The sequence below is a fragment of the Opisthocomus hoazin genome, chromosome 2 (genome assembly GCF_030867145.1).
Source record: "Opisthocomus hoazin isolate bOpiHoa1 chromosome 2, bOpiHoa1.hap1, whole genome shotgun sequence".
Classification (NCBI taxonomy): Eukaryota; Metazoa; Chordata; class Aves; order Opisthocomiformes; family Opisthocomidae; genus Opisthocomus; species Opisthocomus hoazin.
The window spans coordinates 75690895-75912565 of NC_134415.1; the positions used below are offsets into that span (position 1 = coordinate 75690895).

At 40.4% G+C, this 221671-nt stretch overlaps 3 protein-coding genes across 6 annotated transcripts; 1 reads left to right on the forward strand and 2 right to left on the reverse strand.

Annotated features, from left to right (window-relative positions):
- Window positions 1–7660: 7660 nt before the first annotated feature.
- DSE (dermatan sulfate epimerase) lies at window positions 7661–46504 on the reverse strand. Of its 4 annotated transcripts, XM_075414178.1 has the most exons (8): window positions 46240–46307; window positions 31885–32353; window positions 20178–20431; window positions 17464–17703; window positions 15758–15965; window positions 12342–13716; window positions 8954–8989; window positions 7661–7740 (listed from the first exon to the last, which is right to left on the reverse strand). In XM_075414178.1, exons 2-8 carry the CDS (start codon window positions 32298–32300, stop codon window positions 7732–7734), a joined length of 2538 nt encoding a protein of 845 aa, XP_075270293.1. In that variant the 5' UTR covers window positions 32301–32353; window positions 46240–46307; the 3' UTR covers window positions 7661–7731. The 4 variants fall into 4 exon arrangements, with proteins under 4 accessions (XP_075270293.1, XP_075270292.1, XP_075270291.1 ...); XM_075414177.1 differs by lacking the exons at window positions 7661–7740; window positions 8954–8989; window positions 46240–46307 and adding an exon at window positions 46417–46504 and having other exon boundaries at window positions 10686–13716; XM_075414176.1 differs by lacking the exons at window positions 7661–7740; window positions 8954–8989 and having other exon boundaries at window positions 10686–13716.
- Window positions 46505–57956: 11452 nt separating this feature from the next.
- Window positions 57957–208517, reverse strand: NT5DC1 (5'-nucleotidase domain containing 1). Its single transcript, XM_075414180.1, has 12 exons — window positions 208375–208517; window positions 206409–206500; window positions 204655–204726; window positions 203069–203175; window positions 201622–201701; window positions 197941–198022; window positions 107397–107571; window positions 102115–102212; window positions 78826–78944; window positions 77813–77971; window positions 71382–71550; window positions 57957–60815 (listed from the first exon to the last, which is right to left on the reverse strand). The coding sequence occupies exons 1-12, from the start codon at window positions 208465–208467 to the stop codon at window positions 60697–60699; spliced, it is 1365 nt and encodes a 454-aa protein (XP_075270295.1). The 5' UTR covers window positions 208468–208517; the 3' UTR covers window positions 57957–60696.
- Window positions 185585–191580, forward strand: COL10A1 (collagen type X alpha 1 chain). The gene is made up of 2 exons (XM_009944858.2): window positions 185585–185726; window positions 189695–191580. The coding sequence occupies exons 1-2, from the start codon at window positions 185585–185587 to the stop codon at window positions 191578–191580; spliced, it is 2028 nt and encodes a 675-aa protein (XP_009943160.2).
- Window positions 208518–221671: the final 13154 nt, after the last annotated feature.

Here is a 221671-nt window from a genome sequence, read left to right on the forward strand (position 1 = left end):
TAGCAGAGTACTGTCTGCCAGGAACCAGGCTTTGGACTCCCTCCTCCATAGCAGTTAGTGACAGCTTTGTAGCCCAAAAAAACCCCACCCCTAAACCAGCAGAAACTAAGCAGATGGCATGAAGTGGAAAAATGATGGGAAAGGCTTGCATAATGAAGAATAATATCTGGAAGTGAATCCTGGGCTTGGAAGACTGGGCTGCCTATGAAAACATTTGCTCCCAGACTCTATGGGCTTCATTCACTCCCTGGGGGAGCTCGACCAGGCTCCCAGCTAAGGTTCATCTCATCTAAATCTAGATGAGGGGAAATGACATTCAGAATTAAGGAAGTTGCTTGCTCATAGCTGTGTAACTGAAGCTCTCTGAGGCGATGGTGCGGTAGTTTGCTCTTGTCACATGTTTGTTGACACCCAGATGTGCAGTCAACCGGGGAGCTGGTGGCCACTGTCATCTTCTCTGCCACAACCACTTAGCTGGGATTTTAGAGTCAAAATGACCTGCTTCTTGCATGAATTGGGAGCCTTCTGGCCTCACTGGATGCATCAGCAATATGAATTCATCCTGATCAGATTTCAAATGCTGTAATTTATACAGCACTGATTCTTCCTCGGCATTATCATGGCACAGAGGTTAACCACGAAGCCATGAGCCTCACCCCAGGCTCAGGCAAACATTGCCTCCAGCTGGGCTAGCCTGATTTTGGTCCTGGTGACTTCAGGCCAGACAGCAAGGTGTGATGCTGCTTGCACCACTCCATGCTGTACCCGGGGCAGCAGCAACCAAGCAGGCGGGTCCACAATGGGGCTTGCCGAAACTCTGTGAGAACCTATGCTACAATTGCATACTGACATGACTTTGTTTCCTATTTCCTGGTAATAAATTTCTAGAATTTTAACTGCTTTTTGGTCATCCGTGAATCACTGAGTTGATACTTTAGTGAGCTATGAGTTATAATAAAAAAATCTCAGTCCTGAGGGGTAATATCAAATCAGCTGTAAGTGTAAATCAGTCTATCAGTGTGTATATGAAGGTAGGATTTGTTTTTACTTTGGGCACCGCTTCCTTCACACTGAATTTGACCTGCTGTTTTGCCTTCTGGTCAGGCAGTCTAGTAAAGCATATCTGCAGTTCTTCAAAGCAGAGGTTTGTTTTGAACTATTGAGAACAACTTCATATTATTGGCAAATATTGTTGCCTTGATTTTCACCTAGAGGCAGCCAGAGGCAATGGTTAGCGTACCTTGAAACCAGAATTCCCATGTCTGAAAAAGCCTTAGCAGATGTCAGGATGGCAGAAATGACAGAGGCAAGGTGAAATCACTGAAAAGGCCCCTCATTATGGAGACAGGGACATGGGCTGCCTCTGAGAGCCATGGGTTTGACAAGGGATCCTAACGACCCGCGGCAGCTCTCGGGAGCAGGTAATGACCTCACAGGGGAAGCAGCACAGCCAAGAAACCCTGCGACTTTGCTCTCTGAGCCACATTTTGGCAGGGTTTTATTTATCTGCAATAAAATACAATTTCAGGGACAAGCTTTCTGGGAAAAGGGAGGGGAACTCTGTGCGAGACTGGATTAACCTTCCTCTCCAAGCAAAACGTGTTTCCAATAAACACTTGCAGGAAGAGGTGGGAGAGGGAGGAGAGGCCACCCTGGCTGGAAAGTGGCTGGGGGGGCCCGGGGCTGGGGGTAGCTGGTGGGGCGAGGGTGAGCGGGGCCCCAGGCCCGGCTGTTCCTCGGGACCGGTTCGCTCCGAGCCTTGTGCTCCCAGGGCAGCTCTTTCTTGCCCTCTAAATTAACACGCGTGTCACCACAACAGCTGTAAAGCGTTAACTGGGAAGTGCTCAGAAAAATCATTGTCTGTTAAAGAACCCAGAATTCCAATTTAACAGTTGGTTTTGCATTGATTTGCATTAAATTTTGTGCCTTCCAAGGGAGATGAAAGCAATGCCGGAATAAAAAAAATGGGCACTTTTAGAACAAAATGATTATTTTTGTTATTTGATGCATATTTTCATTTTGAAATATACTTTATTAAAATGAAGGGGTCAGCATAAACCAAGTTGACTTGTTTAATATTTTGTCAAGTTTCTGCTTGACATCTTAATTTCTAACCTTTCATTTGCAGATGAATGAATCTCAAACATTTTCTAGGTGGAAAAAGCTGTAGTCTAACTATGCATAATGCTGGTCTTAACGCAGCACGTGTATATGTGTGTGGGTGGGCTTTGTCAGCATGTATTGAGTAGCTCTTGTTTTAGTCATGTTAGTAAGTCCTTACGATAGGTTATTTGATTTTTTTTGCTGGGACATTTGCTATTTGTTCAGAATAGCAAAAGACTGGTTTTGTTTTCCTATAAATCATTCTCTTTCTTGCTGCTCCAACCAAGGCCCATCCTGTCCCGGATTCCTGTCATTAGTCTTATCAAGTTCAACTTCCTCTTCACATTATTAATCTAAAATCTCATACATCTATGCATGCAATAGGAAAGAGCAGGTCAGCACTGGTTTTCTTTTTATAACAACTGGACTTGCTTCTTCAAATGAAAGAGTTGTAAGTGGCATTTCTCAGTGCCCGGTTCAGAAAGGCATATGGAAAAGTCTTTTTATTCTAGGAAAATTCTTGTAATGCCTTTTCTGTCATTCCAGGTGAAATTAATGCTTCACTAGTGGGCGTCTTGCCCGCAAGCAGATCTGCACCTACCCTCCAGGTGGACTGACCTCCCCTGGAGGCCCATTACCTCAGTCTGTGAAAGCAAGGAAGTTATTCTGACTTTACGGTTGAACCGTCTTCTTACACGTTTGTGAAGTGTCACACAGCTCAGCGGCACCACATAAATCATTAACAGTACTAATACTTAGCAGAGCAGCAGCCTGAGACGTAGCCCTGTGACTGGGTATGTACAGCTTACAAGCATTTGTGTATATTATACTGCTATTTTAAGGCATTACATTTATTGGCAGTTTTTGGCTGAAAAAGGATTTTAGTGGGTGGGAAGGAACCAGGTCTGCAAAACCAAGCATAGCTCTGGACCGGTGAGCTCTGGTACAGAGTCACACAAGCCATTGGACTGGTTTTCTCTTGCAGGTATTTACTGCTGCTCCTTAAACACTACAGGTCCACTACAGATCTCATTTCTGCGTGGGGAGGGTCCTGTAACCCAGTCCAAGTGGCAGCCAGCAGTGTGAGGGCTTTACTGTTCGATCTACACTAATCTACAATCTATATATGCCATAAGAAAGTCTCTGCAATTCTTTAAGTGTTGGCTGTGATCTGTGGATTAAGTGAAAAATTTTTGCTGAGTTTATAAGAAAATATATGATATTTTCATAGGATTAGAAAGGTAGAATTTGTCAGGTTTCATGATGAAATTAAGCAGCCCTAGTGAAGCAGATTATAGAGTGAACTCATTTGTAGTCAGGTAAATCACACTGAGTAGTCAACTAGTCAGTTCTAAGTAAACAAAGCTCAGTCTTTACTATGGAAAATGAAATGCTATAAAATTATGTTTGCAAATAAAAGCACATTAAACCCAAAATATTTCTATACTCTTATTATAAATGTTTTAGATTCCATGCATCCTTGCTTTCTTCAGGTTATGCCATCACATCTTGCTGTCTTGGTATTGCTGAATAGCTGAGATTTGATTCTATTCCAGTCCTATGTGTGTGTGGCTGAATCCTGTCTGCTCATATGTTACAAATTCTGCTCTGTACCTTTTCATTGGATTACTCCTTCCTCTTTTTAAACTTTAACTACATAAATATTTTGCCTAATTTAACTCGTTCTTCAGTTCATGGCAGTATGCCCCTTTCCCCCATCTCCAGTTTCCCATCCTGGGCTCCTTTGCTGCCCAAATTTTGTTACTTAAAGTTTTTTTTTTTTCTAACAGTAATGCAGTGCAAGAGCTGAGACTCTGTCCCTTTCAAAGCTTTCTGCATGCAGCTGTCTGAGCTATGCCAGTAAGTTCACAGCTTTCTCTGGGCAAAATCAGAGAGGTGAGCAAGTTACGAGTGAAAAAAACCTAGTGAATCTTGCTGCTAGGGGATGCCAGTTATTTATTCTTAGCAAGTTCCAAAGACAGGCAAACCAGTCATCCATATGAAAGAAACTGCTCAAAAATCCTATACGCTTTTGCCAGTGGAAAGGAATTGATAGCAACAGCTACTACTTCTAACATACCCCTGGAGGAAGAGAACTTCACCGAGAAGCACAATGTCAAAGAAATGATGGGTGACTAAACTTCACTGCAGATTTTTCAACCCCTCTCCCACCAAACAGTCTACGTGATATACTAGATATATCATATAATTAAACTTTAGCATACATTTCTCTCTGCAGAATAAACATGTATCCCGCTCTTCATTCAGCAATGATGACCACAAGGGAGGTCTAGAAATGGTCTCAGTCTCTTGTGACAGAATTTTGTTCTTACAGATTTGAAAAGTTTCTGGCTTCTGGTCCTCCACCTCACTTGCTCACACAGTTTTTCTAATCAGTCTCATTCCTTACCTGCAGAATACCCAAGCTGTTTCAGCTTACCACAAATTCATGAGCTGTGTCAGACTCTATGGCGACTACGTCTGGCTTGTATTAAAGGCTGAACTCTCTTACACTCAACAGCACTTGTGTGTGCACTTTCAGTATCTGCCTTTTACACACAGCTAGTCCTGCTGTCAGCCTGTCCTGTCATTTGGGAGAATCTACAATACTGTAACTGGCAGAGAAAAACTTTTTTTTTTAATGGGAAAATATGGTTCAAAAGGAAAGAATGATAGATGGGACATAAGGAGAAAGCATTCCTAGCTGCCTATATTTTATGTTAGCAGTAACTTTCCAAGTCTCTGGGTCTGCCCTTGCCTATTCTGTAATGCTCAAATACTCCATCATCATTGTCATTTTATTTGCAAGGCACTTGCAGCTGTAAGTATTTTATAGCGTTATTGAACATCATCTATATTCCTCTACCTTACATAAAGGCGGAGTTATTTCAGTGCCCTCCCAGCGACTCTGGTCCTCTGCCCTTTTTCCTATTGCTAGCAATCTGCAGTTGGGTCCACCAGAGGAAACTTCCAGAGGCAGACAAGGTTGTGTCTTAGCAGAGTTTACCACTTCTGCTGTCGGAGCCAGATCCTCCACATAGCTTACTGGAGGAATGTCCTATGGAGCCTTGGGCCCTCTGAGGCAAGATATTGGACATTTTAAGGCTAATCTGTTGCATACTGTTCACCACTCAGTGGGGAAACAGGGTGTCATCATTGCCAATGGGCCAATCACAGTCTCCTTCATTACCTGACAAACTTAATAAATGAAAGACTGCAATTACTTTACCTGATCAAAATAAGGGTTATGCTATATAAAAAAAGACAAGCATGAGAGAAGTGAATATAGTTCTAGACTATAATTATTAGTTAAGATCTACTATAACTGCTTTAGCATCTTAAGTAGGTCATGAAGCAACTTGGCCTTCCTTAGCATGTCCTGAAGACTACAGCTCCTCATCCTAAGGATAGTCCTGTTCCTCAGGGAGAAAAAGAAATGCGTATGCTGATCACCTACTCAGACGGAATTCATCTAGCTTACCCTCACAGCAGCGTGGCAGTCTCGGGAAGTTTTCATGCCCAATCCTTCTCAAGTTTTCTTCATTGGCATTTCCCGTAGGCAGATCCAATGGGCCCATCTGTCCTGGCATTCCTAGCTTTCTGTGTTACAGCCTTTATGAAGACAAGGTGGAAAACCAGGGATTTTATACTCATGATTTTAGAATCATTCCACCTCCTTGCAGATTGTCTTCCAACTGGTGGTAAGTACGTAGCTAGACTGAGTGTGTAATGTTTGGAGTGAAAGTGCGTACTGGTGAAAAAATGTATGTTAATGTTTTTGTGAAAGTCATAAATTTATATATCCTTTTGCCATGGATTATTGTTCACGGTAGCACAGGTCTGAGGGTTGGAGGGGAACAGCTTTCCTCTTGGTTGTCCCAGGGTCAGTTAGGACTGAAGGCAGTAAAATCACTGGTGGTTTTGGTCACAAGTCAAAGGGGAAAAAGGCTGAAATTTCATGCTAAATATCTTGCACAACAACGCATTTCAAATGCTAAGCAATTTTTCTCTGAGTCCTTAAACTTATAGAAAATCATCATAAATGCTATGAATGCTGATTTCTTTTGTCAGCCTGAGGAATCAATCTGGCAGGAAAGGTAGCATCTAGGGGAAATGCTCCATGTGCCTTTAGCGGAAGGAAGGCTAGATATGCTGGGATAAAACAGCAAATAGGATGACAAGACTGGGACCTTCTTCCCTCATGGAGGCATATGCCTGTGCTGCAGCCTATTGCCTACAGCAGGCTTATGTATAAGGAAAAAGCAAGTGCCCCTTGCTTAGGCGGCAATGCCCAACTTGACTGTTGCAGTGGGATACACTGCTTATGTCGTGGAGATCATACGTACTGGACCCTGTCCTGCCAAGTGACTGAATGTGATGTGACTCATGCGTAGTAGGCTTGACACGTGCCAGTCTGTGTGCATGCTGTGCATGTGAACATGCTGCTGCCTGCCCACGCGTCAGGGGTTCTTAAAAACAGGGACGCTGGGAGTGGGCTGTCACCACTGTGACGAGTCATGGAGACCCTGCCAGACTGATGTCTTCCCCAAGGGTCTCATACACAGAGCAGGCTACCACCCAGAAAAATGGTGCGGACAGCTCATTCCTCACGGCTATCTTTCCTAGGGGACCCTACTGTGCTTTTTGCGTGACTGATGAGTAGCTATAGCCCAGATGGATGGGGCCATATGTTGGGCAGCCCTGAGTTAGATGTTGAGCTGAAGAGCTCTGAAGTCCCAGCTTAACTTATCCTACAAGCTGAAGCTCACCTGAGAACAGATGAGCAGAACACAGCTTTCACAGCATCACTGAGGCACAGGGGGACTGTTAGGATCCCACCATTTGTCTTTCAGTATAATGAGGATTCCTACAGCGTTGCATGCGTTCTGGTGGAGAACATGGACATATAAAGGCATGCCAACAGCATCTTTCCTCCTGCTTTTTTCTGCCTCTTAGAATTTGACTGAGAACAAATCTGTGGGATTTAACTGCGGATTTCCATTACCACAAGAACACCACTACCACAATACGTTATTTACATTGTTCTCTTGCTATTTTTATTAATACAAACTAAAGCAGAAAGGATATGACCTTGCATATATGGATTCATGTGCTCCTTAGTATCTCATGGCCACTGCAGCCGTGTTCAGTTTCACTGAAAACTGAAGATGAAACCTAAATTCTCATGAAATTATTAGTTTTCCTGTTGACTTATATGGCTGCAGCCACTATGCAGTGTAGAGTAGGAACCAAGGCAAGCACAAATATAGATTAGTCACTCATCTGTATTAGTTATTATCAGCAGAAAAACTGACGCCATCTCTGAAAAAGACCCAATGATTATCCTGTTTTTCAGAGGTTTTTTTAGAATGCACTTATACATTGTGTATTTGGGTCCAGTTCTCCTGCCTGCCTCAAGCAGACAACAGCTATGTTACTTCACAGAATCACAGATTTAATTTCCTTGAAAGATTTCACTTCCTTGAAAGGGACCTGGGCTCTTTCTTTGAAGTGCTTTGACATTATTTGTCTCAAGGTTGAACTCATTCACCAACCAGTCCGTGTACTGGTGACAGTATGGACATATTCAGCACTGGATCTCATAGGCCTCCTGCTGCAGAGTGCTCCTCAAGTCAGCTGCCAAGAAAGGACAGAAAATAACATTTTGGCTTCATTGGCCGAGTCTGACATGGCTTGAAGTTACCCTTCTGAATTTTAACAAAGTAGCCAGAGCAAAGGTATTAAAGTTAGACAAAAGTATGTTTGATCCCAACTAAGACTTTTGCAGACCAAATAAACATGAATGTAGCGATGCAGAAATACAGCTATTTTCCAAACACTATATGCTTTCAAACACTAAGAAAACACTTTTCACCAGTGGAAAATACATAGGCCAACAAAAGAATTTGATGTATTTCAGACATATAATCCCTCAGAATAAGCTCTGATCTTACAAGTTTCAAGTAATGAGGTAATGTGCTCCATTCCCTTTGCTTCCTTTAGTCACAACGATGTATATAACATACATAGCAAATTTTTAGCTGAACTCAAAAAATCATTAAAAAAAGTCTAAGAACCAGGTTCCACACTCAAACAAACACAGCACTACCTGTGGGCTGAATTCCCATTCACTTTGTTCAGAATACACTGAACTAACTTTAGACTGATTTAGACCACAGCCCTGAAATGAAGCATGCATGACTAAACATCAGCTATGAAGAGAAGTAGAGTGAAGCCAGCAGGGTCTCAGATGAATACAGGAACCCATCCACATACACCCAGTTGTAGATAGCCATCTTTTCCTGTGGCCAGAGATGCAGAAAATTAACATTTTTTAGAAAGATAACTTTGCTACTGGGTACCATACAGTGACATTTCCAAAGTTGTTCAGTACACCCAATTCAGATGAAACTAGTGCTAACTGCCTCTGCCATGGACACAGAGCTCACTGACGCTGCCTCTCTCTTGCATTTCAGACAAAGGACACAAAGGCAAGGACAGCATCCTTCCTCATGTCATCAGGCATTGAAGAACACCAACCTTCTCCAGCCCTTTCACCAGCCAGCAGGGCTATCTGCGCTGATCCCATTTACCTGCTCTTCCTCACTACACTTCCTAGTAAAGGCAGGGTAGCTCAGATTTTTCAGTGTATGCTGCCATCTGAGGGCTTGAACTCTTTCTTCATTGTGACACAGGCACTTCTACCCAACAGGCTGTTGGTTGCTGATTGTTGATGGCATGGAACCATCTGTTCTTCCATTTTCTTCAAATCCCATTAAAAAAATATGATCTTTGATAAGGAATGAGAGAGACAAGAAGAATGCAAGTAAAGCATGGAAGCAAAACTTACTCGACTATTGGAGCAGGACATTTCAAAGACTCTGGCCTGGAAAAGAATAAGTAAGAAAGTACACAAGATTCTTCTCATGTCTGAATTATACTCAGCACAATTATGACTTCATCACTTTTTGAAACAAACTTTAGTTGCCCCGTCTGAATCAAAGTTACATCTGTGTAAGTGGAGTTCAGAGTGGCCAGTAATGACAGTCATATGCAGGTATCTCGTAAATCTTTAACACAAAGGTATCAGATGCAAACCAAGCACAGGCTGGAAAACCCTTTGATTCCGACTTTACACTGAAATGGGTCTGGTCTCCCATTCAGCAGGACAGACTGGTACATTTCATTTCCCTTCCCTCCATCATTGCATGTACACTATTAGTTTGAATGCTGGTCTGCTTTAAAAGCTGGTTTAAGACCTGGCTGTGAGCATGGGCAGATCTTGCACCCACCTCTTTCTCTTTGCATTGCTAGAAAGGTGCAGAGAAGTGGAGTGTAAAGGAGAGCTAATGTGCGCAGCCATACCTCACTTTCTAATCTCTGTAATTCTGCAGTTTGATTTGACAGCTACACAAATCCCATGCTAGAATTCAGATGCCACACTACAAAGCAGACCAAGAAATGCAGGTATTTCTCAAATGGTTTCTAGACTGTAGGTTGGCTTTCTATAGCTGATTGTTCAAAGCAATAGCAAATTGACACAGTGTAAACGTGCATAGACATGAAATAAAGTGAAATATTTGTACAAACTCCACTGCTGATATTAGCCTGATAAAGGCTAAAAGCTACCACAGCTCTTTATTTTCCTGAAGGTTCATATGTCCGTAAAGAGGACATGGAGACACAAGCATTGGTTATTTGCTTATAAGTCATAATGTCTCCCTGAATTACCCTCGGGTAATTTTACGGCACCAGCTCCCAGTGGAGGGATGTGCCAGGCCATACGACTAAACTGCAACAGTACCTGCACCTTGATTTTTCAGTGTTTCATGGCCAATGATAGTATCACCTAATCTTGAAAAACTAACCAACAGTTTTTGAAACTGAACATAACCCAGTAGCTATTTCTGTGTGTCTTCATGTCATCACTGTGCACAGGCAGAAATCAGAAGATTTCCAGTGATATGCAGCCTGGCACGATCTCGGCACGCTTTCAGCAGGCACCGCTACAAACATGGAGCTATGCTGGGTGACAGTCCCCAGGCACAGCTCCCTTCACCTTAAGCAATTAAGTGGGTGATTTGAAATAAGTGATTAACCACCCTACATGCCTTTTAGCAATTAGGAAAAAGGTCCTGAAGGTGTTTCAAGGTCATAGGTGTACCATGTAGCTATCTGAAGGCTCTCTTTCTCCACTGACTATGCATGGAGCAGAAATTTACTGGGGTCCTAACTCTTTGCTCAGACTAAATGTACCACATTTCACTGGATAAATCCAGGCACTGGAGACTGTAGTGGGGCTTATGTATGTGAATACAGTGCTCAGAACTGGCTCAGTAGCTGGAACCTAGTGAAAATATTCTGATCAGTTCACTGAAGATGTTTAGACAAGGAAAGCTCATCGCATTTCAACACATAGACTTGCAGAAGGCTTAGCAGCAGCAACGTAGGTAACAGATACCTAAATGGGTGTTGGGAAGAGGAAACAAAGATTTGTGGTTTGAACAAGGTCCTGATGAACATCATTACTGTAATTATCAGGAAAAAAATTTTAATCGAAGAAAAACAACTTTTCCACAGAGACAATTACAATGTTTTTATTTAGCAAATGTACTGGAAGAATTGTTTTTCTGTAGAGACATACAGATACGCCCCAATTCCACAGAGGTTCCATTCTCCCAAATAGCTATGACTTTTTGAAATCAGTTTAATGAACAGCAGGGGATATATGTGCAGACATCAAATTTATTTTTGTGATAAGCCACATGATTCCATTTACTACTAATCCGCAAATAATTGACCCAGGGCCACCAAGAGCTTTCAGAACCCTTGCTGGTGCTTCATACAGAACAGGCTGTTCACATAATTTTAACTGTCCTTTGTTTCTAGCCATGTGAACAGAAAAGAAAAGACATTAAATACTTCCTTAATACCTCTTTTACCATACTGGCAATTGCTGAGGTTACCACAGGATCGCTTTGGTTTTTGTCTATATTTTTACAATTGCTTATGGAAGGGCAGTGATCTAGGACATTTTCCCTACTAAATGTGCTTCAACCTATAGAAAACTTTTGTGAAACCCTAAATTGTAAAATTGAGAACAGATTCTACAGCATTCATCCTTCTACAGTCTATACTTGACTGAAAGATAACGTGGTTTTTTTTCCTGAGCATTGTATTCCTTTATACTTTGAGTTAGCCCCGTATTTGCCTTCTGCTACTGCCTACTAGGCATTGTGCCTCTCACTTGGCAAGTACTAACATGATTCCCACTTCCCACCATGCCAGACTGTAAAGCACGGAAGAGATGACATGATGTAAGGGTCTGCAATAACTATACAGGAGTGTCCCATGTTGAAGCATTCTTTGGTTCGGCAGAGAGAAACGAAGTCTACTGCTAAGATCTGCCTTGCATACTTGTCTTTGACTGTCCTTTTCTACAGAGAATGTCCAGAGACACCCACAGCAGCCTGAAACGAAAACTCACTAAATGAAAATCCAACTCTGTATAAAAAAGAAAGCCCTTGAAAACAAATCTACTAAAAGGGCTCTTCTCACCAAAAAATTAATTACAACTTTACATTACTGAACTCTGATGAACAAAGCATAACATTCCCTCAGATGTGAGGCCCAACTGAAAAGAGAAAGGAGGAGTACTTATTAAGTACTTAGTTTTCTGAGATATTCATTGCTTGCCCTATTCTTCTATCCCTTCTGGTCTGAAACCAATCTTTCCCCAGCTGTTTTTGGAATGTTTCAGAAAAAAGAAGAAAAACTTTGGCCCTATTAGGGTTAATGCTTTTGCATAGACATATATGACCATAAACTGGTCGACTAGTAGAGGTCTTCTGCTAACATTGTGACTGAGAACAGGATGAATACAGCCACAATAATATACAGCTGTCTACTAAAAGTATTGCATACAGACATCTTTGGCCATGCAGTCTCTTGGCCTTCTGAAAATACGTGAGCTGCATTGCTAACATGACAAAAAAAATTGCAATGTTGAGAATTAGAAAGAGGCGGGTATAAGAAGCTGATATTGATGGGGCACTACTTCGAGTAGTTGTCACCATCTGTGCCAGCCCTGATCGGCCTTTGATTGATACCCCAGTTTTGTGCTTCACATAAGTGATATCTGCAAAATCCAGAAGATCTTTCATTTCCTCATCTTCATCTACAGGCAACTCTTTTTGTGCTTGAGTCTGTGCCTTTTGTCGCACTTTTCTTTCATTTACCTCAATTTGTGCAAAAATGTCGGGAACGGCATCAACAAATTTGTAGCCTTTGGCTACCTTTCTGTTTTTCTTTGCTCTGCCGTGCTGCTGCTGCTGCCTCTGTGAGATCGCAAATATCCTGTCAATGGCCTCCTCTGTCTGTCTCTTATCTGAAAACCTCAGCAGGCGCTCAGCAGTCTTCCTAAAGCTAGCCGTGTTGCGTACACGAGACAAGATCTGCTTCTCAAGCTGCTGGAAAACAGGCTTAAAATGCTGCAGGTTCCTCTCCACGATCCCTACGTAGTCCTTCACTTCTGGCACTGCGAAGTTCCTAATGGCAGAGGCTCGGTCAAAGACAATTTTTTGGCGGTCTGCAATAACCTGTGCAAAGGCCGGGCGGGACCCATCCTCAGTGGGCCACACGTACACCGCGTAGGCGTGCTCACTGGTGGTAACGAAAACATCCAGCTGTGGAGAATCTCCACGGATGGTGAAGCTCTGCACGTCGACGGAGGGCCCAATGAAAAGGTAAATGGCCCTCGTGACAGGGTGACGCAAGAGGGTCGTTACATTCACGTAGTTCGTTCCATTGTATGGGTAGCCCCGGGGATACATCCTTGAGGCGATGGTAGCTTTCTCGCTGTGGCCGGTGTCGTCCATCCAATACATCTTGTATATCCCATCATGGTGCCTAATAAAGGCCCCATGGACATCATCAACAACTGTTTCTTCAAAAGGCACATCGACATTGTGGAAGAAACTGGTCGCTGCCTCCAGGGGGCTGTCATCTTCTAGGTGGATTTGGTCCACTAGCAAGAGAAGCTGGGGATGGAGAAGTATGAGGTTTCTTTGCAATTTTCTCAGCTTCAGTTTAGGATTGTATGCACCCACTCCTTCTCCCCTGATAAAAACCACCCCGCTTCTCTCCATGGCAGCAACTACTCGTCCCTGACAGTCACCAGCCAAGTCATGTTTATATTTAAGCCACTTTGAGGAACAGTCTTCTGTAATCTGCCCTTCCCATGGGGAGAAGCAGCTCTTGGACACTGCAGGGGAAAACATCAACACATTATTAAAAAAGGTATATTTTGGCCCATACAGAGCTTCTGTTATGAAAGGTACGCCGTTGGGAGCAAAAGTAAAAGAGTTCTGGTCCGGGTGTTCATGGCCAGCATTAAAGTTCCTCCACCCCCTGATCCACTCTTTGTACTTGTTCTTATGAACAATATCATATATTGCACGTCCTCCCAGCTTTCCTGACTTGAAGGAAAGGAAAGGCCTGTTGATTTCAGCTGGCAAAGCACTTCCATAGGTTACTACTCCCCAGTCCTCAAAATAATGCAGCTTAGGAACTCCGTAGTCTGGTGGAGGTATGGAGCGCAAACTTGCATCATACCTGCCAAAAAGATGAGGAAAATGGTTTTAAAAAACACTTGACTGATTCCGTTATCAGCACCTGTACAAAACCCAAAGAACAATTCAGTATTTACATCAAGGAGCAAGCTAACAATATAAAGCCCACGTGTATGCTTCTTGAGTGAACTAATCGTACAGCTGTAATGATATTTATCATACTGATCCCTATACAAAATTGTTGTTTGCTTTTTACAGAATAGCTGAAAGCATCTGCTCCACGTTTAAAGCAAGCAATCCTTCTGCAGTCCAAAGATAAGAGTACCACTAATTTCAAACTAGCTACATTTTGTCTTATATCATAAAGCTACTGACTGCAATACAAATCTTTAAAAAAGGCACATTAGGAACAGGCTGTAGACACTGTCTATTTTGCGCTAGACATCAACATTTGCACCCATTTACTGACTACTTAACCAAGAGAAGCAGCATATCTGTTTCCCCAAACTGATGATTATAGAAGTCTATAGTCTCCAAACAGAATTAGCAATACACTAAAAATTAATGAAAAGGCATTTTAAAGGATTTTTTTTATGATTTACATCATTTAGTGTATGATAGTTTCCTTCTCCAACTAGGTTGAAGAAAAATTTGCATGGCTTTCTTCTGTAAATTGTAAGATACAAGACATTTGCTTTAAAAAGAGGTCTTAATTCCAGAAAAGGTTACAATGCTCACAATTTTTGTTTTATTTGATCTACAGGACTTAAAACAAACAAAATTAAAAAAAAAATTAACCATGGAAAACAAAAACTAACCTTCTGGCATTATTTTTAAGCAACCAAAATAAACAAGACCATCAATAGGCCCAGTAATATTTCTGTTAGATGTTTCCTGATCAGATTTATTCTCTACAGCTAACCACGAGCCTCTGTCAGGCCCCGGATGATCACAGCACATGTCTTGCATATGGCTTCGGGTAATTCCAGCCAGCACCAGGAGCCTGCTCTGTATCTAATGGTCCTTGATGGAGATTACCCTAAAAGCAGACCTGTTTCCCAAGGCTCTAATGCAAGTGGACGTGCTCGTCACAAGAACAACACTGCAGCACAGGGAAAAGGCAATTGCTGGAATATTCAAATAACTTTTGTTTTTTTTTTTTTTTTTTTACTCAGGTGCTCTTAAATTCTTTCACTTTGACGTCAAAAAGAACTTTATAAGTATAAATTCCGAAGATTTCCATGGAGGTGCAGGAGAAAAGAATGAAGGAATGGGGTTGTAGAGGAGAGATTCTGTATTTTGCAAATAACAAGATGAAGGGTGCTTGGAGCCTAATAAACATGCATTCTAATGTGCATCTCATAAATGCAAACCAATATGTAGTCAATATTTTTCTTGTAAGAGAGAGAAATAGAGCTACACTGAGTCCTCAGAAATGTACTTGTTGTCTCCACAGACTGAGGGAATTTGTATGTGTATCTAAAGCCTCTTGGGTCTTTCCATTTCTTACCTTTAGAAGACCAACACACAAGATAGCAGAGCTGTAAATTACATGGGAAGTATGGATCTAGTCATCTATCATGATATTTTTTCTAAGCATAACTTGCAAATTAGGGTGCAAAACCAACTAACAGTAGCCTTACTGCTCACATTACTTCAGCTTTTAAAAGAAAGCTTATATTATGACTTACAACTTTTAAAAGAAAACTATGCTTTAAATATTCACCTAAATAAATATTAAAGAATACAATGGGATTAAAACTCACTAGAATAGACCAAATAAACTGAGGAATACATGCAGGCAAATTTTCAGTCTTTTTGGAACTGCTTGTAGTCTATAAAAGCAATAGACAATGGAAGGAAAACACAAAAGCAAATGTAGGACAAGACCAAGGTGTTCCCTGTAGCAGCACATACTGTGCACCTGTGCCAAGTGAAGAAGTTCTTCTGAGCCTAATGACTCTCTGGGTTGCACATGGCCAGCCCAATCTTGGCTTCTACAGTACAAATCTAAAGATAACGGATCATCACTAACAGCAAACAGCTGTCAGGTTCCTTTTGAGCCCACTCATTCGCTTTCATACCAGAGAAATTCAGTGTGGAGAGTGCACCACCTCTGCCCTTTGGATGGTGTCCCTGGGCCCTCCACCACTCGGTTCCTTCTGATCTGCTCTGCCAACCAGTTCCCGCTGCCGTTCCGCATGACAAATTTGTCAAGAAACACCAGCTGGCTCTCTGGCCCATAGAACCAGTTATAGTTGGAATCCGCGATGGCCACAGTTCTCTGAAACCCTTGGGAAAAAGTGAAAAGGAGTGTGAGAAAGAACAAATAAATGTAGAATGATGCATTTGTAGAGCACGACGGTGAAGCCAAGCAGTAGAAACAGACACAAACAGAACCAGCCTTTTCAGATGTTTATAGACCTACGTGTAAATGAGCCATAAACAGGTTACACAGGAGTTCTTTCCTCCTGCTGTAGCTAACTTGAATACTCACCTTTCTTCTTTGGCTATGGGCTACAGACAGTCAAAGTAGTACAAAAAAATGTAAGAAGCAATGTCCCATCCACTTCCTCTCCTAACTCGAATCTGGCAAAGGTAACTTTCTCTCCACAGCTTTCACTTGTCCTATGCCAGTCCAAACTCTTCAAAGCAAGAAAACAGAGGTGCCCCCAAGGAAAAAAAAAATCAGCTTCACCCTGAAACATCTAGCATGCGTTTACTTTGCCCTTAGGAACCTCTCCCCAGTAGATGGCTGAGGTCTCACACGGAGTCAGCGCAGTTCCTTACACGTCTGTGCTGGCATGCCAAAGCTGCGCTCAGCCCCGCTTACATACACGGCTAGATCTGGGGTTCTTATAGCCAATAAAGTTAGTATGGTCTTTTTAACCAGGAATTTGAACAATATCTGTTCCTAATGAATTGTCCTGCAATTAAGCAACACAAAACCATCATTGAAAACTTGCAAGGCTGCCTGAAACTAAATAGCTTCTGAAAGCTAGAAGGGGTTGGGAATATTTACTAACTTTTAACTGGTTTCATATTTGCACATCTCCATCTTTCAGTCACAACTGGGACTTCAAATCAGAGATGTTAAAACACACTGCAAGACAGTGGAAAGATCCAGCAAGAGAACAGAAATATTAAAAAGTCTGCAAAATTGACCCATTAGTGATGTCAGATATTTAACTCTCATATTGACAAAAGAAAATGGTTCTTATACTCCTGGACTGCACAGAGAAACCTATCATTTGAGTCAATGACATTTTTCATAAGAAAAATATTTTAATAAAAGTGGTATAACAACCTGTTTCACTGTTTTGGGGAAAACTGGTGATCATGTAAAAAGTTTCCTACCCTACTACTTTTACCCTGGCTTCATCATTTGCTATTCCTTCCACCTAACCTTTTAGCATGATGATTTTTGGCAAAGGAAAAAACCAGTAAGAATCTTGAAGAATATTATTTTTCAAACAGAAAACCCCAGAAACGGGTCTGTTTGAAACTGCAGAAATCAGAAATCAAATTCTGAAGCATTGCTTTTTCTCCAAGTTTAAGTTTCTATCTTCTCACTGGTTTTAAAAGACAGAGTTTAATAAACAATGATCTTTAACAAGCAGTGATAAACAAGGATGTACTGTTTCGATGAATGATGAAGGTAAAATCCAAGGAAAAGGTTATTTAAAAAAATCCAAGTACAATGTTACTTTAAAATGGCCTACTTCAAGTATGAAATTTACTGCTGCTTCAAGAATTAGAAGCTTCATCTTCATTCACCCAAAGGACCTACCTGGCAGGACAGTCCTGTACATAAAAGCAAAGTGCTGCTTGAGCCAGGGGTGGCTGAAGTGATTGATATCAAAGTGCCTTTGGACAAGAAACATGTACTGAAACAGCGATCTGGTCGTGTAGCTGCCATAAGCCACCCCTTCGTAGAGGGAGCCATCTGTGATCTCCTGCAGCAGGACTACTGACTTCTCCATGATTGCCAACACTTGCTTGGTCCACAAGTAAGCTTCCTGAAGGTAGCCTGAAAGAAAAAGAGGTTGGTAAATCTAGTTACAACACCATAGATCATAGATTATGTCATCTGTACTCCCACAGTGGGATCCTTTACAGCAAAGAATCTGCAGTCCAGAGCTCTAAAATATAACCTCGCGCTACAGTGTCCCTGTACTTCTAGGGTGAAAAATAAAACACTGTATTTAAACACAGGGAAAATCTATCAAACACCTTTTGCTAATAATGGGGTATTACGCTTTCCATCTTAGAGGCAAAATTTCCTTAATGCATTCAGGGCACGCAAAAAGGGAAAAGCCACGCCAAGACTACTGTATTTCAAATTAAAGTCGTTTGAAAACAAACTTACGGTGCCCACTAGAGGGCTCCAATAATGCAAATATTCTAATCAGTCATTTTTCACCGGCATGATTACCCGTGTGGTGAGGAGATCCTCAGAGTTTAAAAATACAAAGAAGTCCACATCTGAGCTTCAGTTAACTGATTTTCTACTAATAGGTGCTCTATTTTAAGACATGCTCCGTTCTACTTAGACTGTCATTTTATTGCACAACTTAAAGGGTTATCCACACACAAGTTATTTTGGAAAAGTTTTGCATGGTTAATTCCAAATGCAGATTCTCAATTCTAGCATAAAATTGATCTTCCAACTAGGTGAAGTTTCAGCCTCCACGTATACAGAATCACAGAATAGTAGGGGTTGGAAGGGACCTCTGTGGGTCATCTAGTCCAACCCTCCTGCCGAAGCAGGGTCACCTACAGAAGGCTGCACAGGACCTTGTCCAGGTGGGTCTTGAATATCTCCAGAGAAGGAGACTCCACAACCTCCCTGGGCAGCCTGTTCCAGTGCTCCGTCACCCTCAGAGGGAAGAAGTTCTTCCTCATGTTCAGACGGAACTTCCTGTGCCTCAGTTTGTGCTCATTGCCCCTTGTCCTGTCACTGGGCACCACTGAAAAGAGCTTGGCCCCATCCTCCTGACACCCACCCTTCAGATATTTGTAGGCATACAAGCCCTAAACAGTTATATTTCTTCTAAAGAAAAGACTTTCAGAGTTCTTACTGTTTTGGTCTGCTCTACACAAACCAAGAGCTGGGAAGAGGATGCAAGAAGAGCTTGTCTGCCTTCACTAAGGAACAAGCACATGCACGAGAGCCTCAGCACTGCATTTATGTATTGCAGAAGGCAGACCGTGCATCCCAGCAGAGGAAAGGCCTCATTTTCTTTCGGATTTGCTGGCAAGAGAAGCAGGAGACCAGCTGCCTTGCATTTCTATATGACAACTTCGTGTCTACCCAACTCAAAGTGTCTGGACACAGATTTAGCCAGACTTCTTTCCATCATATAGCAGAGCTCAGCTGGCATACATTATACCCCACGGTGGTGAAGCGGTGCCTGCTGAACGAAGCGCATGTGCCAGGCTAAGCGAGTGTGAGCTACATTCAAACCCGCTACTAAGACTGTTTCATGTCATTGTCACAATTACTGTATTTATGCTCAGAAGAGTGATGAGCAATTCAGACTTCCTAGTAGTCAAAGCTGCCAAATCCTGCTCAGTTAACAGAGAAAAAAAGGTTGCAATGTTAGTAAGTTAAACAGACAATCTGAATCTAACACGGTATTTTTATCCGCTGGCTGAAGAGATAAATACAATGGGGAAGACCGGAGCAACAGGGGCAGGTGGTGCTACTTCTACTTGCTTTACTCACAGCTATCTTGACGCTACTTCATTGCTCTGATGGAGCTGGCAGCAGAGTGGTCTGTCCAAATAAAACCCCAAATGCTTCCACCCTTGTTTTCCCTTGTGACATTAATAGCCACAATAGCTAGCCTTTGACTACTGCACTAGCAAGAATGCTATTTCCCACGGTTCAGCGCAGTGTATTTACCATTGCTATACACAGAAGTCTTGTTTACTTAGTTTATATCTATGCTATAGCCCTAATGGCTGGAAGGATGCTGGAAAGAAGTGTCCTGAGCTGTGGCCCTTGGGTAGATAAAGTTACACTTTTGCAGCTCTCTTGGGGAGACAGAAGTCTTGGATGAAATTCCGGGTTGTCTTGTTGTATAGCTCCCAGCTGAGAGTGTTTCTGCCTGCTGACCTTCTCAATGCGCTGTGTAAGGGGACCAAGCACATCACTCATTACTGACAATCTACCCTGAAAGACCCTGTCTGTAAATCTGGACTGGATAGACTATACACAAGGGGATTTTTAATTCCTATAAACAGTGAGGTAAGAATTTCAGAATCACTTAGATAACTGAATTTATATACACAGGTACATATGCATATGTATTATACCTTGTACATCTGCCCACAGACTTTTGTTCTATTCAGTAAGTTAAATTTTTCTAAGCAGCAAAAGAGCAAACCCAATACCGTTGTACTCTCAGAAGCGTTTGTGTCAGTTCCTGATCTTTGCTGCATAAATGGCTGATCGAGTCGATACACTTTAGAAAAACATTCCTATGGTTTAGCACATACCTTGATTCATCAGAACCAGGCTTCCAGCCAGCAGGGCCACACAGTTGGTAGGCTGGTGGTTGTGGAGGTACTGGAAACCCCATCCACGTCTGTATGATGTTTCATACATATATCCCGAGGTATTGGCAATTACCTCAAGAAATCTCTCCTGTTGAGTCTTGCTAAGGTAGCTGTACAAGAAGTCATAAGCAGTGGCAAAACCCACTAAGGAGTGAGCGAGAGGGACCTCATCCCATGGGGCATCCTTCACTAGCCTGTCAATAAAGAAAGATTCCTATTAATTGAGTTTCACCTACTTATTTTTCTCCATTTCCATACTGTGAGTGTGTATGACAATATCTCTGAAGTTAGGCAATTCATCTTGAATTTTAGCACAGTAGTAAGCTACTTGCAAAGTCCCTGAGACCACTTTTTTCTTTCCTAAGTATGGACAATGTTAGCCTTCAAAGCTCATTAATTTTATTACAAACAACAAGTCATTAAATATTAAAACAGTGTTTGCAATATTCTAGGTTTTGCTAGGAGAAACAGATATGCAGAATATTGACTGCACAGAATCGGAATCTATCTGAAGCAAGATTCACAGCATTTTTGTGAGAAAGTAATATCCTGTAGTTTATACTCCTCCAAAAATCTGTAACAACCTTTTTCTTTTCCAAAGGAGAAAAATGTTGATAAATTCCTGAATGGTGGCTATGGGACTGAAGTTGTCTTTAAAGCAAGTGTAACAAAACAACTCACAATGCTGTTTCTTCATTTCACATATGCATACAATGCTAGAATTAGAGATGATGAAATTTACTTTCATGAGTACAATTCAAATTAATATCAGCATGAAGAAAACAGTGTTTAACATAAAATAGAGTTAAAGTGATGCCACTACTCAAAATTATTTTCTAGGAACTACCTGCTTATACCAAATGATTACGCTGAACTTAGCAAAATAGTAAATTTGTACCAAGGAAGTTCATAACAGAGGTGGAGGTAGTACACAAGAAATATTTCTCTTAAATCAAGCATATACTAGGTATCACAGACTTTACTTTTGCAGTACTGACAGTACTTTCAAGCCACAAAAAAAACGTGAAGGAATATATAGTGAAAGTAAAATCTTTGATAAACTGAACAATTGTCAGTTGCTTTCATGGTTGTTCTCTTATTTCACTTACTTTGCAATATATTTTTGTCATATTTTTTATTACAGAAATGTTAAATCTTTGAGTGTCCTACTGCAATCAGTGGAAATTGTGCTGTGCTCCTGAAGATGTGCACTTTCTAGCTTCAAATATTCTATGATTCTATAACTATGATTTCATCTTAATTTGTGTAAGCAGCCGTGTGAAGAAACAGATGAGAAAAAATACTGAAAGAGCAACATTTTTAAAAAAAATCCTCATTCTGCTATAGGAGCATTTATTTGCATTCAAAATACATGAATGCACGACGTAGAAATTATGGCCATCCACCTAGGGCACTGAAACTATGGTAAAACACATCATCTACAAGTGAGAAAAATGACCTTTAGTTTTTATTTCAGTACATCTAACACCATTGGAAGAACTCAAATGAACCTGGCAGATTCATACCTGTATGTAAGTAAAGCCCCTGTGGGCTTTTTGATTAGCTGAATTTCCAGCACTTTTAAGTGTTCACCTTCTCTCAGCTTCAATCCCGTCTTCTGCTGAATGAAGTTATACATTCATTTTTACATTTTTTAAATGAAATATTTCTCTCATGGATTTTTAATTAAATACATTAATGCATTCATCATTTACTTGAGTAGCAGGATTTGACCTTTTCTTTTTGAACCAGGGTTTTTATTGGACTGTTTTGTTTGCACAATTTTGTTTCTTGGTTAACAGACAGGCATTGACAGAAAGTAGTTGTGAACAATATTAAGACAGGCAGCTATTAAGTGTGGTAACAAATAACTGTCAAAAGATCAAGGAAAAAAGTTCTAGAAACGTGCTACTCATCGTCTTCGCACTCTCTGTGGTCAATGGCGAAAACATTTCTCTGTTGGTTCTTTTGCTGGTTCAAACTCTAAACTTATCAGTGAAGGCTTCCAGCCAGGTATAGTAAAATTTGTGACTTACGTTTTCACTTAGTTGTTATGCAAAAAAATTACAGACGTGTAAGGCAAAACATTTACATGCTTTTCCTAGATGCTCATTCTTTCCATGTTTCCAGATAAACTGGAAGAAAACATAGCTGAACTGGGCAAGAAACTCCTCCAACTCTCCGGATTTATTTATGCTATGTCACTGAGGCACAAAAATTGACAAATAACCAGTTAACTCAGGTTTTCAATCATCTCAATTAATTCTCTGCATCTCTATTTCTGCTTTTTCATCTTTCCTCATTGTTGAAAAAGCTCTTAAAATGTTGTTAGTCCTATATTGAAAAGTCAAGTTGCATTCTACGCCGGTTATATGCAACACCCTGGCGACTGCTGTCAGATATCTTTTGATACATGAACATACCTTTTACCAGATATATCATGAAACCTAATCTCCAAAGTATTTTTAGTTTTGCTTTTCACTAAACCTTTGCACATTTAGAAATCAGAGTTCAAATGGGTACAGGAAATATGCCTTTAAAGGCCTTTGCCTGGAACAGTTACAAAGTGACTGAAACCAAGCTATACATTAAGGGGAAGAAAAGAACATGAAAGAATTTGACTTAATGTGAAACATTTAATTTGAAGTTCAGTATCCTTATAACAACATACAAATTGCTAATTAGAATGTGCTTAAAGCTATTTAATGATCTTTACCTGACTTCATCTTAAAAGGGAATTGACAGTGGAACTGATTTATTGTAACTTTCATTGCTAAGACATATGCTAACTTTATGTTTGGTTTTGAATGCAATACTGCATCAAATTCTATAGTATAAAAGTGTGTATTATTCTCTGTGGCACCACTTCTGATGAAATAGAAAGCACTCTTCTGCACAGGAAGTGCTAAATCAATTAGTTATGACTTTATTTAGTTTGTTGACTTTTCCGGAAAAAAAACGCAAACCGCTTCGGTGTGAAAAACCTTATGTTCTGCATCTTAAGCCTACATACTAGCATAGTTACCCACCTCAGATTAGACAATGTAATTTTGCCATAACTCCCCTCAAATTGCAATTCTGTGTAGTAAGGCTTGTGTAGAATTTAACAGAGGTGATGCACACAAGTAATACAGAAAATAAAAGATGATGAGATAAAGACCCTCATTTATAAACATACAAAACAACAGCCAACATCTGTTCTTGAAATGAGGCTCCCTTGAAGTAATAACTCTTTAGCTGATATAAATCAGTGCACCTCCATTAACTGAATTTCAATGGAACCAAGCAATGTACACCGAACAATATGGAACATGATTCACCAGGAGAAAGGTCAAGTAGCAAGCATTAAATACTTTTTATATCTAAATTACGCTCTCATTTTTCAAATGGATGTCCAGTGTCAGATTTGGTAAACAGCCTGGCTTATAAACCGTGGGAAAGCATGGTACCATAAGCCTGCACTGAACATACTATGTGAAGAAAGAGTTTTCAGGGCTAACTTAACTACTTTGAAATATTAAAGAAAATTTGTGTGTATTTATACAAATAAAGACAGATAAAAACATGACAATACTTTGCACTGGAAAATAGCTATTTTCTAAGACTCAGAAGTAAAACTTAACAGCAGATAGGGTTCTATCTATATCATGATATTGTCTGTATCACCGATATGAACCTCAGCTTAGCAATTAACTCTGTCTGAAAGCAGTAAGTAACCTTTCCCTCACTGCTGCATTAGCCTCTTTGGTCTTTTGCACGTATCAGTTCTCATAAAAAAGAATCCAAAGTAAATAAAAATATCTGTAATGGATCTGTTAGTACAGAGCAACTACATTGTTGCCAGCATAAGCACTTTTAGCAATGGTAACTGTTCAAAAAATTCTAGAACATATTTAAAAAAACCCAGCTAAACCATAAATGCATCCCTACAGATGGTACCAAAAAAATATTTTTTTTTACACTTCTGTACCTATACCTGTATTTGGAAGAGGTGCATATCTGAAAACTGGAGAAGGTTTATAAAAGCAAAAAGTGCTGAACATGTTTGCTGCCTAATGATCAAACTCCATAAACATCCGAAGCCATATGCATCGTTCCACACAAAGAACTGCTGTCTGGACAAATTCTGTGAATGGCACAGGACAAATACATGCCTGGGGCGTTCTTTTAAGTTAGCTTCATCTGTGTCATGTAAAATATTTTTGTTACTTTAACTTGAACATTTAGGGTTTGATATAAATCCTCCACGAAGAAACTGGAGGAATAAAGAGATCACGGACAAGGCTGGTGTTATGGATAAGTAGTATGGTTTTCCTACTATTGAGTATGGTTTTCTTCCTGTTGAGAATTTTAGCATGGTGCAACGTGGTTATCTGTTTTAGATTTGTCACCTTCTACAACAAACGATGAATCTGAAGTGGGCGTTAATACCAGGTTCTTCAGTCATCAATTTATGATGTCAAGAATCTTCACGCATTGTCCAAGGCTAAGAGGGTACATACCACCTTCACTAAATGTAATTCTGTGCTCTGGATAAGTATACCAATTTTATAAAATTTTGGATGGGAAGTAAAAATCAATATCAACAACAACAACAAAAACAACACGAAAAAATGTGGTAAGATTACCACAAGCTCTCCACTTCTTCACAATATTCCTAATGCTATTAATGTCTCGTCTCTCAGTAGAAATGGTTTTCTGTATTTTTTCCCCCCTCATTTCTCTCTACTGATAACTACTTCCTTACTGAAACTGGAAGTATTAGCATTTCTCTAAGAAATATAAGCCAAGAGGGAAAAATCACTGTCTGCCCAGTTCAAGGCAGGATTTAAATCAAACTCTCCTGCTCAAGAGAGTTCCTTGGTCATGGCCTGTGGGATGTTTACAATTGCCTTTCCTTCACTTTGTATTCAGTTCTTAAAAACAAATCGAAGTAAATAGGAAAATAACACTCTAACCTGAGAAACAGAATATCCTTCCAGGCAATGTGAGATCTGATTTCTAGCCTCTATGTCAGTAAGTAATATGGCATCACTGATACAAAACGCAGCATTAAGCACATCCTGACACATACATTACACAAGTCATCCACATCCTGAAGTTTCATGCTCCAAACTTTCCCATGACAAATTACTTACTGCAGAAGAACTCTTGGAGGCTGTGGGCAGATGAAGCTAATGATTGAAGGGAGCATGCCAGTGCTCCCACCTCAGCACTGAACCGCTCACTCTCACTAGGTGGATGCAAAGGAAATGAGCCAGGGCTCTTTTCTGCAGGCTTACAGGTGAAAATGAGTTCAAGGACAGCCCTCTAGTGCATTTTGGCACACTCCACCTTAGAAATGGTAGCTAGCTAAGATCATCGTTGAGTTTAATGCACATTAAATGTCAAGTGTGGATGCAAACGTGGCATGTACTGGTGCCAACTGACCTCTTCATCCTGAAATCGACTGCATAATTGTACAGTCTTCCCAATGCCAGCAGCAATGCCCTGGCACTCCATAGACCCTTGATATTGTGCTGACCCGCCTCTGGGGGAAGGAAATACAGCTTTAAACCTCCCGTAAGGCAAAGGAGAGAAATATTCTTCTGTGGCCACAGGGAGTATACATACCAAGAGGGAGTATACCTACCAAGGGGAATGAGACCACCAACATTTATTTTATAAACTAGACTCAATTTTCGTTATTTTTCTTACAAGGCCTCCAAACCAAAATATTTTCTTGTGCTCAAATGGAATATTTTCTTCACTAATGGAACGTCTTCCAATTTTTGTTTTGGAAAGAAAAAAGAAAAATCCTTGAAAAAATCTGTTTCATCCAAAACAACCTCTCAGCTTTCACCCTTTCCACATTCTTCTGGTTGGCTGCCCAAACAAAAACCCCCACTATCTGCACAACCTGAGTGCTCGGACATTTGCAACAATAAAAATATTAAGAATAAAAAACACCCTTGAAAAATTGGTGATTTGTATTTCCAATGTCTACGGTAAAACACGACAATTTTGCCCCTATCTCTTTACCAGTCATGTTTCAGCAGCAGCCACTCTGACACGCTCATGTTCACTGCAGTTCAGTTCACGGGAACACAGGCAAAGGAGTGGTTAAATGTAAACAGCTACTTTTATATCAATACGGGGAAAAAAAAGGCAGTCTATAGACAACATTTTTCAGAAGTAAACTTTACTCCTTTGGAAATCTTCATCTACTTTCTATCCTCTTTCTCTCTGTTTCCCCATAGGTCTATAATCATCATTCTGCCACTTCTAACGCTTCTTTCAGATCCTCTTCTCTTGTTTTTGGCTTTGATCACAAAAGAGTCCTTTGCACACTGGGCTCGCTCTTAGTATCAGTCATGATCCTTCTGTGTTGACACATTAATAAACAAGAACTGAGCTTGGTTTAGTAGTTCTCAGTGCCGTATTAAGCAGACACAGAAATTTAGTTATGTTATTCTTTCCACAGATTACCTCTAGCTCCTGCTGTAGCAAATTTTTAAACCAGGGATGCCACAAAGTGAGCTCCCTATAGCTACCACAGAACTTCAATGCCAATTCATCTCCTAGAGATCCTATCAATTAAAAAAGAAGGTGTAAAAGAAACTCTTCAAAATCTAGCTAGCTATTTAATTTCACAGTCATGCACTATTTCTATTTTTAAATGCTACATAGGAAGAAGACAAGAACAGCATGAGCATTTGATATTTCACTTACTAACATAATATATATTCCAGATACCAAATTCATCCTCCTACCCTGCCTCATCTTTTTCTTGCTCCCTGCAGGAGACTATCTCAGCATCCCCCAAGCTTCTTTTATACTAACTTCTATGCTGCAGTCTTATAAAAACCTCCTAAGTTTTCTTTGAATGTGACTGCTGGGTGATGATTTGGAATCAAACAGATGTTCTAAATTTGTGGTGACAGCACAGAGCCTTGCTTTATTTCAGCTCAGCACATGTGAATTTATTTCAGTTACATATTTATCTACACATTTAATTATTTTTATTTAAGTATTTTTACTTTGTAATCCATATTGTTCAACACCGAGCCCTACCTGGATACTAACAGCAACATACAGCATGAGCCAATATTTTTAATAAACAGGGACTAACAGACAGCTATAGGTTTGCTGTCAATAAGAAATAGCAGAAGGGTCACATTTGTAATGCCAAAGCTTTCCATTTGCTTCTCCTTACTCGCTGCTATTTCCTTGGAATGTTTGCATGCGCTTGACAGCAATTATCTCCCCTGTGACACACACAGAGCCAGGCTTACTGTCAAATCCCACACCTTACTGCACATTGGTGACATACTTGTCTTCCAAAACGGTGCGTCAGACTATGTGGGGGAAAAAAAAAGCACGGAAATCTCTTGTCTGGCAGTTGCAAACAGGGACATCTCCTGCTGCAAGAAGGGTGCAGAATTTGTGAACTGCTAAGGCATTTGTTTATAAGGTGGACTTAATAAAGATGAGAGTTTTTCACTGCTTTGTCCAAAACACAGAATCTGATCAGACTCTTATTTCTGCATGATGTGTGACTCCGATTACATCACTCTGCGCAGTGCGGGAACAGGCCGAGGCGGCATATGGAAAGAATCACGAGTACAGATCCCCTCGGCCAAAAACACGCTGCTGGTGGGGAGTGCTCTAGGGGCCAGTCAGAGATAAAATGCTAGAAAACGCATCTGTATCCTCTGTTCTCTGAAAAATGAGATAATATACTTAAATATAAGGACAAACTTTTCCTAAGATTTTAGACAGCATCTAGATACCAAATCCTAGGAAAACCAAGCGAGATATTTAACACTAGCTTTTAATTTTTACAAGCAAAATCATCAAAGTTCATCTATTTGTCTTGAAATATTAATGCACTATGTTTCCCTGCTCTCGCTAGGCTCTGAAACATTGTTCGTTCCCATATTATTTTGGGTGAATGTTATTGTTAGCTATTAGCCATTACCCCTTTGTTTATTTTAAAATGTAAACCTACTCCAGGATGTAGCAATTATGGACGCATGAGCAGCATGCCTATCAACGTCGGTTGTTATGACAAACGGCTCAAGTCCTGTTAGTCTACACGAATGGGAATTCACTTAAGGGTGTACTTGATTATGTGATATAAAATAATTATTGTAATAGATGAGAAAAGACAGAAGTGCTTAATTACATGCCTCTTCCATGCATGTATCCGTTACCAGTAGACTTTCACATAATTGTACCCTGAGCTATTGCATCATATTTGGAGCATTGAGGATTCTCTGTAATGTAAAAATGAAATTTAAAATGTCAGTATCCTTAATCTCCTGGCATTCTGGGGCAAATAACCAGTGACATTCTGACTATATTTATTTCATCCAACTACGGCACATACTACCAAAATACACTTTTGGTTTCTGGTAAAGCTTAAATTTTATTTAATATTGCCACAAAAAATAGAAGAAACTCCTCCAGCTGGATTTTTTTTTTTTTTTTTAAATTCTAGAGCTATTTTAGAGGCAATGACATGTCTGCAGAAGCCAAAAGTAATCCAGATTATACTGTGGAAAGAATCAAGCTGCCAGCAAGGAACCTATATGATCACCAGATTCAACTTTCCAACACAAGTTGACGAATCTGTCAGTCAAAAAAGGACATTTTTTTGGCAATTTACAAGGACATCTAGGCACATACTTTATAAAGCAAGTCTAGGGAGAAAAAAGTTCCTCCAATTTACTTATCTTACTGATACCTCTCTGGACAAGCCCTCTTTACTGATGACATAAGGAGTTTTGGCAGATGAGTCTCCTGACATTGAAGGCTCCAAACCTGGGGAACATCAAAACCGCTCCTTTTTTCCACCCGCCTGATCAGAACACGTGTGCCCTCAAATTATTTAATAAGGACAACATTCGTAATGTATCACCCAGAATGCTATTTTACCCAAAGTCTGAGGGAAAATAAACATGCCTAAATCGACTGGACCACTTTTTTTTTTTTCAAATCCCATTACTGTGGTATTGCCAGCACAGTTCATGTGCAGTCTCACGCAGTCCTTGAGATGCCATAACATCCAAACATCTGCTAGCAGTGCTCAGGCCACAGATCTCCCATTTGCCATGCTTGTTCTCCTAGTCTTATCTTAGGTGGAGAAGTGTGTGCAGTAACACGTTTTCTGGTGCTTTTTAGTTGAATTTCTTAGGAAAAACAGATTTATGTAATCTGTCTGTGCCCTCCTTCAGCTTGTGAACCTGCTGACTTATTTGAGCAAAGCCAGGCAGAGCAGTACATGCCTCAGAGATGTTACATTCCTACAGTTTTCCTGAAAACCACTGTTGGGCGATGGAAAGGGATCTATATTACTGCCATCACTAATGGAGCTATCGTGTGAACTCCATGTTGACAGCATTCAGCCATAAAGGGAAAAACAAAAATGGAAACCAGATCCATGTTTCTGTCACAGCATTTGGAAAGCTGGTCACCTGGAGGTTGGAGGTTACACAAAGGGCAGCTTACCCCAGCCCTAGCAGCTACGTTTCTGATTCCTTCTTTCTGTACTTCCCCTACGAAATGCACTGTATGTGATTTTTTTTGCAAAGCAAAGAACCTTGATTAAACCTTGATCATTTGCTGAACAGCTTGTCTACATCAGCAGGGAAAGATGGGAACAGCTCTTCTTGGCTTCTCTTCCACTGAGGTAACACAAGATACTTGCTCGAGAAACACAGTAGTTTTGGGGAGGTAAATATTATCAAAGCCAAGTGGAAATAGGATAGCTGCTCAATTCCGATTGGTATCAGGTCAGCTGGGACAAAGGAGAGCATTATGGTAAGCGACAGCGGAGCCACAATTATTCCAGGGCAGGAATCACAGGACACAAGGAACTGAAATGAGGTTACTGAGACAGTGAGCTAGATGTAGGAAACTGAGAAAGATGGACACAAGTAAGTTCCACTAGTCACAAAATCACTTGCACCTCTTTCTTATTCCATTAAAATAGATGGCCATGTAACTATGTGTTTACACTACCCAAAGCAAGTTAAGAAAGAGCACAAACAATGAAACTGGGAAGAAGGCACTGAGTTTGGAGCAGCCTGTAGGTCCTGCTGAAGATGGTTACACGTTTTGGGATTCCCCTCTGCACAGCTCTGTCCCTTTGTCAGTGCACCAGGAGAAGGACTGTCCTACAGACTGCCTCGGAAGGTAAGTAAGACTGAAGCTTTGTCTTGCTGTGCTTCAGCGGCAGATTTTGGAAATAACCACTATCCTGCTGTGCCACTACTTTTCCCAGCTCCCATGTGTCCTCTCTCCTATGACATGCAAGCAACTTAAGCCCAGTGTGTCCCTCCTCTCTCTCTCCCACCACTTCTTTTGTCCTGGTCCCTCTATTTCCATGTCTTTCACCACTTTAATACCTGGTATAGGAGAATCCCAACAGTGTAACGCCTTTTAAATCATGCTCATCAGGAGGATACGGGTCCCAATTTATGCTAGCTCAAATCCAGCAAATTTCCAATGGTGGTCCATGGGTGGATGCCATTTATAAGGATGCTACTAGTTGATCTTAACCCAAAGAAGGTAGGGAATAGTAATTTGAACAATGAATACCACTTGAACAGTTAATGCTTCCTCGTGTGCTGACTTGAAACCCGACTCAGACTTCTTCTGAGCTGCCGCCACCACAGAGCTGTAGGACAGCAGCTGTGACAGAGGGGAGCAGTGTCCCATTGCACCTCCAGCTCGCTGCCCTGGGAAGAAGCCCGTGTTTCCATCCTTGGACCTCCTCACAGCAGCAACAACCCTGGGGCACAGCCAGCAAGGTGCACTGAGCAAGGCAACTGCTGCAGGTCGGTAGGGGAAATGTGTTTGCCTGAGAAAAAAATGGAGATAAATTGTTGGTGGGTATTGAAAAGGAAGGTGAGGAGAAGCAGAGACCTTGGGGTCCCAATTTCTAGACCCTCTCCTACAGTAAGAACATTAATTTCTTCCCCAGAGGGGACAGAGTAACTTGTCGATGACAACTCACATCCAGCTGAAATTAATCATCCAGGAGGGAATCATCAAAATGCCAGTTACTCAAACAGTTCCCATAAAGTAATCAGATGGACAGCTATTTCTATTGTGTCATAGTGTGTCTTAAGGACAGGCCCAAGAACCACACTGTGAAGTGAAGCTGAAACTCTGAACAGAAGCTCAAATGTTAGAGCATTCATAAAACACCTGACTGCAGAAGCTGAGTGTCACTTCTACCTACACTTAATTATATCTTTTTCACAGGTCCCCCTTTCCTGAATTCTTCCTAAGGAAGAATTACCCAAAAAAGACTTAAAAAAATAACACTTTTAGCACTTCTCGCCACAAATCAGATTTGAAACGCTGGCTTCTAATTGGGAGTGGGTTTGGATTTTTTTTTTTTTCACTTTGCAGCCGTTAGGATGGTACACTAAGGGTCATGCTGCTTCTTTCAGCATTGATTTGCAACAGGACAAGTCCATTGAAGGTGAAATGCCATGTGGCACTGCTGGTCCAGATGAGTTCAGCAGGTTAGTCACTGTTAAAGTGAATGTTAGAACAACTGAAATAATTTAAGCAATTCACTCAGCCCCCCACTTCTCAAACTGCAAGCAACTTATACAGTAAGAACAACTTAAAAAAAAAGACAAAAATCTACCAACTAGGCTGAGCCGCCATCCTCTCCATGTAATCCTTGGCCATGTTGATGGCCTCGATGTTTTCAGGGTAGAGCACACAGAACATTGCCAAGGCCCCCAGGTTGTTGCCGTAAATTTCATTCCACCGAGCGCTGAACTCCTTCGGGTCCCAGGGAGGAAGGTACTCCAGGGGATTCGACAGCATCGTTTGCACGGCCTCGATCAGACGAGCCGCAATGTGCTGGTGCGTGGTGGAGGCCTGGAGACGCAGAGCCTGCACGTCCCCTTTGGAGAAGTAGAGCATGGGGTAGCTGTCGTAGTTGGCATTGACAAAGGGAACCATCGCGTCCGGGTCCTCCCTGGCGCCGTAGGCAAAGGCGAGGCAAACCACGTGTATGAAAAACACACTTGGGGCTCCCCGTGTGTGAGTCCTCATTGTGGCATCAGATCTCCAAGTCTCAATGGCAGCCAAACCATCTTTGAAATCTCCTACGGCAGATGGACGTGAAAGAGAAAGTTAGAAAATGAATCCGTGAGACAGTATAATTCAGGATGCTCTCTAGGAAATATGATTCCATCTAGACTTAAAGAACCGCATGGTTTATCCAGCTGGCTTTCAAATCATCTCCATATAAACACTCCAGACAAACTATCTAGAGCAATTCATCCTAAAGAAGAACCTGTACGCTTTGAAGAAAGCCTCTCCCTCCCTCATCTTTCCCTCTAGTAGCTGATGCGAGGCAGAGGGACACACTGACACCTCTTGTACTTGAGGTTTCAAGTGATTGCAGCGGTGCCTAACATGAAGCAGTGCTGACTGTACTGGCAAGCGGAGCACGGCGGGAGGGGAGGAGGAAGGGGGAGAGCCAGGGAGCTTGTGCTGGCGGCAGCCAAGCCTGCGTGCTGCCTTGGCTGATGTTAGCAGCTGGAGAGGGAAGGATGAGGAATGCTGGAGGTTTGCGCCGGGGTCATTTTATACCGTGCTTGAGGCCTCCGGTTCTGACACGTCCACATTTTCGGCGGGGGGGGGGGTGAGGGGGGTGGGGTGGAGGGAGCAGAACAAGTCAGAAAGAAAAAAGAGAAAGAGAAAGCAGCAGAGTCTTAGAAAAACAATTGAAATACCTTGCCTTCAGGGCATTTAGGCTTTTTGCATTACTATTATTATTTTTCTAAGGGGCTCTCCATTTTGCATGTGGAGATTTACTGCCAGCTTACCAAGAGGGCTGAGCGCTGAATTAAAGCACATATTTTCCTACATACATGACTTCTCAAAATGTGCTCAAATGGCACATTTATGCAGAGGTTAAATGCAAGTATTTAAACTTAGTAAATTACTTCGTAAAAATTACCAACTATCTAGCCTGAAGTCTCAGATAAAACATGGCCAGGATCCCCCTGAGGAAAGCTAGCAAATTCCTGGAATTCTTCTGAGGGGAAAGGTTACAGAAAGCAGACCCAAGAGAGGCAGTTTCATGTAAATAATGAACAGTAGTTTTCAATTATTAAAAGGAGAAGTAGACAGAAGGAAAGAAAACCTAAAAACAAATATGAAATGTTTTTTTCCATGGAAAACCCATTTTGTAGGATTTGGTCATAAAACTCCTAAGAAGCTGAAGTACAAAGCAACCTTTTATATCTCCCTACTGCTCCCTACCTATAGATGCCAAAATTCTCTAACAGAAAATTAGGCTGCTAAAACCTTATGTAGAGACCCACATCCTCATTCAACAATGTCAGTAATATGTGCACAGACAATGAGACAACCTTGGTAGACTGGGTGCCTCCACGACTACCGGGTACACAGACCCTCTAGGTGCTTGTGTTCAGCTCCTAAAATTAACTGGGGGCCAAGCGTCTTTGGCCAAGAAGTACATCTTTTCTTGTGCTTTCCTGCCTAGGGTAAAAATAATATTGCACCCTGTAACTTTTTACATTTATATAATTGTTTTAACAGAGAGTAATGGAAGATGACATTTTCATAGTATTTTAATGCATTTTGCAAGTAAGTTTTGCCCTTTTTTGGATGTAAACCAATCATTACAGGACACTGTACGCAGATCACAGGGTGGTTTATTTGGTAATACTTTTACTATATCTACATAGTCTCTGACCACACATACAAAGAAACACACACCATAGTTTATCCAAACATACTCAAGTCTACTCATATTCTCATCTATATATAAGGAAACCACACAACAGTATATTTTCAAAGGAAGAAAGTAAAAACTAGCCAAACCAGTACATTATGTTTGAAACACGATGTCATTTTTATAACTATTGAAAAGAACTGCCTTTTCATAATCAAGAAAAAAACACCATCGTTTTTTTAAAGCCTCTATGATCCTTTAGAACTGGAGGCAGAGGAAAGAACCTAAAAAAAAAAAATCTGAAAAAAGCAAAAAATGCCTGTAACTTTTATGTGATGATCACACACTGAAAGAAGTTTCCTGGCTTACACAATCAGAAAAACATGCCAGCTAGCAGTGAGGACTTCATGCATTCTTTTCCTTAGTTTGATTTCTGTAAGTACTTCTGCACATCAATGAGAATTAAACACATACATGAATTTCGGGATGATTTCAAGACTTCCCTAAGTTAGAGTGTTTCTGATCAGAGATTAGGCAATACACATAAGGTTTTCCAGAGCTCCTTCTTTGTAAATCTGGACATGCAATCCCCAGCATTTCACCATCAAACACCTCCAGTGTTGTCTCAAATTCATAGTCTGCGTTTTAAGAATTTAACAACCCCCCTCATTTTTTCTCCTTATGTATGCATGCATTTAATAGAGAAAATAAACCCTTTTCATAGAATCATAGAATCCTTTAGGTTGGAGGACACCTTCAAGATCGAGTCCAACCATTAACCTAACACTGTCAATGCCACCACTAAACCATGTTCCTAAGCTCCGCATCTACACATCTTTTAAATACCTCTGGGGATGGTGCTTGAACCACTTCCCCGGGCAGCCTGTTCCAACGCTTTACAACTCTTTCAGTGAGAAAATTTTTTCTAATATCCAATCATCTAAATCTCCTCTGGCTCAACTTGAGGCCATCTCCCCTTGTCCTATTGCCTGTTACTTGGGAGAAGAGACGAACACCCACCTCACCACAACCTCCTTTCAGCAGAGAATGATGAGGTGTCCCCTCAGCCTCCTCTTCTCCAGACTAAACAACCCCAGTTTCCTCAGCTACTCCTCATAAGACTTGTGCCGTGCTCTACTCCCTTCAGCCTCGTTGCCCATCTTTGGACATGCTCCAGCACCTCAATGTCTTTCTTGTAGTGAAATGCCCACTACTTTCTTGTAGTGAGGTTTTTTACCTTGTGCATGAGAAGCAACCACCATACCACATTGTTCAGACTAACAACAGCATAACTGGAATACCTATCTGTAGTATATTCATAGGCAGCATACTCAGAGTCTAGATCTGGAAGAAAGTCAATAGGCAGTGACAAAGGCAAAGTCATTCTTATTTATTCTTGGTTATATCACACTGACACCTTTCCTATGATTCAAAGACAACAACCCACAGCAGCCACCATTTGGTTAAGGCCAGTAAGCCCTGTCCCATAACTTTGCAGGGCTCAGCCTGGTGGGATTGGTGGATGGGGGAAGGCAGCTAGAAAGGAGTCCACCTTCCTTTCCATGCAAACCTCTGTGGAGTCACCAGTCATAACCATGTGGAGAGTATCACCCACGCAAGGCCTCGGGTTGGCATGACTACAGCCCAAACCATGCTACAGAGAGCGAAGAGAGACAGAGATGTTCCACGTTTTTCTCATCTGTAATGTCCTTAAAAGCAGGACCCGCAAAAGTAAAAATGAAAACAATCACAATGTTCCAAATAGAATAAACGTGGATTTGTAATAAAAACTATCACCCAGACAGTGAGGAAATACTAACAGGATGGCTCTGCGTACAGCCTTGACGAACCAGCCCTGCAGGTATTTCAAATGGCAGAACGTCTTCAATCACACACACCATCAAGCACTTCGCTGGCGAGGACCAGGCCTCACCGCAGGCTTCATTGCCTTATCGACCCACCCAGGCCAGGTAACTCCACAGGACTAACCAGCATGACCACCACTCCTCAGTTCAGCAGCTGTTTAGAAACTACAGTGGTTGATAAGATATACATAAAACCACTTCCAAAACTGTCCGGTGGTAACAAAAGAACAAAAGCACCTTCAGCAGAAGGTGACCACATTTAGGGAATATTTAGAACTCATTACAATGGTATAAATGTACCTGGGAGGGGAAGAAACCCCATAAAGCCAAGAAACTCTGGAGCTGAATGCATATTCAACTGTGTTGAACTCTGTACTTTGAGGTTTCCTTAGGTAACTTCCTTGCATACTGAAAGCTGAACAGTAGTATGTGTTTCTTTAAAGACACACATATGAACCTTGATGATCTGCATAGCTTAGAGGAAGCCAGACATGTATAGATAACTGGCCACATAAGCTCCAACTTACCAGTTGCGAGTGAACCTGCTACAACTTTGTTTGAAATACAGGGCTCAAACCGATAGGAGCCTGGGCCTTCTGATCACTTAAATTGCACTCACAATACCATTTCTTAAAGTTCAAAGAATTTCTAATTCTCATATTACACTACATCATTACCAGCCACAGCTTCCAAGGAAAGCTTCACCAAGCAACTCAACCTTTTCTGAAAATGTGGGAGTTTTATGGTTTGGAATCCATGACCTGATAAAGTATTAAAAGATAAAAGGAGATTGAAGGATGCTTGCCCATGGAAGAAAATGCTAATACACAATGTGCTTTGAGAAGGTTGTCACTTGGTCTTAACTTGAAAGAGCATTTGCCACGATTTCCACTCCATTGCTAGCAGAAACAAACAGTAAATAACTTGAATTATTCTAGAAAAAATAGACTAAATCTGAACTATTTCAGTTCTCCCCATCTGCTTCAATGACCAGATGTTCAACTGCAGCAAAAGAAAAGTATTATAAAACTGATGCCAGTAACTGAACTGGACATCAGTATACACAAATAAATTAATGAAATAATTTGGGTTTGGTACACTATTTTAAAGGAATAGAGAGGCCCTGTTTACTCCTGCCACTTGTGCCCAGAAAGGCTGCTCCAGCAGGAGTGGGAGAGGAGAGGAGAGGAGAGGAGAGGAGAGGAGAGGAGAGGAGAGGAGAGGAGAGGAGAGGAGAGGAGAGGAGAGGAGAGGAGAGGAGAGGAGAGGAGAGGAGAGGGGCAGCGGAGATGGGTGAGGAAAGGACAGCACCATTGGGACCATCAGCTGGCAGAGCTATCCTTGGAGCAATCAGACCTTCTTGTGGATCATTACAAAAATAAAAACATGTAAAGAATTGCAGCTTTCTGCAGTATCAGTTCTGAAGAGCCACTGTGTTTTGTGGCTGCTTTTTGCTAGGAGAACACTTGCATCACTTCTTAATAAGCAGCAGTCGCAGGTGTCTCTGCTAGCATCTCCAGCACTAGCCCATGACTCACCTCCGACATGGGGATCTCATCAACATTTACAGCTGAGAACAGAAAAGTTGGGATTTCTGGCGACTGAAACTTCCACGAAATGGAAGCATCGTCACACCACAGATTGCTCAAGTCTCTGAATGGAAGACCTTCCCAGAGTGCAGGGCTGGGACATGCACAAGTCAGACCTGCCCACGCAGTCACACCAGGAGAGACTGCTGCAGCACGCAGCTCTTGCCTACCCTCACTGAGGTCATGGGCCCTCCTTTGCCTCGCTCTGTACCCTGGGGAAGGTTAACACTCAAGCTGGTAGAAGGGTCTCCAGCCAGAAGAAGGTCGATGGAGTTACACCTCTGGTGAGAGCTGGGTTTCCCACTCTCATGCTATCTTCTCCTTCTAGTTTGCTCAGAAGATGCTGCAGGCAAGCTTCTGGCATCTCTGCTGTGGATATGCTGGCTTTCCTCTGAACGCCCCCCCAAAGTGCCTAGCTGCCTCCAGAGAAGGTAAGAGGAGCCCTGACACTCAGCTCGAGTATCCAACCTCCAAGTCAGTAAGAAAAAAAAAATAATTAACCAGTTTACAACTCACAATTACCATTTAAAAGACTTCTCTCCACAGATTTTACAACTTATCATCATCTTTTGGGCAGCTCCTATTTTCCACAAAGACTACAATTCTCATTATTGCTACCTGAATTACCTCCGCAACTGTTTGGGTAAGAATTGTGTTCAAATATTTAATGGGAAATCTGCAAAAGGCGAATCTTCAGGTTCAGCCTGCAAACTTTTACCTTAGACAATGACCTCTGAATCAGCATGGACTTCGCTTTCATAATTTATTTTGCATCACTTCTTGATAAATTATTGAAAGTGAAAGCAAATGCTTTCTATTCAGTATTTTGTGATGCTTGTAATTGTAATGCTCAGTTTGATGTTGAGCAACGGTGTCACTATACTTTTGTCACAGCTCAAATTACATGATGAGATCACCTTGTTAAGGCATTCAAAAGTACGAGTACTAAACCAAGCCATTTCAGCAGCGAAAGGTAAAAGAGGTAAGAGAGTCGTAGATATTTTAACAAGAAATGGTCAACCCCCAGTAACAGCTGCTGCCGCACCAATACCAGGTAATGTTGCAATGAGGTGTGCGTGGTATCGTGTCCCGTTAGACGCGGATGGGCGCGCATCGTTTTGCGCCGATGCTGGCAGCTGCCGAGGCATAGCTGCTTGCCACGAGGAGTGCGAGGTTAAATCACCATGGAGGAAAGCAAACTTCTGCAGGAACCCTTTTTCGGCGCTTTGTCCAAATGCCTCAGATTATGAGCAAATCTTTTCGCACACATTGCAAATGACTTTGCTGCTGATAAGAGAAGCAGCATCTATAAAACTGAACTCACCAGCTGGAAATAGTAGTGTTTTAAAATGATGATGCTTGTATCAACTGGAGAGCTATTTTGCCCAGTGTCAGTTTTACTACAGAGCCAAATATTTTGCAAACATGTTTTGCGACCAAGTCATCTAACTGAATGGCCAATGACATTTAAGCACTTAATAATGCAGGGTAAGCCCACAAAAATAGAGAGGTGAAAGGGTCAATAGAGCCTAATTCCCATCCATTGCCAGTGGATTCCTACCGACTCACAGAAACATCTCTGTTATGGCAAAATTAGGCAGCAGATGGAGTGGGACCGAGAAAAGTATGAACTTATCTTTGTACTGTGGCAAACACAGTAAATTTACCGACCAAAGTCCCGAGCTGTATAGCCCCCACACCAGCAAGCAGCACTGCCGAGTCCCTCTCAAAGCTGCAGGGCTGGACACCAGTGCAGGAAATTCTCATGTCCGGAGATAACAGCAGTTGGGAGTCCTTCCTTCACCTGCCTTTTGATCAGTCAGATAAAACACCAATGACCATCTGTCCCTCCAACAAAAATGCTGGAAAGGTGTAAAAATCACTGCTTGCAACTTGAAAAATACTTCTTACAACCTTAATCACCGGGAGACATTAATTCATTTCTGCCTCTGTTTTTTTAACTCTGAGAAATACGCTACATCAGTTATATAATGCCAAAGGTATTTAAAAGCTAAATACTGAAATCCCAAATATAATTCAGAATTAAATCCAGAATAAATTAATGTATAGCTCAGGTGCCCAGGTGTTAGTATTGCACTTGCTCTGAAGCGATCTGAAACAACTCAAAGGAAGCTTTGAACCAACTGACATGTCTGAGTAACAGCTGTGCTATGAAAATCACAAAGGCAACCAGAAACAACCAGTTCCTATAGGAATTACCAGTATATGACATTATGTCAGCAGTCAGGATTTAGACTCGTGTCTGTCCTTTGATCTGTGCACAAAATTCAATGGATCCATTTAGAGCAGTACGCAGCCGTGCGAGACGATCGTTCTGGGAGGACGGAGGGTTGCAGTCATTCTGCACCATGCTACAGACCGGACAGCAACTGCAAAGGACTTGCAGTAGGACGTGTAAGGCATCTGCAATGGGAGTTTCATCTGTTTATTCCTTCCGTTTAAAAGCTTGTTTGTCTGTTGTATCACTGTATACCTAAATTAATAGGGCATACACTTGTGCACACTGAATGCACAACCTTCTCTCCTCCTCAAGCAAAATCAAGATTTAAATTGTCTGCAAGCCCAAACCATAATCTGTGAAATTGGAATTTTCTTCTGTTTTCTAATTTATCCTACCATATAAATGCCTTCTCAGTAATTTTTTTGGTTGCACTAACACTACAATTTCGAGCCCTTACTGTGATCTTTTATTCCATACTTCAGTATATAGAATGAGGAGGAAAGTAATTTTGATATCCACAGTCCTGCAGGCGATCATTCCCAACCAGTACAGACATGCCTGCTAAGGCATCCATGTTCAGTGAATGAAAGCTCAGTCACTTTTACCATCAAAGGCATAAAACTATAAACTACCACAGAAAGATTTCCTTTAGAGCACCTGCATTTTTCGTTTGATCCAGAGCTGAAGTACTTTTTAGAAGGCCATTTTCATGATTAAATATATAGTTATTTTTTGCAGAAATGTTTTCACAGACACTAACACTAACGGAAGGCAGTTTGGGAATTATCAGAGAGACCAAAAAGATATACTGACTGCGTTCGTCTGCTCCATTAATGTCCCAGAAGTCAGTCCTGCCAACCACTCGTCCATCTGTTATTATACTGCAGGACACTTTTGGGGCGTAGGACTATGGCAGTAGCAGACACTGCAGAAACACAGACCAAAAACGCCTGTGACAATCCGGGTGGTGGAACGGCGTTCATCTGGCAGCTGCTGAGCAGTACGGCATCTTCCCAGCCCATGCATGCAGCCCCACGCAGGGGGTCTGTAAGGGTGCGAACCCTTCGGTGGGGGGTACCAGAAACCACAGTGTGGGGTTCCTCTGACAGCAGCCAACAACCCAAAAGCGCAACTGTGCCTCGCAAGGGGAACAAGGCAAAGGAAGAGGTGAGCAGGAGTGCAGGCTCTGCGTGGATCGAGCAGTGCAACCACGGCGCGCAGGAAGAGCTGGAAAACCTTCAGAGGGCGACGGCAATGCCCAGGAGGCACAAATAAACGACAGAAGAAAAATTCACCATACACGCAAAAGGGGAAAGCCAATTTTACTGCTGTCAGAACAAAATTCCTTCTGGTGCTTAATCCAGCCCACTCGGAGTGCTGCACGCCATGGAGCTTCCCTCACTTTTTAGGTCGCCAATTACAGCACCAGAAACTTCCCGTACTAAGACTACTGTTTCCATTTTCCTATCCTCTTTTCCAACTAATACTTCTTTGTTAGTCTTCAAATGCTTGCAAATGTTTTAAGTGCCCTGGCTTGCTGTTCACCTCTACTATATATAATTAACAGTTTTAATCTTTCCTGCTTGGTTTTTTACTGTCTTTCATTCAATTGCCTCCAAGATGTTGGAAACGAATTAAATATTCCAGCTGGAGTTTTACAAAACTAGCTCTTACTCTCTCTATATCTGTCTACAGACTTCAGTAGCTGAAGATATCAAACAGATATTTTCATTTGTAAAGCATTTCCACAGGACGTCATATTCATAGACAGGAATTCTAAAATGCATCACATTCTCCAGTTGCTATGAGATCAAAACTATGTTTCCATATCCTGTTTATGACTCAGTCTTGCATACAAAACTATATTAAAATGTTATTTATTATTTATGTTAAAGTACTGTGACAGCATGTAGGAACACCAGCAAAGTCAATTTATGAACTTACAAAGACTTAACTCTAAGCAATTTAAATCAACACTTGCTTTTACACTGTCTACATATCATCTCAAGATGTGCGTCCACACACCCCAAATGTATATTCACACAGAAGAACTACTCTTTCATTTGCTACAGGATAAATGCCTCTGTGTTCGTAGACCTAAATTGCACCACCCTACCTGACAGTCACATCTCACTGCAGATCAATACGCTGTTCATTATTACTGGTACAATTCTGTTGACACTTCTGCTACTTTCATCTGTTATCTCAATATCTATGGTTTATAGACAGATAGATGTAGCATATAGTTTATCTATCCATAGATATAATACATATGTACTGAGATACAGCTGACTTTTTTCAAGGTACAGACTTGGAGAGACAGTGAAATGCATTGTCTCGTAGTTCCTTCAGGGTTATCACTGTCTTCACTGCTGCCCAGAACACCCTTGATAAAAAGTGACAATGACATTTTCATGGACAGACACCTCAAATGCAGATAGGAGTTAGAAGGCTACATTATTCATGCAAAATTTAGCTATTCACAATCGGCATGATCAATTTGTGTGAGCAGGCATCAACACAACCACTAAATTACAGGTTAATTATGAAACTTCGAATTGCATAATCTCATTTCTGACCTGGAGTTGTGCAGGCACGGCTCTCGCAGCAGAACTGAAACCTGACACATTGTTCTGGCAAAAAATGTGATGCACCACCGTTACAAGGATCTGATTAAAAGGCTTTAAGATGATGTGACATCCACAGAAATGCTTTCAAACAATGTTTGAAAATAACTCTAGGCAGCCACTTGATCAGAAGACTTAGAAGGGCATACCAGGTTTATATCAAACATTCTGTATTTTTACTATTTTTTATAAAAACCAACAAAACCAAAACAAGAACATATACCAGGACAACTGTGGTGAAAGAACTCTTATATTAAAACCACGTTTGTCTGGTACTTAGATACAATACCTGCCCGAGTCAAGTGACCGACGTCCCTGCAGTCCTGCTCTCAGTAACGCTATTGCTGATTTCTCCTGTAAACTCCATGAGTCTAAGCAAGGGGGAAAACAGAAAGAAAGACCAAACAAAGGTAATTTCAGACTGTGCACCTAATGGCTGCACTGTGCATGGGCTTTCACACCTGGCCACATCCCAAGAGCAGATGAAAGTGTGATGTCAGCACCTGATGCGAGAAACTATTTTCAGAGCTCTGTCCTTCATGCGATTCCCCAAGCGGCCAGACCCCTCCGGTCAGCTCTCCATTACCGACCCTTCGCTTCTGCTAAACTGCTACCAGCCAAGCATTCATGAGCAAGGTCCCAGGTGACATCAGCTAAATTTCCTTTTTGCTAGCAGGCTCTAATCCCCTCCTCTGCTCGGTTCCCATCCTGAGCAGACAGCTGAGTCCGGCCAGAGCACAGCACACGAGTTAGGGGTTTTTGCTAATGCAGCTGTGTCGCACCCCACCGTATCCCTGCTGGGTTTAGCTGGGCTAACAGACATTGGTACATAGCTTATCCATCCAAACAGAAAAGTAGCTCAAAGTAAGGGCTTTCTGCCAAATATTGAGTCTATTTATAACAAATACGTGGCTGCAGTCTTGAACACAGACTGGCACCATGGTTTATCAGCTTTAGGGTACTACACTACTGTAGCTAAGCTCTTTTATCTACCGCAGCTGAATGGAGACAGCAAAAAGGTGTAAACAGTCAGGACAAACTTGCTATCATATTTACCAATTAAATACAACTTGCTAAGCAAGAGTCATATTCACTCTCCAGACACATGAAATACCAAGTCTAAACCAGGAAATAATGGTTACAGAAAGTTCTTTCTTTCTTTCTTTATGTCTTTAATCCATTCAGAAAAAAAAAACCCAGGAAAAACGCGCGTTATTTCTTGCAAAATGTCCAGGAACAATAGCAGTAGTAACTAAATTTCTTTCTGCTCATTGCTAGAGTATGTTGTGGCTGCCAGATGTGCAAGTTTCCACACACAAGCCTAAGAATGTGACTCAGTTTTAGCTAAATGCAATCACTTCTGAGAGGAGGGACACTTCAATTTTACAGACTCATTTACAGCCTCATTTTACCCTGGTTCTCACTGCTCAGCCTGCCAGGGACCGATGGATATGACTGTTTCTCCATCAGCAAATAAGCTCACTACGTTCACTCACAACCCAACAGCTGCCTGGTGATGGGAATGACTTTCTGCCACCACTGATCCAGGCTTTATTTGAACTCAGTTTTGAAAAAGCTTATGTGCTTGCTGTCGTTGTACTTGAGGAAAAGAAATGGCACGCACAGACTTAATGCATGTGGTGTCTGAGATGAGCCTTTAGAAAGTAACCAAAACCAAGGTGTTACTCTAAAACTAGCTTTCAGCTACTCCTGTTTACTTTTAACTGTGTGCAACCTATGAAAATCACATCTAACATATAGCCAGGTAATTAAATGCATTTTCCTCTCCATTGTGGTGCAGACATTTACTAAATATCTAGTTAAAACAACTAATATAAACTACAAAAAGAACCCCTGACCTCATTTGGGCAACGAAAACCTACCAGCTTTTACCACAGGCAATCAATTTGTTCAGCTCACATATCTCTTCCTTTGCAACCCGTATTCTCTATGACCAAAGAATATGGTTTAGGAGAGATTGTACACAAATATGCAGTGGAAAACCAGCACCAAGCGTCTTCTGACATCAGTCACCAAAGCAGCGGATACAGATATGTTTTTAAACTGTTCTCATCTCTTGCTGTTGTATTAGATAACAGCACTGAGTTTTTTTCATGGCAATTCAAAATCATGAAAAGCACCACAATGCTTCAAACAAACAACAAAAACAAACTCTTATTTTGAATAATGAGAAAATAGAACGACACTTTGTTAGAGTACCAGCAGTTCTGTCCTAGTAAAATATGCTGCGATCACTACATTTTGGTTTCACATCCTAGTGAAATTTACACAGAGTCAAGAAAATCCCAGTCCAGAACTGCCACTTTGTTGACTTCCACTAAAAACTTCTCTAACTTCGGTCACTGAAGAAACGCACATAAGCAGTGACACACGGTAAAAGAACTCATAGTTGAAATAATATTTGGCACTTCTGTAGAAAAATGCACCCAAGGATCTCCAAGTAGTTATGAAACAAATTAATTAATTAAACTTCTCAACACCCCTGTGAAGCAAGCAAGCACATTTATCTGTTTTATGAGGAAGGAAACAGAGCCACGGAGAGGTGGAGCGACTTGCCCGAGGCTACCCAGCAAGAGGCTTTCAGAGTAATAAACAGCATCTGAATTATTGATTCCCACTGCTGCCCTTCAGCTGAATTGTTCCTTTTTTTGAAATACTGCAATGAGTTGTAATAATTGCTGGCGTGATAAACACAATGTGGCAATATTCAGCCGAGATTTCCTTTGTCTTTGTTTAGACTATATTAAAACTTGAGTGTTAAACTGCAATTGATCTAAGGGCGACCGAAAATCTCCAACTAGTTGAGCAATGTTTCCTGTATTTCATTCACAATTGTGTCCGCTTCTTATATTGCTGCTGCTTATGTCCAAAAAAGCAGCCACTCGAGCTTGAAAACGCAGGAAAACGTCACAGCTTCACACTGTTTCAAGAAGGAATGACAGAAAACTGAAGCATAGGAAGTTCCAGCTGAACATGAGGAAGAACTTCTTCCCTCTGAGGGTGACGGAGCCCTGGAACAGGCTGCCCAGGGAGGTTGTGGAGTCTCCTTCTCTGGAGATATTCAAGACCCGCCTGGACGCGGTCCTGTGCAGCCTGCTGTAGGTGACCCTGCTTCGGCAGGAGGGTTGGACTGGGTGACCCACAGAGGTCCCTTCCAACCCCAAACATTCTGTGATTCTGTGGAAAGCAGGGAGGACGGCTGCTTTCGTTCCCACCACACCGCGCTGTGAGAGCCGGCGGGAGCTGCCCCGAGCGGTGCTGCCTGGCTGCCGCGCAACCCCCGCCAGCGGACGCGGGACTTCCCGCCCCGGGGCCGAGCAAGCCGAGCTGCGGGGTGAGCACCTGCGGTCCCCGGCCCCTGCGGGCTGTTCCAGCAGCAACAGCAGCACAGCAGCGGCGGGGAGCTGCCCGGGGCCGATCCCCCTCTCCCGGCCCCTCGGCTTCCCGCGGTGCGGGGCAGGGACGCTGCCGCTTACCTCTCACGCACCCACGCTCGGGGCGCAGGGCTCGGAGGCGCTGGCGGGGCTGCGGGAGAGCGGGGAGCCGTCACCCGGCGGCGCGGCTCCAGGCCGGTCCCACGGGTGGCCCGGCGCCAGGGGCAGCGCGCGGGGGTCCCAGCGGAGCACCCCCGCCCCGCACCGCCCCGGACGGCCCGGAGAAGCCCCGGCCTGCGGGACGCCCCCGGCCACCGCCCGCCCCGCTCCCGCAAGGGGGACACCCGGCCCCCGCTCCCCGGGGCGCCCGCCGAGCGGGGAGGGGGGGGAGCGCCGGGTCCGACCCCTCCCGCCCCAAACCCGCCGGTACCCGGCGGCCCCGGCCCGGCGCGGGCGGAGGGCCGCTCCCGGGGCCCGCCCGGCGGAGCGGAGGAGGGGGGGGGGGGGGGACGGAGGGGAGAGGAGCGGAGCGGCGGGAGCGCTGCCCCGCACCGCCCGGGCACTCACCGCCGGCGGCCCCTGCCTGGCGCGGCCCCGCCGCTCGGCAGCCAGAAAGTTTCTCCTCCGCAGCCCCGGGGGACGGAGCGGGGAGGGGAGGGGGTGGGGGGGGACGTTTTTCAACGCAGGAAGAAAGTGACTCCCCCCTCCCGCTCCACCTCCCGCCTCCCCGCCCTCCCTCCTTACCTCTCCCCGGTCCTCCTCCTCCTCCTCCTGCCGCGGCCCCTCACGCCATGGCGGCATCGCTCCCCCAGCCGCGGGGACGGGACGGGACGGGACGGGACGGGAGGGCTCGGCCAGGCGCGGCAGGCGGCGGAGCGGAGCCCTCCCGGCGGCGGCTGGCGGGCGGGCACAGGGGCCGCGCAGCCCCCGGGCCGCTCCCGCAGCTCCGCTTGCGCGCTCTCGTTTCTCTGTCGCTGGCGGGCACACGGGTGTTGCGTGTTCCCCCGGCCCCGGCCCTCGGAAACACCCCAAATACCGCTTTTAGCGGGGGCTCCTCTCTCTGCCCCAGCTCCGGAGCGTTGGCGAACCGATTTTCGGCGCCCGGAGCGCTCGGCACCGGCACCGCGGTTCGGGCGCGGGGGGCTGCGGGGGTGGAAACCTCCCCGTCCGGGGGGACCCGTTGGTTTGCAGCACCCCTCCGTCGCCACGCCGCACGGGAGCGACAGGGCTTCCCACCCAAGGCTCCCTCACGCCGGCAGAGGAACCAAACGCCGGTGTGTCCATCTGCTCTGTGGATCACGGTGGGGTGGTGGTCCTATCATAGAATCATAGAATCATAGAAAGTTTTGGGTTGGAAGGGACCCCTAGAGGTCATCTAGTCCAACCCCCCCGCAGCGAGCAGGGACACCACTAACTAGATCAGGTTGCTCAGAGCCCTGTCCAACCTGGTCTTGAACTTCGTTTCCAGCGATGGGGCCTCCACTACCTCTCTGGGCAACCCGTTCCAGTGTTTCACAACCCTCACTGTAAAGAATTTCTTCCTTATATCCGGCCTAAACCTACCCTGTTTTAGTTTAAAACCATTACCCGTCGTCCTGTCACTGTTGTCTCTACTAAAAAGATTGTCCCCATCTTTCCTATAGGCTCCCTTTAAGTACTGAAAGGCTGCAATCAGGTCTCCCTGCAGCCTTCTCTTCTCCAGGCTGAACAAGCCCAACTCTTTCAGCCTGTCCTCATAGGAGAGGTGCTCCAGCCCTCGGATCACTTTTGTAGCCCTCCTTTGGACCCGCTCCAACAGTTCCATGTCCTTCTTGTGCTGAGGGCTCCAGAGCTGAACACAGTACTCCAGGTGAGGTCTCACCAGAGCAGAGTAGGGGGGCAGAATGACCTCTCTCGACCTGCTGGCCACGCTTCTCTTGATGCAGCCCAGGACACGGTTGGCCCTCTGGGCTGCCAGTGCACATTGCCGGCTCATGTCCAGCCTTTCGTCTATCAGTACCCCCAAGTCCCTCTCAGCAGAGAGACGTTGCCCTTCTATAACAAAGAGGTGAAACCCCGTGGCCGTTCAAGCCAACGATCCTGACAATTTTTTGCAGCTACTCAACTGAAGAGACTTAGGAAAGTAATATGAAATAGGACAAAATAAACGATCCTTTGGAACAGTTGTCTTTGCTTTCTCAGTCACTGTAACCAGTAAAGGTATGAAGTATTTCGAATGTTTGTTGGCTCTCAGAAGCCGAGCATGTTTTATCATCTTCAGACTGCTGGAATGAAAATAAAAATATTTATGCGTCATAGATCAGGATGGTGTCAAACTACCTGAAGTTTACATTCCACAGAGCTTATTCTTTGTTTCAGTAAAGTGTTTTCTGATGTTACTGAATCAATCAGTGGGCTCTAAGTGCTCACTGTACCTTTAAAGTGCCTTTAAAGCGTAAAAGCTGTGTTTTCTGAGGATGGTTTTAGACAGGCTCTTCATGGTTTGGAGTGTGATTTCTTGATGTTCTATCAAGATTAATAAACTGGTGGAAAAGAGGCAAAACTAGAAACTACACATTCCCCTTCACTCCCGTTTTGTTTCCCGGCCGTACCTGTGGCCAGTCTTCGCATAACGAATAGGGATCCACAAGCAGCTGCTGCAACTCCGAGGGCAGTGTCAGAGCCTGGAATGAAGCCTTGCTTTTTTACCAGTAATGACATGTCGAAAAGCACCAAGTGCTTCAGTTTCAGTCACGCCAGCACTAGATTAATCATTAGAAGATATGTTTCTAAACCCCTGTTTGAATGGTATTACTGCATTGACAGTAGAGTTGTAAAATATTGAGACATGCATGAGCACGAGAAAAGCTACAGCCTCCCCTGGTCAGACCAGATGGGGCTGAGGACAATCCTCCAGAATTTCTAAAATCATCAGGATGCCCAAAGTGATGAGGAGGGAGGTATCTGAGTTAGGTATTTAAGTGTATTAAGTATCTGACTAAAATAGATGGAATTAGACCTTACAATTCCGAACAGCATAATGCCTGAACGGCTTTTGAAATCCCGACCTTAGGCTCTGGTTGTGTCCATCCACATTTCAGAGAAACAGTGCTGTGCTGCCCTGTCACGACTGAATACCTGGACAGAGCACACTGTGGCTGCCTCATGGCCTGAGCACTCAGGTTTCTGTCTCGCAGAGGATGAGCTGGGCTGTGCTTGGGTCTTGCTCTGGTGTGCAGTTAGACTGTGGTGGAGGTACGCATGCAGAGTGGAAAGCCACAGATCCTCTCTGCCTTATGTCCTCTCGTGTAAAATGGGGCTCATTTTACTTCCCAGTAACTCACAGGGTGCTTGTCAAGATAAAAAATAAATAAAAATTTATAGGATGATTCAGAGACACCTAAGAGAGGCAAAATGTGTCCATTCTAAATTGATTTCAGTATTGCCAGTAATAATTTTGAAACAAGAAAGACCCGAGGTTTAGCAAGCATCGTGTATACCAAAGGACTGAAAATAGTAGCCTAAGGATAAGATTGGAGGAAGATGTGATAACAGCCTTCAGCTACGTAAAAGCTGCTGAAAATAAGATAATAATCTCTTATCCACATCCTCTGAGAGTAGCATGTAAATTGTAGTAAAAGAGTATTTGTAAGGGTAAATAAAGCCAGAGAGAACGGCACCTCTGTCCCTGGAGGTTTTTTAGGTACAAGCTGGGCATGCATTTGACAAGGACAGTTCAGCTCTAGAAAGTCTGATGGATCTTGCCTTAGAGCAAGCGGTGGACCAGATGACCTGTCAAGGTCCTTTCCAGTCCTGTTTTGTATGTTTATGTTCAAAATGCTACTTGCATAGGCAATTGGTCTTCCTATGCCCTTCACCTCTTTAGCAATGGGTATAACCTCCCTTGCTAAGGCTGAGATTCTCTCTGAGATTTGCTAGCCTTGCTGCATGCCAGTGAATTTGTTGCTGACGACAGCAAAAAGAAAACAATTAAACAATAAACCAATGTCAATCTGGAGCAGAAATTCTGGGTGGGATCCATCTAACCTCTGAACGTATCGTGCACTTTTTTTCTGTACTCGCTGATAACTACCTCTGATCTAGTCACGTTAGGCTCTCTTTATAACCGCAGAGAAAAATACACACTTTCAGGTCAGAATTCATCTGACCTGTTTTAGTCATCTTCTTTAGGATGTGATGAATCAAATCCTCAAGTTGCCTGTTCTTGCCACCAACTATAAAGTTCATGTAAATGACTGACTCAGTAGCATCCCTTCATACAATTTCCACTCCCTTGGTGCTTCTGTCCCTGAAACCTCTCACTCCCTCTCTGCTTCCAAGTATCACAACCCTAGTTTATTTGTTCCTTTCTTCTTTTTTATTGGAAAGGTCCCACTGAGATTAATAATTTTTGTAGCTGTCATTCCCTGAAATTACATCATGCGACACTGAGACACACAGCACACTGACCTTTCAGGTGGCGTTGCTCCAGGACGCATTTAGGAGAGGAGCTAAATTTACCTTTTGGAGCTAAAGACCATTGACTTGGCTAGGCTGTGTAGAGCATGTTCCATGAAAATTGTTTGAAAACTGTTAAGGTCAGACACTGTTCTACTCATACGTCAGATGCTCTTTATTTTTCCTTGGCGTTTATGGCAAGCAACGTTACCAGGAACATGAGATGTCTTGTGTCTGTGTGACTGAGCCAAATGTATGTGGGAAATGTTGCCCTTTTCCAACAATGGCAATTTTTGTAGGTCACACACACAGAAGTCACTGTCTTAGACACCAAAGTATACAGTGCATGTCTTGAAAATGTCCGCCGCACCAGAGATACTGTGAGCAGCCAGCTCTTGGTTACGAGGTCTTGAGAACAGCTGTCCTTTTTCCTCCCTTACAGTAAATGATACTTGAGAAGGGAAAACTTCCAAGAAGGCCCTGTGGTTGTCTGGCTTGCAGGAAAGGGAAATGCACTTTATTTTCCTGCTGCGTTGATGAGCTGGGTCATGAGGACGTGAAGAGAGAGCAAGCCCCCGTTGCTGTGCTAGGGCAGTGAGCAAGGAAGGCAGCAGGGCTGCATGAGGTCGGTGGTGTCGGGCTCATCCTTTCTGGAGGAGACACCAAGTGTCTGCTGATGCTTCGTACTTTTTAAAGCCTTTGGTTCTCTCTTAGTTGTGAAAATGGGGGGATGTTTCCTTTTTCTTTCTTTATGGCTGAAGACGTTAGCCTCAAGAGAGAAGCTGTATGTCATTTAGTCTGTTCCACATACACAGCCGTGGCCATTCTTTTATTTCTTCCTGCCCAGCCCATGCAACAGCATTTTTTTCTCCTTTCATTTTTCCGCTCTGTGTGTGTGTGTTGTTTTTTTTTTTAAAGTACCTCCCTATCACTGAAGTCCTATTCTCTGTGTGATCTGTTTTGTCTCTAATTTCCGTGTAAGAGCACTTCTACTTCTGTCATTAAGTGACACAACTCTTCAAATGAAAAGAGAGAAAAATACAAAATTCTCCAGATTCTTTCACTAATTCTCCAAAACAATTGATTTTCTTATGACCGTAACCCTTGTGTTCCCTTTGTCTTCTGTGTCCAGCTGTGATGGTGACTGATCTTAGCACCATGAGCTGAAATCTGCACGACGAGAGTGCTAGGCCATTCTCTCCTTGTAGCTGAACTGCAGATTTGCACATCTGGATACCTGCATAATGCTCACCCTGCTCTCCTTGACCTGGGCTGCTCTGCCCAACTTTTGACCCCGGGCTTTATTAGTGGCACATGGAGGCAGCTCTAGTTTTCAAAACTTACCCAAATTGCAGCCTCATATGGGGGAATGTTTGCTGTCTCCTCTTTTCCAACCAGGGTGTGGACCAGACAGCATCCTAACTTCGTTGTTGTTCCTACTACGTCCTTCAAGTTTATGAGCGCGTTGCATGATTCATGCCATTTACTACTTGGGGATTTGGGGATCTGGCTCACTGGGCAGGCAATGAGCAGAAATAGTCACAGCTCCAAAACTAGGTAATGAAAAGGAGTGGCCTGAAATCAATCCTGAGAATCAGAAACAGTTGGAAATCTGGAAATCTTGTCTAAGCTCATTAGGGTGCCTTTCCAACTGGGGCACATCTAGTGCGGCGCAAAGCAGTTGCTCTCAAGGAAGACCTTGCCAGTTGTTTCCCACGGGACTGTCCAGTGCCAGGTACATTTATGGGACTGGAAGGATGCCTTAGTGCAACAAATCCCTCTTCCCTCCTTTGTCTGCTTCTCTGTCTACAGACTGGAAACGCTGCTTTCTTCCCCACAGATGCAGTTTTACTCTTCTACCTTGTGGCAGCCAAAGTATCAGTAGGGTAGCTGGAAGGGGAAAGCACTAGACCTGTTTCCTAAACAGATCTTCTTTGTATGTAAATGAAACATCTTTCTCTGCTTTACATTTCCTTTCTTTCCCTTTTTCTTGCTCTCACCATGTGTTCAGCCTGGTTTAGCCCATGGCCAGCAGATAGAAAGTCAGATGAGAAAAAAAATTCCTGCGGATTTCTTAGTGAATGGGAAGCTGCAGCATCAGTAACCTCAGCAAGGAGAGGTAAAACAGTCGTGCGTGGAGACAGATGCATCGTCCTCAGACATGTCAGGAGGACAGCAGCCATACAGCAGGTACCTGGGTACTTACTGTGAAATGCCAAAAAATACCTGGATCCAATAAAAAATTACATGTATCATCTGGTCTGTGCCTTTCAACAGCAGAACACATTACAACAGCAGAAGGACAATATCATTTTGATTGCTTTTACATTAGTGTAGGTATCAACTGGATTTACGTTTGTCTCCTCCTAGCAGCTGTCAGGTTGCTTTAACTGGCCTGCTCCTTCTGTAGCACTTCGCCTTTCTTTTCTCTGATGACGATCAGAACAGGTTGGAGCGAGGGGGCAACCAGCAACATGTGGCTTTTCATTCAGCTGGAGTGGTTGTTACTTTATGTTCTCAAATGTGTGACCTTTCTCAACACATCAGCTTCTTTCCTTCCAAATTTCTGCGATGTTATAAGCCAGCTGTATCCCCTGGGAAGCACAAACTGTGAATGCTCACACTGAGAGAAACCCGCTCAAGACAGACTTGGTCAGTGCTCCCTGAGAGCTGACTGCCACAATCTCCCTCTCTGGATGCCAGATATGTTGCAATAATGTTTTCCGTTTGTAACACACTGTTTCCAGTGAGTGGAATTCTTAAGGCTAGAATCCACCTATTTTACCGAGTCACTTGATACTTGGAAAGCCAAGCAGACAGCTAAACAACTGCTGGAATTCATGAAAATATTTACAAGTTACTTATCCCAACCCCCAATTCCTGTGTTTCGTATTCCTGTGTCTCTCTCTTCCTTCTTACACTAGAGAAGTGTAAACAGAAAACGCATATCTTAAAGACTGTGTTTGGACTTACTGCTGACTCTCCATTTCTCTTTGTAACCACCCCACTCTGATTCGCTCCGTCCCAGCTGCGGCCAAGACTCAAAGGTGGGATATTAGATCAAACACAGACGCAGGCACTGGAAATTAATTTCTACTTAAAGATAACACTTACATATGCAGCACTAGAGGATACCGGAGTGGTCAGTTTTGCACACTTGATTCTGAAGCGATGGTGCCCACCAGCTGGTTGCTCTGGTTACAGTCATAAATATTCCCTGAAGACAGCTTCATCTCTGCTCCTAGTTTTAGGGGCTCCATGAGGCTGTTGCACTAGTCTGCATCAGTGATGGGCTCATTGTGTGTTTCGTTCTGGGACTTTTGGCATCATCCTGCTCCCGTGCTTTCGAGGGCAGCGGTGCTGAGTATTTCAGGGGCCCCTGTGCCCACCTCACGATCATTCACTCCTACACACATCCATACTCCTGAGTCCTGGAAGCGCGCTCTGCACAGCGATGGTTTCTGAATGTGTGCACACACGTGTATGCATACACACAAACACTTTTACAGTTACTTTTAGCAATATTTAATGATGCTCATATTAACGGTAGCTATCGAATCTATTTTCTTTAATTCATGTAATTCTCTTCAGGTTACAATTTTTCTTTTGCTAATTTTGTGTATGGATTAATATCAGCAATGTACCAGGTATCTCCAGATCCTGCAAAATAGCAGGAGAAATGTTAGAGGAAAGATAAAACCCACACATAATAGGAATATTTTGGTAGTTATTATTTACTGTAACATATGTAAACTCCATTCCCTGGTGCCCTCTAGCCATTTATTGCCCTGTTGAGCTATTAATGTCAGTTTATGCTGACCCTCAACTTTATCCTTCTTGAGCTTCATCTATATTCCATTCTTCATCACCTGTCTACTACTGATCTAAAGATTTCCCTGCTTACCCTCCAGAGTGCTTAGTTTATTTAATCGACCTAAAAACCCCACAGCTCCTACGAAATGCAGGTAAGTCTCTCATTCCCTTAGTCTGTGGGTTCTCCTGTCACGGGATCCCAGCCCTTAATTGCTGCCTGTTCATGTGCATATACGTATGGGCACTCACGCCCTTTTATTCCAGGCAACTTAGAGAGAGGAAACAGGGATAGAAAAGTTCAGTGCTGCTACCTGTCCCCAACACCGCTGCAGCTGCTTCAACAGCAGCCCTCCAGCAGATATTTTTGAGGCCTTCTGCCAGTATAAGGTAAAGAATTTTTTTATCTGCAATTTCATAACATTATGCTTCTTTTCACAAAATTTACCATGGCAGCTTCTTCCTCTGGATTAATGTAATTTGCAGTCTGCTCAGCACCTGGGAGTACCCATTGAAATTCCTGAGCCTGAGGTCCCAGGGAATGGTGTAGCAAGAAAACTGCAATTCTCAGGTATTCTTTTGAGATAAGGCAAGAGAAAAGTTACTATATTCACCTACACTTTTATTCCTCAGAGGCAGTGGAGGCTTTGAAAATTGCTCTTTTAAATGTAAATTTATTAGGCGCATGGAGTTGCAGTTTTCAGAGTTGCATTAGTGTTGTGACAGAACAAGGTCTTTTGAATGTTAATGGACTCATTTTCCTAAAATATACCCTGAAAATACTACTCTCTTAAATTTTTTGTACAAGAGCATCTATTTTTTTCCTTCTGCATACAGTGTAAGATAGTTTATGTTTTTCTTCACTCTTAAAAGGAACTTAACTTCTTCAGCCTTGTAAGAGGAAGCCAAATTGAGCGTTCACCCTCCACATTTAGGAGTCAGTGGAAAACAGAAACACCTTTCTGGCTGGCAGAATCTGCTTTGCCTGGGCCACTGGCGCTGCGGTGGGTGCTGCGCAGGCTGCTACTTCGTTTGTGCTGCTGCCATTTTGTGTCTTGCACCCTCTAATTTGCAAAAGGGGCTGGAAGGCGTAACATCGTTTTGAAGTGGCTGTGATGGTTTCTCGCCCCCGTGCAAGTATTTAAAAGTCGTTCCGGCCATGTGTGAAAGAACTACGTATGCGCTCTGGCAGCCTGAGTGGGAAGCACGAGGGATTTTCTAGCACAGTTCTGATTAAATCAGTTTAGCTGCAGCGGGGGCAGAAGTTAGATGCGGTGTTTCAGATGTTTGCCCTTCTGTGACCCGCGACATCTGGTCAGCTGCAAAACCTCTGCGGTCGTGCCACGCTTGCCAGAAAGCTGCCGTGGGTACCAACCGCATCCTGAGAAGATTTCCCTTACACCTTTGCCCTGAATTCAAGAAAATGATCGGTCATGTTGGTCACAGTACTAGTCCACTGACCTGTACATAGGAATCCCCAATTTGCCCTGTTGCTGGCAAGCTGTTCAAGCTGGAAATGTCTGAGTCTGTTTAACTTCCTGGATTCCATCTTATTTTGGCCCTAATCCAGCCTCTTTTTTCAAGTTAAGCAGTTCTATTTATAATGCTTACGGAAAAGCGGGATTTGTTTCTTGTATTGAAAGCATTCAGGAGAAAATGTCTTATTTTATATTTTTTTTCCTTCTGTGACTCACCAAGGAGGTTTGATGTTCCAGTTATTCAGAACTGCAGAAAACAAAATTACAGGCAACTGGATTTATAATGGATGGAGCCTTCCCCTGGGGGGTTTGGGATCGGCTGCGTGCCTGCTGGAAGGGCTGGTTCTTGGGCAGTTGTTAACAACAGGCGTCTGCGGCTGCACCGTTAAGGCCATTACACCGTTATAGCTGGCACTCTGCAGAGATACGGCTCCTTCAGCGGCATGCTTTCCCTCCTACATCCGATGCTGTGCTTCAGCTGAAATACTGTCTGCCTCCAAGCGTGTGCACAGAAAGAGGCATATCTTATTTTAAAAGTCAGTTGCTTAAATGTACCAGAAAACTTGACTTGCTCCTTCCGCGATGCTGAGGAGCAGCAGGCTGCCCCATGCCGTGGCCCCTTGCCAGGAAAGTCAGAAGCAACATCATCCTGTCAGATCCCTCGCTTTATGGCGTAGCGTGTGAGACTTTTATCTTTTTGCACAGAAGAGACTTTATTTCTAAACTTGACTTTCTGAGAAACTCTCTTTACTGTAAGACATCAAAGTTGTGTACAAAAATGTGTTTTACACTCAACGTAATTTCATTCCCTGTGGTGAAAAAAGAAGATTGACGTGGAAGCTCAGACAGTGCCTTCTCACTGGTGGGATCTCCACCTACTAATTTATATGTTTTAACACTTTACTGTCATTTGCCTTGGTATGATTTAATGCATACTTGGCCCCGGGAGACAAGACTGAAAGGTGAAGCTACAATATTTATTTGGTATGTGATTGGACAAGTCATGGCCAAACACTTCAAACAAGGTCACTGGGAGAATGTAAATTCAGATCTCTGCTGATGGTTGAAAGACAATGACAAATTGCATATTGTTCCACACAGCTAGAAAATATGACTATGCATCCACGGGAAAGAGAAGCATTCTGAGGCCAGGCTGGAAACCATTCATTTTGCTAGGGCAATAGGTGTTGGCCATACCCCACTCCCCTCTCGGGTTCGATTAGGACTCCTGGAATGAACAAAAATGAGGCTTCTATAGAACGACTGTTCCTCAGGAAAACACAAGTGAACAACTTTGGATTAGAGCAATCTCACGATCAGCCGGCCTTTACTGAGGGCTACATGGTTCGCAACCTGGTCGTAGCCAGATCTGATCCAGAGTGTGCGAGGGCAAACGACTTGGAGCTGGGCCAGAGTTTATATTTATTCTCCCTCAAACAAAGATCAGTGTTGTCTATTGTGTGCAGTAGATGATTTTCTGTACCCTGCTTTACAATAAAGCAACCGATAAGTAATCTCCAACTTGCCAGTGAGGTATGTTACATTTCTTCAATTTCTAAATTATCTGTCAAAACATTGTTAAAAACCCTGAAGCCCGTACAGCTGCTGGGAGAACATGGCTCAGGAGGACATGGCAGGCACGGTTTTCCCTTGTCATAGTGAAACGGTCATATTGTTTTCAATTGTTACAGCCATCTGCTGCTACAAACCATCATAGCAGGCAACGTGGGGAAGGCTAAAGGTTATTTATTTGAATGCAGTTAACATTTGGGGCATTACGGGTCATTGCAGGGGAGGGTAAGACCAGTGGTTACACAGCGTCTCAAGCCCTAGGACACTGGAGGGCCAGTACAGCCACTTTATCTGAAGCCAAAAAGATCTGCCCATTGCATGCCTGTGTACAAATTCTCCTTTTTCTGTTTTTGTCTTCCCCTTTTTGTCCCTGTTTTATAGGTGTTTTTTTCCCCAAGTAGGCTGTCATGCCAGGCTGGACAACGGCTGGTTGCTACTTCTGCAGATTTAAACCATTTTTGGGAGTGCTGGTTCCTCATGGTTAACATCAGATAAATTTTCCTGGGAATTCCTTTGGGAATTGCTGCAGCGCTGCTGCACTATCACAGACCTGGGGCTCAGACGAGCTGGAGAGCCCCAGTGACCTGGGGAAGCAGCAGCCTCAGAAAGACATGTGTCCAGCACTGCCCTGCGTCTACTACAGATAAGCTATCTGCATTTGTTTATTTAACTTTTACTCACCGGGGATTAAGAAGCCTTTAGTTTCCTGGAACAAGCCCTGTTCAGGAAACACTTGCAGTGAGCTCTGCTTTGCATCAAAGCTGATTTTCCTATAAGTATTAAAAGTACTAATTTATACTAGTTTTCAGTTGATCTATATGTCTTTTATTCTGAGTGGGTCAAGTTTAGCTTTGTTTGAGGCTGTAGCATGAAGGCTGTAGCCTTGCATTGCTTTGTCATGACCTTGTCTCCCTTTTTTTTCTTTCTGTTGCTCAGCTATAAAGTAAATTCAGAGAACATAGATTTTTTTTCAGAAATAAACTCTCTTTATTTTAAACTTCAGACATATATGCTTTATACCAAAACAGACACCAAAGGAGACTTGGTATTCATCTCTGATTTTAAGCAAAACTGTGGCTTTCAGGGATATATAACCAGACACAGGGATTTTAATGAATCTTTATAACTTTGTGTCTCCCTGCTGATACTCAAGATAGTTATGCAGGCACTTTGGCTGTCTTTCTGTCAATGGCCTCTCACAACAGAATCCAAGAACTTTCAAAGATTTTCAGAGGTTAAAAAAAAAAACAGAAAGAAGGAAGAAGCAGAGATGGTGCCTTTACAGTGTCACATGAAACATGGCCAGCTCTCTACCAATTTTCTGCCATGTGCATATCTTCTCCCTGTCTCCACACCACCTCATTTCCAACAGCTCTCCCATCACCACAGCACCGACTGCCCTCCTGAAGCTCCTCCGTTGCCAGCCTCCACTTTGTAATAAGACCTGTACGATTTTCAGAGATTCTTGAATAAGAAGAGTCTTTAGTAAGAGTCGTGAAGTCCTGATTTCACAGGAACTCCGTTTTTTGGGCAAACACTTCAATTATTTTCCCCAAGTCTCCCTGCAGCCACAGCCTGTGGTGGCCCACGGAATCATGCTTACAGCAGCCTTCTGTTACCCACTTCTTTCTCCGCTACTGTGTGGTCCTTCCAGCAGCAAGTGCAAATGGCTGGTGAGAGCCTTCGTCAGACATGGGTACCGTCACCTCCCAGTTGAGCAAGTCCATATATGTATTTCTTCAGGTGAGCTTTGTATTCAGGCTGATCTCACAATCTGTCACCTTTCCATTAAGAAAAATGCTGTTTCTGCTCCGAGACATCAGGAACCAAAGACTTACATGATTTTCACTCTAACTTTCATTAAGAATTGAATTTTAATTAATTTTCTTTAAAAAAGAAGAAAAAAATCCCCAACCTACAAAAATCCGTTCCAAATTCAGAACAAATGCAGGAGGGTACACAATATTGATTTGGACCGTAACCTAATTAGAAATTATTTGTAGAGGATTTCTTGATTCATGTTAGAATTTCAAATCATGGTGTAATCAGGGATCTGAAGTTTTAAACTGGGTATCTCTCTGTTTAATACAAATCGGAGCCTTATCATGAGCCAGGTTTGCTGCCCAAGATATTGATGCTAATTTAAAAATTTCATAATAAACTCAAGAATTACTTACTGTTACCCTCTTAACTCAAATATTTTCAGCCTATAGTTTATGAGGAGGAGAATGGCACTTTCATTTTCCTGCCTCACCCACCTTCTTTTTCTCAGTTTTTTCCTCATTTATTTTATGTTTTCCCTTTCAAAAAAACCCAATGCCTAATGTTAAATTGAAAATGTTGCATATTACTTATATGTATACTGGACCATGAGAATGTAAAAATAACATCCTATGTAAAGGTAGGAAAAAAGTACGGAAACAAAAGCTGATACCTATGAAATGAGGTAGAATGGTGTTTGTGTCTGATTCCGACACAACATATTGTAACCGGTGAAGCTGCAAATATATAGAATGAGCTCTGCGACACAAGTTAAGTGTTCACATAAGTTAAACCCACTCTGATAATTGTCTAGGCCTAAGAAATTCAATTCTTTTTCTTGAAAAGAAGAAGAGAAAATTTCTGTTTATTATTCTTTAAACTTTGAGGGAAATTTATCCAAAACTTTGCATCTTAGTGTGACAAAACTGCTGACTAAAGAAATATCTTTGACATGTTTTTGCATCCACTGTCCTGCGTTAGTTACCGAAGGCTCCCTGTCCAAAGCACTGAAGAACGGGTCTCTGGAACTGAATCTGCAGAGAATAGCACGCCCGTTTGCTTAAATTGGCTGCTGAGAAAGCACATATTCTGTTTATGTCTTCAGTCTTGCTTCTCTTCTGGGCTGAGGCTGCACTTAGCAAAGATGGCTCTGTATAGCTGGGTGCTATATCCTTCCTGCTCCTGGAAGGACTTCCCAGGGAAGTGGAGAACGCGGGTTTGAATCCACTTAAGCTGAGAAGGGAACCTAATGCAGGTTTCCCTCCTTCTGCAGAAGAGCTCTGACTTTTGAGGTACTGAAGACTAAAGGAGGAAAAGGCATGTAGGGAACCTTCCTGCTGAACAGTGGCCAGGCACCTGCAGGAATATGAAGCTCGTGACAAAAGCGCTCAGGACTGCCAGTCTGCATTTAGTTGCCTAAATCCCATTCAGGTCTCTCTTTGTGTATGACGCATCTTTCTCCTTGGGCCTCTGTCCTTCTGTATCTCCAAGAACAGTTACAGAGAGAGAATAAATTCCTCAGAGCCTGCGAAACACTGATACACGGTGATAACCGGGGCTGTCCAAGGTAACTCTTAATGAGGTACGGCTGACGGTCTGGTCATGTCTTTCCTGGGGCTTACTGTAGCAACAGCATCACCTCACATAAGGATAGTACTGAAAATGTCCTTGAAAATGTAGAATGTAACTTGGGATGAGTTATTACTATCACGTTTCTCTTGAAGGCTTTGAGCCGTGCGTGGAAAAAGCCAACAGTGCTTTGCGAAATGGTCAGAAGATTTAGAGAGGGTGCCCTGCTCACCTGTCCCCGCTGGACTAGGGCAACAAGTGAAACACAAGTCTACACAGGAGTCTGCTTTAATCCATCATTCTATTTCATGAAGCATCACACAGCATATTCACCAATTAGCATTTGACAGCAGTTTAAGTAAGGACCACAGGGTTATTTCAGGAAAAAGCCAACAACCTATTTCATAGTCATTGACTCCTCGCTTGGCAGCAGTGCTCTTGGAGGGCTTGGGTAGTAGCCGGCAGTTGCTGAGTTATTTGAGGAAAATCGTGTAAATCTATAATCCAGTGGTAAATCTGAAAGACAGAAACGTACCACATCTGATGAGCGACACAGCCTATATCACATAAAAAATAAGCCTGTGGTGAATAGTAGTACTTCTTAAGCCCTTCAGCTGTTTGCTCACCAGTATTAGAACTCAATCAGATTGCATGATTACATATTCATTTGACATCTTCAGCTGTCCAAGGGATTGACTTTCAACTGCAGTAAAGGATATTCAGTTCCTTGATTGCTGAAATAATGCTACTCATAGAAAATAATTTTAACTAAATCCTTAAAAACTAAACAAAAATCTTCATTGAGCCTAGATGGAATTTTCCCACTAGAACACTTTGAAGTTCACTCTTCAATTTGTCACCTTTCTCTTATCTCAGCAATCTACTCATAAGAAGGCCATGTTTAAGACAAAGAAGTCCACTTCTTTCTTTTTTTTTTTCCAAGGCTATTATAGCGAGATTCCCCAAAGGCACCTACTCTTAGACCTTCTTGGAGTCCAGTGTTAACAACCTCATTTTGTACCAAGCATTCTTAGAAATCTGCACTTGTAACTTGGTGCACTCATCACTTCCAGTCTGTAAAGAACACTGATTGCATTAAAATAGTTCTGAACAGTCAAAGCTTTCTTTTCTGTAGCTTTTCAAAAAAAAGTCTTTGCTGTCAGCAGTGACCCGCCCACCCTCACAGCCAGAAAACCGATACTTCTCATGCTCACCTCGTATTCAAAGCTCAGGAAACCAAATTAAAAAAACACACAAGTAAACCTTAATTCAAGAAACAATTACTTTTTCAATACATGGAAAAGAACCCCACAAATCATCAAAAAAGGGTTAGCTCCTTCCCAAGTTGTCTGTTTAGAACCAAAGCAAAACATAAAAACTATTACTCAGCTCACCTGAACAGTAAGTTATAAATGACAACTTTTTTTTTTTTTTGATTTGGAGTAAATTTGGGGTGATGATATCCTGTCACTATATGCTACACTATATTTTTTTGTGCTCAGCAGCTTTTGTGAAACAGAAAAACACAATCTTCACGGTTTCAGCACAAAAACAGGAAGTTCAGGTCTGTCTCACCAGCGATTCACAGGCAGGCACCATGATAGCATCCAGGTCGGTAGCTTTAAAACCATATTAAATGTAACTAAAGCAAGCAAATGAATATTCAGACCTAGCTGAAAAATCAGATAGAGGCTGGAATAAAGTAGGAATGGGAGGAGACTTGACTGGAAGTGAATTACGCTTTCTGAAGTGGGTTACTTTGGCTTGTCAGAGAAGTACATTTTCTCATTTTGTCTGAGTCAGGGGACTCCCCGGAGCCCGTTCTGAGCACGGTAGAACAGGCAGATGTTTTTCTGGTCTGCGGAGGCCCCAGTGGATTTACTGGCTGCTGAGCCTATTTATAACAGCTCTGTATAAAGCAAAGGTTTCCAAAATAACAAATAATAATAAAAAAGAAAGCAAATATTTCTGAATATCTTCATGAGCTATAAAAATCAAATGCCATACAGTAACTTCTATATAAAAGCTTCCACTACCTTTTTAGTCTAGCAGTCTGGAGCATCCCAAGAGTAGTATAACCAAAGGCTTATGCTTGCTTATGCTAAAGAAAAGAACTAGTTGGATCAAAATGGTAATTTTGTTGATATTTTCTGGTAAACTAGCTTTACACAATCACCAAGCCCATTCTATGTACAAGACTCCAAAAGAGAATAATCACTTTTTTACATATTCGAACCCCCAGTCTATCCAGTTAAATATTGCTTTTGTCTGAGCAAGCTGGCTTTGGAAGATGACCAGAAGGTATCCATATTTAAAAATGTTGCCTAAGGCATCACTGAAAGTTACATGAAGCTGATACTATTCATTACCTATGAAGCAGTTTTTATGTATCACATAGGAAAAATCTTCCTGTATTTCCAGGTTCCTTTTCATCAATGATTTAATTTGCTGCATCTATTGCACCTACTTTGCCCAGAATATTCAACATTTTATATTACTGCTTGATTTCAGTGTGACATATTTATGAGAAAGATCTGGACTGCTCCAGAAAGGCGTACTTGTAATCTTAGTGGCTATAAATAGACAGTGAGAAAGAAGGTCAGGTGTACAGGGAAAGAGAAGTAATGATTTTTTTACTGGGGGGAAAATCCAGAAAACGTCACAGATGAAGACTGTTCATTTAAACCAAGTTTTCTGAAAACTTTTCAACCTAAAATAAATCGCAGTTGCCCTGGATTGCAAAGTATCATATGACTTGTACACCAAAGCTCAATCCAACTTCTTTTGATGTAAATGGCAATGGTATCACTAGGTCCAGCAATATTGGCTCATCAACAAAGAACAATGGTACAAGCCTAGTGTCTGCTTCCTGAACATAGCAGCAATTCATTTCATACCTGGTCTTATTCCATATTATCACTGACGGCATAGAGAAGAAATAAGCACCTCCGTTTCGCTAATCTGAAATGCTTGCTCAGGACACAGCTTGATGCAAAAGCATGCAAAAAATTAGACACAGTATTTGATGATAAAGCAAGTCTCAGGAAAAAAAAAATAGGCTTATTTCCAAGCTGATTGTTTTCCTAGTGTTTCTGCCAGTAAATTTCCCCAGGTTCTGCTACTGTCCTTTGCATCTTGGCACCCACTTCTCATCTAACCTTGACAGAGTGTCATAAATTAGGCAGGGTCAGATACCCAGTTCTCTCTGAGACATAATTTGACAGCAAGGCTCTAATCAGTCCTAACCTACACTGATAATGAATTCACAGAATCACAGAATGGTAGGGGTTGGAAGGGACCTCTGTGGGTCATCTAATCCAACCCCCCTGCTGAAGCAGGGTCACCTACAGAAGGCTGCACAGGACCTTGTCCAAGTGGGTCTTGAATATCTCCAGAGAAGGAGACTCCACAACCTCCCTGGGCAGCCTGTTCCAGTGCTCCGTCACCCTCAGAGGGAAGAAGTTCTTCCTCATGTTCAGATGGAACTTCCTATGCTTCAGTTTGTGCCCGTTGCCCCTTGTCCTGTCGCTGGGCACCACTGAAAAGAGTCTGGTCCAATCCTCTTGACACCCACACTTAAGATATTTATAAGCATTTATAAGATCCCCTGATGCTTATGTATACCCACATCCACACATGTATTTAGGTGTTACGGATGGATTTATTTCATAGTTATTAAGCTGATAACGTCTCAGTGTCCGTTGCTGTTCGGTTAGTGTGAGCAAACTAAATGAAAGCCACAAGCTTTTATCAGAAGAAAAATTAGAGTTCCAGCTACAGGGAGGGAAAAGGAAACCACAAGAAGAAGGGAAAACGTAATATTCTCGATGAGTGATCAGGAAAATATTTGAGTAACTGAATGGAAGACAATTATAATCTAATCCAGACACAGGCCTGCTTGATAAATGCAATACTCACGTCTAATTCTTTTTTGAGATTTCCTTGAACAAACCAATACATTAAACAAATATAATCTTAACTAAGCTCTTTCGATGGAAGGCATTTTTTTTCAATTAAAAGCACAGTCCAAGACTGAAACAGATTTCTTCCAAAATACACAGCAGAAATGTCAGGAATCATTTTGCAGTATTGACCAACAAAAGCAAAGCCAACATTTTTTAATCATGACACCGCAGCAGCACCCCGGTGACGAGTGAGAAGCCCTACAGAAAGCAGAACTCCCCTCCCCTCTCTGAGGTCTGCTCCCTGCCAGTTATCAGGGCCGGAGCCAGATGCTGCAGAGGCCTCCTAGTAAACGGCAGGGTTCTGCTCTTCAGTGAATCTAAATATATCCTCCTGATTATCACTAAGGAAAAGGCAGAGGGAGAAAAACTAAAACCTCATTAGCGATACCCAAGTTTTAACTTGAAAAATGTTTAAACTGCTTAATTGCGGCACATCTCAGAAAACACAGATGGAACTCTATCTTAGGGCTCAGCAACCGCGGGGTATCACTATAGGGGCAGACCGTCAGCCAGTAGTAATTCTTTTGTTTTTACAGGCATTCCAGTAATTGATGCTGGCTTAGAAGCTTTGCCATAAAACTTTGCTTATTTTTCAAAATTGCTGTTGAAGACAAAGGACAATATTAAATTGCTTAATGGTAACAATTTCTAATAATAATTTTTTAACAGCGGAGTAAGCACAACCGCTGCAGGAGAGCTCACCAGTTTGGCTGCGCTGCCGAGAGATCTACTACCTGACTTTCCAATCTACAGGTAAACTATAACAGGCATTGTTTTTTTTAAACACTAAATGTTTTATTTCCTGACCCATTTCTATTTTGTAACAGTCAAAGCAGCACTTCAAGCCAAAGCTCAGAATGTGAGGGAGTGTAATAGTGGCACAAAGCAAAAACCCCAAGGTCACAAGCAGATTTATCTGATAGCAGTTATTCTTAGCAAAATTCCTAAAGCTGATTTTCCTAAACAGGAGGTCGGATGTTTGCTATACTAATACAAAGCTCCCGAAACAGCAAAGTCAGCACAAGAAAAGCGTTCCTTCTCTCAGTTACATGGAAGTCATTGCTACTGTCTGCGACTCAAAAATTAAGAGAGAGAAGGAGGAGGAAGGGCATCTGTGCGGTGTTGTATGGGAAAGGGGGGCTCTGCCGTACAGGCATGCTCTATAGAAGGACGCTGCTAAAACTTCTGAGTTTGGATGTAGCTGGCTATTGCAATGTGCTATATGAGCCAGTGCATTTTATCCCTGGGCACCCAAGAATACAGACTGAAACTTGCTTCAGTGAAAGTGCAGGTTTGTTGCTTTTATTGCGCCTACGTAAGAGCTTTTGCCAACACAGGTGTATTGGTCAGAGATCATGCCTGAGGCTCTGCCAGTAGACATCTGTAGCATGAGCTTGGCCTGAGGAAGAGCTTCCCTCACTGCTTTGTCACTGGTTACTCTTCTGCTGTATCTAACATGGAAGATGGTGACACCAGAGAAAACCCAAGTGTCAAACTGCGGGGAGGTCTGGAGCAGCACTATCAAGTTTTGCAGAGGGATGAGTGTCTGGGGGATGGAAAGACATCCCACCCCGTGGTGTGCAATTTCACTGCAATTATCTTGGGAGTAACAATTCATGTTACTTTGGGTCTACCCTACGGCCAAGGCACTGCTGACCCTGGCTCGAACAAAACAACTGTGCACAAGGCGTGTGCTAAACTCGTATCTGAGCCTGATAGTGTCTGCAGCAAAGGAAAGCCTCAAAAACTCCTTTGCTGTTTTGTGTTTATGTGAGAAAACTTGTTATTTGTGAGGGAAATTTCTTTCATTTTTGTTTTAGTTTAAATGGTGATTTTCTGACATCCTTTGAGAAAATGGCCCTGTGTGGTTCTTTGCTTGATCTGGAACTGATCAAAAGAAAATATTGGACTATAATATTTTTAAATATTTAGGTGAAGACTTAATCTAAAAAAAATCCTAAAAGAATGCCAAGATCCTACTAGCAGGTGTTAATTCTTTCAGGGATCTGTTAATTAATTGCTGTCTGAATGACTCATCCTGGATCTAACAGTGGTGGGAAGGGCTTCTGAGGTAATTTGAAGAAGTTAGTCTGAAAACAAGCAATTTTTTGAGATGCCAAGCATTTCTGATTGATTAAGAAAAAGAAATAAGTTGCATTTTGAGACTGTGGAGGTGCTATATTAAGATAAATGCAGTGATGATACGCCTCTTTGCTTTCCTTTTGAGGTAAACTCACCAAGATCAACCTTACTCTCCAAAATTGGGTTAACGTTGTTGTGTTCCCCCTCTTGTAAAACCAATGTTTTCTTTCCCTACTTTTTGCTCTGGATGGGTGACAAACATTGCTTACCTTAAGGTAAAAAGCCACACACAGACACACATTAAGCTTTTTAAGCAGTGTAGACAAAGCCTACATTGTTTTATGTGTGTGTTATTGCCTTAATCCAGAGGGGATATGTTAGGCACCAATCCAGAATACATAAATGCTTCTAGCAACTTTTGCTTGTACATGTGAGATTGCAGGTTATGTAAAATTCCAACCTGGTCAGAGAAATATTTCCAATACTTAGTGACTTACCTATTTTCACTGTTTTTCACACTCAACAATTATCAACACTTTGTATTACCACCAGTGTTTTTAAAACAGCAATCTAAACCCACACCATAAGCCTGCAATCTAGTCAAAACCTAATTGTAGCTTTAATTACAGTCTGCAAATGAAATTATGCTGCCTGAGTTGAAGGATAACTTTAAAGCAGAAATGACTGAGTGGTTCCCCCTTTCTTAATGAGTTGCTCATGAGTTCTCCCTTTAATCTTTTAGAGGCAGCTGTACTTTGACATCTCACAGAGCAGAATAACGATGTCGGGAACATTTCTGTCAGTTATTGGCTAGGAAGTAATCTTTTGGGTTCTGCATGATTTGACACGGTCTTCAGGGGCACAAGTCAATACACCTTTCTGGAGGGGCAAGGAAAAGCTGAACAAATTGTAATACACTGAAAGTTGTCCTTTCTATGTTGAAAATTACTACCAAGTAGTCAAATCCTTCGGGAAAGTTGGGGCCTTAGACCCTTTGGGAAATACTGGGCTCTGAAGACTTTTTACAAGCTAGTTCTGATTCTAGGGATAATAATTTGTTATGGCTGAAATGCAGTTTATCGTCACTTTCAGCTGTATTTTGCAGCTGAAAAAATAAACACATTGTATTTGTCTGTTGTGTTGAGTATGCTTTTCTTTCTCTTAAATTACGAACACTGAAGCTAGTTTCCTGGAACAGATGAATCAGATTTACATCATCTGATGCTCTTCAATTTACACATAGAGCAAGACGCTGTTACTACATTCAGAACATATATCCTCTAGTCAATTAGCTTTGCTACCTGATTTTTTACTTGCATCAAAACCTTGGAACCAGAAAACCTCAGAAATGTTGTCGTATATGTACGCCTATTTTTCACCAAATGTAAAAATATGTTTCTTGCATAAAAAGTTTCATTACAAAAATGACCTCTTTGGCCTTGTAGAAGCAACTACTATTTATAGCAGCTAAGACCCAAAGCAGTTTAAATCCTCAAAGCGTTTCAATAAACTTAGTCGTTAGCTGATATTGTATAGATACGTTCTTACACTAAAGCTGGTAAGTAAAAGTGTGGTTGTAAGGTAAGGCATTAAATACAAAAGGTTACTGATAATTAACAAGTAATGTATAATATAAGGAAATTATATGCTATTATTGCATTATTTCAATAAGTAAGAGCACATAATTATCACTCTAGTTACAGGAAAGACTAATTTAATTTTAATAGGAGCTGGATTTGACTTTAAATGATGTAATGTCAATGGAAAAACAGAACAAATGAATTAAAATATGAGGGATTGTTTTGTTTCACTTCAGCAATAATTATGAATGATACTGTTCATGAAATAGAAGTGAGTACATGGCTACACGCTTAATGAAATTCATGACTTCTGTGGTAATAGTTGATTCTTTAAGGGCTTTCGCCTTTAAAATACATATTGAAGAAAGAGTGTGAGGTTTGCAATTTGTAGTTATCTGTGACTGGCAGACCCATGTATCTGCAACACACGTGTTGCCACTTCTGGTGCCCCAGCTACAGCTGCCTTGGGCCTTCCATTGTGCAGATAATTTGCAACTCTAAGCAGAAACATGAACTTCTTTGCCATGGTTCACTGGCAATTTTATCATTATATTTATACAGCAACCAGGGTGACGACTCAAACTCCCGCAGAAAGTGGCAGGGAACAGATCTGTAGGAGTCTTTAAAGAGACAGCTTTGGCAAATTATGATGGAGATTCTTCTTTTGTACTAGGTAATTGAAATAATGATAAGGCATGAAGAAAAACTTGTGCACCCATATGGGCAAAGAACGATAAGATTCCATACAGAATGCAACATTTAAAAAAATGCATTATCCCCATGCCTGACACAAGCTTGGTTATCAAATCTTCAAAGTGTGAAATGAACTCTGTCCCCGCAAAACAGTCACATTTGCACTAATTATTCTCTGAAATGCAACTCTCTTGAGCAGCAACGTTGCTCAATCTCCTATTCTTGCTTGCAGTAATTTTTAATCCTATGACAAACCTCACCATTCAGAGGTTATGAGACAAGTTCAGGAGATTAGGTTAACAATCATGAAATTGAAAAAAAGTTTCTTTGGGGTTCTCCTTATTAGGATTTAGAGCCCACTTTCTTAAGCTTTTCTTTGCAGCGAAGAACAAACCAAACTTACCAAAATTCCCCATAAGCTCTAAAGCTCCACAGTTACTTAACAGGGTATTTTTCTGAAGTGGGACTTGCATAAAAAGTGAGCCTGGCACTGAGAGGAGGCAGCAGCCCACCCCTGAGGAGGCGGCAGCTCCTTCGGCTGGCCCGGGCTGAGCCGGCTGCTGGCCGGGTGCTGGGCTCAGACGGTCAGCACAATGGCAGCCTGGCTGTGCTATTGGATTCGGGACATCTTGAGGAAGGGCCTGTATTTTTGCAGCTTGGCAGTGGAAAGTCCTTTTCTGGTAACTGAAGTAGATAAATAGGAAAGGAAAAGCTGGAGCGCATCAAACTCACACAACCTGTTTGAATCTCTTCTAGTGAGTTATTCCTAAATAGCAGCAGCTCAGCTATGACTTACAACTGCGGCCAAAAACTTCAGGGCTTGGCAAAGCAGGGGCTCTCACAGCTTGCTGTGACAGAGGTCAGACAAGGTGTTTGAGAGGAGCCCGGAATTCCTCAGCATCCATAATAATGAACATATGCTGCTCTGCACAAACAAACAAGAAATACCTCTCTCTCTAAGAAACCAGAGATGTTCTTGTACCTTCAGCTTTGACTCTGCTTTCAGGTGCACAGCTGCAAGTTAAAAACGTTATTCCTCCCCTGTCCTTTAGCTCTGGGGTGTAAACTTTGCCACCAGCCCCTGCCCCAGCAGCGGTCTGATGCAGCGAGGGCACATGGCGTCCCTCCCAGTGGAGGGAGAAACCTTGAAGGGGCTGCACCGCCAATGACGGGCAGTTGTGCTACTCACTAATTTCCACAGAGATGCCTTTCTGGTTCTCACCCCTTCATCTGTAGCTGGAAGCTTGGTAAGTCTGTCTGTGGCCTAAAGCCGTTGCTAGCCCTGAAAAGTGAGCTGTGGTTTGGGGGAGCTGGCTGGCGGGCAGAGCTTCACAGAGCGTGGCTGACCGATGCATTTCCTCCAGGCCAATGCTTCCAAAGCAAGCCACAGAATGACTCAGGAAAAGGTATTAGAAGGGAGTTATACAGAAGTTACCTCTTTCCTGGCAATTTCCCTGGGTATGCTTGGGTTTTGTACCTTTAGGCTGAAATACAGACTGCAACACAGCAAATAGCAGAAGCATTAAACAAATTGTGGCACCGTATGAGTTTTCTGTTTTGAGATATACCTACAGTGTATGTACATGTGTGGAATATGGCGGCAGAGAACAGGTCTACCACGTGTTCTGTTGTAAGCATAACTGCTGGGCAAATCTGAAATGCTTGCTCAGAGCAACTTTTTATTCCTTGGTCTTCTGCATGCAGGAGGCAACAGATGCTGAACAGAGGGGTTAGTAAACTAAATGTTTGCTGTGTTCTTCATACAGCTAAGCACCTCATTCATTTAATAACTGTTTATTCCTTTAGTTATGGTTGTAAAGTTCACTATGGAAAAATGTTAGATTGAGGAGAGAGAGAGAGAGAGAGAGAGATAGAGAGAGAGAGAGGGTCTTCACCACCACTTTGTAATCAACCAATATGTACTGCAGTTGCAAAGTTATTGCAGTATTACTGTTACAACTATTGCTACAAACCATCCAAAATAACATGATCCCCCTGGGGATAAACATTAGTAAAAATCAGAAGATCAGCCATAATTGTACCTTTGATGTAGCCTTGATGTAAGAAGGTAGAAAGCCTGAGCTGATTTCTCAATTAGGTGAATTTTTGGAGAACAAGACACTGCTTGTGATTGCCTTGTTTTCCAGATAAGGAGAATGTTTCAGATGCCAGCTCTGTCTATAATGATGCAGTTTCAAAAGCAATACACACATTCTTTAAAAAAACACAGAGAAGCACAGTCCTAGGCATTCTTGGCTTCATTGTATTCTTGTGTTTATTCACCTCCATTTCAACTGTAGTGGGATAACTGAGCTGACTGAAGAAGGATAACAAGCCAGATCAAAGAGAAACATACTTGGAAGTCTAAAAAAACCCCAAGCAACTTTGCATGTGTTTGTTTCCTAACAAAGCTCACCACTGAAAGTACAAATAGCAAAGTAATGAGGGGAAATCCTGACCAAATTCAAAAACTAATCTACAATGTGTTAAAAGTTGCATCCTACTTCTAACATGGGATAAACTAAGCATCTAATATTTGCAGACACAGACAAAAAAATTGAATTGGACACCTATTAAACTGTTACAAGCATAAACATCAAAGTAATTAATAGCTGCTAGTATTAACTGTTGCGTGATATGAACGGACTATTTTTGAATATATTTTGGATACATACAGTCTCAAAAATAGGTCTACAGTATGACAAAGTTACTATGAATACTACACGTTCATTAGGTGGGAAAAAAAGAGCGATCTTCCTTACCTGCTATTGCTTCAAGACTAGGGATTGCAATAGTGCTGTAAGTGCTAATACATTTACAGGACCACGTGTGAACTAAAGTTTCTTCTGCATTTTCCAGGCCTGGCAATCTGTCCACGAAGAAAGAGCCCCACTGCTTAGACACAGAGTAAGGACCTTTGGGCTGATCTCCCTGAAATAAAAATAAATAAATATGTAAGCTTGAAAAAAAAATCTTCCTTCTCTATCCAACCACAAGCATTAGTCTAAGGAACTCTGTAGTGTTTCTCTGATTTTCTGGGAGAACTGTATTGTATCTCAGGAGCAACGTGGCTTAAAAATACTACAAAGGAAAACAATCATAACTTTCTTCCCATAAGCCCCCAAGCGCCTGTTTACACAATTTATATATTCCGTAGGACATAAAAAGCCAGCTCTAAATATTTTTCCTTTAAATCTTCTCTCTTCTCTTTTCCCTATTTTCTTGTTTTAGATAGTTTGAATAGCCTGCTGCCTTTCTCTGCCGGAGAAGGCAGGTGGCTGTTGTGCAGACCCTAACCCAGCCTGGAACTCCTCCTGGGAGAAAGGAGTCTCCCGGTGCTGGATGCAGTAACTGTGAAGAACGCACCATGCCACCTGTGTCACGTTATTTGTTTCTGAGCTGAGGAATGAGTGAGAACAGAGCTGCAGGATCCGTGGAGAGCCATTCAGTTGCCTAGCAAATTGTGAAAAATTTACTTTTTTCATGTGTATTTTTAGACAACAACATGCAGACTCGTTATGTTTTAAATAAAACACTAAAACTGCATTGGGAAAACTGATTTTTTTAGCAGTTAATCTTGAAACCTGGTCTATACTGCCACAAGCAGCTAGAAAAAAGCTCTGAGAGGCCTCTACAGAAAGATGAAAAAATGGAAAATGAAACTGTGAACTACACTATAGAAAATCTGTTAAAGTCATTTGTGTGCAAAGTATCTTTTCAGACCAGCAAAGTATAGAAGAACAAATATCGTAGTGTGTGCCTCCAGATTCATGAACTTCTGTACTTTATTTTCCATTTAACCCCTTTCTTAACAGTTTTGAGAATCTGCTGGAATTATTTGTATTTATGACACAGGTCCGTGGCTTTTTATCACAAGAAAGCTGTTGATCCAGCCGAGCAGACCACATCAGTAAAAACAAAGCCATTCTTTTTGTGATTCTGCCTAACAGTTTTTTTCTCTGAGCATAGCTGGGGGTGGGTAGGAAGCATTGATTTAGGCAAATATAGATACTGGTTTCTGTCTACTGATGTAAACAGGTTAGGAAAAAAACCCCGTATCTTTTGTTTCAAAACAAGCAGTTAACTTAGGAGCTGGGCTCTTTGTTGTTTTTTTTATTGTCTCACACACAGGGACAGCATCTTAATTTTTTTTTTACCAAATCTTATCTGTCTGTGCAAATCCCAGAACTGTACATTAGTTATAATTAAATGTAGATGCTATGCTGAATTAAAATCCATTTGCCAGCTGGATGACATGCGCAGAAAACTCCTGAGGCTGTTCCAGCTGTTCAGGTGATTAATGAAAACAACCACCCCAGTACTGGCCCATATAAGCATTTGCACAAAAGATGAGGCCTTGTTCATTGACATGAGAAAAACAGCTGAGGTTTCTGCTTTTTCAAATGTATGATTGGTTCAATATGCAAAGAAAATTGCAATCGTTTGAGGAAATGAATTGATTTTTTTCCAGAGGTCTGATTCTCAGAGTGGGAATTTCTTCCTTATTAAGGAGGAGGGAGCTACATTTTGGATTTACAAAATAAGTTAAACCAAACCCAGTTAGATAGGAGAGTTGTCATCAAGTCATCTGGTAGAGAACTCCTGTCATTTTGCTACTGGCTTATCCCCACATGACAGGGGCAGTTTGGTAGGCTAAATCTTGATCTCAAATCTGAAAAGAGATGTCAAAACTTCGCCCACATCCTTCGCTCCTTTGACGGAGCCCTGGAACAGGCTGCCCAGGGAGGTGGTGGAGTCTCCTTCTCTGGAGATATTCAAGACCTGCCTGGACAAGGTCCTGTGCAGCCTGCTGTAGGTGATCGTGCTTCGGCAGGGGAGTTGGACTAGATGACCCACAGAGGTCCCTTCCAACCCCGAACATTCTGCGATTCTGTGATTCTCTGGAAGCATCAGACATCACTCCCCGTTGCCATCCCTAACTGATGCCTAGAAGATGTCCATATCTCATCTGCAGCATATGTAGCCTGCAATGGAGGACAGACCACGTACCATGAATCTACACATCTATTATGTGAGGCAAACGTCTCCTGTTAACATCACTACTCCTCACACGCCTGCGGACACACATTCAGCAGTGGGGCCGAGGAGCTCTGGAAGGTGCACCAGCCCCTCCTGTAGTCCCCAGGGATGGGGTTTGCTCTTGCAGCAGGACAGTAACACCTGGTAGGTGCTCAGGAATCCTTCTTTCTTATGCAAAACCCCCAAGCACGTTGGTCAGACAGTAGCAGGTCAGAGGTTGATTGTGTCAGTTGAGGGTACAAAGCCTCAAAGACTACATCTACACTTCAGAGATACGACGATACGAGCGTTCCTCAAGTCCCAGGGCTTGCCGCTAAGTTAAACCACCTGGAATACGTATTATCACCTTTGCTTTATTAACTGCAGACAAATAGGGTCTGTTAACAGAGCAGACAGAATCTGTTAATGGGACGCTTGGGTAACACTGATTTGTCAGCTTACCAACGACCTTTTTAAAAATTGAAATAGTCAGGGAGTTGAGCTCTAACGTTTTTCTACATTTGGTAAAGAGGTGAAAGAAATAAGGATGTAGTGACGACAGGAGTGAAAAATCAAGCTGTTAATATTTTTAAAGGCATTATTCAGATGGAGATTTGCCATCCATGCCATCGCTTTTGTGCCAAGTGCAGAGCACTAGGATTACTTTAGTGTATCCAATGTGACGGATGGTACTGATCGTTGTATGCTTTGTGCTGAGGTAGTAACACCACCACTGGCTCTTAGTGCAAAAAAAAATCAATGCTCAAAATATTATTTTGCCAGTATAATGGCAAGTATTTGAGGTGTTTCCACCAGCACAGCTGTGCTGGTCACAACAACCAGATGTTCCTGAATAACACATCTATGCTGGGTGTGCAAATGTGCAAATCTGCCACTGGTCTGACTTTTGCATAGAACCTGCCCGCCACAAGTCATGTACAAATGTAAAACATTTTATCCATGATCATTGTATCTAAAATACAACACGGATCACTATAAGCAGACTTTAAAATAAAATGCATTTCACTTCAGCATATTGCTTTAACTCGCCAGCCTTCACAACAGCCCATCAGGTTGTTCCTGAAAGTAGTTAGATCTGTGTTAAAGATAAATGGGAATAAAGAGACAAACAGAGCCAAAAGGCACAAAGTCATTAGCCTTGTCTATGGTCATGGCAAGGGAGCCCTGGAAATTCAGGGGTTAAGGTGCTTGACTTCCCCAGCCAACCACCCACTAGGCAATACTGTAAAAATGAGTTTTGCCATCTAACTGCAAAAATATTGTCTATATCTGCCAATAAATCCTTCTGTTTCTGCTCCATTCAATCCTATAGCCCAAGGTTCTCGCATGCCAACTGGTTCCTCTGTAATTATTTCCCTCGAAATCCTGGGACAAATTCCAGCTTTCCTCCGAGTTTTCATTGATGGAATTGATCACACATTTAAAGAAAAGAAGGCAAAAACAAAGCCTCCAGCCAAGCAAAGAAACCCCCAAATCTGGGGGGAATCTTGTTTCAACACAATGCTTGGTTTTTTTTTCCCCTGCATGCTGCAGTTCACTTAGGAGCTGAGCAATTGCATGAATAGTTTTTAGTTTGCTATTCTTTGCTCACTTTGTTATGACTCATATACTTGAAAGAACTGCAGTTGTTACCATAATTTCACAGTTATGTGTATCTGGCTTATATCATGCATTTCATTGAAGGGAAAAGACAAAAACTGCTAATGAAAATGGAAATTACTAGTCTCCCAGTTTGTGTGTGAGGAGGTTGTTTTCTTCCCCTCTCCCTGTTAGTGATGAAATACCAGTCAAACAACTGTAAACAGTGTTTTTGTAACTTCTTTCTGAAAGATGCAATTGCAAATTAGAAGTAATACTTTATTTCTTTAATAACATTTTGTAAAGATTGATAGAAGGGAGGATCGCATCTCGTCTTAAATTTTCAGTCCCTCTCAGCACACACAGCATGGCATGGAAAATCTGCAATAGTAGTGTATTTTTTTAATTGTCAATGAATGAGAAGGCTGATGAAATAAGACTAAATCTGTTAGTGCTTAATTTTCCAGGAACACCTGACTTTGCACAACCATTTGAGTTGGCTTTTCTCTTCTCTTAACCAAAGGGTTAATGGGAGAAGTTGATTAGGTGAATGAAAATAAAACTTTCATAGGCTTGTAAAGGGAGCCCCTTTGAACCAGTCCTGTTAAGTTAGTGGTGCCCAGTCAACTGCAGAGGTATGGATGTGACCCGTTGTTCAGACTCCAGTGAGCAGTGTGGTAATGAAATAACACCACTGACCTGCCACGGCCCCCCTGGTTCAGGTTCCTTTAATCAACGCAATTCATTTCTCCCTTGCTTGCCTGCTGTCACTGGTAGCGGATGTAAACTGAACAGGGGTTGTGTGTGGCAGGGGTGGTGTCTCCCTGAGACACCGCAATCTCTTATCAGGAATACTACCGTGTTAGTGGAACGTCAGGCGCCTGTCTAAAAGTCTCAGTTTCCTGCTTGATAACTGCAGCGATAGAGAAGATGGATCTTGTGAGCAGTCGACCAGAGGTCGACAAGAGAAAACTGAATCATCATCAAGGGCTTAGAAACACATCACTCAATAACTCTTTCTTTGTATTTCCAGGAAAAGAAACATGTTCTGGCTGTCTGTTTAAATATCTGTGCTTCAAAAGCATATATTGAACATGCTTAAGAAACCATGGTTGAATAAAAAACCCCAAACCTTACAGAGATGAAATTTCTACGCAGCAATGCAGCAGAGTCTCCAGTCAGAGAATGCACAAATTCATGGAGTAGAATGAGTTATTTTTACAGCATTAATTAATTAAAATTATATTAACCTATGTAGCACTACTACTCACTCTTCCTTCCCCCCCCCAACCACCTTTCCTACTGAGAAAGACATTTTTCTTGATAGGACTTGAGTTTGTTTGTCTTCATTTTTCTACAATCCAGGAATAAGCCTAAACATTAATGATTACACTTCCTTATTTCACCAACTGAAATGTCCTTGTCTGACCTTCGTTCAGATATCAGGATAGTGGGGGAAAATATGAGATACATCTATTAAAACAAGTAAATAGATAGATGTCACATCTATATTGCTTTAGTCCCATTTTCTCCATAAAAAACAGGGGCTTTAAAAATGCTTCTTAGTCAGATTAAAACATCTCTACTATAAAAGTACCCTACAAAAATATTCCTATCAGTAAGCTAACTTTTCAATTACAAAGAGTAATTGTTTAAAACGAAAAAAGAATGTAAAAGCATGTAAAAGCATGTATATCTCTCTGTAATTAGAAAAAAATGACCTATTTATTTAGGAACATAAGAAAAGAAGAAACTCTCCAAATGGAGAGTGAAGCTGCATTGTAGTTCCCATACAGGACACGCTGGAGGTACAATGCTGCTTCCTCGGCCATCCGAGCGCTGTTCCCTGTCTACTTCGCTCTTCAGCAGCGGAGTATAAACCATAGTAACCTTCCAACTTCTGTGGGGGAATTGAAGTGTAGCAGTTGTGCTAAGGCCCTGCTTCCCAGATGCTTTCAACCTGAAAACTGTGTTATTTATCTGAGGTAACTATCAGTAGTCTGCATCGGACCAGACTTCAGAACAGTCCCTCTTATCTGACCACAGACGTCACCAAAATAAACAACCTACAAGGGAAGCAACAAATTAGAAGTTCTTTGTATATAAGGAAAGAACAAGCAAACCATATTTTACAGAGAGAAAGAGAGCGAGTGAGCTTTAAAGCAACCTAATAAAAATTCCTCCATGTTCACAGCTGGCCACAACATGCAGGGAAAGACCATGAACTCGGCAGAGTTCAGGTGCTGGACACATGATAAGCAGCCATGAAATTTGTCCTTGTAGGACGCAGGGCAGGATCTTGTTACTGAAAAGAAGACCAAGTTTTTTGGTTAGCAGACTGCAAACGGCTCTTTGTCTCAGGTCTGCGATGGAGCTCCAGGCAGAGGCTCTGTGTCAGCCATGCAACGCCAAGCCGGGACAGGACGGCACCTCCAGGAGCGTACGTCTGCGAGGGATGCCAGTGCTGCCAGCAGCCTGGCAAGATAAGCAGGCTCATTCTCCACACAGGTGTCACGAGGCTTTTTTTGTAACTTACTTTATCCTGTTCCAGGAAACATCTGCAAGGAACCCTTACCTCATATTTCCCTTTCTTCTCCAAGGGCTCAGATTCAGTCTCCGCAGGCACTGTAACTGTGTCCCCTAGAAGCTCCTCTAAGATGAAGACGGTTTCCCAGTTGCTATAGTGACGAGCTGGGAAAATATCTGAGTGCATGCTGTCACCAAAATAAACAACCTACCAGGGAAGCAGCAAATTAAAAGTTTGTTGTATATGAGGAAAACACAAGCAAATTGTATTTCACAGATACAGAAAAAGAGCTTTAAAACAACCTAATAAAAATTCCTCCACATTTACAGTTGGTCATGACACACACAGATCTTATTAACATCAGTTTGGGGTTTTATCTTCAACCGGCTCCGTAAGAAGAAGGCTGGCCCTGCACACCCTCCTCGCTCTTACCCTCCAGGGGCATTGCGCGGGGATGCCTGGCTGGGACCAGCACAGGGGACACCGCTAAGATTTTTGACTGACAGAAAGAGCCTGCCAGGAAGAAGTGGAAAAGACTACCAAGAAAATACACTAAACCACGGGAATGAATTTTGGACAATTTTGGAAACAAGGGAGAACACAGAGCATCTCTCGGTGACTCAGAACTCTTCTGTGCCCAGGGGATAGTTTAAACACTAGCAAAAATGTGGACCCACCATCTCCAGTGGCATTTTCACCAATCCAGATCTGCAATTAAAATAACATGATCCCGGTTTTCACTGATGCCACCTTTTAATTTGTTTGATCTGTTTCCTCAGGGAGACTGTTTACTTCCTAATTGTAATCTAGTATTTCCCAAAGCTGCCGAAATGCAGGACCACACACACAGAATAAAACATCTAGAAAGTTTACATATTCTATTGATATGAAGACGAATATGCTACTTCCAGTTCTGGACTGCAGTCTGTTAGACAACAGCAAGCATAAACAGAACCAAAATTTGCTCCTGATCACATCAATAACTTTAATGAAAGCTTGTCTGGTGAATTTTAGATGGAAACAAGGTATTTTCGAAAAGATTTCTCTCACTTATAACATACCTTGGGATCCAGCTTGCCAGTCATCTTCTTCAGTAGTTCATAAAGCTGGATAGCATTGCCTTGGGAATACCAGCCGGGCTTGTCCAGTGTCAGCAGAGCCTCCTGCTCCTCATCATTCTCTGAAATCACCAAGCAAAATCGCCTGCTGTTAATGAGAGCAGCCCATGCTCCTGTATTTGTGAGATGTGTGAGAAGCTGCCTGTGGGCAGCTTGGAGAGCGTGGTCTATCTTGACGTTAAACCAACTCCAGTGTCTGGCTCAAGTCCTAGCACTGCCTGCGGGTTCAGTCAAAGTGTTTGGTAGCTGGGGGTAGGCAGACATTTGTGAGAAAAGAAGCAGCCGAGCCTTGTCTGCAAGGGCTACAAAAGAGCTGAGGAATCCAAGCCACAGGCTTTGCCTCCCAAACACTGTGGCAGTGAAGGCAGGAAACCTCACGGACCAGACTGATGGAGGAGCTGCCATGGATCTAAGGCAAAACCTGAGACAGGAGAGACTGCAAGAGAGAGCATGTACCTTTCCCCACAGACAAATTACCCACTGCTTTTGAACTCTGACATAAACACAACGAAACAGACTGAGGTAGCTCTCATGGGCATTTGCAAGCCTTATATCAGCACAAGCAACGAGTGGTTCCAGTTATCATCCAGTTTTGAAGAAATGATGAGAGGACAATATTGCTGGTGGTGCCATAATCTGCACTGGGCCTATATCCACACCGGCAGCTGTCAGCCAACCACAAAAATCAGTAGCAGCTGAAACTCTCCGTTATCACCTAGCGGTGCCATAGGCTTCATTTCTAGCTGGTCCCGAAGCAGCTGATCTGTCCTGGTGTTCATGCAACCTTATTGCTCATCCAGATTCATGTACTGTTGCCAGACAAACTCCTTTCAGCTTTTTGCTGGAGCCAAAATAATAGCCTTAGTGAAAAGATAAACTAGAATTTCATCAGAAATATTAATGTTAATGTCTTTTGTCTGTTGAAGTGGTTAAACAAAAGGCTAATTTTGTTATTTCGTCTCAATCAGATATGTCTTATTTTCCACGCTGGAGGGTTAGAAGCCAATAGAGTACTTTGATCTGACTTAGGTGGAACACCAGGACTTCAGTTTTTCTCCTACTTTATAGAATTTCTCAAAGTATTTCAAATGTATTAGGAAGAAGACTAAAACAGAGAGAGCAAACTTCATTTGGCTAGAGACTGCTAAAAGCTGAAATGTAAATTTTGGAAGAACAGTGAAATAACAAGACAGCTTTATGTTTAACATCACTGAAGATATACATGGCGCAGTCCATCGATCTTTGAGGGAAGAAAAAAGAGAAGCAAAAGGAGGGAAATAGGTAAGTGGGAAGAGGCAGTAAATAATTTGTTAATAATATGAATCTAAGAATATGAATAAACACAAGATTTGTTCTCAGGCAAAACAATTCTATATTAAGGGGTTTTTATAAACGAGGAAGAAAGAAGGAAATTCAAAGTTGACACTAACAATTCATGTAGAACTTGTGTGGAAATGTCTTTTCCTTTGTTCTTCAGAATAAGTATGATAGCATCCATAAAAAGTCTTCACTTCCCAACTTCTAAAAGACTTTTGACCAAACAGCTTTTGATCAAACAGAAGTTGCTAAACTTCAGCAAATTTGTTTTATGTTCTCTGTATTTTTAGACATATTTGTAAGGCTTGCTGAACAAGTAGACACAATCTTCAAACAATATTGACACAGAAAAAGAAACTTACAAAAATAACTTTTCTGAGCTGCTATCAAAAGTTTCTTCAAATTTGTTAAGGTTTGTATAGCTATTATTGTGTCTCCACTCACGTCAATCAGGAAAATACTAGAGAAAAATGGAGCTATTATAAGAGGAATTTTCAGAATAATAACTTTGCATTTGCAAATAGAAGCCCTATGTATTACAGCAGCATCAGAAGGCTCTAGCAAAGAGCATGGCCCTGCTTTGATACTTCTATGGAAAGGCATGAGGGGCAGTCCTGACTGAAAAAATTCACACTAATTACAAGGTAGAAGATCTCTTGCTCTGTGAGACCTATTACTGCTACCCCCAGCAAGGGGATTCATCTCAATTAACTCAACACATCCAGAATTTGTTTCTAATTTACAGTTGCAGTCTGAACTAGTTGGCCAGGCTCCCTCAATAGGTAAAAGAGAGTGCAAGAGGCACTTTCTAGAAGTTCCAGCTCTGGAGAAGGAAAGGATTTAATTAAGTTGGGAACTTGGCTTTTAGGCATTGAAATGAAGGGAAATTTCAAAGCCTGGTTTCCTCCTCTGTGCTCGGAGACAGCAAACAACATGGAGATGTCTAAATCATTATAGGAACACCTTGCTTTTGGAAGGAGCTTCAGAAATCTGAGGAATTAGGAAAGGCCCTTTATAAATATTTGAGTTGTAGGGTGATAGGGATAATGACTCCGAACTGGCAAACCTTGCCTCGAACCATCTCATATGGCTGCTTGTGCTCACACATCTAGGGGTGACTCTGTCAATTTTATTTCTGTAATCTGAAGTGGGAGGAAATTAATGGTGTTTCCGTTGCAGCAAGTCATTAATGAGAAGGGTTTCTATTTCACTTAGACTTTCCCTGTGGCAAAATACAGTCAAGAAAATTATTCTTCAGCACTGGCTCTTAAGGCCTCTTGTAGTAGTTCTGCCATGTAAAAACTGATACATAACAACTTAAAACCCCATTAATGACACCATTGGCTCTGGCTTTGCATTGTGTCCTTCAGGAAGCAGCTACGCGACAGCGCTGAAGAAATCTGCAGATTTCCTGCAAAAATGCTGCATAACTGTGATTATGATGGTTCCTAACATATTTTAGATATTCCAACCCTAACATTGGCTACACTCAGACAAGGGGAAAACTGTCGCTTATCTTCCTTCCACTTTGCTGTTATTGATTTGTAAAAGTTCATTCAAAGGTCAGAAAAGTGATAAATATTCCTTCAGCAGGAAGCAACACTTATATAGGCGGGGATGGTAATGCTTCAGGTCTTATAAGCTGGGAGGAGAAGGAGATGTCCTGACAATTTCAGACAGACTGGATAACCAAAAAGAATTTCTCAGATGATTTAGATAGAGCGACCTGCTTCCTTCTGAAGTCTGATGTATCACCGCAACCCGGATTCCTGGCTGTAGACTGAAAACGTGCCATGACAAGAAATGTAAAGGTAGCAAGCAAGTAAAATTAAAATAATTAAAGCCAGAAAATCACTCTCTTAAAACACTCACCCAAACCTCAACAGTGATTCAGAGCAATTTTCCTGAGGGGATGTTACTGTTCCTCTTTAAAAACAACAACAAAATCTTGACTCATGCTGGGGCAATATTAATATCACTGGAATGGCAATTTGCATATTGCTGTGTCTAACACCTTGGGAAATGTTTTCTGATTCAGAAATTTACTCCCATCACCATCAGCAAACATGGTTTTTCAGATAAATCAACTTACTAACAAGACTCAATATCCTTTTTCTTCCGAGAATTTTCTTGCCTGCTTTAAATGTGAGTTGCAGGCTTATAACATTGGTGGAGGAGCATCTGGTTTCATTCTGAATGAATATGCAAAAAGTAACCAGTGAAGCCTATTTCCATTTAAATGACAACTGATGGTAATTTACTTTGGCACAGAATTACTCCTCGGGAAAGACTCTACACACGCTTGCTTGCTGCCATCTGCTTCGCTATCTGTTTATGGGTTATACCCACCCGGGCGGAAACCTGGACACAAACAGTGCTGAGGTTGTGTCCACATCACATGTTCAGCCCAGAGTCTGAACCTGGAGCTCTGTCCTTAGCCTTTAGACTGGTAAACAGCAGCCTGTGGGACACGGCTCTCGTTTGGGAAGCCTGAGGTTGAGAGAGGAGCTAAGAGGTGCGGCTGAATTCATGCTCCAGCAGTTACTCACCTACGCTCAATGTCAAAGTGACTTCTCAGCCACTCGCCGAGGCCACCACCCTGTGTGGGCCCTCCGTCCCGCTGGGTGCCCTGCGGCGAGTGCTGGCCACGGCCGGGGCGAGGGCCACCCGTCACTCACCCGAGAGCCCCAGGGCACCTCGCAGAGACGGGGCACGAAGCCCCTCGAGTGCCTGCAGGCCATGCCAGGCAGAGATATGCCAGGTGTGACAGGCGTGTGCGCGCAGCTCCCCAGCAGTCCCCTCTCTTGCACTCCTGTCTGTCACCCGACAGCCTTCCACTTCTCTCCATACAGATCTCGTTAGACCGGCTATTAGGGTTACTGACATTTTTCGTTCCTTTGAACTGCACAATAGAATAAAAACATCTGGTGCCTCTGCTCGTGCCGGTACCTGCTCCTGCCTTTGCTACCCAAGGGCAGCTCTCGCGGGCTCTCGCTGCCTGGCAGACGGGCGTACGTGATTAGCACGCTGCAGCCCTGGTTACTGCCTCAGGGGGCTATTGTAAAATAAGTATGTTTTAAGGTCCACAACCATCATACTGATGCGCCTCTCTGCAATTTAAAATAACATCATTTCAGGTCCGAAGGGCATTCATATAAAAGCTGGGTTATGTTCCAGCCTGGCTTGCAAGCACAGTCTGATTCTAGATGGCATTTTGAGTTCGCTTCAGAAACACAAACTCTGTTCCAGAAGGGGACCTGGGGCAGGAAACCACATGGTTTTACAGTCAGGACAAAGCGACCTGCATAAGTAAAATCCTTCTGGTGGGTTCTTCCAGTTGCAAAGGTAATGAGATGGGATGACGTAAGCTGTAAGGTTCCCCTGTGGGCGTGCTCTCCATGAAGAAAGTAGGTACTTACAAGCTTGCTGGGAGTAAAAGGCCGTACTCTGTGGGCACCCTTCTGTAGGGCGGTATCCCACATTCCTGTGTATAGACCAACCAACTTTCCTGGGTGGTTTCCAGGGTTCACACAGATATTACTACGTGTTTTGCCATCCCTGAATTACTTCTGTGCCTTGGAAGCAGCTGTGAAGTCCATCTGCCCAACACGTGCACCAGCGCTTGCCAGTCTCCTGTCTGACTGGATGACTGCAGGGAAGTGATAAGGAACAAATTAGTCACTTAGCATGACGTGCTGAAATAAAAGGTTAAGGCTTCCCAAAGTGAATAGTGATTTCAGCCGTCTCCATTTTTGGCTGTCCAGTCTGTTTTTTTTCAGAAAAAGCCTGAAGATCAGCTCCCCTTCATCATTCTGCCTTCTTTGGGATAGCTTATGGCTGGTGAGACAAAAGTTGAACTAATCGAAGTAAAGATTCACTTTTGAAAACTGGAACACGATTTTTAATATTACATAGGCAGTGATATATCTTTGATATGCTTGGCAATCCCAACATATACGTGCTCATTCATATGGAGGACTACACAACAGTACTACTAAAAGCTGGCAATATTCCCAAAGAACACCATAGATAAAGCTGAGAGAAAAATACAGACACCATCCCGTGAAAAAAAGGAAACATTTCATAATTATTGAATTTCATAAATATTGAATTATTATTCATAACTGCTACTTATCCAATTACTAAAATTCCTTTTCTCACAATGGACTTCAATTCTTTCCCTCATTTATAAGGTCTGATAAGACCAAAGTACAAGACAGTGTACTTTCAAATTGCCCTGGGCATATAAGAATCACAAGGCTTCTTAGGGAAGAGAAACAAATTATTAAAAAAAATATAAAATCATGTTTTTAGTTTTTCTAAAATCTTTTTAGTTTTTACTAAAATCTGTCTTACTGCTTAATTGTGCCAAGCAAGAGGCTATGTTGAGACAAGATTGAAATTTTACTTGTTGGTAAGAAAATCAGTATTTCCTTTAAAGAAGTCAGCAAGTAAGTTTCTTTAGGGAGTTTCTGATTACTGTGTTACAGGAACTGAAAGTAACAGCTCACTACAGATTTAGTGATTTGTTATCAAATCTGTCAAAGCATTAACTTTATACATTCCCAGAAACAGTCTGGCTAACGAACAAAGTGTTTCTGTTTAAAACATTGATATGATGAAATACAAGCAAGGCCTTTTTTCCTTAGAAAAGTAAAATAACTTTTTGGAAAATGATTCACCTGCAAGTTCATTTTTAAATGTAGTTCATGCACAAATTTGGTGAAGTTTTTTCCATAATTTTATTGAGTTGTATTTATAAGTCATTGAACTTCTATTTTGGAAGGGTGAGAGGGACATACATAAACAGAGAATTTAATTTCTTCCTTGCACATATTTTGTAAGTTTTTTTTTTTTTTTTTAATTGGGATCTTGGATAGGTAAAAAATGGTGAGAAAAGAAATAGACTCTCTGCCCAGAACAGTTTTATTCTGGACCTCATTAGTTTTGTAAGAAGGGTCCAGATCCCTATAAATGAGGAACTCCCAATATCCACACAAATGTCCCCAAATAACCCTATCAATATTAATATCATAGTCATCCTAGACATCCCTACACAGTTACGGAGAGAGACAGACTTCTCCAGAAAGCATTTTGAGTTCAAGTAAGTTAGGACAGGTATGGTAACTGAGATAAAAACTGACATAACCATTTCAGGAATACGCACTTCAGTTCAAGCAACTATCTATAACTTTTCTTACTAGGGTGTGCTTCATTGCTGCATAAGAATTTGAAGAGTGGATGGAAGCAGAAGATGGAGAGAAGATAAGATGAGGGCTACCAATCAGTTCTGATCTAACCTGTCACTTCAGAAAAATGTCTAAATTTTCACAATTAAAATTAAATTGAGAAACACAAAGCATCTTCTCTGCACTGTGCAGATTGTAATCTTTCAGTTTATCCTAACCCTCTAAGTCTCTCTAGCAATACCTACTGAAATAAAGCATATTGGAAGTTGTTCTTGGACTACACTCTTCCACACTGAAAATCGACACTGCAGTGTAGTGGGCAAAAACCTCCTGCCATCATTTATTTTGGCCTCAGACATTAGAAAAAAGAACAAAAAAAAGAACAGAAGTACTTTAATCCTTAGTTACAGAAAGACTAAGATTTTTTTTCCCCTACACCTTAATACTTCGGGTATAAAACTTATTACATAAACTAAAATAGACAATTTGTTTCTGAACAAGAGTATCTTCATAAAGCAATATACCCTTCTACAAGGAGCCTTTGTTTTTATTTCTTCAGTCCCCTGAAATATGTTGTTTCAAAGGGCACAATAATTGTGAAGTAGACATGCACATGGATAGTTATTGCATATACTCATTTGCCTGGAATACAAAACAGACATTTTGTATTTTAACAGACATTTGTAAAGATTCAAGATTCCACAGGTAAAAAGAAGAAATTTGGGAATTAAAAAAAATTAAGTAAATCCACCCAGCCTTCTGACTGTTAATAATTGTACAAGCATTCTATAGCTGCAGATAACGGTTATTAAAACCTTGCTCAGACTGTCCCTTTGACTCAGTAATTAAAAAAGAAGAACCCCACCCAAACCACAACAGTTTCCTTAGCACAGTGCTGCTGCCGAGCCTGGAGAGTGCAGAGGCCCGGCTACTGGGCCCCAGGCATCTCCCTGCTGCTGTGTGGAGGTCAAAAAACTCAAATACTTTCCTTCATTTCTGAAAGGGAGAAAGTTTTCCAAAAAAAAGAGAAAAAAAAAGAGAGAACTTGAAAATAGTTTATTCTTTCAGTGCTTCACAGGTATCCTGCTATTTATATATTGGTGAGTACGTGCATTCCCAATATTTCTAAACAAAACTGGATGCCTTAGAATAATCAATTTTTTATGGAAACAAAAGTTAATACCTGAGACTACTGAGGGAGGGGTTGTGGCTCCTGATGACCCATGACTTCTTTTTATCACACGTTAGAAGAGAAGCATTACATTACACACTTAAAAATCATACCAGTATTAAAACCATTTGAATATAGCTGTCAGGGAAGAGACTCCCTTGTCATTGCTTCATATATGTGCTAAATTGTGATATTTTTATAGGTTATTAATAATACTTCAATTAATAATAAAGAAAAAATCTTTAATTATAATCATAATGGCATTATGTAATTAAGGACTATTTTCTATTAGAAAATGTAGAAATTGCAAGTGATGGTTTAAAATAATAAATGTAACATAATACCAAGCATAACAAAAAAGATTATGTATCAAAATAATCACAGTGGGTGGTCTTGTTCAGTAGCAAATACACTTTTTTCAATTCCCTTGATGTTTTCTTTTTTGATTAAGAAAATGTTCAAGAAGGATCAAAAGACAGTTCAGGACCTAACCCTGATTTTAGCTTCAGAGAGTCTCTTCTTGGAGACCTATCTCTGTTCATGTATCATCAATGAATCCCAGTGGGGATTTTGCAATTTTATTGCAGTAAGGAGGACCTTTAGGTGCTTTTACTATATTCTTTATTGCATTTCATATTATTACTATTCCTTCTAGAAAAAAACTCAACCCTTCAAAAATTTTGAGTTGTGCAGTGCACGCTTGCCATGAGAAATGCACACATTTGGGTCCACAACAAAAAACCTTCAGCAGAAGGGAAATTGTTTGGAGTTGTGCTGGTGAGCAATCAAGTGGCACGAAGCCAAGTTACAGACGAACAGGAGAAAAAGGAGAAAGTAAACTAGGAAACCTCCTGAGACCACGGGTGTGCTGGAGCACGGGCCAGCTGGGGAGCAGGATGGCCAAGCCGCAAGCCAGCTCCTCGAGCCCGTCCCTGGCCCAAGAGGCATGGGGAGCCATGCCCGAGGACGTCCTTGGGATGGGTGCTCGTCCTCGGGGCGCAGCAGGGGAAGAGCATCCTAGCACAGCTAGTGTTTGGGAGATCGTGGTCGGCTGCATGGGAGGAGGGTGCTGCACCCATGGTTTGGTCTAGATTAGCGTGGCTCTTGGGGCAGGAGGTCATCACTTCTGCCACAGATTTCCTACTTGACCTCAGGCACTTCCTATGTAAATAGAATTGTTAAAGCTCCCATATGTCAGAAGTCCTGTGAGTGTAAATACATTAAGGTTCATGAAGAATTTTGGTACAGTGGCACCAACAGCCATGTAAAGGGTTCAGGAGGGCAAAGTGAGATAAAGATGCAGGAAGCAGAGCTGGAGTTACATAGACTCTGGATAAAAGAACAAGTAACTGCTGTGATGTTGCTGGGGCCATGAACATGGAGATGAGGGACAGTGGGAAAACTTCTCCTGGGGGCCACAGAAACCAAGAAATGTTTTCATCTTCCTTCCAATGCTCTGTGCCTCTTCAGCCCCTTTGCAGCTCCTGTCTATGTAGGGTGTGCCCAGCAAACTCTTTGTTGAGAGAGACTTACTGTTGAGAGGGTCTCCCACAACCTGTGGCGGTCAGGGAGCAGCAAGGGAAGGACAAGTGTGTGCATGTGACAGAGGACAGAGAGGTGACGGCAAGTTCAGTCTTGAGGTCTGGGGACAATTTCATGGCCCTGCGGACTGCAGTCATGGATGAATTCAAAGGAGGGACAAAGAATGTGCCAGGGTTAGAACAACTGGCAGAGACTTCGGATGAGTTTTAAGGTCTGCTATGGGGCCGGACGCGTCAGGGAACACCAGAACAACAAAGAACAAGAAACCCTGTTCCTGTTAGATCTGTTGAGATACAGTAGAACTTCATTTTCAATTAAAAAAAAGGAAAAACATTAGGAGATTAATAGTCTAACAAAGAGGAAAAGTTTTCATGTGACAAACACTCACTGTAAATCTCAGAACAATGTAATTGGGCTGGAGATGGCAAGGAAAAATGGAAACTACTCCTTTCCGGCAAAGTACGTTTAGTCACTCTCTGATGGGAAGGGCAACATAAAAGACCTGTAGTAATGAGTTTTCTGAAGAAGTAAAAGAGAAGTGATCCCCATGACGCTTCCTATAATACTCCAGTTCCTTATCTGTGTATTTCATGTGGTTTCCAAAACCACTTAGTGTCTATATGAAAATACGCTTTACCTTGTTTCTCAGAACAAAGAGCTTTGTGCCAGATGTCCATATGCAGGAATTTCACAGATAAAATCTCTTGATACTATTATTCCAGAAAAAATAATCATCTTGGAAGGCTCAGCCTTAGTCTGGCAGTATCACAGAGACACCTGGGATCTGTGGACAGTAATAATATATTAAGTGGTTTCACAGTAGATAAGGATCAGGTTAGAATGAACACGTTTACTAATGAAGAGAAAAAGTCCTGGGGTCGCTAACTCTACCTAGAAAAACACGCAACATCTATCACACACACAGAATCGCACACACACAATGGTAGGAGTTGGAAGGGACCTCTGTGGGTCACCTAGTCCAACCCTTCTGCCAAAGCAGGGTCACCTACAGCAGGCTGCACAGAACCTTGTCCAGGCGGGTCTTGAATATCTCCAGAGAAGGAGACTCCACAACCTCTCTGGGCAGCCTGTTCCAGGGCTCCGTCACCCTCAGAGGGAAGAAGTTCTTCCTCATGTTCAGACGGAACTTCCTATGCTTCTGTTTGTGACCATTACCCCTTGTCCTGTCGCTGGGCACCACTGAAAAGAGTTTGGCCCCATCCTCCTGACACCCACCCTTCAGATATTTGTAAGCATTTATAAGGTCCCCTCTCAGCCTTCTCTTCTTCAGGCTGAACAAGCCCAGCTCCCTCAGCCTCTCCTTGTAGGAGACATGTTCCAGTCCCCTCATCATCATCCTCGTAGCCCTAATCTATATCAGAGTTTAAGACACCTGGAGTCCTATGTGAATAATAAAGAAAGATTGAAAAACAAAGAGAGCGAGGAAGAAGATGGTACACTGCTTTTACCTTTTCCTGAGCTTTCAGCTTGCAAGAAGTAATTCCCTCCCGAACATCAGCTGCAGAGGATTTTCTATTAATCTAAATACAGTGTCCCATGATCACCTGCCAGTCAAGAAATGTCCAGTTTTGTGTTCACTGACCTTTTATTTCCCTGTATTGGGTGGGAGAAGCAGAGCTGCCTCTGCACTGCGTATCTGTCTACCTGCCTGAGATTTGCCCCATGCGCAAAAAATGCACACCTGCTATTTGTTGCACCTCTCCTCTGCCACTTACCACTTTGCAGGTCTCTTGGGTGCTTCATAAGCATTAGGTAAGCCTTGGTATTTAGAAACCAGGAAACTGAGGCAGAGATTCACTGCTATATCAAAGTGAACCAGATCTCAGCCCAGGCTTTGGTCATAATTCCTCCTCGTGTTCTCATCTCATTTCTAGGGCTTCCTAACCAATTCCTTTCACGACTTGCTTCCAATCGCAGATCTGATGCATGCCAGTACAAAAATCAACATGTTTTTCTGCGAAAAAACAGTTCTACAGACTAACCTTCATAAAAGCTTGACATTTTGGAAGAACACACAAGTGAACTCTAAAGATCCTTAATGAAAACCAGCACATACAGATTCATGGAAACTATGCTGAAGGGAAGCTTTCTGCAGTGGTTGCCAGCCCTTGTTCTGCCAGGAATGTACCATACACAACTCTCTATTTTTGCTCTACTAAGCTGCCTCAATCCCAATTTCCAAATTAATTACAAAATCAAACCATGAGCTAACTCTTTATGAAGTTCTCTGTCTCATCATCTACTTATTTTTGAGTCCTACAGAAGAAACCAATAAAACAGAGAAGAAAGATGATTAAACCCCTCAATTTCTATCACGTATTGTTTACACGTAACATACGCAAAGAATGATTTTTCCATGCAGAGTCATAGTGATAAGTCCCCCCATGATGTACGCAATCCTTGTGGATTTTGACAGCTGTTTAAGAGCTATAATGCGAAGCTTAAACTAAACGTCCATCAACCTAATTCACACAGGTTTGCGCTGAATCTTAGCGGAGCGGTAAAGTTTACAACTTGTATTGATCCACCCAGTAGGCAGCCAGACCTTGGCTGCTGTAGGCACAGGAGCAGACCTGCGCAGACCACAGCCTTCTACTCAGCAAGGAGCCTGGTTCTATTTGGTTGCTAATACACGGGTGAGTGAGATTCATCTGAGATGCCCTAAGGTCCTCCAGCATCTTAGTCCAGTTATAAGCTGGGAAGGCACAGATCTTCCGTAAGTCCTGTGTCACTTCTGCAAGACCTGTGTTTGGGTTCTCTGAGGCTCTGGATTAGCACTGGAGGCCTACAATTAGGCAATGGGTGCACCATGGCTGGGATTCAGCCCCAGATGCAGAAACGTAATGTAAAGGCTCCACAGCAGGTAGAACAGCCGCTGCAGATAGCAGTGCTGAGCCAACAGGGCCGATGCGTTCTGCAGAGTACAGCATAGGCACTGCCGTTCGGGTGCCTGTACAGCCCTCCACTGACTGTGTGGGCTAGCTCTTCATTGCCTACGATGGGGATCGTCTGAGTAATACCAAATGACAGGCAGCCAGAGCAGTTTCTATACACTGTGGTTTCTGTACCCATTCCTGGTACTTATTTATTTCAAAATAGACCTCTGTGATTTCTGACATATGGCATCACCCTTACAATGCAGCTGTGAGTCAATTTTTGTTTAAGGGAGAGGCTCGCAACTCAATGTCAAAAATTAGCTTCTGAAAGCTATCCATTTCTCTCGTAGAGGTCTGGCAAGGAGAGAAAACAGGCTTTGAACTAAGCTACCAAGGGTGTAACATCCTACTTTTAAACAGCAGAAGAGTCTGGTAATGAACCTACAAATATCTGAAGGGTGGGTGTCAGGAGGATGGGGCCAAGCTCTTTTCAGTGGTGCCCAGTGACAGGACAAGGGGCAATGGGCACAAACTGAAGCACAGGAAGTTCCGTCTGAACATGAGGAAGAACTTCTTCCCTCTGGGGGTGACAGAGCACTGGAACAGGCTGCCCAGGGAGGTTGTGGAGTCTCCTTCTCTGGAGATATTCAAGACCCGCCTGGACAAGGTCCTGTGCAGCCTGCTGTAGGTGACCCTGCTTCAGCAGGGGGGTTGGACTAGATGACCCACAGAGGTCCCTTCCAACCCCTACTATTCTGTGATTCTGTGATTCTGTGAACCGCGTGAGTTAATAAGCTTTCCAGTGGGACCTCTATTATTCCGTGGACAAAATAAAATGTAACTGCTTAACCATCTTATATCAAAAATGCGCAAAACGGATCAAAAAGAAACAGCTCCTGACTTGTGCATGTTTGTTTCCCTAGTGGTCCTTTCAGTCTTTTGATATTTCCAGTTTAGATCTTCGCCCCTAGTCATGGGCGGACACTTATGTGTGCTGGGAAACAGAATGAAGGTGAAAAGAAATATTTCATATATCCAGAACCAATATTAAAAACCACTTTTAGATTAGAATTCTGGACATTGAATTATCTGTATAAATAATTGCCAGATGTTCTTCAGATATTATGTTATACTAGTCTGAGCTCCCATGTATCCAATGTAAAGGAGCCACAAACTACACGACTACATCTTGATGTTCTCTTTGATAAATTAAGTGAGCTTACATGCGCCTCAGATGTAACTACTTAGCCAACCCTTTCAAACTGTCAGCATTTCAATGGAAGTGTAAACATGAGAACTGAAGGTATTATTTCAGAAAGGGTCCTACTAATGCTGCAACGAGAGTTAGTGTTGTAAGTCTTGCTCACGTATGGAAGATGTGCATTTGCTTTTGTCTTCCACACAGAAAAGGGTTTTCACATTCAGTGCGTAATCTTCCAAGCCTTCTTCGGCATCACACATTGTTAGAGTATTATCACAATATAAGTGTGATTTATGTTGAATGCTGACTGCTTTGCTTGTAAATCTTGCTTCGGGTTTGGCTGTCTCTTCTCAGATACTATGGAGGAAAACATCATGTCCTCTTAATAATGTTTGCATGTATTGAAGGAAAATTCTCTTAAGCCACACAAGTCTGTTTGCTGAACACAGTTTTGTCTGGAATACAAACTGGTATTTTGGCTTTGGTTTTGAAAACACGGACTAGGATATGTAATTCATGTTCTGTGGGGACTAACTACAGAGAGAAGATGGGGTTGACAGGCCCTTAGCAGCTCATTCTGCTGTAAAAGCAAGCTGCATTTTTTGAATTAATTTGGCTTCCTAAGTGTGGGAGCTTTTGTGCCTTATCTCTCTGGTACTTCAGGTACAATCCAGATCAGTCTGTATCATGGTTCCATTCTCTGCTAATATCCTGAAATAAAGGAAAATAAAATAGCAACACCAGAAGGTGATCACAAAACTGTAACTGAGGATTTTCTATAGATCTTTAATTTCAATGACCTCCCAATCACATGGTGTATATGTTTAAATGTAATTGTATATAGCAACTATATCTGCAGTTTATATAGTTAATAAATGTTGTTGTTAAAAAAACCTGTTACTTTTAAATCCTGATGTCACCTCTTCAGCAACCATATTTAAAACATCATCATGACTTAGAGATTTTGCAACCTATTTCACAAAAATAGGTTATTTAATAAACTTCTTCTAAGTACAAAGACTTGGAAAACTTAAAATAATTCACCATATTAAGAAGGCATTTGACATGCTTTTCTATGAGGAAAGTTTCTTCCATTAAAATTAAACGTAAACGTGACCTAATACCAATAATCAATTTTAAGAAATTATTGGTATGGAACTGTCTTCCAAAACAAACGACTACGCTAATTTATTGCTTTCAGTAATCTGAAATAATTACAGAATAATTATTGAACAATTTGAATAATTTCAGTATAGAACGCATCAAGTTCATAGGTCCAATTCCTTGAACTTATAAAGGATATATCACTGAACCTTCAAACGTAAATCTAGTGGAATCAATTGCAATTAATTTATCTTAATTTCCCCATTACAATAAATTTTTGGAAAGGTCTAAAATGATTTTCAAAGTCAAGACTCTCATGAAGTCCCTATGCAAACTTAGTTTACAGTTCTTCACTGCATCTGACATTAGAAATCTTAGTTAAATATGCAGATGTGCCAGAGAGATGATTACGGGTAAGTCACTCAATCTCTCAGTGTTTCAGCTCCTTGGCTCTAACACAAAAGCCAGTGCTTTTGTTTTTCTACCATTTGTTTATCTGGTCTGCCTGAGGGGTCCTTGAAGACAGAGACTGACTCTTATCACTTGCTTGCAGAATACCTTAAAGAATCGGGGTCTGAGTTTTACCCACACCTTGAATATAACATAACATAATCAATAACTTTTTTTTTCTTTTTTTGCAGCAGTGTTAGTTAGTTACTGTCACTTCTTTTGAAAATGAAAATACACTTTCCAAACACAAAGAATTCTGGTTTTGGAGTATTTGGCCATTATGCTAAACATGTTTTCCACTTTTAACAAAAGGAATATTGTTGATATTGTGCTTTTGAAAGCAGCAGCTTTAGCTTTCTTTGAGCTAGCTTTCTGTAATATTCTTATCAGCTTTGTGCCAAACATGGTATTTCATATCAAAAGTAATCAGCTGAAGCAACCCCTGCTGTCTTTATGCAGAAGCACTTTGCAGTTTTTTACTGTTTTGAGTTCTGGATGAATAACTTCTTATTCCTTTTATCCTCCGAGGTACTTTGAACACTATGCAAACATGAAGAACTTGGCTTGACACATTTACTTTATTTTTTTCTTTTAAAGAATGACAGACATTGGAGAATGCATCCACAGTTCAGCACCCATCTTGATACTCAGAAACAAAGAGATGCCATACTTCAAAGACTATTTAATTTTTGTCCTTTTTTTTGATAAACAAGGAGTTGTTTATGAACAAAAGTGGAAATAATGGGGCCTATCTTCCTATGAAGTTGTGTCTTGCAGTTGGATTCACTGAATGTCTAATAAGGTGCAAAGTCTCATGGATGCTCTTGCAGTAGCTGGGTCATTTGTGGTCAGGCTCTCCTACCCATTTTTATCTCTCCAGCCTGTAGAGGCTGTAATGTCTCTGAGAATACTAGGCCACACTCAAATGTGGTTGAAAATGCATTACTGACAGAGGTTTGCAGGAGGGGATGGGCAGAAATTCCTTCTCACACATGCCATGTGATTGCATAAGCCTCAACATTTAGGAAAATAGACTAAATGTTAAAAGATTTAGCCCGTGCCCTGGTAGCTCTAGTTTTTGATGTGCTGTAAAATGCCCGAGTGAGACCAGTCATTGGTGAGAATATGTCTAAAAGATGCAATGAGAATCTGGCCTCCCAACACTTCCGAAGCAAACACCAGCAAAGGCCATTCCAAGAAAAACAGAACAAAACAAGAACACTCCATAGGAGAAAGGAATGGCCTCTCTGCTCAGATTACCTAAAACGATGTACTGTAAGGGAAAGTTTGGCTTGCTTGTTCTTTGGCTACCACGCAGCCTGGCCACTACAAAGTGGCAACTCACAGAAGTTACACCAGCGTAACCATGCCACTGTATGAGTGAATACATGTACCACCAGTGCAAACTGCAGAGTGGCTCCTTGCATCATTTTACAAAAGGGTTATAAATGATACACTTCCAATTAGTAATAAAAATGTACTTCCTCAATTTCTAATTCAGTACGTTTACAGTGGAACCAAAATGTAAAAAACACTTTTTTTTTTTGGCAATGACCATCAAATATGGTAGCCAAGGTCTTTGAAGACTATCAGAAAAAATGAAGCTTTATGCCAACATTTTGCTATCAGCTGTTAAAAATGTATTGTGTCTGTCCGTGACTTTAGCTCTCCAACCTGCAAAAGGATGCAGGTATGCACTGGCCCAACTTTATTTTGATTTTTGCATCTGTTTTAAACACTTTCACATAGACCACTGTACTGAACATGTGAAAACAAAATCCAGGCTGTTGTTGTCAACTAAGACTATGTTTAGCAAACATGAAATAAAATTAAACTGTTAGAAAAAATGTTCTTAACACCTCCCTTACAGTCTCCCATCTTACTCATCCCATGTCTTAATTAGAAACTTTGATGACATGATAGGAAATGATCACCTCTCTATTCTCAAATGACTCCCAAACTGTTGACTTCAAACTACACACAGGTACTATCTAGCAAACTTTAAAAAGACTAATTGGTAAATCCCTTTGATTACTAGGTAACATACACTAATTTTTAAAATATTTGTCTACAGCACATAAATAATATTGGGAAACCATAAGTCCCCGAGACAGCTGTTTACACTGTCAGAAAAAAAATCTGTTGAGTAGTTGAAATCTGTGCAAATACAGTACACAGAGTCGAATAGTTTTAAACTAAGATCATCTAAAGAAAGGATGGGAGGTGAAACATTTGACCAAGGAGCCTGACATTGTAGATTTTTGGAAATATCCTCAAGCTTCTTCAGTGGATGATGAATATCTACATGAAAACAAACATTGCTACATGAGACTAAGTTTGGTTTTATGTGTGTCCCGCTGTCAGCCCCACTGGCCTATCCTGCTTTTCAGAAAGTAGGATTGAGCACTGATCATGTTGTCAAGGAGGGTGTCCAGAAATGATGGATAAACCAAAAATCCCTAGTCGAGATAAGAGCAGGGAATTATTTCTCGTACTTTATCCCTTAAAACATTAGATCTCCTACTGCAAGATAGATACAGGACCTGTTTCTAATATTAGAGAGTTAGGAGACCCTTGATCTTAACATCATGATCTCATGAGCTACAAAAAGACCTAGATTATTTATGATGATGATTATTTATTAGATATAAACTTTCTTTTCCTTTCCTAAATAGCCAGAACATACATAGTGCCAGTACACTATACAGAATTGCTAAACAAGATTTCCTTGAAAAGAATTGCCTTGCTTTCACAGACTATATGGCACTGTGGGATGTTATAACAATATAAAGGCAGTAACTTTAGAAGACGTATGGGAAACATTTTTGGATTTTATTCCTCCTGAATAATGCAGTCCTCAGCCAGCACAACCTTTCTATGTCACTCTGTCACAAGCTCTCAGCAAATATGCATTATTATGTGGCCTCATGGAATATTTCCAGACAGGCTGATGTGAAAGAGGCACCGTCTCCAGAAGAACAGCAGCAAGCACAGCTGCATTAAGTAAAGGAACACACCGCGTCCTTGGGCACACAGATTACACAGGTCTCCTCTGTGTTGTTATTCTGCTCCTGTCATCTGAGAAGTGGGAAAATAGGCCCTTTGTGGGCTTACCCCAAAATGCGTCCTGAACCCAAAGAGCATCCACGAGGGCAGTGAAGCATCCCCTGCTGTGGCTGGAGGGCAATCTGGAAACGTGGATCTGCGTAGTACATGGGTAAATCAGCTCAAGTTATCTGTTTGACACATTAGACTTATCTGTAGAAAATCTGGTAGTCATTGCAGACTGAGAACCACAACCCCTCCATTCGGATAAGGATTCACAGGTGCAGCAAAAGCTCAGGTTCCTACTGAGAGAGTGAACTCTCTGCCAAATATCAAATCTCTGCATGAAAACACCAACAATTGTGCTGTCATATCTGTGATGAGCTAAAGGCAAGATCTAAAAAAAATTTTAAACTGAAATTTGAATCTACATTTAAATATGAATATCTGATGACCTAAAGCAAGACAAGACTGGTAAGAAGAGATGTCAGGAGTAACTAACATACCCAAAAAGAGTAAACAAGCTCTCTTGAATTTTAACTTCACAGACTGATGTAAAATAAAAAAAAAATTTCTTTTTTCTTCTGAAGGTAGCCTTCACTGTAGAGGCAGCAACTAAGATACCTATTATATAGCAATTATAGCAACAGAGCTATACTGTAGACTCAACTCAATGTGTTTTGGTTGAAAATTTAATCAGAATTTTCCAGAGATGGCATGTATGTTCTTCAAATGAGTGAATAATAAAAGACTATTTAAATTATATATTCCCTTGTAATGGTACAGTAGAATCTGTTTCCACATTTTAAACAGATATTCTACAGTTCTACTAAAGTTCTTAAAAAATTTACTGGGTAGTATTTTAGTATTCTTCTGTCAGTAAAGACAGAAGTTTCAAATAAAAAGAATGATCCAAAAAGAAATGATGTGGCTTATACATTCAACTTCCAGGAAAATGAAAGCACTCCCTGATCCCACTCCTCAGGCCTAAAAGGTCTTAGAATATAAATGCATAAAAATAATAGTTACAGAGGATCAGCCCTGATTCTCCACCCAGTTCTGTATCCCATCTCTGGCAATCATCAAACCCAGATGTCACAGAAGATGGCAGGAGAAAACTAAAACAGCAGACATAGGATCACCTCCTCCTTCTGAAGTCTTGCAGTCCCTAATAATCAAAGACAGTCTCCAGGTGAGAGGTTTGTCATTTTCTATGCCATCCCCTTGTTGTCTTTTCTAATTGGTCCTTTCAGTTTACAGCACTTTCCTGTATTTTTAGAAGGCTAGAAAAGAATGACTGAAGGAGGCAAAAATATTGTGCAGTGTTGTTAAAATGGCAGTTACCAGAGAATCGTAAAAAATTGGACGACTGAAAGTTTCCTAAATTGGGGGCCACATCACGTAGCAAAGGCACCATAAGCAGGACAGAAATTCAAGTGCAGGAGTAATGCAGACAGCCTGGAAGTGCAATTGAAAGTGGGCTTTGAAAATCTGAGACTCTCCGCAGGAGAAGGAGAGCGGGTTTGTTTCAAAGGCACACAATCTCACAGAGATGTGGCAAAGACTGCCACTCCATATACAGGATTGTTTTCGGCCTGTACATGTATGTACACATACAGATGAAGTTACACATACATTTTTAAATCTGCCTGGTATATTCAGAGACTAAACAAACAGCAACACATTTTCAGTTTATCAGAAAAACAGATCAAAAAACACAGTAACTGTTCCTGAGCTGGAAATAAAAGATACAGAAGTCTTATTTAGGACCAAGTGAGAATTCCTTGTGCATGCAGACTTACAGAAGGCTTTTAGGGAATTTAGGGTTATCTTTAGCATTTCTATTTTAATTTTGCATTCTAAACAACATATTCGACAATGATCAGAAGTGGCAGTCAGGCTAGTAATTTGACATACATTAATGAGTGATGTGATAAAGAAAAAGCTCTGTTGTCAAATGTTACAGGAAACCTGGTGTACTGCAGATTATCAGATGAGTCACAACTGTATTTGCTATTTGTATTCCTTCAAGTCCTTCATGGAATGATAAATTACTTTAAGATAGATGTATGTTGAAATGAAAGAAAATCCTGCATTCTCAACATAGGATTTACACAAACATTTTTCACCTGATCCTTAGATCCAATAGCTGAAGATATTATTCGTAATTTCAAGAACCATGTAAAAAGTTTCCCTGCTTGAAAGAAAATGTAACCTTGTAAATAACAAGTAAATTATGTAATGTTCGTATTATGGTAGTAAAGTTGGGGTTTTTTTTTGTATAGCACTGTCTCATAAACTATGTGCTTTGCGACATAAGCTACCCGTAACTATAAAAAACATTTTGCAAGGTAAAAATGAATACAGCTGTTCTAAAATCTGTAAAGATATGTATAAATTGATCCTTCATTTAACAGAATGGTACTCTGAAAGACAATCATGCAAATTAAATAATTAATTATTGTGCTTTTCAGTGCCCCAGTTCAATAAGAAGCAGTCACACAAATCTTTTAAGATTTCAAACAGATGCCTATCTCGAAACTCAAAGGAAGTAGTGATGCATTTTTAATTGCACAATTACAATAATTTTTCATGGTTTCTAAATGGATTAGTTCTAAAATTACTTGTCTACTAGGAAAACATCTCTACAGAGCAGTTATCTGATATCACATTTCTAGACAATGCCTTCTTTGTCATCTTGTCCTATTTCTCGTCCTCCTTCAAACGTTTACTGAACACTGTTGCTTTTTTGAAATTATACACTGAAAAGAATTTACTCTTCTCTTTAGTAAACTTCAAAGCCTTTCCCTTAGTAAATATGCAGCAAAAATTCTGTTATATACAAATGAAATTTAACTCCAATACACAATTCAACACTTGGGGTGTTTGAAATTAAGAACCCATTCTATATTTTGTACCTTAAATCTATAACACAATTCCCTTGGAATAGAAGGGAATAGGGAATTATTAGGAATTTATTGCAATTCAGACCCACCGATGGATGGAAGAACATGGCTGAAACTCATCCCTTGACAAATGGATAGGATTGTAATCAGTTACTTCAGTTCATATTCTGCAACAAATTTCTTCATGGAACAAACTTTGTTTCACTTACTGGAGCTTTTCCCCCTAAATTACACTAACAAAAGTTTACTCTCTGTGCTTTAAGAAAATATTTACTATGATGTCTACCTCTAGGTTTCTTCCTATTTCAAAACAAAAATAAGAAAATTTTGTCTCCGTGATATATCATGTCCAGTGGTCTCAGAGAAGACAGAGTCTGAAGAATGGTAGCTAAACTCTACTCCTGCCCAAAATCTATAGTGGCAAAAGGAAGATAGAAACTAGAAAGTGAAATTTTGAATTTTCAGTGGTTCTGATATGAAAGAAAGCCTTAAAAAAATTCCTGAAACTGGAAAACTGTCCCCCACACCCAAATGTATTAGAAGCTCCACCGCATGCTGTTTCAGAAAGGAACTGTGTTGCTTTGTATCTGCGGTGACTGGGTGAAACTGTCAGTGCCTACCCTGAAGCTATACGTTTGTTGTGAGGAACAGGGGGAGGGCAGCAAAAGACATATTATAAAAATGTATCATTATTTCAGACATTTTCTCATATAATTGCTCCTATTTTGATGAGATAAACTTCACATCGTCTTAAACATGCTCTTTGCTACTTCAAAACACGTCTTTAAAAACCTGTTCTATATGTACAATTCTTTGCTTTGAACGTTCAGGTTGGTCTTTCAGAAGAAAGCAGTTATTGTCAATCCAACACAAATATATTGAAAAAAATCTACTCATAAGTTAGGAGTTTCAGCAAAATATTTATCTGATGGTTGCTTTAGTTACATTTGTGTCCCTTATCTACGTAGATAGTAAAGTCTCCAGAACATAAACTACATTTCATTCTGCATTAATAAGGTATTCATGTAACGAGTGATCAACCCTCACTTCAGACTGTTTGCAATGCTAAAATATAAAGTGAATGAAAATCAGTAAGTCAGTAAGAGGACTCCGGGGAATACTGTTCCTGCTTGAACACATGAGAAAGAAACAGCTTCATGAAAACTGGTACTTAAAATCTAATAAGGTGATTGAGCTAATGCTTCATAATATTTCTCAATGGAGACAGTAACTTCAAGTCTTCTCCCTCTGTTCTGCCTTTGTTTGCACAAAAAAACTTTGTCAAAATATCTTTTTGTCTGTCTATTAAATTTACTGAAACTGGCCGACAGGTTCAAAAGTTGCTGGCTGGACTACTGACAAAGGGACACAGCAGGATTTCCTTAGGAAGTCAGGCTAATCAGATTGTTTAAAAAATATCCAAAGTGAATTACATTTTATTTTCAATTTGAATTATATGAAACTAAATAAATTGTTTGCAGAACTGAGCCTTTTTCACCCTTTATGTTTTTGCTCCCCCCCCCCCTCCTCGATATAAATAGTTTTAATTTGCCTTCTGAGCTTACTTTTTCTCAGATTGTCAATGTGGCAGCTTCCTATTTGAACTAATCCTTTAAAAATCACATTTAAGATATTTCTTACTTATTTTCCTATATAAATATGTGAAACATTAAAATGCAGTTTCAATATACATTTCCATTGCTCATTTTAGTCTTTCCGTAAAAGTTCCACAGGCAATATTTCTTTTGGGTTGGAACAGCTGACTTTCCTGTCATAAAATGCTAACATATAATATATGCTGACTTACGCTATTTTGGATATAAGATTAATTTTTAGCTAACACTTAATCATAAAGGTATTTACTAAAAAATGGAAAAATTAACTGTCATCAGCCATGTTACTATTGCTATTTGTAGTTCAATGGAACTGCCTTTATAAACCACCTTTGTTACAACCTTAATTTCCTAATGGACAACACTGCCAAACATTTCAGATTGTTTTAATCAAATTAAGTGAGTACAGGGGCACTTCCTTTTCACCTACTCTGTCGTTATTGTAGCCAAAGTACACATATTTAATACTGTCAGATTTCCATCATAAGTCATTTCCTTCAGCCTTGCAATTTTATTTGTACCGTCCTTTGAATTTCCTTTAAATTCCCGAAATATTTCTGCTATGTTTTTTCCAGAACTAAATTTCAATTTTCTGTGTATGACCTTGTCAGTACGATAAAGAAAACGATTCTTACTTTGTCATTAACAATGCAATATCTAAGACCCAATGCCATTTTTAATTACTGCCACAGTTCTGCCTTTTCATTGTCCTCAGCACCGTAATTCTTAATTTCTCAGTGCTCCTCAGTCTTAAGCAGATGAGAAGGGATGAGAAGTAAATCACGACTGCAACTTACCAAGAGTTCGGAAAGGTCTTTGATTTGGGGTATGGGAGAAGAAACCAGGTTTCAAAGCATTTGTGATCACAATGTCAAAATATTCTTCAAAATCGTTCCTAGAAAGTAAAGGAAATTGAATTAGTTGAACTAATGAATTAGCCAAGATCCCACTAAATACTCTTTAAGACTTAAGAAAATAGCAAAACTCTTCTTTCAGGCACCTTCTCCTGTCACTTTTTTTCCCGATGCTTGTTCAGTGTCATTACTGCCCTTCTTTTCCAGAGGTTGCCACAAGCGAGAAGACAGCTGGCTGAGGATCCACAGTGCTGTACCTTCAGGACCACTCATTATTTGTAAAAAGATGTTCCTTGGCCCAGGGAGTCTTTAAATCTCAGGAGAACATGTAACAGATGACATATTTTAAACTCGAGTGACAACATGTGCATAGAAAAGTATAGAAAGATGTAAGTGAGGGATTTTCTTATAAATCAGAATATACGAAGTCAAGTGATGGGGTAGGAAGTAATGGAAGACTGAAGCCACTTAAACACAGGTGCTTGTATCATTGGTATCCATACTGTATCCATCCATCCACAGGTCTAATGCATGTCTAAGATTCCACTGTAGTCAACACAGCCATTGAAGTCTAAAGGGTGGTTTCACATACCCTAAAGTTGAAACACCATTTTGTTAGCTAAACTCTTTCTTCAGACTCCACTGGCTGCTCTGATTAAATCCCCACTGGTTACAGGGAGGTTAGACATGTGGCTCACAAATAAACAACTACCAAGTACAAGTCTTAATCTGCCAGCTGAATCCCACCACTAAATTCAGATTTTTCAAAGATCATTAGGTCCATAAGAACACAGATTGATATCTGAACTCTGGAAATCCCATCAATTTAAATTGCACTGAATGTTTCAGCATGGTATATAAGTGGGACTTATATTTAGGTATTTTTTAGACACCTGTGTAGAAGTCAATAACATTATAAAGCCAATAGGTAAAACAGGCAACCTTAGGAACATTCATGCCACCTGTCCTACCGTGACATGGACTATTTCTAGAGGTGCCAGTTATTACTACTGTAGCAAGGGAAGGGCCTTCTTTATTTTAAGGAATCTAATCTCACTTTTTACATCATCAAGTTGGGAATCATAGCAAGAAATAATACCAATATTGCCTAGCTACAAGTTGTGGAATCACTAAAATATGAAATTAGACAAATGTTGCTTAAAGAGTGGTGATTTTTTATTATTGAAAAATGTAAACATTCCCTGTCTGTGACATTTATTATTTTATTAGAAATGTTTCATTGCTTAGGTAATTTTATTGCCATGAGCCAGCAATGTGCCCTGGCTGCCAAGAAAGCTAATGGGATCCTAGGATGCATTAGGAGGAGTGTGGCCAGCAGGACGAGGGAGGTTCTCCTTCCCCTCTACACTGCCCTAGTGAGGCCCCATCTGGAGTACTCTGTCCAGTTCTGGGCTCCCCAGTTCAAGAAAGATGAGGAGCTACTGGAGAGAGTCCAGCGGAGGGCTACAAGGATGGTGAGGGGACTGGAGCATCTCTCCTGCGAGGAAAGGCTGAGGGAGCTGGGCTTGTTCAGCCTGAAGAAGAGAAGGCTGCGAGGGGACCTAATATATGCTTATAAATATCTCAAGGGTGGGTGTCAGGAGGATGGGGCCAAACTCTTTTCAGTGGTGCCCAGTGACAGGACAAGGGGCAATGGGCACAAACGGAAGCATAGGAAGTTCCGTCTGAACATGAGGAAGAACTTCTTCCCTCTGAGGGTGACGGAGCACTGGAACAGGCTGCCCAGGGAGGTTGTGGAGTCTCCTCCTCTGGAGATATTCAAGACCCGCCTGGACAAGGTCCTGTGCAGCCTGCTGTAGGTGACCCTGCTTCGGCAAAAGGGTTGGACTAGATGACCCACAGAGGTCCCTTCCAATCCCTACCATTCTGTGATTCTGTGATAACATCCAAAAAATGATGGATACACTTGCATGGAACAAAAAAGTCACAGATGGCAAGTCCAGCATGGGTACAGTCACTAAAACGCTGTCGACAGTAGAGGAAGTTTACTGGAAGTAAACTAGCTAGCTGTGTCATTTTCAAATAATCTCCCATAACACTGAGATATCTTAAACAAAAAATGGAATGCTTTCCCTATGAGCATATATTCAAGCTTTCATTTTGTGCTCTAAATTACGTTCCAGCCTTAAAATAGAATGTCTTTAAATTTCCTCCCTCTAATGAAATTTAGCTTTGTCTATTTTTCTCCACTTGCGACCATATGTAAACCTTTACCTTTTTAAAAGAACCAGTATCACATACGACAATGGTGTGTTTTTTAAAATTAGCTTCTGTGTGGAAGATTCCAGAAGTTGAGCAAACAGGCTTGGCTCTTCTGTCCTTGGGTGAAAAGTATCAACAGAGGTAAGCTTTTCAAATTAGCATATGGTGCCAATAATGCTTCCACGGTTAAGTTAAGCTTGAACTTTCAAAATAACACGAACACTTCAGGAGCACAATGAAGACTTGTGGGAACAGTGGTGAGAGCTTTGTGTAAGAAATTCAAACCAGAATGAACAGTTTTCACAAGATTTGGTTAACTTTTTACTAATTTGTTAAAGAAAAAACTATGTTTTGTGTGAAGAGACATAATATTTGTGGCCTTTTTTGAATCATACTAAATCTGATGTACAAATCTACTGATTTTATGAGAGCCTGTACCTGTGTTAAGTTACTTTGCAACATCATACATGATAACATCTGTTCCAGTTACTGCTTGTGCTTGGCATAGTGGCCTGTGCTTACAGTAAATGGCTAAAACAAAGAGTAGGATGTATCTCACATAACTTTCGCCATCTAAAAATTGCACGCTGAATTCACAGCTAGTGATCTATGCCACAGACAGAGCCAAGGGAGAAACATCCACATTCTTAGAAGGCAATTCATCCCACTTATTTCAGACATAATTCTATGGTACAGAACGAATTGCCAAGGATGATGCCCAGTGTCTTCTCTCCACTGACCACAGAGGGAATCAAAATGACCAGCTTAAAAAAAAAAATCTAGCTTTTACATGGCTAACATTCATGAAAAGGTGAAATGACACTCAGCTTCAGTGACTATGTGATGATTGACTCGTCTTTAGGTCTGCTCCTGCCAACACTCAGACATCATTAACTGGACACGCATTCTCATGGTAGGTAAGCCTGAAAAGTCACACCATGACGTTGCCACTTGTGTGAATGAACTGGCACTTGCTTCTGTTTGTTTACATGCCTTATACACTGATCCCACCAATATGTGTGCGCTCTGGCTGGGAAACCGTTCTCTTTTGATTTCTAAATGAGATTTTCTCTTAGACTTCCTCTCTCATTACCAAAATGTCTGTCAGTTAAGGACAACTTGGTCAGATGAAAACAACTGGAATAGTTTGCTCCTGAAATGCAAAGTGATACACTTAAGCATGAATTTCCCAGTGCTGCTTTTATGTGGACAATAATTTCTTAGCCAAAAAGGAACTTCTTAAATAAAGTGCAAAAAAGTTAACAGTTTACAAGGTAAGGGAGTAAGAGGCTAAAATTCACACATGTCTCTGCTTCTCATCTTTATCCTTAGGTTTTTTTTGGTGTAATACTATACAGTTCTGAACTTCTCAGTATCATAACATTAACTGAAAGAATTAGGGAAATAAATTAATAACGGACTACACAGATGACGTAATTCAAAAGGGTTGATGTCAAGACTAAAATGCAGTTAGCCTGGTTAAGGGCAGAGATAACAGGTGTGAACCCAGACTATATCCCAGTACTGCAAAAAGCCACACAGCTGTGTAGAGACTTCTTGTCTGATGTAACAGGCATGGAACAAACTAAAGCTAAAATAAAAAGTTTAAATAAATAAAAAGTTTAGAACTTTTTTTTTTTAAATACTTCAGTAAGGTCTAACTGAACTAGAGTACTCAGTTCTCCAGAAGATGTCTAGGAAGCCACACTGCATGAATCACTGGAAAATATGATTGCAGTAAACAATGCAGAACATCCTACACTTATGTGGGAAGAGACAGTGGTCCAGTATCCTTCTAGCAGAAAATCTCTTTTCTGTCTTTTGAAAGGCAACTGACCCTCTCTGCTACCTTGCTTACTGTCTTCCAGCAGGATCCCTGCAGCTGCCTTAAACAATTGAAACATAATTCACCAAGGAAAAGAAAGCCAAAATCATTACATGTGGCCAAGAATTCAGTTGTATACCAAATTTTCATTCAGAAAACAACTAGATGGATCTACACAAAAGAGTTAATTCACAGGCATCTTACTCATAAGAAGAATTGTTTTTTGTGAGGAGGTAGATTTTCCCCTCAAATGAGCAAGTATAATGTTCACGCAAGGCAGTGAGAACTGGCACAGCTCCATTCAGCATTTAGCCCAGAGAGTGCAAAAGAGGAGTGATACTGGCAGGACTGGTTTTGGATGATAAGTCTGTTGTTCACCTTAGCTGTGGTTTTCTTACTGTGTTGCTGTATTCAATCTGCTGTTCCCCTGCATATCCAGACAGCCACGGTTGGCTCGCATTGCACTACTTTGTTTCTTCGATTCGTTTATTAAACAGCCTCACCGTGTCACCCACCTAGCTATCTGCATCACTGATTAACAGGGGTCTAAATGATGGTTCTGCTGAATTTCACTGAATTTGACGTGATCAGTCACGTTCTTAACATTACAGCTAAAAATAGCAACTACAGTCTCAACCAATTCCAAAGTGCAATGAGCTACCTGTTTTATCTTTTCTGCTGTGATCTGCAAATGCACATTTCTCATGCACAACCATCTCTTGGAAACCACCACTGGGAATAAGTATTAGTAAGCTTTTCCATGCAGATTTACTGCAAGGAAATGAAATTTTTCTACTACTTGCACTCACCATTGGAGAAGCACAGAAAGGAAGTGGCTTAAAAAAGGCATTCTAGCAAAAAATCATCATAAAATTTGGATTCAGATGACGTATTGGATGTTGGCCTGAAAGATATTCCCTGTCATTTTCAATCCCATCATCATGCCCAGAAAAGATGAAGGATATAAGTGTGCTGTGGGTCAGACACAGCTCACAGGTTCACAGATGGACTACTTTGCCTCAAGTACCCTGCATCAAATGACCAGAGAGGCCCACCAGAAATGTCAGATTCGAATAATTCACAACACATAATGAAACTCAAATTAACTTCTCTACAGCTCAGGCTTATCTCCACTTGCTGTCTGGCAGATATAATTTGAAATGGACATTTCACTTACCCAAGAATATGTTCACACAGGAGCCTGCAATAGTCACTGTGAGAACTAGTAATTAATAGCAGAATCTTCCCGGCATTCTTCAGTTGTTTCAGCCACTTTTTTACAGACTCAGGACATCTTTGTAAATATTTGTCTGGATTTTTTTTCACTTCTGGGAAATAAGTCCCACAGTCTTCTAAAAAATTAAGAGATAATTATGTATTATCCAATCCTGCTCACAAACCACTTAATCCACACAACAAATATCCTTTTATGTGCAAACAATACAATTTTAAGAAGGCGAAGCAAAGTTTAAAATTTTCCCTGGGTTGTAACTCAGTATAAACCAAAAAAAACAATCAAACCAAGATGATACACTGTAGCAGAAATAAGTTTGCATGACTTTGCTCTTTTATAATGGAATTTTCATAGTTATTATGTTTTATGTTCTCATGCTCATAAGAGTAAATAATGCATAAATTACAGATCACAGTGTTACACCACAAGTAATTATTTCCTGTTGCCTTTGCTCAATTTTGGGATACTCATTTTGTGATTTTAAGATGAGTCTAATGTTTAGAAAATGTTAAGGACCTGAAATTCCCAAGAACATCTATTCAGTTACCTCTGACACTTTAGCTTAGCATTGTCTGATCAATCACATCCATTTTAATATTTTTGCATTTTTTACAACTAGCACTTTATCTATGAAAGGTTGATAAAACAAACTGGCAAAACTCACAGGTATGTGGAATACTAGGAAAAAACGCAAAAAAAAAAGCAATTCCAGCTTCAGTAATGCTCTTTTTTTCTGAATATAACAGCAATAGAATTTTGCAAATACACTTGGAATTTAAGATTTTAAAAAGTGTGCAATAAAACTACGTTGGCAATAAAAGTTACCTATTCACTAAAGTCATCAGTAAATATTTACCTTGTTATAATCCATAGCTGCTTTACGAAGACATCAAATTAACATTAAACTCACCTTTTTTCATCAGTCCTATGATCTAAGACTACATATTTCGTCTGTGCTCAAACCCTCTATGACCAAAATTATCAAGCTAGTTAAAGGTCTAAAAAGAAATGTAATAGTTGTAGAGACAGAAATGATACCAAGCTTTGGCTCTCAGTCTGTGTGTTACAGTATAATGAACATCATCATAGAAGATTATTTTTCTTCCAGCATTTGTTCTATATGCAACTGTCTGTGGTCAACTTTGCTGAATGATTTAATAAATCCCAGACATTACTTAGCCTTCTGGTATGTGAGTAATGCTATTCTCTGGTTTGAAAAAATAAGATTTAAACCACTTGAAGTTTAGCTATTTAATGAAAGAGAACATGTGTGTTTGAAACAGTAGCATCAAAGAAAGACTGAAAGATGCTGGGTGCTAAACATAACGCTATTTCATAAATTACACATTCAAAACGTCTTCAGATGGCAGGAAAAAAAGACTCCCAAAAGAAGTTTCAAATTGGCTGTTCTCACTGCAACTAGACAGGAGGCAAAAGTGTCTTAATCTGTACTGTGACTTGACAGATTCCTTTCCAAAAGCTACAGAGTGGACTACTATATCTGAGGAAAGTCTCTCAAACAAAATCTCCCAACTCGTAACCAGGTCACTACTCCAGTCCTTCACAGTATTTAGGTCAGGCTGTGTAACAGCCTGCACCAGGGGAATACGAGCCTGTTCCTGCAGCCAGCATTATGGGATGCCACGACGTTTGCCCTGACAGCTAGCCAAGAGCAATGATTTTTTTGATTAAACAAAGTAGATTTACAAAAGAAGGTTTCCTGTAGTGATTTTCCCTGCTCTTTTCTGGGGTGTGAATGTGAATATTATTTGGGATGTGCAACATAGTTTTTAGGAGCAGAAGCTGCATTTTTTTTCTGGTATTATCATTAGTAATTACATTTCATACGCTATGCTGTGATATTTTTTCTTCTTTGCTGTTTTGGAAAACGCACAACATTATGTGAGAATGAAGGGGGATACAAACAAAGCAAGCTTGGCATTAGCTCTCACAGGTTCAAACAATTAAAAGAGAGATGGCAAAGTTCATTTACATACACAGTGACCTATTACTCTTTTTACCCTAAGGTAAAAAGATCGGTTTTATATGAACTTTACTGTTAAAATCACAGAATCATAGACTCTTTAAGGTTGGAAAAGACCTCTGAGATCATCAAGTCCAACTGTCAACCCAACACCACCATGCCTACTAAACCATATCCTGAAGTGCCACGTCTACACATTTTTTGAACACCTCCAGGGATGGTGACTCCACCACTTCCCTGGGCAGCCTGTTCCAATGCCTGGCCACTCTTGCAGGAAAGAAATTTTTCCTAATATCCAATCTAAACCTCCCCTGATGGAACTTAAGGCCATTGCCTCTTGTCCTATCACTAGTTACTTGGGAGAAGAGACCAACACCCCCTCGCTACAACTTCATTTCTCTTTGTTTTGCTTTCCTTACCAAATGCCTCCCACGCTCCACTGACCATTTGTATTGGGTTAGCATGGCAAGGTTTTGGTAGTGAGGGGGCTACAGAGGTGGCTTCTGTGAGAAGCTGGTGGAAGCTTCCCCTATGCCCGACAGAGCCAATGTCAGCTGGCTCCAAGACAGACCCACCGCTGCCCAAGGCCCAGCCTATCAGCAACAGTGGTAGCACCTCTGTGATAAGGTATTCAAGAACAGGAAGAAGTTGCTGCTCAACAGCAACATCCAGAGCTGGGTGCAAGACTCCAGGTCGGGTCTCACCAGAGCAGAGCAGAGGGGCAGAATTACCTCCGTCGACTCGCTGGCCATACTTTTCTTGATGCAGTCCAGGACATGGTTGGCTTTCTGGGCTGCGAGCGCACATTGTCGGCTCTTGTCCAGCTTTTCACCCATCAGTACCCCCAAGTCCTTCTTGGCAGGGCTGCTCTCAATCCCTTCATCCCACAGCCTAGCTTGTACTGATAGCAGGGGTTGCCCTGAGCTATGTGCAGGACCTTGTTGAACCTCATGAGGTTCACATGGGCCCACTTCTTGAGTTTGTCCAGATCCCCCTGGATGGCATCCTGTCCCTCACGCATGTCAACTGCACTATCAGGCTATTAGGTTGGTCAGGCAGGACTTGTCCTTGGTGAAGCCATCCTGGCTGTCTTGAATCACCTCCCTGTCCTCCATGTGCCTTAGCATGGCTTCTAGGAGGATCTGCTCCATGATCTTCCCAGGCACAGAGGTGAGGCTGACAGGTCGGTAGTTCCCAGGGTCCTCCTTTCTACCCTTTACAAAAATGGGCACAATGTTTCCCTTTTTCCAGTCACCAGGGACTTCACCTGACTACCATGATTTTTCAAATGTGATGGAGAGTGTCTTGGCAACAACATCAGCCAGTTTCCTCAGGACTCTGGGATGCATCTCGTCAGCTCCCATAGACTTAAGTATGTTTAGGTTCCTCAGGTGGTCACAAACCTGATCTTCTCTTACAGTGGGAAGGACTTTGCTCCCCCCAGTCCCCACCTTGCAGTCCATCCATGGGAGAGGTTTGGGAAGAGAGGTTGCCAGTGAAGACTGAGGCAAGAGAGTTGTTGAATACCTCAGCCTCCTCCTCGCCTGTTGTTACCAGTTTGCCAGAATTGCTCATCAGGGTGGATACGCTTTCTTTGAGCTTCCTCCTCAGGCTGACATACGTGTAGAAGCCCTTCTGATTATTCTTTGCATTCCTTGCCAAGTTCAGCTCCATTCGCAACTTGGACTTCCTGATCCCATCGCTACACAACTGGGCAGCGTCCCTATACTCTTCCCAGGATACCTGTCCCTGCCTCCACTGCCTGTGCAGTTCCTTCTTGCTCTTTAGCTTGACCAGCAGGTCTTGGCTCAGCCATGCGGGTCACTTGCCTTCCCTTCCTTATTTCTTACACCTGGGGATCGAGAGCTCTTGTGCTTTATGAAAAGCGTCCTTAAAGATCTGCCAGATTCTTTGATGTGTAACTAATTTAAAGACTGAGTAAATTTCATCAGTGCTGTCTTCTTTGTCCATACTCTGTGCAGTATCTGCTACATGATAAATCTGTGATATTTGGTCTTTGAGTTACATCTGCAGTGGAAAAGGTCAACAACTCTGGATGCAACATATAAGCTGAAAGAGTGTCTTATTCTAGTTTTCTGTCCAGACCCTTAAGCCCAATTGTTAACTGCACACAAACAATGAATCAGTTCTTGACACTGGGAACTGAAGTTTGCCTCTGGGCTGTTTGCCATATCAGGCAGCGATACCTTAGAAGAACCCTCATTAAAGCATAGTCAACTGTAATCCAGCTAACTTGGCCCAGCAAAGTAGAGTTTAACTTAATTCCTAACATACTATTAAGTCTGGTAAACAGAGCTTGGTTGAATATATACTCATATTTGTAAAGGATTTTAACCACCAAAGCTTGCAAGATTTAATTGAAAGCCAAATCAAATAAAAGCTGAAAACCTTGCTTGTTATGTCAGGCCAAGAGCCAGTTTTGAGGAGGATAGCAGAGCCACAGGCACCTTGTGGAAGACTTGTGGAAGTTTTAACATTTAGCATCATGTCAAGCCTTCACAGTCAAATGGAATGACTTGACAGTGAGAAACGACTCATTTCTTCCAAGGGTATATATTACCACTATGCTGTATGCTGCACTTTTTCTAAATCAGGAAAACCATAAAAAAAATATGAAAACTCTACGGAGCAAAGAGTCAGTGAAAAATCAGAAGCACTAACACAGAAAATAAGAAAGTGAATTAATGGTAACAACAGTTTGTTTGTTTGCTAAAATAAGATTTTACGCAACTGTCATACAACTCTGTTCTTGAAAAACAAAAAAGTAATTCTTCAGAATAACATGATTCCTGAGAAATAAGAAATGTCTCTAGCCTGCAGTACCTTCCTGATAATGCCTATGGACCATCCAAATTTCAAAATACTCTTAAAAATGGAACTATAAGCACAGTTTAGAGAAGTTATGTTGGTCCACAAATTCACTGTATTAAAATGGGGGATTTGTGGTCACCACCAGATCTTCAACTGACAGTTTGCTATCTGTACACTGTCCAAAACAAAGTATCTACATTTTAATCTGTTTTATGAATATCACTTAATATAAGGCTATACGGACATTGACATGTATTAATGCGTATCCACAAATCAGTGAAAGTAAAACAACAATAACAAAACAAATGTTCTAACTTTCACCTTGAATGTCTCTTTCTACTATTTTCAGTTATCTGCACACATCCAAAGCCTGCACTAGTAATCCCTGGCTCTTTAGCAGTGAGAACACTTCCTCAAAATATAAGAAAGCATTTAATTAAAAAAATGGAAACAAGAAGACTATGACAATCAACATAACAATCAACATATTTACCCTCTGTGACTGTATGAGAAAACTTAATCCAATTATGTGGATCAGGAAAGCAAACATCTAAGGATTTTATGCACAGCTTTGGAATTTGTTATACGTATGCTGTCACAGAGCAAATGTAGTTTTTCGATTTCCATTCTTATTACTAAACAGCTTGGAATTTATCTGAAATCTCTGAAATACAGCCTAGGATAGCAAATTAGCAACTAGTCTCTGTAGGGATTTATAATTATCTTCCAAATATACTTTAAAAAATAATAACTGCCTTTGCAGAAATGTAAGCAACTAAAATGAGTTGTGTAGAACTGCCACATCTTAAAGTCCTGTCAGTGCCTCTAAGCAGATCTACTGACCAACAGATGTCTGTTGTATTTTCAAAGCAATATAATTTCCTCTATGTACATTATCAGAGGTTCCCTTAGTGTCCATTTTGGGGGTTTGTTTTTTCTTGTCTCATTTGACACTGTAATTCAATCAAGATATTCTTTGCACTGTCTTGTCTTACAGTTTAACTGCTCGTAATACAGCTGTGACAGCAAGTGCGATGGGAACTACGTGTAGGTGGAAATGCAGAACCCCCAGACCAAACTCAGAAAGAGCCTGTAGAATGCTTGCCATGACTGGCAGAAGTCCTCCAGCATAGACAATAACCCTGTCTTTAATCCAACTGCCCTCCTCTACTACAGTCACAGAATTACTTTACTGAAGTATGCAGTTTGATGTTCTAATACAATACCTCTATTGGGGAAAAAAAGAAATGTGGATTTCTCTTGTGCCCTTTATTACACTACTTCTCCTTGGCAGGGTCAGTCTACACCCCACTGGCTCTGGACTCCTTTGGACTCCGTGTCTGCAAATCCACACTGCCAGGACACTGCAGTTTTCATCCCTTAACTGTTATTTGGGTTATAAAAAAGTCAAATGTTCAAGAGGTATATTTCTGGGAAGGTTTCAGTCCAGAACTAAAACACAGGAACAGTGTATTTTTCAGTATTGTCACTGCTTCTAAGGGGCACCTACTTGATTGAATTAAAAAGAATTTATCCACTATTTATATGATTTACCTAAGCAGGAAGGTATGAGGCTAAAAAAATCCATAGAATTCAGCCAAGAAAAATAAACTTTCAGCTGCCAATTTGTAGCTTGTATTTGGTGGCTTTAACAACTAACCACGTCATATAATGAAAGTAGTATTTGGGAATGTGTCTTTTCTCTCCTTTAAATTCAAAGGGAATTTCATAGCTTAGCTAGGGAATTCAAAGGGAATTTCATAGCTATCAATACCCATAGCCAGATTCTCTGCAGCTCTGATGCAAGTAAGAACTTATACGTCTTCCTAAATTTTTGTCTGAATGCAGGCTTCTAGGTAAGAGTTATGAATTTGATAAACAAAGCAGAGCTGAAATAAAGTGTTACTATCAACAATGATGCAGACAACTGTATTAGTTGTATTTTGCTTTCCACTGTAGTCATACAGCACTTCAGGTTTTTAGAGTGAACAGACACTTCTTTGACCACTGTTGTCTTATTCTCCTGTCTAAATTAACATACCCAACAACTAACATAAGCGTTCAGAAACACAAGAAAAATACCTTCATTACAGAAGATTTTGCAGAAGAATTTACATTTCATATAACAAAACCAAGTAGAGGAGAAAGGAAGTGATGGCTAAAATGATACTAAACAAGTTGTCTTTCATTTCCTTTCATTTAAGCTGAAGTGCGTACTCCAGTAGGAGCAGCAGAAGCAAAACAAGAGACAGAGGGAAGGAAATGTTAACATAACGCAAGATAAGAAAGCAGTGAAGCATGAAGCAGAGACAACTGCTTCTGGATGCCTAGGTTCAGGGAGATATCAGGAACAGGAAGCAACAGCAAGTCACACCTCTCCTTCCCTCGGGAGATAAAGATGTTTAAAAACAGAATAAAAGGATGAGAGTCCAGGAAGATAGGTTAGGAAGAAGCAAATGTCACAAGAGCAAAAAAGAAGTGTGACGGATGTCATATATTCTGTATTTTTATGTTTTCTGCAATTGTCTCAACTCCTTTCTGCGCAGTTTCTTAACAGACCAAAGGGTTAAGGATCCTGGTCCAGTTCAGGCAGGAAGAATACTACCTATTTACACCTCTTAGCCAACTAGGAGTAGACATGAAAAGAGGATACTGAGTTTGGAGACAAAGGAGATGTTAGTATTATGGTCCCAAATCTCTCATTCTCACCTGAAAAATAATAGAAGCAGTATTTCTGGAAGGAGAAAAAGGAAAAAGAAAGGAGTATGGGTGGGTTGGACAGCAGACACAATAAATTCAGAATGACACCTTGGTGAGTTGCTGCCCTTCATGAGGCTGAACTTGGCAGCATGATGAACCTCTGCTTGTTGTATCCAAGAATGAGCTTGTGTGCTTGGATATATCAGTGGCTGCCTACAAAGCAGAGTATCTTTCAAGCTACTCTTGGATGTACAAGAGGAACAGAACAGGAAAGAAAAGGGGAAAAAATTATAGATATCAGACAGAAGAGAGAAGCTGAGAAATATGAAGGGAACTGAAAAATAGACCAGTATTGAGGACAGGTTGCATTCTATTAATAATGCATACCTGCAGATAGGGAACACGTATCAGTATGTTGAATCAAATTAAAGAGAAAACTTTTCCTCCTATGTTCTCATAAAAGTAAGGATTTTTCTGACCACAGAGTAAATGCTTCGCATGTGGCACTTTGGTTTTGAACAACTCACATATTACCAATGGAAATACAGGATCCACTGAATCTCCATTTGTCTCTTTGGACTGCGTATCTGTTAAAGCAAATGTTTACACCTCATGTAACATTAACCTTCTCAATATTTTTAGCATCGTCTAGCTCTGGTCAGGCAGAAACAGATTCTATTTTCTAAAATAATAAACTATTTTCCAGTGATGACAACTCTATGTTCACCTTGATAAATTTCAAGGGGGTGACCAGAAGGTAAGGGTCCGTGGTGGGCTAGGGAAAACATGACTACTTGGATTAATAATGACTGCAGGGCTATATAAATATTTAATGTACTGAATGAAACACTTCAGGAGAACACACAGAAAACATCACCTCTGCAAATATTTCATGGGTCACTTTCTCTTCTACTCATTTTCTACTCCTGTGGCCTACGAGTAGCTTACTGCAAAAATGAGAATGCTTTGGCAGCTAAAGACAGGTCTCAAACTAAAATGAGGCTGAACAACTAGTAATTCTTCTCAGGGAGCCAAGAGCAGCCCTTGTTTCTTCTGGTCTGATACAAGGAGGCAGAAACCACCATGCTTCCTCCCACCCTCACATTTCTGAGGTGAGATCCCTGTGCCAAAGGCTGTCGGGAACATCACAAGACCTTTAGCTCTATTTAAATGGAAGTCATAATGTCAAAATTAAGACACTGTTGCTGTTCTGCCATCTCTTAGCTGAACATCACCCCCCACCCCATTATCTACGTTTCACAGTGGACTGAAGACCTCTGATGGCCAGCCCAGAACTTCATGGCTACAGCTTTCAGGGCTGGCCCTAACCAAAGTCAGCTTCAAGGTGAGGCTGTACCTTTTCTTGAAAGCATAACTTGTTAACTACTTTTTCCCAAAAGCCTTTCAAGCAAGCTTAAAAACTACCATTTCCTGACACACACGCCCTCTCATCTGAAAGAACAAACCCATTCAGTCTGTCCCTAATCTTCACTCTTTTGCTTCCTAGTCCTGCCACATCTTCCATTGCATCAGCAGTGTTCTGGCTGCAGAATGGTCAAGGCTCTAGGAGTGCAATGCCACAGCCAGATGCTTGTGTGGTTTTTGCATGTAGAGTTATTCTTGCTTCTTTTTGAGGTCCATTGACACTGCAAGAGAAAGCCGGGCTATTTTCGTATGTTATCTGTTCTTATTGGTGTTCCCAAATGGCTGACATCAGCCCAGCCCACTTCTGGCTTGCTGGTACAACTGCTCCCACTGCCAGTTAGTCCCAGTCTGTAGTCCTTGCCCTGCCTCATCCCATGTTTGCAGGTGCCTTCCTTGAGTAATGGGTAACAACACAAATTAATGAAAGTTATGAGTAGCACATGATATGTGGCAAAGTCTGCAGCCTGACTTCACGAAGACTTCTAACACATGACATTTGTTAGAAAGGTGTCTACATGTCTGTAGTTTGAATGACCTTCTACAGCTTTGTATACATAAAGCTTGGAAACAGCATTTTTTTCTTTCCTTGTTTTTCTTTTCCTTCTGGTTTTATGTTAATATTTACATCACCATAGCAATGTTTCCTCGATACACTATAAAGCAGGAAGGATGTACCATGCAGGCAGGACAGGATCCGTGCTACACTTCAGAGGAAATAATTTCTTTCTCAAAATAATTCACTTCCTTGATTTACATTACTATGTTAGTTTGTTGTGCAACAGATCACATTTATCAGACTGTATGAGAGTGATTAATTTGTGTTCACACTTTTTCAACCCATGGGCTGAGCACTAAACTCATGCAGAGGTAACTACCATTTGTTGGACAAACACATTCAGCTAAACCAGTCTGATTCTCCAGAATTTCATAATCCCTACTGCAATCTGTGAGAATCTAAAGTGATTATTCTGCAGGTGGAAAAATCTGTTTTGTTCCATGGTCAATAATGTCTTCTTACAGCATTCATGCAACATGCTTACCTATGGTTGGAAGTGAAAGATACAGTGATTACTCAAAGTAACAAAATCCACATTTTTCCCTCTTGTAAAAGATTTACATTGATCATTTGTTACAAAAGTATTGCCATGGTGTTAATGTTCATAGGGAGACAACCTATCAGTGTGAAATTATCATAAATATTCTGAAATCTCCTTCTTCACCTATACTCATGTTGCTGAAGCTACCGATCCTTCTACGTTTATTTGTCATACAAGCTTGCTCTTTGCCATAGAAGTATATTTGAGATTATTCTTCTATATACATGACAACTATTTGCATTGAACACCTTCTTTTCCCAACCAACTCTGCATACTTAAATGCCTGTTAAACACTACCTAGGGTCAACTCACACATCTTAAAATACATCCCCTGGCAAACACACCATAAAAAAACTGCAAAACAATTTAGGACAGATGGAGGAAATTGTTTTGTTCAACTGAATACAGCTAAGAAGGTGGGAAATGTGATCTGTTCAGGATGCTGCTGTAGGCTAAAAGAAATGCTGGCACCTAATTTGACGGGAAGTCCAATATTAGAGTACATTTTTATTTACAGATCTGATGAGTCTTACTTGAGTCCATCGGCTTGTACGAAACATACTGTTACGTTCTCTGTGGAAATGAAATGCATAATGAAGAAACAAAATACAGTCCATATTATAGTGACACCCAGGCTATAGGTTGCTGATTAACAAACTAGAAGTCCTACTCAGCTGTGCTGCTCTACCAACAAGACATTATTTATCCGTACATCTCAAATTAAAAAAGGTCTGGGGAGGAACTGAAACTGGTTTTGATGCTTTGTAAGCACTAGCTACTTTGAGGCACTTATTACAGAAAGAATGAAGTTAAAATTTTCAGAAATATTTTTACTGGAAAGAGTAACGTTACATACCTCTTATATATGCACATTTATATACTAAAACACACACATACACAAAGACATATATGTATGTATACACACTGTAAAAAAAACCCGTAACTTTTCTTAAAACAAGAAATAATCTTTTTCTTTCTCCCAAGGAACTGCACACTGAAAATAACTCACGATGCTAATTCCAACCTCCGGGTCTACAGTTGCAAGCTTTCTAAATGGGTACTGATGGACCCATCTCTTGAGCTGTATGTAGACTCCAGTTTTGCTTGCTACTTAACATTCTTGTACAGATGCCACATCCACTCTTCAACGACAACCTGATGAGCAATGTGAAACCACAAGCAACAAGCACTACAAGAGTGTGGTAGGGGGAAAAACTAGGTGTAAAATGAGGCATTTTAAATTGTATCAGAAAAACATATCAGAAAATAAAAGACAATACAGAAGAGTGTGACAGTGAGGGAGATTTGTGACAGGCTATTCACCTTTCATCTTTATGATTAACCTATATATCCAGAAAATTCAAGTTACGAGTCTTGTGTGTTTTCTGTGATCTCAGGATTTTTCTAACTTAAAAGTAGTGTTCAGTAATAACTACTTCTACTGTAGGTGATGTACCACCTTCTGTTAAGCTTATCATCATATTTTATTACATATAATGAAAGCCTTACTCTTCTTGCCTGGGATATCACACTAACTATCTTGTTAATACAGCTCTTGAATAAAAATATACACCGAGCACTTTGCATGATTCTGGCCTATGAAGCTTCATAAACCAGCTCCTGGATGAGACTGCAGAAGTGTATTTCCAGTCGCTACATATTAAAGAAATATTAAGAGGAAGATGTACTAAGAAGGGCCATCAGGATAAGACTCAAAGAGCTTAAACGACAAGAAAAGAGTCAGGTTACATTTAGATACCGTGACGAGACATAGGATAAAGGCACTCATTTATCTCTAAGAAGAAAGCACAGTTGGAGGAAACAAAACCTGCACATATTTGTATTTGTTTGACGGATAAATCATTCAGCCATGTGGTATTGGAAAAAGCACGAGTAACTTCGCTGCCGGGAAGCCCGTCCTTCCAGGCAGCATCTTCCCAGCACAGCGAGCAGGGACCTGGCTCCCCGGAGCCTCCGGCACTGCAGCCCCGCCGGCACCGGAGGAGGAGGAGGTGGAGGAGGAAGAGGAGGAGGACGGCCACGGGTGGCGAGCAGCACCACCACCCCCAAGCACGGCCGCCTCTCTGTTACCAAGAACCATCAAAACATGGCTGTTGAGAGGACAAATCCCTGTCATTTCCCAGTCTGTTCATTTTTTATGGCTTTTTTTCTTTCCTTTTCTCTATTTATTGGCCACTGTGAAGGCGGAAGCGCCTTGGGAAATCCCCTGCAATTTTTAGATAAGACTTTTGAAAGACAAAACTGAAATGAGCAGTTCCACAGAAATGAACCCAAATGGCAATGATCCGCAAACTGCAACCAACAGAGGTTAGGGGGAGGGTTTAACGGAAAAGACTGGGTGATTTGATAGCTTAAAGACAAATCTAAGAGAGAAGTAATGACAGTCTTCAAACATGTAGAAAGCTCCTGCGCCCTAGAGACAAAGGTCAATGAGTCAAGCAGCAGTGAGCTTACCCTTCTGCAAACAAGCCTAGATTAGAAATGATACAAAAGTTTCTAATTTTAAGGGTACTGACGCACTGGAAAAGCTGCCTAGGAGGTTGTATGATCTTTGTAAGTACAGGTCTTCAAAAACAGGCTAGCAAATGATCTGTTAGGAAGTGAACACCTAACCCATCTGTTTGGTAGTGGCGGGCTAAATGCAAGATATCTTCTATAGTTCCTTAAAGTACTATGATTACATGTTACAGATGAATATAGAATAGAATCATAGAATCACAGAATCATTAAGGTTGGAAAAGACCTCTAACATCATCAAGCCCAACCGTCAACCCAACACCACCATGCCTACTAAACCATGTCCCAAAGCGCCACATCTACATGTTTTCTGAACACCTCCAGGGATAGTGACTCCACCACTTCCCTGGGCAGCCTATTATGCATCCCCGTTTCCACCCATTGCCTCAATGAGTGATGCTAGTGTTCATATTTATCCACCTCACCCATGGACAATAATGCCTATGATCATGTCAGAAGCAAAATTTCCTTGTAGGCACTAAAGGGAATGAATTCAGCAACGAGCAGCAGCACACTTCTTGCTATTAAAAACAGAGTTTTTGCCAATCTGAACTTTATGCAAACTAGAGGTCAGGTAACTTCATCCAAACAAAAGAGAGAAACACAGAGTGCTGACTTCATGCTACTTTCATTGCAGACCATCCCTCTCCCATTTCCATCAGCTAACTTGCCATAGGAAGGCTGAGAGAGGAACATTCAATTTCCAGTGCCATTCTTCTGAGCACAAAGACCTCTATGTTCTTATTACAGCGCTATCAGCTTGAGAGCAAAGAAAAAAGGGCTGCTTTCCAGAAATTTAACAAGATGTACAAGCTCCATTAAAAATGTTTTAAAAATTGCAAAATTAAATTAACTAATTTTGTGCAAAGCCTGTGTGTTGATTTCATCACTCTCTTAGAGAGAATGGAAAAGAAGAAATTATTTAAATTCATACCTAAATCGCTATTGGAAAGGTCCCTGCTGGTCAGTCTGTCTACAAGAATTTTGGAGTTTAGAGCCCAGGGAAATCTGTATTTAAAAGTTATGAATTCTTTTATCTCCTAGTTTGAACCTTCTGTTTTCACATTATCCAAAGAAGGGCAAACAGATGAAAATTAAACTTGCAAATATCACTTCATGTAAAATAGATCCCAAACTATTGGTGGCTAGCCCAGATTAATTCCAGGAGTGAGCATCAGGAGGAAAAAGGGATTCTGTAAGCAGAATTGTGCAAGAAACAATTATTTTTAGCTCCTGAACTTCTCTGGAATTCTTGATTTACCCCTGTCCTGTACCAGAATTAAACACAATTCCTTAAAAAAAAGAAATAAGGGGGAAACACACACGTGCACACAGACTGACAGTCACTTACTGTGCACAGGTCCATTTTGCAAGCCAGGCAGAAGTACCGTCTCTGCCTTGCTGGAACACAGTTCCAGTCGGCCGAATCCTGGTGCTGATGTGATTGTGTTTTTGTGCTTTAATCTCACTTATCTGACCCTCCCCACTTCATATGGCAAGAGGGACTCAACCTTTACAACGCCTCTCTGAGTGTGAGTGTCCTAATCATCAAACCTGGAATTAGTCTCTGCCTCTGTATTTAAAGGTCATTCTCCGGATATCTCAGTTAGTCCAAAATTATAACCTAAATCTGGCAGAAAAGGAATGATGTGAACACAGGCCTTCTTGCATGCCACTTCAATGTCTGACTAAGGATACCTGTTATGCTTGATCTCTCCTTTTTTCTCATTCTGCTCAGAAATTAAGTAACTGTTAATGTGAGATTGTGTACCCACACGGCTAGTTCCACTGCCATTTTCTTGTAAGAAATATCTCGATTTTTTGTCAGATTTTGTTTCTATGAAGGATTTTCAGAGATGCTAGCATGGGCAATTCAAGTTGAAGAAACTGCCACGTTAAAGCAGGCACATTTACAATTAGGACAGTTGAGTCCAAACTTTTCTGAAGATACATTTGGATACACATCCTAGTGTGCTCTGGCTTTAAAAGAGACCTCTTGCAGCAAGCTGATGGGAACGTACCGTGGATAGATCGTTATGTGTTTGGACAGGCCACTTTGCCATTTGGGTCATCTATAGGCTCTATCAAGCGAGAACTCCTGACTTTCTGGGGCCATTTTTGTATGGACGTCTGCAGCTACTAGCAGGAAATTCCGGAAATTTAAGGCAATTTATATAATTGATACTTACGTGACAACAGAATATCTTTTACAGCACTGCTGAAATGCTATTGCTGCTTCTGTTGATGCAAACTTTACAGGGCTCAATCTCTCATGTCTACTGAAGTCATATAATATCTTTTTATTGAACATAATATTTGAAAAAACATTTATTTATTCCTCTGTAACTAATCTGCTTGTAGTTCACCAACTACAACAGTACACTATACATCCATCTTACTGTTGGAAAGGATTCTCTCTCTTCCTAGCCAACAATCAAAACCTGGTTACGTCAAAAACCCCAAGTACAAATGACGTGAACTAAGGCACATACTTTGAAACTACCTCTATTAAATGCAGAGCTATAAAACTACCGGGAAATGCATGGTGTCCCCTGCTCAGCAAACAACAGCTGATTTATGTCAGGACTCTCCTCTACACGGTGGTAGTGCTGTAAAGCTCTGGGCTCATTTCTGCCTTGCCTTACTCACATCCTCGAGCAGCAGCCATGAACAACGCCGACATTGCAGCGCCCTGAACTGCAGGGACAACAGCAGAGGCCGGAGGATGCGGCTGAGCCCCTGCTCCGTTGTGCAGGGGCTGGCAGCCTGGCAGGGGGTGGCTGGGAACCCACACCACTCATTACAGCAGTGGGCACTCCTGGGCATCCTCCTACTCTTCTCCTGGGTGGGTGTGCTGTGGAGAAGGAGGGTTTCTGCAGACCTCCACTCCACCACCAACAGCCCTGCTCCTATTCTCCTCCCCTCCTGCCACACCCCCAACTAAACACTTCTTTGACAAGAAAAAACAGAAGGCAAGAGCCTGGTTACCGCTCGAACCGTCACTAGGCTGCAAGGAAGAAAGTCCTGCCACAAATCCCACTTACATGGAACTAAGCCAAACAGGATGGAGTATTTATGACATTAAAGACTGCATGAACAATTTGTATTTGTAAGTATGGTACATTTAAAATGTTTGTAGAGGCAGCTTCCACAGAGCAACAAAACTCTTCCCTGAATATTTACGAATCAGGTGCGACACAAACAGCTCTTTTGTTTTCCAGACTGCAGGACTGGTTATTAAGTCCCAAGAAAACAGACACGTGAGGAGTCCCATTTCAGCTTTAGGCTTTAAATTACCATTCATGCCAAAGGCAATGACATTACAGCATGTTTGCACGTATTGCATTCTGCAATAATAAGACTTAACATTTTAATCCTCGTTCACTTATTTTTTGGACTGACATCTGAACATTAATGTCAGATTCTTGTGTTAATATGATGTGTGATATGGACTTTCTTTTATTACTTCCTTTCTACTAGAAGATATGAACTGTGTATGGAAAATATGTCTATAATTACTGCTGGTCTCAGATTATTTCTAGTGATATAGGACACAAAATAGAGCTCTCTATTTTTACCTTTAAGATAGTCCTATCAGGACTAATTTTAAACTATATTAGCAATAGTATCTACGTCACAGTTGCTTTTTAAAAGGAATTTCCCTGCTGTATAAAGACTCGAGATAAGTAAAAAGAAACAGAAGTAGAAATAAGGTTTTCTTTTTCCCTTTTAAATGGAAATTATCAGGCATTAGACACCATTTGGGTATCAAAGACATAACTGTCTGATAATACTACATCAGATATATGCAGATATGAGGAATTTGCCTGTATCTGCATTCGTTGGTAAAGACAGCTATAAAACAACATAGCTGACTGTGTACTACTAAGAGATATTTTACAGATTGATAGAAGCATGCCTCTTAAGGATTTGTTCATATTCCCACGACAGAATTCTCCCTGACTTCAATGGAGTAAGGGTCTTCAAGGACTTCATCCTCCTAAGTATGACAAGAGACAGACTGAGCAAGTTACTGAAATTTTATACACTCCAAAGATGCAAGCTGATTTTGCTCCTACTCCTGTTCTTATTTTAATTCCTGTGTTGCAGATGATTGCAAGTGGTCAAAGAAGCAAATCTAAGCAGTTGCCATCTGGCACCTGAGAACTTGTACCTGCACACCTGCTTCCTTTTCTTCTTCCGTTAGGCGAACATTTTATGTCACCGTGGGGACAGGTTAATGGGCACACATACAATCAGTCACTCCATCTCACCTGGCAGGCAGTAACTTTTAATGCTGTTTGCAAGCCCAGGAACATGCCCCACGTAAAATGCCAATCTAAAAACACCTTTCACAGTGCTCATCTGGGAAGTTTAAAATCTTCCTCTCCAGCTTCTTTAAAATGTCCTTTATGTAAGCCAAACAAAATGGTACAGAAATGACTGCAGGAGTACAAGACTGGGAAAAGTAGTATGGCTTATTAAGTGCAGAGAACTAAACCAAACAGGTAACAGTATTTCCCCATGGTGCTGTAAGAAGCTTGTCTGAGTGACTTACAACCTTAGGCATGCAAGAAACATTTCCGTTGTTGCATACAAAGTTTGTCTACACAATACGTGTCTCTTATGTTACTCAGTCAATCTTATTTGAGTTTTGTAAGCATGTATCCAAATTCTAATGTAGCAGAACTACATCGCTCCAAATAAAAAAAAAAAAAAAGCTTATTCAAGTTTTCTACCATGTTAAGGTAAGATTTTTTTCCCAAATAATGCCATAATTTGAAATCACAGAATCACAGAATGGTAGGGGTTGGAAGGGACCTCTGTAGGTCATCTAGTCCAACCGCCCTGCTGAAGCAGGGTCACCTACAGCAGGCTGCACAGGACTGCGTCCAGGGGGGCCTTGAATATCTCCAGAGAAGGAGACTCCACAGCCTCCCTGGGCAACCTGTTCCAGTGCTCTGTCACCCTCAGAGGGAAGAAGTTCTTCCTCATGTTCAGATGGAACTTCCTGTGCCTCAGTTTGTGCCCATTGCCCCTTGTCCTGTCGCTGGGCACCACTGAAAAGAGCTTGGCCCCATCCTCCTGACACCCACCCTTCAGATATTTGTAAGCATCTATAAGGTCCCCTCTCAGCCTTCTCTTCTTCAGGCTGAACAAGCCCAGCTCCCTCAGCCTCTCCTCGTAGGAGAGATGTTCCAGTCCCCTCACCATCCTTGTAGCCCTCCGCTGGACTCTCTCCAGTAGCTCTTCATCTTTCTTGAACTGGGGAGCCCAGAACTGGACAGAGTACTCCAGATGGGGCCTCACTAGGGCAGTGTAGAGGGGAAGGAGAACCTCCCTCGACCCGCTGGCCACACTCCTCCTAATGCATCCCAGGATTCCATTAGGTTTCTTGGCAGCCAGGGCACACTGTTCTTGTGTAGTAGGTGAGAACTGAAGGACCACAACATGTCTTACACTGATCAATCGAAGCAGGAGTTCATTTTTACAGAAACTGTTAAAGGTCAAGAGAAATTTCTACTTACTTGTTCACCAATAATGTTTTTAGTAAAGATATCTTTCTGATCTCAGTGAGAGAGCAATTAAAGTATGTAATAATCCACTAAAACTGATACAAGAGAAATATTTGGGATAGTTGTGTGGGAGCTTGAAATATCTCTGCCATTATCTTTAATCTGCTTCTCCCAGGCATCAGTCAATCTCCTGCTTTTTCCAGTATTTTCTGTCACTTCCATTGCTATCCACATGATCTGTTAACGATGGCCTGGTCCTGGCCCTTCAAGGAGTAAAATGGATTTGCAATATCAGTTTCACTGGACTAGGATTAAACCCTTGAAATACCTCATGTCAGATGGATACAGAAAGTTGCCTTCTATGCACTATTGGTACTCTTACATGTAATTCCAGTTCAGTATCAAGGATAGTTTATGTTCCCAAAAGAGGTTTTCTAGAAATATTCTGGGAACAATTTAAATTACAAGCATACTTATGTGCCATTTTTTTTTCTAGCTTGACAGATACAAATATTTTTACATTATAAACAAAAATGAAAAACAGAACAAGCTGTGTTTCTACACGAAGGTTGCAAAATGAGAGTGACGAATTATTTTTCTTTAATTCCGTAAGCATAAAACTTGGGAATACAATGAAATAATATAATAAAATGGAAGGATTAATTATAAGGAAGATGGCATTCAGAGCCATACGGAAAAGTATGTGTATTGCTCTTTCTACTCACTGCAATGACACCTGAGCACCTCTATGAAAACAGTGACCAAAAAAAATCTTATTTCACAACATTTTAACACAAGAAGTCTTAAAAATAATTATACAAATCTTAGAAAGAAAAAAGTTTCCTCATTACTATGATGCAATTAAATTCTAAGCCTGGATTCAAACTGCACTGGCTCTGCTGAAACACCAGAGGGAGCGAGCTTCACAGCGGAGTGAACTCTTTTATTGAGAGACTCCCGGCTGCTGACTGCACTTTGTCATCTAGTTGGATGCAAGAGCTTAGTCAGATTACCTGGAATGGCTGAGGATATGCCAGTTAAGCAAAGCCTTTCAACTTGTGAGGAAGTACGTAACAAAGAGCCACAAAACAGCACAAAAAGTGAGGACGTGCTTCATTTGGACAGCTGCAGGTTTTTACACGCAAAGTTTAAAAATCTTCCGTTACTGACTACAGGATGAAAAACTAACAGCCTTGCCACCTTTGTCTAATAAAGATTATTTCGGTACAGACAGGTTTTTAAAATTTGACTCACACTCCTTCACAGCAGAAAGCCACAGAGTCAGTTTTGAGTCATACCTCCTCTAAAAGAAGATTAAAAAAAAAAGCATACAAATTATCAAAGGCAAACCTGCCTATGCAATGAACTGAATTACTTGAAAAAAACCCCATCCTCTTGTGCTTCCTTAGGGACTAAACCTAGGCAAGGCTCGAAGGGAAAAGCCCCCCAAATCAGTTGTCTCTCTGATCGTTCTTACCTAAAAAACCTAGACCTGCATCAGAAGTGACTTTGCTGCTGAGTCCTAAGTGGGAATGAAAATTGTTCACTTGCTCTTACGGATTGATCAAGTGAAAATTTATGTCTGCGTCTTTACCACTGTTTAAAATTTAGCAATGATAAAAATCCTTCCACGGATTTAAAATCTACTCCAGATTTGGCCAGAAGATGTTGCTGCCCACGGCATGGTGAGGTCCCAGGTGATTCTCATCATGACTGCTGTCCTGTTGGTGGTGGTGCCCTGCTCCAGAGTGAGCTCTAGCATCAGGAATAGTTGTTCCACTACCGCTAGTGCAATTTCTCCTCATGGAGAATTCTTCAACTTTCTTAACTGTTCAAGACTATTGATGGTCATCTGTTTCAGTTTAAAATACAACTTTTTCATCTTAATTGCTTCTCCTTCCTGAAATTTAATAGAGATTCTAAACTGCAAGCTCTCTTTGACAAACCACAATAATTTAATCCTGAACCACATTTCACAAAAAAAGATATGTTCCATTTCCATCAAAATTAATTTATGGGCACTAACAGGTTTATATGTAATGCAGAAAACAATCTTTTGTTTGCTGGGACTGGGTGGCCAAGAGTTCTTTGCTCGAGTTTGTAGTATCCACAGGGGGGGAGATATAATTATTGCTACACAGAAAAGATTACTCACCAGCATTATGCATTATACATGCCTGAAAATCAAAGTTTGACAATATTTTATACAGCCTCTCATGTATTCTAGTGGCATTTCTCTTAGAAATCCTGACAAATGGTGAAAATCTTTTAGAAGCGCCCACACAGTTCACATAAAGAAATGCTCCCCTGCCAGCAGATCACAAGGAAACAGGGCACATCTATCACAGCACTGATACTACGCCTGTAGTGGAAGGTCATCATCAGGAACTTGTTTTTTTAGGAAACAACCTCCCTCTCTGAAAGCAATCTACTTCTGGGATAATACTGAAATGCTGCCTCCTATAAGTACTGTTCTTGCAAGACATGTGAGTATAATGTACTCGTTTATCAAAGACATTTCTTTTCTTTACAGCTTACACATGTTTAATTTGCTGTTTGAGAGAAGAATCGTTCTACCTAAATAAACCAGGTTCCTTGCCTAAAACACACAAAGTTTTTTCATACCTAAATCTCATCTGGATTAATTAAGGCTGAAAGGCCTCAGAGAGGGAGGCGTCTGAGAGGCTGAAGAATTAAGACTACATTATGGAGTTAGTTGTTGTTGTTTTTATACTGAAGAAATACTGCACACTCATTTCCATCAGTTCTTCTGCAGTCAGTTAATTAAAGATGTCATACATTACCATTTCTACTTTGAGGACTCTATTTTACTAGAGAAAATAAAAACAGTGGAACTCCCACAATGCTCCCCCAAACCTCCTACTTTGCAGATGTTACCATCTAAAAAACCACAGTAGAGATCCCCAGAGATATAGCCCTGCACCTGTTAAGACTTTCAACGGAGTAGCACCAACTAATCAACTGTAACTATCTATCCAAACTTACACATTTAAATGATAAGCGCTAAAATTGCCTTTCTAGAAGAACAAATGTGAGTACTTTCATGGATGCTCAATCATCAATGCATATCAGGTCCAATACACAGTAAATTTCCACCTAAAACCAGACCTGAAGTAACAGATACCTTCAAGCAATCAAATGACATCTAAAAATGTGGGGTATTGAAATAATATGATTCAGAAGCTTAAGAATATATTACAAGAAATGAAACATTTCACAAACTGCAGCAGACCAAGACATCTTTGACGATCATAAAATTGTTAAAATACTGACACCTGTATTATAAAACTTTATGTCTAGCTGTTGGACTGACCCAATAACTAGAAGAAGAATTAGAAAGCTGTGAATAATTCTAACGTTTCATGCTCAGCAGATAAAACTTTGTATGAGCAATGTATTTAGTGGCTAAGTGTCAAAACCAGCCCTTATGATGTTAGTAGCTTAGTGACCCTAAGGGAAAACAAGGTAGTTTTGTTAAACTAATCATTCCACTGTTGACTGTGGTTATGTCCAAGTTCTTAAGGAAAGATTATCCACCTGAGTTTTGCCAAATTAGAAGTAAAACTTTTATCTGGTTTGTCTTTTTCAAGTGAACCAAAAATATCTGAAGAAAATATCTTCTGGTGCTTTTACAGTCTCACAGGACCGAGGGATTGATGTGCACATCACCTTACTCCTTCCTGTTCTCTCTGGCAAATGGTGCCTGATCCAAACTGTTAGCAAGTAACTCCATATATACAGTATGCACAAGAAGGGGTGTTTCAAACAGATGAAACCAGTCTGTGGTGTTTTTGGAGTCTGCTTTCAATCTAAGAACAATGAGTTTCAGAAAAGAGGAGTGGCGGAAGTCATAGGGCCAAGCCTGGGAAGGGGCAGGAGAAGAGAAAAAGCCACCTCTCGAGTGAGCAGGGTTTCTGGTCAGGGAGCAGCAACAGCAGCAGAAAGCAGAATTCATGACATTTTATTTTGGAGCTGATCTAAATGGTATGGTAGTAGCAAAAATGGCTCATATTACATTAATTCCAAACACTTTATCATCACATGGGAGAAAGGCACTAATCATCCCAGAGATCTGAGCACTGTATTCATGGCAAGGAGCAAAGATCTGGGTGCAAGGAGCACGCAAGAATGACTAAAAGGCAGTAATTTGCAACATGCCCTCTAGCTATACCGAAGTCAGTTAAGTCTGTCAAATAGAAAAAGTATCAGAGAATGTCTTATTGCCCCTAGCCACCTTTAGGCAGCATTAGGAGGATTTCTAATGCCTACGCCCAAAGTATTTTCCTGCTTCTAAAGTACAGGCTGAAAAAAGGGAAACTGTCACGGCATCTGGCAATGGGAGGGCTGCTGGAGTGCAAGCGTAGCCTCATGACCAGGGCAGTACAGGAGATGGACACGAACGTAGAGAAGGTCACACCCTGCCAGGCCTGCTCTCTGTGCTGGAGATCTTCAGAAGCTCACCTTGTGTGTGTGTGGCGTTATTTACAGCCTCTTCTCCCCAACCATGCACGCACACCTCACATCTGCATCATTTCTCTGCTCAGGCTACATCACCACTAGACTGCCCACATGGCTGTTTAGAATTAGAGAGGTCGTGAAATGAGATTTCAAGGAACCCAAAGCGAACACATGTTGTGGCTTCTTGGACTCCATCCACAAACTACATCCTTCTATCTCCTTCCCATTATTTTGTAACTTAAAGGCTTGTTGTTGAGGTAATATTATGCTGCGAAACACTGTGTTGAACTTATTCTTACAGAGTTGCCTTCATAACTAGTTTGAAGTGCTGAGTTTTGCTTCACAGCATGTAAGAAGAGTATATGGCTCTTGTTGCCCAGAGACAGCAATGTTTCAGCTCCCACAAATCGCACGGCAGCCCTTCATTCTGGACGCACCTTTTCATCTCAAGTACCAAGCCCACGCACTCCCAGGGATTCAGTGCGATTATGTGAGTTTAAAGTTTCTATGCAAAGCCACCTGAGCTCTCTTTTTCTTCGGATCATTGATATTTACCTTGTCCAGCCGGAAGTCTTAGGTTTGCTCATGGATCTGATACAGTGGCAGCCTGCGGCGAGAGGGCTCCAGCCCAACGCTCTTAGCAACCCTCACACAGTGACATGCCGTGAAAGCCACCTCTGGGTGGGACAGCCTTGCAACATGGCTTTTCCCAATGCACCCTTTTCTCAGAGAAATTATATTGTGACTATAGTTTGCAACTAGTACAACTCCATCAGAAAATCAGTATACCAGGTCTGTGGAAGAGCAGCAAGATTTTAAAGACTGCAGGGTGTATCTGAATAGAAAGAAATATAACTCTGATTTCATAAACTCCACAGAGCACTTTTCCCTCCTGCTAAGCAGAGAGGTCACTGTAATTAGGGAGTTTGTATGTCACCTGACCTTACTGGATAAACTTGTTAGCTGTCCGATCACTTCACTTGCCCTTTTTAAACTCCAAGGAAGAGGCTGTCTGGCACCTAAGCAGGCTACTGAGATCCAGCAGCGCTGTCACTGCTTGAAACAACCCTTTCCAGCCCTCTCGCATACCACACAGGTCTCGTAGTTCAACTCTCAAGCTCCCAGAGACCACAAAATATTTGGCAGTGCAACAGGTCTAAGATCTTTCCTGTTTGGTTTTGCTCAGAGCTCTATCAGGCAAACAGTTAGTGCAAAGGCACAGGAGACTTAAAGGATTTCAGCAGTGGTGTTCTCCCCCTGGGTTTTGGTTTCTCATCCTCTCCGTGTAGGCAGCTGGCCGGTATCCTCCAGCCATTTGGAAGTTAGCTTCCCTCCGAAATGCACATTAATGCCACATATTGGCTTTCATGCTGGAAGGTGGATGCATGCCACAGCCCCAGTGACTGGTATTTCACAGTTCTCAAATTTACTAGCAAAACAGTTCAAATCACCTACTAAGATTGACATAAGTTACCAGAGTGACAATTCTGTGTTCAAGTAGCTACCTGCCTTCATGACTGATTTCTTTGACACTTCTAATTCTCCAAAAATAGCACATGATCGTGTATCATTTTTTTCTTTTTAGTTTTGTCAGGAAATCAGTTACCACTAGTATCAATATTTAGCAGACACTTACTTGTTTTCAATGCAAAATTATTTGAATTTTCTTCTCAGCCTACTTAAGCTGCACACATTACTTCTGGTTCCTTTTCCTCTCCTATCCTTTTCTAGGTCTTCTGATTTTTTTCTTTTTAAAAAGAAGTTGATCTCTTTTTCCTGAAGTCTGATAGCAGTTATAAAGTACGCTGGCACTGGACACAGAGTCAGATTCCATACAGAGTTAGATCCATATCTCATCAGTATTCTTTCTTTTGTTTTTAACCTGATTAAAAAGTAGTATAGTAACAACACTCTGCATCCAATTTCAAATAACTTTGCACATTTGACCATACGAATTCACTCCAGATTTATATTTAGCAAGCAAGTTCATATTTAGCAAATCTCTGCTTTGGACTTATAAAGCAGTTTCAATAACTACAAACTATGTAAATGCAAAAATAAATGTACCTTAAAGTATCAATTTGATACAAAAATGTATATAAATAACACATTATTTTTTTTAGGAGGGGAGTTGTTTATATTTTCTAACTTTTCCAAACCAGTTTTCTTGATTTATTAATGTGGAGACTGAGGCAGGTCCAGGTGGTGATTTAGAACAACAGTTTAACGCAGGTGCCAACTCTGTAGAGGGAACATCACAGAAAGCTCACTGCCAATGTTCTACTGGCAGCTAATTTTTTCTGCTCAGGTTAAATAACTAGCAAACTGAAATGTACTAAATAAATAAATAAACAAACAAATATTTAAAAAACCTAAATAAGTCAAATTTTAAGTTACTTCCTCCATCCCAAGAAATGCTGAAATAATTCACTGACAAGACTTGGCCAAGGAGAACAAAAAATATTTTCCAGTTCATGAGGTCAGGAGTAAGTTGTTGGCAATCAAACAGACCTTTCATTCTTAGTTTGTGGGATCTAGTAAATATTTTTTTTTTTGAATGGTTTTCTTTTCCAGAACTGGGAAGTATTGGTTTCGTTCTTTCCCCTGCTAATGACTAAGATGCACTGGCTCTGCTAGGCTGGTCAGAGGCAGGGAGGCAAGAAGAATGTGTGATGTCTCCTGCAGAGATTCTTTTCTCTGGACAATTTAAATGTGGCATGAAAGCAAGTCCTGTCCAGGTCAGCTTTAAGAGGATTCTTGCCAGTGATTGTGGTTACCCTCAAGACTTCATTTATATCTCTTGGGAGCACAAATATAAAATTCCTTTAACAGCTTGCTATATTTCAGCTTTCAAAACCAAAGCCCTAGTGTGCTTTGTAATGTAGAGGAACAGCTAGGATATTGAGAATATTACTGTTTTTTCAATTAATGAAATCTACACCAGCAAAAATCTGGAATACTGTTTGAACCACAAAAGGATACTAAAGGCTCAGTATCTCTACTTCTTCTTTATTCTTTTTGTCTTTTTTGTCTACAAGGAAATCTAGAACTAAAAATGAATAAATCAAGCACCAACAGTGTTAAAATGTGCTTTTTTTCTTTCTTTTTTTTTTTATTTTTAATTGAGATAAGACTGCCCCCTTGTTGTCACTCTTCTCAGGAAACAGAACAATATTCGCTTTTCCTTAGCAAAGGGAATACTAGTGCAGCATCAATACAAGCAGCTTTGTCATCTTAATACCTTCACCAGGTGGTTTCTCTTCTCTTTTATCACTCTTTCTTTATTCTCTTTAGAATAGTCAGATAAGTTCACAGAAGTGCAACAGAATAAAACCTTAGCTCCACAGACATTTATATGAGATCTGTGCTCTAACAGATCACCCAGTTTTGCACCAGGTCAGGTGTGGACACAATCACATTACTCTGATATTTCCCAAAGCACATTCTAATAAGCTCTTTATGCTGACATTATGACTTTGTGCTGGTTTTATGCTAAATGCAGATGAATAACTGGTCTTTTATAAAGTTTGAGTGGTGAAGGCCTCAAATAAAGCCTGCTGAGACAAAGTTAACCTGAGGATATTTCTGGAGAGAAATCTTGTCATCAAAGTGATTTTACCCTACACCAGTGCTTTATGTCATGCAGTGTTCTGGATCAGGCATTAGGAGCCTTAAGCCAGCTTCAGTTCATCAATGAACCTAACAGCACACGGATTCAGGTTCAACTCAACAGAAAGTGTTTGAAGATGCTCATACCTGGACACTAGAGTTGTTTCTAAAATGTGCTCTTTTACAGTTGTCCACAATTATGCCAGTTTTACAGCACCTACAATGGTGTCTACTTACTGTAAGCACTGTTTCTGTGAAAGCTTTGTTTTGTTTGAGTTTCATTATCAATTACCCTAGTCTGTTTCCCTTTGCTGCAGGAACATTTGCAGGTGCAAGCAGAATGCTGGCAAAGTCCTGAAACTGTATGAGATCACTGCTGCAGAGCAGCACTGGGAACTCCTGTCTGCCCCTCAGGTCTTCCAAAGCAGATTTTCATTGCCTGCATCACAGTGTCATGAAGCACAGTCAGAAGCTCCCAAAGCAGTTAATGCCAACACTGACAGGTCACTTCTGGGACTGGTCCTAAACAAGAGCTCTCCCTTGAGATGCACATACAGTCCCAGCTACATTGTGATTGTGGGGTGAGCAAAGAGGGAGAATGAGAAGTTTCTCTCTGGGACATGGAAATTTCCCAGCTCTGCGAGAAGAGGAGAGGACTTCCTCATGAATCATTGTTTTCATAAAAACCTAGCCTAATACAAGAACAGTCCTTAAGGATGGGAATCACCCCACCTAAGGATGACAATCCCTGAATCTGTGTAGGATGGTAAGGCTTCTTTTATAGCTGGTGGACACAAACGGGTGTCTCTAGCATGCTGCTCCTCCCATCCCAGTGTACACAGGCATCTAAAATAGATCATGTGAGTCACACGCTACAAATGCCCGTTTCTTCCCTTTGCTTAAAAAAGGAATCTAGACAACAGATGCCTAATTGTCGATGTCCAATGTTCAGTCACACGAAACCCAGTCTGGCTGGAAGGATGAGATTTGTTCAGCTGTGCCAATTAAACACGAACATCTCTAAAACAGGAGACAGCAAACAATGGTTAGGCAAGAATGAATTGGATTAACGAATACCAAATGACTAGAGGCATAAGACTGCCTGAATATGAATTATTTCCTTTTCCATCCCCTTCCCACTCTCTTTCATGAAAGATTAGTGTTGACTATGCAGATAAAAAGGACATGCCCCAAATCTTGACTGTCTTCTGCAAATACCCATAATTTGGAGAAAATGAAATGTCTTAGTTTGAATACAGCCAGTGTCAGAGAGCACGGAGGCAAAAGAAACCTTTAAACTAGTATTTACACTAAGCAAAGTTATGTGGGTTTACTCCTTTTACTTGCATTTGCTTTTCTCATAAAACATTGCAACTATGCTCTTTATTGCAAATTCTGCAATGAATTATCTGTATTTCATTTCAGATTAGGCTAAGTTTAATGAAAAAAAACCCCAGGGTAACTAGCCGGTCCCAATCCTAAACTTCAGGATAGTACAGCAGGTAACCACAGGTATTTCTGCTTCATTCCATAACCTGGATTAAGAAACTGTTAATATGGAGATCTTTGCAAAAGGGTCTCCCAGGGACCTCTGATTGCCACGCAAAGCCTTTTGCATACAGCAAATAGCACACAGTATTCCCAGTGGGGCACATAACACCCTCCTTTCACATTTGAAGAAGAGAATATTTGCCTTTGTATTTCATTAGCAACTTCCAAAACCTCACTGAGAAAACATTTGAACAAACGAGCTAAATAATCCTCCTTCTCTGAGCTAAATAATCCTGTCTCTCCACTTAATACAGAAGAAAAAGATGCGCAACGAAGTGTCATTGATGGTAAGGTGTTTTGATTTCGCAAGAAACTATACCGTTGTGATATTCTTTGTAACTGTACTCCCTTGTTTATTGAACTAGATTGGTAGGATCATGGTCCAGTTAGTTCAGATAAATAAATGAAGGAGCAAACAAGGCAGCTATGGTCCAAAAGGTCATTGATCAATTCTCTTTCTCCTTTCTTGTAAAGCAAACGGCTCAGCATGTTGGCCTCTTCAAGCATTTCTAAATCTAGACAGCAAAAGGCTTCATACAGCCATGGAAGAGTCACATCTATTGTGTGGGCCGAGTGTCTATTTAACTTTTCACATCCTTCCGGCAAACTTACAGCACAATAGTTCTGTAACTGTTACTGAGCGCTGTAATGCCACTGCATTATTTTCCTACATTTCCTTCACGGAATGTCTTTTAGTCTACTACCTTTTAATGACTTACAATAGTGTGTTTATATCTTAGTCAAATTGTTTTGTAAAAGTTTTTTGGTCACTAATATCACAGCCTTTTTCTTTCTACTTAAGCAATGATTCAGACACTGAAAACAAGCTTTAATTGACCAGGAACTCTCTTAAAAGTGTGCAAGTAATATAAGCTTAATTTTACTATCAAACATGCATAGCTATTTATTTTACCTGTAAAATAAACTACTCATCAGAGAGGACATACTTTGAAGCACCTTTTCAAAAGCTCCCTTGAGATATATTTGAAAATATTAGTCCTTTCAGACAAAAAAATGCTAAGCAGACCAATACATTGATGAAGGACATCTGAATTTCCTTATACCAAATATTCACATATTAATTGGAACTTGCACCTCAAGGAAAGCGAAATCCTTTTATATAATGTGTCCAGATCCGAATGGACAAATAACAATATTTGAAAAAGCAGAGAGCCTACCATGACTGGGAAAAGAAAGAACTGTCAAAATGGGGAAACTAGTTACTTCTTGGAAAAAAAGGTGCTCAAGCAAATGCCAACAACCCCTTTATCTAGTGGGGAAAAAAAAGTAGCTCTAGGGAAGAAGCAGAAATCAACACGTGATCCCCAAGTTAAATGGAAGTCTTCAGTGAAGACAAAGCGGTGAGATAAGTACATGTCCACAACCATAGCCAAGGCATAAGCAAGCTTAAACAGCTAAAATGCACACGAGTCTACTCACAAGCCCACTTTCCTCTCAGAACTCTGAAAAATGGCCATATAATACCAGATCCAACAGAAAGGATTTTTAATGCAGGTGTTACTTACTTAGAGCTACAACATATGCTCAAATCATAACAGGATTTGTGCCAAGACCAGAGAATAAAAAGTGACTCAAAACTCTTTATCCTTTCATACCTCAGGCTCTATGTTAATCTTAGGACAAAATTTGAAGGAAAGAACAATTAATGACTTGAAGGTAAATGGACAATTGAATAAAACATAACACAGCTTTAGTAAAGGTAGGTCATGTCAGACTAGCCTGATTTTTCCCTTTGATAGAATACTTGATTTTCCAGACAAAAGAACGGCACAGAGAGATTAGATTTTATCTGAACTTCAGCAGAACATTTGGTAAGGTGTCACAATGGAGATTACTAGGTAAGATTGAAAAGAGGAAGATTAGAACAAGACTATGAAGGTGCTGGCTAAAGCGTCTGTTGCAAAGGAAATGCCAATGAACTGTGCTGAAAGGGGAACCTCTGGGCTGAAAACAGATTACTCCAGCAGTGCTCCTCCTGGATTAGTCTTGGCATTCATTTTGTTTACTATTTTACTTTGTGATTTCACCCCTAAAATAGGAATGAATGCAAGAAGTCTGAAAAAAATGAGAGGCATTGCCAGCATGAAGGGGGAAGAACACCATCTGAAGGGAAAACCAGACTGGAAGAGTAAACGTGGGATGAAATGTAACAGTACAACATACAGCGTCCTACAGTTAAGACGGATTCATCTCATCCAATCCACCTAAAAACTTTGTATCTTCGCAGCTGTTGAGTCTCCTTGTATAATCACTAGAAAGATTTGAAGAAGTCCGCTGGTAATTTTATACTATCTAGTTTAGACACATGTCTAGATGGGATGAATGGAGATTCCTTGGCAATTCTTCCCTTTTTCTATAGTCATTCATAAAGGACGTTTGGAAGACTTACTTAGGTGCCAAACTTCTAAACTTCTAAGTTTGATGATAAAAATCTCCCCGAGGACTAGTACAAATTTTCACTACAGCAGCTCATTAGCCAGAAATCAGACAGGAGGAAAGCATCCATCTTTTCGTATGAGCAGGGACTCTGTAAAACGCAAATAACTTCTTCAGACATACTACATAGGGTAGATTCATCTGAAACAGCAAAGAGTTAATACAAGTGTAAAAACACACTACTGTGATCTCATCCGAGTAAATATCTGACTGTTCATATTCTGCAAGAGTCTTTCAAAACAGTCTTGCAAAAAAACACTGCAAGAACAAGAATCGTGTGAACAGTTAAATACATCCTATCATAAGACTCCCTCTGCAAGGCAGAAGCACAATTTAAGCTTAAAAAAGCACGAGAGCAACAGGCTATAAACTTGCCACTAACAGATTTAGGTTTGGAAACTTTCTTAACCATCGTAACAGTGAGGCTGTAGCACCGCCTTCCAGAACGGCTACTGAAGGCGAGAAACCTGGGGAGTTTTAAAAGTGAGCTGGACAGTTTTATGAAATAGATTATATGACGCAGGACCTGAAGAGAAGAGGCTGTACTTGGTGAGCCAGGAGGATCTTGATAGTTTTATATGCGCTTGAAAGAAAACTCAGGAAGCTAAATTCTTAAATGTAATTTGGAAATGGGCTCAAATGCCCTAGAAAATCTTTATTTTAAACTTTAAAAAAACCAGTAAGCCATCTCCCAAGCTCTTAATATATTTTTTCCAGTGTACCATAGTAAATTTATACAGATTTTCAGAGGGAAATAACAGATTTGTCAATTCTGATGACAGTAACAGAACCAAATATCTGAATCCAAAGCTATTGTTGATCTTTATGGGAGCATGTTAATATAATCATACCAAACATTTTGTTGTTGTTTTATTTTTAGAAAGAAATGAAGAAAGAGTGATTTGAGCAATATGAATGAGCCTTCCCTTGAAATATGTTCAAATGCACTATTTCTTTACTTTTTTTTAATTTGGACAGATCATGCACATGAACTCCTTATTAAAGAGCTTTTTTGGTATATACACATTGTTAAACAAATTAAATCATTAGTGAAAGAATACATATCATAATTAAAATAAATATTTTAACTTGAATTTATTTCAGCAACTTATTGCAATTTCATATGAAATAGGTTTTAAATTCATTACAAGATCAATCTACTTAATTTCTCATGTCCTTATGTAAATTTGAAAGAGAGCTTGAAGAGTTTAATCTAAAAATTAAATTTACAAAGCCTACAACATAGCCACCAGATGGTTTTGTAGCATGCCCAGTTTAAATCAGCTCAGTGTAAGTAAAGAGTCAACAACTGTGAATAATCAGATTTTATTTCTTCCCCTAGAACTTCAAATCCCACTGTGTCATTTTGCTATATGCCAGTCACAATTGTAGCAGTACCAAATAGCTATGGACTGAATCTACATTTCTCTTATAAATGCATCCTCTTGTAGTACAGCTATTGGGTAGTACATGCACTTAATGACAAAAATATTGGAATTGCAAAATAAATGTATGATAAAAAAGAAAATTGTTAGTCTTCAATTCCCAACCTTACATTACATTACCTCACCCAAGAAAAAGGAGGGAGTTAGTTAAAAATATATAAAGAATACATTACATTTGATATATCGCATTTTCTTTCATGCATCTTTGAAAAGTTCTTTGAAGCAAACATACATTAACTTGATTTTATAAGGTAAATGGAAAAATGAAAAGTTTAAGTGGCTTAATCACACAGTAAGCCTTCTATAAAACCAAAAATACAGGTAAAATCAAGACATCTCTTGATTTTTCTGTGCTATGTCTTAAACAAAAAAAGTCCAACAAAATTGGGAATATCAATTACATTGTTCACAGGGATATTTGTATCTTAAAATTAATTATTTTAGCTGTACTGTTCTACAAACTGTTTCCGTCTGGTCATAAAAAACTAAATGTTACTTTCTGTCTTTATCAGGGATCTTGCTTGCACCGTGCTGAGATGCACTAACACTGTGCAGTCTGAGCTATACGGCAGCTGTAGGTACACGGCCTATTAGCTCTAACTACAGTCCGAAGTACTGCTTTCATGCAAGAAAGCTTTCTCCATCCTCGGAGCGTTGCAGCTATGTATGCTTTATATGCTTATCTCCACCCTGCTCCATACATATGGTGGCATTTTGCTTGCAAAATCTAAATGAGGGCAAGTGATGACCCTATGGGTTTCTGTTGCATGTGCCGAGTCTGAATTTTAGTTGAAGCTCATACGGTCTCTCCCCCACACGGATTTCCTAGAGCTTGTTAGCAAATCAGCATACATAAAACGTAGTAAACCAGATCTCTTCCTTTCATCTGGCTACCAATTCTAATGAAGCTTTTTAGGAATTTAATTACATTTGAACTTCTAAAGTTGAAATTTCCCAAAGGTCTTCAGTTTACCCTGTGACATGAACACAAGCTACCCTTTTGTATTCACATAGACTCCATACGTGTTTGCTTAGAAAGTCAAGCTGAACACTCGTCAAATACTGTCATTCAGGATTGCTTTGCCAATCTCAAAAGGTGCAAAGACAAGGATCAATATAACAGTGAAATTGTGACCTAAAGCCAAAATCATACAGAAATGTGACATCTGCATATGATGATAGAGTAAACACTGCGAAGCAGGACAGAATAGCAGGCAGAGATTCCCTGAAAAATAGGTATGCAGGAAGAGTGCACTTTCAGAGATCAATAAAGATTAATTTAATGCTTATTAACTTGACTGTCTTTCCACACCAGACATTCTCTTGCCAGCTCTACATACATAAAAAAATATATTGTGTGAACATAGTAATGATTGAAGAGGTAATGACTTATTTCAGTGTGAACTTGGTCTGTTCCTTTACATGAAGCTTCAGTGTCATTCTTTCATACATAAGGATATTATGTTAGGGGCAATGTTATCCAAAACAGACATACAAATCTATTTAGACTTCAGTCTTCACTGTTGGGTCTTTATCTTTATTAGATATATTAGCTATTGAATAAGTACATCTTGCATAGATACATTATTTTAACATAGAGACCATGTGAAATGGCCAGAACTAAAGGTATAGGTTGAAGCCTAGTTGCAATATGCTAAGTTGCTAAGTGAACAAGGTTTTATGGTTAATTTTTGAAACAAAGCCATAAACTCATACTATAAACTGTCACTCAGAATAATAATCATTACAAAGCTTTTCCTAATGAGCTTTAAATATATTGGTTTTACTTCTTTCTTTTTTTTTTTTTTTTCTTCTTTTCAAGAGCAGCAGCAGCAGCAGCTGTGATAATGAAACAAACTCAGGCTCATTAACAGCAGGCCAAGCTCCGGGCAGGTATTTTTTCATGGGTGAAAAGTTTCCCATGTTAGCACTACACTTGTCAAGAAGGAAGCTTTCTGAAGCAAAGCAGACAGTCAGAAACATTTTGCAGTATCATTCCCTCTTAAAAAACTTACATGTAATTTCTATCATGTTGCAATTGAAAACACTGAGAAGTAATGCTCACACCAAGCTAAGAGTGCATTTCTTTTATTTTGTTCATTTCAGATATGCATTGCAGATAAGTGTTACATATTCTCTCATTCCTAAACACAACACTGTCCTCCCCAGATCTATGTATCTTTTCAGAATTAGTTTACATTTCATACGGCACAAAGCCTTAAAAAGCTGCTTAGGCCAGGCTAAAGCCAGGGATCAGGCTAAACTGTTTTAAGAAGATCTCAGAGTGTCTAAGGACCTAAAATATTTTTTGCAAGCTAGAATTTATTATGCACTTACACCTTGGTGCTTGTTTGAAGAGAGATGGCTGTACGTGCAGGAAATAAAAAGATAGACAAGCAAGGAACTTATCTGATGGATGAATGGGATTGTAGTCTTTAAGCGTATGGACAAAAGAAGTGTCAGTTAAGTATAGGAAAGTGAAGTTGAGGACAAAATTGCAGACAGAGCTTTTGAGTTTTTCCACTGTTGAAGAAACACCCAGTTCTTTCCCACAGAACAGAATGTTAAAGAGTCTCTTCTTTATTAAGACATCATTCTATCTTTCATGTAAAAATGAAGACTCTCTCTCCATTGAAACAAAGAGTATAAAAACCCAAGAATATATCTATCACAACTCAAAAGTTTAGCAAATCAATATGGCATTTGTTTCATGACTTTCCAAGATGTCAGAAATAAATGTTAACTTTGGGATAAAGTTAATGCAAAACAGCACAAGAACCAATTTTCTTTCTTAAGAAAAAAAAAAGTAAGCAGTTGTAAATATTTTTTTTCAGACTAACAATAAAAGTTAGTCTGAAATGACTTAAAGAATAAAAGACAGGACAAAGTCATCATTATTTTAATGACTTTGCATATATAGATTTTTTAAATCTCTGTTTTCTATAAGGAGATCCAGAAGACACTGTTTCTTGATATTATGCATCATGTAATTTCCAAGAAAGATTAAGTCTCTACTGAAGCTACTCTACTGAAAAATATTTAAGTATTTGGATGAAATACCATCCACTTGAAATTACATGAAGTTGAGTAAAGAATGTGGACATCAGTTTTTATTCCAGTAATGGGTTTGGCAACAGAAAAATGATCAGTCTTTTTTGATTAAAAGCAGCTTTTTTGCTCATGTTTTATTTATACCAGTATTGTAATCAAAATTGAATGAATAAAATGATAGTAGCGAGTTACTCTGTTCCACAGAACTACCACCATATGAACCACATGTGAACATCTAGCAAGATTTGGTACAATGGCAGCAAATCTATGTTCTGTTTACATGAAGAGAAAGCTGAGGAAAGGAAAGCAAGGAAATGGGAAATCGCAGCAAATAATCTGAGGTGTCTGAAAGTTGCTTAGAGGATCTGGCCTGTTGAAAAAGGGTATGAGCCAGGTTGAAGATACAACCCAATCTGCTCTGCTTCTGCTATAGTGCAAGGCTTGTCTTGGTGTGTTCTGACCTGGAACAGGGCATTGGTAACTGACAGGAGATGATTCGTCTATGGGTAAGTACTAGCAGAGGTAACACAGAGAAAGTCACGCAGATTTACATAGAAAAGCATATACAGTTTATATATGAATAGTATTTGAGGTTACTAATCAAGACTGATCTTCCACAGGATCAACACCAGTGTCCCTATTTGTGCTCAGTGAAACACGACAGATACTCATGAAACCCACGTGACGTAACTGACATTATGTGGTATCTGTGCCTCATACGGGTTCAGCACGCCTTCTGTTGCCTTTCTGAAGTGTATAAAGAAAATAAACTATGATGAAAGAATAAGCCGTCAGTGAATACTACCTAAGAGTACCATACCAAGTTAAAATAAACACAGCTGATGGCATGGGTGAAAGACAAATTCATATACCTCAAGGAAATTCCTTTGTGAAAAAAACTTCTAGAGGTAGTCTGGCTGATCTATCATATGATGGTGTAAAAAGGCATGATGCAAAGTCTAATTAATGAAGGAAAATTGAAACAAAAGAAAAAAATAAAGAAAAAATGAGTTCTTAAGCAAGAGCAATGTAACAGGGAAAGGAGAAGAATAAAGAATTCTGGTATCTGCAGAAGACATGACTATGAGCGTCTTGTTTTGCTTCACTCTAGTTTCCTTGGGAATCACTTCGACACTCTAAATGACAGACATTCTACAAAACTCATGAGTAGTTTAAATTAAATACAGGCCTGTAAGATGAGCTATGAGAGTTAACCAGCATCAAAACTACAATAATCACCAACTGAGAAAGCAATCTAATATTTAAAAAGTGGATTTCTACATCACAGAAAGGCTTTCCACTTGCTTTGGTTGCAGGAAGAATTCTTGTGGCAGTACATTGTGTACAGCATGGAAATTTATTTGTAAAAGTCCACAAATGTAGGTCTAATGAAACGAAACCATTAAACTTCAGTTAACATTAAAAATATACCCTTATCGTACTGTTTTAAAGACTCAAGGCAATGTTGCTAACTTCCAGATCATAAACTCTAAATATGTATTATCCTTAGGAAAGCTGAAGATTTTACACCATACAAAAATTATAACCAACCAACCAACCAACCAACCTTGATCAAAAGTTATCTAGAAACCAAACCTTGTCACTTGCATTACTTAGATGAGTCTCAAGCACAGTAACATAACATGATTTGAACATCAAAACGATGATGATTTAGGCATATATTTAGATTTACTGTTTGCAAGAAACTGTTTTTCTAGATTTATAAGACATTAGAGAATTCTTAAATTTTGTAACATTTATTAAAACTCAATGAGCTTTTAAAAATGGTAAAAATCAGAAACCAATAAACCTTTGCCTAATTTGTTTTTAAAAAGACCTGCAACTTGAAAAATACCTAAGACTAGGTAACATAAAGGATCCAATATAAACCAAAATCAGAAAATTCCAGATCTAAGGTTGAAAATCAATCCCCAAATGAAGTAAGATGATTGATGTGTGCAACATTCAGTTGTAGAAATTTCTGGGAAGAAAAGCAAGAACCGATACTGTTTTTAATCTAATTCTGAACTTCACTGTACGTATGTATTAAAATTACATCTGTACAATTTGAAGCTAAGCTGTTGCATGAACAAAACTTTCTGGAATATATTTTCCCTTTCTGTTGTGAACAAGGTTATCACGTGCATTAATGCTCAGTTATAGGTAGTCTCTCCTAGTCTAAAGCAACTTCTGAAGTCATCAGGACTGACGGAACTATCATGATAAACCAATATGTATTCCTACACAGTTATACAACTGCACATGCGTAAGTATTGGTCATAACCTCATGCCTTTTGTGACACAGCAGCAGAAATAGCAGTGTCTTCTGGTATCAGTTCTGTGCCATCAGCAGCACAATCAGTGAAAAATGGAAACTCTCCTAGTAAGACACATTGATAACAACCAAAGGAAAATGCTTCTGTCTATCAGGCTGTACCTATTACTGGGTCAAGACTCCCAATATCTTGAAATAACACCCAAGGATTAATGAAAAGTTATTGTTATCTGATGATACTTGTTTTGAGTGACTACCTGATAGACGAATTCAAATTAGAAATTATAACCCTTGAATTTTAGTTCATGACCAGTCTCCTAAATCATTCAGTTCATCACAGATTATGGTATATCACTTTCATCCTTTGCTTGAGCTATCTTTTAATTTTCAGTAGTAAAAAAAGAAATCACAAATCCCATTTATACAACATATTTTGAAATCTGTATTTAAATATTTTTAAAAGCAAATTATAATGATCAAATGCCTTTCTAAATGAAAGAAAGCAGTCAAACACAATGAGGTGCCAAAACTGTGAGGAACTTTGTCAACTCCTGTTTTTATTTCCTGTTTTTTTTTTTTTTATTCTTACTTTTCATAACATTTATTGGCACTCTGGGCTAGGAAAAATTAAAAACAAAAACTGAAATACTACCAGTTTCTTCTTTCCGAGTAGAAATATATTCAAAGCTTTCTTAGGCAGATCTTAAGGCAAGTAATCTCTAATGAAGGACAAAAACTAAATGATGAAAGAGAATTTGTACACATTCAAATGTCCCCAAATAACACGTTTCAGATGAAATGCATTTATCATCATAATTAACAGTTGTATTTAAAAAAAAAAAAAAGAAAATTGAGAATGCTTTGATCAAGAGACAGGAAAAAGAAAATACATAAACCCTAATTCAGAAAAAGTGATAAAACCCTCTTCTTACAAATGCCATGTTTATCTATTTAAACTAAAACAAGTCTTTTAGATCAATTGTACCCAGCCTCACAGTTTTTTGGCCGCTATCTGCTTATTTTCTATGATGATTTGGTTGTAACAGTTCTTTTTCTGCCTCCGGAAACAGTGCAGAAAGCTTCACAGAACACAAGGTAAGAGCTGGGGACTGTGAAACAAAAAAGATTCTATTTAAACAGAGTAAGATCTTTAGTGATCACTTCTCTTCTCTCCATCAGAATTACACACTCAGTGGCTAAAGGAAGCTACAGCTCTACGTCTCAATTTCATATAAGCACCTGGCCTCAGGTTCTTTCTCTTTGGCAGCTAAAATCCAATAGATTATGATTATTTGTTTGTTTGTTCCACTACAGCACAACTGGATCCTATGTACTCCTGATTAGATGGGGAAAAAACAACTCTAAATATATTCATGTTTTTGAAAACTTGGGTACAGTGATATGTGATTTAATGCCATTAACAAACAAAGTATCTAGTAACAAAATGTCTCAAAACTCAATTGAAGTATTTTATGCTGATGCATACTTCGCATGTTGAAATTTGTATTATGATTCCAGCCTAAAACAGTGATTACAGAAATCCAGTTTGAAGATGTACAACAGTGTGTATCAATGTCAACAAATCAAATAAAATTTCACTTTGAATGCAAAGTTCATTGTCCAAAGCAGACCAACACGACTCAGACAATACCCAGAATTACACAATGAGCAGCAGAGTCTGACCTCTCTATAGCTCTAATGGAAACAAAACTAACAGTCATTAAATTCATTATAGCAGGGTTAGTAACTAGGCATTCAGAGTAAAGAAGCAATATTCAATTAGAATTGAAGAGTGACTCTGCGCGTGTGTGTTTCATGGCACTGATTTCACATTGATCAAGAGGTCTGATGATACACTTAAAACAGCAAAGAAAATGTGTGATTATATGTCAAGCAGAGTATGAATTGAGGAAAGAAATATGTGACTACAGTGTTTACAACAACATGATTTGATTTAAAATAAATAAAAGCCTATTAAAAAGTTATATAGCTGTGATTGGTAAAATATACTTTACTGTATGCAGAATTTACTTCAATGAAGTCAGCTTGTATCAATGGTTTGATTTTGGAAGTCTTTTCTAGTATTACCGGTATTGCAATAACAAGTAATTTAAGACAAGAACCCAGGTCTGGTTTATGTTCAGAACAGGATTTGGAAACAGGATCAAAAATATTTGTCCTTCAAGCATTTCGTTTTCTGTGAAAAAGGCATGAAAAGAATGGATCTATAGATAAAGCACCATACTTACAGCTAGGGTGGGTTGGCATTTCCCCTCCTAAATGGAGTGACTGTTAAAATTCTACCAGTCAGTCAGGATTTTCAACACCAGATGGTTGTATCATGATCAATTTCTTTACCTTTTGAAATAATTTTATTTGTAGAGAGTTTCAGGAAAATGGTTTGACCACTGCCATGAATGCAAAGAACAAGAAAAAGCTGGTTTACTTGCACAGAATAATAATAACCATCACCACTGCCACCACCACCTAAAAATCATCTTAATAGAAACTCCTACTTTTTATAACATAGGTCCTTGAAATTTATGTAACAGCACAGACTGTCTCCTGGTGTGGAAGTGCTCTGTTTTTACATTTCAGCAACAATCTAAAATACACACGTCTGAAATTTACATTATGGATTTAGGCAGTAAAATTCTCCAAAGATTCCATGCTTCCTATGCATTTTCTATTCCCACGTAGCACTTCTATGCCAGCAGGATTACATAATTCTTTACTCCTGCCTAGAAACTCAACACACCCTGTTCCAAGTCTCCTTAGCATGAACAGGACCTTGCCTGCAATTCTTTCCCCCAGCAGAGAAGCAGCCACAGCTGAGAGCAATGAGCTTCTCAGTTCTCAGCTACCTTGGTAGTCTGGAGTGGAACAAAAGAGTCTCCCAAGAAATGACAAATCATGAAGAGAAGCAAGGTGGAAATTTTTAAGAAACAGACATGGGAAAGTGGGACTAGGAAAATATGAAGGGAGAGGGGAAGGAGTAAGGATCTACTGCAAAGGAATGATGGCTTACCCCACTGTCATCCCAGCCACGTTAACTACTCAGCAGTGACGTGTGAAAGGCCAAGTACAAGTGCACTCAACTCAAAAAAATTCAGAACTGACAAAGACTGAATTCAGGCCCACAGACATAGAAATGATTTTACAGAACCCTATCGGGGCTGACCTACTGCCAATTCTCGTCTTTCTCAACACTCCTGCAGCACTTGACACTCTGCCTGGTATTTTTTATCCCCATCCTACAAGAATCCCCAGTTCCCTGAAGCAGAGAAATTTTATGGCACATATATCCACTAATTCTGAGCACACCTTTGCTTGATATATTTTTATTTCTTCTAAACTTATTTATACACAGAAATGCCATTGACTACGCCCTTCTCTTCTGCATGTCAAGGCCTCAGTGCCTGAAGGATGATGAAAGGTAATGCAAAAAATCTGCAATTCAGTGAAAAGCTTACGTCTCCTCAGATCACTGCCCAAAATACCATGGCAATGAATGGGATGGCTGCCTCCAGAGCAGCAATGTCCTAACATTGACATTCCCACTTAGTCTTCTCTATGGCACCAAACTACAGTTTTCAGCCAAATGATTTCCATTTCAGGTTTAGAGTTGTAACTGACTTACATTTTCAATGAAGTTAATATAATCTCAGAAATTTGCTCATTCTTAGAGTGGACAGACTCATATGAAACTGAAATAAATCAGGCAGATAAGCAGCTCTCAAAGAATACATTCCATGTAGCAGGATCAAAAGCTGTAGACAATCTAATCTCACAAGATTTTGGCTACATGCAGAAAAGAATCAGAAGTAAAAAGTATTTTCTGTATCATTGCAGATAACATTCAAGGCCATGGAGCCAACTACAATTTTGATATCTAAATTCTGAGATATTTTGAAAAACAGTTTGAAATATTTCTGAAACTAAGGTGCACGGAATATGACAATTAGAGTTATCTATATAAATTAATAGAAGTATATAACTTTTCTGATATTGCATTTTGAAATAGCACAATAATGTAACTCAACTGGTACTTAGGAAGCACTCTTTAAGGTGCAATTACAAGTCTCCCATCAGAGACATTTCAAAATGAAACAGTGACTGTAAGAAAGATGAATCTGCCTCAACCAAGGGATACGATGATAATTCACACCCTGCACTGTCATCTTCAAGATTTATACTTTAATTTTCTAATCTTATTTTCTTTCTCCCAAGGTCTATGGCAGTGACTGAATATACTCCAAAAGCAAGCTTTTCTTCCTTTGATACCAAAGAACTGTTTATGATGAATATAAGTATCAGCATAAGTGATATCATAAGATAAAAACAAGAAAACAAGAGATAAAACATGGATACAATAAAGCACAGCACAGTTATCTTTGAAAGTCTGGTATGAGACTATCACAGGCATGAAACCAGTGTTTAAATAACAGAATTTTCACATCATCCAAATCCAACACTTGAATTAATAGATTCAGAAGTGGTAAAGGGAAGGAAGAAAATATCTTGGTTTGAGATTTATTCCAGGAAATACCAATACTTTGAACTTACCTATCATTCCTTAATAAGGAAATAAATTCACAGATATTGTATCTGACCCATACGTTCACAGAAACAGAAAAATGGATAACAGACATAAAGTAAGATCTTCTAGGAAGCTTGTCTCCCCTTTCTGAAATCTGAGTTTTGCTATAAGAATATGACCAGAACAACAAACATGGGAAAATACTGTAACTTTTTCTCCTAAAGAGCAATTTTTATTGGTTACAGGACATAAAGGAATTTGTTTTCTACTCTCCAAAAAAGACATTAGAGAGACATGTCAAATAAATTTCATGCTCCTCTTTAACACAGATAAATAAGAACACGAGGGATAAATGACTGAGAATCCCCAATCCCCTTCCACCTCTCATACAGAGCCATTTTCTGCTGGGAAACAAAAAATTATTCTCTCCTGGAACTGAATCAGAAGGCAGACCCGTCAGTCAGTAGCCAGCATATGATTCAGCTCAGCTTTTCAGTAAGTTAAAAAGTCCAAAAGCCACCAAAAAAGGGTTTTTGAATGAGAGGGCTGCCTCCTTAGAACTCTTCTGAAATGCCTGCTGATCACTCCTGTGAATCATGCCTGCTGCAAGAGGAGCACCTGTGAGTTAAGAAAGCAGGGACTTTCGGTGACAGCTGGCAAGCAGACACTCCCTCTATCGAGGGACAGCTTTCTTTCAACTAAAAGGTAGGACAAACATGAATTCCTGTAGCTGGACACTGAAAAGGTACTAGATCAATGATTAAAATACATAGCAATTACAACCCTTCCCAACTATAGTGTTTTTAAAGAAAAAAAATCCAATACAGTGTTTTCTCAAAAGAAAAATATGTTTGTTATATTGAACAAGAGGCTTCACAAAATATGCTGATTTTCACTTATATTTTATGATTATACTAGCAAGCATTGAATAATTGAATAATAAACACTATTGCAAGTTGGAAAAAGACATTCCACTGAAGTCTCTGGAAATGATACCAAATGTTAAAATAGCTCTAAGTATTTCACTTCTGTTAAATTAAGTGCTTGAATCGCAGAATGATTTAGCTGTGCCTTCAAATGCTTTTAATATTCCTTCATACAACGTACACAATCAGAAAACTATTTCTGCTGTAGTTCACTCACATTTCCAAGAGCATGCATTTTGAACTGGGGTTTTGTCCTACTTCTAAAGCCAACTTACAGAAATACTACTTGTCTCCCAGATTAATCATGTTACATTTTTACTAGCCTGATTATTTAACAAATTACTAACAGTGAATATTTCCCGTGCGTTCAAACAGCTTCTGTTTAAAATATTCCGGAGTAGCCTTGTAACACTTACAGTAACAGTAGGCAAAACTGCTTGAGCTTAACAAAAAAGTGTGAGTTGTACAAAAGTGCTGAAAAATTAGATTGAAAACAAATACTTCATTTTCTTTCATCTGTTTTGATGTGTCTGCTTTTATTCTTTAAATACATTGGAAATGTATCTATGCGAAAAAGTGTAAGGACAGGGTTACAAAAACGACCATCTTTTTTTGGGAAGCAGCTTATCACAGCTATAAAACTGAGGCTGCATTGAAAGCTGTCTCTAATTTTTTTTTACTTTAAACAAGATTTGAAAAGTTACCTGGCATACAAGTTTCTTTTTCTTTTTTTTTTTTCTGCCCCCCAAGATTTCCTCTAAACTGATTTTTAGATCAAAGAGGGGGAAATACTTCAGGTATTTTTCACAGTCTAGCCACTAATGTTTAATGAAAAAATTTTACCCCATAAATCTACATTGGACTTTAGGCTCCTCAGCAATCAATTGTGGTGTTGCCCTTATTTTACTTAAAAGTTCATGATTTGAAAACTGGCTTTTGAAGGGACAAAAATTAACTTTCGATGCAGATTCCAGATGACCCTCACTGTGCCAACTGTTACAGCTCTACTCTATGGACACAGTTAGACTAAGACGCAACATTTTCAAAGTACCCATCTCAATAAAGTAAAAAATCCTCTTATTAGAGTGTTACCGTGTTATACATTAATACAGCAGGGCCCAAATTTGGTGTAGGAAGCCACCAACACAACTTCTTCCATGCCTTATGTTACAGCTCATATTGTCAAATGCAAGTATGGGCTTATCTTTGCCCACACACTTCCTTCATACCTGAAATTAAATAATGCATGGTGATAACTCAAAAGAACTTCTTAGTTTGCTCAATATTAACAAGAGTACTTCACACTTAATTGTCTTGCAGACTATTAGATTTTTAGTATTACATTGTTTTAAATCATTATCTTTTTTACTCTGTTATATATCTAATCTATTTACTTAAACGTATTTGATGCAGTTGTGCCAGAATTTTTGTTATAAGAGGTTCTCAGATGTACCTTTGTCTGGTATGGGAACTTACACATCAGGACACACATAAATCAACGTGCCCAGAACGAGTCTGTAAAAGGAAAGCATCCAAGCTGTCACAGCTTCAGCTCTCAATCATGCTCCAGAGCCTTTCTATATAGGAGGAGTGGGGAAGCAGAGAATCAAGGACAGAATATGAATGCTGAGTTTGTTTGTTATTTTTGGAATTTAAGGAAAATCAGAATCTTAAAGCTGTTTGGCATTTGTTTTAAGAAAATACATCCCTGAAATTTGAAACACAGGGCTTTATGAAGGCAAAATGTCATGGCAAATAAATTTCAAACCCATGAATATGTCTGGGAAAGCGAAATGGCCTCTGTCAGCTGAAGCTGATCTTGACTCAGGGTCCACTTTGCTGTAGAACCTCCCATCCTTCCAGTCTTCCTCCCCCAAACTCCTCTCCCCTAAAGCTCCTGGTTTTACTTCTTTTGTCCCAGTTCCTCCCAAATCTAATCTTCCCTATCCTAGAGTGCCAGTGCTTTGCCTCCCAAAGTTCCACTCTCCTAAATTCTGGCCATGCTGCCCACTGCAACTTCCAACCAAACTCCATCTCCTTTTCCCACGATGCTCCCGAAAAACCTCTTGCTTTCCCCCCTCTACTTCCAATTTCTTTCCAGATCTTCTAGAATAGAATAGAATAGCATAGAATAGCATAGTTCAGCTGGAAGGGACTTACAGTGATCATCTAGTCCAACTGCTCAATCACTTCAGAGCTGACTAGAAGTTAAAGCATGTTGTTAACGGCATTGTCCAAATGCCTCTTGAGCATTGACAGGGCTTGGGGCATTGGTCACCTCTCCAGGAAGCCTGTTCCAGTGTTTCACCACCCTCTTGGTAAACAAATGTTTCCTAATGTCAAGTCGGCACCTCCCCTTAGGTTTTACTGTCAAATTCTCTCCCACTGAAGCTTGTCACCCAAGTACCCTCCCAGAATTCTTTTCCTCATCTATTCCTTCCAATTCCACACTGCATCTGAAATCTGCTCATATCAAAACCCGTCTTTACCCAGCCTAGCCCTGTAGCTCCAGACACTGGAAGTACTCACTATTGCTCAATATGCTCAACGATTTTAGTGTTTCCACTTCTGTATAACAAAACAAAAATACTGAAGACACTTTTAGAAAGTGATTAGCACTTCCAAAGTTAGGCATGTCCATAACCTTAGTTGGGCTGATTCAGGGCTCGAGACTGAATATTAACATTTGTGCTTCTGAAAAGCTAATTAAGTCTTTCGTTCCAGGCATTTGCAGTTACATTGATAACACAAGCTCTGTAATAGCTCACCACCTCTTTAAGGAGGTCTGTTCAATTGGGTCACCCTGCACCCGAGCATTTTCTTAGGGACTCCTCAAGTGTGAGGTGGAGAATCCAGGAGGTCTGCTGCAGGTAGTCACTATCTGCAAAGATCTGCACACTGATCGTGAGACCTACCCCACACGCTCATCCTCACACGTCTGATCAACACGAGCAGTATTAAAATCAGAGAAAGCTGGAGAGCACCCCAAAGAAAATGTCCTTCTTTTATGCCTAAATTGACACTGTCTTCCAATAGCATTAAGAATATAAAGCACTTACATTTTAACACATTTTTGTAAATAAAGCAGCCAAACATATTTTTAAATGTAGAATCATAATTTTTTATTTGTGCAGAAGACATAAGCAGCCTGGTAAAAAGAGCAGAACACTCTTCCTTCTTTTTGAAATGGATGTGCCAGAAATTCCTCTATGACACGGCGTGCAGCCTTCCTAAAATTAAAGACTTAAGACTTTGTGGTTGGTGAAAGAGTTCAGCATGGCTTGCCATGAAAATTGATAATTCTGCCTTTTAAAAGCATCTTGGAGAAAGAGAAGTATGCCTTTTAATAATTGTGGCCTAAATTACTATGTTGTATAAACCAAAGGAGAATATCCTTAGTAATATAAGTGAGAGAGAAATGTACCAGACAATACTGTTTCTCCTAAACAGAGCCAGTGCTGACTGAGCTTTATTCTCCCACAACAGTCAGTTACTGAATGCAATTTTTAAAGATTCAGCATATCTTCCATTGGTAGCCTAAAGGATCTCCAAAGTGTATGAGTGCACACATTAGTTAAAACTTCATATTGTCATTTATCTTTCTGTTCCACCAGGACGTGACTTATTTGCTGTGCTCTAAAACTTCGAGCTATTGTCTCAACTTACTTCAACCAGTTATCTGAATAATGTTTTCTAATATATTTATGCAATGGACTGACATAATAAAATTTACCTTACATGGAGCTGCATTTAGGAATCACCAAATTAATCTCATACTATCAAATGTTGTTTGGCTTTGGACATCTTTTTCACATGACAACTTTTTTCGCTAAAGTACTTGCTATTTGGTATCAACGTATTTTTTACAGGTGACAGAAGATTTTGGTGTGGTTGGGTAGTTCCCTCTCTACCTTTCAGGCCAGGAAGCCAAAGCGGGCCATCGCCTGTTCTCTGGACCTGAGCCCCACTGGCACAGTCTGGCCATATACAAGTAAAATACATTAAAAAAAAAAAAAAAAGAATAAAAAAGGCTCCACCCGAGTGCCTAGTGGTGCCACTCGCTAGGCTGGCCAAGTGCCTACCTCCTGAAGCGTGCCTGAGGATTGCCTGGGAGCATGGCAGCGGCTTCAGGCTTCAGCGAGGGCCTGTCAGGGCCTGGGCCGGGCCCTGGCACGGCTCAGTTTACAAATACAGCCATAGCCTAGGATTACCAGATCAGCGACATTTCAAAAGACTGCCAACAGACCTGCAGGTGGCTTACAGCATAAAGGAATTAGCAAGATCAAACTAACATAGCTGCTTCACTGAAAGCAACGAAACTACCATTATAGCTCATGTAAATCCTCTGCCCTGGATTGCCTAACCTGGTAAGCGAATCTTGCACCAGACACAACCTGAACTTGAAGAGAATACAAGAAGTCTGAGTAACTCTGGCAGCAAAAACTCTTCTTCATGGCTCCTCCAGGGTCAGAATTGCTTCTCAGCTTCTCTTCAAGCTCAAGGACTTCCTGCAAGCGAATGGGAGCTTGTGGATCACCAGCCTTTTCCTCATTATCACCATTTTCCAGCAGACTCAGCCTGATCTTTTCAGTTATAAATCACTTATCAATGCCCCATGCACAATTCCGCACAGGGTGGTGTATTACTTATTACCAATCACATCAGTAGTTCCAATTGCTGAATTTTAGTTTTTAATACTTTCCAGGAAACAGCATTAGAGGTATTTATTTCTGCATTAAGTCATTTTCTAGGTCAAGTTCAAAGCATACGTGTAATTCATAATTCTGACCCAAGATTATTAAAGGTTTGATAAATTTGTCTTACTTTGCGAAATTTAAATTAGGTTAAGGATGGAATCGGTTGTTAATTACTCGGGGGATGAGAAAAAGTGTAGTTGCTTACTAAACAAATTCAGATAACCTAAATGATTCTATGAGTCTCTGATTGCTTTCCTCACTGACTTACCAGTGATTTTTCTTCAACTTTTATTACTCTAAAAGCACTCACTCTCTTACCATCCCCATAGCTTGTAAGAGTTTAATTACTCTAACCAGATGATCTTTAAGGTCCCTTCCATTCCCCCTCACAATTCTACGATTCTATAATTTTCATTTCAAAAAGTCCATTGTCATGTTCGTTCACGACAAAGTTCAGGGAAATGTTACTCACCAACCTTTTATAAATACTATTCCTCTGGAATGACAGAATGTCATTTTAAACATTTCTTTACATTTTGCATGCCCTGACTGTAGGGGTATGAGAAGTGACATTACTGAAAAACTGACTGTAGCCTGTTAAATCTTTACAGAAAGCAAAATTAATTCAACTTGCACTACCTTTTATTTATGACTTCCAATATTGTCTGCTCCCCTGCAGCCCACATCAGCCATGATAAGGTCCTCCTCTCTCCCACTAGAGAGAGGAAGCAGTGTCAGGGATGACTCCTGTCTCTGGACAGGATAACCATGGGTACCACACACACACACAATGGCCTGGGAATGGTGATGCTGTCAACATTCACATCACATTAAAAAAACAAATAAAGTAGTGAACAAAGCTCAGCCAAAAATAAATACGAAATCACACGTAGGGTCTCTCATGGAGAAATCAGCCATGTAGACTGTGGTAGTGGTGTCTGGGAGACTACTCAACCCGAACATTGATTCCAAGAGACGTTCACCTAATATTTTTCGTGAAAAGTGGGAAAAGACAAACAGCATACAATTCCGATAAAAAATAAGTCTATTGAAAATAACTTCTGGACATGAAACAGAGGAAGAAGAATTTGGCCAAATCATACTAAGGCTATCTTGTATCTCAGTATTTATCTTTCTCTAACACTTAATACTTATCCCAAATGGAAAATATGCAGCATAGAAACCACCACTGATTATTTGTTCAGAAGAAAATAGTATCAAAAAAATCAACCCAAAGAACTCTACTCAGTAATCTACACAAAGGAAACAAGTAGAATAATGATTATGTAGGGGGAAACATCTAGATCTTTAACTAAGAATGTCTGCCTTTTGTAAAGACAACCTTTGGGCCTGTACTAAGTGATCTATTAGGACAGAATCTGTTACAGAATCACAGAATCACAGAATAGTAGGGGTTGGAAGGCACCTCTGTGGGTCATCTAGTCCAACCCCCTGGCGAAGCAGGGTCACCTACAGCAGGCCGCACAGGACCCCGTCCAGGCGGGTCTTGAATATCTCCAGAGAAGGAGACTCCACAACCTCCCTGGGCAGCCTGTTCCAGTGCTCCGTCACCCTCAGAGGGAAGAAGTTCCTCCTCATGTTCAGACGGAACTTCCTGTGCCTCAGTTTGTGCCCATTGCCCCTTGTCCTGTCACTGGGCACCACTGAAAAGAGCTTGGCCCCATCCTCCTGACACCCACCCTTCAGATATTTGTAGGCATTTATAAGGTCCCCTCGCAGCCTTCTCTTCTTCAGGCTGAACAAGCCCAGTTCCCTCAGCCTCTCCTCATAGGGGAGATGCTCCAGTCCCCTCACCATCCTTGTAGCCCTCCGCTGGACTCTCTCCAGTAGCTCTTCATCTTTCTTGAACTGGGGAGCCCAGAACTGGATGCAGTACTCCAGATGAGGCCTCACCAGGGCAGTGTAGACGGGAAGGAGAACCTCCCTCCTCCTGCTAGCCACACTCTTCTTGATGCACCCCAGGATCCCATTGGCTTTCTTGGCAGCCAGGGCACACTGCTGGCTCATGGTTAACCTGTCGTCCACCAGGACACCCAGGTCCCTCTCCGCAGAGCTGCTCTCCAGCAGGTCCACCCCAAGCCTGTACTGGTGCATGAGGTTGTTCCTCCCCAGGTGCAGGACCCTGCACTTGCCCTTGTTGAACCTCATCAGGTTCCTCTCTGCCCAGCTTTCCAGCCTATCCAGGTCACGCTGAATGGCAGCACAGCCTTCTGGTGTGTCTACCACACCTCCCAGTTTGGTGTCATCAGCAAACTTGCTGAGGGTACATTCTAACTCTTCATCCAGGTCGTTGAAGTCCTAGGGTACAATTAGGTAGTAGTTTTCAGGGGTAATGTTTCACAAGTCTCACTGCTCACAGCTCCCTACCACAGTATCAAACAATACATAGATTCTTTGAATAATAGAGGTTGTCTTCCTCAATAACGTGGCAAACAGGTGAAAGGAAAGACTGTACATGTTGGACTCCTTAAACAACAGAATAGGCTATGGAGAGCAAAACTGCATGCTGTGATCAACTTTAAAGAAGACAGAACCAAAATAAGCATAATGTGACTCATCTGTATTTTAGATGATAACTTGTGTTTACAAAGAAGCACAGTAGGCAGCAGTTGCAGTGAACGTACTTGGGGCGTTACTTTGAGTAGCATTATCTGGTTATTTTTAGGACAGCCACCCAGATGGGTGGCGTCAAAGAACATCATCATCCTCCGTTAGGCCACACTGCAAATAGCAGTGTATGTGCAAATATAATACTCAGCAACTGGCAGATGCTCTTACACTGGGGTCTGGATGAATGCAGCAAACGACAGCTTACACTGTTCTCAAAACAAGCACTGCATAAGTATCATACCATATTTTATGAAACAGAGGAAAACAACAATTAGGTCAAGGTTGCCTAAGTATAATCTATGTAACTGAAATAAGATTATTAAATCCTTACTAGCACATTGGCACTACCGTTACCCAAGTATCAGGTTCCTTTCAAAAAGCTGCAAAGGAAAAGACACAATAATGTGCTGAAGTTAAGCTGGTTAGCTTCTTTTTTTCTGAGTGTCCCCATTTTAAAAACCTAAGACATGAAAAATGTTCAAAGGAGACAATATTTGTTATCTAAAAACTATCTTTAGTATTTTTTCCTAAAAAAATCAAGACATACCAAGAAATTCAATTTTTATCAGGAAATAAAAAGGAGATAGCATGACAGGTGTACTTAGACACAGAAGTATGGTCATCTCCCAGTATTCAAAAACTGTAACTGAAATCCCAAGAAACATGAAACTAAAACCAAACTAAACAGCCTTTTGACCTTTTCATCTTTTAGGATGCCTGCCCCGTTCCTTCTCTTCCCTAAACATCTGGTTAGGACTCCTGTAAATCAGCACAGTAGGCTGCAAGGACATTTGCTTGACAAAGCACGTCATTGCATTCTTACAGTTTCTTTGCAGGATCATCTACAGCCAACACTCAGTTCTAAATACAGACTTCAACATGTTGTCTGTGTTTCAGTGAATACACAGATGTTGACCTTCCCCTGTTGCTGAGGCATGCAAAGCTGCCGTGCTATCCTTTTTGAACAATGGGAACTTATTTCCAGCTTTCCACTCCACCTCCTTTTGCATTGCTCACTCCTTTTCCTCTTGAACACTTTCCTGCTGCCACATGCTTCCTTCTACTCCTCTCAGCTGTTGTCAAAAGCTGACAATTTTCTTTCTGTCATTTTTATGCTCCGTTTTCATTCTCTTCTCCTACAATGTTTATTATATGACAAACGTTCCCATAAGGTGACCTCATTCCATTTCCCTTGGAACAGCACAGTCCATCTTTGTGGAGGACAGGCATGGAAACGGTAACAATTTTGCAGTAAAGCAAATGTCATGAGTTTAAAGGCAGGAACTAAAAATTCATTAAAATATTGAAAAGTTGAGGGATTCAGAACAATCAATTTAACTTCAGGGAGTCTACTTTTACGTACTTATCTATGTATTTATTTCATGTATTTTATGAATTATGTAAGACATAGATCTTAAAAAAAATTCAGAATACCTCAAATGGTACCAAAAGGTACAACTATATTTGTTATTTACCAAATCAAATGCCTATTATATTCTAATCTTGTGCCTATACATTTCAAAACTGTTTCAACATGTAACCTAGAGGTCACAGAATGATGTGAAATAGTACATATGTCTTCTTTTGCATCCAAGTTTTATATAAGTCTCTAAAGTTGTTTTTGTACTAATGGAAGTTCCCTGATTTCATTCGCACTCTATTTAGATTAGTAGGTTGTCACTATAGGTTTAGAAATAAGAAACAGCTCTCAATATTAAAGCAGCTTGAAACTTCTGAAGTCTCTAGCGCAGAATAACGTCACAGCTTGTCCTACCCCCTGCCGTGGCACGAGCCACACACAAGAGGAGCCCAGCCTTGGCTCCAGTGGAGCCCACCAGTGTGGTCCACCTGCAGCTACCTGCTGTGAGCTCTGACCAACCTGTGGGCATGGGCAGGAGAGTGGCCACATTCCTGGCTCCTGCACTGGAGGACTGGCTATCCAATTTGTTCAGGTGCTGCTGTGGTGTCTATATGCAGTCATGGATGTACAGGGGAACAGAGGAGCTGGAGCAGCCAAGCACTGACCCCTTCCTCCAATATACACTTCTCTCCAGTCTTGTTTGCCAATACGAAGCAGTTTGAAATTACTGACCATCATAGATCTGAACCCAGACTGGCTTGATTTCCTGCAGAACACCACATTTTAACTCAAGATGCTCCAAGCTACCAAGTAATCCAAAAGGATTTCAAATATCCTGACTGCACTGATATAATCAACCTTTTAAAGCTATAAAAGATAAATTGCAATATGACTCATTTTCAGGACTTCAGGTTAATTCTAACCATATAAAGGAACAAATAGCTCGTTTCACATGCAAGATGCAGGTTTTTTAGAAAAAAACACACCACTCAGCTAGACTGTAGTTATTATTTATTGTGCTCATGGCCAGAGCCAAAGATCTGAATTAAAATTTTGGACTATGAAACATGCTAAGTGATTTACAGACCTGTTCCTCCTCTACTCACTCCCTCAATACAATGCTGATGAAACAACTCTGCAATGCTCTTTAATTTTCTAGAATAAGAGGAAACTAAACCAGCAAATAAGGTTGATTAGTTTCACCTATCTCAGCTAAAGCAGGTCCCAGAAGAACCTGACAATTGCCATGCATGGCATAAGTGAAGGAGGAGAGCACAGGAGCAGAAGTGGACAGAGCTAGGGCAGAGAAGCTGACCTTATGGTGGCAGCAGCCCCCCAGACAGGCTCAGCTGTGACACTTTGGCTTAGCCCATAAAGACTATAATTAATTACTCTCATAATTTCACATTTACCACAGGCCATGGCAGGGGGGTAGCACATATCCTCACATTGCTGTTTTAATGCAAGGTAATTCATTACATGGTGTGTCCCAAAGTTAAAGCACAGAAACAGAGGGATGACAGCATTGTGCTTTGGACTCTAGCCACATGCTGGGGGCTTATCCTTCTGTCTCCAAATCACTTTGAATTAACAGACCACAGCAGCACATATTACTCATAAAACGCAAACCTCCAGGTACCTGCCCCTGGAAATACACATAAACCATTCCAACGGTTATGACACTTTGGGGGACGGGGGAAAGGGTTGCTGAATAAGAAAAAAGCTCATAACTTGCAGAAATGTGGGGGATACAATTTAAGGGTATAAATGCACACTCGATAAAGGTGTGTAACAGGTGACATTATTTAAAGCCATCGCTTAAAAATAAGAGACAGATATCAAATTTGGAATAAAGTTCTGCGCTTGGCACTTGAGTTGTCAAGGTTAACTTTTGCAAAAATGCCTCTCAGTGTTACAGTTTTCTTAGGTTTATTCCAATCATTTGTTAGGCCAAAGATTACCTTGAAAGTTATTAAATTAGGAAGCACCATTATATTACAAAGAAAAAGAGCTGATACACTTTAAAATATGGAAAGTAATTTGCAAATGCCACAAATGCTGAAGATATTACTTCCTTTGGCTTCTGGTTTTTCTTCTTGAATAAATTTTTTTTGATGAAACAAGTTACACTACAGTGTAAGCTGAGAGCCCCCTTTTGCCACCCTTACATCTAAATTCAGCTAGTACTACTCATAAAAATAGTCACCACTGGGAAATAAAAGAGCAAGAGTCTGGTACTCCAATAGTCAAGGGGTAAATTTTCTAAAAACAGTCTCTCCTGTCCCATGCAAATGACATTCTCTGTGCTAGACTGAACACTTAAACTCTTGTAGTGAAATACATACAAAATTGTAGGCTGAGTTATTAAAGGTAACCATAATGTTCTATCTGTGGGAACTACTCAGAGACACCTTTAGCTTTAAATAGAAACGTAAGAATACTTTTAGCACTCAAGTGTCTGTTCTTTTTGTTCTTTACAAACACTTTCTCGTTTAAGAGAGATTTCTAGTCTGGAGGCAGGAAGATAAACCCTGATGCATTTGTCACCTGTGGTGACCTGTGTATGAACAGGTCTCCTCTGTTCATTTCTCTTACTACAATGACAAAGCATAATGCAAAGGAACATAAGGAATAATTTGTATGTGGAATATGAATGCTACTGGAGGGTGATGAAACTGCTTTGATAGGATGGCTGGGGTGCGCTGCAATAATCAAAACATTATTTTCGACCATGGAGTTCTCAGTCCACTACATACCTTTCTGCAGTTCCTCTGTCCTACTGAAATGACAAATTGGACATCAGGTTGTTCAAAAAGTCATGCAGAGAAATTTTATTATTATGATGAACCAGCTTAAAGCAAAATTTCATATGGATTATTATCTCTCACAACCACATTGCTCTTCCAGTTCTGGAAAAGGATTAATCCTTCTGCTTTCATCAAAATATAATGTCTCTTGTCCATTACACATAAACCTTTGACAATTAAAACCAGTGGAAGATAGTAGCAGACTTCTCATATTTATAACAGGGACACAGAAGTCCTCAACAAACAATTCCAACAAGGTGTTATTTTCATTTAGTTCTATGTAGCCAAATGGATTACAAGAGATATGACTTGTTTCCATTTCATCCTTAAGCACACCCGAACGGACAATGCAATAATTACTTATGTAATTATGTGAGACCACACAGAAATATTATTACATATAGGAAATGAGAAAAATATATGTAGGTTTTAAAAAAAGGCTCTAATAAAATAAGTTGCTGACAATAAAAAATTACAATCTGAATAAAATTCTCAAAACCAAAACAAAAAAAACTAACTAAAGGTGGAAGCTACGTAACAATGACAAAGATGTGCAAAGGAAGGAGAAATAGAAGAGGCAAACTGCGTTAGACACAGACATATGCCTTGTTCTTTTTTATAAGGTGCTTTGTGGAAATCATATATTTCTGTATTTCATCACATCATTTTTTAAAATCTAAGTTGGAACTCAAAATGCAACGAAAAACTACAAATTCATGCATTAAGCATTCCAAATTAAAAGCTATATGCAGACCAGCTGCCATAATTCGTGGACTTCAGTCCTCAGGCAAACATAAGAAAAACAACGGCATTCCAGCTTCAGAAAAAACAGTATCCTCCCAGGTTAAACTCAAACCACCGTTAATAATTTAAATATTTTCTCCATCCTTAGTGCTAATGTGAATTTTACCCTTTTTCTTTCATGGACTGCTAAGAAAACAAAATAGGTCTATAGAAGAGGATAAATTCAAACAGTTCTACTTATAATAGAAGATAATGATTTCTTGTGAGTCTACAAATAATCCACAGCCATCTGCCAATGGTACCTTACAATCTCAACTAGGAAAAAATAGGCTTTCCCTACCACCACAGAAAGCAGTTCCATATTTTAATACTTTGAGTTCAAATAAATAAGTAGCACTGTTACTCCTTGCCCACTTTAAAATGTTTTAATAGGCCATTCAACTGACTTGGCACTGTCCAACTCTCATACCACGTCCGCTTAAAGCTCCTGCAGCCAAAGTAAACGTTGTGTTTTATGAGCAAAGGCTAGTTTGGAAAGAGAAATTTACTAGTTGACCATATGTAACTAAGGTGGAATGGCTAAATTAGTGATGGGAAAATATCTCTTAGTCTTCTGTCACCTTTTCCAGGTTGAAGGTTGCTCTCCTTTCTCTCACCATAAATACACATACATACATAGAAAATTTTATTTGCTTTTAGAAAGAGAAAATGAAGACCATATGAAATAATGAAACTGAGTCACAAACTTCTCAACCTTTCACAACAATATTTACCAGAAAAACGGTTTCAGGGAAAAACACATTATAAGTTTTTCCCAACAAAAGATTTTTTGAATGAAAAATGCTTTTTAAAAAGAAACCCAGATTTTAAAACATTACTGAGATTTCTTTCCATTTGTGAGGGACAGATGGAATTCAGTAACTGAGGAATATAATGACATTTTCCAACAGCTCACTTCATCAACCATGTCACTTTTATCTGCATTCACATAAAACCAAACACATTTGGAATACAACTGCTTCCGCTGCCCTTTCAAGGCATAACATCTCGTTTCTAACATGGCATTAGTAGCACCGTAAATCAACGTTCTGTGTTTCCCTTAGGCTATTTTGGAAGCTTTAACTAATCCATGACAGGGTGAATGTTATGCATAGATGAACTGGAAATTCATAGATTGAACTAGGTATTAAGCTGTAGCAGCACTAAGCAATTTGGACACTTCCTTTTTTTTTTTTTTTTTTTTAATCCACACCTACATTGGGCAAATCCATGCTTTCCTGAATTAAGCCAGGCTAGTATGAACTGCTGAGTTGTAGCCAATGCTGCAAGTATCAAAGCTGTGGTTGTTCCTCAGACAAGGCATATTTATAGTATTTTCTGTTCCTCCACATTTTTTGATGCATAACTATACCTATTTAACTAACTGCAATAGCTAGACCTTCAGGACTGATTAGCTTGGACTTTTTTTTAAATTCTTATCAAATTCACTTCCGAGTCCCAAAATTTGTCTCTTATAGCGCTGGCTGATGTAATAGCAGATACTGCTTCTCCTAATGCATGTTTGGAGGCTCCCTCTGTCATAAATCAACCCCAAAATATTGTTTCTCTCAATAGAGCATAAAATACGTTTTTAAAAATAAACTATCTTTTGTGACTCTTGACCTTCTTTATGGAGGAGAAAAAAAGCACCATCATACTAACCAAAAAGATAATTGTTCTCTGAATCATGTGAGCAGTTTGTGCAATTATGTGGGGCTGTTCGTGTGCTGTAAGCAGAACTGGTTCAGCTGAATCAGTAACTAAAAGCATGAGTCAACTTTTGATCTAAAGAAGGTGGCTCTTATACTATTATCTGGACTAGTCTTTTCAGGAGACAAAGACTAATGCTACCTAATGTCACTTACACAAATATTTAGCTGTTCACATTGTCTAGTGTGTAAAGCAGGGCTTTTGATATACCTACATTTCCAGAATACTAACATTAACTACATCTATTTAGAACGAGGAAAGACAACAGTTCTAGAGCTCTTCTTGGGGATGAGACTATGGGGTTTTTTGTTTGGTTGTGTTTTTTTTTATTGTTAATCTATGTGAGTCATGGAGGTTATGATAAAACCTCTGTTGATATAAAGGAAGCATTTATTTTCAGTACGGAAAGGCACCTTTAATTTGTAAGGACTCTCATCCTCTTTTCAGTCTTTACTCTTTGTAAAACTGTAGTAGCTCTGATTTCTCAGAAAAAAGTGTTTCATCTATAAGTTTAACTACAACAGATGTTCTCTGCTAAAAGGAAAATATCTGCTTTTCCAATGGGTGTGGAAGTATTTATCTTTCACTTTTTTAAAACCGCTCAATCACCAAGCGAAGTTCTAGGAACGCAGTGTAACAGACACCAAAGCTGCCCTCTCTGCATCCACTGCTTCACAGCATTCTCCATAATGAATTATGCATATTTGTTACAAACCTTACCATTTGCCACATACCAACCACCATATTTTGCAGTTCTGTTCAAAATCATAAGCACGCACAATAGGATTTAGAATCACAGAAAGTTCTGGGTTGGAAGGGACCCCTAGAGGTCATCTAGTCCAACCCCCCCCACAGCGAGCAGGGACACCGCTAACTAGATCAGGTTGCTCAGAGCCTCCCCACTCACCCAGCTCCAGAGCCGCTCTCCCCTAAGCGTCCAAATGAACTGCTGCATGGAGGAGGGTCCTGCCAATTCCCAGTTTTGTATACTCTGGCAATTTGATGGAAATAGTTTGGTGTAAGAGAAAAAGTTCTTTTCCCTTTCCAGCAGCATTCTTTTTCCACTCTTCTCATATTCTGTAATGGTGCAACTATTTCTTTCTGCTGTAATTTGATAATTTCCTTTTAGGTGACCAGAACTGGCAGTTCTACACAATCTGTTGGACACTGCAGAGATATCTACACAGGCAGGTGCAGCCAGGCTCTGCTTACACCCTGGGCTGGCTGCATACAAGGCAGTGGTGGCCTGGAAGCAGCTGCATTAGCGTGGATGTCCCCCTCACTAATACACGCATCAGTGCTGCACCACTCTAGGACAATCACGTAGCTTCCAGTTGAGGCCTGCTTCACATCCAGCCGGCTTCTGCTCAAGTGCAAGAGTCTGGTGCCAGATGTATAGACACGCCCAATGTGCTCAGAGGCCCAAACAGCAAAAAGCAGAATTTGCTTTGTGTAGCTAGCTAGAGGCATACAATATGCTGAGGAGCATCCTCTTGTAAAGCTGCAGCTGCCAGAAGAGCAACCTCCCAATAACTCAAAAGGAAGCAAAACCAAGTCCATTGTAGGTCAATTACATATTAGCAACGGAAGATGTGATGTAGCACTTGTGAAGAGTTAATAACGACAGTCAGAGGAAAAGTGCAACCTGCTACCACTTTCTCAAATAGAAACAGGCGTCCCAAATTTATTTGTGTGAGTTTGGCAAGTCACAGAAGGGGTTTTATATCCACTCTTCTGGCCGAAAAAAAAGGAGCTGTTTTGGTGTTTCTCAGCAGAACTTGCCAGATACAAGTTCAGTCATGCATCTGTCAATAGAAACACTGTGAAATGCTTCATGTAGGTCATGTAGGCTTTGGGCCTGCCAGGCTTGACAGCATTCCTTTGTTGACTTGTATTTGCTGCCACAGCCTCATTTCTACCTTAGCCTTTCCTGTTTTAACTAATTTTCCAGCTTGAAAGATACACATCAGACTAATTTAGCAGACTATCCTAACAGAAAACCTTTGACAAGGTCAGGACTTTTGTCAATATGAACAAAGTCAGGACCCAACAGACTACTTACAGACGGAGGGGGCCAGTCTAGATATTTGCTCTGGTGAACAGCACAGTCTCTGATTCTGCTCCCCGTCAACTGCAAAGGAGGCAAGTTCTAGTGCACGGTCCCTGAAATAATTTTGAAACTACTCATAATTTTGCTTTTGGGAACAAACCTCTTCAGAACAATGAATGAGTTAGTTGAGTTCTATACATAAAAGCATTTATTAATAATTCTCAAATGAAGGTTACACTGCTTAAAACTGTTTTGGAAAAGAGAAAAGAAAAAAACAAGATACTTGAAAAAACAAAGGTTTTGATGCACCTAAGGGTAAAGTCTCAAGAACGGCTCAAGGAATGTTCCTCCTTTGATTACAAAAAAATGCTCCCCTTCCATTTGAATTTGCAGATAAAAAAAATTAAATAGAACTGCTACAAAGTTTTACTATAGCTTACCTATATAGCTGACAGATATCTCTTGGATGTGAATTAGTATAAAAGTTGACTTTTTAAGTCAGGAACTAGTCGAATTCATAGATTCAAAAGAAATGGTTACATACTTTCTATGTAATTTCATCTTTTTGTCTGGGTTAATTTTTTACATCACTTTTCCAAAACTAATGAACATTTTTTAATAAAAACTTAATTTATGATTTTTATGTATGGCCTGAAAATGGTATTGGAAACAAATACTCAAAATTAGGTGATGCTAGCTAACTTTTCATCTCCATATACACTAAAGATGTCTTTTACAAAAAAGTATATTTGTAAAGTTTATTTGTGCAAGTCTATTATCCAATTTGCATACACATATAGAGCATACACAGATATATATACGTATATATTAATAGCAACACATGTCCTATAGCCAAAAGGCACAATATATATCATAACCAAACAAGCAGGCAGAAGACAGGATAAAAATCTGATCAAAAGAAAAAGACAGACATGAAAATGGAACCATTGAACTAATTTTTAAAGCAGTATTTGAAAGAGAGAGAAAAGTGTTCTCAAAATACTAAACTACGAAACATCAAGTTCTTTGGAGATATAAGGACAGATTGTGTGTCTGAAGTAGCCATCTATTATAGCTCTTGATGCTTAGATTCTCTCAGGTCTAACCAAAGCTGTATAGTTTTACAAAGTTCCATTCTCCTTGCATACTAAAATATTATTGAGCAATACTCTAATGCAGAAGTCACATTTAAAAGTAATTAAAAGAAAAAAAGAAAACTCCTGCCAAACATTCATAACTAATCACCTAAATAATCCAAAGGGAGCTCCCCTACATGGTGTGAAATAGCAATTCCCCCCCTGAGAATCAGGAGCAGTGTGTGGAACAACCAGAGTAAACCACAGCTAAATAAAGGCTAAGATGTCCTAAAAGATCTGCTTTGGGCAGAAACAGAAGCTACTGGGCAAGCTTCTATGGCTTGTGTTATGACAGTCGGAATGAATTATTGTAATGATCCAGTCCAGCTTTTGCTACTGAAAATATTTAAAACTATGTTTTGCTCAAGGGAGAATAAGCTGGAGACACATGTCAAGACTCCACAGAATTACTGGGAAACCTGGTAGTGATTTCTCAGATAGCAAGCAGGCTCTTCAGTCTCACCAAGTTCAAGTAAAACTGAAGAAAACAAGTCACTGAGCAACTGCAAGAAGAAACCTGAAACGAGTGGCATGTCATAAAAATATCCATTATTTGTTTCCTGCTGGAAGAAGCTCCTATCAAGGTCATGGACACAAACAAAAGTGCCCTGAATTCCAAAGCCGACTTGATTGAGCAGACAGCATTCTTGGTATGTCATTACAGCAGAAACATTTCATCACAAGCCTGAATCACTCTGCAGCTTCTCGAAGCAAAAAGCCAAGAAGCAGGTTCTTCTTTTTTGTGTGTGTACAGGCAAAATGAACGAGAAATTGAAAACCTAATTTTTATCCAGTACATCCAGGCTAGCACTCAAACTCAGATGATACTCAGTTCTGCTGAATGGGAAAGATGCTATTTAAGATGAGACAGACTGAAAATTCTGCTCTCAGACAGCATGACAGAAATTATAACCCTAAAATGAGAAAATTCAAAGCTTTCACCCAGAGTAGATGGTGATTCCTTCTGAAGTTTCAGGATTGCTGGCTTTTGTCTCAGGTTGCATTTTTATAGGAACACATTTTAAAGTGAGTCAATGGACAGACCAGTATCTTTGGTGGTCTAACGGTAAATATTAGAATTTTGGATATAGTGTTTTTCAAGAGATGTAAAACATGACCTAAACTATGTGCTAGTTAAATTATTCTATTTAAAAGTAGTGATTGTATGTCAATACAGTCAAGTAATTTGCAGCAAGAATATAGTGCTCAATACAGCAATTTCTTGCTATCTAAAGCCACTATTCTAGCCAGCTCCAAAATGTATCTCTTTCTCTGTCTGGGCCTCATTTTTCAAAGAACTGTCACCCTACTCATGCTGCTTGGCTCCAAGGAACCCCTGCTTGATAATGCTGCACAGACTCAAGAGCTGATACAGGGATCAGCAACAAATTCTTCCACCCATGCCGAATGGCATACATAGAACACAGTAAATAGTATGAGGAAACACCAAATACACGGAGAAGCAGACAACAAAGCTAAAGGTATGGAAAATGGAAAGAAATGCATAGAAAGCATCACAGATAGAGATGAGATAAGCCTTCATTTCTAAAATTTATTGCTTGCATGTTTTATGTATGAAATGTGCAGTGTTCACATTTCTAGTTAAAAGCTAACTGTCTTCTCCATTTACATCCACTTCCACCAGCCCAGAGTGTCTTCAGGAGAAGAAATCCTTCAGCTCTATAGCGAGTGAAAACCCATTCTGACATGCTGTTGGATGGAGGATAGCCTGAAATCAATACAGGTTTCCTTTGTTGTTTCCTTACCATTTTGCCATTTTGCCTCTTGCAAACTTTGGAAATTAACTTCCAAGAACTGACAGGCTGAGAAAAAAATTAGCAGTAGAGGAAAGGGAAAAGGCAGGTATTCTTGAAATGTATTATTTTAGCATTAATTATATTGTACTAAAAAAAAACCAAACTAGCTACAAAGCAAAACAAATCAACAAATCAACAAAATCCTTTGCTGCTGTAAAGTACATTCCTGTCAATATAAGAAAGAAATTTGTTACAGTGAGATCATTCGCTGGAACAACCTCCCCCGGGACACAATAGCATCACCATCACAGGAGGTTTTCAAAACATAACTAATCAGGATTCTAGATAATCTTATCTAGGCTCCCTTTCCCATGAACGGTTGGACCAGATGATCTTTTGAGGTCCCTTCCAAGCTGGGCTGTTCTATGGTTGTATGATTCAATTGAATTCCACGATTCCATATCAGAATCTTCTGCTGCTGCAATGTGCCCCTCTATGCTCCCGAAACCAACAAGTGAAGAATCAGCATGGATCATAGATATGACAACACATAAGTTATATTTGTTAAACGCCATTTGAATTACTTTGCATACCAGAACGCTTCTAAAATAAGGTCTTACACTTTGCAGCAAGACTAAATTTTGCAGTACAAACAAGACGTTACGCAAATATTTTCTGGCTCCCTGAGTCTTTCACGGTTTTCAGCAGTGATCCAGCTTCAGCAGAAGCATAACAGAATAGTTGCCTCCAGTTTGGTCTGATCCATAGTATGGAAATTAGGCAAATATCCTGGGGAATGAGACACCTGCTCTAAGAAGTTAGAAGTGACCACAATGGGTCAAATCAAAACATCTGCCTATTCTACTACTGTCTCAAGCAGTTGTCATAAGCAGATGCTGAGGGAAGGGTCAGACAGGGAAAGAACAGAATGCTTAAGTCGAAAGAAATAAAATTAAACCCCCCATCTTCCACTGCCTAACTCTTCTAAATACGAACTATAACACAAATGTGGTCAGCTGTATGATCTCATCCTTCTCCATCAATGAAGGTGCTTACAACTGCATTTCAGGAAGGTTTGACCAAAATGTGGACAGCACCTGCCGCGATTTAGTCTTTGTGGATGGTTCTGCCTACAGGGAGCCGATGCCATTCAGCATCAGTGGGCACTAAGGGCCAGATGCAAAGAGAAATGCAGGCATTGGGGAGCATTCAGTACTGCAGTTCACTAAATAATGGACAGAGTGAGACAATTTAGGATGGATTTATAACTGTCAGTATATTGAGTGCCAGAACGTCTCAGTCAGCCACATGGAGAAAGGCCTGCATCTGAAATCTTATCTCCGGCCTTATCGGAGGACAGCAATTAGCTGCCTCTATAAAGGTGGTATTTGGAGCATGAAACTGCCTCTGTCAAGTAGGATTCAGTCCCACTGCCTAAATGGAAGTAATTTTGTGAGTACTTGAAGAACTCACAAAACTTAAGTCAAAATGTGTGGTGCCTAACAAGGCAGCAGTTTTTAAAGGGATCAGTTTTACTGATCTGAGACAGCACTCTTTGTAATAGCCACACCAATTCAAGTCCCTCTCAGTGCTATGTTTTCCAGTAGAAACTAATTCACATTTTGTTTCCAGAATTAAGAACGTCAATGCTTAGAGAAATTGATTAAGGCCTATGCAGTGAGATTATTTTTATGAGTACAGGGCTAAAAATTCTGTCAGCATGCCCTCTTCTCTTACCTTTTCATAACCTGACCAAACTAGAATCGATTTTCTCTCATCTCTCTTCTGCTTCTACCGCTTCTTACTGAGCAGCCTGCCCTTGGAACCACTCCCATTCTGCTGTACTCTGGCCCCCGTCACTGGCTCCTTCCTGACTGGAAGAGGAGGTAAAACATATACCTAATTTTCTGAATTACAGAGCCTGTCTGACAACTCAAGCTTCCCAGATGACTGGAGCACACAGTAATCCCGAGGCCTCTGAGAGAGGCGCTACAGTTTAGCTTACCCATGAAACAAAACTTGCTGAAAGCGCTGTGTTTACTGCACATGAGCACCCCGACTTCGCAGTACAGAGGCAGCAAGGTCAAACCTCTTTGCAAAGCATTGGACCTGTGGGCTATGTCTAAGTAAACTAAAAGATGACAGTATGAACCGAGCACACTGATATGTGATCTTCTATACCTATATTTACCATTTTAGCTGCTGCCATTGAAACAGCAGTGGTCATATATATATGTGTGTGTGTGTGTGTGTATGGCATTGCCATCCAAGATTCCCGGCATGAGGGCACTAAGAAAAGCTGGAGGTCTGTATAATCATGAAAATCCTGAATACCTGCCTAACTACAATACCCAGGAGAAAACAAAGGGCAGGGGACAAAAAACAAAACAAAACAAAAACAAAACAAAAAAAAAGAAAAACAACCACAGAAAAAAGGCTATCTAATAGTTATATTCCGATTAGTTTGAGAGGTGAAGCCAAAGAGTGATCACCTACGCATATGCACAGAGCTGTAAAACGCTAATCCCCTCTCTGTACTTCCATGCTGTAATGACCAACTGGTTTCCAAAAGCATCTTACAATCCCACCCCCCTCAAAGTGATCGAACGCAAAAGATGTAGTGATTTTCCTAACCATATTTATAGTTCTCTACAGATTATTCCAATATACATATATATATAGGAGGATATAAGTCCAATCAGCTCCAAAGCATAGATAACAGAAAGCATTTCTGAGTCCTCATGTTGAAGGACAATAACTAAAATTCAGAGGAAACATTCTGTACTACACTAAAGAAAACAAATGCCAGACCCTGGGAAAACAGAATTTAAAAAAACAGTTCTTACCAACTTTGTCATTGTTTTTTATACTTCAAAAGTTAAAAACACTGTTCTGCAAAAAGAGCCAGGAACATTGCAATGCTCATCTTTAAAAGGTTCTCCAGATGCAAACTTCATAAATGACTGGGATGAAGAAGAGAAGAAATCCCATTGGGAAGAGATGGCAAGCCTGAAGCTGGTGTTCTTGTGAACTTAAACTTTTCCAAAGCACTAGTTTCTTATTCTTAGGAATTATTTGGTAGGAGGGTCTCAGAGGAAGGAAAATATCAGTATGGACAGAGAATGCAGAGATAACAAGTGATCACACTTTAAATTATAGAATTATGAAGGACACATATGAAACTTTCATATTCTTGGCTTTTTTTCCTGTGAAGATTTCATTTTAATTCATAGTAATTTAGTCTTAATATACAGCACTGTCAATGCCACTTCTTATAGATTAAACAGCTTTTAACAATAATATTGAACATTATGCCCTTAATAGTAATAATAATAAAAGGTGAAGATTGTGAAAGTTTTCCTCAAAACAAAAAACTGATGCCCTTAATTGTAAAAGCATAAGAGAAAAGAGCTTAACCATTAAAATAATTACCTGATGTTAGAACAGTGTTTGCTTCATCTCTAGTGGGAAGTATGAGGTTTCCTCAAGATTAGGTTTTCAGACAATCAAAACATTGCCACATTTTCACCATTCCCACTCCAACTTCTTTTACCTCAGGCTTTTGCTTTTTCAGAAAGATTTGTTTAAAACTGTTTGTCCATTCTTTAACAAAAATATTAGGAAAAAGTCTCTACCCTAGTTCTATACATCCATCTTGCAAAGCAGCTTCAAGACCTTCATTCTTCCCATAGGTTTGGAATTTGTCACATACTGGTGTAACATGCAAAATACCCATTCTACCACTGCCATGAAATTCTGTATAATTATTACAAATTTCAGATTGCATTTGCACAATAAAGATTTATTAGAGTTTGGCGGCTAAATGCTCCAAATAGCCTATCCATACATTCAATCTCTGGGGCCTCATAACTTCTTAGCTACTTAGTGGATTACTCTCCAAAAGAAACAGACTGTTTTTCTTTCGGAAGAGGCAGTAGCAGCATATTATTGCATCTGCTTTGTCCTCCAAGCACAAGAACAGAAACTTGAGATGCTTATGTGCCCTCCAGGTAGTGGCATAAATGCAGAAGAAGAAGAAAGTGCTGCCCTGTGGGGGTACAAGGAGCTGGTAAAGTTTTGATGGGCCATAAGCTTGACTGCAGAAACTCAGAACTAGGTTCTTAGACTCTGTTCATAAATTCATTTTCTGTTAAATACAGATTTGGGCCACGCGTATCCTTTAAAAAACATCAGAGGCTTGATCCATGTTTACATAAACCAGTGTAGATCCTACTGCCAATAAAAGGAATATTTTACTTCACAGGCCACTGTGCAGTCTATGTAACTAGATGTCATCAGTCCTTGGTGATAAGTTGTTTGTTGAGACTTGGACAGCCCTACAGTCCTTTCCCAGACATAAGTATAACTGAGGACAAAAAATGTTTCATTTCAGTAGGTATTTTAGATGTAGGTCATAAAATAACTCCAAACACAAAATCTAGTCTTGTTAACTATCACTTTTTTTGCAGTTGTATGCCTGTAAGTATTCAAAATAACTGCCTACAGCTATTAGACACAAAAAACCATGTGCATCTATGCATCTGAGGTGTCATACTGGTCCTTCATGTAACCTAGGAATGAAGGACTCCAAAGACAGCATGTTAACAACTCGGGACAGAGGCTTCAGCAGAGAGGCTTCTACCAGGGATTTGAACAAACAGTCCGAGGCAGTCTTCCATCAGAACAGCCATATGCTGGTGCAGCCCACACTGTCTTTCAGGAGCAGGACAGTTTGAAAATACTGAAATGTTAACTTGCTCCCTCTACTCTTGAAGTTGCAGAAGTCAACTCTCAACAAAAATAGATATTCTGATCCTTTACCTCTATGCCTGTTTTCAACTTTTCATTCTCAAAAGACCAAGATCCTAAGTTCTCTAGAGACCATTTAGCCCTAACAGGGACATTCATAGGTAATATCACTGTGACAAGCTTCTAATCAAATTCTCTAGAAACTCCAGATAGCTTTCTTGGGAATATGAATCTTTACAGCAAGGTCTTTCTCTGCTTCTAAAAGATGATCCAGTAGAAATTTAAATATTCCCAAGCAGCTTTAGAACGAATACAACAAAACCATGTCCATTACCCCCACCAAGTTTGTAAAACAGATCTTCCTTTGTAAATGCAAAAGTTTGTCTTATCTTTATTTGGCGTTTTTGATCCCCAGAAACTGGAAAAGGTATTAAAATTATGCTCTACTATTATTAGGGGTTTTTTTTTAAGGTTTCCAGAGATTATTTCACATATCAAATAAATTCTGCTCATGCTCCTGCCAGCCTGCCAGCTCTCAGTTTCCCAGCAGTGTTGACATTCCCTACATGACTAGCCTAAATATATTTTCCCTTAAAGTACCTGCAAACTATTGGTGCACAAACAAAAATACCTGTTCTAAATGACATGAGTGTCTCAGGGACAGAGTAGTGCATGAAGGCCTTGGAGGGAGAAGTCTGCCAGAAGCTTAGCACAGTTCACATAAACATCCTGCGGTCATCAGCACAGCCCAAGCTGGAAACCAACTCTGAAACCCAGCACGATTTATGTACACAGGACATACCAGAAAAGATCTGGATTTATACAGGTATAAAAAGGAACCACGAGGAAAATATGTTAGTAATGTTAATTTTACTTTTACTTACTATTACATAGGTAAGCAAATACATCCCACCATAGGTCTACAGACACAGGAGGTCTATTTTCTGAAACAATAAGCTCTCTCTGAATGACCTAATGTGCATTCTTGGTGACCTAATATTTCAATGGGGAAACAGTGTTATGCTTAGGTCCTGAAAAAAGGAGAATGTTTAAAGATGCTCAGCTTCATATAAAAGTATTTCAAGCTGGTAAATGAACGTGTTTTAATCCAAAAACCAGATTCCAAATCTCATTGCTGTAACTTCTACTGAATTTGCAGATGGATCTTCTGTATATAAGGATCCTTCTTGATTCTACTGCATCTAAATCTAATACTGAAGTACATTTCTCACTCATTTAAAAAATGTGATGTACCTTTAAAAAACAGCTAACATGCAGAATGAGATTGCAAATATAAAGACAGAATTTTGCCTTGTTTCTAATGCAGAAACAAATAAGCAGATACTAATGGATAAACAGGTACTAACTGGATAAGCCATGCAATAGCAATAAGGCAAAGCTGAATTGACTTTACCAGATTTAATGATAAATGATGTGATGAAACTAGCATGAATAAAATGTATCAAGCAAAGTGTAGATACCATATTAAGTAGCAGCATTCATTTTAGCCCTAGCTTCCCAGATTCCACCCTTCTGTCGGCTGAAAAATAATTTAGAGTAACATGGCAAGCTGTCTCAGAACCTTCAGGGTTTACATACATCCTCCCTTATTTTCTACATGTTAAAAAGCTCTCCTGATCATCACATGGTATTTTTTTTTTTCCTCTGAGGACAAGTCGTTATACTAGCTCTCAAACTGAAATCTACAGCTTGTGGGTGGCCAAATTTTTGCACTATTTGAATAGTCTGGAATATGTGCTAGGGAAGACAGCCACTTGTTTAAGTTACATCCCTCTTCATTTCTGTCCAGGGTGAATCTATAAAGAACTCCAAGATACCTGGAGCAGACATTCACTACAGATCTTGATCAACTCTCACTCCCTTACATTTCAATGATATAACTGCTATGATTAGATATATTCCCCAGCTAGGCAAAATACATTTAAAAATACTATTTTAAAGCTCTAATCAGAAACACAGAACTGATGCAATTTGGCCAAAAGGCTCCCTCTGCCAAGGTTTTCTAAAGTTGATTTTCAAACGCTGTAAAGATCTACTAAATCCATTCAGTAGCGAGAATTAAATGAAAGTATAGCAGTTTCATACTCAAACCACCGTGAGTTTCAAACCTCTGTCACAACAGTATAATATACAGCAAAAATGAGTATGCCCATGAGTAATGTGTGTTTGCATCTTAGGCAATCTCAGACTAGTCATAGATGGAGATTGATCATTCCCACAACAGCTTGGAGCACAGTGCAAGGTAACCACAAGGCATTTACGCTGCCTTTCCCTCTGGTTTTGTAGCAGCTTAACACAGGTTGCAGCCAGACTGCTAAGTAGAGTAAAACCGCTCCAGCTTTTCAGTACTAAGGTCCAAGAGCCTGCATACAGCCAGAAAGACTGGGTTCAGGCCCAGGTTAAGGCACCTACATTTAAGGTGGTTTAATTTCTAACTCACCTGTACCCAAACACCATTTATTTCTTTTGAATGTATGTATCACATAGGCTTACATTCACCTAGTATGGTGAACTGCTCAGAGGTCTTCCCCATTTCATAAAAGTTCGATCAGAAAACAGACGAGCTGAGCACCAGGAGTTGCAGTGTCTTCCTCTTCTTGTATCTTTTGTTACCAAAGAATCCCACATGTTCTACAGGAATTCCTCAAGAAAGATGTTGCATAAGATAACCATAAAATTCAGACTCCACATCACAATCCAGACTATGTGACACAGGGAAACGACTCCTTCCCTCTATATTCTATTTCCTATCCTAAATGACTCACCCCCATTTCAAGGTCCTAACTCTTTATCCTGGGTGTTGCAGAATGGTGGAAGATTTCTTCCGCTCCAGACCTGCAGCAATACCAGCATGTCAGAAACTCTTCAGAAATCTGATATCAGTCTTCTGCTGTAGGCATATGTCATTGGCAGCAGCTGCTGCCTCCTTTTGCTTACAGACCACGAGATGTTTAAATAATGGAGTCCCAGAAACTTTGCCTCTATCTACATCCCTAGCTAAGCTACTGCCAGAGAAACCATTTCAAGAACAAAAACTGGCTATTGGTTACAGATCACAGAAGAGAATGGCTCATTTGTTAATGAATCAGATGGGGACCTGGCATTTGTGGATTCAGTTCCCTGCCTCTCAGCTTCTCTGATCATTAGTAAATCGTCAAGGCTTAAACCACATTCACATTCCAGCACTTTAACCACATATAATCCAAGCAGCCAATATCTTTCCATAGCTATATTCTTAAGCTGTGACAATCACAAAGTGAAAGGTATAGTCAATTTACCGTGAATGTCCAGAAAGGTTTAATGGCTTCAGTGGAACCTACGCACCTAAATGCAAGAGTAACACATTCAAAATCTCAAAGCACTTAATTTCTGCTTGCAGAGTTACCCACTTTTACTTCCACATCCAGCAGAAATAGATCAGGCTCTTATCCATTAAGTCCACGGAGATCCTTGCTTACATCTCACCATCAATAGGTACAAAAGTCATCTAACTATCCCCAGCAGGAGTTCAATTTTTGGTTTTATTTTTCCACCATTTACCACAGTAATAGCACGGTCAAAAATCATTACCATTGGAAACAAGCTCGCAGTTTTGTCAGGCTGGCTGTCCTGAGTTTAAAAGTCCCTATCCTTCCCTGGTGTCTGGATAATTTTTTGTATCAGTAGTTTGGGCAGTATTTACCTGCTCCAGATATGAATCACTTTTACATAACTGTCTTTCAATCCTCAAATCTTTGAATGTGAGAGCCTACCAGTTAAAGTACTTTAAAAAAAAAAAAATCATTCTTCACATTCATATGATTTTTCTCCTATGAAATGCAGGAGACATTGAAGCTTGTGGATTTGAGTCAGGTAATACAGTAAGTGCCACCTATAAAACCTGGCAGCCCTGATGCATTTTCTGTAATAATAAAAGCAGCCACTTCATTAGCACTTTATTACAAGCAGGTAATTATGACAATATAATGCTTGTAAAAATCCAAGCTCAGCTAATTGAAACTAAAAACAGTCCTATTAGTAATCATCAGGAACAATTAAGCTCCATGGACTCAAGCTTATTTTGCATAAGGGAGAGAGTACATAAAGTTTCTATGTACCCACCAACGGAACTTTCCTAAGTCTCAATTTATATAAATTAAAAGGAAACAGCAATATTTAAAATGCCAGACTTAAAAAAATCAAATGTCTTATTTTTAAAATGAACTCAGACAACTTTATTTGTTCCGGCTGTAAAAGTCTAGGTTTTTTTTTTCCCTTAACCTTTGGCACCTGTTTTTAAATATGAAAATTTAAAAACAACTCTGTGCCCATTGTCCAAAACACAGCAGGTAGTAAAGTCAATGAATGAGACTATTCAGCATGCTGACTACCTGCTCCAGTGAGTGCACTTGAAAAGCAGCTCAGTTACACCTATTTTTCACCAACTATTTGGAAGATTCCCCTAATTATGGAATACCTGAGGGAGCTGCTTGAACTTTTTCACCTTTGGGAAAGTAGGGGTGGTTCCCACCCTTCTTTCACCATGGCTTCTACTTTATTCACTGTGGTCCAGGGGAGTCTGAAGGAAACCTCAAGTCCAGCAGGCACAGAGGTAGAACAAGACATTAAATACTCTAATAAAAGTCAGAGAAAAATAGAGCATGAACTGAAGACGACATAAAAATATACCCCCCACCACTCCCTCTCAGACAGTATGACTATTTAGCATTTTTATGTGAATGATCTTTCTGCTGTTATGTATCAGGTTTTTAAACCAGAACACAAGGAACCTCAGGAAGTTACTAAACAAGAAAGAACACTTATAGTAATCTTTACATACCAATTATGTATTTCAGGTGTTTAAAATTATTTAACACATCTTGTGAAATGATCTGGACCTACCAGCTTTCCTCCTTCCATCACTCCCAGGAAAGTTTGATTGCATCTTAGTCCAAATCAGATTCATACTAATTCAGCTGACAGAAAAGCTTCATAAACCATTGTACTGACACAACTTGAGAGTGCAGTCAACATCAGACAGAAGGCTGAAAATGAGCATCTCCAGGTAAAAGAAAATGGAAACCTCTTTATCTGGCTATGTTTAGGCAGTTCCAGAAACAGCTTTGTGGACCCCCTCCTCAAAATCCAAATTTCCATATTTGCTTAGGTTATTCAGTGGTCAGGCCCTTTGAAAAGCTTTTTCCTAAACTGTGCACAAAGTTAACTGGATATTTCTGTTCTTCCTCTCCATCAGGAAGACGCAAGTCCTGCTGTCAGCAGCATGTTTACATTTTAAAATAAATCTAGTGAAAATACAAACTTTAAATATATAAACACATATACTACTTAATCAGAAACGCATTTTTGGAAGAAAGGATGAATATCAATACATAAAACCAGCTTTGTGTTTCCAGTATCTTGAAAACTAATCAGTTTTCATCCAAAGCCACACAACTGATATGTATTTCAAATTAATGCATTCATTTGATCAATATTTGTTGGTTTTGTTTTCAGAGGCAGGGGAAGAAGGAAGAAAAATGAGGAAGGAATAAGGTCAGGCCAGTAGCATACCCAAGGTACTGGAAAACATCTTTGCTAACACCAGTACTTTTGTTTGGTATGTTTTATTCTAGTATCATAAATTCCCTAAGGTGGGTGAGGATTACCATATCTTTATACAAGCATAATGAAATACGACCACAAACAATGTAGTGTTGTTAAAAAGCATTAATTAACATTCCTCGGACTCGGACAATATTGTATAATCAGAAATTCATGTCAGTCTCAAACCTTTCTCTATAACCTATGTAGAACACTTCTTTTCCTGCAGTTTCAGCATGGTTATTCAGTGCCTCTGCAAGTTAACTCAGTCAGAATACAACTATAAATATTTAACTAGGTGTCATCTCTTTAAATATACTGCTATATTAAATAGAGTTCTTGTGATCAACAGTTACTTGAGCTGAACAGAACAAACTGGTCAGCAGTCAGTTTTGCAGTGCCAGAACAAATACAGGCCATCTTTCCATTACTACTTGAAAGTAGGACATCTATTCAACCACAATTACAAGTGTTAGAACTACTAGGGCTTTAAATCCATAAAAAGACTAATACAGGACTGTAGGGGCAACACAGTTTCTTTTGCTAGAAAAGAGAATCATTTATTGCATCTCAAAGTACGAATATGGATAGTACTGCACATCCCTGGAGATTACCTAAATAAGCATCTATTAATTACAAAATATGATATGCATTCTGAAACTCAGCAGAAATCTTACTTATTTTGCAATTAGCAAAGTAAACGTTTTCTTCTCCAAGATGTTTTCTAGTCCTATGCCGTCCAAACGTCTATGTTGGAACAGAAAACATCCTCCACGTAAACAAAAATAAACGATTACAAAGCAAAGAAACAACAACATCAAACCACAAAACAAAAAACCCTAGACTCCCCACAGCTATTAACAGATTTTTCTGCTTCCTATTTCTTTGGGTGCATTTGACTGTGAGCAGCAGAATCTGAAAAACATCCGTATTTTCCCAATGACGAAAGGTGCAGTGGAACACTTTGTTCCTCTGCATGCCCATTGAGGGCTTACCTGCCTGCTCTCACAGGACCATGCACTCTTCAGCATTGTGCAATGGAAAGGGAGAGAGGATGGTTTTAAACCATGGAGTTGAGAGGATTTAGGAGTTTCTAGAGTGTCACAAAGTGCACCACAAACTAGAAAAACCAATCACTCCTTTAATTTCATGGCAGACTTTCAAACTTCTCTTAGAAATTCCTAAGGGCCTTTCCCTGAGAACTTCAAATTGGAGACTGGAGAATTTCTTCACCAGAGGTGGTGCTACAGGCTATCAGAGTCCAGTGCAAAACAGTTGCTACCACAAGTTTCAGGTATAAGTACTTTAACGGAGCAAAACTTTTTACAGACTAGGGTAGTCGTCAAAGTTCACTTCAGGCAGATAACAAAATCTGAACTGACAACATCAGAAAGCACTTGTCATAGATAGTGAGCTATAAGAAGAAAAATAATTGTGTCCTCTTGACAGCGTTGAGATTTTCCGTCACCAGTAAAAAGTTACTCCAAATTTTTCAGACTACTTTTAAACTACAAGAAAAACTTCCCACAAACACATTCTTGTCTCTTTCTTCAAAACTCAGATTACCTAGCCAAACAAAAGGAATAAATCCCCCTGGGTTCCTTGTGTACCATATTTTAACATAAAAAGTAATTATAAATTACAAAAATTTCAGGATTAAGACTAAAAGCTCATTATTAAAAATAAGACAAATTCAGAGATAAAGCTGTGAATTTTTCCTTTCAAAGAACTCACAGTTCTTTGAAACTATCTAAGCACATAGTTCATGCTTAGATGGTGCTAAATCAAAATCACATTCTCTAAGTCAAAACAATATACCTAAATACTGAAAATCCTTAGTATCCGGAACATAGTTAGCCAGTTCCCAACTACTGCAAGGACCTAGAGCAGCCTTTCTCCAAGTTCTACTTCTCTTCTTTTTTTTTTTTTTTTTTTTGGGTGTGTGAAAGCAGTTGCTTTTTAATGTTCCACATTACTTCCTTGAAAGCAGTTGCTTATTGCAGGACTCATTCAGGTCCCTTTGTGAGTAACTTGCAGGAATGCGTTAAAAGTCAGTTCCCTTTTCCCAAAGCATGGTGCCACTTCCATGTCACTTACGTGTGTGTTTCCACTGACTGTGGGAGTAAGACACTGAAGAAACAGGGGATTTTGGAAAGTATGGGTGAGTGCATGTTTTCCAACAACACTCAACAGCAAATTGAACAGTCAGTCAGCAAATGTGATGAAACACTGCAAAATGCTGCAAAACACTGCAAAATGCTGCAAATGGCACTAAAGACTCTGCGATTCCAGTACCTAGTTCACATGGTGCAGAGAAACTCTCTTTTGAGTCTTTTTATTGCAGTCAAGCTTAGGACTTAGACTATTACATTGCTATTTTGTAGGAATACTACCACGGCTACCTTTATATGAGAAGTCGTCCATACGTAACTAAAAAGCAAGTTCTGGAGTGGTGCAGCGGATCCGTGTGTCACACCATTATTCCTGACTATTAGGGTAGCGGGACAGGGGGCAGTAAAGACACCTTCATTTGAAAGCAAAGACAATTTTCTAAATGCATTGCTACAAAACAAAAGCATCTGAACATTTGTCCTTTGAAAACAGGTATGCAAATAACCTACCTTTTTCTTTTTAAATGTGCTGTTACTGTAAATAGGTATACATACACAGCATGTCTACCGCATGTATTTTTGCAAGTGCAAATATATACTGTAGCCTACCTTTCATGTGTGTGCTTAAAGTTAAATGCGTGTTAGCGCTCTGCCAATAACAAGTATCCACAGCAACAGGAAAAACATACAAAAGAAATGAACTCCAATTCTACCTCAATTTCCCATACCCACAAAAAACAAAACCTCAAACCCAAGAAGCAGCACAAGATAGCACAATAGGGTGGTGCTCAGGTTAAACACAAGGACAACGGGTTTGCCTGTATATACACCTTTCGACCCCACAATCATCCCTATTTGCGCAGAGGCACACAGAGATTATTCACCTTCCTGCCCAGAAGGAGCCAAGGCAGGAAGTGAGGCCGCTGGGCAAATATCAGTGTACATTATTGGTGCTTTTGTAACATAAGTGTGTCTGCTTTGGGGGTATTTATGAATTAGGCTAGAAATTAGCATGAAACTGTGTGTGCATAAAACTGTTGCCTGCTGTTCTTAACTTTCTTAACCAAATATTGTCAAATTAGCAACAACCACACTTCCCACTAAGAGCTATATATTTAAATGTTTTAAAATCAAAAACTATTTTTGGATTTATGTGAACCAAAAAAAGGAGCTGAAGTTGTATTTCTTCAAGAAGGAAATAAACCCTATGCCCATATATTTACTGCCTCTGTCGAAAGTGGATGACTGGATTCTCATTTGAATTTATAGAGAATAATTCTTCAATGAAGCACCTTGAGAAGTTACACAAACAACTTGATGACAAAGCTTCCTTCTTCAAAAGACTAAAAAGAACTGAATGCACGTAGGGGGAGTAGAAATGCCATCTCAGCCATGCAAACACTGTCTGCAAGCTACTGACCAGACTGGACATGCAAGCTTAATGAGGAAAGCAGGCTTCAGTCTGAAGACCTCTGCAGTGGAAAGGGTTTCTTTACAAAATGGAACATTGTGTTGTTTAGAGGATGGCTAGGAAGAAGAATAGAAGAAAAGAACTGTTTGACAATACTTTAAATAAAAGACTGCAGCAGTCTTTAAATCACAACATTAATACAGCCCTCTAGAAAGCAAGTTGTTAGCGCAATTGTAAACAGAATAGACTTGCTGGTCCACTGGTCTCTTTCAGTACAGTAACTTGTGTTCTAGGATATTTGCCATAATACATAAAAGCCAAAAAAGTTCTTACTTGAAGAGTGTGGAATCAAACAAAGACACACAAAGCAGGTAAAATTCAGCCCATGTTAACCTGCCATTCCACAGGATAACCACACAGTTCAGGGCCACTAGCTCAGTCTCCTAGTTGGAACAGTAACAGGTGTCCCCTTCTGTACCTGCCATGTATGAGAACTCCCAGGTTATTTCTTAGTATTCCTATAATATAACACACTAGTACCCTTGCCTGATTACAGTATTCTACAATTGGTATTATGATATGGGCGCATACATGTTCTTCTGCATAGATACTGCTTGTACCTCACCAAAAGCCTCCCTATACAGCTTCCATGAATGGCATAAATTAACTTGAAAAATAAATACTTGCTCACTTTAACACGACAGTAACTCATAGCACATTCTCATCTTTCTTTAGTAAGAACACAGATATAGTTTATCTTTTTGTTTCTACTAATTTTTGGTACAAAGGAAACAAAGAAATTCAGACGCATCCAAAAATCTAACTCCTACAGAACTGAATACCACATAAGAATGTCAATGAAGTCTGCAATTGGCAAAGGAGTTTTAATACACAGATAATTTACAAGTAGGCATTTTTGCTGAGAATGTTGGATAAAAATGAAGTGCACTATAGATTTAGTTCTACAGTTCCATCCTAAATGAGAAAGGTTTGTTTCTTCTCTTTTCTTTTGCACTTCGATCTTAAACGATGTTTCTGAGTCACAACCAATTCAAGGACTGAAAAATACTGCCCGTTTAGTATTGAACATTAATCAAAGTGATGCTGAACACTAAGATTCCATTATTTATTCAAAAAAAGAAGTCTCAACGTGTGGATACAGTCTGTTAAGCAAGCTTTAGTTTAACAAACTTTCTTAACAGCTAAAACCAGTTTATAATCTGAAGAAAAACAGAGATAAGCTGCAGTCAAGTTTGATCCACCAACAGTAAAACATCCGTAGTTTAAATTTACTAAACTGAACCCATTTAATAGGAAAAACACACATCTAGTAAAAGTACAACAATAACTGCATTTGATTGAACAAACCTTAAAAGTTCATTACTGAATCCAGAAAAGCTCAAAAAAGCTCCACCAGCCACAAACATCAGCCTGTATAACATCTGCAAATTTAAGCAATATGGATTTCAATACATTTGTTCCCACTAGACACAATGAAGTTCTCATTGTGCAAGGTAAGCTTGCATTTCAAGAATTCATAATACAGAAACATTATTTGCAGAATACATCATATATGCAGTACTGTAGCTCCAGCATCAAAGCAGGTCTAGAAATATAATGTGAAGATAACAATCTCCTAAACCATTAACTTAAAAGTACTCTTCACACAACTCCCTTTTTAACATCTTAATTGATTGTAAGTTCTCCACTCCTATCCCAATGAACAATTACTCGCATTAAGTAGTCTCTATAGACTTTAGTGGGGTTACCCCTGAAAGTAACACCCCACCACAGTTCAAAATCTATAGATCTTTCCTTAAAACATTCACAGAGAAATCCAAATGAAGCACTTCGAATTACCAACCTTACGAGTTCATGATTTTTTCCAATGTTACCTTTCTCAGTTCTAAAAACAAAGGGGCTGCAAAATTTTAGAAAATACTGACTATGAGCAATACAATTTCATCATCAACAACAAATCCAAGGGAAGAAGAAGAAAAACACAAAAAACCACTTAACAGGATCTAGGATGACTGCCCAAAATAGCTCCCCCCGCCCCTAAAAACACACATATACACACAGTTAATTACTGCTTACTGATTTTTGGGGAGGAGCTTGTGCCCAGCAGTCACCCAACTAAAGGGAAAATCGTATAAATACTCAAGGGTGACACTTGAAATCATCAGCTTCTGCACACTAACCAGTGGCAGAAGATCTCCTCAACAGAGGAGGATTCACTGCACTATTACTCTGCATTGGAGCTCACCAACATTCTGGTATGTTACGATTTCATTTCATGCTATTTGGTTTTGAAGGTAACTTCTATAGGATACATGTTTGTGGTTGGGGAGGGAAGGGGGTTGATGTTCAAGGACCAGTGACAGCATCCTTACTGCCACAGGGGCTATTTGAAAGGCTACAGATAAAAGCCTGGATTCAAGCAAGGTAATGTGTGATTTTTGCCACTGATGCTGAAGGAGCTAGGTTGTTGTAGAGTGTCTGCGTATTTCCACTGAGAACTTCATTTCAAGAGTTCTGATATTTGCAATGCCTGAACTTACTTTTGGAGCCCTACTGCAACTAGGAAAATAAACTCGAAGACTGTGGTTTTAAACAGGCTGGTGTCCATTTAAAATGATTCTTTTCCTAAGAGTGAGACTATTGCCTCTAAGATTCCTATACAAGAGCTCTATCATTCAAAGTGATAGCAATAATGATTTCCTTTTTCTTAGAGGATTTTTCACAACTAGTGAAAGCAGGAAGAAGTAAGCACAAAACAATGTTACTTTTAATACTAATACTTTAAGAAAACTCATTTATTCATGCACAAGAAACAGAACCAAACAACTTTTCTTTATAATAAATTTTTTCTCCCCTTTCTAACACAGAACTGATTTGGAAACATGCATTTACATATATCCTTACTGCTGCTGTTTTGTCTGAACATTGTCCATGGTAGCGATGGATATTTTTCTGAGCAATACCAGAAACAATCCAGCATCAAGGGGCCACCACATTTTCTACCATTCAATGTAAAGAGTCAAGGTAAGTTTACTATTTTTTGATAATAAACTAACACAATTATTCTTAGTGCATCAAGACATGAACTAAAGCTTTTTGTTTATACTATTGGTATTCAACTTTCACTAACAGTTTAGGTTTACTAAAATAATGTCATCACTGCAGAAAGAACTGGCAGTGGCTCCGGCAGTTGCCTCCTCTTGACAGAGATGCATACTTGCCACAGACACATTTTCTTACACACCAATCTAATGGCATATAGAGCAGAAACAGAACCACAGTTACAGATTCGATCTTCAGTAGTGGGAATAATACAACATGATCATGTGCATAATTATGATACAAGTATGGTAATTACCCTCAAATTTCTTGAATTAGTACTGGGGTTTCTAACAACAGACCTGTCATCTACAATATTCAGAAAGAACTTCTGCATATTCTGTCATGTTATCTCTACTCAAAACAGACCTTAGGTGTGAATTTAAATATACATCTGATACGTGTGGCCAAATGAAGACCTGTTTAAAGTCTAGAAAGGCAAAATAAACTGATATATAGTCATAAAAACGGGACATAAACCTCTACATAGTTTTTTCAGAAGTCACTTAAGCTTATACTTTAATTATCTGACTCATCTCATAGTAATATAACAATTCTAGCTTTATTATAAAAGGTTCTCTTCACTTCATAAATCATTCTTACTGTATAGGCAGTATATAATTGCAATGCTATACATTGTGACATTTATTTCTGGGTATCCTCTCTGTCCTTATAAGTCAAATGAGCGGCTATACTTAGTGTTTGAAACTGACTTCTGTTTTATTTTTCCATGCTTAGGCCAAAGCTTTTTTTAAAAAGTTGAAATCAAAACTGCTGACGTCCTGGGTGCTAGTTTTATTTCATGAATTGCCCCCCAAAGGATGATCAGTAGTCTCTATTCAAAATTGTCATCACTAAAATTAAGAGAACAGAATCTTCCTTGTAAATACCAATCTCTCCCACCTGCCCAAGAACATCACATTATTTTCTTTCAGACATCAACAGGCTATCCAGAATAGTTTTCACTTTTGCTGTATTCCATCTACTTTTAGTTGTAATAATCATACTTGGGTAGAAATGAGGAAGGTGAATGAGGGACTCAGAAAACAGGATTTGCAAATAAGCTCCTCAACAGAAGACGACATTTTAGGCTGCGTCTGTGTTAGATAATACGGTAGCACAACAGAAGCAGATCTTCTGGAGAGCAGAATAGTTACTGATCAGGACACAGCATCCACATTATTTTCATTTAGGAGGTTTCATTTCAGAATAGCCTGATCCTACAGACTGGATGCTCATGAGCAGCACACATCAAGTCCAAAGACGCAGCCCTGGTCTCACCCGAACTAGCTCTAGCCCACGTGCTCCAGGAGCGTTCTGCAGTAAGAACCAAGTGAAAGCGGCACAGTTGGGAAACTTACCCTCCAAATTGTTCTTCTGGGCTGTACAAAAATACTGTCACAGTTTCATCCCTTGCCTTCAGTCCAAAGGCTCTCTGGAATCCTGTCAGCACTCTCTGATTGAATTTAGATACATGTACATAAACAGCTACTCTTCAGGACTTACTAAGTGGAAATCCCACTGGGTTAGAGTTGCATTTTGTCTCTCTCTCCTTATTAACTTTTCATAGCGTTTTTCTGTGACTTTATTCAGAATCATTTACATATTTATGGTATTATTAAGTGAAGCACAATATTTACTTGGTTATCCTCTACCATACTTCACTTATTTCTCTTCTTGTTGTACTGTTAAAGAGCAAAATACATGTGGTAGGCCTAGACATAGCTCCTTGAGTTGTGGTTATGAAAGAGCAGACCTAGCTGGGGTCACAGCTGCCTTCTGCCAAAGTACCCACATAAATGCTTGGTTTTGGATTCAATGCAGTTGATGTAAAAACCTGTTTGTACTTTTCCCCTACTGCTTTACCACTGAAACAGCATTAGTTTAGGAACCTGTTTACGTATCTGTGTTGAGGCTTTGACCAGACCTGTGTTCTCTGATGTGAACAAATAGTTTTTGAAGTTCTATCCATAGATAGAACCTATGGAATAAATCTAGAGCCTTCCAGTTGTGTAAGCTGTTTTCTCTGATGGTAGCTCTCTCATCTGTGGTGAAGCGAAAACGTGTAACGTATAAAGAACATTTATATGCCACTTCTGCTGCAGGTTCTGTGTTAATTCTGACAGGCTCAAGCTTTTTCCAAGTTTTTTTTTCTCATATGATGCATTTCTTAAAGTTTGCCATATCTTATGCCATCTATATAACAAGAAAACCAACTTGCAATTGTACCCTACTGAATCTAGGAGTTCAGTAGTAAGAAATCCAACAGTATCAGTAAGATACCAAAGACTGCACCAGACGTCACTGGTGCTTACAGATTCCACAGTCTCCTTTGCAGCTGAGAAGGATGCATGCTTGTGTTTTCAGTTTGTCAATAAATCACAGACACTGCTTTCTTCCGATGTGTAGGATTTTAAACAACTATCTTCCTTTTTATTGCCTTAAGAAGGATGAGATAGAAAGGTGTGCAAAACGTGATATGCATTTGTGCTGATTTTATGCACCAGCAAAAAAGAAAATGCACTCTCCACACTTGGTAGATAAGAACAATTTCCCTGGCTATATAAGAAGGCAGCCTTGCAGATCCAACATCAAACCAAAATCAAATGTATTTCATATACACACCTCTTATTTTTTAAAATACAGTATGTACAGTAATAGTTACCTTCATTTTTTGGTTCATCAAGAGTAACCACAGATTGGGAAAAGCAATTTAATATCTAAAAGACAGCAGAACAGTAATTGCACAAATCTATACATATAGATCTATATATAAAAATCATCTATATATGTAGATCTATGTATATAAATCTTCTATATATACACACACTCTCTTTGTAAGAGGCTGAAATGCAAACTTTAGCTGATCCAATGTTGATCTTATCAATCCTTTCTAAATAAGCATCAAATGGAATATGTTGAGCTTACAAAAAACAGAATCCAGGCTCTTCCTATATCCCTCAGTTTTCATTTTAAAATGACCTCTTTAACATTCATCATAGCTATGGTATTTTGTTCTGTAATGCTGCCAGTTGCTGCACACTACTGAAGTAGTCTCAATATATCCATGTTAATCTTGTCTGTAACGTCCTACAAATCAGCATCTTAATTCCAGAAGGGAGCTCCCCCAAAAGTGCACAGAAAACTAAACAGCTTGTTTATTCGCCTATTTATGACATTTGGTTAAGTGGCTCCACCTGCTGTTTTGATCACTAAGAAAATGAAGTATTATTAAAAAAACAAAACAATGCTGGAATTCTGACTGCAGTAAGATGAATTACCAGTTGTGACCTTGCCACTGTGGAATTTTTATGACAAACAAAAACCTTTAAGACGGTATTTGAAAATACAACATTCATGTGTTTACACAAAAACCCAGAGCCCTGCCCCACTTCTGGAAGTGTGAGGGGGGAGGGAAGTACAAAAATCTCACTACTTAAATGTAGCACCAAGTAGTTTCAGAAAAGTAGCTACACCTGCACAGGAAGCTTTCTCTGGTTTAATTCATGATCAAGATGCAAGTCTGACAGTTTGCTTGATTAGTTACATGGGTTGTGTTTTTTTTTTTTTTCTTTCTTAATAGTTTGCATCTACTTGTGCAGCATCTTTTAAGCTCTCTGATGAACCTAAATGTATTGAAGCCAAAAAAATTTCTAGAGGCCTTGTAGCTCACAACACAACTCCAACACATTTGCACTTGTTCATTATTCACATAAGAGCTCTGAGACACTTTTGCCCTGAATGCCAGGTTCTCAGTGACCAAACAAAGTATTGGAAACCTGACTTCTATGAGGTTCAAACTAAGTTAACCCTTCACACGTTTCACCACCATGTTACAAGTCTGCAAATCTGTTGTAGCTGCCCTGGTTGATCTGGTTTCCTCTCTCTCACAGGTGTGCAGGTAAGGGGTGAACAAGGCCCCCCTGGTCCCCCAGGCCCAACTGGACCAAGAGGACAACCAGGTCCTGCAGGAAAGCCAGGGTTTGGAAGTCCTGGTCCCCAAGGCCCCCCTGGTCCCCCTGGACCACCTGGATTCTCTGCGGTTGGAAAGCCAGGCATGCCAGGTCTGCCAGGAAAGCCAGGAGACAGAGGACTAAACGGTGAGAAAGGAGAAGCTGGACCTGTCGGGCTCCCAGGCGCAAGAGGGCCACAAGGACCCCCAGGCACTCCTGGCCCTGCGGGGCTGTCTGTTCCCGGCAAGCCAGGACCACAAGGCCCTCCAGGGGCCCAAGGGCCGAGGGGCCTCCCCGGCGAGAAGGGAGAGCCAGGCATCCCTGGCATAAATGGACAAAAGGGAGAAAGCGGATTCGGCATCCCAGGCCGCCCAGGGAGCAGGGGTCTTCCAGGCCCGCAGGGGCCCCGGGGCCTCCCCGGCGCTGCCGGGGTAGGGAAGCCTGGTGAAAACGGTCTTCCTGGTCAGCCGGGTATGAAAGGCGACAGAGGCCTGCCAGGTGCACCCGGAGCAGCCGGTATCCCAGGTCCCCAGGGTACTCCAGGAGAACCTGGAGAACCTGGTGTCGGCAAGCCCGGACCAATGGGACCACCAGGAGCAGCAGGCCTCCCCGGAGCCAAGGGATACCCTGGACCTGCAGGCTTACCTGGATCCCCAGGTCTTCCAGGATTCGGAAAGCCAGGATTGCCGGGGATGAAGGGACACAGAGGGCCTGAAGGTCCTCCCGGCCTTCCAGGACCTAAAGGAGACCAAGGCCCAGCTGGTGTGGCAGGAGAACCAGGGCCTGCCGGGCCACCAGGGAACATGGGCCCTCAAGGACTCAAAGGCTTGCCCGGTGAGAACGGCCTGCCCGGACCCAAGGGCGACACGGGCCCCGCAGGCCTCCCGGGATTCCCAGGAGCCAAGGGTGAACGAGGTCTACCAGGATTAGAGGGAAAACCAGGATACCCAGGCGAGCAGGGTCTTGCTGGTCCCAAGGGACACCCAGGCTTCCCAGGTCCAAAAGGCGACACTGGCCACGCTGGGTTACCTGGCTTGCCCGGCCCAATGGGTCCACAAGGAGCTAAGGGAGTGCCAGGGATCAACGGCGAGCCAGGCCCCAGGGGGCCTTCAGGAATACCTGGGATCAGAGGCCCCATCGGCCCCCCTGGCCTGCCAGGAGCCCCTGGTGCCAAAGGTGAGCCAGGAGCACCAGGACTGCCAGGCCCAGCAGGTATTTCTACAAAAGGCTTAAGCGGACCCATGGGGCCACCTGGTCCCCCGGGGCCTAAAGGCAACAATGGCGAGCCTGGCTTGCCAGGTCCCCCAGGTCCTCCTGGTCCCCCTGGCCAAGCCGTAATCCCCCAGATGCCTGAAAGTTATGTTAAAGCAGGAGAGTCTCGGGAGCTGTCTTTCATGAAAGGAGGAGTAAACCAAGCTCTTACAGGGATGCCAGTGTCTGCTTTCAGTGTCATCCTCTCAAAAGCCTACCCTGGGGCAACAGTCCCCATCAAATTTGATAAAATCTTGTACAACAGGCAGCAACACTATGACCCCAGAACAGGAATCTTCACCTGCAGGATCCCTGGACTGTACTATTTCTCCTACCATGTACATGCAAAAGGAACAAATGTTTGGGTTGCACTCTACAAAAATGGTTCCCCACTCATGTACACTTATGATGAATACCAGAAAGGATACCTTGACCAGGCATCTGGCAGCGCTGTCATCGATCTCATGGAGAATGATCAAGTATGGCTCCAACTGCCCAATTCAGAATCTAATGGTCTCTATTCCTCTGACTATGTTCACTCTTCTTTCTCAGGTTTCCTATTTGCTCATATCTAACAACATCCCACTTACACTGTCCTGACACTCTCTCCTTCAGATTATTTTAATGGGGCACCGATCTGATTCATCACTAGCAGGTCATGAAACTTCAATTTTGCAATAGTAATGGAGGAGGGAGTGAGAACAGGGAAGAGATTGGGTCAAACCTAGTAGAATAATACTGTATGTTTTTAGAGAATTTTCGTAAGAAATTTGTTTCAAATGATGATCAATTGTCCAAGTGAATGCAACATTAAAATTTTATGAATTAATATAATGCACTAGTGTCTCTAATTTTTTTTTTTTTAAAAAAGGAAAATCAGAATTTCTAACTATCACTTTTCATAACACATGAAGTAGCCATTCCAGGACTCTTAACCATACTTCATTACACTCGAATTAACTGAACATATTCAAAGTAAACAGTCTCAGACACAGCATAGTCATCACAACAGATAATATACTTCAGTAACATTAGTCTGCTGTCAGCTTCATCTTTAAGCTATCAAACAGAAGTCAAGAAAACACATCTCTAATATAGTGCATACCATGTCACAGTTTTAATTTACTTGTGCTTTTCTTATTAATAACTACCTTGCAGAAAGGCAGATTTACAAATTATTACCTGTTACTGAAGATCTAAAACTTCCACAATATGAAAAAGCAACCAGATTTGAAGCCTAGAAACCCACTCAACTTTCTTTGCACATTTTTTAACCTGCAGCAACAAACTAGGTCAATATTTTTTAAGCTCCTAACACTCTGTAAAGCTACAACGTCCAGAGTACAGTAAAACAACTATCACCAAATCCTAAAGAGCATATCTTCACAAGCATGCAGACACTCACAAAATCACCACAGCTTTACCACCCATATTGGAGACAACAATTGCACTGTTCATGCCACAGTTCATGCCTTTAAAACACAATACTCTTGGGACTATATTTTATTTAAATGATAAATGTATCAGATGATGACAGCAATCAGACAGTAGGCATAATCATATTTACCACACCTACATACACTCATGTCTCACAAACATTAGACATGACATTAATCTGTTATGGTACTATGAAAAGTTAATGGTATAAAGTAAGCTAGCTCAGTAAAATTAATGCTTATAAATTATTAGATCATAATAGTTTGATCACATATTTCTTCCAATGAGTTATCAGTCACGTGCTTTAAAGTATCATATACATCAAAACCTTATAAAATCTAAACTATTCTTTTTAACAATTTTTTTAAACAGAAATTTTTAGTCACTTGGACTGAAAGTACACAGGCCCATGTTTAAAGGTTTTGCGATATTGCCGTTTCTTCCTTAAAACAGAACCTGAGGCTTGTTACATTGCACACACTTGAAATCAGCAACTTCCCAAGTACTTCGTAGTATGTTGGGATTAATAAAAAAGTGAGGACATCTTTAGGCTGATCCATCATTAGCAAAACTATATAATGTTTTGGAAACTGTAAAGAACTACCAAGAACGTAGCTTTGCAGAATTGTTCTTTCTCCCCTTATTAAGAGCTGCTGGATAAGGAAGCCTGTGGCTTAGGCTATGTTCTGGTAAAATAATAAATGCTTAAGTAAAGAGAGTAACGTCAGATCTGCTTATTTTAGCAGCCAAGAGACCTAGGCAAGCAAATTAGCATTACTGTTACAAACATTTCACACAAATATTTGTATGGAAATAATACAGTGGACAGTAACACAATAAGTAGCAGTCCCGTGATACTTTTCTTTCAAGCTAAAATAAAATTCAAGACACTTGAGTCCTAACTGTCTATCCCCACTGTCCACCTTCCTGTTTTAGCCTAATATTAATTACAGATCTAAGAATTACGTCCTTTTTGTGCTAAAAAAGTTTTCCTATGCGGTCACTCACATACTTCAACAGCACTTCCCAGTATTTAAGCATAGGATGTGCTGCTGCCAATACATTCAACAAATCTGGCACTTTTGTTTCATGAACAAATAGAGGGACTGGATACTGGAGCTGGAAAATACTGCTCAGTAGTTGTAAAGTTTCTGGTTAATTGCTTTACATCTGAAATGTATGCCAAAGCACATGTTTAAAACAGTTGGAGATGCTTGGTGCTCAGCAGTACATCATTGTCCTGTGATTTCAATTAACTAATCCCTGTGCAAGAAACTGGGCCTAGGCAGTATCCTTAAAAGCACGGTTCATCAGTTCCTATCATCCATCCACTTTAAATCAGGTTTTGCTCTTTAACATCTTTGTTCCTTGAATGAACACATAGGACTTCAAGTAAGTCTACAGCTTAGTACCTCAGGCCTGTCTTTCTGAAGGCTTTTCGTTATTGTTCAGACATTAAGCCATTAGGAAAGTGTCTCTTTAACACTGAAAAGCTAGAGATCACACACCAAATTGTGGCACAAGCACAGCTTCTACCTTGCTTTTAGCTTTGGATTCTTAATTTATAGGGAACCTTGAAGAGGTATGTAAGATTATTAAATTTGCTTTTTAATATTTTCCCCACACGAAGACCAGCAAACTACGTGAAGATAAAGCTCTTCCAGAAGCCACATCTTTTCTGGATGATGTGTGTTGTAGGAAAGAAAATCCAATATGAGATTAAAATGAAAACATAAAAGCCTGTAATAGTATAAAATTCACTTCCGGAGGCTTCAAAAAGATTTCCGAGACAAATTTCAGTAGTTCTTAAGTGTTCAAACATATGAAGCACCCAAATAATCTCTTCTGTAGGTAGCTGGAAAGACAGAAGTGCAACAATTTTGCTTGCTTCTATCTCTGTTGCCATTTTCACAGTTAAGACAAAAACAATGTCTCATCACTGGACTACATCAACATCAGGAACTTCTACCATTTTGCACAATTTTTGGAGAATTCTTTCCTTTTGGCCAGAAAAGCATCTTTGCTTTTTCTTTGTTGTATTTGAAGTTGTATATGAACGATACAATGCACATATCACAGACATCTAGATCCACTATCTTCTGGCTAGACAATAGGGTAGTAACACAAACTCGCAATCAAAGACCTCTGTGCATGTGTGTGTGCATGCGCGTGTATTTTCGGGGAGATAATGAGGTAGTTTAGAAAGTTCCAAAGTTTTCCTCTGCAAAGTAACACTTCCCATGCATCAGCACGCCACTTCAGAATAGCGATCAATCACATAAGAGACAAAATGCAAGTTACTAAAAATCAGGTTTTAAGTCTAGCACTTTCTTTCTCCGATAATTTTCCTTTTTGTAAATGACAGTCAGTGACAAATTTCACCCTTGAAACCTGACAGCAGATCCCATCAAGGCTTTTTAAGGGAAGTTTATGAAGTGTCTATTGCCATATTAGCCATGATCTTTTTAATTTCAAAATGAAATATAATCTTCTGAACTGAATGAAAATATTACAAATATATAATTTTCACTACATAAGCACAGATGCTACGGTTTTCAGAAGTGTCAGGGAAATGACAGGGAAGACAATCATGGAAGACAGAAAGAAAGCAGCCTTTAAGAGAAGACATTTTACTAAATTCTGCTTTAAGAAGTTATATGAGGCAGATTCCCCCTACAAAAACTATTGATTTTTCTGTAAAAAAAAAAAATAAAAAAAAAAAAATAAAAAAAAAAAAATAAAAAAAAAAAATCGCCAAATCTGAAATTTGTTACGTGGAGATAATTATACAGTACTTCAGGCCCTCATTACTCCTTTAAAGATCAAACTTTGTTTCCACAATGTGTTGTGGACCTTTGTCCACATATTTATACAGCATAAAATACATTGCCACATGCCATTTCTTTTAAAATTGCTCTTTACTAGTTTATATAGACTATAAACCAAGTGAAACACATACAAACGAATGTTAATCACCTTAAAGCTGCAAAATATTCCAGTAATAACTTAAAGATTCACAAAAAGGATTACTCAAGTAATTTAATGGTCATCTTGGATATCAGTTGCAGAGGGCATTCTTGCAGGTACCTAATAGGTAAGAAATGACCATTTTGAAAATACGAGTATCTGTGTTCATTGCTATCTGACATCATGCTTTTCTGATAGTATTGTTTAATAGATTTCCCCCAATTTTTTTTGAGTTATTCTTCAGAAAGGGATATCTGAACAACACAGCACTATTTTGGAACCCTCTTACTCTCCCTCTGCAAGCCTCAGTTCTTCACTTTTTTACAAGTAGAAGAGTGGGTTAACACCCTTCATTAAGCTGAGTTAGGACAATCACAGCTATCTGAAAGAGCTGCGCAAAAAAAAATCATAGGGCAATTATCTAAGGCAATTACCATAGCTAAGACAAAGAAAAGCAAAATCCACCAGACACCTGATCATGATCAAAGAAATCATGTGAAAAAGAGAAGGGACATAGAGCAACAAGGGCATACTGACAACAAACCAAAGTGACTTGCAAACACTTACAGACGTAAGAAAAATAAAATGGTCAGTCGTTCTGCTCTGTCACTGACAATGGCACTACTAAGACAGCATTTCGACTTGGGAACTTTACGTCTCTTCAACTGACCACTTAAGTTTGCTTTTGAAACTTTACCTTGACTAACTGTTAACGAGCACTGCTTTTCTCTGAAGGGTTAAACCCTCTACAAGGCATCGAGGGCACAGAGTTAAGTCAAGAGGCTGCGGTTTTCAGGCCAGGCTCTGGGCTAAGCAAGACAGTGGGGCTTCCTGGTATGTAGGCGTTGGGCTGGAGCCAGGTTTAGGAGCTTCCTCAGGAAGTTATGCTAACCTTGCGGCTGAGGGAAAAAAAAAACACCAAAAAACAAAACACTACCAAAAAAACGCCTCTTTGGCACAAACTTGTGACAGAAGATTAGTACTGTTATTCTTATTTCAAAGAGGGATCTGAAGCAAAAAAGAGATAGTCCATGGGAATATCACAGGTAGGTGATACAGGAAGAAATAATCTCTGGCTCCCTGTTCCATGCTTTATCTATTGGACCATATTATTAAAAGGAAAATCAGACTACCATGAAGCCTTTCAAAGTGATGCATGACAGTGTGGCACCTTCATTTATTAAAATATTTAAGTAGTGTATACAATCTGCATTGTTTCACTTCTGGTTTTACAGAGCTTTATTCAAAATAACTCATGCCTATCGGTTACTATGTTTTCTTATATTTTCGACACTGTTGCGCACGTGCCTCATGACTTTTACAACAGAAAATAAGGTGTACTAAATTAGGTAGCAATTCTGATAGGAGTTAGAAAAGATTGAATCATATCACACGTTTGTATGTAGATTCCATGCTTCCACACATAAATATGTACCTGCTAGGTAGGTATATGCATAAATGTACACATATTCACGCAAGCAAACACTCACACATAAAACTGAGCAATTATTTATACAAATTTAAAGATCAGACTTCATCTAACTAATTTCCAAAGAACACTTTCAAAAATTATTCTTTTTGCCAAATATTGCATGATCCACACTTTTCAAAACAAAGGGCTTTCATGATTTGATAAAAGAATTGAAAAAAATTATAAAAAAGTTACATTTGATTAGGTTTGGTTTAATATCAGCAGAAAACAAAGGATACATGTATTTCATGTATGAATGAGTTCCTAGAAGAATTCCTAAATACCAACCACACTCTAAGCTCCAATGGAAACACAGTAACAACCACCAAAACATTTTAGGAATATCTTGTTGTGTTGTACAATATCCCTCCTGACATCAATTTCTATTTTTGTTTGGAACCTCTCTGAGTCAGCTTTGTCAATCACAGTTGAAAGGAACACAGCAGGTAGTACAGCAATGGCGAAAAAAAGGCAAGTTTTAACAGGGTCCAAACTACGCCCCTTACTAATGAATGTTACAACAACAGAGGTAATTCTACTGGAAAATGCTGTCAGCAAAATGATACAAACCCTTTTTACAAAAAAACACAGTTAAAAATCATTTCAATTAACTGTGTGCACACACAAGATGGTTAACCTTTATTATCAACTTACTACTTTATCTGCCTAACAGAAACTCAGAAGTTAAGTCTGTGAAATAAGGAAAATAATTTCTAGCTGCGGGGTATCCAAGTTGTTTTCCAACTCTAATTTATATTACCGTATTATAATTTGGGTGGATAAAGCCATTATTAAAAAAAATCCACTGCAATTCAGTGAAGTTGCACATCACAAGTGTTTAATTAAAGATAACAAAACATTTTCAGTTAAATGCAATAGAAATAGTAACGAGAAAGATGTTCTATTCCAGGATAAACATGTGTCCACTATACAACTATTTGTAAGCTTGAAAAGTAACGTCTGTGTTGAGTAGCCTACCGTGTACTTCAAATGTATTTACTCTGGCAAGAACATGTAATATTTTCAGCTATTATAGTAAGTTTTCAGTGAACCCACTTACCTTTAAAAGCTGATATTTTATAATTATGCTGGATAGCAGCCACCATGTCCTTCCAGAAGTCGTATTTTTTCTGACCATCATGCTGTAAGTATCAAGAGGAACCTAGTCATTAATCAAGTATTACCTATTTTGAGCTTTCACACTGAAACAGTGACAGGAATACCATTAACAAACAAAAGTATTTGAAGTAAAACTGACTTAGACAGTAGAATTCAGGACATCAGGATTCAGTAGTACCCATCTTGACTGTGAACTTTGGGTAACCACAGACAAGTTACCTCCCTTCTTCAGAAGGTTATGGTGGGATTGGGGAGTGGAAGGGGAAAGGAGAAAGGATTTATAGTTGTGAGGAACTAAGACACTGCAGCAAAGCAGGGCACTAGCTAGAACAGCAACTTACTGAATGAGCCATCCCACTGACATTTGGTAAAAAGAAGTGCCTAGAGCTGCAGATACTGCACTAAATTAGCAGGTTGACATTATCTACAGTCTGCCACTTGTATTACCTCCCACCCTCAGAACAGACAAAATCCTTTGCTATAAATTAGAGGTAACATCCTCCTGCCAACAACTCCACCCCAAACACCGTATGAAATACTCATCCAGAAGCCAGGCTGAGCAGCACTGTGCTACACCGTACTCTGGGGACTGCCAAACCCCAGCTCTGGCAGAAGGACAGGTGAAAGCGATCTGCGCTTGCAAATAGTCTCTCGCCATTCCTAGAAAGCTGCCCAGGCACAGAAGAGCTCCAGCTGACCTCAGACACCCTTTCAGCATCTCAAGAAGGGAGAGAAAAAGCTTCTCAACCAGCTGAGCCCCATAGCACTCTCAAACTCCATAAATTTAGGAGTGCTGAATTCAACAGATGCAATTACACAGCCAGCCAATGTTACAGAGCAGAGGATGGGCTGCTGAGCTTGTAAGAGGTGCTCAGACTTACAAGGTAACCCGGCAGCAGTAAAGCAGAGGCTACAGTCTCTTTGAGTTTGTACTCCATGGAAAGTATGTTCGTAGTGCTGTCACCGGCTTTCCACACCTATGTTAGGATAAATTTCAAGGCAACTGTTAACAGATTTCACGGCTTTTCCCTCTGTGTCCTGATCACTGCACTGATACCTGAATAACGACCCATTCTGTAAGCATAAAGTATTTTCTAGAGAGGGAAACATTCAGAAACTGAAAAAAATACCCCTTAACATTGCCAACCAAAAACATGTGGTTCATACGTACTGAAGTAAACTGCTATTTCAGGCCTAATCTGCCATGGAGGCTTCCAGAGGAACGGTCCGCCCTTAATTTCACAACCAGCAAGTCACACAAACAAGTCCCTTTGTGCACAACTGACAAGCACTACGGCAGTCCCCTTACCATCCACCGGCTCTACATGTTCAGAGCAGCAAAGATACAATACTGTGGCTTTCAACTTTATCTTTTTTTAATCCATTCTCATAGCATACCGCCACAGAAATACATCAAAGAACTAATAAAGAGAAAAGATTTCATGTATGTCAAACTCCAGTTAGCTGCTAACCAGTGCCATTATTCAAAGCCATGTTTGGGAGATGCTGGAGAGCACCCATCTGCATAGTGCCGATGGCACTAGCCTACACTAGCACTGACCTTGAGACAGATGGATTCAGCTGTCTGCTCCCTTCGTACTCCAAGTGGCTGACTTGCTCTTTAGTTTGCAGTTTTTGTTTTTTTGCACTTGTTTCTTTTAAGAAATAGGTGCTATGAGCTAACAGTTCCTCAGACTGCTGTTTTGAGGACAGATGGATACTAGCTTAAAAGCAGCTACACTTCCTTCAAAACATTTGACTTCAGAGAAAACTAAAATAACCGTCAAACTGATTCCTTGCAAACCCACAGCCACTGCATATGAGACATACAAGAAAACAGGCTGATTCCCAGAAAGCAGAGAGAAAACCATGTGCGTGCCCATGTAGTCCACCATGGTTCTGATGTGATTATGAAATGTGATTTCACAAAGCAGTATTTTGTGTAGCTCTTCAGTGTGAAGATCAGAAACATCAAGAAGCTCCTCTGCTTTGTCTGAAAACACGTAAGAGTTCCAGCTCCGGATACAACAAAAGCAGATTCGTTTTTAACTGTGTAGAGCAGCCCAGCATGCAACTCAAGTCTAAACCCATTTTGAATCCAAACCTAGTAAGAAAATAGCCATTACTAAACCGTCTCCCAGAACAGGAAACAGAAGACTCTACTTCCTTTTAGAAATGCGGGAGCAGAAAATGTGATGGTTTCTAACCCTCAGGATGCAGCATCCTGCAGGCATGAGCACGGGACAGGCCTACCACCTCCTGCCTTACGCTAGCCTTTCAGGAAATTCCTGTAGCCCTCCTGTTGAAACTGGCCCAACACCCAGTAAAATATTCAAGCACTACCAGCTCACAAAAAGCGTGCATGAACCACTTCTGGCAGCCATCTGGAGAAACGGCACGGGTTTCATTCTCTCTGGCTGCACATGGCCCTGACCCAGGGTCAGTGTTCCAGCTTGCGAACTAGTAACTGAACGTGCAAGCTTACTACACACACACTTCGACATGCTTTCTCTCCCAATAAGTAGGTGATTTGTGACGAGTCTAAATTAAATACCAAGTAATACAATACAGATGTCGCATCTGACAGAGGTTCTAAGCTGTGAACAGCAGAGGAAGGAGGCAAACTAGGCACAAAATTAAGAGTCTTATGGCGCACCTGTTCTCAGTGTTTCCCGATAAGCTATCTTTAGCTAACTCTTCATGCAGCACTTGGACTTAGGCAGCAATCTACTCAGCATGCTATTTTGGATTGGAGGCTAAAGCCTCGAGTCAGCTGATACCCAAAGGGATCCCAGATACGCATCTCAGATCTGGACTCCACTCTGCAAAGTTTGGTGTTTGCAAGTTCCAGTGCTGCAGCGCTTTGGTACCTTTAGCCAGAAAGTTATATCCGTACTCTTTTGACACCAATACACTTACCTTATGAGAAGAACCCTCTCCTACTCGCAGCTGCACACAACTTAAAGATTCAAGCCTTCTTTAACACAGCCAAATCAATTATCATCAAACTTCAAACGTAGGATTTAGGACATTCTATCTATCTATCTAAAAAGCACTGAAAAAGGTTCAAGCAACTGTATTTTCTGCCTTGAGAATTTAACTTATTTTTCAGTAGAGAAAAAATAATTGAATGCTATTCTAGAGGTGTATTTACACCTATGTACACAGATCAATATATTTAAGACAAAAACAAGTTTAAAAAAGAATGGAATTGAGCTTTCAACTCATTAACACCTTGCAAATTAGCAAACAGTGTTATTCAGAAGACTGACATGAGATTTAATTCAAGTATCATCAAGTATAATTAAAGGAGATTTTAAGAACTACGTTCTGCGTATCACAGAGTAAACTTGAGAAAACGGGGCATTTCTATTCATATCCTAGTTATTTGTGCCCTCTGGTGGAAGCACATTTATTTTGAGCATGCCATGTAGCTCACAATTAGTGTATTAAAGTTGTCTCCACAGCTAAGTTTGACACGAATAATTACAAACAAGGAAAAAGCTAAAGACTTTGACATTGTTCAGTAACCATGTGTATGCATTTAATAATGCATGCAAGAAGCCTGGTGGGGGAAGAGAAAGATAAGGCAATACTTAGTTTCAAACAATCCAGTTCTTACCTGATCTAAGCTGTCCACAACCCTTGCACACAAGAGAGCTCCTGGCAGGTCAAAATAATTATCATACAAATAGTATTTAGCTAGGGAAAAAAAAAAACAAAACTACTTTTTAAAAATCCATATTGTATGCTTTAATCACAAATAAAAAAATATATTTAAATAATATTATAAGCTCCTATTTGGATTTTACTGATAATAAGCATTATCTGCTTCCCAATCTTTGTTAGCATTTATTCCCACTGCCGATTCTCATAATTGGCAACTGAAAGTTGTTCACCTAGATCAAGGCAATGAGATTTTTAAAAATACATTTAAAGGTTCTAAAAGTTAAGGTGGAAGAGACTGGGGAGAAAGAGTTCAGGCAGTATCACTCAATTTTTCTAAAGTGTCTATTTCCCTAGCAGTGGAAACACAAAGAAACAGTTTGAGAAGTTGTTGTAGAAACACCTGGACAGATCTTGCACACAGTCTTGCCCTTTGCACACACACACTGCAGACAGCGCCTTAGCCCAGGGGGAAGCACATCCACATTATTTTGTGAGCCTCCAAAACAGAAAAAAATCAGCAGGGTGCAAATGTCCCCCCAGACCGAGGTTAAGTTCACCATCTCTTTCTCAGGAGTGAAATGGCTTAATCAGTGACTTTTCCTTTTTGTATTCATGATCTTGTCTGTGCTGCCTCTTAGGTATATTAAAGACCAAGTCAGCAAATCAGGGATTAATGTTCACAAGCAAGACCAAGTGCACTTTTCAAGGAACAAGAAAGGCACATTTGCTATATGACCAAAGGGAACCTTTCTCTTCTATTTTGTTGGAAATTATTACCTGCAGTTTAGAATAAACATCACAAACAAGTTTATGTCAGCAAAATCCCAAGAAAAATACCTCCATTACACAGGACAATGCAACTTAACTGAGCACATTATGTGTATTACTCACAATTGCCAAGATCAAAGTAAAATGGAGAGGAAGCACAGAGCAGCTAGCAAGAACGCAAACAGTGCCTTCAAAGTGACTCCCATCTTACAACCATGAAACTTCAATTGCAGAAGGAGAAGTTTTGTTTCCAGACCTGCTCTGTTCTTTGCACCTGCACCTAGTCCTCCAGTAACATCACTGATGGTAATGAGTCAAGAATTAAGAAAAAATTAAGATTTACCGGATATGACCTAAAGGAGATGGGCTGGTAATCTCAGTCTACTTCATCAAGGAACAATGTGCCCATGTCTACAACTAAAACACGCTTATAATGTCAGCTTGTCTCATCACTGGTGACCTAAATTTAAGTTGAAAATACAAAAAAAACCCCACTCTCCTCCGAAACATTCACCTATTCCAGTAACTCTCAGCTCAAGTATTTTTAAACATTTGTGGTAAGAACTAATACTATGAGGCACTGAAGGGGCCTGAGCAATTTCAAAGGGGAGGACATGCTGAGGTATAGCTACCTGAGCGGGAAACCATTCCACTGACTGTATTGAAATGCTTCCACTCCCTCCTTCCATATGTCTCCAGGATCTCTTCGGGTGTCATGCTCTTTGTACCATGGCTTGCCCTATTTGATAGATTAAGTTATTTATATTAAAAAAAAAAAGGAAAAGAAAAAGGTGGAAAACAGTCAAACTACTACTAGAGGAAAGTAATACATTGCAACCGAATACTAAGGTGCGTGCAAGTTGATCTGAAGTAACTCTCTTTATAACTTAGAAGCTTCCCAGGACGTAAGCTTTTATCACATACACTACAGTCCTCGATAAAAGCCCTACTACACAGAGGTTTGGTTGGCTGGGGGCACGGCCACTGTGCCTCACCTGCTAACGCAATCACTCTGTATTGCTCGAATGTTCTCAATTGTGTGAGGACACTCGCTATACTTGAACTACCAATATACACTGCACAATAAAACACAGTGCAGAAAGACTATACATTATTCTGAAGCCTGGTAACATTCACAGAGTGCAGGCAGGGCAGAACTATGGAAAAGTGCTAGTTTGAGCCCTGCAAGCAGCTGTGTAATACAGAAGTACGCACAGGCCTTTTTAGGAATTAAAAATCAACTAGCCTGACCATCAAACTGAGCCCAAAAAGAATGCACAGACTCCAGTTTTGAAGCAAATGCAGGCAATGCTAGGAGAAGTTATCCTGCACCACTCTTCCCTTTAATGTGATATATCCTCTAGTCTTGAATTCTGCATTTAGTACTCTGAAATTCATAGTACTAAATTAATTTCAGGATACACAGCAGAGACTCACAGGTATTTCTTCCCTTCTTTCTATGAGATCTAATTTTCCCTAGCCTCTTCAAGCTCCTCCTCCCACACACATCAGAAAAAAAAAAAAGTAGAGTCTATCTTCAGTACTAAATTACACAGATATACATTTTGGAAAAAAATAAGGGGAAAATAAGACTGGGATTGACATGCTTTAGATATATTTACTTTTCAGATTTGTGATTCAAAATAGCAGCCTTTAAAAAAAAAAAGAGGGAAAGAAGAACTAAGGATGTACTGAAATGATGACTGAAGGCAAAATACAGATTTTAAGACAAAAAAACCCAAAATTTTGAAAGCGAATGTGTCAATTTCTGTGCTTAATTTACCTCAGGTTATTTAAATTACATGTTGTAAGCCTGCATAATTTTGAACATGCATGGTAGAAAGATAGTAGTGCTCCCGTCATTAGCACTGACTCACAATCCAGAGAAAAACCTTACCCTGGAGCCTAGCAGAACTGGACAAATAATACACTGGTAGCCACTGAAAAAGTGAATTTACTTTCAAGACCAGGATCCCCTCAGAGCCTTAGATGTTTATTAAAAATGATATATTCTTTACTAGCAGAAACATTACGGAAAGACTGCATATGAAAGATGAAGAAAAACTGAGAACCACCAAAGAGTATTTAGAATTTCACATGTAATAAATGAATGCATGCCGACATTAGTATTTTAAATAACAAAACTGAGAGACAGCTTTCAGAAAGAGGATAAATTTTTGGTGTTTCTTTAACAATATGAACTTATTGTTAATATTACCTTAAAACTGTTCCATCTTCTGCAAGTTTCACAAAGTCTCCTTCTTCAATGTCCAACACCAAGCCTTTACAACTAAGAAAAATTTTATTTTAAGGAAGAAACAAACAGTTAATGTTTTCAGAGGAATGCCTTGTTATATATCAGAACAGTGAAATGCACTTACAGAAGCTATACAAAGATGGTACACAAAAGCAGCGAAGTCACAACCCTTCAAATACTTCCATGTTTGAACAATGCTCTCTATATGCAAATACATATTACTACAGTGAAGTGAGGACTGGATTTCACTTATGTAGCAAATTCCTACTAAATAAATCCAGTTCCATTGTTCAGTTAGTTCAGTGACTATTCATACAGGTAAGGTTGGAGGATTAAAGTCCAAACATATACAACTAAGAAATGTAATATTTAAGCCACTTCTACTAAAGAAATATATTTTTTCTTGGTGGTAACTCCCCTACTTACTAGACTGACAACACCAATTATTGTTATTCCAAAGGAGGCAACTGAATATCCAAGGAACACATGACGCAAAGGCATTGCCATGCTAGCCAGCACTAACAAGGTGAAGAGCTGACAGCGTAGGACAGACATACTACATGAGTTTCTAACTCTCCTAGTAGATCCGTACCTTACAGATAATTGAATCTACATTCTCCTAGGTTGTTTGAAAAATGAATTCAGAGTTCAGTGGCTAGAATAATAATGAACAAACAAGACTGAAAAAGTAATGCCACCTTCATCCTCTGTTATAAGGTACCCAAAGGAAAGAAGATATGCCACGAAGGCAGTATGCAGACCCCAGCCTTTCACAAATGAGACCTGGGTCAGTAGTGCTGACACACCGAGCACCAGAACTGCAGGCTTGCAGGTGCATGTTAATGAAGCCCCAGCTCCATTAAGGCACCAAGGCCCAGATATCCAGACCTTAATAAAGGATTTCACGCACCAGAGGCCTGAAAATATGAGAAATATAGATACATTGCTTGTCACAAGAAAGCTGAAATCCATCTGGTTGGAAACTGTCCAGTCAGATACTGAACTGCAAAAACAACCAAAGCCATTCCAACAGTAACGCACACGTTACTAGAAACAAAAAAACACAAACCAAACCCTGCATTTCTCTCCTAAAGCACTCAGTGACTACTTCGCCTTCAAGCCCCCATCCCCTCGGCCTAGACAACAACCTATTAGAGTTGGAAGATCAGAGATTCACGTTCAAGCTCCTGCTCAGAGACCACTGAACTTGAAGCAGCAACTCGCATTTTGGCCTTTTGCACCACAGCTTTGTGCCCGACGTGCCATCCCAGGGCTGCCTCCTGGCACATCAACTTTCCTTGGTTCCTCAGCAGGCTGTTGGGATTATTCTGCCTTACACAAACAAAACCACATCTGTTGAGATAAAAAGTACTAAATTCTGCTGGTTACCGGATTTACCAGTTGAACTGAAAGTAGCAGAAGGAGGTATATAAACTAAGAGAGTAAATCAGACTAGAAGCCTTGTGCCTAGACAGCTAGAAGCACAGACAAAGCAAGCTTGGATGCTCAGCTCTCTCTTCAAAATACCACTTTAGAAGCATCTCATGATAAATACTTGTTCGAACAAGTATTTAAAACCGTAATTTTGCATTTATCTAATGGGCTTGACAATCATAACAACAGCCACCTAATAAGAAGCTGTTTTCCAAGCTTTGTAAAAGTTGCAGCATAAAGGAAGTTATGATGAAAACTTCTGTTATTTTCAACATACTCACCAGAAGTCTAAGCTGTCTGGAGCTAGAGTCAGCAAGTCTTTGTCGTAACCTTTCTCCGTTACTAGGTACTCAGCAAAACTATCATATATTAGCTACAAATGAAAAAACAAATGCATTAATCACATTGATTAAGTGAGACCAATGATACTGTTTCCCAGGAAAGCAGCAAGATGCGAGCGTTAGTGCCTCCCAAGCAAAATCAAACCAGGACCTAGGGGCCCTGCCCCACTGACTCCACTACTGGGGAAACAGTGCCTGAGGGTGTTTCTGTCAAGGCTGGAAAACAGCTCAAGATGCTCACACAGCAGTTCTGGTGCAATGTGTCCAGCACAACCAAGTTTACAGCATTCTATGTTACTGCCCCTGTGCTTCAAGACTATTGGGGAACCAAGACGGTAAGTACCTAAGGCTGGCCGCTACTCTCCCCTCCCCAATCTTTTTTTGATTTTAAAATTTAAGTGTCACAGCTACCAAGCCCCAACAGGCAGCTTCTGAATCAATAAACAACTACCCTCACAGGACATTATCGAAGTACCCAGAGGAACATGTTTTGTAGGAAACAGGCAACCACTAAGTAAATTGTTACTACTTATAAGTTCAGAAAGAACACTGCTAAAGCCTGATACATCAGTCAGTGATTTATTAATGTACAACTTTACCAGCACATTACAAGATCTACATAGATGCTGCCAGGTCCTTAAAGACCATACAGAAATAGTCATTGCTCCCTTTTTCTCATGGTTCTTTCATTAAAGCTGTTCCCTGGCCTTTATTTCTTAATTAAAAAAGCTGCTCTTGGAATGAATATGAATGTCTGAGGAAGACTAATATGAAGGCCAACACTGAAAGAGTAAGAACTAAGTGCATCTTCAGCTGTGCCTGTGAGCTTTTAAAAGAAGAGAGAACTAAGTTTCTTAAATGTTTTTGGTATCTTCTCCATTTTGTTCAATGCTTGGAGGGTTTTTTTTTTCCTCATATTCTTCTAGCTAACAATTGTGTAATGGTCTGCCTTCATTGGACAAAATCCTTATCAGGAATAACATGCCGGTGCAAGCTGTAATGTGCGTGGCATAACAGACAGAACACAGAAAGTAAGCCCAGCGTTGCATAGTTTCTAGCAGGAACTTATGAGGACCTGCATTTCCCAACTTGCTCCTACTGGCCTCTCTTCTGCACGAAGGATGCCTCTCTATAGAAACTCACGCACAGCCAAAGGAAGCAACGCAGTTTTTCAAAAAAGGCCGCACCGAACCATACCCATTCATAAACGGGGCACCTCATAAACATCTGTTTCTACACCAAATTTTGAAGCATTTTTTAATCGGTGTAGGAGTCTAGCGTGGCGCAAAACCCGCACCGCTGAATGAGGGCAACACCGAGCGGGGAGAGGGGCACCACGAGCACCCGCGACGCGAGGCGGCTCCGCGGCAAAACCCCGGCACCGGCGAGGAAGGACGGGGCGGCGACGGACCGTCACGGAGCGGGAACCGTGCCCGTCCGAAGGGAAAAACGCGCCAAGGGCGGGCAGCACCGCGGCGGCGGCGGCAGGGCCAAGCCCGGGATGCCGAGCGCCCTCAGCCCAGGCCTGCCACTGCCAGCACCCACAAAGTTTGCAGAGGTCGCGGGGGAGGGGGGGGAGGGGAGAGCTCCACCTTCCCCTCAGCGCCGCTACAGCCAGGAAAGCTCCCCAGGAGCGCCGTTTCCAAGGAAGGAGACATGGCTGTCCCCCCCCTCCGCCGGGGCAGGGGCCTGCTGGGGAAGCGCCCGGCGAGCAGGCACCTGTGTTTCTCCTCTCTTTTTCGGTTTCCCGAGGGCACCCCGCGCCCCCCGGGACCCGCCGCCCCGCTCCCCGCCACTTTCCCTTTCGCTTGGGCAGGCGGCGGCGAGCGGGGCGGGGCGGAGCGGAGCGGGGGGCCGCCGGCCCGCGACTCCCAGGCCGTGCCGCGCCGCGCCGGCCCGCACTCACCCGTGCGCTCTGCGGGAGGTGGTACCGGCAGAGCGTGTGGTCCAGGTCGAATCCCACCACGTCGCAATCGGCCAGGGAGAAGTGCGGCTGCATCGCCGAGCCGCCGCCGCCGCCGCGGGGAGGCGGGCTGAGGAGGAGGAGGAGGAGGAAGGGGCGCGGGCGGCGCTTCCTGCGGCGCGGAGCGGAGCGGAGCGGCGCGGCCGGAGCCCCCTCGCCCCGCCCTGCCCCGCCCCGGCGGGGCCGCCCTCACCTGCGCGGGGCGCGGAGCGGAGCCCCGCCCGACGGGCCCTTGCTCCCTCCCGGGGAGGCTCGGCGGGAGTGGAACGGCGGGCGGGAGGCACTTTTGAGCGCTCGGATTTAAAAAACCGCGTTTCCCGCGCAGACCTGGCGTGCAGGGGAACGGGGAGAGGGTCGGGTCCAGCCCCGGCTGCGGCGCGGGCGCGTCCCTCGGCGGTGCCGGCGGTGCGGAGGGCGCTGGGCCGCGGCCTGGCGAGCGGGGCGCGGGGAAGCAGCTGGTCGGTGCCAGACCGTGAGGGGAGGGCCCTGCTGGGGAGAATCGCCTGGCCTAGGCAGGCAAACACCGCTCGTGCTTCGCTATCGAAGTCCTCGCAGGGTGTGAGCAGCGCCGTGGCGAGCAACGCTGCAGGAGCTGTTAGAAAACCCGAACCCCAGAGGCAACGAGCTACCTTTCAGTTTCTTTATGGCTTCGCTAACCAAAAAAAAAAGAATAACACGAAGAACGGTACTGTCTGCCTCCAGATAAATTATCAAATGGGTATTTTGGTAGGTACCTGCCCAACAAGTGTTGGCCTGGTGCGATGGGAAGGAAAGTGCTGTCTGCAAGGAAGGGCCGTGTTTGGAGAAAGGTGAGCAGGTGAGAGCTGCATTGGCCTAAAGCTGTTCTCTGGGGCTGAACTGGAGTGCGGTGTCTAGTTAAGGCCGGTCTCCGGATGCTTAAAATAGCTGGTCTTTGCGAGCCGTGTTTGCAGGACCTCCTCATTCCTCTCTGCAATCCTTTTCTCTCTTTAGACCAATGACACCATCAAAACTTTGTTTTGATTCCCCAAAGATGAAAAATTCTACTTCAATTATTCTGCAAGTAAATCTCTTTTTAAAAAAATTCTTGCATGGCTATGAATAGAATGACATAAAAAGCATTTGAATTGACAGCGGTTGTTGTGAAACGTGATGTAAGTCATCTTTCCTAGCGTTGCCTTCCAGTGCGCAGCTGCGAGTGCTGTGCTTTGCAGGTGGCTAAGCTGGGGTGCATAACCATAGCAGCAGTGCACAGCAGCAGTTTTGATTATATCAAAATAATTATGTTTTGATTGTATCAAATTATGATTTGATTTTTGAAGGGTGGCTCAATGAGAATTTGGTATTCCAGAGTGAAATGCTTTTGGAAATACACTCAAATAGCTGAATGAGATACAATGTACTTATGTATTAAAATTCAATTTGCTATGCTCGGGTAGACATAGATGAGAGAAATTTGAATAATGTGACCTATCACATATGTTTAAAAATTCTACAGAGAAGTTCAGTATCAGATTAGAAAATGGACTAGACAGGAAAATACATGGAAATTAGGAACAAAATTCACTAATGCTAATAGTAGGACAGGATGAGCACTTAAGGTGTCAGAGCAAGAAAGAAACGGATTGCATAATTTTACCTGAGACCATTGTATAGCAGCTTCTTTCAAAGGCTCTTAGTATCTCCCACAGACATTAATATACTGACAGTGATGTATGTATATATGTGCATACCATATAAATGATATACACTATGCATAATGTATACATAATGATACATACATACGCTTTAGATATATGTTAAATAAATATGTACATGCATATATGCTTGGATATATAGATAAGTACATGTGCATGTATGTACGTATTTTCCAAATTGGTGTGAAATTTCAGGTGAAACCAGAGTGTACAGAAAGAGACTCATCCAGGGTCTCGCACGCAGTGGGGGTCACCGCTGTAAAGATGAGGGAGCAACGTGGGAACTCTGAGCACAAGAGATTTTATCTTCCTAAAGCTGCTCACTTTAGGATACATGGAGCAAATTCCTGCCCCAATGAAGTCAAGAGCCGCAATTTTGATTCACTTCAGTAGGTCCAAGAGTTCACCCACAGCTGCTGTTTCACACTGTCCTCACGTTAAAGTTTGACTGACTTGCAGGTTGTATCAGTACAGCTCTCTTATTCCAGAATTACTTTTTTTTTCCCAAAAAAAAGGGCTCATATAGCTGCCAAAACTGTGTTTAGATTATGCTATTTAAAATTTATAACTTTGTTTGCTATGCCCATAAATCATGTTCTATGAAAACTCACTCCAAAACCAACTGAAAACACTGCAGTACTGAAACATCTAGACAGATACCAAAAATCATATGTTCATTGACAGAACCACAGGATTATTTGGGTTGGAAGGGGCCTTTAAAGATCACCTAGTCTAACCCTCAGCCACGGTATTTACTCTCAACTGAACGTAATCTTAAACATCCAGATTTTGTGAGTGCTGCACAATTATATTGGCAGTAATGACAAGCTATCTTGGAATTTACAGCACAAAAGTACTAAGTGTATTTAATCTTAAACCACTTTGTGTGAGGAACGATACTCACCAATGGAGAGATTCAGCAAGTTAAATTTTAAGTGCACTAAGCAGAAGATTAAATTAGAACTATGACAAGAAATACAGAAAATGTTGATGAAGAGGATTGGGTTTTAGTCCTGGGAAAAGAGAAGATAAAGGAGAGAATATCACCTTCCTCTTCAGTATTCACAGCACAAACCTGATAGCACAAAAGTCTTGGCAGGTTACTTTCAGCACACAACCCTCCAAATTTATTTCTTTTTTTCTTTGACTTACGAGCGTTGCTTTGTCTCTTGGTTTCTTCCTTTCAGATGAATCCTTTAAACATACTGGTATCCCACTCTAGGGCCTTTCTCAGAAAGGAGCTGCCTTTAGTTGAAATCCCTCGTAACAACCGAACTACCTTAATGTGCTAACAGCATCCTTTCAGATTACTTTTTCAGCTCTGTCTTTGAAGTTTGATGGTACCATGAGCCGCTCAGAGATGTCCACATAACTGAGGTTGAGCTTTTGGGCTATCAGATCCTACCTGGTAATGTTTTACGTTTCTCTGTAGTTAATTTATGCGCCATAGTAATTACTTTTATATTGTATGTGTGTGGTAATAATCCACTGGGAAAAATCATCCTAGCAGGGGAAAGTTCTAAGGGGTCACGCCGAAGGAGAGGTGACTGCTTGTGGTGCGGCTCCCTTCCTGCAGCTGGAGCATCGCCGGGGCCGGGGCTGAAATGCCGCCCGCAGCGCCCTGGACCTTAGTGACCTGTGGGAAACACATGTCAAGTGCGAGACCTGATGTGTCAGAGCCTTTTATAGACGTGCAAAGGGGCGTTTTCGTTTTCATCGTGTCTCATGCCTGCTTTCCACGCAGAAGCAGCTCCTACCACCGCGTAGTTTTAGAGTGCAAGAGTGAACTAACACGTCCCGGAGAGCGAAAGGAACATAAAAGAGTCCGGTAACATATATAAAGGTGCGAGAACCATGTCAAAATACCTCAGATAAATCTTGGCTGTCACACAGAAGCTGTAGGCCTCTGAGCAAGACGGGTGTTCCAGCTCCTCACTTTCTCTGTCCTTAAGAGGGCAGCATTACGATACAGTGGAGCATCCCTCCCAGTTAACTTTGAATCAAAGGCACCTCAATCTGTTTTACTTTCGTTAAACTTCGTTTTTATTTTCCTGAGGCTGTGCAAGTTGACTTTGTCAGCTGTGTTTTGTCCCAGCTATGCAGTTGCAGCCACTTGCTCATTTAGGCAAAGGTTATAAGAGTTTAGTTAAAAAAAGGAAAGGGCCTCTCATATTGCGATGGAAGAGTATGTAATAGTGATACGTGAAAACAAAACATGAATTTGAACAAACATGAACCATTTTCTTTTCAGACAAGTAACACCTTCTTACACAAAATAAGCTCAGAACATTCTAGGTTTTTCCCTCTTTGTTTTTAAAAACAAATGAAAATACTTTTGGAGTAGAATAAGTCAAACCAAAAAGTGTTGCATTTTTTTGTGTATTTTGTTTTAGCACACTGGTAGGAACTAGAACCTGGGGTAGCACCCAGACAAACACTGCTGTTGCTCTAACATCACTCCCATCTCAGGCAGAACCAGCTCTTTTGGTGCTGCCACAGCACACAACCACCCTTAACAGCTGCTGAAAGGCCACCACAGAGCTCCCATCCTACAGGCAGTTCCTGACAGTGCACCACTAACCTGCTTCTGCTTCCTCTCTGCTGCGTGGATCATCAATCAGATTAAAATGCAATGCAGTTTTTTTGGCAGAAGGGTGCTGTACCTATTTAACTCAAAGGGCCTAGGGAGTGTAAAGTGAGCTTTATCCCTGACCCCACAATCACAGCTCGAAAGGCAAACTTCCTAGGAGTTGGTGGTGGTCACACAGGTACAACACATGTTTCTCGGATTTTGCCTGAAATCGTACTTTCAATGGGATTCTTGACATGTTTAAACAGCATTGCAAGATTAGATTTTATGTTTTTAAGTTTAGGACACCTGGAAGGAAACAATTTTGTTTAGGACCCATTAGAGGAAGAAGCTAAGAATATAGAGCAGCAGTCCTCTGTCTTACAACAGAATGATGCCTTAGTAGACACAAATTTAACAACAATAATTCAGTTCAAGGATATCCTGTTTCTCTGTGAGAGAATGAGAACTGTCAAGAATATATTTACTTTGAAAAACTGTCACTAGCACTTACTATTTCTTTAGTAGACCTTTAAAAGTTTATCAAAATGCTGTGCAATTTTCAAGGCATCCCTCTGTGACACACAGGGTGCCTTGTTACTAGATAGAGAAGCCCTTTGAGCATACTTGACTGTTGATCAGGATTTAAGACTTGATTAAATTTCAGTGATTTGACTGTTTATTGGGTTGTTTAGTAGCCTTTTTATATGGCACAAAATATGGACACATTAACTTTTTCAGTAGAATCATGCACATACAATTTATAGCATCCTGCTGGGAGTAGGACATCTGATTACATCTGGCACCTCAGTACTATATTGATTTCATTCTCTGTCTCACCAGCATGGAAACGAGTTTCGTGCTGCTAAAGAGACAAGATTCCCAAAACTAAATCCAAGAGTGTGTTAAAAGGTTAAACAGACAGTAATCCACCAGGTGCTCAGAATCTCTCAAAAGCATGCTTATTGTCCTTATCACCTCTCTCAGATCTTGTAATCTAACTCAGGCTGTTCCCACGCAGCACGAAATAAGGAAATGAAAATCAGTGATTTTGTCAGAGTGATTAATAGCCAAGGCTGATTACTGGACCCTTAGTGAGTATATATTTTAGAACTCTGAATAGTTGTCTAAAGGGACTTTGAAAGATTTTTTGTTTTGAGCAGGATGGATGCTACATTTATTCAAAAGAAATTGTATGGGATGTGTGGAACTTTTGGAAAGCTATGCTTCCAAAGGAGACCTGTAAATATTTTATGGCCAGAGAACTGTGCAGTTTCAATGATCTATGGGACACTGCCATATTTCTTCTGTTTTTTTTTTTTTTTTTAACATACTGTTATTTTATTTTTACAATTTTAAGCAGAAAATCCAGAGTAGGACTCCTAAGCTCTCAGTCCTTCCTTCCCATTCATTCATGATATATACATGTGCAGATAACTTTATCACTTATGGCTTCCATTTCTTCATTGGAATACGTCTAATTCAGACATTCTGAGGATTTCTGAGTTGTTTAAGTAGGTTACAGGCCTGCATTTCAAGCCTCACACTTGCTAATGATTGCACAAAAGACAAATCTGATGTATTTCAGTACACAGACTGCACAAAAGAACAGAGCTATCAAACAGCCCGTGGGAAATGCCAGAACTATAAACTATGGACTTGAAGATAACAGAACTGGGAAAGACCTAAAGACAGGCATCTTCTTGCCCTGGGGCAGGATCAATCTGACTACAAACATCCCTAGTAGTCAATTGTCTAACTTCTTAAAAAGGACCAGAGAGCCGCTGAGGCAATTTCTTCCAGTTTTTAACAGCCCTTACATACAGAATACTCTAAGTTTCCTCTGTCCTCTCCAACCCCCATGTCAAAACAAAGTCTCTGTTGCTCTAAGGCATCCTTTTTTCTTACAGCTTGTCCTATTCCTGCCAGATTTGAGAACCACGTCATTGCACACCAGCCTTCTCTCTATTGGAGAGCTGTTACTGTATGTTTTCCCACACTCTGTTGAGTTCTTTAAGGTCCTTTCTTAAAGGCTAAAGGGTTTTGAACCCTCTTATCTTTCCTTCTCAAACTTGATGGTATTTATTCACTGTTCATTTGTTATCAAATTGGTCCATATATTCTTTTTTCTGAATTACTGTCATCGCCATTTAGGGTTTTCGGGATCAAATTCTATCCTATCACTGTGATGAGTAGAGAGATCAAATTTTTTCCTCTTTTTGCAGTAAGTTATCTTTCTTAAAGAGTGATCGATCTTCTATTTAAGAAATGTTTTCTTCTTTATGTGTTCATTGCTGAGTGTACTGGCCACTGAGAGTGATGTTCCTTGGAGCTACAATAATAAAATGCTAATAGTAATGCTTATAAAACTCAAATATAAGAGTTTATTTTGAATATAAATTGCATTTGTTATTTACTGTTCTGCTTCTGCCTCTAGAGGGTGTCTAGTAATGATCTGATGAAAGGATAAAAAAAGTATGCTGGATTTTGGTAAGAAGGAAGTCATCTAGAAGAATATATTCTAAAACTCTAAGTATAAACTAAGCCTCAAGAAGATTCCATCATGCTAATGTAACTTTTTAAAGATCTATGCTTTATTTCTTTGTAAGTCTGTGAAGAAGATCAAAGCCACCTCTTCTATTTGTAGGAAAACAGTATGTTCGCTTTTACCTATGTTGTTGTGTTGAGCCTCGTAGAGTTCTCAGGGAGAGGGAGAATTCCGATAAGGTTTAAAGATGTGGAAATAAAGACAGAGGAATATGAATTTGGGAAAATTTTGTCAGAGAAGGAGAGTAAATTATTTTGTTTTCATGGTGGAAAAGGACCTGTGGGTGGTGGTTGACAGCCGGCTGAACATGAGCCAGCAGTGTGCCCAGGTGGCCAAGAAGGCCAATGGCATCCTGGCTTGTACCAGGAATAGTGTGGCCAGCAGGAGTAGGGAGGTGATCATGCCCCTGTACTTGGCACAGGTGAGGCTCCTCACTGCAAGAAGGATGTTGAGTTGCTGGAGCATGTCCAGAGAAGGGCAATGAAGCTGGTGAAGGGTCTAGAAAGCGAGTCTTATGAGGAGCGGCTGAGGGAACTGGGGTTGTTTTAGCCTGGAGAAGAGAAGGCTGAGGGGAGACCTTATTGCTCTCTACAACTAGGTGAAAGTGTGGTGAGATGGGTGTAGGTCTCTTCTCCCAAGCAACTAGTGACAGGACAAGAGGCAATGGCCTCAAGGTGCATCAGGGGAGATTTAGATTGGATATTAGGAAAAATTTCTTTACTGAAAGAGTTGTGAAGCATTGGAACAGGCTGCCCAGGGAAGTGGTAGAGTCACCATCCCTGGCAGTGTTCAAAAAAAGTGTAGATAAGGCACTTCAGGATATGGTTTAGTAGAAAAGGTGGTGCTGGGTGGATGGTTGGACTTGATGATCTTAGAAGTCTTTTCCAGCCTTAATGATTCTATGATTCTAAATCTGTATCACAAGTGCTCACTGAAAGTGAGTAGCACTAAAGGTGCTTACTCCCTATCCCCTCTCCTTAGGTTTACGAAGACCATGTCTTGCATGTTGGGTAATGTTCTTTGTGCAGCATCTCACTGCATACCTGTGAAAGACAGATATAGCAGAAAGAAAAGAGGAGGTAGGAAACTATACAAAGATACTAGGAGAGAGGGAGAGAAGAATACAGAAACAAAAGGAAGAAGTGTAAGAGTATACGTGTTTGCAGGACAAGTCGCAACAGTTTTGTTTGTGAAACTTTGTATTTTGAACACACAGGAAAAAGGTCAGACTGATGCTGAAACATAGTGAAGAAGTAACTTTGCATACTGCATCTTTACGTAAAGACTGTTCTGATCATAAGTCAAAAACTGATACAGAAGTAGTGATACATGGATAAAGGGTGAAAATGGAATCTTCCTCTTGGTTAAACCAATGAGTATATTGTCACTGACTTCAGAGTAAGAAAAACATGATTTTGAGACCTTTTATACTGGATCAAGTATGGAAATTAGTCACCTAAATATTGGTATTTGTTGACCCTCATATTATACCCATCCTTTTGAAGATGGGTAGGTAGGATAATGGTTTTGAAATCAGTTGTGCCCTTGGCCATGGCTATGCTAGACTGTTTAAGATTGTTTACAGAGTTTAACACATGCCCTGGCTGCTGCTTCCCAATATAATTTTGAAGTAAACACCAGGATTATAGTTTCCTGTTCATTCTACCCTTTCCTTTTCCTATGGAAAAGAGATAAGTGCACATCCTCAGGTTGCTGTAGGGCACTTCTCATCCCCTTGCCTCTGGTTTATGAAGACAATGGGTTCTGTGTTGGGTAATGTGCTTTGTAAAGCATCTCACTGCATACCTGTGAAAGACAGATACAGAAGACAGAAAATAGGAGGTAGGAAACTATACAGAAAATATACGAGGAGAGAGGGAGACCTAGTCTGGAAGGTGGATAGACGGTGTACAGGGTTCATAGAACCACAGGAACTGGCTATAGACCCAGCCTTTTTCCTAAAGAGAGGTTTTAGATGTATAAGATCCTAGTGTGTGCACAATTTACATTAATGTGGAGTGATTTATACAAACCTGGTTTATCTAGCAGGAAAAAGAAAAGTAAAATGGAGTGGAGAGGGAGGTGTTGATTGCTTTTCCCTGGTATCAAGTGATAGAACACATGGGAATAATTCAAAGCTGCACTAGGGGAGGTTTAGACTGAACATTAGGAAACATTTCTTTACCAGGAGGGTGGTGAAACACTGGAACAGGCTTCCTAGAGAGGTGCTTGATGCCCCAAGCCTGTCAGTGTTCAAGAGACATTTGGACAATGCCGGTAATAACATGCTTTAAATTCTGGTCAACCCTGAATTGGTCAGGCAGTTGGACTAGATGATGACTGTATGCCCCTTTCAACTGAAATGTTCTGTTCTATTCTATTCTATTCTATTCTATTCTATTCTATTCTATTCTATTCTATTCTATTCTATTCTATTCTATTCTATAATTAATAGCTAGTGTTTTTCTACTGTTTTTACATGTAATATTTCAATAACTTAGAGTAATTAAAAAGATGTATTCCTTTATATGGTTTATCAATGTATTTCAATTGTAAGTTTTATCTCCTGGTAAGATGCTGCCTTTCCCACATGCACAGGTCAGGAGAGGGTGCAGATTTTATTTATCGGAAAAAAAACCCAGTTGCATTTATAGGTGAAACAATGAGTACAGTACTTTGGTACACTATTCCTTTCCATCCACCCCTCATTGGACTTCTCTGCTTTCTTGATGCAATTCTGACTTCTGAAGATAAAAAAGGTAAATCATGTTCATAAGTCATCCATGGCATAGCATGCAGACTTTGATAGAGTTATGTGGGAAATGATCTTGAGACATCATAAAATCTTCATAAATACATACACTTTCTAAATTTAAACGCTATCTGTAACAGGGTCAGTTTTGGAATACATTTCCTTAAAAGAATGGCAAATTCATGTTCACTGATAATTCTTTGTCGTCCACTTATCATATTTCTTCCTACACAGAGATAGATTCGATTAAAAGTATTTTTCATGCCTTAGAGAACTACAGAGTGGTTTTATTCAGAAAGGTTGCTTCATAGAAAGTAAATTGACTTGCAATTTTTAACAGTGTGTGCTGTATATCATTTAGAATAATGTACGATAAAATGAAAAATAATGGCTGAGGTCTAGTCCCCTTGCAGATAATGGCAAAACTCGCATTAAATTTAAGCAGAGTGGGATCTGATTGTTTGAACAAATAGAGAAAGTCTCTATTCTGTCACTCCTTGACAAAGCCTTATTCCTCTGTGTTCATTTCTTGTCGGACGTAGCCTGTTTTAGGCCCAAATTCAGCTAATAAATAAGCAACCCTCATCACCAAAGCACTTGAAAATGTACATTTAATGCTTTCTAGAGTAGAGATGGATTACTGGATCAGTCTTACGAGAATAAATAGCCAGAGTTTTCTCATTACAAATGCAAAAGATTTAAGGTTGGAAAATGCTGAATCAAATATAATTCTGTGTCTTTGCAGATTTATGGTTTAAGATAATATACGACACCAGGAATATGATTAATCAATAAGAGTAAACAATTTTGTCAAGAGTAAAATTATGCACCTAATTTATTTTCATTGAAAAGGATGGCAATTTGCAAATTACAGAAACAAAATGGAAGAGCTGATTAAAAGCATTATAAAAAAGCTACAAAGTGGTGGTAATGTGTTCCATTCTAATGTGTAAATGAAAAGAAATATAGCTAAAATGACAGCTGTAGTAAAAAAAACCACTGTGCTTCATTTCAATTTGTTACCTTAAAAAAACAACACAAGTTTAAAATATTTAATAATTTAAATTATTTCCCAAGGACAGATTCAGAGTAGTATGCATTTGCTTTTCTTCTGATTTCTTTAAAGATCATATTGTTTAAATATTTCACTTTGCTGGAACATTCTACTTGCATTATCATAATGCATGAATAAGTTTTTCTAAGCGAGGTATATTATGTCAAATATTTAAATTAGCATATAGTAATGCAGCAGTATAACTACTGACTTGAAAAAGATTATACAATATAGAGAGTGATGATACTGGCAGCAGTTTCATACATTATTTAATTATGATTCTTGTATTTTATATCTTCATTTCTCATTTTCCCGCATGGATTTTTTTCCTGTTTACAAAATTCAAAATAATTGTGGAGGAAAATGTTTGCTTCTGTTGTGATCTCATCTTGTTATTAAGAAAAACCATTCTTTGTTTCAATTTCCAGTTTGAACTGACTCATATTTCTTAACAAAGCTGTTGGTGGATATTGCCTAGGAATGCTCTGTTTTCCCCAGCAGAGTACTGTTCTGACTGTATTTCTTCTCTGCACAGCATAGGGGAATTGTTTCAAACATCATGTATCATCAGTAAGAAAGCCTGATGCTCAGTGATGTTCAGTCACTGTCTCTGAAATATGGAGCTGCATATTTATGACGTTGAGGAGGGTTAGTTTTTTCTAAAACTCTAAGGTTTTATGTAATTAATTCCATAGTTCCTTTCAGAGCACATACAAATCAATAAACATAGGAAATATCTGTAATGAAAACTCACATAAAATAATTTTTGAAATCATGGAATACAAATAAAAATTCTATAAAAACAGACCTTTCGAAATATTATGAATTCAGATCTTATCTGTACTTATTTAGTATGACTCAGTTGGATACCTTAATTCATGCAGAGCAGTACCTCATTCCACGAGCACTTCAATTAATACCAGTGTTGCAGATTAGGTTTGCACTAGGCTTACTAAAACATATCATATTAACACATTATTTTTCTGTCCATTCAGTCGACTAAGAGAAATACGTTTCACCACCATGTTTAAACATGATTGTTTTGTAGAATAAGCAAGACCTAAAGAATATTGACTTTAAGTTAATTAGAATTTGATTTAATGGATTTAGAGGACTGCAAATTAATCCTTTAAGCAGGGGTAAGGCTCCTTGCAAGAGTCTTGCTTATGTAGTACTTTGTAAGTGACATATAGAATATAAAAAGTAACTTCAGATGTCTGTCATCCTCAAAGCTGTAGCACCAGTATGGACTTTTTCCTTTATGGAACAAGGAAATCTACTTTAAAAACAATAGAAAATTACAAAGTTGAAGGGGGGAAATACTATTTGATTGAATAAATCTGTTTCCTTTTTTAAAATCTAAGTTCATATGATCCTATCAGATGCAGATTGTAAATGATCCATCTTTGTTTTAAGATGTTGTGTATTTCAAAAACTACTTGCAATATTAATGATTTTTTAGTAATATAGAGACCAGAATCCTAACTTCAGTATCCATACTGTAAATGTGCCAATCTGGTCATGATAAATTCATCTTTCTCACTAGCTATTGCTGATTCTAAGAATGAGGTGAGACTCTTTTGTCCTTTTCAAAGCATTTTTGCTAATAAAATTCATCAACATATCTGATGAAGTCTTTCACAGTCACTTTACACTCAATAGCTTATTTATTTGGACAATTTCTGATTTGACACTTGCCTCCAAAACAAATTAAGTAAAGATACAGAAGGCCACTAAGCCTTTGGCCTCCTTTTGCAAAAGCAAAATATAGTGGGATGCAAGGCAAAAGAATTAAATTAGTCCAGGAATAGGTGCTGCAAAGATTATCCTGCTGAATTATATGTAATACCAGTGCAGAGGACTCGGACAATAGTTTATATTGAAAAGCCCCTGAATATACATGATTATCCTCATTTGTTCCAAACTGTGAACATGAAAATTAGGATTATGGGATTTATCAGATTTTATTTTTCTCAGTAAAACCATCAAGAACATTTTTATTACGTGTTCATTTTTTTCTTGCCTGTGATAAAATTATATAGTCTCTAAAACAGAAGGAGTACTGCTTTATTTTCAGAAATGCAGAGAATACCCAATAAAGTCACCAGGATGGGAACAAAGACCCTTGCTGTGGCCACCACAGCTCAGCCACGGTCCTGCCTGACACAGCCTTGGGGATCTGCGCAGCAGTCCTCAGAAGCCCCACTCCTCTCTCTTTTTGAGAAGAGTTTTGAATCTGAGTAATGAATCTCATGGCTGTTTGCTAAAGTCTACTTGTTTCAGAAGTAGAACTGATCCTGAAGAGCTGGTTAGGAGGAAAGTCGTCTGACTTATTGTTGTTGATAGCTTCCAGGCTGCTTTGCCGCAGCATTATCCAGACACCCATTCTTGGTCTGTGTGCCGGGTTACAGTTGCGTTAGAAATGGGAATACACCAGTCAATTTAGTTTCGTTGGCTTACTCGGTGACTGGAAGACAGCCATTATTTTTCTATGTGATTAGTAGAATTAACCGACCATGTACAGCAACTTTTTGGCTAGTGCCTTTGTTTCCTTAAGAGGCAGAATAAGGAATGAATTAAATCTATTACTGTAAGTCCCATATATTTATTCTTCCTTGTAAGAAGTGCCAAAGCCTGCTCA

What these genes read in the sequence shown, in the direction of transcription:
- DSE (XM_075414177.1), bottom strand. Translation starts at nt 32,300, where the DNA reads ATGAGGACTCACACACGGGGAGCCCCAAGTGTGTTTTTCATACACGTG. An exon ending in ATGGCGGCTCAGCCTAGTTG is followed by an intron (nt 20,432 to 31,884) that starts GTAGATTTTTGT and finishes CTTTATTGACAG; the next exon opens with GCTAGTGAAGGATGCCCCAT. An exon ending in CTCCACACTGAATTTCTCTG is followed by an intron (nt 13,717 to 15,757) that starts GTATGAAAGCGA and finishes TCTTTTTGGCAG; the next exon opens with GTATGATGCAAGTTTGCGCT.
- COL10A1 (XM_009944858.2), top strand. Translation starts at nt 185,585, where the DNA reads ATGCATTTACATATATCCTTACTGCTGCTGTTTTGTCTGAACATTGTC. An exon ending in ATTCAATGTAAAGAGTCAAG is followed by an intron (nt 185,727 to 189,694) that starts GTAAGTTTACTA and finishes TCTCTCTCACAG; the next exon opens with GTGTGCAGGTAAGGGGTGAA.
- NT5DC1 (XM_075414180.1), bottom strand. Translation starts at nt 208,467, where the DNA reads ATGCAGCCGCACTTCTCCCTGGCCGATTGCGACGTGGTGGGATTCGAC. An exon ending in CTGTGTGAACATATTCTTGG is followed by an intron (nt 102,213 to 107,396) that starts GTAAGTGAAATG and finishes TTTACTTTCTAG; the next exon opens with GAACGATTTTGAAGAATATT. An exon ending in AGAAGAAAGGGAAATATGAG is followed by an intron (nt 71,551 to 77,812) that starts GTAAGGGTTCCT and finishes TTTTTATTTCAG; the next exon opens with GGAGATCAGCCCAAAGGTCC.